Source organism: Vulpes lagopus, chromosome 3, assembly GCF_018345385.1.
Source record: "Vulpes lagopus strain Blue_001 chromosome 3, ASM1834538v1, whole genome shotgun sequence".
In the NCBI taxonomy this organism is placed as follows: domain Eukaryota; kingdom Metazoa; phylum Chordata; class Mammalia; order Carnivora; family Canidae; genus Vulpes; species Vulpes lagopus.
Window position 1 is genome coordinate 69,103,804 of NC_054826.1, and position 288,358 is coordinate 69,392,161.

Sequence of the window (288,358 nt, forward strand, 5' to 3'; positions counted from 1 at the left end):
TGGTTGTGTGGATGAACCAAAGAGCCAGGACAGGCTATGGCAGAAGTCCAGGTTGGATAATTAGAACTGAGGTAATGGTAGGAGGGATGAAAGTTTGAATAATTATGGCCACAAAGCAAAGCAACTATGTCTTCATGTGTTATTGTTATAACCAAACAAATTGCTTATTAACTTAAATGATACAAATATACAAAGGTAGTAGACAAGATGGATATGCTAAGCAGTATCTCAAGGCTCTCCTTTATATTCCCATAAACATTTTGCTATTCTTTTTTTTTTTTAAATCATGGGAGGCAGAGACAGAGAGAGAGAGACAGAGAGATGGAGATAGAGGCATAGGCAGAGGATCCCCACAGGGAGCCTGATGCAGAACTCAATCCCAGGACCCAGGATCACTACCTGAGTCAAAGGCATATGCTCAACCACTGAGCCACCCAGCACCCCAACATTTTGCCATTCTATGGAGCCAGAAGGGTTGAAGAATCTGAAGAAGCCAATTCCAGGGGTGAAAACACAGATGATGAATATCAGTGTAACAAGATATATCCGCATATATTCAAGTTAATAGGATTTTTTTTTTTAGAGAATATAGGTGTTTCTCTTATTGTGGTAATCATTTCACAATACATACATATATCAAATCATTACATTTTACACCTTAAACTTACACAATGTTACATGCCAATTTTACTTCATAACACTAGAAAAAAAGATTTTATTTGACTTGAACAAGAGAAAACTGAACATATTATTTATTCAGAATTGTGGATAATTGGTCCTGTAGTTTCATGGTCTGGGCATGTCTTCTACATGAACTTTAAGCCCCTGATACTTGGAAAGAGGTCCTTAGCAACCCAATACTTGGAAAGATGTCTTTGGCACCCTGTTGAGTCAAAAAATAGGCTACAAAGCTCAAGATCCATTAGGTAAACTTACATTGACCTTAATGTATGTATAATATACTTTGGAGTAGGGAAAATATCAGAATGATGTTCAATAAAATGTTAGCCATGTGTATCTCCTAAGGAGGTATTTCTGATGGTTATTTTCTTCTTTGTATGTTTGAATTATCAACAATAAGCATTAATATTTTAAAATAAAACCTATTTTAATTTTTAAATGACAATTACCCATACTAAACAAATTTAATTTTAAGCAGAAGTTTTTACGTTAAATAAATCTTTACCCAGTCTATTTGTAACTAAGTTAGACACAGATGATAACGTTTTTTAACCCTGACCATAGATTTAGTGTGTAATTACATTCTCTGATGATGCAGTACCTTACATTTTATTTTATATTCTTTTAAAAAATATTTTATTTAAAAATAAAAAATTAAAAAAAAATATTTTCTTTATTTGTGATAGACACAGAGAGAGGCAAATACACAGGCAGAGGGAGAGACAGGCTCCATGCCAGGAGCCCGATATGGGACTCGATCCTGGGGTCCCAGGATCGCGCCCTGCGCCAAAGACAGGCGCTAAACCGCTGAGCCACCCAGGATCCCGTACCTTGCATTTTAAAAAGATGTTTTCCACACTAAGAACAAGTTTAACGTTCACCATTCCACAGGATTTCTATTTTATTGTCAACGATATCAGAACTTGCGAATGGGAACAGTTTGATTGAAACTGATCGAACAGACGAAGTTGTTTGTGTAAACGGCACACACCACTTCCACTTTCCATATCCCTATGTTTACAAAGAGTAATTTCTCTCTCTCCTTTTTAAAAGTAAAACACGCTTGAACAAGGTGTAGTGGAAAGGGAGGTGGGCAGGGGGTTGGGGTGACTGGGTGATGGGCACTGAGGGGGGCACTTGACAGGATGAGCACTGGGTGATATGCTATATGTTGGCAAACTGAACTCCAATAAAAAAAATATTTCAAAAAAAAAAAGTAAAACAAGCTTGAACTGCATGACATTCTTCTTGGACAAACATTTCTGTCATTTTAATGTGTTTAAACTGTATTTAGGCAATGTGGAGGTGGCAACTATAATTTGTCTTCTAGGAACACTCTGTCCTGCCTAGTCACTACTCTCAACTGTTCCTTCAGGCTATAAGATCTTACATTGAGACTCTAAGAACACATTTTCAAATTCTAATGAAAATCTGCCCACAAAAATGTCTGTTTTATTTCTGGATCCCAGTTATATATTTTTTATTTTTCCCCAAAAAACTATGAGTAGCAGCACACATTTTTAAAAATTTGCTAATCAATAAGTATGAAAGTTATCTGTGTGCTGAAGACAACCAACAGTTGGTTCTAGAGTACATGGGTCATATGAGCATTGAGGGGGAGTTTGTTTGTTTATTTATTTATTTATGGTTTTTTGAGGGGGAGTTTAAAAAGTTTTTCCTTAATTTTGCAGTTCTCTGTGCTGCCTTCATAAGATTTTTAACACTCTTAAAATATGTTGTCAGTTCTCCTTATAAAAAGTGATAGTTGATTAGTATGCACAGCAATGCTGTTTCTTTTATACCATTACTTTGGAAGTTATTATTAAAGGATTCAATAGATGGAGATAATCATGCTGCAGCTAATTTGTGTTCAAAGAAGTAGTACTGTTAATTTGACACAAACCTGTAGTTATAATTAGCTTTAGTCCTGATCCTGTTTGAGGGCAGTGAGACATGTCACTTAAAAATATACACTTATAAAAAAATATGTCTATGTATGTATATATGTATGTGTGTGCATATGTGTTTCTATATACATACATATATAATCTTGCCCTTTGACTTGATGGTTTTATTAATGATAGCTTGGTGTAGGACCTGGGACTAGGGACAGAATAAATCAAATTTCCCAGATTTCATATTTCTAACAGCTAAATTGGAACTTCCCAACCTCAAATATCTTTGTAAGACTCTGAAATCAGTAGCAACAAAATAACTCCATTTGCTGCCCAAAAGTTTAACTGTTAAGTTCTAATAGTTGAGATTCTTCCTCTTTATTGCTACTTTGTTTTTGTTTTCGTTTTTAAGAAAACACAGATTTAAAAGATTCATAGAAGTATAGATCCCATACTTCACATTCTATTGCTTTGGTGATGTTCATTATTAATTGGACTCACAGAATCCTCATCTTCTGATTGCTTCAGGATAAAATTAATTTTAAGACTTTAACAATTTTTGTTTTTGCCACCATTGACACATAAAAAACTCCACGATGTTTTGATAACTTTCTGTTTAGAAAGTGTAGTAACTGGAGTAATCGCACTGTAATTTCAAAGGCATGGACACATCCCCACATACTGGTCAAGGACCACATTACATGTGATTTTCGGGCTTATGTCTATTTGAATGCTAGCTGAATTCTGGTAATTAGGGGGTGAAAAGCAAACACAAAGAATTTATAGAGTTATAAAAGAGCATTTAAAAATATTTCAGATACTCATAACACGAACATTTACTACTGATTCATGCTGGGATACTGAGAAAGTAACTGAAGCCGGAATGTATATTTGAAGCAAGAAAGGAGGTTAGCATAGTTGTGACACTGACAGTTGAGAAATATTCTATAATAAATATTCAGAATTATTGCTTTTAATGTTGTATATTAGATAGCATATATCATAACATAATATTATCAATAAAATGCTTTTGCTTGGATTAAAAAGGGCCAGAATTTTCTTCTGTGTTTTCTCATCTATGTGGCAAAAGAGAGTGTTTTCTGGGACACCTGGGGGGCTCAGCGGTTGAGCATCTGCCTTCAGCTCAGGTCATGATCCTGGAGTTTCAGACATTGGGGTCCCCGCGGGGAGCCTGTTTCTTCCTCTGTCTATGTCTCTGCCTCTCTCTGTGTCTCTCATGAATAAATAAATAAAATCTTTTTTTAAAAAAGAGAGTTTTTTCTTCTATCTCACTCACTTTGGGCTAGGCTCATACACAACTAAGATAACAGAAGAAAGACTTTTTATAATGCAATTAAAAAAAACTGTTAAGGGCTCAATTATGTCTTCCCAAAATCATATCCTGAAGTCTAACCCCCAGTACCTCAGAATATGGCCATATTTGGAGATAGGGCCTTATTTTTAAATTTTTTATTATTTTAAAAATATTTTATTTATTTGACAGAGAGAGAGAGAGAGAGAGAGAGAGAGAGAGAGAGAGAGAAAATATGCACAAGCAGGTAGGGGAAGAAGCAGGATTTGCACCGAGCAGGGAGTACAACTTGGGGCTTGATCCCAGCACCCCAGGATCATGACCCAAGTTGAAGGCAGACACTTAACTCACTGAGCCACCCAGTCACCCCTGAAATAGAGCTTTAAAGAATTAAAGTAGACTGAGTTTAAATGGGTGAGCCCCAACCCTATATGACCAGTGTCTTTACAAGGAGACTAGGACACAAAGAACACAGGGACCAAGGAATGGCCCTGTGATCAGCCAGGGAGAAGGAGGCAATCTGTAAACCAAGGAGAGGTCTCGAAAGAAACCAAAACTGTCAACACCTTGGTGTCTGACTTCTAGCCTCCAGAATTTAGAGAAAATAATTTTCTGTTGGTTATGCCACCTAGTCTGTGATATTTTGTTATGGAAGCCCTACCAAATGAATACAGAAACACATTCTTGATTTTTCAAACTTAAAATCAAAATGCAACACAATTTCTCCTAGTGAAAACGTGTCTTCTCTCTTCCCTCAACAGCCATCCTCATCTTTGTAAATGTCAAGTCAGAAAACTAGTGGTGATCACCCAACATTCCTCCTGTTTTCTGATCCCCTACAAACCATCCATTGCAACCCTGCTAGTCTTATCCCCAAAAGTATGTTTTGAACCTATTTTCTTCACTTTACCACCATCACCACTACTGTAGTCCCCACCACTATTAATTCACTTGAATTATTGCAAAGCCTCCTAAATAACTTCATCCACTTCACCCTCCTCTACTTCAGCAGTCCTGTCCACTTCAGCAGCAAAAGTCACCTTTTTCTTTTTAAAGATTTATTTATTTATTTGAGAGAGAGTGGGGGTGGGAGGCCAGAGGGAGAGAATCTCCAGCAGACTCCCCGCTGAGTGCAGAGCCCAATGTAGGGCTTGATCTCAAGACCCCAAGATCATGATCTGAGCCAAAACCAAAAGTCAGATGCTCAACCAACTGAGCCACCCAGATGTCCCCAAAAGTAATCTTTTTTAACACTTAAAATTATTGCCCCTCTCTCCTGGCTTAACCCTCTTGAACAATAGTTGCAATAAAACCCTTTAATATGATCTACTTGACCTAGCCTCTGACTATCATCAAACATATCTCGTGCCCCTGAACTCTATCTACTCTTATTTTCTTTCAATTCCTGGAAAATGCCAAGTTCCTTCCTCCCTCAAAGGCTTCACTTTGCTTCCTCCATTTAGAATGTTTTCTCATCTCTCTTTCCATAAGGCTTGACCCTTCTCTTTGCTTTTTAGATTTTATTTATTTATTTATTTGTGTGTGAGAGAGAGAACAAACACAAGCAGGGGGAGCGGCAGGAGGATGGAAAGGGAGAATAAGGCTCCCGTGGAACAGAGAGCCTGATGCAGGGCTCCATCCCAGGACCCTGGGATCATGATTTGAGCCAAAGGCAGACGCATAACTGACTGAGCCACCCAGGTGCTCCTGTTTTCAATTTTAATAGTAACTCCTCTATTGAAGCCTTCACTGTCCATTCTATTTCAATGACTTACTCTATTCTCCATTTCTATCTTTTATTTATCTCCTTGATATTTTTACAGTTTGAAGTACTTTTATTCGGTGCCTACTTGTTTTATATATATCTTACTAGAAGAGGGAAGACAGCACAAGAGTAGGTGTTCAGTAATGATTTGTTCAAGAATCTTACAGATCTGCCTGTCTTTTGTACATTTCAGGTGGAGGCCATAATGCTAGGTCAAAGACCAAGAAGATGAGATAAACACTGGGCCCATGAAATTGTATGAAAAGATGGAGGGACTCACTGAGGGGCTGAAGTAAATGTAGAGGGGTAACTGCTTGATTGAACACTCTGAACTTGGAAGGCAGGAGTGGGGAAAATGACTGAAGGAGGTTTGTCCAGTTGTCCCCTCACGGCAGAACCTATGATCTGGCGGCAATTGGTGACAAATTCTATCAAAGTTAACAATAAAAAGACTAACATTTGCACACATTCCATTTCTCCATTTTTTGGAATTTAGGTTGTTTTTAACTTTTGCTATTAGAAATCACAATATCACAATAAAAATCTTTGTTCATAATTTTATTTTCTGCCTCTTTGTTTTTATCTATTTCTCCTATTAGAATTGGGACATGGCACACAGTGGGTGCTCACAATAAAGATTTGTTAACTACATCTTGTATTTTCTTAGGACAGAGTCCAGGTGCAATATAATACAGATAAATAGTTTAGTACAATGTCTCATAACAGATATTGTTAACTATTGCTGAGTGAAATTTACTAGCTCTTGAAATATTACTGGCAAATTTATTGATAAAAAGGTTGTGATAATTTATGCTACCAATACTATTAATAAATTAATTCAATAATTTTTTTGAGTATTTGCTGTAGATTAGGAACTGTTCAAGATACTTAGAATAGAGCACTGAGTAAAACAGACAAAATTCCTGCCTTTATTGAGTTTTCATTGCAGTGGAGGAGACAAAAGTTATATATCTATCTATATAACACAGCTGACCCTTGAACAATGTAGGGGTTACGGATCACCTGCAGAATCCATGTATAACTTTTGACTTCCCCAAATACTTAATTACTAGCCTACTGTTGACCAGAAGCCTTACCAATAACATCAACAGTTGATTAACACATATTTTGTATGTTATATGTACTATATTCTGTATTCCTACAATAAAGTAAGCTATGGAAAAGAAAATTTAAAAAGTAAAAAGTCATAAGGAAAATATATTTACAGTACATTATCATGAGGAATTCATGTAAGTGGACTCATGCAGTTCAAACTTGTGCTATTCAAGGCAAGCTGTATATATAGATTGTATATAATTGATTATTTTAAAAGATATCGATATATGACATACAATATAATAAATATTATACATTTATGTATTATACAATAGAATATCAGGTAGTGATCATGGATATGAAATAAAATAAAGCATGGTAAGATTCTAGAGAGTTGGGGGTAGTATATGGATAGGATGGTCAAGGAAGACTAGAGAAATGACCAGTAGAGACATAAATGGAAGTGAGGTGAGATCCAGTGCAAGCAGTGTGTCTGGATGGAAAGGAAAAAAGGGTAGAGTGTGACAGAATGAATATCTATTTTAGTGGTCTTTCAACAGTCTGGGCATTATTATTATTATTATTAATGAAAATAACACAATAAGTAAAAGGTATTTTACATTTCTTCTAAATTAAAATTACATCATTATTGGTGAGATGAAATGCTAAATAGCTAATATCTTCTAAACACTTGCCAGGTACAGTGCACTGTACATGTTACCTTATTAAATCCTCACAACCCAGTGAAATATGGATCATCAACATTCCCCACCTATAGAAATTGTGATTGAGAGGTAATTTTCTATAAAACAGACCATTAATAAATGTCTTTAGGTATCTTTGAGAAGATAGAAGGACAGAAGTCTGAGATGGTCTGTAGCCTCAGGCTCTGAATCCATAGAAACCAGCACCAGAAGCCATACTCATTTATCTAATGCTGCTTTTATACAACAAATTTACATTATCCAAACTACCCTCTGAACCGACACCTGTCTTAACTTAAAGGTTGTTTTCTAAGTTCTTGCACCATAGTTTCATAGGTTTATAAGGTTAAAACAAATATCTAGAAATGTCCTTTCCACTTTCTAACAAGCAAGACTCATCTTTAAAAATATTCCAAAGATGCATCCATATGGCAGGGATAGCTGTCCACTAATTCATGCTTTCTCTTCCATAGTTTAAAGGAGCACCTGGCAGGGTGCCTGGGTGGCTCAGTCAGTTAAGCATCTGCCTTCAGCTCAGGTCAAGATCAGGGTCCTGGGACTGAGCACCGCACTGGGCTCCCTGCTCGATGGGTAGCCTGCTTTTCTCTCTCCACTGCTTGTGCTCTTGCATTCTCTCTCTCTCAAATAAATAAATAAATCTTAAAAAAAAAAAAAGAAGAAGAAGTACCTGGGAACTCAGACTGTAGTGTTTCCCAGGTCCTTTGTATCTAGGTATGTGGTTCTTGCAAATGTTATTGGTGCAGAAGTGGTATGTGGCATCTCCCCAACAAGGGTTTTTTCTAAAATTTTTTTTTAAGATTTATTTATTTATTTATGATAGACATAGAGAGAAAGAGAGGCAGAGATACAGGAGGAGGGAGAAGCAGGCTCCATGCCGGGAGCCCGACGCGGGACCCGATCCCGGGACTCCAGGATCTTGCCCTGGGCCAAAGGCAGGCGCCAAACCACTGAGCCACCCAGGGATACCCCCCAACAAGGGTTTTAAGGAGCTCCCTGTGCCTCCATCTCCCAAGGTTCCTAGAAATCAGCTTCATCACTCATTAGGAACACTCAATTGGGCTGTTAAAATATAAAATAAAATATACTTCCATTATATTAAGCCACTCAAGTTTTAGTGTTTATTTGTTGCAATGTCAAGTACACATCTTAAAGATATCAGATCCCACAATTTCCCCCTTTAATGATATATTGAGACATCAAATCCTTTAGGTAAAAAGACAACAAAAGTCCAGGGCAATGAAGTTATCAAAATCTTAGAGATATCAGATCCCACAATCTCCCCCTTTAATGATATATTGAGACATCAAATCCTTTAGGTAAAAAGACAACAAAAGTCCAGGGCAATGAAGTTATCAAAATAAAAACATATGTTTTTGTTAGTATCCCACCACTCCCAATATGGAAATTATGCCTTCTTTACTTAAGTATCTTGACATTTTTATGCTTGTTTCTATAATACATTGTTGTGGGTTGAATTGAATCCCCCAAAGATATGCTTCACTCTAAATTCTAGTACCTGAAAATGTGACCTTATTTGGAAAGAGGGTCTTTGCAGATGTAATTCAGTTAAAAAGAGGTCATAATGGATCAGGGTGGACCTTAACCCAATGAATGGTGTCCTTATAAAAGGGAAATTTGGACATGGACACACCAGGAAGAACATCATACAGAGATGGAGGCAGAGATTAGAGTGATGCATGGACAAATGAAGAAATACCAAAGATTGTCAGCAACCCCCATAAGTTAAAAATGTATGGAGAATATTCTCCTGGGAGACCTCAAGAGAGAACCAATCCTGCTGCCACACTGATTGCCAACTTCCAGTCTCCATAACTGTGAGACAGCAAATCTGTTTTAATTCATCCAATTAATGATACTTTGTTATGGCAGCTGTGAGAAAATAATACACATACACATTCTAGCACAGACATTTCCTAATCTGAAATTGATTTTTCAATGAAATAAAGAAACATGGTTTATTGAGGAAAGCTTCCTGAGTTCTCAACATTCACTCTGATGTCACAGGTTCTAGCAAAGTCTAGCAAAATTTCAGGAGTACCTTGTTTCAAGTTTTCCTCATTTTTAAGAGATTGTTATGAACACTGCCCGAGGAAAGCCAGATTCCGTTTTTATGAAGCAAGGACTCCAGTCACATGCATGCACTGCTTAATTTTCTCTGAATGAAGGAGGCCCTGCACTGTGTAGTTATCTTTCAGGCAGAGCGCAGAAAGCGATGGCAGCCATCACACCAGGAGCCTGAACTGGTGGTGCAGATACATTTGCCAGCTGGTTCAGTCATCGCTATGAATATACCTGGCATCCTCAGATTAGCTCCCGTTGAGGCTAAGCGTATAAGAAAAGGTTTCACCCGTCTTTGTATTCGGATTTGTGATGTGTATCTGCCACTCCAAATTCTCTTTGTAAAAAGGAAGCATGAACTAATAGACTGGAGCCTCTAGGGAGAAAGCCAAATCAGCAAACGGAGAGATTTTTCTTCACCAAAATGCCATTCAGCGCGCAGAACCTTTGTTACAAGACACGCAAAACACTCCCAACCGCCGTGGCCAACTCCAACTTCTGTATTTGGCATTTTCCTCCAAGCAACGCAAAGCAGCAACACTGCGCAGGCGCGCGAGTCGAGGTGCCCTGGGAGGATTCCAGCGCAGGCGCGTGGACCGGGAAGTGGGCGGGCTCGTGCGCGTGCTCCGTAGCTCACTTCCGGCCTGCCCCTCCCCCCTCCCCGCGTACCTACCTTCCCCCTTTCCCTTCTCCTCCCCAGTCTCTTCCCCAACTCTCCCCACCCCTCGCGCTCTCCGCCCCGCTTGCCGCCTGTCCCTCCCCGCCCGCTCCATCCGGGTCGCTGACGGCTGTCTCTGGACTGGACAGCGGCGGCTGCTGTTTTTCTCTAGGTACCCGGTAAAGTTTCACAGGAGCCGAGGAGGGGAGCCGCGGAGCAGCAGCACGGACGCGGGAGGAGCTCTGGTGTTCGCCGCCGGCGGCTGAAGGAGGAAGGTCCAGGAGCTGGAGACTTGCCTCAGCTGCCGCGCTGCCTCACTCTCTGGGGAGACGCCGCCCCCCGTCGCCCTGGGCTTCCCCTGCCGTGAGGGGCTGGGTGAGTCGTTGCCCCGGTGGGTTCGGGGGCGTGTGACGGCGTTAGGGAGGGGGCAGGCCGGGCCGGGCGGATACAGGCCGGCTTGGCGCTGGGTGCTTTCTCAGCGCTTCTTCAGGGTGGGGGGCGGGGGGCGCGGACGGCGGGGGATCTCGGGCCGGGGGGCTGGAATGTCGCACCTCCTTGGGGAAGGGCCTCCCTCGGATTGAGGGCCGCCGAACTGCGGACCCTGTCGGTGGCCTCTGCGGCTGCTGCGAGCGGGCGGCTGCCGTGGTTGGCCGGTCGGCCCGCGGGGCTGGGTGTGTACGGACGATTTCTCTCTCCTGGTTCCCGTGAGCTGATCCGAGTGCCTGTTCGGGGGATGATGGGAATAAAGTGCTTCTCATTCCCCTACCTGTTGCTAGCGAGAGGACGCCTTTTTCGTATCTTCTGACTTTTTAAAAGAAAAGGATGATTAACCCTCATGCGCTAAAATATTTGAGGTATTTTTCTATCCTCTGTTCTTAAAAAAAAAAAAAAAAAAAAGGTTAGACAATGCAGAACTCTTAGGAACCATCGAGTTCCGATGTCCCAAAAGAATAAAACCAAACTTTTCTGAATGGATAGGTCACGGAATGGACAGCTTTGGTAATAGCTAGCCCGAACGTAGGAAAGTTGGATTTTGAAACTTCTCAGGTTCTGTGTAAGGAATGTGGGTGACTACAGCGGGAATAAGGCTGACTTCCTGTGATTGTTATTTAGTAACGTGATGTGTTTAAAAATCTGTGTGGGTTTGCATGAAATGGACTCTTTGATAGGCATCTTTACAAGGGAAGAAATCTTCAGTGTACTGGAAAGTTCTACAGATTTCGCCACCAGACTATTAATGTCCCATCCCCCCATTCCTGTTCTTGAAAAATCGGCAGTACTGGGGTTATTTGCAGTTTTGGTTTTTTTTTTCCCGTTTCCAAATACTTGTCTCAGAGGTGTAGATAGATACAGATTGCCCACGGGAAATATTTTTCAGTCAGTTACCATTCGTAATAGAAAATGTTGAATTGGGGAGAGCATCTTGATATTTAAACCGCGTATTTTCTTTTGTGAGTATGTATTATGTAGGTTTAGTTTTAAAATTAAGTGGTGAGGTCGGAGTATTACTATTTTGATCTGTAAAATGTCTTGGGAGACGATTGTCTTAAAATTGAGGTTTGAAGAGAGAACCGTGCTGTTCTATAGGGCTTGTTAGTGTGAATAATTGGAAGATTATTTAAATTGTGGGAAGTTTAAAGTTTCCATTATTGGTTTTATTTCTGTTACAAATAACTTCAGTTTGCTGATGCAGAGGTGGGTATTTAAAGGCTTAATTATGTTAGGCTTTGAGGGGGATTGCAGGGTTTTGTTTGTGTAGTTGGCACAGTTTTTCACTGTGTATATATTGATTTGGGGGTAGTGGGTAGATGTTTTATTTCTTAGAATGAAATGATTTCACAAGGTAGCAACTCTAGTAATAGGTTTTAAATTTTGCAAAGAATTGTGGAGAGAATTTTTTTTGTAAATGATTCTATATATTTCTAAAAATACAGTTGTTTGGTTTCTGAAACCGGATGATACTTATGTAGCATCTGATAAAATAGGTTCCATGTTTACTATGTAGTAATTACTGTAGCATAGCACTTGAGAGAATAATTATATGTGTTTTCCTTGAAGTCATATTAACTTTTTTTGTATCTCTTCAGACATAGGGATACCTCCAACTTTCCAGTGTTTCAGAAGGAAGGTTTTTATTGAAACTGGAAGACCAAAAGAATTACAAACATGTTGTGCTGGGGAAATGCATCTTTTGGACAGCTAGGTTTGGGTGGAATTGATGAAGAAATTGTGCTAGAGCCCAGAAAAAGTGACTTTTTTATAAATAAAAAGGTCCGAGATGTGGGATGTGGACTCAGACATACTGTATTTGTACTGGATGATGGAACAGTGTACACATGTGGATGTAATGATCTAGGACAGCTGGGTCATGAAAAATCCAGAAAGAAACCAGGTAAGTTGAAAATTTTGTTTGCTCTTTCTAATAATTATATCATCTAAGTTTGAAATGTCAAGGAATTTCTTTAGTACTAGACCTATGTTTTTTATTAAGCTTTAAAAGCAGAGCTGGAGTTAAATATATCCTTTACAATTGCATGCTTCTAAGTAATTCAATTACTTCGTGGTTTCTATTTTTTTAAACTGTTGTTATAAACCCTTATTGTATGAAGCTTTGGTTTTAGAATATAATTATTATGTAAAACAATAGAGAAAACTCAGCATGCCATGTGGATACCTTTTCTTTTGGACAGATTATATAGGTATAGAGCATATATGTAGGTCCTGTTTAATAAGTACTATTCAGCTACCTTGGCAGATTTTAAATGCATGATCTATCATGTTATTTTCAATACATCAGAAAGAAAAGTAAATAAGATGGAAGGTTGCCTAAAATATATCCTCATTTTCCTATTGTTCTCCCTATTGTTGTATTTTAAAAACAAAATTTTATTTGGTTTAGTTAGAAATATCTTTTATTCCCCTAATTTCCTATTTTCAAGTAGAAGCACTAGCTATTAAAAGTTTTGTGACTATAACATGCCCTGATTTTGTAGTTGTCGTATAAGCCAAATGTAGAATAATTTTTAGTGTATAACGAGAATTTTGAGGGATTTGTTCACAAATCATGTTCTCTTTCTAGATATACAGACGTATTTTAAAACAAGATTATTACCACACTTAGAAATACTGTTAAGTGAATTTTGCTCTTAATTAATGATTACTAAAAGTTAATTTTTAAGGTGGGTAAATTCAGATAGGGCCTCCGCTGTACTGATTTATAGTTTCTTCTTTTAACTTTAACAATAATGGCACTTAAGTATTTTCTGTGGAATTATTTTTCTTTACCACTTCATTATTTAAGTGGCTTCTATTGTTAGTCTACTTTTGAGAGGTAAATGTAGGTATAAAATAGTAAAATATTAAATATTAAATTAAAGCATGTTATTCATCTTCCATATCATCTCACTACCATGCCAAACCTCACCTTTCTAACTTGTAAATCCTGTATAGTTTCCATCCTTTCTTTTTGGTAGGATCTTAATCTTTTTCCTTCTGCCTTAATTTGTAATTTAAATCTTTTGGATGAATGGTAGCAGTCCTTAATACAGTAGGTTTAATAATTGCAGAATTCAAGGTAAAGTGGCAGCTGTCTTATATTCTACCTCACTAAGAATGTTTTATGGAATCTTACCAGAATTTCATAATCTTAGGTATTGAGGTTGTGGTATGTAGACAATGGTAATTTATTGATATGTATTTGCTATCACTGCTTCAGAGGTGGATGTATCCTTTACTTTTTTTGCTTAGCTTGGAATGCTGCCTCAAGTTGAGATTTTCATGGTTTTGGGGCTATTGCCTTTTTTATACTTGACATGCTCCACAGAAATAATTGAACATATCTCTGTATTGCTTTAGTAATTTCTGACAGGCCACAGGACAAGTAAAAGGTACAAAGCCAGTACAAAGAAATTGGTAATGTGGTTACTGAAATTTACTAAAGTTTAAATTTTTTAAATGTTACTGAGCATCTGTTTTGTGTCCAGGACAGGGTAGACACTGTGCATTAGTAGGATGTGTCTTTATCAGCTTTTAACTCTATAGGTAAGATTCTGAGAAACTTAACTAGCCAGAAGAGGGTTTTTTGTGGTCATGTTGACATTGTGATGATTGCATTGTGACATTTATATCACCGTATTGGTTTATTTTGGAAACGTTATTTGGTAATATAAAGTTGGGAGGGTGGGTTTACCTAACTTACAGTAACTCTTCAGGATTGAAGAGGTATTGTCCTGGGCACATTTATGGACTAGAAAAGTGAAAAAGTCATGAATTTTGTCTTCGAAAAATTTGCAGCCTGATTTGGGAGATATGGCATACATAAATGAAATAGCTGGAGAAGATTGACAGTTGACATGATATGATAGTGTCCCTGAAACTGGGAAATTTAAATAATAGGAAATGTCATTGTGGGATAGATTGAAGATTTCTGGAAGAAAATAAAGTCTTAATTTTAATTCAACCACTGATCACATATGTAGTCAGAAAGTAAGTCTGGAACTGAAATAGTTTTTAGTTGTATAGGAGAGGAGCCTGATCTTGAGAAAAGCTTTTTACTGGAAATCCAGGTTCAGTAACACATTGAAGTATATATGAATTACAGAGTTAGGAGAAAGTAAAAGTTCAAAAGGTAGCAGTTGCTCTGATAGGGACTTTTTTAACCTCAGTTTTGATTTAAGGTGTTTGAGTGGAAACCTCTAATGTTTTTAAATAAAATTATTTCCCTTGGGAATAAATCTTTAATGATTTAAATGTACTCCTTCCCCAACTTTTTTTTTTTAATTTGTGAGTTTAAGACCTGAATTGGAAGGTAAAGAGTTCTTATTTAATTGGTTTTAAAGTTTTCTGTTAATTGAGTGAGTCTGATTTTGTAGAACCATGTAATAAACATAATTCATTTCATCAGAGCTTTGAACTGACAATATAGAAAGGAGGGAGCTAGGAATTGTTTCCTTATAGATAACTGGCTTTTTAAACATATTAAATATTTTGTAATAAGGAGTGAGAGAGAAAGGTGGCTTCATTCATTAAGGATAAGCTAATCTTGAGAGTTATACTGTAGTAAATAGATTCAGCCTACCTATTGGGAGAGGTTTCCATCCTGAAAATTTTAGGAACCGCATAGGAAAGGCTCACTGATACTCTTTATTATATACCAAGAGTACAGATTGTGTCCATGTTCATCTCCGTTCTCTTGTATATGTATGCCCCTTGCTATCACTATGAGCTCTTTTTGATAATTTCCAGAGGGGTGAACATCTGTTTCACTTTTGTGTATGTATTTTTCCTTCATAAAAAATTTTTAAAACTCTTTTATAGCTAGTGGCTCTTCATTTCTTAATTCATAGCTAACAGGTAAATATATCTGATCTTTAATATGCTAGACCGGTTTATCTAAGTAAATTGTTTTATATTTCCTTCCAAATTCATTTCTGAATATTTTAAGTATAGGAAGTGTACTTTTTTCTTTTAACAAGATCATTTGTTCATTGTATATTCAATAATAGGTATTATTTTTGGTAACCATAGTCCTAATGTTTTGCACATCTACTTCCATTTGTTTCATGTTAGAAACAGTACTAAATATTTTTTGACCATAAATTTGTAAATAATATGATGTAGTCCTCTTAGAGATGATTGTTTGATAGCTTTTCATGGTTTACAGAGTTCTTTCAGTTAGATTATCTCATTTAATCCTCATAACAGTCTTGTAGCTAGGACAGGTGTTATAGTCCCCATTTTCCAAATGAGGAAAACTGAAGTAAAATGAGATTAAAAGACTGACAGTAGGCTGACAGTGTTAAGGGAGCACTCTAAATCCTGTGGTTTTATCTTTATCCCATGAAGGTTTTCCCATGCCATATTTAGATGATTAAACAATGTTTATTCACCTAGGAGGAAACTAGTTTTCATCAGTATTTTAATGTAATTCTGAGGTTTAAAAAAAAAACTCTTAAAATTTTACTCATTATAATTAATGTTACACAATGAAGATACCATGTTTTACTATCTCCTCCCTTCTGATGTGTAAATTCAGAAAGAAGCCATTTTAGGAACTGTATAAGAAGGTTGAGAGTTGTGTTTTCAGGATGTAATATCGTGCCAACATAAACTAAAAATTCAAATATATATATTTTATTCCTGAACTGAAGACTAACTTGATTTGCAAAGTCAGTGGCAGATTAAGTTTTAAATAGTATGATAAACATGTTGTAGCTTATGTTCAACTCTTCTACAGAAGTTGTAAAGATGATGAGCATTGATTGTTTCCTATATTCCAAAATGGTGATTTCTACTGTAAGGTCAAGTCCAATGAAAGCATTTTGGTCATATTAACAGTAGTTACATGCTTGCCTTTTTGCTTCATCATTTTCTGACTTGCTCTCTCTGTTCATAAAACATAAATCTTTACATGAACTCCTTAAAATATAGTCAATTTAAAATAATAGGAAAATAAATGTATAAATATGTGAAATAAAATTACTCACTTTGAGAGAAGATTAAAAGTACCAAATTATCCCACATATTTCTTATTAAACCAAAGCATATAATATCAAAGAAGCTTATTTTGTTTTATAACTCTTAGTTTTCATGATACCTTCTAAGGATGAGAAGGATATGGATGATATGAAGACTTGAAAAAAGTAATTACTTGGGACAGGAATGGAGGCTTGTTTTGGACACTTTACTTTGAGGAAGGTTAGTGCCCAAGAATCACAGTGTCAAGGGTAGGAAAGAAAAATCATAATGCAAACAGATGACTACTGTTAGAGAGATGTATAATAATACTTTACTTTGTGTAGGACCCTACATCTGAGGAATTTCAAGAGCATTACACAATAACTCATGGTTCCTTTCAAAATGCTTGTGACACAATTTGCAAGAATTATCCTCACCCTTAGGGGATAAATTTACGGAGAAATGGCAGCACAAGTTGGTAAGTAACTTGTCAAAACAGCAGGTGACTGGTGAACATCTATAAATTGAATCTGAAAATTTAAGTCTACCAGTCACCTACCTTATTCACTAAATTGTTCTTATGTTTAGAATTATTTACAGTAATATCTTCTATTTAAGGAAGATCAAATACTAATTTGTTTCTTTGCCATTTTATGTGATGGCCTTTTAAAATAAATCATTATTTTACCAAGATGTTTGCATTGTGTTACCACTTTGGTACTTCATTATAACCTTGTGTGGTATGAAGAATATTTAAACAAACAACTATGGTAACACCTAGTCTTTTCTCTTTCTTCTGTTATATATCACATTCTATTTCCCTTTGTTGTCTAATGCTATGCTATGCTACTATCCAAGATCCATAGTAATTTCCAGGTGTGGTGGATTTGGTGTCAACATTGGAACTTGGATTAGTTATATTTTATCAAGTCTGCCATGTATCTCTTTGTAGGATGCATTGGTTTGATGAATGCTTTATAAAACCTTTAACCCACAAAGAAGACAGTTATAGTAGTAGATGCCTAATCTGAGCAGTCTAACGAATAGAGGCTTAGAACCAGTGATTTTTTGTGTGTGTGTTTGGTATGTTGATATTTTTTATCTGATTGGTAGTGAACGATTTGCTTTCCTTGAAAGAACAGGAGTATGGTGGTAGATTTCAGTTTTGCGGTTTGGGGAGTTCCTAGGTGTTGCAGGTGAAAGCTTAGGTGGTTAGTTTCCATCATCTTGGTAAGTGTTTTTAGGGTTCTGTGTTCCCAATATGTCATACAAATATGTAGCACTATTAAAGCTTATTTCTTACAGACCCCATGTATTTTTAAAATTGCTTTGAAGAAATAAGTCTCACTTCATAGATATTTAGTTTTCCTAGGCTAGAAAGTATATCAGGTATTTGGGTATATATCAGGTACCGGTACCTATTAAAGAAAACCTAATAAAGGACATGCATTCATGTATTGTTACAGGGGCTTTTTTGTGCTAGGATTGTTAGTAGAAAAGTGGGAAGCAGTAATGAAGAAACCATATTAAAGAGCCCATGATTTATCTCCTTTCAGCTTCCATGGATTTCTTTCATGCTGTTGGAATTAAAAAGGCAATAATTATTTATTAAGATATATAATTATCTTAATGGATTGTGATAGTTACTTTACATGTGAGAAAAACCTGTGCTGTGTATGAATGTGTTATTGGAGTTATTATTTAAAAGGGAAGTTTCTTGAATATTAGTGACTCAGTCTTCAAACCATAATATTTTATTTGCATGGAATTATTCTTTTTTTCTCCAGTTCTAGGATGGCAGAAGTTTAGTGTAGCTTTTGTTGACCTTAAAATATTCTGGAGTCCTTTAATAATAATGTGTTTTTCACATATTTTAAAATATCCTAATTCTTTATTGATATCTGAGTTTAGTTTCATTTTATTCCTTTGCTAGGTGTTCTGCTATTCTGAAATAACACATTTTTAGTTTATAATTCTTTTCTAATTATGAAAGTATTTCGTGTTCTTGGTAGAGAATTTGAAAAATATAGGCAAGTAAAAATCAACCATAATACTATCATGCATAGATAAGTACTATTGTCATTTAAGACTTTTTCTATACTCATATATGTGTGTGATCAGAGTAGGCGTATGTTCTTATATCTCAGTTTTTTGTTTTACTAATAATTGAATAATACTTTAATAAGTATTAATAAGTATTCCCCCATGTTTTAAAATATTACTTAGGGATATTGTTAATGATAGTTTAATACTTCATCATTTAAATGTACCAACATTTTTGTTCTGTTTTTTTGGAATTTATTTCCAGATTTTTGTTATAAATTATGATACCATGTATGTATATATCAACTTAGTCTTTATTTGCATTTGTTAGTTTCTGTAGGAAAAAGAATAATTTTAGCAATTCTAGAAGATATGGTAACTGAATTTATTTTAAAATTAAGCATAGTTGTGCTTCACTCTACAAAGTTGATAAGCTAAAAAGATATTTGTAAATGAGTTTTAAAAATGTATTCATTTGACAAGCTTTTGATTATACTGTGATGAATATCATTTAAAGATCCAGAAAGGAAGATAAAACAGAAATGCATACAAACAGAAATGCATACAAAATGTGCTAAGTGTTAGAAGATGCATAACCAGATTACTGTTGTGTATGGAGGAATATTGTAACCATTTGGAATGGAGTGGATTGTAGGTGAGTTTCTATAGGGAAGATAATATATGATATATAATATTATAGTATTTCAAGGAGGAAAGAATAAGAACTTTGTAGGTAAAGCAGTTCAAATGGCAATTAGGCAAATTGGAGGCCTTTTGAGGGAATAGTAGTCTAATTAACTAAAATGTCTGAGAATAGTGAGCAAGAAGGTTAGGAAGATAAATTGTGCTCAGACTGTAGAATTAATCAAATTAGGGAGCTTGAATTTAATTTTAAGGTGGATGTCCACTGATAGTTTGGAATGAAAATTAGGTTTTTCATGCTGGAGAAGAGGGGAGAGAATTTAGAGGTAAAGAAATCAGTTAGGCTCTAATTATGGCCCTTTAATACAAAGGATCTATTAAGGAGAGATTAGGGGAGGCTGAATGGACAGGCTTTGGTTAACCAAATGGAAGTGAACAAGCAGGGTATAGGGGTGAGCCAGGTGTGGTTCTAGGTTGAATTAGTAACTAATAGAAATGTGGAATCCAGGAAAAGGAATGTTAATTGTTTTGTTTTAGGAGGGGAGGAAAGATAGGGTGAAGTGAATTTTGTATTGAACTTGATAACAAATATTCAGTGATTAATAAGAAATTCAGTGTTGTAAGTGGGGAGAAAGATTAGTGCTAACAGCCTAAGATGTTTTATTTCCAGTTTTTTTTTTTTCCTCTTAAGTTCAAAGTAGGCTAACATTTCAACTGTAAATTTCTCCCTGATTGCAACCTATTTACTTGAGTAACTAGTAATCTGTTAACAGTACTTAATTTTGTGTTTTGTAGGGACTATTTAAAGTACCTGGTGATGTAATATTTCTGTAAAATTGAAACATTTATTTGCCAGGTACCATCATACAGCCCACTCATTTGAATTTTATTAATAGGTTCGTTTGCTTGTTTTTGCTTAACACAAACCTGTTAATTGTGCCTGATTTTATGACTTCCTTCTAGATTTCACTGGAAGCAAAGTTTTTGAAGTACAAGATGCAATCACATAAAAGTTACTTTTTGATTCCACTAATAGCTGAAATAATTTTAACTATATATTGCATATGTGTTGGCATGTAGGCAAGAGCTCCTAGGAAATGTGTCCTCAGATATGCTGTTGCTTTTGTGAAAGGGAAATGAGAATGGGGAAGGAATAGCATTAGGCTAAAAGAGGAGCAGAATTAGGAGCATCTGAAAACAATTGGAGGAATGCTGCCTTACTTACAAGTTATTTGAAGAAGCTTGTGATTTCTTTTTTTTTTTTTGTATGATATGACGAGAGTAAAGTGGAGCTTAGATTGCTTCCCACAGTTGCTCCCAAGTATTTATCAATTAGCACATATATACTTTGGTTTTTGATCCAGTTATTGCTTATCTATAGATTTCATACCGAGGCAGTCTAACAGAAATGGACTTAATAGACCTATACTTATCTTCTGGAGAGTAATTAGGTAAAAGCCTGACAGGTTGGTATAACCTCTGTCTGAACATAGGTCTATTTCTACACTGAGTTGGGGAGTTGAGTTCCAGTTTCCTCTGTAACTGGAAATACAGAGGAAAGGGAATATGTTAGAAGTTGGTATGGCAGTGTAAGGGAGAAGAAAGATACAAACCTCATACTTAACTGGAGAGAAATTTAACTAGAAATATTACTTGGAATATATTACTTAGGTATGGGAATGCTGGTATTTAAAAATAATAATGGTAACCACCGTTATGTGCCAGGCGCTGAGCTGAGTCCTTTATACTTTATTCCAGAATCATAAAACCACCCGCAAAGGACATACTAGCTCAGTCTTGCTGGTGAGGGAAATAAAAATTCAAGAGGTTGCCCCAAATCAAGGTTAAAATGTAATGGAAACAAGAACCAATTAGATGTCAACAGTGGAAGAAAATACACTATTTATAATAGCAAGAGAAAGATGAAATGACCCAGGAATATAACCCATGAAGTGTACAAGACCTATATGAAGAAGACTTGAAAGCATTTCTGAGGGACACAAAAATTTTAAACAAATGGAAACCGTGTTGGGTAGGATTAGTCAACCTAAACAAATCTGTCACTTTTCTCTAAAGTTAATTTGTCAACTTTGAGGTGATCCTAACAAAAATACCAAGTGGTGTTTTGTTTTGTTTTGGTTTTTGAGGGAACTAGAGAAATGGATTTAGTTGTTATGGAAAAATAAAGCAACTAAGGAAACTCTGAAAAATAACAGAAATATGTAACTTATTTTAATGTCTTTAAATAGTTAAAATTGCCTCACAAATAGGTGTGTTAAACAGAATATAAAGCCCAGACATAGACCCAAATCACCTCAAATCAATGGGGGAAAAATTCCAAGTGTAGCTGTTGATAATCTTAGAATAAGTAGAAGCATCATCCAGGGAACAAAGAAAATTGGATTACTACCTCATGCCATATATATATTTGGATAAATTCCAAATGAATCAAATATTTAAATGTAAAGACTAATGATAAATCTCAAAGAAAACATGGACAAATTTGTTTATTATTTTGGAGTCAGGAAAGCCTTTCTGACTGAATTGTGAAGGAGGCACAGAAAAGTAAGCCACATGAAAAAAATTTTGCCAGATAGAAATTACTGTAAACAGGTTAAAAGATAAATGGGAAAATATTTGACTCACTATAGTCAAAACACTAATTTTCTGGATATAAAGCACTCCCAAAAATTGACAAGATGAAAACAGTCCGGTAGCAACATGGTTAGTTCACAAAAGGGAAATACAGGGATCCCCGGTGGCTCAGCGGTTGAGTGCCTGCCTTCGGCCCAGGGCCTAATCCTGGAGACCCGGGATCGAGTTCCAAGTCGGTCTCCCTGCACGGAGCCTGCTTCTCCCTCTGCCTGTGTCTCTACCTCTCTCTCTCTGTGTGTGTCTCATGAATAAATAAATAAAATCTTTTTTTTTTTTTTAAAGGGGGAAATACAAATGACTCTTAAATGAATATTCTTTAGCCTCACTTGTATTAAAGAGAATGGCAGAAGCTACACTGAGGTACCATTTTTTACATAACAGGTTAGCAAAAATCCTTAATTTAGATGATACAATGGCCCCTTCATCTCCCAGCCAGAGTTTTACTTTCTGAGGTTTCAGTTACCCACAGTCATCTGCCGGTCTAGAAGCAGATGGTCATCTTGATGTTGTCAGGAGGCCAGTAGTTGTCTAATGCTGTGTCACAATGCCTACCTCATTCACTTCACTTCATCTCATCAGTACATCTTCACAGAAGGGTGAGTACATTACAATAAGATGTTTTGAGAGAGGGTGAGACCAATCACGTAACTTTTATGACAGTATGTTATCATTGTTCTACTTTACTATTAATCTCTTACTGTGCCTCATTTACAAATTAAATGTTATTTATGTATAGAGAAAACAGTATATACAGTGTTCATTATTATCCATGGTTTCAAAATGAAATCTACTAGGCCTTAGGATGTATCCCCTGCAAATAAGGGGAGGGGACTGCTGTGTACTCTCTGGTGAGGCCGTCCGTAAACAAGTGTTCATAGGTTGTTAGTGTAAATTGATAAACACTATGGGGGTATTTTGCCAACATATGTTAGAATTGCAAGTGTACATACCCTTTTTTCAAGATGCATAAGAATAGGGGCCTGGGTGGTTCAGTGGTTGAGCATTTGCCTTTGGCTCAGGTTGTGGTCCCGGGGTCCTGGGCTCAAGTCCTGCATCGGGCTCCCAGTGGGGAGCCTGCTTCTCCCTCTGCCTATGTCTCTCTCTCTCATGAATAAATAAATAAAATCTTAAAAAAAAAAAAAAAAACCCACAAGAATATAGCTCTCTCTCATAGCTCCATTTGTGTCTGTACAAAATAACACAGTGGCATATTACTGCAACATTATTTATTATTATTTTTTTAAAGATTTTATTTATTTATTCATGAGAGACACACAGAGAGAGAGGCAGAGACACAGGCAGAGGGAGAAGCCGGCTCCATGCAGGGAGCCCCGACGTGGGACCCGATCTCGCGTCCCCAGGACCACACCCCAGGCTGAAGGTGTCGCCAAACCGCTGAGCCACTGCGGGCTGCCCTACAACATTATTTATAGTTGCAAAACCTTGTAAACAACCTTGTGGTTGTTGAGAACTTGTAAAATTGTTGTTTATTCAGTCAATGTGATACAATACTGTGTAGTTGACAATATGTGAAGGTCTCTATGATACATCATGAAGTAAAAAGAGCATGGCATAGAACATTGTTATAGAAAGCTATATTTTGGGTAAAATATGAAAAAGTATGTGTTTGTACTTGCTTGTAGATACATTTACCCTGGAGGGATATATACGTCTTATAATAGCGGTTACCTTGGTGCAGAGAGGTGTAAGATCAGGGATGTGAACAAGGTCGATATAGGGTAATGGATAGTGGACCTAGATTTTCACTGCATACTTTTTTTTTTAATAACGTAAATATACTATCATTATTTTCAAATAGGCTCTGGAATTAGAGTGCTTGGGTACAAATTCTGACTCTGTTACTTCTTAGCTCTGTTATCTTGGGCACATTGCTTAGCCTTTCTGTGCCTGAGTATTCATTTCTGTTAGAATAATCATGCTACATTCTTAGGGTGGTTGTAATGATTAAGTGAGATAACATATAAAGTGAAAAGAATACTGCCTGGTATGTGGTGAGAGTTCTAAATGTTTCTTAAAGGAGAACTACCATTAGTATTAGAATGGGAAATTAATTTTAGGTCTGCCTTACACTGAAGTAGACTATATGCTGTTTCCATATTTGTCTTTAGATAGACAATGCACATCTTTTTCACTTATAACTGAACTTTAGGTATTTATTCAACAAATGTGTCTTCCTACTATGTCTCTCATATTGCATTAAACATGAAAATACTTCTGTCTTCTGTTACTTTGTTGGAGCTTACATGCCAAATTTTCAAAATTATGCCAAATTTTCAAGAAAATGTATGTGATACTTAGAGGTAATGCTCCATTGGAGCAAGATATAAAATGAATTGGATTCCTTTACCATCAGACTTTAGAAATAAAATGATACAGAAAAGTAAAAGAATTAAAGATCCCTTTTTGTTCCTGTGATAAGTACATAAAATTTAAATTTTAAATTCTGCTCCTCCTAAAATGACAGACTGATGCTTAAACTAAATGCTTTTGGTTACACTTTGCTCCTCTTTGCATTTGTAGTTATTTTAACACCAATGTGCCTACATTTATCTGCATAATATATAAATATGTTAATAGAGCATCCACTGTTTATATGGTGTTTGACTATAGGAAAAAGAAAGCCAAAAATACATATTTCTGAAGTTATGAACTGATAAAATGGAAAAAAAGGAACATTTATTTTATTTTAATTTTATTTTTTAAAGATTTTATTTATTTATTCATGAGAGACACAGAGAGGGATCCCTGGGTGGCGCAGCGGTTTGGCGCCTGCCTTTGGCCCAGGGCGCGATCCTGGAGACCCGGGATCGAATCCCACGTCAGGCTCCCGGTGCATGGAGCCTGCTTCTCCCTCTGCCTGTATCTCTGCCTCTCTCTCTCTCTCTCTCTGTGACTATCATAAATAAATAAAAATTAAAAAAAAAAAAAGAGACACAGAGAGAGAGAAAGAGACAGAGACACAGGCAGAGGGAGAAACAGGCTCCATGCAGGGAGCCGGACATGGGACTTGATCCTGGGACTCCAGGATCACACCCTGGGCCGAAGGCAAGTGCTAAACTGCTGAGCCACCCAGGCGTCCCAAAAAGGTACATTTTAAATGGAAACAGTTGTACTTAAGTTAGCTATCTCCATCTCTCCAAGACAGACTACAAAAACAACTTTTCCTTGTTTATTGAAGTTTCTTTTCTTTTTTTTTTAAGATTTTATTTATTTATTCATGAGGGACATAGAGAAGTAGAGAAAGGCAGAGGGAGAGAAGCAGGCTCCATGCGGGAAGCCCGACGTGGGACTCCATCCCGGGACTCCAGGGTCCTGCCCTGAGTCAAAGACAGATGCTCAACTGCTGAGACACCCAGGCGTCCCTATTAAAGTTTCTTGAACTTATTTAGGTTCAAACCGTAGATTCACCTTAGGGTCTGCTTTCTAGCCTATAGCACCGACATTGACTCATTTGCCAAATCTTACTCATCATTTGTGGGGTTTTTTTGTTTGTTTGTTTGGGTTGTTTTTGTTTTTGTTTAGTAACTCTTTTTTTTTTTCTTTTTTCTTTCTTTCTTTTTTTGCAAATGGTTAAATATTTGGTGTTGAGCCAGTTATTTTAAACTCTCAGACCTAGTACGCCTAGGTGGCTCGGTAGTTGAGTGTCTGCCTTTGGCTCGGTGTGATCCCAGGTCCGAGGATTGAGTCCCGTGTTGGGCTCCCTGAGAGGAGCCTGCTTCTCCCTCTATGTCTCTGCTTCTCTGTGTCTCTCATGAAAAAATAAATAAAATCTTAAAAAACAACCCAAAATTCTCAGACCCTTAGGTTTCTCCTATCTCAAACTAATTTTTTTGTTTTATTCTAATTAGACTATTACTATCTATGCAAAAACTGTGGCAATAGCTTTTCTACTGATCTCCCTGCACTAATTCATCCTTTTTGAAATTCCGGGTTATTTTCTGGCATATTTCCATTTCTGTCTCTTGAATCTTGCCTAGCTGAAGGATTATCCTACATCTCCAAGATCACTCTTGTAAGAACTCAAGTCAGATATTTGTGCAGTATCAAGTATAGTTACCTGGCATTCAGTAATTTAATAACTTGCATTTCTGTTTTCCTGTTGTATAGAATTATTTGGATAAAAATCTTCTCTACTATGTCAGTTCCTAAAAGGTAGAAACCTTTATATATCTTTATCACTACATAGTGACAACACTGGTACACACAGACGAAACCCAGGGTTTGTTGAATAAACACATGATCATTGTATTTTATTGGATGTACCATAGGAAGAGAAGAAAATTATAGACTCTTAATGAACTTGATGGCCATCAGCTCTGTTATAACCAAAATTGTAAAATTTGAAATTGGAAGAATGTACACAAGTTGGATTTTTGGTATGATAAAGTCCGTGTGGCCATAAGAGGAAACAAGAATGAGGTTAGAATAAGTTTATTATATTCAGATTACAGCAAATACACAGCCATAGGGGAGAACAGTAGGGTAGTCAAGAGGCAGAAGATAAGAGCACAGGTGAGATCTTAGATCATGGCCTTTGTAGGGATTTCCTTGAGAAGGGCAAGACTGGGCAGATTAAAGTTTGGATTGGCTAATTTGGTTAATTCCTCCAGGCTTTGGGCTGTAGGATTGGTTTTTAGTTTCCTGGTACGTGGCCCTGGGATAATTCAAGGTAAGAGAATTACTGGCTTGGTGTGTGTGAGTTAGATAAGGAGGTAGTTGGTGGTATAAATTTTGGACTGGTTGGTTTGCATATGAAAGGCATGCTGGTGGACAAGTTGTTATCTTTACGAATTAGCTAGCCCTAGGAAGGGCCACCTCTTCTGGAAGCATCTGTCCTGCTGCTCCCCAAATACCAACCTCAAGAATACAGAAAACAAGAAAATATAGTTAATGTAATTGGCCCTGTGATGAATGGATGTCATTCAAATATACAAAGAATCTAAGAAAACACAATAAAAACTCTGTTAGTATATTCTGAGGGTTCATTCTTGCTTGTTTTAAAAAGAAAGTAAAGCAACTATTTGATTTATATCATATTTATGTTGGGGTCTTTATATATCAACTTCTCCTTTTCTCTTCAAAGCATTAGTTTCAATGGTTCCTAGACATCCAGAAAGGACTTTTCTTTTTTTAAGACTGTATTTATTTATTTATTTATTTATTTATTTATTTATTTATTATTTATTTATTTATTTATTTATTTCGTGCAGTCAGGGAAGGGAGGGGCAGAAGGGAAGAAGGAGAGAGAGAATCTCAAGCAGACTCTGTGCTGAGCACCGAGCTGTCATGGGCTCAATCTCACAACCCTGAGACCATGACCTGGGCCAAAATCATAGTTGGACGCTCAACCTTTCTGCCTCCAGAAAGGAGTTTTCTAAAGAAAAAGTATTAAAAAGCCCTAAATATTTAAAACATTTTAAGTGTATTTTGAAAATAAATTATTAAAACATAACCTTGTTATTTAAATATTAACAAAACGACAGCAGTTCAATAAATTAGGGAAACATTTATGTTAGTGCCTTTGTGAAGTAGGGATGATGGTACACCTGCTTCATGGTGTTATGAGGATTAAATGAAATTAAATAAAGTACTTAACACAATGTTAGGCATATAATAAACTGCGTATGTTGACTTTACATCTTATGTAATAGAATGCATAAAAAGGGTACGAACTTGTAAACACATCTATTATGAAGAATTTTGTAATCTAATTTGTTGTATCTCCATAAGAACATTATTTTATTGTCAGCTGTCAACTAAGGCATGTAAATTACTTTATGTTAACTAGATTTTATTAGGGAATCATTAAAATGTTTTGGTGACTACTGGTCATACCATTCCAAATTCCTATTGGTGGTAATTTTAGAAAATAAACATTTTCATTTAATTTTTAGTTTTAGTTTTTATTTAGTTTAGATGTTTTATTTCTTTAATTCTGAATTTTTTTATCATTACGTGCATTACATTACAGATCCTTTAAAAAGTGTCAATAAACAGTAATTTCACTTTAGGAATAGAGAAGTATATGCCTTGAGTGAAGTAGCCTTTGGTTATTATCTCTGTAACAAAATTAGTCCTGTGGTTATATAAAGAGGGAAGAAGGCACTCTGAATTATTTATTGGTGCTTTTCATTAATCCCAAGTAACGTCTTCATCTTTAGAAAGTCAGAATCGTAAAGTGTATCAACTACACAGTTATTTAAACTATTAAAGAACGGTAAAAGAAAAAAAAGCCACTGTAGATAACCAGTATTAACAATTTGGTTCTTATTTCTCAGTATTTTTTCTGCATATATATTAGGCTGTGTGTGCCATATTTTAAAATAAAAATGAAATTATACAGTACTTTTTAAATTTCATGGTATGGTATTTTGTAAACTTTAAATTTTTAGAGATGGATTTTAAGTGTGCTTTCCATTGCTCTAGTTAGAGTTCTGAGTTATTCAGAGAGAAGGGAAAAGGAAACATATTTTTAGCAACTAATGAGGCATGGTAGGACAGAGGATTTTGAAACTTAAACTCTAACAGAATTAAACTTTTAGTAAGAAGTTGCAATGATGTTTTTTAAAATTCACTATTTAAAAGTTTATTCCTTTAGAACTCAGTTTTTTGTTATCAAATTGTTATGCTTATTGCTATTCATAACTATTGTTTTTTAGACCTTGATAACTTGAAAATCAACAGATTGATAGTTATTCAGCCTTTGTTGGAGTTCATTTTTTTTCCTATTAAAAATATGTGTAGAACTTCATTAAACTCATTGACCACATTAAGAATTAAGATTAATTGTGGACTTAGGATCATGGCTTGTAATTGTACTCTTAAACCAGACAGTCCCTGATTTATGAATGGTGTTTTTAAAAACTTCACATTTTTCTTTACTTATGGAAATATTGCTAGATATCACAAGTAGATTTTCAAAATAATCTTAAAATGATTATACCTAAGTATTATAATCTATCAGTAATTCTATTTAACAGACCTTTGTAACATTTTCTGTGGAAAAATTCATTTGAAGTTTTGTATTTTGGGGTTTTTTTTTTTTTTTAGATTTCATTTAGGGGTGCCTAGGTGGCTCAGTTGGTTAAGCTTCTGCCTTCAGGTCAGGTCAGGTCCTGGGATAGAGTCCCAAATTGGGCTCCCTGCACAGTGTGGAGCATGCCTCTTCCTCTCCCTCTTCTTTTCCTCCTGCTTATGCTCTCTCTGTGTCAAATAAATAAATACAAATCTTTAAAAAAAATTTTTTTTTCATTTATTTGAGAGAGAGTGCATGCACATGTGCACACAAGCAGGGGGAGTGGGAGAGGTAGGCTTCCCCACTGAGCAGGGAGCCAGGATGTAGGGCTCCATCCCAGGATCCTGGGATCATGACCTGAGCCAAAGGCAGATGCTTAGATTGAACCACCCACACACTCCTCAATTGAATTTTAAATTTGGATATCAGAAATTTATCTTCACTCTTCACTTATCATGGCTTGTTTTTTAAGTCCTAGAAATATGTGATTTAAAAAAGTGGAAGCCACTTTTATCCCTACATTCTAAAGGTGACTACTATTATTTATATTTTCCTACCTTTTGTATCTGTATAAAAATACGTAATTCTGTACATATATACAAAAGCTTTGTGGTTTCACTTTTTCATTTAATATATTTCTAGTTTTTCATGTTAGTAGACTTCCTTTTTTTTTAAAAAAACTTCAAGAATGAGCACATGTGTGGGGGTGTGGCAGAGAGAGAGGGAGAGAATCTCTAGAAGACTCCATGCTGAGTATGGAGCCAGTTGGGCTCTATCCTACAACCCTGAGACCATGGCCTGAGCTGAAATCAAGAGTTGGACACCCAATCAACTGAGCCACCCAGGCGCCACAGTAGACATTTTTTTTTTTTTTTAAATGAAAGCATCAATTCCTTTTATCTGGGTATTCCATAATTTATTTACCTACCTGTTACTGAAAATCAGATTATTTCCTGTTGTTTTTTCCTAGTAAATGTGATTCAATAAACATTAGTTTACAATAAATTCCTAAAAGGAACATTTCTTGGTTATAAGACATGCATGTTAAGAACTAAATAGGAGCACAGTGTTTGAGCGTCTACCTTTGGCTCAGGTCATGATTCCAGGGTCTTGGGATCAAGTCCTGCATCAGGCTGTCTGCCGGAAGCCTGCTTCTCCCTCTGCCTACGTCTCTGCCTCTCTCTCTGTGTCTCTTCATGAATAAATACATAAAATTTAAAAAAACTTTTTCTTCCATTTATTTTAATCTTTTGGCATGGTAATAATGTAATTATGAACTAGAAATTTCTAAATTTTAGGATCAAGTTTATCTGTGATGAATTATTCAAAGTAAGTTATTTCTTTCTATGGTTTGCCTTTATTTACTGATTTTTTTTTTTTAAGATTTTATTTATTTATTCATGAGAGACACCGAGAGATAGAGAGGCAGAGACATAGGCAGAGGGAGAAGCAGGCTCCCCACTGGGAGCCCGATGTGAGACTCCGATCCTGGGACTCCAAGATCATGCCCTGAACCGAAGGCAGATGCCCAACTGCTGAGCTACCCAGGCGTTCCTATGGTTTGCCTTTAAAACAGAGATGGTAATACATGGCCAACTTGACAAAAATGATTTGAAAATATTTATTCTAGTGTCTTCATTTGCTAGGGTTGCCATAGCAAAGTATTGCAAACTAGGTAGCTTAAATAACAAATGCATTATCTGATCTACTTGCTAGAAATCCAAAATCAAGGTGATAGCAGAGTTTATTTCTTCTAAAGTTTATAAGGGAAGGATCTACTCCAGGCTCTTTCCTAGCTTCTGGTGGTTTGCTGTCAATCTTAAGCATTCCTTCACATGGTGTGACTATGACCATATTTCCTCTTTTGAGGATTAGAGGTCTACCCTACTCCCATATGACTTCATCCTAACTAAATATATCCTCAGTGACCCTGTTTCCAAGTAAGGTCACATTCTAAGCAAGGTACTGGGGATTAGTACTTAAACATAAGCATTTTGGGAGAACACAAATCATACTCTTAACAACAAGATTTTGAGATCTATTGGTGAAAGAGGCTGGAGAGTAACATAATGTACATATTTTCCTTCAAATTAGCTGTTTTAGAATTTTGAATAAGAAGCTGCTTTTAAGAGCTGGTAGTTGTGAATATGTTACTAATGATGTTTCTGTAGTATGTATTACCTTTAGATCCAAAAGGCAATGCATTCTTTACTCTTAGTATTTTTTGTTTACAAGATTTTCAGAGCATATTATTAATTATATGTTTTTAGAAAACATTTATTTGAGAACAAGTGTGCACATGTGAGTCGGGGGAGAGGCAGAGGGAGGGAATCCTCAAGCAGACTCCCCGTTTGAATGTGGAGTGCACCTGCAGGGCTTAATCTTGCAAATCCATGAGATCATGACCTAAGCTGAAACTCGAGTCAGATGCTTAACTGACTGAGCCACCCAGGTGCCCCCTGATGATTATATCTTAGTATCAGGTTTAAACCCTGGTTAGCAAAAGACTACTAATAGACTATCTTGTGTATTTTGTGATTGATTGTCTAAGAAGAGGTATATATGTGTACTGTTATTAAATCGACCTGACTAGGTTGTAGTCAGTTAATACTAATGGGCATTTTCTGGTCATTCCTGGACATGCACATATGCAAAGCTGCAAAATAGTTGAGTCTCCTGATGTGCACATTCCCAGCCAAGGTTCTACAAAACAGTGCTCTGCTTTATTGTTTCAGCTCTCATTCTGTAAACAAGTACACTTTTTACAGTATATTTAGTATCACAGATTTTGCATTTTTGTACTTTTGGTGATTTCACTGTTTAAAATGCCCTCTGAGGGTAGTACTGAAGTGCTATCTGGTGTTCTAGCACAAGAACGCTGTAATGTTCCCTACTAGATAATACATTGAGGCATGAGTTATAGTGTTGTTGGCTGTGAATTCAATGTTAGTGAATCAACAATATATATATTAATCATAAGATGTCTTTAAGCAGAAACACACATTAAACAAGGTTATGTGTTGATCAGTTCATGAAAATATAATCAGAGGCTTGCAGAAGCCTAACCCTGTATTTTCCCTGGGAGCAGTGTTTCAGTATTTGCTAAATAAGCATTTGTGGTGGCTTTATAAACATAACTATTGCCAGTAATGAGAATTGATTGTATTCTCAAGTAGACTAAAACAAACAGACTAAAATTGTAAGTGGAACAATGATGGAGTTTCCTAGAAGGATGGTGCTATGAAATAAATAATCACTATTTAACATCCTTTTTCTTCATATATTGTGCAGAGTTTTGTTCTAGCGTCTAAGAAAATATAAAAGAAGTCTGGAGTCACTGTCTTTGTAGCTTTTATTTCTCTTTGTAGCTTTCATTAAGTACAAATGCTAAATTGAGAATGCAAAATTTTTCATTTCTGTCCATAATGACACAAAATTGATAGAGGAAGAAATTTCACAATTACTAGACAAATTGCAGGGTGAAGGTAAATATCATCACTGTATGATTATAATGAAATTGGTCATACAAATGAACTCAAACAGTGAGTCTGGAGATAATATTCTGCGTAAATTTTCACAAAATCAAGAATTGACGAATGTATTTCTTAGTCCTAAAGGAAATAGGGTGTTTTTATCCTGTTATTTAATGGGAAGGATTTTATCATGTAACATTTTCCAGCAAGAATCTGGATCTATCCTGTATTGTTAGAAGGATGTGCAGCAGTATTCTTTTACAATACGTGTGCAACAAAATTTATTTGATGCAGTTTATGAACAAATAACTGAAATCAGATATACATTCAGAGGTAATTAGGAGGAAATAGATGATGTAGAAAAACTGTTAGTAGGTTGAACATTTTAATTGGTTTTTAGAAGTCTAAAAGTGACTATTTGCATGTATGGAGTAAAGATTATGGCCTTTTCCTCTTTACTAAAATAATGCAGCATTAGTTTTCAAAAATACAGCATTTTAACGATGTAAATATAAGAACAACCAGAAGTAATGACCTTAGACCTATTAGAGATATATTTAGAATATAGCTGTTTTCAATATTTACAAGATTGATATGTGACATGTTTCTAGTTCATTATCTTTTCTGTTTTTGCTCCTGTCTCTGAATAATGTATTTTTTTCTTTCTCAAGGTAATCCCCCACAACTTATATTTTGTTTGCCTTTTTTGTGCCTTCCCAAACTAATTGTTCTGGTGAACCATAAATACTGATACGAACAGTGTTACTTTTCTCAAACTTTTTATTGCACATGTGAAGCATAAAAAAGATGGAATGAATAACAGAGTGACTAACAGTTAACATTTACACATACTTAATCTGTGTGTGTGTGTGTATATATATATATATATATATATATATATATATATATATATAAAGATTTTATTTACTTATTTATTCACAAGAGACTCAGAGAGAGGTAGAGACATAGGCAGAGGGAGGAGAAGCAGGCTCCATGCAGGGAGCCCGATGCAGGACTCGATCCCTGAATTCCAGAATCACACCCTGAGCCAAAAGCAGACACTCAACCACTGAGCCCCCCAGACGTCCCTGTTTATATATTTTTTTAAAGGGATAACTTATTTTCTGAACTAGGATTGACTAACGATGATGTGGCATTATTAAAACTTTAGCATCAGGTTTAGCATCATACATTCATAGTTCCAACATCATCTTGTAGCCTCTCTTTATCAAAGGAATCAACTGTTTAATGGGCTTGCTTGGCAAGTTTTTCCTTTGCTTTCAGTTCTTTACCTTATGTATTCATACTTATCCTAGTTGAAGTGAATTTAATTCCTGCTTACTCCTCCCTTTTCTGTGTTAACTTGGCCTTGAAAGGCAAATGTAGCTTGGTGATTAACACTTAATAGCATAGTACTTGGTACATAGTAAATAATAAATGTTAGCTGTTGGATTTGATATGAATTTTGTTTTCTTTCTCACACATGGCATCATTGAGTTGGGCTTCTAGTGAATTTTTTTGTTTTGCTGGGTTCTTTTATTCCTCCTTCATTGCTTATCATTGACTCTGTTTTCAGGCCATCTTGTTTTCAGCATTCAGTCATTTAATTTGATTAGATGTGAAATGTCTCAGTATACCACTGTTTCGTACGTTTGAATGTTGTTCTCAGACAACAAACATACCAAACTTATAACTTCCCTGTACAAATTTTTTAAATTACTTAGTTTTTCTCAATGACTCATCAAAATGAATTGCCTCAACCCAACCCCCGCCCTCTTAGAAAGTCAGATCAGTGGTATACTGAGACACTTCAGGTCTAATCAAATTAGATATAATAATTGTGTTGTTATGTTTAATAATGTATTTCTGAAGTAGCTATCTATTCTCAAAATAGGTATCTCAGTAAGTTGATGGGACTAAAATTTTGAAAAAAACAAGATTATTTGTCTTAAGTTTTTAGTATGTAGAAAATAATTTTTTAAAAGATTTATTTATTTATTTATGAGAGAGTGAGAGAAAAACAGGCAGAGGGAGAAGCAGGCTCCATGCAGGGAGCCTGACGTGGGACTCAATCCTGGGTCTCCAGGATCATGCCCTGGGCGGAAGGCGGCGCTAAATTGCTGGGCCATCGGGGCTGCCCAGAAAATAATTAAATAAAGAGTTCAGATCAGTTTTAAAAAGAAAACACTGGTTTTTAATATATGACTTTAACTATTTTCTCTACTGATGTATTAAGTTTTATTTTTTTGTTTGAAATAGACTATATTCACATGATTCAAAAATCAAGGTAATATAAATAGACATTGGGAAGTTTTGCTCTTAGATTTGAATACTGTATTTCCCCCTCCTCCTGCATCACCTAAAATATGCTTAATAGGGTTTTTTGTGTCTTTTCAAAGTTTCTTTATGTAGATATAAGCAAGTATGAATATACTTATTCTTACCTCTTAAATCATACAGTATTGCACATCTTGATTTTTTTTCTTTTTGCTAATATACCGCTGAGATCTTTCTATATCTACATATTGATATGTAGAGTTTCCTCATTATTATTTTGTATAATATTCCAATCTGTAGATGGAATCCTTTATTGATGGCTATTTGGAATACTTCCAGTCTTTTTTAATTTTTATACAGTGGTGCAAGTATGTATAAATACACAGGTTCACACATAACAGACATAAACACACACACGTATTTCTGCTCTACCTTTCTAGGTTCTCTAGCTAGGCTCTGTCTAGACAAAAGACAAGATTAACAAGAGAAAAAACAAATTTATTAATGTGCTGAGCTTACACATGGGAGCATTCCGTGATGAGTAACTCAGGTGATAGAACATGGGCTTATATAGCATCTTAAAAGAACAGTACATTTTTAGAGAAGTAACAAAAAGGACTGAGTTTCTAAGGTGGCAAATGGGAAGGTTAAATATGTGGGGAAACTAATGGAAGATAAGAGCTATTTAGGAAAGTTGCGTAGGTTTTTCTGGTGCCATCTCTGAGCTGACGGAGTTTAGAGTTGTCTCTGGTGATTGACTTCTGTCTTTCTTGATAGAGAGGGAAAGAGTGGGCATCTTTACATTATTTATGTCATCCTTTTAGGCAAATAGGGAGAGGGCAGAGAGCTTTACTTGTATCTATTTCTTCTTAAAATGTCTTTGAGTTCAAAATAATCCTATGCCTAAATGGCATATTCTGCTACCGTAAGATAATTCCGTGGAAATGGAATTGGTGGGTCCAGAAGGTAAATGCATGTTTTGTTAGGTATTGCCACATTTCTCTCCATAAAGGTTAGGTATTGCCACATATCTCTCCATAAAGGTTGTTCTGTTTTACACCTCTATTATCATATACTGATAATAGGTGAGTGCTTTTTTTCCTCCAACAGATTATCAAACTTCGGGATTTTTGTGAAAAGTAGTATCTTGGTGTGTGAGTTTTGTTATAGTCATAAACTTTTTAAATTAATAAACTATTTTTTTTTAATTTTTTTAATTTATTTATGATAGTCACACACAGAGAGAGAGAGAGGCAGAGACACAGGCAGAGGGAGAAGCAGGCTCCATGCACTGGGAGCCCGACGTGGGATTCGATCCCGGGTCTCCAGGATCGCGCCCTGGGCCAAAGGCAGGCGCCAAACCGCTGCGCCACCCAGGGATCCCCCAATAAACTATTTTTTAGAGTGGTTTTAGGTTCACAGCAAAACTGAGCAGAAAGCACAATTCCTATATACTTCATCCCCACACATGCACAATCTTTCCCATTATCCACATCTTATACCATAGTGGCACATTTACCGCCATAAACGAACCTACAGTGACATCATCTGAAGTTTGTAGTTTCATTAGGGTTCACTCTTTGTGTTGTGCAATCTATGGGTTTTGACAAATGCATAATGATATATATTATTGTACAGAATAGTAATGGTATCATACAGAATAGTTTTATTTACTACCTTAAAAACACTCTGCTCTAGGATGCCTGGGTGGCTCAGCTGTTGGGCGCCTGCCTTTGGCTCAGGTCTTGGGATCTTGGGATCCGGATCACTCCCTGCAAGAAGCCTGTTTCTCCCTCTGCCTATGGCTCTGCCTCTATCTCTCAGTCTGTGTCTCTCATGAATAAATAAGTAAGTCTTAAAAAAAAAAAAAAAACCCTGCTTGGCCTGTTCATCCCTCTCTTCCCCCAACCTCCAGCAACCACTAAACTTTTTACTGTCTTCAAATTTTTGACTTTTCCAGAATGTTATGTATTTGGAATCATACAGAATTGTAGCCTTTTCAGATTGGCTTCTTTTTACTTAGGAATATAAACTTAAGTGTCTTCCATGTCTTCTTATGGTTTGATAGCTTATTCCATTTTATTTCAATAATATTCTATCATCTGGATGTACAACGCTTTATTTACTATTTAAGACATTTTGGTTGTTTCCATGTTTTAGCAATTATGGATAAAGATGCTGTAAACATCTATTGCGTAGGTTTTTGTGTTGGCATGTTTTCAGCTCCTTTGGGGAATATCAAGGAGTGTGATTGCTGGGTCATATGATAAGAATATGTTTAGTTTTGTAAGCAACTACCAAATTGTCTTCGAAAGTGGCTGTATCATTTTGCATATCCTCCAGCAGCAAATGAGAGTTTCTGTTGCTCTCTATCCTTTCCAGCAATCTGGGCCATTTAATAAGATGTATAGTGGTATCTCATTTTAATTTGCAATTCCCTGATGACATATAATGTAGAACATCCTTTCATTGGCTTACTTGCCATCTGTGTATCTTACTTGGTGAGGTGTGTCTGTCCAGTTCTTTTGCCTGTTTTTTAATGGGCTATTTATTTTCTTGCTGTTGAGTTGTAAGAATTTTTTATATATTTTGGGTAGTTTTTTATTAGATCCATCTTTTGCAAATATTTTTTCCCATTCTGTGGCTTTTCTTCTTATTCTCTTGAAAAATGTAAACTTTGCCTAAAGGATAACCTATATGGAAAAGTACAAAATTCTAAGTGTATGGTTTTATACATTTTCTAAGTGAACATATTATTGGCTTCTAAATGTAGTTTGGATTTACGTTTCTCTCCTCAATGAAGTTGAACATCTTTTCATATGATTAAGGGCAGTTTCTGTTTCTTTTTCTGTGAACTGTATATCAGTTAACATCTTTTGTCCACTTTTCATTAAATTACTGGTCTTTTTTTTTTTTTTCCAACTAAGTCTTTAAAAATTGAGATTATTTCTTTGAGGTATGAGTAACATTTTTTCCATTTTTCTTATTTGTCTTTAAACTTTGTTTTTAATTAGTTTTGTTATAAGAATTTTCTCAAATGGCTGCATGGAATCTCTTCCTCGTTCCTCAGCTCAGGATTTGGTGTTAAGTGTTCCTGTCTTCCAGAATTCTTCCTAGTATCTTTTAAGGTTTTAATAAGTATCTCATATTCCCATGGTGCTTTTTGTGTATATCTTTATCTTAGCATTTAATCACAATCCTTATCTCACTTGTTTTTCTGTAAACTGTAAACTCATTCAGGGCTAGAAATGTTTTATTCTCATTGTGTTTCCGTAAAGATTATCATTTCTTTGCTTTTTTTGAATTTTTGTGTCTTTGACTTTATAGCTGTTGCTATCTAAAGTACTCTTCATTTGCTATGGTACCATCCAGTCTTTACTCATTTGTCTTGTCATCTTGTCATTTTCTGCTCTTTACTGTCTTGGAGAGATGTTGACTTATTTCTGGGGCCTCTGTGAAAGAGAACAGGCCTGCCTTCTTTATAATTAAGATTTATGGTGATGTTTTGGTGTAAACAAATAATGTCCTACTTTTTCTTGATTTTTTTTGGGGGGGGCAGTGTGTTACATTTTGTTCTTTTTGTTTGCTTTTCTTTGTTCCTACAATATAATTTCATAAAAACATACACAAAATATATATAAATAGCAAAAGATAAGTATAATGAACTTCTACATATTGTTCACCATCTTCACAAGTTACTAACTCATAGTACTTTAAGGTAAGTACTTTAGTACCATTAGAGCATTAGAGTTGTACAGATTCTTAGAGGCTAATAGGGCTAACATCCTACCCCAAAATGCAAGGGTAGTAATCTAGATAGAATTTGAAATTCTCTAGACATGGGGATTTAAACTTTTTCGATGCAATTGGTTTCTTTATTGAATATCTGCATTTGTACATGAGCTAAAGTGTGTTTCAGAAGAAAACTCTGATTCAATTGAACAACTCTTCAGCTTTCAGTTTATTGAAGACAGAAATTATAGCTTTTTTAGTAAGCTGAAATTAAAGGGCTTATTATAAATGATTATCTTAAACCATGTAATAGTAGTAGTAAAAAAACTGACAGACCTTACACATCTTAAGGAGACTAAAGAATCAGTTGCACTTTGTTTACTGGTTTGTCAGTGGCTACTGACAGCCTTAGGAAGGAACGATATTCTAAATTATTTTCTGGTTTAAAACTTGAACACATTTTAGCCACATATGGGATTTTTATATCTTTGATGTTAAAATGGCAGTCCATAAACTGAAACCTGTTTGTTATGGTACATTGCTTTGAAAAGTTCTCTCTTCAGCATATCTAGTAGATGCGCTATTTATGAGATTTGTAAAGAATTTGCTTTTCTATCAGAAATTGCCAGTTCAGATTATTTAATTAATTTCAGAATCACTCCATAGTAGTATATGTCAATTATGATTTCATTATTAAATAATTTGGCCCAGGATGTTTAAATGATTCTTTTTTCAGCTGGACTCTTCTGTTATTGGTAATGGCTTTAAATGAAGAGTACTTTGAGAGAAATTTTATAAACTTTTCACTTCTTCTCCAAAATGTTCCAACTTATTGTCCAAAACTTAATGTCCAAACTTAGTATTTTGAGTTGCTTATGCCCCAGAATATATATCTGTATTTGCCACAATGAGAATTTTATATGGCACATACTTGTTAAATTTTTTAAAGTAACTAGTGTTACACTTAGTCTGTAGTTTGTATTTTATCATTTTCTTAAGCTTTTTTGTACAAGATGAAGACTGTTTTATTGTCATTAGTAGTTCAAAACTAAAATGTAATGTCTCTCTTCTTGATTTCTGTAGAGCAGGTTGTTGCCCTGGATGCCCAAAATATCGTAGCTGTTTCATGTGGAGAAGCTCATACATTAGCTCTAAATGACAAAGGCCAGGTGTATGCATGGGGTCTCGATTCTGATGGACAGCTTGGCCTGCTAGGATCAGAGGAATGTATCAGAGTACCCAGGTAACAAAGGTGACCAAAAGAGGTCTTTAACAATCTTTTATAATAAATTTGTTACTTAATTATTCTTACTATGGTATTTAAGAGTTGATACCTAATTATTTCTCCCTTTTGAATTCTTAAGGAAGTTTTCTAGGTAGATTCTTACCTTTAATTTGAGCTGAGTGCTTTTTTTTATGTACTACATATTTTCCCCCAAAATTATTTGTAAAGAAAAGGGATGGGGAATATGTACTTTATTATAAATATTTTCCTACTAAAATTTTAAAGTGGTTTAGGCTAATTTAAACTAATTCTAGAATCGTGACTACCCCAGCTATTGAAAGATTTATTAAATATTGGTTGCTTACATCTTTCTCTATCTTGTTTTTTTTATTGTTTTTATTGAATATAGAAACCCCACATACTTAGTATAAAAATAATTCAGTCAGTTTCCACATTTTTACAAAGTGTAGTGGCCATGATTTAATTTGTTAAGCACTAATTCATCATAGAATTATTTCAGAATTAAAAAATAAACACCTCATTAGTGTTGTAGTCTTAGAGATTTACATAGGGCATGGCCATTGTTTTAATATTAAAAATTATAAGAGCATGAACATATTTAGGTAAAAATATATTTAAAGAAAAGTAGCCAATTTATTTTAAATACAGAAATAATACATTAATCACACTTTGTTTTTTAAATTATTCAAATTCTTGCTTCCTTAAACTCTTGTTCTTTCTTTCTAGTAATAGTTATAGGGACAAAAGAGAACTCTCCAGAGAAACAAGGTATTAAACTAATTTTAGATGTAAATCTAGGTAGAGTTATTTTTACACACATTTAGAAATTTTGTTTTTAACTTATCATTGGTAATGTTTGTCTGGTTTAAGAAATAGGATGTAACTTACTAGGATAAGAAAATGGAACACCAGGACAAATAATCTAATTCAGAACAGAAACTATTATTAGAAATGAGTTTTTTTAACTAGGAAGGCTAGCTGGTTCCTTTAGTAAGCATATGACCTTTCCTCATGTATGTTTATTGAGAACTTAAAAGCATTCATTTAAAAAAAAAAAAAAAAAGCATTCATTTAGAGTGTTTGTTTTAATTTATTAAAAGTTTTTTTTGGTCTTTAGTTTCATGTTTTATCTTTCTTCTAGTAAAAACTGTCTGTTGAGACTTGTGGATACATTATATTCACATGTTTCCTTGATTGACCTTGTAACTAAATTCCACAGAACTCTACAAACAAATTTTTTTCCCTTTATTTCTTCTGTTACAAAAATTAAATAACAAACACAACTCCCATTTTGCTTTCAATGTCTTATAATGATGGTGCTCTTGGGAGAAAACTTTTTTTTTCCTTAAGCTAAGTAAATTGAATTTTTTTAGTCATTTCAATTTTGATTTGTTTCAGAAAATGATAATTTGCAACCAAATGGCTTTTGGCTAGATAATAATACAAAGCATTCATAGAAACATAGTGACCTTACATTTATCGTATCCTCTACTGCTTGTATTTCCTCCCACAAATAATTGTTGTGGAGTGGGATTTTTAATTTAAGATTCTTAAAATTTTTGTATTTTCTGTGATTAAAAAAGGGCTTATGTATGAGATTTTCTAAATCAGCATTCTCAAAACCATGATTTATGTCAAAACTTTCTAATTTCTTTTGTATTTACTTTACTGGTCCCTTAAAATCATAATTACATTTTTGTTGCTCTTCTAGTATTGGGGATTTCAATTTCAGTCAGTAATCTATAGATGCTTAGTAAATGGAAAGAAAGTAATTATAAGGAGAAAATTTTATTATATGACAGTTTACTTGAACAGTGTCCTATAATAAATTATGTGTTTGTGACTTAACTATTTCATGAACCTGGATGGGGACCCAAAAGAAATCTTATTTGAGTCATTTGGTTTAAGTTTATGTTTTTGTATTTGCTAAATACATGTGTTAACTTTTAAGCTTTATGGTAAGGGCTTTCTCCTGTTCAGCGTACTCATTTTTCAGTGGACTGATACGATTTGTGATGATTATATAGTTTTTACTGATATTTTCATGTGTTAAAGGGCAGTTTAGTATTTCAGTATATTTTGTTTTGGGAAAATCATGCGTAGAGACTGAGTTTGTCTTTGCCAGCCGTCTATTTAACACGTTTTCTGCAGGAATTTCACAAGCCAGTAGCATATGGAATAAATAACATACTCCAAACTGATGATAGATAAATCATACTCTGGTTTCAAGCAGGAGGAGATTATAAATTTAGGTGAGGTACATACCTTTGTATGACTTGATACTAGGGAGGGATGGCTTAGCCAACTGAGAGCTGATAATCCTCCTGCCAGCACAAAAGAAAGAGGCCAGCACAAAAGAAAAAGTCTCCTGTTCTAGAGCATGTTGCCAGGGAAGGCTACACCTAGCAATGTTGATGGGTGAGAGGATCTTTTTCACAGATTGCTGTTTGGTCTTACCCACTGAGGTTTTAAAAGTTTCCTTTACTGAGGCTGGCACTAATTGCCGTGTCTTCAGAAAGCTATTTAGGTCAGCAAAGAGTGGCCTTGGTAAGACCTAAGAGTCTGGGATAGTCCTCACAAACTCTCAGTATTTTAGTCTAAAGGTCCTCTATAGCTAGAGATTTTCTTCATGTATTTTTGTTGGTAAGCCTTCAGTGGAGCCCCACTGAGTTCATCCAGAACAGATGATATTATGATATCCTGATACAACTTACTTCATCTTTATATCAAAAAAACTTAAGAACAATTTTTTTTGAAAATCATATCAGATCAATATACGACATAGAAATATATTTTTATGAAACACTGCCGGTGATTTTTTTCTTTTATTTTTTCTTTTAAATTGTAGTACCAAATCACTGTTAGATTCAAGCCTTTTTCTATATGCTTAGAGTTGTCAGCCAGCTTTGTAAATATTGCATTTGTTTTGAATAAAACATGTATAGAAGACAGGAGGAAGCTCAACTATCTGTAAATTTTTTTTTATTTTTTATTTTTTATTTTTTTTATTATTATTATTTTTTTATTAACTTTTATTGGTGTTCAATTTACCAACATACAGAAAAACACCCAGTGTTCATCCCGTCAAGTGTCCACCTCAGTGCCTGTCACCCATTCCCCTCCAACACCCGCCCACCTCCCCTTCCACTGTAAATTTTTTTTAAATTAGTGTTTATAATTTTAGTAAAAATGGTCAGAAAAGTGAGGATTCATGTTAGGCTGTACTTTCTTGAGAACAAAGTCCATTTTTATGCCATGGAGAAGAGTATTTAAATTCAGCAACAACAAAAAATAAATAAAAATAAATAAATTCAGCAACACTTTAAAATGAAAGAAGAATGTAAAATTAATAATAGATTATATTTGAAACTGTTGCTACTTTGATAATCTTTACTTCTAATTTTATCTAGTTTTGAAAGAACTACTTGGGGAAAGACAAATTATTCAGTACTAATGCTGGTCTCTGTAGATCTGCATTTCTTTCTTTCTTTTTTTTTTTCTTTCAGAACTTTATTTAAATTCAGGTTCGTTCACATATAGTGTAGCGTTAGTTTTGGGGGTAGAATTTAGTGATTCATCAGTTGGATGTAACACCCAGTGCTCAGTATATCAAGTGCCTTCCTTAATGCCTGTCACCCAATTACTCCTCCCCCCACCTGGCTCTCCTCCAAATCCTCAACTTGTTCACTATATTTTAAGAGTTTCTTTTGTAGACCTGCATTTCTGCCTAGTTATTTTCTTTTTAGGTGGAATATATGTTATGCCTTTATAAAAAAAAAATTAAGCCTAATTATACTATGTTTTAGTTTGATGTCAGTGGAAATACATACTTTTCCATGCAAACTTTGGAAAACCAGTTGTTGGCAATAAAGTTGTAACATTTTTTTGAAGTCCTATTTCTTGGACATATGCAATAAAAAAACATCACAGAGTGGTATAACATGATCCTTGTGAGAACAGCTATTTCTGGATTGTAGAAACTAATATATTTGACTTGTCAGCTTGGTCAAAAGGAAAATTTATTTTCTTGATTTCACTCAACTCTGAACATATAACAATTTTAGATTAAAAAGAAAAAATATTTCTTAATGGTAGAGACTAGATTGTTAGTGTAAATTTTTCAAAATTCAAAGAGGAATTGGTGCTAAGATTTCTCAAATCAGTAATGAAGTTGTGGCTTCAGTAGGAAGTAGAAAATTGTTAATGTTTTATTGGTAAAAATATATTTTAAAAATCACTTTATTGAGGTATAATTGACATAAAAAAGCTGTACTTAATGTAAACACCTTGTTGAATTTGAAATTGGTAACATAGTTAATGTTTTAGCTCTGAAATTTTAAATTATATAATCAAAAATTTTCACTGGTCTTTGTTAACAGTTGTTGGAATTTTAACTTCACAAACAACTGGAAGCACCTGGTTTCTGCCTCTAATGCCCCTGTACATTAAATTGGAAAGTATAACAGTTCAGTATATTTTGGCAGACTTTCCAAGAGAGGGGAGTACAAAATCTTATTTCCAGGTTTATTAACTGTTCTACAAATTTTAGACATCTTTCAAAATTCAGTAAAGAAATGATTCAGTTCTTTACAGTGAATCATTTAGTGATATAATGGCCATTTAAAGTGTTTGATATACTCTAAACTTCAGGGAGTTATTTCTTATTTATAAGCAGTTAGAAAATGTTGAACCTAGATGTCTGAATTATGATTTTTTTTCTTCATAGTTCTGATGAATTAGGAATCTTCATGTAGTGTGTGTGTGTGTGTGTGTATAAGTATGTATTTTTATTTACAAAACTTATTCTGGCTTATTTAACTACATTTGAATCATTAAAAAAATTTGAAAACAATTAAACATTTACATAAGCCTTTTTATACTTACGGATAATTACTTTTGATGAGTTTTTAAAAATTCATTAAGAATTTTCTAATTTGGGGATGCCTGAGTGGCTCAGCGGTTTGGCACCTGCCCTCGGCCCAGGGCATGATCCTGGAGACCCGTGATCGAGTCCGACGTCAGGCTCACTGCATGGAGCCTGCTTCTCTCTCTCTCTCTCTGCCTCTCTCTCTGTGTATCTCATGAATGAATGAATAAAATCTTAAAAAAAAAAAAAAAAGAATTTTCTAATTTATCTCTTTAGGAAAAATGGGACATGGAGAACTAACATGGTAGCTTTTTACCATTCAGTATTTTTCTTTTTTTTCATTCCTGTAAGCTAAAAAGAAGGGAAGAAAAACATATCCTCCTTCAGCTCCCCAAATCTTTAGTATATTAATTTACATGGAGATGAAAGTTAATTTTTTTCTTAATGGTAATACCATAGAAGAATATTTCCTTGTCACTGTAGCAGACATGGCTAAAGAAATTAGCTTTTATTTTTTTATTTTTTAAGATTTTATTTATTCATGAGAGACAGAGAGAGAGGCAGAGACACAGGTGGAAGGACAAGCAGGCTCCGTGCAGGGAGCCTGATGTGGGACTTGATCCTGGGTCTCCAGGATCAGGCCCTGGGCTGAAGGCGGCACTAAACCGCTGAACCACCTGGGCTGCCCAGAAATTAGCATTTATGCTGTATTCCAGGCCTTAGGATAATTTTAGAACTGTAAAAGTCACTGAGTATAAATTGCTATGCAAATTTAGAAGTTTTAGGGACAGACTTTCTGAACAGTTTAATACTAAAGCTTCGAAGACTTTATAAACTCATCCTTTAACAGTGTATTCATTACATATTTTTTGCCAGGCAATGTGGTAAGTCCTGGGGAGTCTATGGGTGTAAGACACATAGTCTGCTTCTATAGAGCTTATTACTTAGAAGAGTACACTAGTAATAATTAAATGAATAAATACACTAGTAATTAACAGTGATAAACGCTGTGAAGGAAAAAGCATAAGGTGCTATGAGAGTATAGTATTTGAAATGTTTTACTTGGACTTGATACCTGAAACAAGTTTTTAAAAATGATCAATATAGTTTAAAAATATATAATATAGTTCATTGGTCAGTATATCATGTGCCTAATATGCATAAACAGTAACAGTAAATGTTCAGTAACTTTAGCACAGTTGTACATATCCATGTACTTTTTTATTCCTGTTTTTGCATTGGTAGTATTTGATTTTGCTAATTGCAAAAAAGTGGCATTTTGCTACATTTAAAAAATCTGAAGGTGCATTGGATCCTGCTAACTTGTTGGATTCTGCTAAATTATAGCAGTGCAACTCTCAGGTTTTGTAGTTAAGAACATAAATCCACTAAATAAAAATATTTTTAATACAACAATATGGAATTAGAGTAACTCTCCTTTCTCCTACTCAAAATTTGATTTGCTGAAGCTGCCTCCCGAAAATCATGGGTATCGACACACTGGTCAGAACTTGCTCCGGACTCTCATATGGCAGAATCAGGTCAGGTGGCAGTATCAGGTAAAGGGAAATAAGAAACATGTTTCCTCCCCCCTTTTTATCTTGAAAACATTCATTCAGGAAAAACAGAATGACCAGGAGAAGGGGAACTACATAAGAAACACTTGGCATGGCATGATTGATGCACAAAGTTACTTGATTTTCATAGTGCTTTAATAATGAGCCTTTAGAATTATATTAAGGAAAAATCAGAAAGGGGGGGAAGAAATTATAAAAATACAAGGAAAAAATGCAAGATGGCAGAAATATGACTGAACATATTAGTGATCATAATAAATACTAATTTATTAAATTTCTCCAGTAAAGAATTAAGTTTAATATAAACTGATTAAGATGTAAAGGAAAAGGATAGCTCAGCTCAGAAGGAAGGGGTTTCATAAATTGCGAATTGTTAGCATGGTATGATAGGAATCCCTGTTGGTTCTTAAGAAACCTGCTAGAGAGCATGTATTAAACTAGGCCAAACACCAATTTTAGACAAATTAGATCATGTTCATTTGTCTTACAAATAGATTGCTAGGTTTTACACTTTGAGCTAAAGATTTCTTTTGATAAAAGAAAATATCTGAATTATAAAAGCATTGTAAGGAATACTTGAGGGTGTGAATATAGTTTGCCTAAATAATTTTTTCGAAGTACTTTCTCATTACACCTCTTAATTTTTTACATTCGATTTTGTTCACGATGTTAGCATAAATAATTGGGTAAAATGGACTTATATAAAAAATAGAATAAACTGCTAGGAAACTACTTGCACATAGTAGGTGGTCAATAAATGGCAATAAATGGCATTAATAAATAGTATTCAGTAACCATTTGTTATATGGAATTAACTGATTTTGATGTCTTTTCTTATTTTCTAGAAATATTAAAAGTTTGTCAGATATCCAGATAGTACAGGTTGCTTGTGGTTACTATCATTCACTTGCACTTTCTAAAGGTAAGCATTATTTTAATTTTCTTACCCCTTTTCAGTTTTATTACTGGATACTTGAATTGAGCAGAAAGCTCTCCAACTGTGTTTGTTTGTTTTTTTAATATTTTATTTATTTATTCATGAGAGACAGAGAGAAAGAGGCAGAGACACAGGCAGAGGGAGAAGCAGAAGCAGGCTTCATGCAGGAACCCTGATGTGGAACTTGTTCCTGGGACTCCAGGATCATACCCTGGGCCGAAGGCAGGCACTAAACCACTGAGCCAACCAGGGATCTCCTGTTCTTGAAATTCAAGATTGTCCTGGTTCTTTTTGATCCTTTTTATATCCACATACATTTTAGAATTAGCTTGTCAGTCTTCATAGTCACACAAACTATTGTGATTTTGATTGGGATTACATTGTCGATAAATCAGTTTTAAGAAAATTTTTACAATATTGATTCTTTCAATTCTTGAACATGTTCTGTCTTTTAAAATCTTCTTTCAACTTTTCTCTATAGTATTTTGTTGTTTTCTGTGGAGTGGTCTTATACATCTTTTACTACTTTTTCCCTAGATATCAAATTTTTTTTTAATTTTTTTTTATTTTTGAATCATTTTCAAGTTATCGCTAGTATCTAAACATGGAATTGATTTTTGTGTCTAATTGTTTTATAGTTCACTAAATCCTATACCTTAATAGATGGAGGAAGTTTATAACTTGCCCAATCTCATTTGATCTCAGACTTATTGTGAGTAAAAACAAAGATGGCTAAGCATTCTATTAGGTTTGTTTGTTTTTGCTGCTTCTTTTAACTTTTTCATTTGCCAGCTAAGGATTGTAGCATAGGTTACCAAGGTTACCATATTGGTTTTTACCATTTAAAAAATAAGTTCCAGGGGCTTCATTATTATTATTTAACTCATTAAATGTCTAGCACCAGGCTAGAGCTGTGGGGAAATAAAGGTAAGATAATACAGTTGCAAACAGGGAAGCAGTGGGAGGAGCCTAAGTGATAAGCAGAGAGAATTATTTTAAGGACTGTACCATCTAGTGGAGGGTGCAGATAAATAACTAGTTTGAGACAGAAAAAATACAGTTTTGGTCAAGGTCGTAGTAAAGTGCAATAGGAATGAAGAACAGTACAGTCATATTCATATAAATAACAATGTACTTACATACCGTGAAAAAGGATTACAAAGAAAAAAGTTTATAAAATCCTTAAAAAAAAAAAAAAAAGGGCAGCCCAGGTGGCTCAGCAGTTTAGCGCCGCCTTTGGCCCAGGGTGTGATCCTGGAGTCCCAGGATCAAGTCCCACATTGGGCTCCTTGCATGGAGCCTGCTTCTTCCTCTGCCTGTGTCTCTGCCTCTCTCTCTCTCTCTGTGTCTCTCATGAATAAATAAATAAAATCTTAAAAAAAAAAAAGTTTAGGATATTTAGAACATAAAACAGGGAGACTGAATTTAATCTGGGTGACCAGGGAAAGCTTCTTTTTTTAAGATTTTATTTATTTATTCATGAGAGACAGAAAGAGGCAGAGACCGAGGGAAAAGCAGGCTCCACGCAGGGAGCCCAATGTGGGACTTGATCCTTGGAGCCCGGGATCACGCCCTGAGCCAAAGGCAGACCCTCAACTGCTGAGCCACCCAGGCATCCCACCAGGGAAAGCTTCTTACTGGGAGAGAGTGGAACTGAACTTGACAAAGCATGGGGGGAGGTCTACACAGAGGGATACACACTCACTGCAAGCATGTGAGAAATGGGCATTGGAGAATGTAAAGGGAAGACAAGTCTCACTAGAGTATAGTGAGTGAGGGAAGAGATTGGTATGAAGTGAGCTTGGAAATATAGGTAGAGTATATAGAACATCATAGGCCTTGTTAAAAGTGCTTATCTTGGTATTAAGGGAAGGCTCTGATACCTTTTTTTCAGGTGAGCCACATTATCATATCTATATTTTAATATCTCCATGTAAATATACAGTTGTCTGCTAGTATGTCCATAAAATATTTCTGGAAGTATATACCAGTAATTGATAAGAATAGTTGTCTCTTGGAAGAGTACCTGGGGTCTAATTTTAGAGTAAAATTTACTTTTAAGTGTATACTATTTTATAGTATGAATTTTAAAAAGTTATTAGTACCATTGTTTAAAAAAAATAAGATATCTAAAGTTGCAAAAAAGAGTGGCAGTTGGAGGAGCAAAAATGACAAGCAGAGAGAACTATTATAGGAACCAGGTGAGATGGTGAGGAGTAGATCTGTTTGCCATATTTTTCTTTAGAAGGAAAACTGTATATTATGTGGTGATACATGATAGATTGATACCAATCTGTGTATAAGAGAGAAGAGTTAAGGATGACTCTGTATGTTTAGAGCTTGTACTATTGAATCAGTTATAATATCATTTACTGAGATGAAGAATACTGAGAGTAGGTCCAGATATGGAAGGTAGTGTGGGGGTCATAAATTGTTTGGAACACGCTGAACCGGAGGTGCGTTTGTAATATCTAAGTGTAGATATCAGATAAACGATTGGATACATGAGTTGTTTGCTCATGAAGAGATGTCTGGTCTAGTGATAAAATTTTGAATGTGATCAGTATATAATAACTGAAGCCTTGAGCCTGGTTGAGTGCCTCTTGGGATTAATCATAGAATAAAAGCGAGACGTAAATATTAAAAAATAGTCCTAACTTAAGGAATGTAAGGAAATGAGATTACCCTCAGTCATGTGACTTACCATTCATTAGTAAGTCAAACTTAAAGTATACTAATACAGAATGTTCTTTTAGGTGGTATTATGTTTCCATATAAGATTTGAACTTAATAAAGGGAAATATGTATTTCCATTTGGTAAGAGGGAGAATGTCCCAAAATAACTGATGATCTTCAAATGAAATTTTTATATGTGTGAGGAAAATAGTTAATTTTGTAATTTCTGTTTTACAGCGAGTGAAGTCTTCTGTTGGGGACAGAATAAATATGGCCAGTTGGGTTTAGGCATTGACTGTAAAAAGCAAGCTTCACCACAGCTGATTAAGTCTTTGCTTGGAATTCCTTTCATGCAAGTTGCAGCAGGAGGAGCCCATAGTTTTGTACTCACCCTTTCTGGAGCTATTTTTGGATGGGGACGCAACAAATTTGGTCAACTAGGTCTTAATGATGAAAATGGTAGGTTGTCATCATTTATAGAAAAATGTACTTAAAAAGAAATGATCTTTTGAGATGGACCAGTGAGTCTTAATGTCATAAAGAAATGTACCCAAATCTTCCCTGATGTGGAGAAGGGGTTGAGAGGTTTACCTAAAAATTCCATTTGAAAATACTTTTAAGGGATGGTGGAAATGCTAAAAAATATCTTTTTATTACAAAATAAACTCTAAAAAGTGTATCTGGGTAGAAATCTTTGTTAGATATTCATTAAAAGAAAGTTGTGAAAAACATTACTTCAATTGGTGATCACATCATTGGCCACCATTGGTGAAAGAAGTTGTAGAATTATTCTGGAAGGTAATATGAACCGTTAATCTATTTGAGTTTTTCAAGGAAATATTAAAATAATCTGAATCATTAAATCTTTATTTTGGGCTTCACTTTTAACATTGATTTAGAGTTTGAAAATAAGCAATTTGAATTTTAAAAGTTATTATTTGAAACAAGTTAGTTTTGAACTGATTTTCATAACTACATTAGTGCAGATGGCAATATCTGAAATACAAAAACTAATATCATAAAATTCAACATAATTGTCCTGACCTAAGTGAACAAAAGTGAGTTGTTGGTCTAGTAACAACTGGTAATGATAAATAATACTCAGAATTTTAAAATATTTTGTTCTGCATAAGAAAAATATGTCAGATTAGGACATATTTCTTTTCTGCTACAAAATAGCAGAAAGTATAATTTTCAAGTATTTAAATAGAATTCTGTGAGCTTAATTATCATGAGGTGAATATAAAGAATGATATTAGAAGCAGTCAGATAGCTTTGAAATTACTTGATTTTTAGTCCTGTGCGGATTGGTGTTAAGGCAGATTAACACTTAAATTACTTTTTAAAACCCTCCTTTATCACAGCAACATGAATAGAAAGACCTGGGAACCCAATTAAGTAGGCTTGTACTACCAAATCACTGAATCACAGTTAAAATTATTTATCACTGTCTACTGAGCTTGGGAAGCTATAGAAGAAACACATTTTAGAAGAGTTTTAACTTAAAAAATACCGTTAACGTCTCTTGTTGGAATTTTCAGATAGGTATGTTCCTAATTTACTAAAGTCACTAAGAACTCAGAAAATAGTTTATATTTGTTGTGGAGAAGATCATACTGCAGCACTAACCAAGGTATTGTACTCCTATAAAACTTCTTTATTATTACTCATGGTAGTTATTTATAATTAGTGAATGTTTTCATGATAATTACATTAAAACTGGAATGTTATTGATGTCTAAAAAGTAATTTATCTTGAAGACAAGAACTAGATTATTACTGGTCAAAAACAATTTACCTTAATTTTCAACTTTGTTTTATGTTATGAAATATGAATTATGATCTGCTATTAAATGTGATGTTTTGTTGAATTTCTCAGCTTCATGTGAAATACTGTTTAATATTTTGAATGGAAAAAAATTCCTTTTTAGTTTGTCAGACTTGACATTCTATGTGTTTCAGTCCCATTTATATTGCATAATTACCTAATTTTAATTCCCATTTGGCTTATAAATACTGTATAACAAGTAATAGAGAGTAATGTATCTGTTAACCATAGGCTAAGTATTATGCAACCAGCTATAAGGAGCTTTCATCACAATCTTATTAATGGTTTTAACTATGTCCTGTAACTTTCTTGGGTATGTGCCATTTCATTATCAGGACTGTGTAGTTCTCTAGTGATTAGAAAAGTAAAATGAAAATAAAAACATTAAACTAACCTTTACCAGGAATATTATTTATTATAGTTGTGTTAACATAAAGGAACTGGCATGTTATTTATTGGCTGAATTAGAAATTAATGTTTTTGCTTCTTTATCTTCATTCTGCATAGCAGATAAAATTAGCAAGAAAAAATTAGCTTCTAATCAAACTTCTACACACACAAAATTCTACACACTCCCACATTGGGAATTTTTTTTTTAATTTTTTTTTTGATAAGAGTTATTCTTAGTCACTATCAAGTATGGTGTACTCAGAGTACTTTAAAAATATGATGACTCATTATAAAAGTTAATTCTGAATAATTTACGTTACTTGCTTTTTAGTAAGGAACTTTTAGCTATTAATCTTACCATATTTTATTGATTTTTGTCATTCAAATTACAAATGTAATTACTAAAATCTTATTAACTCATGTTGGCAAATTATAAATCTAGTCATTCTTTTCTGTCATGGAGAGTCAGAAGACATAAGGCTATGTTGAAATAATAGTAAAAAATATTTTGTATATTATTCCTTAGCACTAACTTTGGTAGAAAGACTCACAATGTTAATGCTTATCAAATTCAGCCCTTCAAATAACCACTTATCTTATTTTCCCAGGATATATAACTATTTATATCTATTGAGGTTTTTTTAAATGCTAATATTCTATATTCCTCTCAGGATAGTAGCTGGTGATACTTGTTCCCTTGAATTTTTGGTGTATATTATTTTTACCAAAATCAGATAGTTTTAAATATCCTAACAGGAAAATACTTTATTTTCCCTTGATTTAAGTTAGAATATAGTTCCATATCCATATATCTTTTGTTTTTCTGGAAGAACTTTTTGCAGATAAATTAGGATTGCTTTACAAAGCATTTTCTTTGTGCAAAACCGACCTTAGGAATTTAAAAACAGACTTTAAAAAACAAGAACTGTAAAGATATGTATGTTAATGGGTTTGAACACACTATCATAAAGATGTCAGATTTTTTCAAGTTCACTTACAAATTCATTATGCAAGTCACATATATTTATATCTTTTGACTTAGCAATTGTACTTTTAAGAATCTGTCCCAAAGATAGGAAATTATGTATATACAAAGCCATTTATTGTGGCGTTATTTTAATAGCAAGAGAATGAAAGAATGCAGATGTCCTTCAGTAGCAGCTAGTTAGATAAACTGTGGTAACCATATGGACTTGTAAAACAGGAAGATCTGGTATTATGCTGTGGAATATCTTTAGGATATATTGGTAAGTAAAAGGAAGGTACAGAATAGTTGTCCTTTAAGCAGGGATAAAAGATGTTACATGGCATTTATATTTTTAAAAATTTAATAACTAGATCAAATGTACTTTGCTTTATAGTTTTGACTTTAGAACCTATAAAGTGTTACACATAATTAAAAAGCAAACATATGTTTTTAAGCAATTCTTAAAAATTGAAAGTAAAAAAAATACTAGTGGCATAACTACAAAAGAATTAAAGGCCTTTTAAAATACAGTATTTTTTTGTATATCACTAGTGGAAAATAGCCTGAAGATAAAATGAATTCACACAAAAATTTTCAACTCCCTTCTGTAGTCTTTTTTTTTTTTTTAATTTTTAATTTTAATTTTTATTTTTTTTTATTTATTTATGATAGTCACAGAGAGAGAGAGGCAGAGACACAGGCAGAGGGAGAAGCAGGCTCCATGCACCGGGAGCCCGATGTGGGATTCGATCCCGGGTCTCCAGGATCGCGCCCTGGGCCAAAGGCAGGCGCCAAACCGCTGCGCCACCCAGGGATCCCCCCTTCTGTAGTCTTATTGTCAGTAATAAAATTGATAGTTTTATTCTCCATATATTACATACAGGACAGGATAAAGCAAATAAGTACTTTACTGTCATTATACTAAAACTATGATTTTCAGCTTAAGATAAAAGGTTATAAAACAATAGGAACTAAATTAAAATCTTGTGATCTTTACTTTTAATCATGAGTATCATTATGAACTCATACTCTTTTCCTTCTAAAAAAATTTTTTTTGGTCATGACTACTAATGGTTCTAGAAGTAATTAGCCATGTACATTCTGGAAGCAATGAGCATCCCTTGATTGTTGTAGACTCAATATGAAAAATAACCAGGGCTTCTTAGAGAAGAGTCTGATTTCATATACGAGGGGAAAAAAAGAAGTCTAAGAACAGCCTTGGGTATTGTGTATTACAAGGAAGGGGACTAAGGTCATGTCAGGGGGGACAACATCCAGGAGTTTTCACAAAAAGAAATAATGGTGGAAATAAATGGAAATATATCAAATATATAAAAATCCGTGACTTCCATATCATACTCTTATTCCTCAAGTCAGTACAAAGCAAACTTCATTGCTTATCTTTGAAGGTTGCTAGGACAACAACTCATTTTTAAAAAAATTAGTAAATGAGAAAGAGATATTTCTCCTACCTCCTATTTGCAGATTGTATTTCGGAGTAACTATAGTGAGGAGTTAAGTTATCTATAGAAAAATTCCGACTGATAAATCTGGAAGAAATAATAAGATTAGAAAATTTCCATTTTATACTCCCTAACATGAAGCAAGATGAAGATTGAAACATTAACTGTAATGTCAATGGATTAAGCTGTGAAACTTGTTAAGTCACTTATTTTTAATATTACCAACCAGACATACACTTGTATGTGAGGTAATAAAATAATGAGGAAGATTTAACATGGCCTCAGTATCAGATATTAAGACATTAAAATTAAAAGGGTCATTTCCTGAAGAGGATATAACAACTATATTTATATATGCATCCAACATAAGAGAACCTACATAATGTTAAGCAAATATTAACAGAGCTGAAACAGAAATAGCAGTAATAGGAGACTCCAGTACCCCACTTTCAACAACAAATAGCTCATCCTTATGGAAAGTCAAGGAGGAAGCATAGGACTTGAGCTACACTTTATACCAAATAGACCTAACAGATATACAGTGCATTCCATCCAACAGCAGCACATATATGTTCTTCTCAAGCACGCAATAGAATATTCTGCAGGAAAGATATGTTAGGTCATAAAACAAGTCCTAATAAATTTAAAAAGCTTGAAATCATATCAAGTATCTTTTCCAGTGACAATGGTATTGAAATGGTATGAATCAATAATTGGAGGAGAGCAAAGAAATTTGCAGATGTGTGGAAATTTTTTAAAAGCATGCTCCTGAACAATCATGGGTCAAAAAAGAAATAAAAGGGAAATAAAAAAACATCTTGAGACAAGTGAAAATGGAAGCACAATATACCAAAACTTATAGGATCCAACGAAAACAGCTATACACCACATATCCAGTAAAGTGTTTATAGCAATAAACAGCTACATTAAGAAAAAAAAAGATCAAAAGACAACCTTTATACTTCCAGGAACTAGGGAAAAAGAAAACCAAACTAAGCCCAGAGTTAGCAGAAGGAAGAAAATAACAAAGGTCAGAGCAGAAATAGAGACTTAAATACATAAGATCAGTAAAACTAAGAACTGTTTTCCTGAAAAGATAAAAAAATAAAATAAAAATCAATGTATCTTTAGGGAGACCAAGAAGAAAGACCCAGGATAAAAACTGGGAGACATTACAACTGATACTACACAAATAAAAGGATTATAAGAAACTACTGTGAACAATCACATGCCAACAAATTGTATAACATAGATGAAAAGGATATATTCCTAGAAATATCTGAACTACCAAGGCTGAATCATGAAGTAGAGAACCTAAACAGACCCTTAACTTGTAAGGAGATTGAATCACTAATCAAAAATCTCCCGTCAACAACAACAAAAAACCCCAGGACCAGATGGCTTCACTGGTGAGTTCTACCATTCAATAAATAATGCCAACCCATTTCAAACTCTTCAAAAAAATAGGAACCACTTATAAATGCATTTTATGAGGCCACTATTATGTTCATACCAAAGCCACAAAAAGACTCTACAAGAACATAAAATAATAGGCCAATATCCCTGGTGGACATAGGTGCAAAACTCCTTAAGCAAATAATAGCAAACCAAATATAACAGTACATTAAAACGATCACATGCCATGATCAAGTGGGATTTATCCCTGGGATGTAAGAATGGTTTAACTATCTGCAAATCAGTCAATGCCACATTAGTAGAATCAAGGTTAAAAGTAATATGATCATCCTAATAGATCCAGGAAATGCATTTGGTGAAATTCAGCATCCTTTCATGATAAAATTTCTCAATAAAGTACAGGAGGAATATGCCTCAACATTATAAAGGCCATAAATGACAAGCCTACAGCTAACCTCATATTCAGTGGTGGAAAGCTGAAAGTTCTTCCTGTAAGATCAAGAATAAGACAGGGTTGCACACCCTCATCACCTCTATTCAGGATAGTACTGAAAATCCTAGCTAGAGTGATTATAGTAAAGAAAAAGAAATAAAAGGCATCCAAATTAGGAAAAACTAAAATGGTCTGTTTGCAGATGACATAATATTATATATAGAAAGCCCTTAAGACTACCAAAACTCCGTTTGAACTAATAAATGAATTCAGTAAAGTTGCAGGATACAGAGTCAACGTACAAAAATCGATTGCATTTCTATAAGAACAAACTCTGGAAGAGAAATTACGAAAGCAGTCCCATTTATACTATCATGAAAAACAATAAAATACTGAGGAATAAATTTAACTGAGGAGTGGAAGAGGTCTTTCACTGAAAACCATGTAACACATCAATGAAAAATTGAAGAGGACGCAAAGAAATGGAAAGATACTGCATATTCTTGGATTGGAATAATTCATTTTGTTAAAGTGTTCATACTACTGAAAGTGATCCACAGATTCAGTGTAACCCCTGTCAAAGTTCCAGTGGCATTTTTCACAGAAATAGAACAGATAATCCTGAAATTCATATGGAATCACAAAAGACCTAGAATAGCCAAAGCAATCTTGAGAAAGAACAGCAAAGCTGGAGCATCAAGCTTCTGATTTCAAACTATATTACAAAGCTATAGTAATCAAAACAGCATAGTACTGGCATAAAAACACACATAGACCAAACAGTAGATAGCCCAGAAATAAACCCACATATAAACTAATGTTTAACTAATCAGTGACAAGACACTGACAACACACAATGGGAAAGTTTGATCTCTTCAATAAATGGTGTTGGGAAAACAATATATGCAAAAGAAATTGGATCCCTATTTTTACCATTAACAAAATGTAACTCAAAGTGGATTAAAGGCATAAATGTAAGACCTGAAACAAACTCCTGGAAGAACACATGGAGTGAAAAGCCCATTGACATTGGTCTTGGTAATTTTGTGGGTATGACACTAAAAGCACAAGTAACAAAAGGAAAAAAAAATAGGTGGAACTCCAAATGAAAAAAGTTTTTGCATAGCAGAGGACACATCAACAAAATGAAAAAGTAGCCTGTGGAACGAGAGAAAATATTAGCAGACCATTTATCTGATAAGGGGTTAATGCCCAAAATATAAGAGAAACTATAACTCAATGGCTAAAAACCCAAATAATCTGGTTTAAAAATGGGCAAAGACCTTGAATAGGTACTTTCCTAAAGAATATAATAATAAAAGGGCAACAGGTACATGAAAAAGTGCCTCGTGTTAGCATCATGATCCATCAGCAAAACTCAAAACCTCAGTGAGGTAACATAACACCCCACATCTGTTAGAGTGACTGTTAAAAAAAAATAAAGGACAAGTATTGGTGGGGATGTGAAGAAAAGGGGAACCCTTGTCACTGCTGGTGGGAATGTAAACTGGTGCAAATAGAAAACAATATGGAGGTTTTTCCAAAAATGATACATGGAGCTATATGATCCAGGAAATCCCACTTCTAGGTATATTATCTGAAGGAAATAAAAACAGATTCATGAAGAAATAATTCCACTCCCATGTACATTGTAACATTTTTCACAGTAGCCAATAAACAACTTGAGTGTCCATTACCAGATGAATGGATAAAGAAAATGTATGTTGTATATACACAAAGGAATAATATTAAGCCAGAAAAAAGGGAATACTTGTATTTGCATCCATTTACAACATGGATGAACCTGGAGGGCATTATTATAAGTGAATTAAGCTAGAGAAAGACAAATACTATTATTTATATGGGGAATCTTTTTAAAAAGTCAAATTTGTAGAAATGTTGTTTGCCCCAGGGGCTAGGGAGTGGTGTCTAGAGGAAATGGGAAATTGGTTAAGGGTACAGACTTTCTCTTATGAGTAAATTCTGAAGCAAGATTTGATGTACAGCATGGTGACTATAATTAACAGTACTGTATTCTATGCCTGAAATTTGCCAGGAGAGTAGATCTGAAGCATTCTTAACAAAAGTAGATGGTGGACGTGTTAATTAACTTCTTTGTGGTAGTCGTTTCACAATGCATACATATGTCTAATCCCGTGGTATACTTGAAATATATACAGTTTCATTTGTCAGTTCAATCATACCTAAATAAACCTGGAAAAAAATGATACCAGTTACAAAAATCATAAATAAAAATGGACATTTTTGCCATTTCTATCAAGAAAAGAAAATTAATTTTGTAAGTCGATAACGATATTAGTTACACATTTATATGTGTGAGAGGCAAATGCCATTAGAGATACTTAACACATTTATAGATGAAATGATTTGATGACCAGTTTACTTTAAAGTACTCCAATACTTTTTTTTTTTGCTTTAAAGTACCCTGAAAAAGGAAAACGGGAGGGGCATTGATGAAACAAGGTTATTTAACTTTTGCTGGTGGTTAAAGCCAAGTGATGGTTATATGATGATGTGTGCATATATATTTGTATTTATATTTGTATATACATGTCTTTACTTTCGTATAATTGTTTGAATTTTTCCATGATGAAAAGTTTAAAAAAGAAAAACCAATTTCCTTGCATAGTAGTATATATACTTACACTATTAAATGATGAAAGCAGGATATAAAATTGTATATACAGATACAACTCTGAAGAAAAGCAGTTGAATTGAAAAACAGTAATTGTACTTGTGTTAAGCTGTCATCACAAATTACTTTTTTATACATAACCTTATCCAGTTGTACATTTTTACCATAAGTTTTTTAAAGACGATATATAGTAGACCCTTGAACAACACAGGTTTGAACTGAATGGGTTCACATATTCACAGATCTTTTTTAGTAAAGTTTTTGGAGATTTGCAACAGTTTGAAAACACAGGTAAACTGTGTAGCCTAGAAATACCAAAAAAGCTAAGTTAGGTATTGTTTATGTTATCAGTAAAGCTTTCAGTCAGAAGTAGGCTATTAGTAGTTAACTTTTGGGGGAAGCAAAAGTTGTATGTGGATTTTTGACTGCACTAAGGGGTTGACACCCCTCCCTCCCTGCTTTGTTTGAGGGTCAACTGTATATTGTAGCAACTATGTGTTAAAAATAGCTGTATTTGTGCACTCTCGTTTAATTACAATCTTTCTGCTGAGCCTTTATGTCAAAAGCATAACTAGTTTGAAAACTGAAGATACCATTTTTAGGTTTTGTGATATTTTATGGGTGTGTACTTGGGATTCAACAAGAATATAATGATCATGAAAGGCAATGCAAAAAAATTATTAGTATCTCTTTAATGATATCTTCAACTAAATATAATGACAAGGACATAATAAAGTACTTTTAAAATATGTGAAAATAGCCTGGAATTCTCTTAGTTTTAAGTCATTTTACCTTGAAAACTCAGCTATCATCTAAATTGTGAAGACAATAGAAGAGAAAAATTGACTCCATGTATTAAAGATGTAACCTGTTTTCTTAAAGATTATTTTATCAAGCCTTCTAATGATAAAAGGTTTTGCCTTTATTTTATTTATTTATTTATTTATTTATTTATTTATTTATTTATTTATTTTAGGAAGGTGGCGTGTTTACTTTTGGAGCTGGAGGGTATGGTCAGTTGGGTCATAACTCTACCAGTCATGAAATAAACCCACGGAAAGTTTTTGAACTTATGGGAAGCATTGTTACTCAGATTGCTTGTGGAAGGTAAGCTATTATATAAGAGAATATCTTACTCTCCATAACTCAGTTATTTAGGATTTTTTTTTTTGACAGTCCAGAGGCCTTTTATTTTTTTACACCTTTTTGGTCATGAATTTATAGGGAGTGGGTTCCAGCAACTGAAGCTTCTTTCCATTGGTTTGCACAAAATGTACTTCTCTGTGTGGAGCAGGCTGGCACTTCAGTTGAACTCAAGTATTTTTTTCTTTGGCTTTCTTTTTTTCTGATCATTTTTCTTTCTGTGTTTCAGGAAGTGGTATCTTGGCTCTCAGAGTGCTTAATGTTTTCATTTTCAGTACACACAAAAATTTTTTAGACAAAAAGAATCTTGCCCTTGTTTATTTATAACAGTGCCAAGAGCATGCTGGGTAACATTGTAGACTTTGATTTGCCACTGAAATATTTGTAGGACATTCCTTTTTTTAAAGATTTTATTTATTTATTCATGAGAGACACAGAAAGAGAGGCAGAGACATAGGCAGACCGAGAAGCAGGCTCCATGCAGGGAGCCCAATGAGGGACTCAAGGATTATGCCCTAAGCCAAAGGCAGACGCTCAACCACTGAGCCACCCAGGCGTCCCAGGACATTCCTTTTTGAATAGTGCCTGTCCCCTTGATGTCTACAGTATAACCTTTCTTGTGGATTTGCATATATGTGGCCAAAGAAATAATTCTGTATCTTCTAAAAGGCCTAGAGAACATACAGGGGTGTCCCTCCTTTTTCCCTTTGTGTTGGTCATTTTGCAGATTACTAGAAGATGGCAGTTCCTAGCTGAAAGTAGGGGATTTTTTTTTTTTTAAACAAATTGTTTAGTAATTTAGGAATCTAAGATAAAAACATTCTTCCCTAAATGCTTAATTTGCTGCTAAGGAGTAATAGGAGAAACATCTTTTATACTGATTATTTTACGTTTCTCTATTTGAAACAAATTTATCTGGGCAAAGACATTAATATTGAATATGTAATATTTGTTGTACATAACATCACACTTAAAGGGAAAGTACAAATCCTCTTTCTTTTCCACCTTTTTTTATTTAAAGAATGAGGAAATTGAGCAGCTGATTATTAGCAGCTAATTAATTATTTAACAGCTAGTTATTTTACCAGTAACCAATTGTTACTGATAAAAGTTGAATTGGAATACTGGTTCCCAGTTCTTGAGAGTAAATAGAAGTCACAGCTTTGAAATTGAGCTTCACCTTTGGTGGGTTAAATTAGGTAGATTCCCAAAAACAAAATGTACTTTGGGTTTTAACCACTTAGCTTAATTTTTTATATGTAGTATATATCCATATACAGTAGGATTCAATTTTGCCAACTGTTAACTTCAAATACATGAAATCACACTGTAGGTAGTCTTTGGTGACTTTTTTAACATGCTACTTATATGATTATCTGTATGTGTGAAGATACAGTTTTCCAACATAGAGTATTGCTGTATTTTATTCAGTTATATGTGTATATAATTATTTGGTCATTCTGTTACTGGCAGCTGTTTGGATGCTTCCAGTTTTTGGCAATTACAAATAATGTTTTGAACATTTGTTATATGATATACATAAACCTTCATATCTCTAAGTATTTACCTAAAACAGGATTGTTGAGTCATAGAGGATACTTACCTTGAATTTTGCAGGTTAATGTCACTCTGTTTACCAGAATGATTATATCAATTTACATTTCTATTAATATTGTATGAGAATTCCTGACACTCTGTGTCCTTGTGCCCATTTGGTATTGTCACACTTTGAAATTTTTGCTAATCTCTTGGGTATATAGTGTTCCTTAATCATGATTTTAATTTGCATTTCCATGATTTGATACAGATTGAATTGAATCTGTAGATCACTTTGGGAAATGTTGACATCTTAACAGTAGTAAGTCTTCCAGTCCACGAACATGAGATATCTTCCCATTTATGTCTCTAATTTATTCCAGTAATCTTTTTGTAGTTTTCATCATATGTCTTTTAAAGTTTTTTTTGGATTTTTGTTATTAGTGTATGGAAATGGAACTCATTTTTGCATATTAATTTTGTATCCTGCTGCTTCGGTGTCTTTTATATTTCTGATAGTTCTTTTGTGTGGAATCTCTAATGTTTTTTGCATATAAGGTCATATCATCTCTACACAGAAATAATTTTACTTCCTTTTCAATTTAGGTGCCTTTTATTTCTTTTTCTTGCTGGAACTTCTAGTATTACGTTGAATAGAAGTATTCAAAGTAGGATCCTTGCCTCATTCCTGTTCTTAGAGGAAAAGCTTTTAATCTTTTACCATTAAGTACGATGTTTGTGGTGGGTTTTCATATATGGCTTTTATTATGTTGAGATAATTTTCTTTTCTTTTTTTTTAAGATTTTATTTATTTATTCATGAGAGACACACACAGGGAGGCAGAGACATAGGCAGAGGGAGAAGCAGGCTCCATGCAGGGAGCCTGACGTGGGACTTGATCAGGCCCTGGGCTGAAGGCGATGCTAAACCACTGAGCCACCCGGGCTGCCCAGAGATAATTTTCTTTTATTGGTACTTTTTTAGTGTTTTTATCATAAAATGGTATCATATTTGTTGATTTTTTATTGAAATGATGGTGTGGGTTTTTTCTTCATTGTCTTAGCCTTGTAAATTAACACTGATCAATTTGCATATCCTGAACCATCTCTGCATCCCATTTAGCTGGGTATATAGTTTTTTCAATATACTACTGAATTCTGTTTGCTAATGTTGTATTGAGAATTTTTGCATCAGTACCCATAAGGGATAATGGTCTGTAGCTTTCTTGTAGTGTCCTTGTCTGACTTTGATATCAGGGCAATGCTGACCTCATGGAATGAATTAGAAAGTTGTACCTCTTCAACTTTTTTTGTAGGGGGGGGGGAGGATGTGAATAGGATTGGTGTTGATTCTTTAAATGTTTGGTAGAAGTCACAAATGAAGCCATTGGTGTAAAGCTTTTCTTTGTTGGGAGATTTTTGATTATTGTTTCAGTTGTTTTACCATTTACAGATCTGTTGTGGTTTCTTATTTTTTTGTGATTTAGTATTAGTAGGTTTTGTATTTCTAGGATTTTGTCTATTTCATCTAAATCATCTAATTTGTTGGCAAAGAACTGTTTACTCTCTTACCATCCTTTTTACTTTGGCAGCATAAGTAGTAGTGCCCCCACTTTTTTTTTTTTTTTTAAAGATTTTATTTATTTATTTATTCATGACAGACACAGAGAGAGAGAGAGGCAGAGGGAGAAGCAGGCTCCATGCAGGGAGCCCGACATGGGACTCGATCCCCAGACTCCAGGATCACGCCCTGGGCTGAAGGCAGGCGCCAAACCTCTGAGCCACTCAGGGACCCCCCCCCCCACTCTTATTCTGATTCTAATTTCTTTACTTCTTTCTTAGTCAAATTAGCAAAAGTTTTGTCAATTTTGTTGATCTTTGTAAAACCAATTTTTAGTTCCATTGACTTTTGCTATTTTTCCTTTTTCTATTCCATTTATATCAACTCTCATCTTTATTATTTTCTTTCTTCTGCCAGGGTTGTGTTTAGTTAGGTGGTTTGGTGGTTTGTTTGTTTAGGACCTTAGGTTGTCAAGTTGGGTTGTGCACATGAGCTCTTTCTTGTATTTTTTGTTTTGGTTTGTTTGTTTTTTTTTGTTTTTTTGTTTTTTTTTTTTAGGTAGGCTCCATGGCCAGCATGGAGCCCAGTGCGAGGCTTGAACCCAGGGCCCTGAGATCAAGACCTGAGCTGAGATCAAGATTTGGATGCTCAACCAACTTAACCACCAGACACCCCAAAATCTTTCATGTTTTTTAATGTAAATTTCCCCCTTAGCACTTTTTCCCCCGCATCTTTTGTTTTGATATGCTGTGTTTCATTCTCTTAAGTCTTGTGATTTCTTTGATTCATAGGTCATTTAAAAGTATGTTGTTGAAAAAAAAAAGTATGTTGTTGAATTTCCACAAATTTGTGAATTTCCTAATTTCTTTATGTTACTGATTGCTAATGTCCTCCTTTTGTGGTTGTAAAAGATACTTTGTATGATGTCTGTCTTTTAAAATCTATTTAGACTTACTTTCTGGCCTAACATAGTGTCTAACATGGACAATGCCCCATGTGCATTTGAGAAGAATGTGTATGTTGTCGTTGGGTAGTGTGTGCCCTGTTACATCTAGTTGACTTAATTGTGTTGTTCAGGTCCTCTGTTTCCTTACTTCTGTGTGGTTATTCTATTATTGAGAGCAGGGTTATTAAAGTCTCCTACCATATTGTAGAATAATTTCTCCCTTTAATTCAGTTTTTGCTTCATATATTTTGATGGTCTTTTATTAGATGTGTAAATGTTTTTGTTATCCTTTTGCTATACGGAACCTTTTGTTAAAATATGATGTCCTTTGTCCCTTGTAACCTTTTTTTATTTAAAATCTATTTTGCTGGGTATCCCTGGGTGGCTTAGTGGTTAAGCTCCTGCCTTTGGCCCGGGGTGTGATCCTGGAGTCCCGGGATCAAGTCACACGTTGGGCTCCCTGCGTGGAGCCTCCTTCTCCCTCTGCCTGTGTCTGTGTGTGTGTGTGTGTGTGTGTGTGTGTGTGTGTCTCATGCATAAATAAAATCTTTAAAAAATAATAAAATATATGTTGTTTGGGGCACCTGGGTGGCTCAGGAGTTGTGCATCTGCCTTTGGCTCAGGGCATGACCCAGGGTCCTGGGATCAAGTCCTGCATCAGGCTCCTCTGGGGAGCCTGCTTCTCCCTCTGTCTATGTCTCTGCCTCTCTGTGTCTCTTACGAATAAATAAATAAATAATCTTTAAAAAAAAAAAAAAAACTATTTTGTCTGATAGAGTATGGCCACCCTGCTCTCTTTTGGTTGTTGGCATGAAATATCTTTTTCCATCTTTTCACTCTTAGCCTATTTGTATCTCTTGTAAATAATATATAGTTGGATCATGTTTTATTATCCATTCTGCCAGTCTCTGTCTTTTGAGTGGACAGCTTAATCCACTTACACTTACAGGTAATTACTGAGATGTAGGGACTTTCATCATTTTGCTCTTTGCTTCTTGTCTCTCAATTCCTGGATTTATTGTCTCCCTTTATGTTGTTTTTTTGCAGAGAGATGTTTTAATTTCCTTCTCTGTATATTCTATAGCTACTTTCTTTGTGGTTACCATGGTGATTACATTTAATATCCCGAAGTTATAATACTAATTCAAATTAATACCAGGTTAACCTTAATAACATAAAAAACTTTGCCCCTATGTAGCTTTATCCCCACCTCCTTTCAGTTATTGATTTCACAAAATAACTTATTTATACATTGTGTATTCAAAAATATGTTCATGCATCAGTCTCTTAAGAAAACAAAATAACTTGTAAACAGAAGTTATAATGCTAGCCTTTATAAACATCCATGTGTTTACCTTTACAAAGATCTTTATTTTATCATGTGGCTTTGAGTTACTGTATGATGTTCTTTCATTTCAACCTTTAGGATTCTTTTTAGCATTTCTGGCAGGGTAGGTCTAGTGATAACAAATTCCCTCAGCTCTTGTTTACATATAAATGTCTTAATTCCTCCCTCACTTTCAAAGGACAGTTTGCCAGACATTAGATTCTTGATTGAATTCTAGTTTATTTTTTTAAGCACTTTGACTATGTTAGCCCAGTCTGTTCTGACATCCAGAGTTTCTGGTGAAGAATCTCATAATCTTATTAAAGATCCCTTAGTTATGACAAGTCACTTCTCTCTTGATGCTATCATATTTCTTCTTTTATCTTTTTTTTTAATTCAAAGATTTTATTTATTCATGAGAGGCACAGAGAGAGGCAGACATAGAGGGAGAAGCAGGCTTCTCACAGGGAGTCAGGTATGAGACTCTTTCCTGGGATCTGGAGATCATGCCCTGAGCCGAAGGCAGACGCTCAACCGCTGAACCAGCCAGGCATCCCTCTTCTTTTATCTTTGGACAAATTGATTGATTGTAATGTATCTTAGTGTGGGTCTCTTTCAGTTCATCCTTTTGGAGTTCATTGAGTTTCTTGGATCCTTATGTCTTTCATCAGATTTGGGAAGTTTTTGGCCATTATTTCTTCAAAGTTCTCTCTCTTTAGCTTTTTACCTTTTAGAACTCCCATAGTACCTATGTTGGTCCACTTGATGATATCCCATAGGTCCCTTAGTTTCTCTTCAACTTTAGTCTTTTTTCTTTCTAATTTCAAGTTCCCTCATTTGTTTTTCTGCCCACTCAAATCTGCTTTTGAATCCCTCTAGTGAGTTTTTCATTTTAGTCATTGTGCTTTTCAGCTCCAAAATTTTTTTGGTTTGTTTTTGTGTTTTCTGTTTTTTTATTGATTTTTACATTTTTGTTCATATATTGTTTTCTTGACTTTTTCTTTACCTTCTTTTAGTTATTTGAATATCTTTTTTTTTTTTTTAAGATTTATTTATTCATGATAGACACACAGAGAGAGAGAGAGGCAGAGACACAGGAGGAGGGAGAAAGCAGGCTCCATGCTGGGAGCCCGACTCAGGACTCGATCCCAGGACTCCAGGATTGCGCCCTGGGCCAAAGGCAGGCACTAAACCGCTGAGCCACCCAGGGATCCCCTAGTTATTTGAATATCTTTAAGATAATTGTTTTAGTTTTTGTCTGTTAAGATTTTTCATCTGGTCTTTCTTGGAGATAGTTTCTCTTGTTTTTTTTTTTTCTTAGGATTTTATTTATTTCAGAGAGAGTAAATGGGAGCAGGGACAAAGGGAGAGAGAGAATCTGAAGCACACTCCCCACTGAGTGCAGAGCCCAACATGGGGCTTGATCTCATGACTATGAGATCACAGTCAGAGCTGAAACCAAGAGTTGGAGTCACCCAGGCACCCCAGTTTCTGTGCGTTTTTTTTTTAATAGACTTTCTTTTTTACAGAAGTTTTAGGTTCACAACAAAATTAGGTGGAAGATACAGATATTTCCATTGAACTTGCACACACATGTATAGACTTCCATTATCAACATCCTCCACCAAAGTGATATATATTTGTCCCACTTAATGAATTTACATTGCCAAATCATTATCAGATGAACATAGTTTATATTAGGGATTCACTCTTGGTGTTATACACCCTGTGAGTTCAGATAAATGTATAATGACGTGTATCCACACTATTACAGTATTGCATAGAGTAATTTCATGGTCATAAAATTCCTCTATGATCTACCTATTCATCCCTACTACCTCCCCTAACCCATGGCAGCCACTGATCTTTTTACTCTTAGTTTTTTCTTTTCCAGAATACTGTATAGTTGGAATCATACAGTATATAACTTTCTCAGATTGGCTTCTTCCACTTAGTAATATGCATTTATGTATGGTTCCTCCAGTTTTCATGGGTTGGTCACTGATTTTTTTTTTTTTTTAGTACTGAATAATATTATCTGGATGTATCAATTTGTTTAAACATTTACCTACTGAAGAACATGTTTTTGTTTCCAAGGTTTGGCAGTTATGAATAAAATAGCTAAAAATGTCTGTGTGCAGGTTTTTGTGTGGATACAGCTCTTTAACAACTTTGGATAAATAATGAGGAGCATAATTGCTGAATCTTATTGTAATAGTATGTTTAGTTTTGTAAGAAACCACAAAACTGCCTTCCACAGTGGCTGTATCATTTTGCATACCCGTGTTGGTTAATACTGTTTTCCTTTTAATGGGCTGCATTTCACAATTTCTTTGTAAGCCCTGTGGGTTTGTTTTGTTTTTTTTTTTTAAACTGAACATTTGAGCCTAATTGTGGCTCTGGACATCAGATTCTCTCCGTTTTCCAGGGTTTGGTGATTTTTTTTTTTTTTTTTGGAGTTCGATTTGCCAACATATAGCATAACACATCCCATCAAGTGCCCCCCTCAGTGCCCGTCACCCAGTCACCCCAACGCCCCCCACCTCCCTTCCACCACCCCTTGTTCATTTCCCAGAGTCTGGTGTCTCTCATGTTCTGTCACCCTCTCTGATATTTCCCACTCATTATCTCTCTTTTTCCCTTTATTACCTTTCACTATTTTTTATATTCCCCAAATGAATGAGACCATGTAATGTTTGTCCTTCTCCGATTGACTTCACTCAGCATAATACCCTCCAGTTCCATCCACGTTGAAGCAAATAGTAGGTATTTGTCGTTTCTAATGGCTGAGTAATACTCCATTATATACATAGACCACATCTTCTTTATCCATTCATCTTTCGATGGACACCGAGGCTCCTTCCACAGTTTGGCAATTGTGGACAGTGCTGCTATAAACATCAGGGTGCAGGTGTCCTGCTGTTTCACTGCATCTGTATCTTTCAGGTAAATCCCCAGCAGTGCTGATTGTCATAAGTTGACTCTGGCAGGGACACATAAGCCTTAAGGTGTAAATGTAAGGTCTTCTCAGGTCTTTTCTGAGCCTGCTCCTCTTCCTGGACAGGCACAGTGAGTTTCTAAATTCCTCTGTACATTCAAAGCAAATGTTCTAAATCTCAAATGTCAGACTCTGAGAAGGGGAAAAAGAAATGAAGGGGGAGGGGAGAAGAAATTAAAATGGAAAAGGGGGGATGCCTGGGTGGCTGAGCAGTTTAGCGCCTGCCTTCAGCCCAGGGTGTGATCCTGGAGTCCTGGGATCAAGTCCCATATCAGGCTCCCTGCTTGGAGCCTGCTTCTCCCTCTGCCTATGTGTGTGTCTCATGAATAAATAAATAAATAAAATAATAAAAAAATAAAAAATAAAATGGAAAAAGGCACTAGCTTTTTAAATCCTCTGGAAGTCTCTTAGCTAGAAGAGAAGGACTCGGAACAGTGGGGCAACAACAGTGGCTCACCTACCTTTGTGTCTACATCTCCTTGATCTACAATCAAGAGTCCCAATCTCAAAAATAAGGACAAGGTCCTTGTTGCCAACTCAGACTCCCTTAAGCTGTGTACAAGCAACTCCTGGAGTAAGGATAGCTCCCTGTCACAGGGCTCTGCTACAAGTTGAGATTGGCCAAAATTAATTAGAATTTACTACCTAAGCCTTCCCCTGGAAATTGAAAGCCTTTAATAGACTCAAGAGTTCTAAAAGAGTTACATCAGACAGATTCTGCCAGTGCAAATGTTGTCTAGGTGGGGAGTCAGATTCCTGGTGCTTCCTACTCTGCCATCTTCTTAGAATCATCCTTTCATTGCTTTTTGAAAATTCCTTCACCCTCCTCTTTAGTGCCACTGTTGCTGTAAGTTAAGTTTCATATAAACACAGATCTGTTTTCTGTGGTCTGTATCTTATTCCTTCAGTTTTTTTTTTTTTTTTTTTTGAGATTTTACTTATTTATTCATGAGAGACACAGAGAGAGAGGCAGAGACACAGGCAGAAGTAGAAGCAGGCTCCATGCAGGGAGCCTGATGTGGGACTTGATTCCGGGCCTCCAGGATCACGTCCTGGGCTGAAGACAGTGCTAAACCCCTGAGCTACTGGGGCTGCCCATTATTCCTTCAATTTCTATATCCCTGTGCCACTTTTACACTATATAAATTTTACGACACTATAATTCTGCTGTTTGGAATAAAGCAGATCTTTGTTCATCGTATCCGTCAAGAATGCTTGGGCTGGGGTGCCTGGGTGGCTCATTAAGTTAAGCATCTGTCTTTGGCTCAGGTCATGATCTCAGGGTCCTAGGATTGAGCCCCACAGTGCACTCCCTGCTCACTGGGGAGTCAGCTTCTCCCACCCCGCGTCCCATGCACTCTCTTCCTCTCAAATAAATGAATAAAATCTTTATTAAAAAAAAAAAGAAAAAATAAAATAAAATAAAAAGAATGCTTGCATTGTTTTGGCTTTTTACTTTCATAAAACTTTTAATATCAGCCTGTCCATATTCTCCAAAAAATTTGAGGGGAGTATTTAAAATTAATCTGTGTATTAAACTTCATAAAAATGTTGCTTCGTATAGTCAATGTACATTTAGAAATGCCTGTATATTTACTATCTTTTTTTCCCTCTCTTCATATTTTCTAATTCCTTTTGTCTGAATACCCTCTGGAATTTTCTTTAAGTAAATTTATAGGCCCTTTTATGTATCTAAAAATGTTTTATTTCACCTTCATTCTTTAATGATATTGTCTAGCTTGGTAATTACTTCCTGCTTTGAAGATAACACTCTATTTTCTTTTGGCTTTGGTTGATGTGGAGAAAATAGCTATTAATCAGTATGTTGCTCCTTTGAAGGTAATGTGTTTCTTTTTTATCTTCCCCCGTTTTGCTTTCATTTGTCAAGGTATGATTTCCTCATTTTCTGATGAGGCTTCTTCAATCTGTAGAATAATATCTTTGATCAGTATAGGGAATTCTAAGCTAATATCTCTTTAGATATACCTTCTCCTTTCTTCATGGGATTCCAGATGTGTATTGAGTCTTCTCAATCTGCCTTGTAGCCTTATTCTTCATTTTCTATATTTTTTACCCTTTTGCTGCTTTCTTGATTGTTTTTATGATTTGTGTTTCAGCCTGTTCTTATGCTATCTCCTTCATGACCTATCTTAAACCTGTACTTCATGACCTTGATTTCAGTTATTTTGACTTTTTAGTTCTAGTATTTCTTACTGGTTCTTTTTAAAATCTAAAATTTTTTTTCTTTAGTATTTCTAGTTGTCTTTCAGTTTTCAAGCTTGGCTTTTGTTTCTTGGACACTAAGCAACTATTAAGCACAGTTCTACATTCTTGTGTGTGTTAATTTCATACCTGAAATCTTTAGGATCTTTTTCTTTTTTTTAAGATTTTATTTATTTTTCCATGAGAGAGAGAGAGGCAGAGACATAGGTAGAGGGAGGAGAAGCAGGCTCCATCACTGAGCCACCCAGGCATCCCACTATTTTTTTTTCTGCTAAATTTTGTTGATAGTGCTCTTTTTCTTCTGGAGAGTTGTTAGAAATGTGTGTTATTATCAGATTAACCCCTAGGTGATTCCAGTATGCAGCAAGGGTTAAGAACCACTCCTTTGGTATACCATTTTGAAGAGGAGTTTAATGAACTAGTATTGCAGTAATTTTTTTTTTTAAGATTTTATTTATTCACGAGAGACACAGAGAGAGAGAGAGAGAGAGAGAGAGAGAGAGAGAGAGAGAGACCGGCGGAGACATAGAGGGAGAAGCAGGCTCCATGCAGGAAACCCGATGTGGGACTTGATCCCAGGACTTCAGGATCATGCCCTGAGCCAAAGGCAGACAGATGCCTAACCACTGAGCCACCCAGACATCCCAGTACTGCAATAATTTTTAAACTGTACTTTCGTGATGTCACAGTGGTTGCTTCCTGAGGAGACAGACTGGGCAATGTTAAATCCTTCAAGCAGACCAGTTTGGGTTTTTTTTTTTTTTTATATGCTGGGATTCCATGTAACATCTCATTTGCTAAAAGAGTATCCTTGGTTAAAAAATTCTTACTGCCCTTGGCTCAAAGGTAAAATGGTTGTTAGTTTCTACTTAGTTTTTTCAGTAATATGGGAGACTAGATAACTTGAGAACCTTTTTGAATCAAAACACCTTTTAAATAGCAGATTAGTTTGCCAGGAACTAAAGGGAATGCCAAAGGGCAAAAACAAATCTGGGAACCACTAGTGTTTGTTTGAACTGACTTTGGAGGTGCCCTGAAAGAATTTGCCAGGGTGGATAATATATTAATTAGCTTATATTGCTAAACAAACCACCCTAAAACATAGTGGCTTAAAATGGTTATTTCCTAATAGTTCTTTGATTTGGTAATTTGAGCTAGTTTCAGCTGGCTAGTTCTTGTCTTAGCTGGATTTAGTTCATCAGCTGATTATCTGGCTAAGAGCTGGGTGGTTTGGAAAGGTCTTAGCTGGGACAGCTTGTCTCTGCTCCAGGTTGTATGTCATCCTTTACATGCTAATTTTGGATTAGTCTCATGATAGTGGAACAGAGGTCCTAAAGAGAGAGAGGGAAAGAATGCAAAGCCACTTGTAAGGCATAATATTAGATCAGATATGCTGTCATTTCTGCCCCATTCTGTATTCAAAGCAAGCCAGAGGTTAGAGCCTAGATTTCAGACATGGAGAAATAGATTCCCCAACTTGATGAGAAACAGCTGTGAAAGTTATAGTGTAAGCATAATGGGTATAGCGAGAGGAATAATTTTGGCACTTTTGATAATATACCATAGAGGGCAAAGGAGTTTGGGACAGGAAATGAGACCTAAGAACTGATAGAAGCATTAGTGAGGCCTGAGAAACTATCTCCTCCAATTAAAATTACATCATGGAAAGAGTTCATCATGAAATATTCCTTTGTTGGCATAAGGAGACTTCCTGTTCTTGGTTTAGTTTCTGTCTTGAATCTCCTCTATGAATTTGTAACCACAGGACTGTCCTTAGGTGAGTTTGGGGCTTGTCAAAATCATCCTGGATTTTTGTGTGTATATTAAATTTCACGGTGTATAACGGGTTTTATTTTTTTTTTATTTTTTTATTTTTATTTTTTTTTTTTGTATAACGGGTTTTAAATGAAATAACAGGGTGGCAAATTTGGGGTTAAAAAAATACTTCTAGAAATGGGATAAAACATTATCATTGAAATTTAAAAATAAAGTGGGTAATTAAAACAAGTTGGATATACTGCTAAAAAGAAAAGTAATGATTTGTAAAACATCCAAAGAAATTAAACACAAAGGGGCATGGGTATACAAGAGAGATTAAGAGACTGGTAGGATATATTGGAAAGTTGCAACATTTGTGTAATACTATCAAGGAGAAAATAATTGAATAAATGTGAGACAGTATTTATAAAAGTAACACTTAGGAATTTGTCAGACTTGATTGAAACCGTCAGACCTGAGATGGAGGAACAGAAGGCCTGAGCTGTATAATCATCTTTAATCCAAACATATAGTGTTCCTAAATATACAGTGGTGAAACATCAGAGGGAGTTCCATAGGTTCACTGATTGGTGGGTTTTTTCATCTTCAGGTCTGCACTTACTTAGGTTGGCTTTACTCTGCTACCTCCAAAGGAGCCTGAGTGCATAAGTATCAGTTTCTTTTTTTTTTCTTAAAGATTTTATTTATTTATTTATTCATGAGAGAGACACAAAGAGAGAGGCAGAAACATAGGCAGAGGGAGAAGCAGGCTCCATGTAGGGAGCCCGATATGGGACTCAATCTCAGTACTCCAGGATCACGCCCTGAGCTGAAGGCAGATGCGCTCAACCATTGAACCACCCAGGCATCCCAAGTATCAGTTTCTTTAGAAGAATATATTTATGTGTTGTTTGTTACACACACACACACACACACACACACACACACACACACCTGATTGGTACTGGATTACTTGCCCAGTTCTTATTGTAAAACTTCTTTTTTTTTTTTTTTTTTAAATTGTAAAACTTCTGATTGATGTCCAGATGGTGGGCCCTCATAGACCATAGCTTTAGGCTAGAATGTTAGAGGGAAGGGAAGGGGAGAACTTGGACAGTATAGTTAGATGCTACCTCTTATGTTGAACCATCCCTTATAAGGGATTCTAGTATAGATGTGGGCCTTTTTAAATTTGGACATCTGTGGAAATTTTCTGGGTCATGCTTATGCAGCCTACATATGTGGTAGAGAATTCATTCAGTGTAGAATAAGACTTTTAATAAATAGTATGTACAGAAAATTTTAGAACTATAATCGTTTTGTTAATGTATTTTGAAAGAGAAGAATTATACCAGTTAATATTTGTGTGGTTTTCATAATGTAAGTTGTTTGGAAGATGACATTAAGTCTGAGATTTTCTATCATTTTACTCTAGGCAGCACACTTCTGCTTTTGTTCCTTCATCAGGACGAATTTATTCTTTTGGACTTGGTGGTAATGGGCAGCTAGGAACTGGTTCAACAAGCAACAGGAAAAGTCCTTTCACTGTGAAAGGAAATTGGTTCCCTTATAATGGGCAGTGTCCACCAGATATTGGTAAGTTTTCTTATATTAGAGATTTACTACACACATTAAATTTATTGTTAAAATGTACCTCTTAAATGATGAAGTTTGCTGTGTTTGAAGTGAAAGAATTCCAAAATAATATTGTTTAATGAAAAGAGCAAGATACAGAATAGCATATACATTTGCTGAATTTGTTTATACTTGCTTATTTATACATAAGGAAGCTCATGATAAATAAAGTAGTAAACGTGGTTTCAGAGGGCTGGACATATGGGAACTTGGGTGGTGGCTAGATGTTAGTAGGCCCGGAATGTTTTGTTATGTGTAAAATACACATAACATAAAACTTATGAACTTAACCATTTAAGGTGTACAATTCGGTAGTGTTCAGTACATTCACATTGTTGTGCAACTAGTCTCTAGAACTCTTCATCTTATAAAAGTAAAATTCTGTATTCATTAAACAGCAACTCTGCATTCACTCTCACTAGCTGGCAAACACTATTCTATGTTCAGTCTATGTATTTGATATGACTATATATACCTCATGTAAGTGGAATCATACAGTATTTGTCTTTTTTATGACTGACTTATTTCATAAATTTAGCATGATGTGTTTAAGGTCTATCCATGTTATAGCATGTGCCAGGATTTTCTTCCTTTTTAAAACCAAATAACATTTTATACATGTATGCCACATTTTTATCAGCTCATCTGTTGGTAGACACTTAGATTGTTTCTACGTTTTGTGACTATCATGTAAAAACATGGGTGTACCAAATATCTCTCGAAGACCCTGCTTTCAATTTACTTGGGTATATGCAGAACTTGAAAATATATAACAATTTCTGTTTTCTTTCAAAGATTTTATTTATTTATTCATGAGAGACAGAGAGAGGCAGAGAGGCTGGCTCCATGCAGGGAGCCTGATGTGGGACTCGCTCCTGGGACTCTGGGATCATGCCCTAAGCCAAAGGCAAACGCCCAACCTCTGAGCCACTCAGGCGTCCAAACAATTTCTATTCTTTTTGAAATTTGAATCATATGGGTATATTACCTATTCAGAGTATTAATTTTTTTAATTTGTTTTTATATGCCTACTGCTTTAGCCACATGGTGTAATTTATTTTTATTCTCTATTGTTTTTTCAGTAGATCTGGTTATTTTTTTCATTGATACTAATTTACTAAAGAGTTTGAAATATTTTGAGTGCTGTTTTCTTATTTACTTCTTAACATGCTGCAACTAAAATATGCTTTTTAAAAATACATATATTTCCTTTATCATCCTAAATTATTCTTCAGGGTTTTCTTCTTGGTTCATTTCTGTGTCTGAGTTTCTTTGGGATTTTTCCTTGAATTGTGAGACTGAGGGATCTGCTGAGGTTTTACTTAGTGATGAGCATACAGCGAAGGTTTATATTTGAAAAGGTCCATAACTTTTTTTTAATGACCTTGAGGTTATTTATTTATTTATTTATTTATTTATGTAACTAAAAGACTATCTCAGTTATGCTTTTATTTAGCAAAAGTCAGAATACAATACACTTTTTTCTTGTTTCTGTTTCATTTTGTATTTTGTATATGTCTTCATTTTCTTCCAGTCACTATTAGGTTTAGAACATGCATTTATTTTAGTAATACTGTTCTTATGCCCTTAATGGCATGTTGATGTTTTACTATATTAGTTTCTTTCATGAAAAGCACTGTTAATAACATAACAAAGAGATTTTATAATTTAAAGCAGCATGAATATTGTAAGAAATCAATATTTGTATATTTGTAAAGTTTAGTCACTTAGAGGTATATTTTGTTACCCTTGAAACAGTGTGCCTTGAAGTTACTTGTATTCAAATGGGAAAGGAAATGGAATTTTAAGATTAGTTGTTTCGCTGCAATTTATTTTATTGAAAAAATTATCATTCAGAGTACCCAAAAGGTGTAAACAACTCAAGGATCCATCAATAGATGAATCGATGAAAAAAATGTGGTATATGCATGTAATCGAAAATTAGCCATAAAAAGGAGTTTTTGATACATGCAACAACGTGGATGAACCTTGCAAATATGCTAAGTCAAAAGAGCCGGACACAAAAGGACAATATATCATATGACCATTCTTATATGATGTACTTAGAACAGTCATATGTACAGAGACAGAAAGTAGAACAGTGGTTACCAAGGACTTGGGGGAGGAGAGAACAAGGAGTTATTTAATGGGTACAGAGTTTCCGAGTGGGTCTTTAGGTCTAAAATGAACCTTTTGTAGGCAGCATATCAATTGTTACTGGTTTTTTATTCATTCTAATATCCTAGGTCTTTCGATTGTAGCATGTAGTCCATTTACAATTCAGAGTGATTATTGAATGAAAACGATTTAGTTCCATTGTGTTACCTGTAAAGTTAGTGTTTCTGGTGATGTTCTCTGTTCCTTTCTAGTTTTTGTTGCTTTTGGTAGCTTTTTCCGCCACTCAGAGTCCTCCTTAATATTTCTTGCAGAGCTAGTGTAATAGAAACTCCTTTAGTTTTTGTTTGCTTGGGAAATTCTTAATCTTTCCTTCTATTTTGAATAATAGCCTTGCAGGATAAATTATTCTTGGCTACATGTCTTTCCCATTCAGCACGTTGAATATATCCAGCCATTCTCTTCAAGCCTGTTAGATTTCTGTGGACAGATCTACTGCAGTCCTGATCTATCTTCCCTTGTAGGTTAAGGACTTTTTTCCCTTGCTTCTTTCAAGATTCTTTCCTTGTCTGTGTATTTTGTGAATTTGACTATGATATGCTTTGGCAATGGCCAGCTTTTGTTGAATTTAATAGGAGTTCTCTTTACTTCTTGAATTTTGATGTCTGTGTCCTGCCCCAGATTACTTAAGGGAAGTGTTCTGCTGTAATTTCAAATAAACCTTCTGCCCCTTTTTCTCTCTTTTCCTCGTTCTTGGACTCCTATGATACAAATGTTATTACGTTTTAATAAGTCACTGAGTTCCCTAAGTCTGTCTTTGTGATCCATCGTCTTTGTTTCTCTCTTTTTTTCAGCTTCATTAGTTCCTGTAATTGTATTTTCATTTTTTTTTTAATTAATTTATTTATTTATTTATGATAGTCACAGAGAGAGAGAGAGAGGGGCAGAGACACAGGCAGAGGGAGAAGCAGGCTCCATGCACCGGGAGCCCGATGTGGGATTTGATCCCGGGTCTCCAGGATCGCGCCCTGGGCCAAAGGCAGGCGCCAAACCGCTGTGCCACCCAGGGATCCCATGTAATTGTATTTTCAATATCACTGATCATTCTTTCTGCTTCATCTGTCTTTGTTATGGCATCCATTTGGGTTTTCGTTTCAGTTATAGCATTTTTAATTTCAACTTGACTAGCTTTTAGGTCTTTTATCTCTGCAGTAAGGGATTCTCTAGTGTCTTCTATGCTTTTTTCGAGCCCAGCTCGTATTCTTATAATTGTTTTAAATTCTAGTTCAGAATTTAAGTTCTTACTTATATATATATTGATTAAATCCCTGGCCATCATTTCTTCCTATTCTTTCTTTTGGGGTGAATAAGTTAAATAGATAAATAAATAAAGCAAAATAAAATAAAAAATTTTAAATTAAAAAAATAAAGGAAGTTAGGTATGTTTTGATCTGCTTGTTAAGAGAAGCTTGAGAGACAAAAAAGAAAATTAAAAATTACAAAAATATGTAGAAAATTTAAAAATAAAATAAGAGAATTGCTTTTTCTGTATCCACAAAAACAAAAACTGTATCACCTCTACCAAATGCACTTCAAGCAGGGGAACTCCTTCTCCTGGTGCAACCAAGGGGATCTTCACACTACGCTGTCTGCTCCCTGGGCTGTGCCCTGCTCCCCCACTGGAGCAGTGCCAGGTGTGACCCTGGCTATGACACTGACTTCCAAAACTTCAGGCTCTGTGGCCACAGTTTATAAAAAACTGGCAATATTGAAACCCTCTCCTTTTTTCCAGTCAGTGGTTTTGGGGAACAGTTTTCTTGTGCAGTTCTCTGTGTTTTTACTCTTTTTTTTTTCCTCCAAACTCTTTCTCTCTCCCATTCTCTCTCACTACTCCCTGCACCATCAGGGCTCCCTCTGCTGCGCAGTGCTTGTGGCTCTTTTCTTCTATGAATCAACTCTCCACAGTTCCTACCTTCCATTGGTCATTTTTTTTGTTTGTAGATGTGCAGCTTTGTTCTCTAGGGCTTCTCATAGATTTCTTGGGTGTTCAGAATGATGTGATATCTAGGTGTGTTGGAGGGGGATGGCAGGCATAACATCACCTTACTCCTCTGCCATATTAACCTCTCTCCCCAGAGTTTCATTAGGTCAATGAAAACTTTCTGGATATGAATAATGCTGATAGATGCATATTTTGAATACTTAATGCCACTGAATTGTATACTTTAAGTGGTTAAATGGGAAGTTTTATGTATAGTTTACCACAAATTATATATGTGTGTATCATATATATAATAGTTGATAATTATTTTGCATTGTACAGGGCTTTTTTTTTTAATTAATTTTTATTGATGTTCAATTTACCAACATACAGAGAAACACCCAGTGCTCATCCCGTCAAGTGTCCGCCTCAGTGCCCGTCACCCATTCCCCTCCACCCCTCGCCCTCCTCCCCTTCCACCACCCCTAGTTCATTTCCCAGAGTTAGGAGTCTTTATGTTCTGTCTCCCTTCCTGATATTTCCCAACATTTCTTTTCCCTTCCTTTATATTCCCTTTCACTATTATTTATATTCCTGTACAGGGCTTTGTAGGATAAAAACTAGTTAAATGTCAACTGAAATTTTTTTTATTTCAGAGGGGGTGGGCAGAGGGACAGAGTCTTCAAGCAAACACCCCACTGAGCAAGAGCCTGACAAGGGCTCAGTCTCATGACCCATGAGATCATGACCTGAGCTGAAACCAAGGGTTGGATGCTCAACCGACTGAGCCAACCAGAGTCCCAGTTAAATGTGAATTTAATTTGCTCAGTCACTTAGAGGTGGAAACCCCAGGTCCCCACCATAAATCACATTTTCAGCATAAACTATCTGATGTGGCCTCAAGGTCACAGGTAAACAAAAACATTCTTTTTTTTTTTTTTTTTTTAACAAAAACATTCTTAACAGAATATTGCAGACTTTGGGATTATCCTCCCCTTGGAGCTTGGTATGGGGCAGACCTTTCTTTAGAATGTATAAAGTTTGGACAAATGTATTTGTGTGGTAGGGTTGCTATAACAAAATATCACAAACTGTGGGTAATTTGAATAACATAAATTTGTTGACTCAGTTTTGGAGGCTAGAAATCCAAGAAAAAACTCACTTTCTTCTTTTTTTAAAAAAGATTTTATTTATTTATTTATTTATTTATTTATTTATTTATTGTTTATTTATTTATTTATTTATAAGCATGCACAAGTGGGACAGGGGTGGGAAGAGGGAGTAGCAGACTCCCACTGAGCAGGGAGCCAGACCCAAAACCCTGAGATCATGACCTGACTAAAAGCACTTAGCCAACTGAGCCACCCAGGCACCCCAGTGTTTGTTTCTTTTGAGGGTTATAAGGAAGACTCTTTTCCATGTGTTTCTCCTAGCTTTTGGTGGTTTGCTCTCGATCTTTGGCATTTCCCGGCTATTAGATCACTGCCTTCATCTTCACATGGTGTTCTTTCTCCATGTGGATCTGTGTCCAGATTTCCCCTTTTATAAGGACATCAAGTCACCATACCCATAGTCACCATCAAGTCACCATACCTATTATGACCTTAGCTTAACTAATTACATCTGCAGTGACCCTATTTCTGAACAAGGTCACATTCTAAGATACTTAGAATTAGGACTTATGCATATGAACTTTGGGGAGACAAATTCAACCCATGATAATATCCCAGAACCTTTTACTGTGGCATCATTGGCAGCGGCTCCATAAATACAGCCAACCTTTCTGCCTTAAAATGACTTGTCATTCTTAATTCAATATCCAGTTCTCAAATATGCTTTTCAGATAAGTACTTAGCTGCATAGTTGATTTGTGCAATCAATATGAGAAAGGTACAAACTATAACAAGGAGAACATATTCTTACCAAACCTGTGCAAATAATGATAGTAGTATTTAAAGGAGACCAATAAGAGTTTGAATTCTCATTGAATTCTGGGGATCAGCAAGAATCAGATATAATTTTTTAAATTGACATATAACATTAGTTTCAGGTGTACAACATAATGATTTAATATTTGTATATTTTGCAGAAATGATCACCACAATAAGTCTTATTAACATCTATCACCATAACTATAAATTTTTTCTTGTGATAAGAATTTTTAAGATTTACTCTCAGCAACTTTCAGATAGGTAATAATACAGTATTATTATTTAGTCACCACATTCTGCATTATCTCTGTGATTCATTTAATACCTGGAAATTTGTACCTTTTGACCCCCTTCACTTGTCCACCGTCCCACCCCACCCCCCCTTACCTCTGGCAACGACCAGTTTGTTCCCTATAAGGGTTTTTTTTCCCTCAGATTCCATGTAGAAGTGAGATGATACACTATTTGCCTTTCTATGACTTATTTCACTTAACCTACTACCCGCAGGGTTCATACATGTTGTAACAAATGGCAGGATTTTCTTCTTTTATATGACTGAATAATATTCCTGTGTGTATCACATTTTCTTTAATGATTCATCTATCAGTGGACACTCAGGTTGCTTCAGTGTCTTAGCTATTTTAAGTACGCTGCAGTGAACATGGGGGCATATATTCTCAAGTTGTTTTTTTTTTTCATGTTCTTTGGACAAATACACAGAAGTGGAATTGCTAGGTGATGTTATAATTCTTTTTTTGATTCAAGAAATCTTCATACCATTTTCTGTAGTGGCTGTACTAAATTTATGTTCCCATCAACAGGGCACAAAAGTTACCTTTACTCCATATTTTCACTAGCACTTGTTATTTCTTGTGTTTTTGTTAGTAGCCAGTCTTACAGGTGATATCTCAGTGTGGTTTTGATTTGTTTTTCTCTGATGATTGGTGATGTTGAGCACCTTTTCATGTCCCTGTTGGTCATCTGTATGTCTTCCTTGGAGAAATGTTTATTCGGATCCACTATTTCATTCTTCTGCATGTGGCTGCCCAGTTTTTCCAACACCATTTATTAAAGAGATTGTCCTTTTCCCGTTGTGTATTCTTGGCTCCTTTGTCATAAATTAATTGACCATATATGTGTGGGTTTATTTCTGGACTCTGTTTTCTGTTCCATTGATCTAAGTGTTTTTACGCCAATACCATATTGTTTTGATTATTTATAGTTTTGTAATATGGGTTCAACCCTACCCTAGCTCTTGGTTGTCTCTCAAACCTTTGTGATTGTCTAAGCAGTCTTTCATTTTTAGTGGCTCCTAGTAATTGAGAGTGTGCCAAGGTCTGTGGGTATCCCAAATGAGAGGATCTCAGGGAGCAACTAGATTCAGGCTGATTGGAAGGCAGATTCTCAGGCAGTAGCTTTTAAAGTATGCAAATATGTATGGTCCTGTGGGGACCATATGTGAAAGTCCCACTAGCCACCAGAGAGCCTAGAAGGGTTGCTTGGGAAGTAGCCATGAAAATCAGTACACCAGACAATGGTCCATCCTCCTTTCCAGGAGATAGCAGTGACTCATAGTAATGCAGAGGGACAGGGCAAAGATGGTATCTGCTAGCCTTAATCCCCAGAGATCACCTTAGTTAAGTCACTAGATGTATGTTAAACCAGAAGCCAGTCCCTAAGTTAGAAGCTCCAGAACATGCAAGTAGGCCTTTTTCACAGAAAGACTGGGGATATATTTCAGTCTGCTGTTTGTGCTGTGGCTGGAAGATGATAGCCAGCTAAGAACTCTCTCTTTGATCTGGATCCCTGTTCCCAGAATACAAGTATCGCAGTCCACCACAGCCAGGCAATCAAAGGGCATCCACTAGGTGGCAGCCACAAAAACCAGGGCACTAGATGTGTATACAGCACCCCTCTGGGAGGTAATGTTACTCTGGAATGTAGCAGAGGGAAAGCACAGAGAATAAGGCCCTCCTTCTGAGGTTTCTGGAGAGGATTACAGTAGACCTTAGAAGCCTGCCTCTCAGGCCACAGCTACAAAGATAAGCTAAGAGGACTCTCACAGAAAGATTGAACATTGTCTCTTGCTGTATCCTAGAGGTGGTAGCTGTTTAAGAACTCTTTTTTTCTGTTGATTACAGTCCTGTGAAATCTGGGAATATAAGCCCTATTGGCCTCCAAAGCCAGGTGACCTAGAGGTCCCTGGGCAGAGCCACAAAAATTGGGATGCCAGACCAGGATACAAGCTGTTTTCCAGGAGATACTGGCAAGGTGAAGTGAGGCAGAGGGAAATACCATTTTTAAATGTTTCATTTGGGGGCACCTGGGTGGTTCAGTCAATTAAGTGTCTGCCTTCAGCTCAGGTCATGATCCCAGGCTTGTGAGATTGAGCCCTGCATCAGACTTCTGGCTCAGTGGGGAGCCTGCTTCTCCCTTTTCTCCCCACTTGTGCTCTCTCTCACTATCTCTGTTACTGTCTCTGTGTTTCATTTCAGCTTAACAAAGCAAAATTTACAAAATTATGAATTAGATACCTTTAGAAGGACAAATAGTTCCCTTATATATTCAAAAAACAATATTAAAACAAAATTAACTGTGTCTATCATGAATAAATAAATAAAATCTTTAAAAAAATAAAACAAAATTAAACGTTATTCTAAACAGATAATCACAATAAATTTTCTTCATCAGTTTGTTCATTCCAGTGTAAAGTGTTCTTAGGTCTGCTGGATTTTGGATTAGCAGTTTCATAAACTACTTAGCAATTTTTTAAAAATTATAAATAAAAAATTATGAATAAATATTTTTAAAAAATCTTTAAATAAATGTAGAGGACTCTTAACTTCTTATAGATGAAAAAATGTTGAGATATAACATAATCATGAGACCTAATGTATCAGGAATAACACCAGGAATATCAAGTGAAGAGATTGAATAAGTTAGGCATCGGTATTTTTTTTAAAAAGATTTTGTTTATTCATGAGAGATACAGAGAGAGAGGCAGAGACACAGGCAGAGGGAGAAGCAGGCTCCATGCAGGGAGCCTAACAGTTAAATAATAACTGAAATTAGGACCAGAACTTTGATAAATATAGGAAAATTAGAACAATTTCATAAAAGTTTTGAATTGTGTTTTACTTCATATTGAAACATAATGAAAGCAGGGATATTGACAAATATCCAGGGACTTTTAAAATATTTATTTATTTATTTATTTTTAAATATTTATTTTAAATCTTTATTTATCTTTTATCTTTATTTATGATAGACATAGAGAGAGAAAGAGAGGCAGAGACACAGGAGGAGGGAGAAGCAGGCTCCATGTCGGGAGCCCAACGTGGGACTCAATCCCAGGACTCCAGGATCGCGCCCTGGGCCAAAGGCAGGCGCTAAACTGCTGAGCTACCCAGGGATTCCCCTAAAATATTTATATTAATTACATTTTACCATATAAATTCAACTTAGGGAAGATAAAGTATCTTTTCTGATTTGACATCTCTTTTTATGCAACTCTTAAAATAGTAACACGTCATACAAACTTGATTATTTCTGGCATCTCTTCTTATGTAATAAAAGAACAACTTTTGTGATTCTCCAAGGCCTCTTTGGGAAATTTCAGATATTTTCACTAATACATAAAAAGTATCTTAGAAGTTTTATTTTTTTGTTTAGGATATAATTTTGCAGATCGTATTAGTGTGCTAGAGCTGCCATAAAAAATACCACAGACTGGGTGGCTTAAAAAACAGCAATTTATTTTTTCACAGATTGGCAGCTAGAAGCCTATGATCAAGGTATCATGTCAGCAGTTTTGGTTTCTTCTGAGGCCTCTCTCCTTGGCTAGTGATGACTCCCTTTTCCTATGTCCTCACATGGCTTTTTTTCTGTGTATGCATCTTTTCCCTTTATTATAAGGACAACCAGGTATATTGAATTAGGGCCCTATCCTAACAGCCTCATCTTACCTTCATCACCTCTTTAAAAGGCTCTATCTCTAAATACAGTTATATCCTGAGATAACTGGGAGTTAGGACTTCAACATATGAATTTTTGGGAAACAAACCCATAATAGGAAGGCAAAAATCAAAGAAATTGTGAGAGGAGATTTGAACACTTTATTAAGATATGATTATTGATGCTAGAAACAATATTTAGTTATCTTTTATTAAAGTAACAGTAAAAGATTTCAAAATAAATGTAGAGGGTAATGAGATTGAAAAGAACTTTTTGACTCTTTTAAAACTAAGGGACATTTGATTTTTCCCCCCTTAAATAATGAAAAACAATAAAGTCAACATAACGCATTGAAAACTATTCTAATAAGACACATAATTTTTGCTAACAGATTACACACATAAAAGTAAAGAATAACATTTTATATCATAGGTGAAGGCATCAATCAGTAAACCATGGGAGCACACCCTAAGATACTAACACATTTTATAGCTTCTTTCAGAGTCAAATATAAACCAAGGTAAGGAGTACCTGGGTGGCTCAGTGGTTGACCCTCTGCCTTCGGCTCAGGACGTCATCCTGGGTCCTAGGATCAAGTCCCACATTAGGCTGTCCCTGTGGGAAGCCTGCTTCTCTCTCTGTCTGTGTCTCTGCCTCTCCCTCTCTCTCTCATGAATAAGTAAATAAGATCTTAAAAAAAAAAACGGCAAATGAAATTCACTTGCCACGTTGTCTTCATTTATATTCTTTCATATTCGAAAACAAATGGGCTTGCTTCAGGATCGTGGTGTTATGTTAGAGGGTCTGTGAACTCAAAATGACTTTTGTATTAATACTAAAATGTTATCTTTGTTAACATGGAGTGTGTTTTTATTGCTGATCTTTAAATGGATCAGTATTTTAAAGTTTTCAGTTATAGGGGCACTGGGTGGTTCAGTTGGTTAAGCATCCAACTCTTGATTTCAGCTCGTCATAATCTCAAGGTCCTGTAATCGAACCCTGCATTGGGCTCCACACTCAGTGGGAGTCTACTTGAGAATTCTCTCCTCTGCCCTTCACCCCCTCTCCGATGCTTTCTCTCTCTTCAAGATAAATAAACCTTTAAAAAATATTTTTCTTAATTTTAAATTTGAATACAGTAAGTATTAGTGCTTTTTACCCCTTAAACTCTGTTTAAGAAGCTATTTGGGGTCCTGAATGTCCTAAAAGTATGAAGGAATTCAGAGACCATAAGAAACTACATCTTTCCTTGTAAATCAAAAGCACTTACAAGGGCACGTGGGTGGCTCAGCTGGTTAAGCGCCTGCCTTCTGCTCAGATCATGATCTGAAATTCAACCCTAGGTTGGTCTCCCTATTCAGCCTGCCTCTCTCTCTCCCTCTGCCCCTCCCTTTGCTTGTGCTCTTCAGGCTCTCTCTCTCAAATAAATAAAATCTTTTTAAAAAAATTGTACATAGTTGTATCTCTGTCAGTATTGCTACTACATAGAAGTACAATTAGTGGAATATTAAGTAGCTCAGTGACACCTTTCAGGTGGAAATATTCCTGAAGTGTCCTCTAGTCAGAGCTTAGTAATCGGAGCGGAAGGAAGGCACAGGGGCCCCACTTCAAAGTCTTCACAATTTTTTCTGACAATATAAAAAGTATTTTGTAAAAAAAAAAAAAAAAAGTATTTTGTAAAGATCAAGGAGACTGTGAAATAGCTTTCCTAGATATGGCAATATGCATTATATAAAACTAAAAAATCAGATTACTGGTATCTACATAGATATTGAGATCATTATAATTTAATGGAAAGTCTGGGGGTGGGAATTCCATGTAGGTATTGTATATAAGCTTTATTTCAAGTTCATACTCTAGTTGCTTGATAATGGTTCTTGGAGATTTATATTGAGAAGGTTGTAGAGAACACTTTTGGTAGAGAAGAGTATCAGTGTTGTTTAGCGCTATGGTTATGGGTAGAAGAGGTAATAAGTTTTTATAACTTTAAAACAAAGTATCGGGGATCTCTGGGTGGCTCAGCGGTTGAGCGCCTGCCTTCAGCCCAGGGCGTGATCCTGGAGTCCCGGGATCGAGTCCCACATCAGGCTTCCTGCATGGAGCCTGCTTCTCCCTCTGCCTGTGACTCCTGTGTCTCCGCCTCTCTCTCTCTCTTTCTCTCTCTCTCTCTCTCTCTCTTTCTCTCAACGTGTCTCATGAATAAATAAAATATTTTTAAAAATAAAAATATTTTTTAAAATATTTTTTAGGGATCCCTGGGTGGCGCAGCAGTTTAGCGCCTGTCTTTGGCCCAGGGCGCGATCCTGGAGACCCGGGATCGAATCCCACATCGGGCTCCCGGTGCATGGAGCCTGCTTCTTCCTCTGCTTGTGTCTCTGCCTCTCTCTCTCTCTGTGTGACTATCATAAATAAATAAAATTTTAAAAAATATATTTTTTAAAAAAATAAAACAAGGTATCACTGACCTGAGAAGGGGAGAATTACTCAACACATGAAAATTGGGGAGAAAAGGTCAGTTTAGATCCTAACCTAGTAGTGTACACTAAATTATAAAGGGAATAAAGAATAAAATGTTAAAAAGTTCTTAAGACAAGAAAATAATTTTCTGATTTAAACATCGGAAAACCCTTGAGGCTCCTAGCTGTCTCAGTTGAAAGAGCATGAAGCTCTTGATATCAGGGTTGTGAGTTCAAGCCCCACATTGAGTATAGAGATTACTTAAAAAAACAAACAAACATAGGAAAGCCTTTCTCAATATTGTGGCAATGAAAGTTTTCTTTTTTTTTTTTTTTTCCGAAAGTTTTCATAAAGAGATAAATACTTAAATTCCTTAAGGATTTATAATTCTGGGGATGCCTGGGTGGCTCAGCGGTTGAGTGAATCTGCCTTCAGCTCGGGGCATGGTCCTGGAGTTCTGGGATCGAGTCCTGCATTGGGCTTCCTGTGTGGAGCCTGCTTCTCCCCTCTGCCTCTCTCTTTCTGTGTCTCTGATGAATAAATAAATAAAAATCATTAAAAAGAAAAAGAATTTATAATTCTGTAGCAGCCATGATCACAATAACACAAGGTAAAGAATTAGTCAACTAAAGGGTTGGGGGGGAAGGTCAGGAGTAGGATGACAGAATGTATTATATTTGGAAATAATGAGCCTTAGGTTACAGTATTGAGCTTTGATGTTTTGATATGTGATACCTCTAAGTACTAGCCCAGCAGTACATTTTTTCCCCCAGCAGTACTTTTGATAATAGAAACTCTTTTCCATTTTGAGAAGCCAAAAAGAAGAAAAGGAGAGGCTTTGAATATCTTTTTGAAAAAGAACTTTATTGCCTTAACTTTACTGCTACTAAATTTGCTTATTAATTTTTTCGGACTAGATTTGGGGTTTTTTTAAAGATTTTTTTGAGGGGGGTAGATAGATACAGAGTAGGGGAGAGGCTTAAGCAGACTCCCACTGAACAAGGAGTCCAATGATGCAGAGCTTGATCTCATGACCCTTAGATCACGACCTGAGCTGAAACCAAGAGTCAGAGCTTAACTGACTGCATCAGCCAGGTGTCCCTGGATTTGGGTTTTATTGATAACTGGTTTCCAGTGAAGAGCTGTGTGTGTCGTCTTACTTTTATACAGCAATATTAAGAGAAAATAATTTTGCATTAATGAATATTTTACTCAAGCTTTAACAGTTATTTTTTTTTGTCATTCTTTTAAAAAATGAATGTTCTTAATTTTTATTTTATTCTGAGCTGTTTTTTTATATACCATTCATGCAATTTTTATATCGTCTTCAGGTTAAATTAAAATATATTTTAAAAAAATAAAAATAAAAATAAAAAAAATATATTGAGATAACACATAGACTAGAAAACACCACTTTTTTTGACAGGCTAGAAGAAAGACTTGTAAACTTACTAAGTGCTGCTTAGGCTTCTGGAATCATTCAATGTGTATCACTCAGTGAGCCTCATTTCCATAGTAATCAAAACATCCCAAGTCAGTTTATATCATTGAATGGCTGAATGGAAGGTCTGATTGAGTTAGATGATTAAGAGAAAACACAAAAGCATATTTGATGTTCTGAAAAATGTCATGTAAATCTTGAATTTCTTTACATTTTATTTTTTTTTATAGATTCTGAAGAATATTTCTGTGTGAAAAGAATTTTCTCAGGTGGAGATCAGAGCTTTTCACATTACTCTAATCCCCAGGTAACAGTAGTCATACAAATAATTACTAAGCTGAAATGGTTTTGAAGAATTTTTAAAGCCCATGTTAATGTTCTTTGTGTGTTACAAAGTAATGGCCTTAAATTTTTTTGCCCCCAAGTCTACAGAATTTTTCTGATCCAGTTGATAAGTATTGTTTCAGGTATTTTAATAGAGATACACTCTCTTAAAACAAATACATAGTGGAAATGTGTCTTGGTTTAAGTCATATATATATCTTCTCTCTGACTAATCTGCCTATTTTAAATTTAGAACTGTGGGCCACCAGATGACTTTAGATGTCCTGATCCTTCAAAGCAGATCTGGACTGTGAATGAAACTCTAATTCAAAAATGGCTGAGCTACCCATCTGGGAGGTTTCCTGTGGAGATAGCCAAGTAAGAAAAACATTTTACTTACACAACACAAACGAAACCTCTTATCTCCATGGTAGGGTATCTTGTACTTAGAAGGTTTTTTTTTTTTTTCAAGATTTTATTTATTCATGAGAGAGAGAGAAAGAGGCAGAGACATAGGCAGAGGGAAAAGCAGGGAGATAAGGGAGCCTGCTGCAGTACTCAATCCCAGGACCCCAGGATAACGACTTGAGCCAAAGGCAAATCGATGCTCAGTCACTGAGCCACCCAGGTGCCCCAGAGGTTTTTATTTAAATAAATACTTTATTAATATGACTCACCAAAAAAAAAAAAATCATTCACCAAATGGTTTACATACATAAGTTTAAATGTCTAGAATTTCTATAATCATGGATATTTTAAGAGATCTCTTAAATTTATGTAAGTTGAAATTCTTTCATATACATAATGTTAATTGATAATTTAAAATGCTAAATACAATCACTTTAGGATTGGGTTTGAAATAATGTTACTTCAGGCTTCCTAGTGGTCACTGTCTTTTAACTTTTATACTCCCTAAAAGATTTAAATATTACTTCTTTCTTATTTTGCTTATAGATGAACTTGTTTAGTACTTAGAGTTTTCTATTGTTGCAGGTGGCATTGGTTTTGGAGATAAAGGACTATATCTGATAAGCTGCTTTTTTAAGTATAGATGGTTTTTCCAAATTAAAATTTTTCTTAAAAGCCCAAAGTATAGACTTTAAAAAGATAACATCCTAGATTAGATTTACCACCATGTGTAATTAAGAAAATTAAATGTATATGTTTATGTAAAAAAAGAAATTAGCAACATTAGCTTTGTGTCTAGGGTCATACCATCCTGAATGCGCCTAATCTCATTTGATTTCAGAAGCTAATTAAGTAGGGTTAAGACTGGTTAATACTTGGGTGGGAGACCACCTGAGAATACTGGGTGCTGTAGGCTTAAAACAAAAAGGAAAGAACATCAGATTTGTTTAATGAATCAGAGGATGAGAGTAATGAGAAAGTCTAGGGTAAACAGCAGTTAATACTTTTATCAAGTGTTACTTAATCTTTAATAATTTATAAAATTCTGATTTATACTAGTTGAGTATTGGTTAGAGGAATGCTCTGTGGTGCTAAGTATTAAATATTTTTATTAAAAAGAAAAAAAAACAGATTTTTCATTTTGTGATTCGGGGATTTTTGACTTTCTTTTTAGTGAAATAGATGGAACATTTTCTTCCTCTGGCTGTCTAAATGGAAGTTTTCTAGCTGTTAGGTAAGTGATAATTCTTTGGTATGCAGAATTTTTCAAATTTATTGTATTAAGTAATAAATAAGTGAAATAACTTTAAGGTTTTGTTATTTTCCTTCTCTATGTCTCCTTTTTTTGTTTTGTTTTTTTTCTTTTATAGCAATGATGATCACTATAGAACAGGCACCAAGTTTTCAGGGGTTGATATGAATGCTGCTAGGCTTTTATTCCACAAACTTATACAACCTGATCATCCTCAGATATCTCAGCAGGTTTGTTCTTAAAGTATTTTATATTTGTGTCGTGTAGCCTGTTGGACTTTACATTCTCTGTTACTTTGTATATTTATAGCCTAATTAACTTCAGTTTCAAATGCTTCATTATGATGTATTTTCTATGATTTTATTAAATAAGCTAATATAAGAATTAAAATAAGGTTTTATTTTAGAACATTTATAATTTAGCTATTAAAATATCTATAAGTCTTTCCAGACTTAATATTTGAAACTATAAGTCTTTCCAGACTTGATATTTGAGTAAACCTTTAACTACTTAACATTACAGTGTTGGTTAAGTCTATATATAGGTATAGCTATAGAGTTTAATTGAGACAAGATTTTTAAAATGCTCTTAGCAATTCTTAGACATTTTCACTGTGCTTCAAAGTACATTCAGTGATTCATTGTAATACATATATTTTTTACCATTTCATGTTTGCTGTGTTTATGATTTTTCTCCTTCTTCTTTTTTGAAAGTACATTCATTTTAAATAAAGTAGGTTTTACTTTTTGTCAAAATATAGGTGGCAGCTAGTTTGGAAAAGAATCTTATTCCTAAACTGACTAGTTCCTTACCTGATGTTGAAGCATTGAGGTTTTATCTTACTCTACCAGAATGTCCCCTGATGAGTGATTCCAACAATTTCACAACAATAGCAATTCCCTTTGGTACAGCTCTTGTAAATCTAGAAAAGGCACCACTGAAAGTACTTGGTAAGGATTTTAGTATTTTTTTTCTTTTGTAACTTTTTAAATGAAAATGCTAATAAGTTTTTAATTTTTTGCTGACTTAAATTTTGCTACCCTGCTTATTTGACATTGTCTTATAGAAAAATGAACTTGTTTTTCCTTTCATTGCTTTTTTCTAGTCATGCTAGTTATTAGAGGCAAAGCATGTAAATATTAAAATTTAATCAAACACAACAGTAGAGGCAGTATCTGGAAAGATAAAAACTGTTTTCCTTCCCTCATCCCCTTGGTCTTGCTATTAAAGAAAGGAGGAGGAACAATTAAAACTGAACAGACATGGATATTAAATCCTCTTTGAGCTCTGTTAATTCTTTGCCTTGTATATCTCTCACTTGCTAATTTCCCAATGTTTGCTTTTATTTCTCTACATGTAGATGAGAGTCTACCACTAATCTGATCTTATTGTTCTATCTACAGCAATTTTTTGCCCTAAATTTTTCTCAGCCTTAGTTTTCAAGTTTTATAGATTTCATCTCTCTCTCCTGGCCATTACAGTTTGCTTGCTACATTTAACCCAATACTTCCCTTCCTGATAGTAATTATTGGTTAGTAAAACTAAGATATATAGAAGTCATAAAATCAGTACAAAAAGTTTTAGGCTGAGAGTGAACAGAGGAAGTAGCAAGCAAGGAGTAGAATCCTTGATTCTGGGCAGCCCCGGTGGCCCAGCAGTTTAGGGCCTCCTTCAGCCCAGGGTGTGATCCTGGAGACCCGGGATCAAGTCCCAATGTCAGGCTCCCTGCACAGAGCCTGCTTCTCCCTCTGCCTCTCTCTCTCTCTCTCTCTCTCTCTCTCTCTCTCTCTGTCATGAATAAATAAATAAAATCTTAAAAAAAAAGATCCTTGATTCTGAGATAGTGAATAAAAGTGAAGCAGTATTCATAAGAATATTGTTTCCATGTTGTCAGAAATTCTAGTAGTTTTATCTGCTTCATAGGATTATGGTGTTTGTAGTTAATAACTACAAACATAGTGAATATGGGGAAGAATACATTATTTTCTGTATCCATTTTTCAAGAGTACCTTGCATTTTAAAAGTGGTGCTTCACAATATTTCAACTTTATGTTAAATTGGAAAATAAAACTTGGAAAGATCCCTAATATTGGGGTTTTAGAGTGTTTAAAAGTTAAAATTCTTACTTTCAGAGGACCTTTTTTTTTAAAGTGTGGTATGAGTTTTTAAGTTTATTATTTTTAGTAATCTGTACATCCAACATGGGACATGAACTCTCGACCCCACAATCAAAAGTCATGTGCTATTCCTATTGAGCTAGCCGAGTGCCCCCATCCCCCAAAGTACTTTTTAATAACTGATTTTAATATTAGGGTATAGTAATGAGTTTTTAAAGTAATATAAGAAGCCAAGAAATACATTCAGTAGACCTTTCCCACTTTATTTTTGCTTCTAAGAGCTTGTAGAATAGTATTCTTTAACTTGAGAGTAGATGGTATCTGTAAATGGTAGAAATGTTACATAAAATACTGTGTTTTTTATGTCTTTGTGAGATTTTGAAAGGGTTAAGTCCACTGCTTTTAGAAGAAAAGTCTTGTGTGATTTTGAAAATTGTGATTTTAAAAAAAATTCATTTTATTTGTATATTCACCCTTTAATAACAGAAAACTGGTGGTCAGTACTTGAACCTCCACTATTCCTCAAGATTGTAGAACTTTTTAAGGAAGTTGTGGTACATCTTTTGAAACTCTACAAGATCGGCATTCCCCCTTCTGAAAGAAGAATTTTCAACAGTTTTCTTCATACTGCATTAAAGGTTTTAGAAATATTGCATAGGGTATGTCCAATAGTTCTTTTATTTTCCTCTTTCCTCATTAATGCTAACAGATTGATGATGTTTATTTTATCATTAATATTATAGGTTTAGGTTAGTGTAAGAGATATACAGATATTTGGAAAAGTTACCTAAATTTTTCTGGAAAAAAAAAAAAAAGTTGGAGCTCTGTTAGGCATTTGTATGTAACTTGTCTGTAGTTGGGCAGAACAATAGCATACTAATGAATTAGAATTCTACTTAACATTTCCCTTTGAAGAACATAATTTATTAGTTTAAATATAGTTTTGTCATTTATATGTGGTTATCATATGAGAGAGATTGCATCCTGGTTGTGATGATGAACATTTAAACTCAAGTTCTTTGCTATTGGGTATTAATGGTTTCAATCGAAGTAGAATGTTTCATTTGAAATAAACGACTAACTTGAAATTGGAACCATATATAATTCATTAATTTGCCTATTGTTCTTTCCTGCCCTTCTTCCCAGTGTAACAAATAGTAACCTTTACACTTGTAGCAGTTCAAAGTTATGGGAAGAAGTAGAGTCTCAGCTGTTTCATTAAAGATGGATTTGAGACATCCCTGACAGCTGGTAGGTATATCTCTGTTATGCCATTTGGTATTCTTAAGAAGCTATTTTGGGAGACATGACGTAAGGGAGAAGCATGTTTCTTATCTCTAGAATGACTGAAAAACCCAAACAAACCTAATCTTTAGTTTCCTCTCCTTAATAGCTTCTTTAGCATTTTCAGACCCTTTTTCCCTAGTACTAAGGGAAATGTTAAGGAATAAAAGAGATAGTACTGCTTATTCTTTCAGTGTAGTTCCTGGGTATTTCCTTTTTTCCTTATTTACTTTTTTCTTTGGTATTGAGTATTTTCAAGATTCCTAGTAAAATAGTCATTTCTCTTATTATAATTGATGAGATGATTGCCATTTCTTCCCATGGGAAACAAATCATTCTTAAACTTGCCTTTCCTGGAATAAGACTTTCTTCCAGCATTTTAGGGTTAATTGGATTCTGCAGTAAAATGCTGTTAAGATCCTATGTCTTCATAGGAGGAGTCTCTACTTTTCTCTATGCCTTTTGTCTAGGATTCAAGAGATTAACTAGATTTTTTTTCTAACCTCTGGATTCTCTTTTCCTGTTACTTCAGTGAACCATCCTTTGTCAGTTGGACTCTATTGCCAAATAATTATTCACTCTCTCACTTCTTTATCTACTTATCTTTATTACCCCTTTAAAAAATAATTGTTTTCATTAGCTGTGTCTTTTACCACAAGTTAAAGGGAAGGTGGGAGAAGGAGGGGAAGTTGAACTTTTCTTCATAATTAAAGACAGAACTTGAGCAATTAGCTTAAAGTGCTTTGCCTAGTTCAGAAGCCTCAACTTCTACTGAGATAGAACCCTATGGGACTCCATCTCCAGAGACTTTTTTGATGGAGCTGTACTTGAGATACTAGGATCCTTCTTGCTGGCTAAAAGGGATGGGGAAGTCATTTTAACAGTGACCAGAATTAGAACCTCCTTTGAACATTAATTCATGTGAGCACTTTACATATATTCTTCATTTAACTTTGTAAATTCTGAATAGTTTATATTTTGCCCTTTAATCTAAATGTCAAAGGTCATAAACTAGTAAGTAGCAGAGTTGAAATCCAAATCTACTTCCAAAGTCCCTGCTGCTTCTAATGTATTTCTCTATCCGCAGGTATAGTAATAGAACATGTTTAGAAGAGGATTTGCTTTTATTTTATGCCCCTATATCTGTAGGCTCATACTTAAATAATTGTAGATAGCATTTTATTATTAAAAGACCATTTTTTGCTGCTTCCAGTGTGATTTTAAACAAGTCTTTTTTATCATATATGTAAATGGAAAAATTATCTATACAATAAGGATTACTAGCCTTGATAGTTTCCCAGGATTAATGTATTATTCTAATTATACAATATATGTAATCTACATTCATAAGGCACTCATTTTATTAACCAACACTACCACTATTTGGATGGGAAACAGCTACTTTCAGTTTGATTTATTGGGTTATGAGGAAATGGGTTTGTTGTTTGAAGTTGTTATATACTCAAGCAGAATGATAATGATATTAATGTCTGAAGCATCTCTTACTGGGGGTCTTTAGGGCAATCATTTATCTTTCTCCTGCTCCTTACTTTGGAGAAAACTTTCCTTGGTCCTAATCTGCCATAAATAGGTATTTGTGGACATTAACTATCAGGATGATTCATTTTCATCTTTAGTGAAACCCAAGTTGCTTATCAGAAATTTGTTTTTTCAAAGACACCTTCTGTCTGACAGCTGTGTATATATTCCTTCTCTCTGCTCCATGGTTGAAAATTAGAAGTTTCCTCAAACAGTTGCCTTCTTGACAAGGATTAGGAACCAGATTTGGAGCTAGAGAACTGGACTGTGTGTTTACTAATCATTTTAGGATATATGGATGACTTGTTCCTCCCTTATGTCATGTCCTTTCAAAAGCTTTTAAGTAAAATCATTCCCAGTGTTCCAAATGGTATTATAAGAAAGATAGTTTTGGTACTTGCTGTCAGGAATGGATATATTACTAGATAAATGAGTTTATTGGCAAGTCATTTGGTTATTTAGTAGTTTTTGAGTTTTGACACAGTACATTGTAGAGTTTCTGATGTACCTAAAGAAAAGACTGATTTGGTCTCCATAGCCTAATTGCTACATATCATGCTACCTTCTAAATCAGTAATTTTCAGTTTTGTTTTGTGGTTGGTTTGTTTTTTATAGGGAACCCTTAATAAACCAAACAGATCAGGCACACATATATACTAAACATACACCACCTCTGAACTGAGGTTTGTAAACCAGAATACTACTAAACAGTAATGAAAATGTGAAATAAGTATTATGATCAAACATATAGATTTTATTTTGTATATTTTAGGCAATAATAGTGTATAGGTTGTTTTGAACTTGTGATTTCTTCTTTTTATTCATTTCACAAATATTTACTGAGTGCCTGCTATATGCTTATCAGTGTATTAGGGATGCAACGATGAGGAAAAGATGTGATTTCTGCCCTTGTTGAGGTTATAAATATAAAGCAGTTATATACATACAAGTAAATAAACATTTGATACATAGCTTGGTAAGTGCTAGATTAAGGAAAATTAAGGGTGCTGTGAGAACATGTAAGAGGGCTCATAACTCTGAAGAATAAAGGAAGAAGGCTTCCTCCAGAAAATAATGTCAGTGTTATCTACCACACAAATGTATTTTTATATATATATATTTTAATTTTTAAAACTGTTGATTTTCTAAGTATATCATTATATATGTATGCAGGTCTTTTAGATTAGGTCTTGTTCAGTGTCTAATTTCCCTGTTTTTAAAAGCAGTGTTAACTGATTTTCTCTTTAGTTGTTAAATCATTGTGACTAAGTTAAATATCAGCCATAATTTTCCCCCAAGTGTAAATTTGACTGAAATTTGTTTATGAACCAAAACTGGTTCCTAAATTGTTAATTTTTATTCTAACATAGCACTTCTTTTCAAAAACATTTATCTGTAGGATATTACAAACTGCAAACATTGGTTGGTATTTGTGAGGGAAACTACAGTTTACTTTTAAAATCTGAAATATTTAAGATAAAAATATATATCAGAGGTCAGTGAGATGTGCCTCATTTTGTACCAGACTTCCTAAATTTTAGAGTCCAATGTGATTAAAAGTTGGTGTGTATATTTATAAACATAAATATTGGATAGGGAAAAGCCGAAGAGTTTTCTATGTAATTATTGTGTATGTTTTATTTTTTAGTAGAAAGAGCTTGACTAAAGATGCTAGGGCAAGGGCCTACAAACTTTACTTGTAAAGGGCCAGGTAGTAATATTTTACACTTTGCAAGCCATATGGTCTCTCTTGAAATTACCTAACTCTTAAAATTAAAAAAAAAAGTTCTAATCTAGGCTGTAGACAATATGTAAATGGATGGTCATAGCTACTTTCCAGTAAAACTTTACTTATAAAAACAGTCTATGGGCACAGTTTGGCGCACAGACTATAGTTTGCTGACCACTGCTCTTGGATGAAGGTTTTGATCTCCATGTATAAGCTAAGTATCTTTTTGTTTGAAAGCCAGGAATAGGAGTTTTACAAAACCTAGTCAGTCTCCCAAATGTGTATTCTGACCGCAGATATAAATTTAATAAAACAGTGAAAGAAAAGAGCTCAGGGTGCTTTTGTCACCGAATAGAGGGATTAAAAGTATCAACCTTGAAAAGCATTATTTTCTTTTTAAAGATTTATTTATTTATCTGAGAGAGAGCTCAGGGAGGGGCAGAGGGAGAGAATCACAAGCTGGTTCCCTGCTGGAGCAGAGCGCCACACAAGGCTCCAGCTCATGACCCTGCTGATATCATGACCTGAGCCTAAATCATGAATTGGCAATTAATGCCACCTAGGCACCCCGAGAATGCCTAAAAATGTATATTTTTTTTAAAGTGCATGCATATTGCAGAGGCCCATGTTAGATTTCTGGCTCTTTTAGCTTTGTGACCTTGGTTAAGACTCTTGAAACTCCAAGCCTTAGTATATATTCATCTATATGGTGGTAGTAATAGTAGCTATTTTGTAGAGTTGTTTTAAGGATTAAACTAGGTAATGTACATGATGTTACTTAGTAAGTGGTCCATAATGATACCTATTATTATTTTATTAGTGCAACATAACATCTGAATGGATTTTAAGGTAAAAATCTGCATTTTGGTGAAAATGTAAAGTGCCATCAGAAGCACAAACTATGTGTAGATGTAGATAGATTGATAGATAATTTGTTTCTCATTTTATTTGTCCATTCATTCATCTCACGGTTCTAGAGTGCTTGTTTGGACACAAGCACTGTCTCCTAGATTTATACCTCTACTAAGTGAATTCTTTTGTTCCTAAACCAAGTACTTCTTCGATATATTTTATAGGATATTTAGCTAGTTTTATTTAGTTTGTTGTTAGCTTAAAAGTTGTTTCTTTTGATATTTTATTTTCTTCTCCTAAATGTGGCATCTTTCTTAGTGGTCTGCATTTGGCCCTCTTTGTTTATTTTGTTTATTGGCCCTTTCTACCTCTGTCTCATTTCCTGCCACAGCTTTGTCTTCTTTAAAGAAAATGTTCTCAGTTATGTGTTTTAGGCAAACCTTCCTCTTGAGCTTCTTGTCAGTCTTGCCATCATTTTAAAATTAAAAAAGATTTAATACCAAATTTCTCATACTTCCAGCTCTTCTCTCCTACCAAAACTGTCATCTTTTCCTGACTTATATATATTTGTGTTGCCAGCATTTGTTTTTCAATTAGTCATGCTTGAATTTTGAACTTGGCTTTGACTCTTTTGTTATTAATTAGCTACCACAGCCTCTTCATTCTTTTTTATTATCTAGAAATCTTGAGTCTTTAATATTTTATTTATTTCCCTACCACTAGCCTTTGTACTTATTTTTGACTATACTTCACACTGTCAATAGAAAATATTAATAAAATATCATTCTATCATTTATTGACTCTAAAACCTTATTTCTCTATGGAATTTTTCTTTTAGCTCATGCTATTTTCTCTTTGCCTAGAATTTTCTTCCTCAAACTTTCTTTGAAGTCCTTTTCATTCACTTTACTATTCAATTTTTATTTTGACTAACTTTATATATAAAGAAACATTGAAAGACAAACGAAACACATACACATACATGCCCTCCATTCTAGATTCAGAAATTAACTTGCTGTCACATTTGCTTTTACATATGTGTATGTTTTCTTGTCGTTTGAAAGTAAATCCTGATAGCACCTTAGCATTTCTCTTCTTGGGTATTTTCCTGCATAACAACAATACTGTTATTTTTCTTAAGGAAATTTAACTGTAATTCTGTAATATCATCTATCTGGCTATCCAGGCATATTCAGATTTCTTCTTTTGTACCAAAAATTTTTTTGTTGCTGCTTTTTAAAAAACTGGAGTCCAGTCGAATTTTGTATCTTTTGCATTTGTTGAGTCTTTTACTGTCTGTGAACTAAGTAGCTCTCTTTATATATTTGGATCTCTATTTTCTATCAGCAATGTTTTGTAGTTCTGAGATTTGAAACATCTTTTGTTAAGTTTATTCCTAAATATTTTGTTTTTGTTGCTGTTGTAATGAAATACATTTTTTTTTTAATTTTCCAGTTTATTGCTGGTAGGGAGAAATTCATTTGTGTTTTGTGTATTGACCTTATACCCTGTGACCTTGGTAAATTAAATTAGTTTCAGTAATTCTCTTACAGATTCATTTGAATTTTTTATGTACACAGCATGTGATTTTCTTCCTTCATTGACTAAGACTTCTAGTATAATGTTGGTTACAGTGGATATCTTGCCTAGTTCCTAATCTTAGAAAGCATTCAGTATTTTGTTACTAAGTATGATGGTAGCTGTAGAGTATTTGTGGGGTTTTTTTAGGTGGGCTTTATCAATTTGAAGAAGTGTCCCTTTCTATTCCTGTTCTGCTTGGAGTGTTTATTGTGAAGAGTTGCTGATTTTTGTTATATGCATTTCTGTGCATCTATTGAGATGAACAAGGCTTTTTTTTTTCTTCTCTGCATTTTTTTCCTCAAATGTAAAACCCATTGATATTTGAATATTATACCAATCTTGCATTCCTGGGAGAAGTTCCACTTAGGCATTATATGTTATACTTTATACATACTGTTGGGTTTAATTTGCTAATACTTTACTGAAGGTTTTATATCTATATTCATGAGGGATATTGATCTGATAATTTTTCTCATATTGTCATCAACTTTTTTATTATCAAGGTTACTCTAGCTTCATAAAATGAATTAAGAAATAATTCCTCTTTTTTTTCTGAGTTTAAGATTGGTATTATTTCTTCCTTAAATATTTTCTAGAATTCACCAGTGAAACCATCTTAGACTGGCATTTTCTTTTGGGAAATTTCTTTTGGGAAATTTCTTTTGGTATTATTTCTTCCTTAAATATTTTCTAGAATTCACCAGTGAAACCATCTTAGACTGGCGTTTTCTTTTGGGAAATTTTAAAATAAATTGGGTAGGGGTGGGGGAATGGGTAACTGGGTGATGAACATTAGGAGGGTATGTGATGTAATGAGCATTGGGTATTATATAAGACCGATGAATCATGACCTCTACCTCTGAAACCAATAATAAATTATATTTTAATTAATTGAATTTAAATAAAAATAAACAGTGTAATTCATGTTTTCTGTTTCTTTTTGAGTCAGTTTTGGTAAGCCAATATGGTGATGTTTATGTATGCCTGTGTGGTGATGCCCCCTTTTTCATTCCTGGTAGTGGTGATTTCTCTCTTCTATCCTTTTCTCAGAGTCTTATCAACTTTATTGATAGTTCCATAAAGCAGTTACTTTCATTGATTTTTTTTCCCTAGTGTTTTTATTTTCTCTTTCATCAATTTCTGCTCTTTATATCCTTTTTTCTCTACTTGATTTTTCTTTAATTTGCTCGTTTTTTTACATCCTTGAAAGAGAGGCTTAGATCACAGGTTTTATTCCTTTTCTTCTAACAGTATTGTTTAATGCTAAGTTTTATTTTATGTGCTGTTTGACCAGCATCCCACATTTTCATATGCTGTATTTCTATTTTCATTAAGTTCAGAATATTTTTGTAAAACCTCTGTTGCCTTACTCCATCATCTGAGTTATCTTTGAGTCTGGCTCTGTTGATTTCTGTGACTTGTGTGTGTGGTTTTTGTTTGATTGTTTTGTTTTGCTTATTTGCTTTTTTCGTATGTCTCATAATATTTGGTTGTCTGTAAAACAGTAAAGGCGGAGGTAAATAGATTTAAAGCCTATAAATGGGTTCACCTCTTCTGTGCAGCTGACAGTGTAGGGACTTAAGTCAGTCTAGTCAAGAGTTAAACTGGGATTAAATTTTTATTTTGCTGTAGTTACCTTCATTGTACGAGAGGCTTCAGATTCCTCTAATGCTGCCTGATGCTTAGAACAGAGGTGAAATATCAAAGTTTTTTTCTCAGTGTTTGTATTCTGCTCTGTATGCCTGATAGAGGGATTTCTCTTCTCACCCTTGCCCTGCCTCAGTGGTAAACTGGTCCTGCTGGTTACTCAGTGTTTTTTAGGTTAACAGAGGAGTGAACACAGAAAATGTTCTTTATTGTTATTATATAGCATTGATCATAGGTGATTATGTATGCCTGGACCTCAGGGTGGGACTTTCTGATCCCTCCCTCAGCAGGTCCTCTAGTTCTCATACTGTTACAAGATTCTGGGCTTGGGACTCTTCTTGCCCCCATTCCTCCTATTGAGGTGGAGGTTTTTTTTACCTCCTCCAAAACAGGGCATGGAATTTCCTTCACTTTCCTCAGTGATTTAAAATTTATTCTCTATAAATATATGAAAGAAGAATTTGGACAGGGTGACAGGCCTTCTTTCCTTTCACAGTGGCAGCCAATTCCTTGCACCACTGGAAGAGACTCATGATCTTTTGCCCTGTTCCTAGTCATTCTCATGACTACCCAGTGGAGGTGTGTGCAAAAAAACTCTGTGAGTCAGTGGAAACTATCTGGGGGCACCAAGGGGTTTTATGCTGTCAAGCTATCCCATACTCAGCTTTAAGCAGTTTCTTACAGTTTTAAGTGATTTCTTCTTCCCTGCTTGCTTGACAGTGGTATCTTCTTGCTTTGCCACAGGTGACCCATTTCTGGCATTCTGTTTCTCTTTGGAACTATCTGCCAATCCTTGTCATTCAGGCTACTTGATTGATTATCTTATGGCTTTAGCTCTCTGATAGATTCAAGAGAAGTTTTGGGTAATTTAGAGGTGTTTTGTTTAGATTCCAGTGTGCTAGGATTTTCCAGATATCTTTTAGTTACTGACTTAGTTTAATTCCCTTGTAGTCCAAGAACATACTTCGTATACCTTGGATTCTTTTAAATGTATTTATTAAGACTTGTTTTATGGTCCAGGATCTTTTACTTTAGTATTTTAGTTAATGTTCTATGTACAGTTACTGGGTGGGATATTCTATTATGGTGAGTTCAGGTTGGTTGAAATTGTTACTCAGATCTGTGGTGCTTGGTAGTTTTGTCTGTTTTATTCTATCAGTTATCAAGAGAGGATGTTAAAATTTACCAACAAATTTTGTTAATTCTCCCTTCATGTATTTTGAAGGACTGTTACTTGGAATTGTTATGACTTCTTGATAAATTAATCCTTTTATCATTATGCCTCCCAAATGTGCATTTTTTTTTTTCCTTTAGAAATGCTTGTCTTTATGTCTAAGTGTAGCCTCCCAGGTTCTGCTTTCACTGGGTTGTGTATCCCTTCACCTCCCCACCCCCCAGTCTCATCTTGTGCACTCATAATTTTAAGAGTTAGCCAAAGCAGGGTGCCTGGGTGTCTCAGTCTGTTAAGTGGCTACCTTCTGCTCAGGTCATGATCCTGGATCCTGGGGCCCTGGGATCAAGCCCCATGTTGGGGCTTCCTGCTCAGCTGGGAGCTTTCCTCTTCAGCTATGCTCCTCCCCCGGCTGATGTTCACTTGCTGTCTCTCTCTCTCTCTGTCTTTCTCAGATAAATAAATTTTTAAAAATGCATTTTAGGGCAGCCTGGGTGGGTGGCTCAGCAGTTTAGTGCTGCCTTCAGCCCAGGGCCTGATCCTGGAGACCCGGGATCAAGTCCCACGTCGGGCTCCCTGCATGGAGCCTGCTTCTCCCTCTGCCTATTTCTCTGCCTATGTCTCTGCCTCTCTCGCACTCTCTCTCTGTCTCTCGTGAATAAATAAATAAAACCTTTAAAAAATAAAAAATAAATAAAAATGCATTTTAAAAAAAGAATTAACCAAAGATGGAGGTGTGGGGAATTTACATCCTGGCTTTATGGCTTCACCCTTTGGATTTGTTTCTGGGATTTTTCTTCCTCATTGTCTGCCACATTGGCTGCCTCATTTTGTGACATTTCACTCTTCTGTCTGGTAAAACGGCTGCTTTGTACTTGAGCTCTTACCCCCACCCCTGATGCTGATTTGGAAGCAGTCCCTTGGAAGCAGTCCCTTGGGCAAAAATGTGTATCACACATGCTTCTTTGAAAGATTGTGTCCTTCCCTGTTTTTGCTTACTTTTGGTTGAACTCCAGTGTTTTCAAATTGTTGAGTTTTTATATAATGTCCAGAGTTTGTAATTGTCATTATCAGGAGGTTAGTGTGACATAAGGTTAGTGTGACATATAGTTTGCTACTATATCCAATACTGGAATATTTCTATTTATCTTTTAATTTATAACAACCCCCACTTTTTTTATCCCATTGCCGTAACTGTTTGGAAACTCCTGGCCAGTCTTATGAAAACCCTACAATCAGAATATTTGATTGTTTCCTTCTGGTGATGTTTAATTTGTTCCTTTATCCCTAGTATTACCTATGAACTAGAATTAAGATCAAGAGACTTGATTAGATTCAGGTTAAATATTTTTCTGCTTCATGGATGATGCCTGTACTTCCTCTTGGATTATATCAGCAAGAACGTTGTATTTGGTTGTCTCAGCATTGGTGGTGATTGGTTTGATCACTCAGTTAAGGTAGTGCTCTCCACTGCAAAGATTTGTTTTTCCCTTTGCAGTTAGTAAATTATTTCTAAGGATAGTGATTTGCTTTCTCTCCATTTTTTGTGTCCTACCCAAATGTCACCTCTCAGTTTTATTCATAGATCAGTACAGAGTAACACTTAACAAGCATTAGCTATTATTATTATTTAATTCCTATTCCCCAAGCAAAAGTTCTTAGAGATTCTAGTCTATATATACTATATATTCTTTAATGGTACAAATCTCATGTGATGGTTACAGAAATATTTTTCTTTTTTTAATAGATTTTTAGGTACTGAATACAGATGTTCCATCCTAGACATCTTTATGTCTCACATAGCATTTAACTAGCATTTTTTATATAGTAGGTACTCAGTAAACTTTTTTATAGAAAGAGAAAATTGGCTAAGAAATCTCAAAACTAAAAAAAAAAAAAAAGAAATCTCAAGACTTTTTCTATTTAAATATTTTTTATTCTTTGTATTAGGTACTAGTTAAACTTAATTATACTTTTTTTTTTATAGGTAAATGAGAAAACGGGACAGATTATACAGTATGATAAATTTTATATACATGAAGTACAAGAATTGATAGACATAAGGAATGATTATATCAACTGGGTCCAACAACAGGCCTATGGAATGGTATGTTTCCTGTTGCATTTTATAATTTCATTTTTATGTATCATTTATTCTCACAGAAAAGAAAGAGTTGCTTGTTTTTCAGACGCCAGTGTTTTTTCAGAGCTTTTATTCAAACTTATTTTTGAAATAAAAACACATTGGGAAGGAATAACTACTTATTATGCAGTATTTATAAGTAAACATTCCACTCTTATTACCAAAGCCAAAGCAAACTAAAAAAAAAAATGCAAACGTGACATGGATTTTTAACTTTTCACGTATTTTCCTTGAGGTTGCCTCTTAATTCTCTCATATTGAGAATACTGGAGTCCCTGATAGTGGAACTCTAAGAATGTATTACTGTGAGATTAGTATCTCAGAATTATCCAAAGACAGTCATTTTGATTTAATTTTCCCCCCTGTGTTTAATTTTATTTCAGAGTTTTGACATATATCACCATGTGTACATACTTCTTCCCATGTGGTTAAGTCTCTAGTAACTAGACACTTCATGTCCCATTAAAATAATAGCAGTCTTTATAAAGCTTCATTTAGACACAAAATTTTAATATAGAACTGGGTAAGTGGTTAAGATCTAAAACAGATTTGCTCTGCTTACTTCAGCAGCACATATACTAAAATTGGAATGATACAGAAAAGATTAATTAGCATGGCCCCTGTGCAAGGATGACACACAAATTCATGAAGCATTCCATATTTTTTAAGGGAAAGGAGGGAAACTGAGTGGGGAAAAATTAGAGAGGAAGACAAACCATGAGAGACAGACTCCTAACTCTGGGAAACAAAGGGTTGCAGAAAGGGAGGATTGTGGGGGAATGGGGTAACTGGGTGGTGAGCACTAAGGAGGGCACTTGATTGGATGAGCACTGGGTGTTACATGTTGGCAAATTGAATTTAAATAAAATACTAAAAAAACAGATTTGCTAACCATTGAAGTATACTTGAAGCCAACTTTTTTTCCCCGTGAAGTAGATAATTTAAGCAATATGTGTGTAGCAATTGTAAAAGGCAAGTAGCCTTTCGCTGCTTGCTAGACACCAGCTGCAAGCTCCTTGTGGATAAGCACTCTGTAAGTTTATTCACCAGCACTTCTGGATTTAATAGTGTCTGGAATATGTGTAGTATGCATCAAAAACATACAGTAGTTTTTGAATGGCAGTGTAATTAGTGCATGCTAATTTTAGAGTACTCTCATCTGTAGGAATCAGGTCACTTCTAGAACATCTTTTGCTTTCCTAGGTATATGCATCTTGATAGGGAGAGACTTGTTGATTTTTTTCCCCAAGAATCATTGGGAGTCTGGGTCAAGTTTGTAGCCTTTCTACAGATTTAGGTCTACTAATTTGCTCATTGAACAAATACTGAGTATATTGAGAACCTCCAGTGACTGGCATCAATTTAGGTATTGGAAATAACAGTGATTAACCAGACAGAGAAGGGCCGTGTACTATGCAGTTTATAATCTGGTTGGCAAAATAGACAGTAATCCAGTAAAGCAAAAAATATTAGCTAATGACATGCACTCTATAGAGAATTAAGATAAAGACTGTGGTTTGTTTTTTGCAATTGGATAATCAGAAAAGTCCTGCCTGATGAAGTATGGGTTATTGTCTAAGTGACTAGAAGCAGCAACATAAGATCAAAGCAAAGAGGATTTCAAGAAAAATGAATATCTAGTAAAAGACCTTAGGTGAGAACAAGCTTGACATTTTTGAAGGAGAGGAAGAGGCCAGTATGGTTAAAAGATGGGAGTGGGGAGAGTTCTGGGAAAGGATAAGAGAAATGGACAGGCACCAAATCATGGTGGTTTGGGTAAATTTAAGATTAAGAACTTGGATTTTGGGGGATCCCTGGGTGGCGCAGCGGTTTGGCGCCTGCCTTTGACCCAGGGCGCGATCCTGGAGACCCGGGATCGAATCCCACATCAGGCTCCTGGTGCATGGAGCCTGCTTCTCCCTCTGCCTGTATCTCTGCCTCTCTCTCTCTCTCTGTGTGACTATCATAAATAAATAAAAATTAAAAAAAAAATTTAAAAAAAAAAAAAAAAAAAAAGAACTTGGATTTTACCTAAGGTGTTAAGATAAGCCATCAGAGGGTTGGAATCTTTTTTTTAAAATAAATATTAACTATTATTAATATTATCCTCACATGATAAGTTGCTCTTCAAATAATGCTTTTTTTTTTTTTTAAGATTTCATTTATTTATTCATGAGAGACACACAGAGAGAGAGGCAGAGACATAGGCAGAGGGAGAAGCAGGCTGTATGCAGGGAGCCCGATGTGGGACTCAGTCCCGGGCCTCCAGGATCACACCCTGGGCCAAAGGCAGATGCTTAACCACTGAGCCACCGAGGCGTCCCCGAGGGTTGGAATCTTAACTGCATAGAAGCCCAGACACAGCAATTTAGGTTATCCTAGATCTTTGAGCAGTATTTTTGAAGCTGAAGTGATATGTGGACCCATTTTAAAGTAAAACAATTTCTTTTTTTTTTTTTTTTTATAAATTTATTGGTTTGAGGGCAGATCTTTTTTTTTTAAGATTTTATTTATTTATTCATGAGAGACAGAGAGTGGGGGGAGGCAGAGACACAGGCAGAGGGAGAAACAGGCTCCATGCAGGGATCCCGATGTGGGACTCGATCCCGGGTCTCCAGGATCAGGCCCTGGGCTGAAGGCGGCACTAAACCCCTGAGCCACCCAGGCATCCCTCCTGAGGCTTAGATTTTAAAAGAACTCTAAAACCATAACAAATTTATAAATTATAAATAACACTACAAATTTAAAAATCAAATTAATATTTAGTATGGAGGATAATTGCATTTTGATGATCAGGAATCTCACTTCACAACTTAAATATGATGAGAAAGTAGTGGAACATAAGAGTACCTGGATTCAGATCGCCCCTTAGCATTTACTCTATATCCTTGGAGAAATTACTCATTCTTTTTCTGTAAGTTAGGGATAATAGTACCTACCTTACAGAGCTCCTGAGAAGGTTAATTGGATATGATCTATATAAAGTACTTAGGAAAGTTCTTGACACAGTTAATTCTTGGTAAAATGATGGTTATTGCTGGCTGTCTATACACAGGCTGTCAGTTTGGCAGTAGCCTCTATACTGCAGTGTCTAGTAACAGTTATCTTGCTGCCTTTCTCTATTTGAACTACAATGAAACATTTGCTTTTAGAATGAGATGTCATATTCATTTGGCCATCACTCATCAAGTATATCATTTATGCATGAAGTCCTAAACATAGAGATCCTTCCTGTTTGGTGCTGGTTTGGTTATGTTTACAACTATTGCAACCCTTGAAGTTTCATGGTAATACTGGGATTATAAATGGATTATTCTAAATTTATATTTTTTTAGTCAATTTTTTAAAACTCTGGTATGAAAACACTAAAATTAAAATTTCAGAGCACTCATAGACCCCAAAATATATATCCCTTGGGATCTGCAAGGCTTGTTTGAGAAACTATCTTAAGAAAGAGTCCTATCTTCTTGTATCACTATGAATTAGATACTACCCTTTGCCATTTGAATTTATATCTAATATGTAGGTCATAAACTATTTGTGTTCTTAACAAGTCGGACAAGTGCCAATCTAATAGGATGTTTTAGTTTGTGGTTATCTTTGTACTTTGTGGAAAAGCTGTGGTTTGAATGTGTACTTTTAAGTTTGTTGGGCCTGTATCCAAGCTCTTCTTGGTATATAGCTGTGGTCATTTCAAATTGAATTTCCTTAGGAGGTATTTCAGTACTAGAGTTTTCTGTTAAGAGGGAGGCAGTATAGGACTACTTTCCTATTCTGGGCTTTTCCTCACTGCTTCTCATTCTCTTCAGATTGTATGTTTGCTCTGCTTGATAATTGCTCTCTATTACTCTATTCTTTCAGCCATAAGCTTTTCTCCTTTCTCTTCATTTGTAGACACAATGATATTGAATAGGTAGCTGTAGCAGTGAAAGCTTGTTCCTTTATTTAATTTGCATAGTGGGTTTAATATCACATCTTAGAAATCGGAATGTAGAACCTATGATTTGGGTTCTTCTAAACTACATTTGGGAATGGAGAGCTGGCATTTACTTTAAAGATCTTTGTGCAACTCTTATAAAGTTCATTAATTTATATTGTGACTTTGGATTTCACAAAGCTTCTTTCTTTGAGAGAGTTCAAGGTACTTTCACATTTACACATAACTCTAAAGAATTTTTTCCTGGGACTTTTTTTTTTTAAGATTTTATTTATTTATTCATAGAGACACACAGAGAGAGAGAGGCAGAGACACAGGCAGAGGGAGAAGTAGGCTCCATGCAGAGAGCCTGACGTGGGACTCGATCCAGGGTCTCCAGGATCACGCCCTGGGCTGCAGGCGGCGCTAAACCACTGCGCCACTGGGGCTGCCCTCCTGGGACTTTTTAATAGAATTCATATTTGTATTATTAATCCTGATGCTATGCTGAACTATTACATTAACAGCTCTAAGTAAGATTTTAAAGAATCTATCCTGAAGATACTCACATGCTATTTTGTGATGATACGGATGTGTTTGTATGTGTATTTGTATATACATATATGTGTGTATATACATATGTATATTTATATACACTTGTATACTACTATTGAATAGGAGTTACAATCATGAAATAATTCCATTGCTTCAGTGTAGAAGCATAAAATAGTCTTTGATAAAACATAATTACTATGAGTTATAAGGCATATATATCTGTAAGTTTTATTTATTTATAGATATACACACGTGTATAGTGTATATGTGTATACATATATACATATACATATATATATATAACTTGTTCTAAATATTGCAGGGAAGTTTTTTTGCTTTTACTATATTTGTCTTCATGCTATATATAATCTTTGAAGATATTTTTTCTCCCATTTCCTTTTTCCCCCCAAAGATTTTAAGAATCCAGCAGATAAACACTTTCCTGATCCCTAAACACTAAAAACTAATTCTGTGAAGTTCTTTGCTTTCCTTCTAATATTTGTACTGCTTTTGTACTGCTGAGACTTCTAACTTTTCACTTCGTCCCCTTTCATTTCTGTCCTTTTAACCTAACTCTTTTTACATGTTTTTATGAAGTTTTTTTCTTGATCCTCCTACTCCTGCTGGTTACTATATAAGCTTCTCTGTTTTTTGTTTTTTCAAGACTGTGATCTTGGTGTATGCAACTTTTTTCATTTGAATTCCTTTTCGCTTTTTATCTATATTTCTCCTTTTATGGCTAATCTCTTGACAAAATAAAATGGCACATGGGTTCTCTTTCTCCTCTGATACTTGATTTTTCTCCACTTTCTAGGTACTATTCTCAGTTGTGTATTTCCTTACCTTCTTTTTTTTTTTTAATTTTTTTTTTTTAAGTTTTTATTTATTTATGATAGTCACAGAGAGATAGAGAGAGAGGCAGAGACACAGACAGAGGGAGAAGCAGGCTCCATGCACCGGGAGCCTGACGTGGGATTCGATCCCGGGTCTCCAGGATCGCGCCCTGGGCCAAAGGCAGGCGCCAAACCGCTGCGCCACCCAGGGATCCCTCCTTACCTTCTTTTAACTTTGCTTTTAAGTTGAAAATACTTCAGTGGTTGCTACTGATCTGTGTGCTCTTTTCTTCTCTTTCTTATACTTCTACTTTCTGTACATATGTATCAATATTTAGTAAAAATTGACTTAGAATGAAGTATAGAAAGGTATATGCTGGGTCTGCTTGTTTAAAGTACTATATGAATCATGTTACACATTTTTTTAAACTACATATTTATTTCAAGAAATGTTTACCTGTTTAAGGCATGTCAAATACAGGTAGACCCTAATGAAGATTCTTGGTAAATTGATGAAATTTTTATAGTCTCTGGTGCTGTAGTACATATTTTTTAAGTCATAAATCTTATATTTTGATATTAGTTGTGCTGTATATATAAATCATCAATGTATTTGTTCTCTGGAGTTAAGTTGTACTTTAACTGTGGACAGTGCTGAGCTAGCAACATGACCTGTTCACTAGTAAAATATAAAGATAGACTGATAAAAGAGTTGGGGAGACCAGTTTAGAAAAGATACATCAGTACTTCTGGGTTTGAATTTTGTTCTCATTTAATAAAAACCAAAAAAGTACATTTGTGCTCGCCTGCAACTATAATATTTCCAAGTAAAGTTCATCTTTTTTAAAGCTCCCTTATTTTTTTTTAATGGCATTAATATTTTGCTGACTGAACTTTTGGACTGACTCCTTAAACATTGGATTGCCAAATTATGTTCATAGATTTCCATTTCCCTCATGTTTTAGAAGTTATCTTTTTATTTCTATCTATTCACTAGGACCTTTCATATTTACTGGAATTACTTCATTAACTTCAATATCCCCTCTTTATGCCTTCTTAGAGTAATCCTGTGTTATATCATTAAATCAAGATGACACCAGGAATGGCATAATGTTTTACCATAAGAAATTAGTTGAAACTAAAATGTGCCAAGGAGCTCTTTTTGTCTGTGAACAACTGGAACCATCATTAACCATTGGTGTTAAAAGCAGCCTTAGTGAAGTCTGTGTTAGACCATGAGAACCTGACTTTAGAACATTTCTTCAAGCCTTTCTCACTCCAGCTTCTGGGACATTGAGTAACTAAAATTAGGCATGCCTTGTCCCAATTTCAGGACTCTGACTCTAAAAACAGTCAACAAATGCTTGAGTATGTGGATTTGGAGCCAATGAAATGTTGAATTTTTAGCAATAGACTTTTAATTGACCTCATGTGTTTTATGATCGCCTGCCTCCAACCCCCACTTTGTTTTCCTTTTAAAATTCCCTTGGAAATACAACTTTGATTGAAACAGGTTTGCAACTAATAACAACTCCCTTGCAACCCTAATATTTCCTGGAAGAGTTCATCCATGCTCTTTTAAGCATTTGCCTTTTTTTTCTTCTTGCATTTACCTTTTTAAAAGTGTTGGAGCTTTTGTCTCAGATCCTTGACCCTTAAATTGAAATTTCTGATAATGATTTTAATCTAGTTTACTCTTTGATGCTGTTCTCCTAGAGAATTATCCTATTTGATATCTAAAAGCCTCTCTTTTTTCAAGTTTTGTACATATCCCATTATTTCCTGTATTTCTTCTAGCTTACAATCAAATATAGGTTCTACTTTAGTATGGTTTAGTCACACCATAAATTCTAACAATCTTACTGACTTCCTCAGTGCATAATGATATGCATAGCACCTTTATCTAATTCTATATAGTAATAAAAAAGTGTGTATAGTAAAATAATGTTTTATTATTTACTTAAGAAAGTTATATCATCTCCCATGATATAAACTGTCTTGATATCTACTATAGTTATCAAATCAGGCTATAGATAGTCAAAAAATATTGAGACGTGTTTCTTTGCTTGTTTAGACTTTTGTAGTAATAATAACACTTTTAAAATGTCCCACAGGATATACTATAAAAGAATGTCAGATGTTCCTGTTAAGTTGATTTCAAATTAAGCTGAGTGTAATCTAAAAGACTTTCTCTGCAGTACAGCTTCTAAATGTGTTCTTGTTAACACCACCAGTAGAGGCACTTATGTAGTGATAACTTGGTACTCTGAATTTTTTGGAAGAAAATATTATCCGTAATTACCTTTTTCTGAATAGGATTGGTATGGAATCATATTTTGCTTATGTTCATACTGCTCCGACTTGATCGAGCACAACATAGTGAGAGAACCAAGTCCTCCTTGTTCATATCTTAAAGCTTCCAAAGGTACCCCTGAGGCATGTGAGCATTTAGCAAACTACAAAGTGAAAAGATACTTAGTCCACACAAGACTGCCCTTACTTCTGGCACCAACTGCAAGTTTGGGGGGTTCCCCACACCACCTTTAGTTCAGTAATTTGCTATAAGCTCTCACAAAACTCACTGACAACTGTTACACTGATGTTTACAGTTTATTATAGGGGAAGCACATAAATTAAAATCAGTTGGTTAAAACAACTGACAGCTTAATTTTCTTCACTTTGTTTACATATAGCCTTTTAATCTACAAAACACTTTTCAGACATTTTGTCAAGATTAATCAAGTCCTGAGGTGTGGGGAATATTTTTTCCCATTTTCCAGGTGGAGAAACAGACATAAAATTGTATCTTCAAAACCAAGTCAGGTGTACATTTAGTTTCCCTATTCTACCTAAACTCTACAAATGGGGTGCTTAGTTGCTAAAGCCAGATTTCATTATGTTCAAGCCTTGATAACTTTGTGACCACAAGATACATGAAACAAAGTTCTTATTTTTGTAGATATAGATACATAAGGTGCACGCGGAAAGGGTAAGTTTTGTTGTAGGTATATTTTGGTCTACTTCATTAATTCAGTGTTCTGCTGTAGCAAAATATATGAAATGCTACTTTGAATAGAAATAGTTAAATTTGGACACTAACATTGCTCTTTCCTCATTACTGTTACATTCTGCACTGCTGTCTTAGGATGTCAACCATGGATTAACTGAGGTAAGTTTGGTGTATTGAAGTCTCATGTTCAGAGTAAGATACACTCTGTTTTGTCTTAAGTGATAGGAGAGCAAAAGATTCCTGTTTTGTGTGACTTTTAAATTTATATGTATGTATATAAATTTTTAAATGAGTATATATGAATTTTTGTACATAACATTTCAGAAGAATTTTCTAAAGAAAAGTAAAACCTCTGTTTTAGTTAACATTATTACACCTACATGCCTTTTAACAGTATTTGTGTTAAAATAGTTTCTGTTCTCCTAAAATCTTCCAGTATAAAATTAATATGTGTCCTTTGTAATAATAATTTTTAAAAGGCAGACTTTTAAAATCTGACAAATGCTTACCTAGCAAGGCAGGAAATATTTTATATTACAGAACTAAAGTGATTTTCAATTTTTTTGAAACTAGTAATTGATACTCAAATGAACTCATTATGGTCATCTTCCTTACTTTGTATAATGTACTATCTTAACATACAAAGTTCTAACATTTTGGTTTACATTATCAGCAAACCTGAACCACCTTTTTAACGCTTGAGCTTGTTAATAAATAGTACTTCTTTTATATTTCTGTTATAGACTTTAGGTTTTATTGTTTTCTTTTGTTTTTCCCCCCAGCACTTGAACCAGTGAAACATTTAGAATTAACTTAATTGTATAGGCTTACTATTGTTTGCTTCCTCATCTTCACATAGAAGTAGCACATAAAATTATGAAATCATAGACTTTTGGAACCAGAGCAAACCTTAGAAATCATCTCAGTCATTTTGAGTTTCAGAGTAGTGAAATTACTTTTCTGTCAGAAGGTAGTGACACAAATACAGGATCAAGGTAAAAATTGTATGAAAAATAGTGAAGAATGATAATTTAAGGTTAATATAACTCAGCCTGCTGTCTTACGTGTTGTTAACAAAGAGTTGGCAGTCTTATAGAAATATTGATTGAGTCCTATTGGATTATTTTGTTTGTTTTTGTTAAGAGAGACTTAGATAAAATACATTTAAAAGGCAGTTAGAATGAAGAAGGGCTAGAAACCATATTATTTTCAGGATGGTTGGAAAAACTGGGAATGTTTACTGTGGAAAAAAGACAGAGCTTGGGGACTTGAAATATTTTAAAACATATATGCCTCCCTGCAATGAAGACTGAAATACAAAATGAAATAATGCATAGTGATGTATAGAAATGGGAATTCAGACTTAATAAAAAGAACTTCCTAGGCACTTAAGAAGTGGGTTATTTCATGATATATTGTTTTCATTAGAAACCTTACAGCAAAAAAAAAAAAAAAGAAAGAAAGAAAGAAGAAAGAAACCTTACAGCAGGGGCTCTGTTTCAGAGCTGACACAACAACATTGCCCTGTTGGGTAGATGGTAGGAATACGTCCTCCTCCAACTGCAAGAATCTGGCTGGAAATTCATAGTTCTTTGTATTTTTCTGCATTGTTAAAATACTTAACAATCACCGTATTACTTTCTATGATAAATAATTGTAAAGTGATTAAGGTGTAATAATGATAATAATAGGCCAGTTTTTTTTACTTTAAAGGTTAATAGAAAATAATACTTGTGGTGCTTTATTTTGTAGATTAAATGAAAGAAAGATTGTTGGACTTACAGTAATATTGGCTCTCTACTGGCATCAATAAATATCTGTTAAATGAATGAATAATCAGATTGCTTTTATCATTGGCCTCAGTTGCTAGAGTACTAATATATAAGAACTGGGTAATGTATTTAACATAGGAATGCCCAGTTTTGTTTTATTTTTAAGAGGGAGGGGGAGAGAGCGAATCTTTTTTTTTTTTTTTAAGATTTTACTTATTTATTCATGAGAGACACAGAGAAAGAGGCAGAGATCTAGGCAGAGAGAGAAGCCGACTCCCTGCAAGGAGGCTGATGTGGCACTCTATCCCAGGATCATGGGACTATGATGTGAGCCAAAGGCAGATGTTTAACCGCTGAGCCACCCAGGCACCCAAGAAAGAGAATCTTAAGTGGGTTCTATGCCCAGTACAGAGACTGATGCAGGGCTTTTTCTCACAGTTCCAAGATCATGACCTGCGCTAAAATCAAGAGTTGCATGCTTAACTGACTAAGCCACCCAGGCATCCCAAGAGCCCCCAGTTTTAGAAAATATTTGCAGCCGAATAATTCGCTGGATCTTGGGGTTAATATATGCTAACCGAAAGATACTTGTAATTTACAATTAGATGGACTTTCAAGTATATAATTCCCTCCTAAAATTGGGGTTATTGGGAATTGGGGTTATTCCATGCCTCATCTGATTATCAGTAAAAATTCCATATTTTGGACGTAGGCAATGTTTTATTTATAATTCCCGAACAACATGTAGGTGAATAAACCAGAATGTGATCAGTTTGAAAAGAAATAATAGTATATAAAAAAAATACATCACAAATCAATTTATACTAACAAATTAATTTTTTATTTCCAGTTGGCAGATATCCCTGTTACAATCTGCACATATCCATTTGTATTTGATGCCCAAGCAAAAACTACTCTGTTACAAACAGATGCAGTCTTACAGATGCAGGTAAAATATAGTTTAATACTAATCTGATTTGAGGATGGTTTTTTAATTGTTTTCTATAAAGTTTTTTTAAAAATAAATATTTGAAGTTTGCTTATAATCAGCAATCCCTGGGAACATTCTATACCTCAGTGGTCTGTCTTTTGCAAAGTATCTTTGCTACCTTAAAAAGAGGACTGTTGTATATGACATGTAGGTTCTTATGAGGGCTACTTTATGTATTTAAGTGAAAATAACAATAGTTTAGCCTTTAATTGTGTTGTATCTTTAAAAAAGGTATAAGCCTTTTTGATTATAGAAATATGCAATCTTTATAAACAATTTTAGTAGTTTACTTCACAAACACTGGTTTCTTTCAAATCTTGCTTCATTATATACTTCATATTTATATACTTGGTAAAAGTTGGAGGTAGCTAGAGGTGATGTGATATAAAGTAAGAGGCATGTGATCACTTTAGTTAGAGGGAGGATATGAAGTTTCCTTGAAGAAAGCTTTTAATAATAAATAAGGTGTTTTCCTAAGATTGGTCATCATCTCCTCCCTCTCCCTTCTCCCTGGTATGTTTTATGTTGAACACTTTTTCATTTATAATGAGGGTTTTTTTTTAATGTTTTATATTTTGTGACTTTGAGAGCTACGATAGATTTACTTTATCTTTTGAGCCTGTAAATTAAAAAGCTTTTGAGTTTTATTTTCTAGTGTAGAATGTCAGACTATAGAAGGTAAGGACTAAGAGAATGATGGAAAGAAACCTTGAGCACTTAAAATTCTAAAAATGCCTTAAAAAATTATCCCTGTACCCAATTTTGATAGCTATTTTCATTCCTTTAAAATAAATACATTTGGTATTTTACATGCCTCCAGATTTTTATTTTTATTTTTATTTTTTATTTTTTTTGCCTCCAGATTTTTAAATCATAAATACTAGGGGAATTTCAGAGATGTACTTCTATCCATATATCCATTTTCATCAACAGAAGAAATAAATATTTTTGTAGGGTTTATACTAACAGCTGGCAAGCCAGTTTTTTTGATGGTGGTTGTTAAAACAATAATGCCTCAGTTAATATAGTATACTCCATTTTAGAACAAGAACACACGGAAAACACACGGAAAACCATTTTTTTTAAAAACAGGTTTTTTTAAATGGTAAAAGCCAAATGCTTGGTTTATGAGCAGATGCAATGATCACTCTACTAGATGCATTTCTGTAAAACTCCTCAGCCAGACTCTTCCTTATTCTCATTAGAGGTTGTTTTAATGCTGTTTTCTTTTACTCCTCACTCTTGGTGCCAGTTGTTTGTTGAGAAACAGCAGTGTTCAGATTTACCATTTAAGACTTTCGTGCTTGCTAAATGGTATCATTAGTTACACTTCAATATAAAAACATTCAGAAGCTTCAATATAAAAACATTCAAAAGGACACTCTTTATGCTGAGAATACAGTTTAATAAGCTCTTATGCTCTACTAGATACTGTTGTTAGGTCCTTTGTGAATTTAGTAGTATATATACTATAATAGAATTATAAATATAAGATTATAATTGATAGATAGACGTTAACTTACCCAGTCACATTAGCTTCTTTATAGCATTGCTATTTAAATTTTAATCTTTTGTTTTCTAGATGGCTATTGACCAGGCCCACAGACAGAATGTCTCCTCTCTTTTCCTCCCAGTGATTGAATCTGTGAATCCCTGCTTAATTCTAGTTGTACGTAGAGAAAATATTGTAGGAGATGCAATGGAAGTCCTTAGGAAAACAAAGAATATAGACTACAAAAAGCCACTCAAGGTAATTTAACATTTTCTGTATATATTACATACAGTATATGCTCAGCAATTCATAGTTTTAGAAAATTAAAAAGTTTTAATATGTATCTTTGAAACTTAATAAATAAAACTATATACATTTTTTAAACTATGAATTGTTGAGCATTTATTGTAATAAATTAAATGTATGGGCTCTCCAGAATATACTTCCATTTCTTTACATTCAGTTTTTGCATTATGCTACTTTAGGTTATATTTGTTGGAGAAGATGCTGTTGATGCAGGAGGAGTACGCAAAGAATTTTTCTTGCTCATCATGAGAGAATTGTTGGATCCTAAATATGGCATGTTTAGGTATTATGAAGATTCCAGGCTCATTTGGTTTTCTGATAAGGTGAGGTCCAACCATCTAAATTATTCTATGTATATACACCTGTGGATATATACCCATATGTGTCAAGTTGACTCAGTAAATAAAAGTTACTACATATTCAGAGATTTGCTTTATTACATTTTGGAAAATTATAAACTTTTGAACTCAGAGTCATCAGAACACATTAATGTTTCTCACACGTTTAAAATTAGCAAACTTTATTGTTTTTGCAGGTTGGTATTTTTTCATCCTTGAGTGTACCCTGCAGGAAAGCAACACAGTCAAATAATAGAGCAGTAGCATGGGATGTGGTCCATCATCCTGTGTTACAGAGGATCTGGAGATTTTAGGAAGGCAAATGAAAGGAGGTCTAGAAGGAGTGAAAAACCAGGAATTTACTTCTATGCCTAGTTGTATGAGGGGTTAGAAGAGAAAACAAACACCATTTATAAGAGCTATAGGAGAAATCATGTCCTCAGAAGACAGTCTTATTCATTTATAAAAGGAAGGAAAATTTGGAGAGAAGCTTAGGATGTGGGCAGTTTTCTAAATGATAGATTGTGAGTTCCAGGGCAAGTGAAAGGATTTGATGGAGGAAGAATGGTGATAAGATTGTGTCAGATTAAAAAAAAAAAAAAGATTGTGTCAGATTTAAGGGCCAATACAATGGCACATGGAGTTGGGATTAGGGATAATCTATGAGTTTGAGGCTTCCTGTGTTGATAAACAGGCATGTAAGGCATGGTGGAATACTGATAGCCTCCCAGGTAGGTGGACAATCTGATCGAATTATGGTCTCCTCCTTGGGTTAGTCTCTTAGGGATAGTTTGTTAATGGTGTGACAGAGAGAATTTGAAGAGGGTACATGGAATGGAGGCCTCTTTTACTAGGAACACAAAGAGTTCTGTGGGCCTTTGTTCAGTTCTATAGAGAGGTAATGTTTTGAACTCAGGGGAGGGGCAGTCTTTTTTTTTTTAATTTTTATTTATCTATGATAGTCACAGAGAGAGAGAGGCAGAGACATAGGCAAAGGGAGAAGCAGGCTCCATGCACCAGGAGCCCGACGTGGGATTTGATCCCAGGTCTCAAGGATCGCACTCTGGGCCAAAGGCAGTCGCCAAACCACTGCGCCACCCAGGGATTCCCGGAGAGGGGCAGTCTTAAGCTTTATTTTGGATTTCTGTGAGACCTTTTTAGTTATATCTTGATTTAGCCAATGGGAGCCCTGTTGAATTGGTTCCTCTTTTGTGTACTTTCTACATGTCCCCATTTTTCCTTAATTATTTACGTTTATTTGTTTATTTTAGGTTTTTATTTATCAGAGAGAGAGGAAGACAGAGCATGAGCATGAGCAGGGGGAAAGAGGCAGAGGGAAAAACAGACTCTCCACTGAACAGCACACCCAACTCGGGGCTCGATCCCAGGACTTGGGATCATGACCTGAGCTGAAGGCAGATGTTTAACCAACTGAGCCATCCAGGCGCCCCTGATTCTTTACATGTAGTGAAAACATACATTCCAGGCTCTTCTTGTGATTACCCCAGTCCTGGCAGTAGCCATTTCTCCTTAAAAGCCCTGACTTCTTCAGGTGAAAATGGAATTTAGAAACCATGCTCTGGATCCTAAGTGTACTCATTGCTACGAGGGAGTCATTGCTTTCAGGTTCTCAGCAGGCAGAACTAGGAGTTATATGAATGTATATACACACACATCTCATGTATGGTTCCAACATACATATGGTTTCCAACCATGAGATCATACTGATACTTCTAATTCTTTTTTCTCAAGATTGTATTTATTTGAGAGAGAGCACGTGCACAACTTGGCAGGAGAAACAGACTCCCCAGCTGAGCTGGGAGCTCCACGAAGGGCTCAATCCCAGGACCCTGAGATCATGACCTGAACCAAAGGCAGGTGCTTAACCAGCTGAGCCACCCAGGCACCCCCTGATACCTCTAATTCTATTCAAACACCAGAATTTTCTGTAGCCTCATTTTTCATTTTATGTGACTTAAATCACCAGTGAGTAAGTTCATAGCTATCATCTTGAAGATATTTACTCAAATCTACCATGTATGTAGTCAGTTGTCTTCCTTGCTGGCTAAAAGCTCAGTCCTGACAAGGAAAGGGAGAAAGCAGAGGGCCATATGTTCTTTATAATTTTTTTTTGATGAAGTAAAATTCATATAACAAAATTGACCTTTTTAAGAATTTTTTAAGGTACAAATCAGTAGTATTCAGTACATTAACAGTGTTGTGCAACCATCATGACTGTCTAGTTCCAGAACATTTCATCACCTCAACAGGAAACCTGTACACCTTAAGCAGTTACTCTCCACTTCCTTTTCCCTCCAGCCCAACAACCACTACTCTACTCTTTGTCTTGTGGATTTGTCTATTCTTGATATTTGCTATAAATGGAGTCATATATAATATGTGGCCTTTTGTGGCTAGCTTCTTTTCACTTAACATATTTCCAAGGTTCATCCATGCTGTACCATATATCATTACTTCATTCCATTTTGTAGTTGAAGAATATTCATTTGTATGGAAATACCATATTTTGTTTATGTTTCATTAGTCAAAAGACATTTGGGTTGTTTAACTCTTTTGATAAAATGTTATGAATAATGCTGCTATGAACATTTATGTACAAGTTTATGTTTGCACGCTGCACTTAATTGGGTGTGTATACCTAGGAGTGGAATTGCTGGGTCCTGTTATAATTTAGTTTGACTTTTTAAGGAACCACCAAACTGTTTTCCAACATTTGCTATTTTCCTTTTTTTAAATTTATATTTCAAAAATATATTTAGTTTATTTCTTAATAATATAGTGGGTATGAAATAGCATCTCATTGTGGTGTTGAATTGCATTTCTCTAATGGCCAGGGATGTGCTTATTTGGCCATTTGTTATATGCTTTAAGCAAAATGTCTTTTTAAGTCCTCTTCTCATTTTTAAATTACACTGTCTTTTTGCTGTTGAGTTTTAAGACTTCCTTATATATTCTGGATACTAGATTCTTATCAAATGTAAGATTTGCAAATATTCTCTCCCATTTTATGGGTTGTCTTTTCATTTTCTTAGTAGTATCTTTTGACCCATAGTTTTAAGTTTCGTTGAAGTCTTTTTTATCTTTTTTTTTTTTAAGATTTTATTTATTTATTCATGAAAGAGAGAGAGAGAGAGAGGCAGAGACACAGGCACAGGGAGAAGCAGGCTCCATGCAGGGAGCCTGACATGGGACTCGATCCCGGGACTCCAGGACCACGCCCTGGGCCAAAGGATGCTGAACTGCTGAGCCACCCAGGGATCCTCTATCTATTTTTTTCTTTTGTTGCCTGTGCTTTTGGTGTCATAACTAAGAAACCATTGACTGTTGCAAAGTCATTAAGATTTACCCTTCTGGATTTTCTTTTTTTTTTTTTTTTTTTTTTTGGATTTTCTTATATAAGAGTTTTACAATTTTAGCTGTTAGAGGTCTTTGATCCATTTTGAGTTAATTTTTGTCTATAGTCTGAGGTAAGAGTTCAGCTTCATTCTTCGTATGTGAATAACTAGCTGTCCCACCATTGTTTGTTAAAAAGGCTATTCTTTCCTTATTGACTAGTCTTGGAACCTTTGTTGAAAATTAATTGCAGAAATATGGATTTATTCCTGGACCTCAGTTTTATTTCAGTGATGTTTATGTCTGTCCTTACGCCAGTACCACACAGTTTTGTTTACTGTAGCTTTGCAGTAGGTTTTGACATTGAATTGTATGAGTCCTCCAATTGTTCTTCTCATTCAAGATTGTTTTGAATGTTAGGGATCTCTTGAAATTTTGTATGAATTTATGGTTAGCTTGTCATTTCTGCAAAAAAAGGACATTAAGGGTTTGATGAAGAAGGTATTGAATAAATTGTTCTTTTTGATGCTGTCATAAATTGAACTTTTTCATAAATTTTATTTTTGTTTTTTTTTCATTGCTACGATATAGAAATACAACTGCTTAAAAAAAAAGAAATACAGCTGCTTTTTGAATGTTAATTTTGTATTCTGCAACTTTGCTGAATTTATTTATCAGCTCTACTAGATTGTTTTGTGGATTCTTTAGGATTTTCTTTATATGAGATCATGGCATCCATAAATGCAATAGATTTAATTTTACTTCTTTCCTTCCAATTTAGATACCTTTATTTCTTTTTCTTGCCTAATTGCCCTGGCTAGAACTTCCAGTACACTGTCAAATACAAGTGGTAAGAGTGGACTTGCTTTTCTTGTTCTTGATCTGAGTGGGATGTTAGCTTTGGGTTTTTCACTTTTGTCACTTTAAGGAGGTTATCTTCTATGTCTAGTTTGTTGAGTATATCATCATGGAAGAGAGTGGGATTTTGTCAGATGCTTTTTCTACATCAGGATGATCATGTAGTTTTCTTCCTTCATTCCATAAATGTGATGTATTATATTGGTGCATTTTCTTATGTTGAGCCACCTTGTATTCTTGAGAGAAAGCCTACTTGGTCATGGTGTGTAATCCTTTTATTTTGCTGTGGGATTCAGTTTGCTTGTGTTCTGTTGATGATTTTTCCATCTTTGTTAAGGATACTGGTCTACAGTTTTCTTTTTGGTGTTTGTGATGTCGATCTTTAGTGTCATGGTAGTTTGACCTCACAATACATTAGAAAATGTTCCCTCAAAAAAAAAAAAATTACCTCACATGGTAGTTTGACCTCACAAATACATTAGAAAATGTTCCCTCAAAAAAAATAAAAATAAAAAAATAAAAAAGAAAATGTTCCCTCATCCTCCATTTCTTGAATTCCCTTCTTCCATTTCTTAGAAGAGGAAACATTGATGTTAATTATTCTTGAAATGTTTGGTAGAATCTCGTCCTAGGCTTTTTTGTTTGAAGTTTTTGTTTTGTTTTGTAAGGTTTTATTTACTTATGTGATAAAGAGAGACAGAGCATTCATGGCAGGGGAAGGGGAGGAGAGAGAAAATCCCATGTTTGGTTATCATTTTTCAAACTTTGACTTTCAATCTAGTATCTTTGGATTTAAAGTGAGGTTTGTAGACAGCATATATAAATCTTCCTAGATTTACAATGGGGTTATGTTCCAATAAACCCATTGTAAGTTAGAAATTTTATAACTCTACATGTATTGAATACACCTGACCTATTGAACATTATATTAAGATTTTTTATTTATTTGAGAGAGAAAGCAAGGAGAAGAGAAGAAAGAAAAGCAGACTCCTTGCTGAGCATGGAGCCCAGTGCAGGGCTCAATCCCAGGACTCTGGGATCATGACCTGAGCCAAAGGCAGACACTTAAGCAACTGAGCCACGCAGGTGCCCCTTAAGCTATTATTAATAAGGAAGCACTTCTGCCATTTTACTGTTTGTTTTCTGTAAGTCATATCTCTTCCTCCTAATTACACCTTTTTTGGGGGTTTAGTTGATTTTTTTGGTCTAGTATATTGTTTTGATTCCTTTCTCATTTCAAAAATATATATATACACACATATATATATAATTTCTTTAGTTGATGCTCTGAGGGTTACAATTCCAAGTCTAGTTTGAATCAGTACCAGCTTCAGTAATATACAGAAACTTTGCTCCTAGAACAACTCTGTTCCTTTCTCTTTGTTATTGTCACACCTTACAGCTTTATACATTGTGTGCCCATTATGCAGATTTAGAATTATTTTATGCATTTGAGTTTTAAACCATTTAAAGAGAAAGATTACAAATCAAATAAAATAATTTTAACTTTTATTTTTACCTATGTAGCTATGTTTCACAGAGTTCCTTTATTTCTATGACTTTGAGTTATTGTGTAGCATCCTTTCCTTTCAGCTGATGGACTTTAGCATTTCTTGTAAGGAAGGTTTAGTAGCAACAAACTCTCAGTTTTTCTTTTTCTGAGATTTCCTGAATGTAAAATTCTTGCTTGACAGTTTTTTCTTTCAGCCCTTTAAATATGTCATCCTACTGCCTTTTGGCACAGATAGTTTCTAATTAGAAATTAGCTGTTAGTCTCATTGAGGAGCCTTACTATGTGATGAGTTGCTTCTCTTTTGCTGCTTTCAATACTCTTTATAATTGACTTTCAACACTTAGATTAAAATGTGTCTGAATATGGATCACAGGTATGTCATAAATGAAGTTTATTGAGCTGCTTGGATGTAAGATTTATGTCTCTTGTCAAATTTAGGAAGTTTTCAACCATTTCTTCAAATATTCTTTCTGTGTCCTCTCCTTGTGGGACTCTGCTGTTTGTATGATTGTACACTTGATGGTGTCCCACAGGTCTTGTAGGAACTTCTTCATATTTCTTTTTTTTTTAAGATTTTATTTATTTTTTTCATGAAAGAGACACAGGCAAAGACACTCAACCACTGAGCCAACCAGGTGCCCCCCTCTTTGTATTTCTTCATTCTTTTTTCTTACTGCTGTCCCACAAAGTAGATGATATCAGTTGACCTATCAAGTTTGTTGGTTCTCTTTTCTGGCGGCTCAAATTTCTTATACCCCTCTACTGAATTTTTTGTTTCAGTTATTGTACTTTTCCAGAATTTTGGCTTGCTGCTTTTCCATAATTTCTATTTCTTTATTGATATTCTCTTTTTGATGAGACATTGTTATTCTGTTCTCTCCCCACACCTCCTGCGCCCATAGTTTCCTTTAGCTATTTGAGCCTATTTAAAACAGTTGATTTGAGGGCAGCCTGAGTGGCTCAGTGGTTTAGTGCCACCTTCAGCCCAGGGCATGATCCTGGAGACCCAGAATCGAGTCCCATGTCAGGCTCCCTGCATGGAGCCTGCTTCTCCCTCTGCCTGTGTCTCTGCCGCTCTCTGTGTGTCTCTCATGAATAAATAAATAAAATCTTTAAAACAAAAGAAAACACTTGATTTGAAGTCTTCACTAGGGTGCCTTTGTGGCTTTGTTGGTTAAATGTCTAACTTTGGCTCAGGTCATGATCTCGGGGCCCTGTGATTGAGCCCCACATTGGGCTCCCTGCTCAATGGGGAGCCTGCTTCTTCTCCGTCTGCCATTCCCTCCTTCTTGTGCTTACTGCCTCCCCAAATAAATAAATAAATAAAATCTAAAAAAAATTTAAGTCTTATCTAGTAAATCCAGTGTCTGGATTTACTAGATGAGACCTAACAATTTATATGACTTTTTTCTTATGAATGGACCATATTCTTTTTTTGCATGCCTCAGAAATTTTTGGTGAATACTGGACACTTTTTTTGTTGTTTGACAGAATTTTTTCTCCATAGTACCAGTTATTCCTCCAGGTTTCTTTTATTTCTTTTGTCTTTTTCTTTTGATCATTGGCTTTTTATTCACATTTAAGAACATGACACTGGGGCAGCCCCGTGGCTCAGCGGTTTAGTGCCGCCTTCAGCCTGGGGTGTGATCCTGGAGACCCGGGATCGAATCCCACGTCGGGCTCCCTGCATGGAGCCTGCTTCTCCCTCTGCCTGTGTCTCTGCCTCTCTCTCTCTCTCTCTGTGTCTCTCACAAATAAATAAATAAAATTTAAAAAAAAAAAAAAAACAACATGACACTAAAAGCTACTCTTTTGGGTCATACACATTTTTTTTTTTTTTCCCCAAGTAGATGCCATGCTCAGCATGGAACCCAACATGGTGAACTCACAACCCTTAAGATCAAGAGTGAGACACTTAACTGACTCAGCTACCCAGGATCCCCTGGCCATACATATTTATGATTTATAGACCCCATTCATAGAGTGATTAGGTAGGGACATTTCAAGGGGGAACCCTCAATTGTCAGCATGTATAGTTTTTTTACTCTTTGGTTGGCTGCCAGTGCTTTAGTACTGTTCTGAACCCTGGAAAGGGAAGCTAGGATTCTCATTGTTAACTTATACATACCCTCATTTAATCCTCTTTTTGTGTGTGTATTTTACACTTTAAGTTTTTTTTTTAAGATTTTATTTATTGGGATCCCTGGGTGGCGCAGCGGTTTGGCGCCTGCCTTTGGCCCAGGGCGCGATCCTGGAGACCCAGGATCGAATCCCACATCGGGCTCCCGGTGCATGGAGCCTGCTTCTCCCTCCGCCTGTGTCTCTGCCTCTCTCTCTCTCTGTGACTATCATAAATAAATAAAAATTAAAAATTAAAAAAAAAAAGATTTTATTTATTATTTGAGAGAGAACAAGTGAAGGGGAGGGGCAGAGGGAAGAGGAGAGGCAGACTCCTGGAAGAGCCCCATGTGGCGCTCGATCCCAGGACCCTGAGATCGTGACTTGAGCTAAAGGCAGACACTTAAGCAACCAAGTCACGCAGGCACTTAAGTTTTTAAATTGTTTTTGAAGTATAGTTGACCTTCAAATTATATTAGTTTCAGGTATATAACAGTGATTTAGCATGATATACAGTACTTGCTCACCATGATAAGTGTAGTTACCATCTGTCACCATCCAAAGTTATTAAAATAAAATTGACTATATTCCCTCTGCTATAGTGTTTTATATCCCTGTGACTTATTTTATAACTGTATCTCTTATTAATCCCCTTGAACTCTTTGATACCTTTGCTTCTATGTATCACCTGTCTCAGAATCCAGAGCCACCTAGGCTCATCCTTTCCAGAAGAGCAAGGGACTTGTCACCACCCATTGTATCTTCAACCCTACTTGAGTACCTCTGACTTCAGTCTTACATTTTACCATCTTACATTTTACCAACTGAGCTAGCTGGTCTACTTAACTTTAAAGGTATTTTTTTAGTACTTCCAGTTCCTGAGCCTTAAGTACAAATTAGCTTGTTTTTCATTGGCTTTTCTCTTAACAAATTGCTGTTTCAGTTTCTTCTGCCATACTGAATTGAATCAATTACCAGTATCCATCTACTTTTCATATTTTAAAATATCAACATCTCTTTAGTGATATTAAAACTATCCCCTATTCTCTTTTCTTGTGGGTTTATGTTATTTATATTCCTTTATTCTCATAGGAATTTCAGGAGGAGGAGAGATTGACACATTTTTCAGTCCTTCCTATTTAAGAAGGACTTTCTAAACTTACAGTATAGGACATCATAGAGGAAAAAGATTAATTTCACCCCTGGGGAAGATGTGACATTTATACGTAACTTAAGATTATTAAAAAGTAAAAAAAAAAAAAAATTATTAAAAAGTATATAGCAGACTGGGATATATGTAACAAATACGACATAGAGTAATACTCCTGGTATATAAAGAATTCAAATGTAAATATATAAGAAAACACTAGGGGCAGCAGCTCTTTCTGCCCACAGATTGTGTCCCCATCCTTTAATAAAATCCTTTTTGCACCAAAAAAAAAAAAAGAAAACACTAGCCTCCAAAAGATAAATGGGCCAAGAATACAAAGAGGAATTTACAAATATACACAAATCCCTGATTTTCAGTATCATTAATAGAAATACATGCCAGGGGATCCCTGGGTGGCGCAGCGGTTTGGCGCCTGCCTTTGGCCCGGGGCGCGATCCTGGAGACCCGGGATCGAGTCCCACGTCGGGCTCCCGGTGCATGGAGCCTGCTTCTCCCTCTGCTTGTGTCTCTGCCTCTCTCTCTCTCTCTCTGTGTGACTATCATAAATAAATAAAATAAATAAATAAAATAAAAAAAGAAATACATGCCAAAACAAGTTTTCTTTTCATATATTTTTTTTAAGAGAGGGAGAGAGAGAGAGAGAAAGGGAAGGGGAGTGGGAAAGGACAGAGGGAGAGGAAGAGAGAATCTTTTTTTTTTTTTCTTTTTTTTTTTTTTTAAGAGAGAATCTTAAGCAGTCTCCCCACCTAGGTGGCATGGAGCCTGACAGGTAGGTTGATCTTACAACACTGAGATTATGACCTGAACTGAAATGAACAGTCTGGCACTTAACTGACTGAGCCACCCAGGTGCCCCAAGTTTTCATTTCTTAACTCAGAAATGTGTGTTTGTATACACACATTTCAAATGTGTGTATAAATGTGGAAAGATACGCATTTTCCTGGACTACAAATGGCAGTATAAATTGGAGTAGGTGTGAACAGAAACAGTTTTGGGGTATGCTTAACTGTCATTTGACTTGGAAAGTCTTACAAAGTAGAATTTATCCTAAGCAAATATTCCGAACTGTGGGCAAAAATATATGCAGAGATGGTGCGGTGCCCTGGGTGGCTCAGTCTGCTAAGCATCCAACTCTTGGTTTTGACTCAGGTCATGAACTCAGGATTGTTGAGAATCAGCTCCACTTGGGGGGGGGGGCTCCATGCTCAGTGCTGAGTCTGCTTGAGATTCTCTCCCTCTCCCTGCACCTCTGCCCCTCCCCCTGCTTGCACATGCACCCACTCGTGCATGCTTGCTCACTCTCTAAAATAAATGAATAAATAGAATCTTTAAAAACATATATAGATATAGATATGAAGAAATGATACCATCTCATTTTGAATATTATTAGCTAGTTGAAATAACTAACATGTATTGTGCCTTTACTATATGCTGCAGGAACTAGGATACAACAATCTTATGAGATAAATACTGGGGTTTTTTAAAAGATTTTATTTGTGAGAGAGAGAGAGAGAGAGTTAGGAAAGGAGCAGAAGGAGAAGGAGAAGCAGATTCCCCACTGAGCAGGGAGCCTGAGGCAGGCCAGGACTCTGGGATTATGATCTGAGCTGAAGGCAGACATTTAACAGACTGAGCCACCCAGATGCCCTGAGATACTGTTTATATCTTTAAAAACACTGAAGTTATGGGGCGCTTGGGTGGCTCAGTTCAGTAAGCATCTGCCTTCAGCTCAGGTCATGGTTTCAGGGTCCTGGGATGGAGTGCCACATCAGGCTCCTTCCTCATTGGGAAGTCTGCTTCTCCCTCTCCCTCTGTTCCTCCTACCTCTCTTGCTCACTCTCTCTGAAACAAAATCCTACAAAAACAAAAACACTGAGGCTAGATAGTGAAAGAACCAGGTCTGGAGGCCCAAATCTGACCAAAAAAAAGAAGTTTTCCTCTTAACTATCATGCTCACTGAATTTGCCATGACCATATATTTCTTTTTTTTTTTTTTAAGATTTTATTTATTTATTCATGAGAGACACACAGAGAGGGAGGGAGGCACAGAGACACGGGCAGAGGGAGAAGCAGGCCCCATGCAGGGAGCCCAATGGGAGACTCTATCACGGGTCTCCAGGATCACGCCCTGGGCCAAAGGCAAGGGCCAAACCGCTGAGCCACCCAGGCTGCCCTGACCATATATTTCTTTTCTAAAGATAGAGGGAAATAAGCATTGTGATTTTCAGTGTTTTAATAATATAAATGTCCAACTATAGTAAAATAGCTAATTTAGCAGACCTTGGTACTTTTATATGAGTGATCTGCAACCATTAAAAATCATGTTCTATGGGGCCGCTGGGTAGCGCAGTTGAGCATCCAACTCTTAATCTCGCTCAGGTCTTGATCTCAGGGTCCTGAGTTCAAGCCCCGCATTGGGCTCCATTGCTGGCTGTGGAGCATACCTTAGAAAATAAAAAAGTAAAATTACATAAATAAAAATCATGTTCTAGAATAATAACTAATGACTCAGGAAAATACGATTAGAAAAAGAAAACCTTAACATTATATAATGTTTTTAAATTATTTTTTGAACTTACAGTGGATAGAAGTACATAAAAATACTTTTTAAATCGTTGTTTCTAAGTAATTGCATTACAGGCATTCATTTTCTTTATGCTTTTTGTTTTCCAAATTTTGAGTGTGTATAATTATTTAAATCAGATTAAATGTCCTAGTAGTCATTTCATTTATTAATTTAATGCTTAATGATGTGGAAATGCTTGTATTTCCAGGGGGAAAAAAAGCTACTTGTGAAGTTATACATTTAGTATGATTTTAGCTAGGTCTTAATTTTGTCTTAGAAAATATATTAGATGGGACTGTGCAGAAGTACTAACAGTGATATTATTCCAGGGAGATGTGATTGAGAATGGGCTTTTTTCTTGTTATTCATTACTTTTTTCTGTGTCTTCAAAATTTTCTACTACAAGTATGTGTTCTTGTCATCAGAAAAATTTATTATTTTAACAAGTCATCGTCTTTTGCTTTTAGACATTTGAAGACAGTGATTTGTTTCATTTGATTGGTGTTATCTGTGGATTAGCAATTTATAATTTTACTATTGTGGACCTCCACTTTCCTTTGGCTTTATATAAGAAACTGCTGAAAAAGAAGCCATCCTTGGATGATTTGAAGGAACTAGTGCCTGATGTTGGGAGGTTAGTAATAAAAAGTGACAAGGATTTAGGTAATAGGGAATGGAAAAGGTACAGAAGGCTTTCCTTTTAGGAATAATTGTGTTTTGTTCTTTTTGTATTTCCAAAATAAACAAAATGCTGTTCTGATATTGGAGAATTCTGTGTCACTCAGATCCAAAATTCTCTACTAAAAGACTTATATGTATAGAACCATTTGCTAAATTTTTAGTAATTTAAGAAATTTTGCAAATATTGGATAATAAACTTACAGAGATAATGTTTCCTGAAAGTAGTTAATTTATTCAATTGGACTTCTGATTATCTTCATTCCTAGGTGGAATATGTAAAGTTTCTTTTTATTTGTTACATTAAATGGAATAAAAACTGTGTATATATATATTTTTAAAAACTGTATATAAGTAAGAACAAATGTTGAAAATGGATGGATACATGCCTTTTGTATTCAGAAGAGAGAAAATCACTCAGAGTAATCACTCAGAGAGAGTGATTTTTTCTTCATAATTGTTCATTAACTGTTGTACAACTGCTCGTTGTACATCTGCCATTCTGAAACAAATATAAAAGTACAGATTAATAAGGATTTTATCAAGAATGAATGAGAAATACATTTATTTGTAACCAAAATAGTCAAAATACCAACAATGTTTTACCTCAAAGAAACATGTATATTGTTTTGCAGAAGCATGCAACAATTACTGGATTATCCAGAAGATGATGTTGAGGAAACATTTTGTCTTAATTTTACGGTAAGGTGGAAAGACAGAATAGCCTGATTGCTTATCATCCCTTTTACTTAACAGCTGTGCCTTATGGTTTTTGTTTTATTTTGACGGGTGGAATTTTTAACCCTTTTGCTAACATTTATTGAGCATTAACTATGTTCTAGTCACAGTACGTACATTATTTCATTTAATCCTCATAATAGTCCTATGAGATCAGTAATTATTATCCTTATTTTATAGATGAAGAAAACTGAAAACAATCATTACATGTCAGAAATAATATGTATATCCAGGTCTGTGGCTTCAAAGCCTAGTGCTCTATTATTATGCTAAATATTTGTATATGTATACAAATACAAGAAGACCTCTTTATTCAAGCATTTGTTTTTTTGAGTCTGCAATTATAAGAATGTTTAGAGAAGCAAAAGTTACTGGACTCTAGAATATTCAGTAATGAGCTTACCACTTAAAAGATTAATTCCTACTCAGACATCTCTTTCTGCTTGATACTACTATTTATCCTTGCCCATTTATCTTACTTTTGAAATGACATACTACAGTCAAATGCAAATATGTTGGAATGTTATTTGGAAAATGAAATTGCAAATCTTGTCAAAAATACAGAATTTTGTTAATTCTTTGAAAGGGGATGTTGAATAACTTACCCATCCATGTGCAAAGCCATTGAGAAACCAGGATATGGCAAAAGTAGACAGTTGGCAAAGAAGAGAAAATCAGCAAGGATTATAAGAAGACACTTCAGAATGGAAAGATTTCAATATTATAAATTAGACTCTTGGGAAAATGATAAAAATCTTTGGTTTTCTTTCCAAAAACTTTTGTATTTGTTTGCTTTCCCCTCAAATAGTCCTCTTTATGATCTTGTGATCAAATCTGACAGATAACCATATTCTGCTATCCCACAGTTTGCCAAAAGAATTTACATGCCCCTGCAAAAAAAGTTTAGCCATTTTTTATCATTTTAAGAATTGGCACATAGTACAGTTGTAAGAAAATTTAGTAGATTTAAGATGAAATAATTGAGTTTATTTTAATTATTTTATTTTATTTTTTTTTTCAAGAAAAAACATCCCCTTTGGCTTTTTTCTATTTACTATGAAATTTTGAGTTCCCTTGTTCCCTTGTTCAACTGAATGGTTGATTTTAATGATTTGATTCTTCAATTTCACTTTTAATGATATCAGTTATTTTTGAATCTTTATTGATTATCTCAATGGACTGAAACATTGGGTTCCAAGCAATATAATTTCTAATTTATCAATCACCAAGTTTATGAATGCTTAATATATTAATGGTAATTTAAACATTCCTTCCCACTACCATTTCTCTCCCAAAAATTTTCAGTGGCTCTTTAATGCTTGCATAGTAATAACTCTAGAATGGGCCTCAAGGACATATGTAATCTGACTTTCTTTCTGACTTCTGTTGCATCCCGCCAATCATACCAAATTTTATCATGACACACAGTATTCTCTCATACGTTAGCTTCCTGTTTTTTAGGGCCATACATTTTCAGAAGTTATTTACTCTCATATCAATCCTATCCAATCTCTTTGCTCAGTCAGAAATCCCTGGTCGATCTTTTGAGAGCCCTATTCATATTTCTAGGTGCTTTTCAAATGACATTTCTTCCTCAAGGTCTTTCATACTTCCTCCGCTTAGAAATCAGTGGTTTTTTTTCTGTGGTCTGATAGCATTTTTTTCATGTCTCTATTACAGCATTTATTTTATTATAAGAAGTTGTTTACATAACACATTTCTCCTCCTTAACTAGATGGTGAATTCCACAGCAGGGGATTTAGTCATCTCTTACCATCCCAATGCCACCGCAATGTTTTATAAATAGCTGGTACCAAAAAAAGTTTTAATAGAAGAGGATAATATTCCAAAAAGAGGGGATAGAAAGAGAAAAGATACAAAGGTGGGAATGGTAATATTAATAGGAAAATTAGACCAGTAAGGGAAAGAAAATGTTTCAAAATAATTGACTGTCTTTATAAACCCAATTAATAGCAAACTTTGAAAAACCACCTGTGATCAAGAATGCAAACAAGGCAGGTATTAGGAACACAGGAGTAGCTGTCATGTGAGAAGAATGTGTAGCTGGTCTGGACTGCATACATTTGACACTTGATTCTGTCATGCGTATAATGAAAACATTATTTCTAATATTTTACTCCTATAGTGATTGTTCTAAAGTTTTACACATGATAAATACTTTCTTGATCTTAACTAACTAAACACTTGGTAATTTGTAATTAGTCACGGTAGGACTACACAGGATGAAAATTTCTAGTTGTAGTCTTACGCAGAATTCACAGATAAGCTTATGATAGTAGCAGAATTTTACCTCAACTTTATTCTTATATTTAATGAGGGAAAGGTAGAATATAATAACAGGTTATTAAAATCTAAGAAGTTTTGAGTCTGACATTGACTTTTTTTAAAAATTTAAATTAATAGATCACAGTTGAAAACTTTGGTGCAACAGAAGTGAAAGAGCTGGTTCTAAATGGTGCAGACACAGCTGTTAACAAACAAAATCGGTAAGTGAATTATAGCAGCATCAGTGGTAGTAATAAGATTCCGTAGGCATTTTTCTTCTGTATATAGAAACCTGTCATAGCCTTAAGTTTTTACTCAGATAAAACTTACTTTTTGAATGGTTAGTAAGGAAGTAACTGCCTTTTGCTTCTGAAATCTCTTTAAGACATTACTAAAGTTTGGGACAAAAAGATCATAAGCAAAACACAGAGAAGGAAAAGGGGAGAACAGCAAACACTTTTTTGGAAACTAGAAAACAGGGTAACTAACTTTAGCTAACCAGAGACAGCAGCAACATAAGATGGACTGGGAGGAGCCAAGAAAGCAGCCAGTTTATACTGGTGAACAAAAGCTTGGGGTATTGAGAATAAAAAACGTTAGAAGTGTATGGGGCTAAATGGGGCTTAAAAAAAAAAAGTGTATGGGGCTTAGGGGAATGCTGGAAACAGAAAGATTTCTGTTTTAAAAGCAGTTAGAAACCCATTTTAATTAACGTAGTACTCTGGCAATTTCCCCATTCTGACCTGGGCAGAAGATTGGAAATTTATCTTCTGGGGAGATTGAACTGAAGGGACTTTGGATATGTTGGGGAGTGGGTGAGGAGACCATATTGGATTTGAGTACAGTTAAGCACAGCCGGGGGTAAGAGGCAGAGCTGAAAACAAGTAGATTGAATCTACAGCTCCAGGTCCTTGACACTGTGTACTGAAGGATTCTTTGGATAAACTGCCTTACTTTTATATATGAATGGATAGCCAAAAATTGATACCAATTAAGGAAAAACCAAAACAGTTGAAAAGAATGGTAAGAAAAGAGAAACGATGCAGGATGAAGAACAAAACTTCAAAAGAAACTGAAAACAGTATTCTCATCTATATGGATTAAAAATTATTCACTTAAACTTCAAAAATTCAATTAAAAAAATTTTCAATTAAAAACTGAAAAAAATTCCCTGAGAAAATTGTTGAAGAAATGGTACAAAAAAACTTGCCAGAATTGAGTAATATGCCTTAAAAGACATGCCTTTAAAACTGAGAGAATGGAAAGTAAAAAAACAAACAAAAAATACCAAGGCAAAATAGGATTTTCAGAATCTCAGGGTAAAAAAGCACACCATGTACAAAGAATTAAGAATCAAATAACGTCAAACTTCTAAAGAATGACATTGAAGACAGGAGATCAAAATCTGGGGAAAAAAATATTTTTTTAACTTAGAATTCTATATCAAAACTATGAAGTATGTGAGTGTATGTAAAAACATCTTCATACATCCAGAATCTCAGAGAAATCTACATCCAGTGCAGTTTTCTCAGGAAGTTAAAGGATGTGTTCTACTAAACAAGGAAATTAAATTAAGAAAGAGAAAGACATGAGATTCAAAAAACAGGATCCAGTATAGAAGAGAGGCAAGTAGGAATCCTTCTGCAAGAAAGAGCAACCAATGTGGGTAAATCAAGAGGATGGAAGGCTCCAGGAGAAAAATATAACTGATGCTCCCTGGAGTTGAATGAATCTAAAGGAGATTGACACTTCTGTTGAAGTTAGGGATGTAGTAGTAAATTAGGGAAGCAAAGGTTCTTTTTTTTTTTTTTTTTTTTTTTTTTTTTTTTTTTTTTAGCAAAAGTTCTTTTTAAGAAAAGGCAGGTAACTAAAATACTCTAGCTTAATTCTGAATAATATTTATAATCATAAAAATTTTAACAGCAAATAGTGAACCAAAATTGTTATAATGGGAGCTTTTGGGGAGACAGTGAGAGTGGGGCAATTAAGTAAAAGGTAAATTCTCAACTTTCACAATACTCAGTTTATTAGATTATATTTTAAATTGAAAATTAAGGAAAAACTATAATTAGGTTGTTTAAGTTTGAAGGTAAATATCAGAAGGAATAGCAGAAAGTTAAGTATTTGCCTTTGAATATCAAGAATTTCTAATGGGAAAGTTGCAAGACAGAACTGCTTCATTCTCTTCTATTGTGTTACAGTTCTTTAGACAATGTTAGCTTATTGGCTGTTTTCAGGGACTTTATCCAAATGGTTATAATCCTGGTTCTGCTACTTAGAAACTGTGTAACTGTAGGTAAATTAGTCTATGTCTCCATGCCTCAGTCTCCTTTTCTGTAAAATGGGATGATAAATTGTACCTATTTCATAGGGTTATTTTGAGGATTAAATGAGGCAATAATTCTAAGATGCTTAGAATAGTACTTAGCACATGCACGTGCTCAGTAAATGTTGGCTGTTAGGAATATTACTATTTGACATTTTAAACTGTGCATATGTCTTATTTCAGTAAAAATAAAGCTGTTTTTAAAATAATGTGAAAAAATTAGATCTAACTCTTTAAAAAAATACTGGTTTTGAAAAACTTTGTGATTTAGAAGGATTTTTTTTCTACTTTTATTTTATTTTATTTTATTTTATTTTTTATTTATTATTTATGATAGTCACACAGAGAGAGAGGCAGAGACATAGACAGAGGGAGAAGCAGGCTCCATGCACCGGGAGCCCGATGTGGGATTCAATCCCGGGTCTCCAGGATCGCGCCCTGGGCCAAAGGCAGGCGCTAAACCGCTGCGCCACCCAGGGATCCCTTTTTCTACTTTTAAAGTCTCTAGTTTTTTAAGTCTAGAAATAACTTAAAGAATTTTTATGTTTGTATTACCAATCCTAGTTAATGAAAGTATTGAAGATAAAAATGTTAGCATATAAAACAATTTAGCCTTTTGTGTTTAAGGCATTTGTACAGATAAATTTCACTTTCCAGTTAAATGAATTATAAAATTATGCATACCAAAATTATCTGCTGCTTTTTCATCAGAACCTAATAACATATGTTACTTATTTTTCCTTAGGCCTGCCTAATTTTATATTACAATGGCTTCCTTTAACCTTTTTTTTTAATGTAAATTCACTTGGAATTATTTTATAATTTGCTAAGAAAATTACCTATAGATAACTGAATTTGCCAGTATTCTCACTTACAGAATTATCCTTTTTAATTTGGAAGACAGACGTATAAAATACTGAAATTCTCTGGTACCCATTCTTATTATTTGACCAGATAGCTGCATAAAATGTTTGTAGTTAACAGAACAAAATGAATAAAACTGTGGTGCTAATTACTGGATAAAGGAACTTTTTTTTTTTTTTTTTACAGTTTCCTTTTGTATCATGGCAGGAAAAAGCATCAGAAGTGTTTATGTGCATATGGCTACATATATGTATATGCACTTACTTTTGAAAAGAAACGGTGTTTATAATCTTTAATGATTATCCTTTTGAATGCTTAATAACCCTTTTGGGTATTTAGTTTTTAAAATGAATTTTGCTGGGATACCTGGCTTGCTCAGTTGGTAGACCATGTGACTCTTAATCTCAGGGTCATGAGTTCAAGCTGCAAATCTTGGGCATAGAGGGTACTTAAAAGAAATTTTCTTTTCAGATTCATTGAAACTCAAGGAGAAACAGACTGTAACTTGTCTCATTAGTCTGAATCCCAGAGCTCTCATTTTTTCATCACCTGATATTTTTTGACAGATGATTCTTTTTAGGGCTACATGTGGAATGGTGCATATAAATCTCAATAATTTGTGAGTATTTAAAAATTATTTTGATAGACATTGGCATCATCATTCTTCCCATTAGGAAATGACATTTTACCTCAGAATAACCTCATTTACATTAGGCTATGAATGATAGATTAAGTCTACATGCCTACTAGTATATACTGGATTTTTGTCTAGAAAGAATAATAAACTTGTCCATAAACACTTTGTCCCTTTAGAATCTTACTCATATTTTCTCAGTTTTAAATATGAATAGCAAAAAGTACGGAGCACTCAAACTTTTAATAAGACTACATTCTCCATTAAAAAATTATTTTTATATTCTATGCCATGTATGCCTTTTCTTTTCTAGGCAGGAGTTTGTTGATGCTTATGTGGATTACATATTCAATAAATCAGTGGCTTCCTTGTTTGATGCTTTTCATGCGGGCTTTCATAAGGTCTGTGGAGGAAAGGTCCTTCAGCTCTTCCAGCCAAATGAACTACAAGCAATGGTTATTGGAAACACAAATTATGATTGGAAGGAACTGGAAAAGGTAGGGGAAAACAAATCTATAAAATTGTTTTAATGGAAAGGCAAAAGGAAAATATGGTCTTGTTGATGGAAAATTTGCCCTCTCACTTACTGTTTTCCACTTTACACTATTTATTGCAGTCCTATTTATAGGAAAACACTTTACCCTTCTTACTCCACAATGAATTTTAGTTGTATATGAATTAGATACTAGATTTTTGTATTTGTGGTAGTGATAGTTTTCATTGGAAAAATGTCCTTTATGACAGAGGTCAGATAAAGGTCTCAGCTAAAACTTAAGTTTTCATTCTGCCCAGTCATAGGAAAACCATTATGCAAAGCACACACATTTCTTTAAGGTCATTGGTTTTTGTTTTGTTTTGTTTTGTTTTGTTTTGTTTTGTTTTGTGATTACTCTCAATATTAAATTTTTTAGCAGAAAGTAAATAATCTTCATGATCTTCATTACTAGTGCCTTAGCCAATAAAGGGATCTTTAGGAAGAAGATTGGGAATTTTTAAACAACTTTTTTCTTTTCCTTCTTCTCTGTACAAAGAACTCTCAGGTATTTCCTCAGATAAACATTGAATAAAAAGTGCTAGGTTAAAAAAAAAAAAAAAAAAGTGCTAGGTTAAAAAAAAAAAAAAAAAAGTGCTAGGTTAGATCAGCTTTGAGAAAGATGTATGCAAGTTTGATTGATAACTTTGTATCAATCAAACTTTGTTATCAAAGATAACATCTTTGTAATCTAGCAATCTCTGATAGATTTTTTTGCATTAATAGTTGGATACAAAGCATTGGGAACTTTCATACATTGCTGGTGGAAATACAAATGGTATGGCCACTTTGGAACAGTTTGACATTTTCTTATAAAGTTAAATATGTACTTACTACATGACCTAGCAGTTCCACTCTAAGATTAAGTCATATTCACACAAAAATCTGTAAACAAGGGGATATGGGGCATTACTGTTTAATTAGAGTTCAGAGTTTGAGTTTAGCTGAATGAAGAATTCTGGAGCTGGATGGTAGTGATGGTTGCATAATGGTGTGAAGTGATTTAATGCCACCAAACTGTACATTTAAAAAGAGTTTAAGATGGTAAACTTTGTTACAGGTATTTTACCACAATTTTTTTAAATTTTGTTTTTAAAAATCTGCAAACATGTCAAAAAGTAGAAACAACCCATATGTCCTTCAGTGAGTGAATGGATAAACCAACCTAGGGTATATCCATACAGTAGAATACTACTGAGCAATAAAAAGGAATACACTAATGATATATACAGCAACAGGGATGACTCTTAGAGTCCTGTGTAGTGTGAGGAAGCCAATCTCAAAGGGTTATATACTTTACAATTCCATGTATAGGACTTTTTGAAAAGACTAGGGATGGAGGGACTTTGTGACAGCAGAGGGTAACACAAGAGAGTTCTTTGGGGTGATGGAAGTGTTCAGTATCCTGATGTGGTAGGTATACAAGTCTGTACATGTGCTTAAAAGTCCTAGAACCAGAAAAAGCCAATTTTACTGTGTAATAATTTAAGGAATACACTTTTTAATTTAAATAATTATGACTTCTGGTTGAACATACTAGAATAAACACGTTTATCTCTCTTCCTTTCCAAAATCTCACTAGAATGACAATAAAGGAATAAAAATAGAAATAGAGAGGGACGCCTGGGTGTCTCAGTGGTTGAGCGCCTACCTTCGGCCGAGGGCGTGATCTTGGAGTCCCAGGATCGAGTCCTGCATCAGGCTTCCTACATGGAGCCTGCTTCTCCCTCTGCCTTTCTCTCTCTCTCTCTCTCTCTCTCGAATAAATAAATGAAGTCTTTTAAATATATATTTATAAATATTTCTAAATATAAATATTTCTAAATATAGTCTAAAAATATTATTAACCAAGGGAAAAAATAATTTTGGAAGACAGAAAATGCATGGGTAAGTTGATGAATGATTAAAGCAAAGAAAATGGAATTCTAAGCCTCCTGAGAGGGTTTTTAAGAGACAGCCCATTTCACACCCTGAAATTTCTAAAAGGGTCAGGAATTGGTACATTGTGTTGCTGTAGTGGCAGTATGCTTGGTTAGGTTAAAAGCAATAGAATTACTTCAGAGCTAATTTAAGAGATTGCTAGATTCCTCAGGTTCTCTCTCTGACCCGGCAAAGGACAACTCTAGGGAGAGCCACAGAATCTGGGAAAGCTGATAGGCAAGCTTAAATCCTTCAGGAAGGAAATTGAAGATTTCTTTTTTGGGGCTAAATTGATCTGCTAAAGAGAAGAAAGCTGTACTGACTTTAAGGAGACCCAGTGGAAATGGATTCCACCTCCAATCACCCTAAAATGAAAAAGATACAATGGCTTCTCATCACACTTTACATCCTACACAGTTTGTCCTTTTAGCCTCCTCTCCTGTCATTCTTCTCACTTAAACTACTTCAGCCTTAATGGCCTCTTTGCAGAGCCAGTCTTGGGGCCTTTCTATTTGCTATTCCCTGTGCTTGGAACTCTTTTCACCTTGATAATTCCAAAAGAGTTCTTTCTCTTACTTCCTTTGTCTTTATACCTTCTCAGAGACCTTTAATGGCTAACTTACCTAAAATTGAGTGTGCATATACACCCACACCCATACCCTGTCTCCCTTCCCTGCTTTATTTTCTCTTTGAATTTGACTTGTCTTTTACCATCTGTGGCTCCTTCCCCAACTACATTGTAAGCGCCATGAAGGTAGGATTTTGTCTCTTTGTTCACTACTGTATTCCCAGAGCACAGAAGAGCACTCAGTAAGTACTTAAAACCTCACTTGATGGAAATATTCAGTAAGATGGTTTAGTTAGTTAGTGTACTTAGTATGTTTGGTTTCTTCCCTTGTATATGTGATTCATTTTAATTTCAGTAATTATGATTTGTGATTTTAAATGCTTTCTTTCATCAGGACTGTGTACATATTTCCCCAGAAGCATTTAGAAGTTTTTTTAAAAAAGGAAAAAAACTTTAGCCATCCTTCTTTCATTCCCTACTAAACATGCTCACAGACTATAATTCATATTCATTAATCCATTAACTGGTTGCTAGAATTTCAGCCATTTTCTCCAAACCTGTTTACAAATAAATAGCAAATATTTTGTAGATTTTAAGAGATCAGTTATTGAGATAATCATGGCTACAAATAGCCCAAAATTTAAGAAGGACATTAGCAGCAAATACTTATTGAGCCCCTACAGATACTTAGTAACATGCAAGACATTAGAGAGACATCAATAAATAAGATTGAAATGTGATTTTTGCCCTGTAATATGGTAGACATGAAATAATTTAACTCTGATGAGGGCAGCCCCGGTGGCTCTGCGGTTTAGCGCCGCCTTCAGCCCGGGGCGTGATCCTGGAGACCTGGGATCGAGTCCCACATCAGGCTTCCTGCATGGAGCCTGCTTCTCCCTCTGCCTGTGTCTCTGCCTCTCTCTCTCCTTCTGTGTCTCTCACAAATAAATAACCTTAAAAAAAAACAAACTCTGATGAATACAAAGGAAGAGTGTTCAGTGAATAGTATATAAAGAGGAACTTATACACATATCTGGGAAAGCCTCTGAGTAGACGGTAGTCTCTTCAGGGTAAGTAAGGACTTTGTTCACTACAGTTTCCCCAAGGGCTCCAGATTTTGACTAAAACTCTGTTGAATGAATCATGAGTGACATTTAACCTGAGTCCTAAAGGATAAGTAGAAATTAGCCTGATGAACAAAGCAAGAAGGAGGATGGATGTATCTAAAATAGGTCTAGGTTGAGGGAACAGTGTGTCCAAAGGCCCTAATGCTGGAAGGTTCTTGTTAAGAACTAAAAGTTAAGGCCAGCTGTGGCTGGATTTTATTTTATAAAGATTTTTTATTTATTAGACCGAGCAGGAGCGAGGGTTGGGGAGCAGAGAGAGAGGGAGAAACAGGCTCCCCACTGAGCTAGAATCCTGATGCAGCTCGACCCCAGGCACCCCAGTGGCTGAATTTTAGAGAGCACTTTACAGTTTAAGATTTACTAATGTGCTTCTCTCTACCACAACTTTTCTCTTAATGCTAGTATATTTTTAAAAGAGAAGTACCCTAGCTCCATTGCTGCAGAGTACCCCAAAGTTTAGTGGCTTAAGGGACACCTGGTGGCTCAGTGGTTGAGCATCTGCCTTCAGCTCAGGGCATGATCCCAGGGTCTGGGGATCCAGTCCTGCATCAGGTTCCCTAGAGGAACCCTGCTTCTCCCTCTGCCTATGTCTCTGCCTCTCTGTCTGTCATGAAATTTAAAAAAAAAAAAAAAGTGTAATGTTTTAAAAAATTCAATGGCTTAAAAGTAGCAGTGAACATTTATTTTCTCGCTTTCTTTGAGTTAGAATTTCAGGAAGGCTTTAGCTGGGTGCTTTTAACTTAGCAACTTAGCAGTCTCTCATGAGGTTGCAGTCAAGATACTGATTGGTGCTTTAGTCATCAGAAGGCTTGATTAAGGATAGATTCCCTTTCAGGATGGCTCACTCACAAGATTATTGACTAAAAGCCTAGTGTCTCACCACAAAGATCCCTCCATAGGGCTCTATAATTGTCCTCTTGAAATAGCACCAGGCTTTCCCCAGAGTGAATGGTCAAAAAGAGGTTGAAGCCACAGAGTGTTTTATGATTTAGCCTCAGAAGTCATGTATTTCTCCTACCCACAGTATCTTAATGATTACATAGTCAGGCCTATACACTGTGGGAGGGGCTACACAAGGCCATGAATAGCAAGCAGGAGACAGATCATTCAGGGCCATTGTAGACACTTGACTACCAAGAAAATCTGTCAGATACAAGACAAAACTAACATCACTTAATATTAATGAAAGATTATGTTGTTTTAGAATACAGAATACAAAGGGGAGTATTGGGCAGAGCATCCAACGATAAAAATTTTTTGGGAAGTATTTCATGAATTACCATTGGAAAAGAAAAAACAATTTCTGTGTAAGTATTTCTAACTGTACTTTGTTTTATGGGAAATTGAATTAACTATTAAACTTATTTTCATAGGAGATTAATTGATTCAGTTTGTTGGATAAGGTTCTTTCCTTATAGTATTATTCCAAGGTACTGTTGTTAATTTTCAGTTTGAGTAAATTTTTGATTTGCGTTATTGTGTTTTGTTTTGAAAGCTACATTCAATTTGCCTCAAATAAAATTGGTTCTTTCAAATGAAAACAAACTGTAACACTGATTACAATCAACTGGGGTTGTAATTCCTTGTAGAATTTCTAAAAAGATCTTTAGAGGATAGCTTTTTTCCTTTTTTTTCTTTTGGCTTCCACATCAAAACTTTGGGAATTTCTGTAGAAAATAGAACTTTTTCTAGGACTTAGTACTTATGTATATCCTAATTTCTATGTCTTTCATCTGTCAGATGTGGGTTCTAATTGAAATAACACTCCCTGTGTTTGTGGGGTTTTTTTACTTAAATTTTGTTAGTTAACGTACAGCTCAATATTGGTTTCGAGAGTAGAACTCAGTGCTTCATCACTTACATACAATTCTCGGTGTTCATCAAAATAAGTGCCCTCCTCAATACCCATCACCCACTTAGCCCATCCCTTACCCGCTTCCCTTCCAACCCTCAGTTCTCTATTATTAAGAGTCACTTAGGGCTTGTTTTCCTCTCTCCTTTTTCTTTCCCCCTTGCCCATATATTCATCTGTTTTCTTTCCTAAATTCCACATATGAGATCATGTGGTTTGTCATTCTCTGACTTATTTCGCTTAACATAATACTCTCTAGCTCCATGCATGTCTTTGAAAGTAAGATTTCATTTTTTAAAATGGCTGAATAATATTCCATTGTGTGTATACACCACATCTTTATCCATTCATCAGGAAATGACACTCCCTTTGGTATTCCTGCATCGCCAAGAATCTTTTGGTCAATCCCTTTTTGACAGTTGAAATGTGAATCTTAGTTAGATTATTTTGTATATTCTAAGAATGACACGTCATTCAAGTGATTTGAGTTTTGGCTGTCCATTATAAATTTTTGTTCAGAAATGCCCAAAAAAACATTAAAAAGGGAATAATAATCAAACCTACATTTTATATTTGATATATAGACTAAATGGCTATTCCCAAAAGAATGGCTCTCAAATGTTTTGTCAAGAATAATAGTCATTTATTCATCAAACATTTTTTAAGTGCTAACATTAAGATTACACTTTTAAAGAAAAAATATTGTATGGATGCATAATTAGTATGTCTCAAATCATGCTTCCATAAATCTGGTTAGGCTTCCACATTACATGTTAATGTAGGGATGCCTGGATGGTACAGTGGTTGAGTGTTGCCTCTGGCTTCAGGGCTTGATCCCAGGGTCCTGGGATCTGGTCCTGCATCAGGCTCCCCCCCTGGGAGCCTGCTTCTCCTTTTGCCTGCCTCTCTGCCTCCTGTGTCTCATGAATAAATAAAATCTTTTTAAAACAAAAATTAATGTAAAGGTTTGCCATGGTGATAGTACTAAGTACCTTGGTACTCCACATTGTTTTGATAAAAGTGGTTGGCTGAATGATTTTTTTTTCTTGGTAGTATTTTTGACAGGTAGTGATCGAATACCTATTCTTGGTATGAAGAGTCTAAAACTAGTCATCCAGTCAACAGGAGGTGGCGAGGAATATCTCCCAGTTTCCCATACCTGTTTTAATCTTCTGGATCTTCCAAAATACACCGAAAAAGAAACTCTACGCTCTAAGCTGATTCAAGCAATTGATCATAATGAAGGCTTCAGTTTAATATAACTTTGGAAATAACTAATCAGTTTATTGCAAAAGCATTAAACTAATTATTTGTGTTTTTCTTGTGGTGATGAATTCAGCAAGGTGACAGAGGTACTTATTATAATAATTCTTACTTGCAAAATGTTCAATGCTATGAGTATTCATGAAAGCCAAAAAATATAAAAGGAAAATGAACAAACAATATGTTAATATTAGACTTAATGTACAGAACCATGGATTTTTTTTTTTGCCATCTTCCAATAAACATACAAGTATTGTGAATACATTGAAGTTTTACTAACATGAATTTTAAGAGTTTGCATATTTCACAAATGATCTGGTGTGTGAATGCATGGAAATGTTGCTTAATTTTCAATCACTGAGTGAAAAACCTTTATCTTTGGCCTGCAATAGTCATTCAATTATTTTTTCATTTTGTAAATAATGTTAAGTTTTGTAATAAAATAGTTATGTTCTGATACCAGTACAGTTTCTATGGTTGTAATTGAACTGAGCTGACATTTAAAAGGTTTAATAATTATGATTAAATCTTATTGAGAATCTATAAAAGGAAAAAATTAGCATGATGAAACACAGTTTTTGCTTTTTTACTAGAATAAATATCCTTGTGCAAATCTAAATTACAGATAGGAATTATCTAAATAACGTGTAGTTCTTTGCTTTTGTGAACCTGGAGATGCTACTGATAAATGGGAGATTATCAGAAAGATTAATATTTAGTACTGGAAAAAAGTCCTATAGCTGCCAAGAATAGAAACTGGCTACTAGGAGAACCAACTGCTGGCTTATAGCTTCCAAAAACTACTGATGCTGCAGGTTGGTATTTATTTCAGAATTTTCAGTGCTTTAGAATTATTTCCTTGAATTTTTAGAAACAAATCTTATTAACATGATTTTTATGGTGCTGATGCTTAGTTATCTCTTGTGATGAACTGTAACAGTGAGTTGATGCAACACATGTGACTTTCTGCTATAATGCAAATATTTATTTTTTAAATTTATTTTTTAAAATGCCGTGAAATGTTTAAGTAATAAAGATTTATTGGTTTAATATTTAACCTTTCAGTGGTTCTCATAGAAAATTCCAGATTCCTCAATGTCTCAGGGAAAGGTCTTTTAAATTTTGGATTATTTCTGTTCCCACACAGAATTTGTTTTACAGAGGTCTCCAATTTTCTTAGCTATATTCCAGAATCCATACTCCTCTGAAAATAGTTTGCATATCTCATTTTGCAGCAAAACCTGAATTGTTGAGGCTTTTATATTATATGGGACGATTTGTACTTTTTACTGTGGTATTACTAGGTTTGCTTTACTTAGTGTTTGAGCTTAGGTGCTCCTCAGACTTGGTAGAGCGCTTTAAAAATTTCATTAACATTCAGGAGCAGCCCAGGTGGCCCAGTGGTTTAGCACCACCTTCAGCCCAGGATGTGATCCTAGAGACCCCAGATTGAGGCCCACGTCAGGCTCCTTGCATGGAACCTGCTTCTCCCTCTGCCTGTGTCTCTGCCTCTCTGTGTGTCTCTCATGAATAAATAAAAATCTTTAAAAAAAAAAAATAAATTTTTAAAAATAAAAATTTCATAAACATTCATAATCCCAAAATGCAAATGAGCCCAAGGTTTTTGGAGAAGGGATTTTGGACCTATACTTTTCAATTTAACTTAAGAACTCCCAGTAGTAAGCCATAGGTTTTGCTATTTCCATCTTCATAAAGATGGAAGCCCGTAACAGTATTCTCACATATGATAATTGAGCACAAAGTAACAGTCTCCCTCTGAAAACTCATTTTTTTATACTGTTTCCCTGTGCATCCATTTCTTGAGGGTAGTGATTGTTCACATTGAAAACACATGAATGTATATGTGTCATATGATTTTTCTCTTTAGTAATCTCTATGCTTATGTAGCTGATCTGTGAAATAGCCACTTTGGATTAATACAGATGGATTTCATTGAACAAATATTTTAACAAGAACCTGGCTTCTTATCCAGAAGCACAACAGTACAAGGCTTAATTTAGGTAAGTCTGATACTCTTCTCCTCCCTCTGTTGCTGCAGACATACAGTAAGTAGCATTAATAAGGAGATTAATGGTGGAAAACTAAAATACCATTTAAGAGTGTTCAAGTTATTTCCTTTAAAAAATAGCAAGAGGGGTGCCTGGGTGGCCCAGTTTCAAGTCTTGATCTCAGGGTCTCGAGTTCCAGCTCTGCAGTGGACTCCACAATGGGTGTGGAGCCTAGTTTAAAAAATAGCATATATATATATATATATATATATATATCTTGAGCTTAGTAGATTAAAAGGTAAGCAAATACTGAGTTCACTAAATTGTAAGGACTATAATGGAGTTGACTGTAAACGAGAAAATATCTGGCTTCCATTCAGATCTAGTAAGAGCGATTATGTGTTTGTAGCTCCTGGATTCAGTTAAGTCCTGGCTTTTCTTAACATTTGGTTTTTACCGCATTTAGTTTAACAAGTCTTCTAAGTATAATAGGGCAGTTTTGCCTTGAAGAGCGAATGGCAAGCTGAGAGCAAGGGCAGATAGATGTTCCTGTTCACAGCCACTTCCCAACTCCCCATTTTCTTTTGCACTTTAGCCATCCATACTCCTTATGGAGGTTTACACTAAGGAATTCACCCTATTTCAGTAGCTATTCTTGCCAGTGTTTGCTAATTGGTGAACTACTTCTAGAGACGAATGGAGAGTAGTCTGTTTCCTGTTAAGTCTACCTTCCTGTGAGGCCAGCTGCCCCCCCTCCCCCCCCCCAATGGAATGTTACATGCAGAAGGGAACTCCTGTTTATTTTTTTTTCCTTTCTCAACCCTTGCTATACCTTTGAATCCCCTGGAAATACCTTTTTTAAAAACTATGCACAGGTCTCCTTACGCTAATTAAATGTTCTAAGGGGTGATGCCCAGGCAACTATGGTTGAGGGTAGGAGAGGTCATTAGACTATTTCTCTGTATTTCTGGAAACATCCTAGCTTAAGACTTTAGACTTTCTTCATTTCTGAGGAGAGCTTATGGTGTGCATACTACACACACTCCCCTTCGAGGTTACAAGTCTAGTTTAGACTTCTTTCAAATAAAAATTAAGAACAAATAATACTTAACTACTTAAAATGACCATCACCACCTTTCAAGGTATAAACTGCCTTCCCATTTTGTGCATATAGCGAATGAAGTCACTGTTCCTTATTTTTATATCTGAGGACGAGATTTTAAAGGTAGTTCTAGTGATAACCGGACATACCAGGGCAGAGTACTACTTTAAAATTCACTTCAAAAGTTCACTGGTGGGCAGCCCCGGTGGCGCAGCGGTTTGGCGCTGCCTGCAGCCCAGATTGTGATCCTGGAGACCTGGGATGGAGTCCCACATCTGGTTCCCTGCATGGAGCCTGCTTCTCCCTCTGCCTGTGTCTCTGCCTCTCTGTCTCATGACTAAATAAATAAAATCTTTAAAAAAAAAAAAAAAAAAGTTCACTGGTGAGGAAGGCAAGAGTCCTGAGATAAGGAAACTGCCAGTCAAGGTTTTATTCATTACATATACTTTCAAAGGGGCATGTCCCTAGCTGTTTTAACAGTACGTTGTCACTCAAGAACTTGATGGACTAAGGATGCAGATCAGCCTTGAAAACTTCATACCAAATGTGGTCTCCATTTTTTTGTCCACACCTTCCTGTGTATTAAAAAACTTGTCTTATCCATGAAGCATTAGACTTTCACAGCTTTTATAGCACATAAACTCGAGTTCACTACGATTCCACTATACTTGTCTCCCCAATCCCAAAGTGCTAAGCCTATGTCCGGTCTTTCATATGTCAAGTTTCGGGCCTTGCCTTGCCTCTCACCTAACAAAGGCTCTTGGGGCTTGAGATTGAAATATTAGTTTTGAAACTTTTGGGAAGGACACAACTCCTACAATCAGCAGTATCAGTGTTTGCTTATTATTCTGGTTAGACTCATAAGTAGAATGAAAAAATGTGAGAAGAAAGCATCTTAATATGGCCCTCAAAGCTGTACAAATTCTCTTTAAAATTTTATACCTTGAGCGATGTAATTTAACAGAAAAAAGTCAAATGACAATTTTAATAGACTTTTTAAAACAGTGTACAAGTATAAAACACTGGTTTTGTATTTCAAAAGTTGGAGGAAGATATCCAGTCATTAAACAGTCTACAAAACATATGCCAGTAGATTACATAAAAGACTATGTACAATATAAAAAGAGCTGAAAACAGTCTTCACTGTAAAAATAATTTAAAACAAATTTTTCAATTTAAAATATCATCTATAGCACAAACACACATCATGCAAATGGAAAACTAAATATACTGCATTCTTTAGTGTAGCCAAATAAATTCAGATTGAAACATCTTTTAAGTAGGGAAATAATGGCCATTCAATAAAATTTTTCTCTCTGGCAGTAATGGTCCTGGCTGGATATTTTATCCTTAAAGAACAGCTATATTTCAAACCCTTTTTTAAAACTGTAATAAATACTAAAGCAACATTAGGAAGAATACTTTATAATGTGGGAGTAATGTGGGTGAAGGTGTGGAAAATAAATTGCTCTGTGCAATTTTATAAAGTATGAACTTTTTTTGAAAGGCTAAGAAGCTTCTGCAGCTGAAAAAGTTTGATCTCTAGTTTTAAGGCAGGCTAAGCTTTTAAATAAAGATGTTATAGGAACTAGTTTCATTTATTAACTATTCTATTAAAAGTTATTACCATGTTCATCTTCATAATACCAGGCTAGCAGTTTGATGTCTATTACACAAATCCTCCCAACAGGAGACATGTACTTACTGGCTGAGTTATAATTAACATCTCAGTACTTTGGAACCATAATCAGTGGCCTGTTGCTCTCCTCATTAATGGAAAAGAAAAGCAGCGGTCCAAAATATTACACTCTCCCCAGATGAAGTACCATTATTATAGATTCATAAAGGCTTTGCATATTCACATATGGGCAGTTTAATACTTGTGGGAAAGAAGCAATGCAAGCTCTACCACAGTGATAGGTATTTAAACAAGGGCAAATATTCTTGAAACTAAGGGGTACCCAGGCAGGGACTATTGTTTCTAAAGCAATTGAAACATTTCCAAAGCATTTATTTTTTTTCAGCTTAGTTTTAGGAGCCAATATAGACATTACTACATGTCCACAGGAAGTACAAAAGCCATCTTCAACAATACAGTATTCCTGAAACTCTTAGCACCAAGTCTTACTTTAAAAAGCAAGGACAACTGAGTGCTCTCCCACATATTGTTGACTTCCCTCTATACATACTGCATGTCATGAAATTTTTAAAAAGTTAGCTGCCACAAGTTTTGGAAAATGCCAGTGTTTAAAAATAGGTAATTGTGTGCTAATAAAGAATCAAAAGTTTAGCAGAACAGACATTTAAGGAGTTCAAACCATTCAATGTTACAAAGAAAAGTGTGAAAATACCATTCTTTGGTCTAGATAAGCTGTTCCCTTTACATTAATTTAACATTCCAATGGCTTTTTGAAAACTTTAAAATGTTGAAATTCACTAGGCAAGAACAAAATTATATATACATATGGATGTATCATACAAATGAACCTTTAAAAGAAAGTCTTGACCAACATGTGATTAAAGATACTTAGTACCCTTCTTTTAAAAAAAGTTAGTGTTGAGTGTACAAGTACAGAAATAAGAAGTTAAAAATTATCCATGAAAAAACAATCTATTTTACCAGTCTATAAATATTACACCTTTCTGGTTTCCTTGCTCTGTTGAATTCACAAGTAAACATTCATTTTGACATGCTGAAATTCCTAATGCTGGTGGAACAATTCCTGTACCTGGACAATTATTACATTATGATTTATTTGATGGATAGTTAGTATCTGTTGCTTCCTGTTTCATGGATATAGCTTCATTGACTGCCTCTTGATCACCTCCATCAATTCCAAATCCAGTTCCTCCAGCTCTCTCATTGACATCAGCTTCATCTTCCAAACCATTGTAAAATTCTTCAATCTCACTTTCATCCTCCAAGTGTTCTTCTAAACTTGGACTCTGGCAGGTTCCACTATCACTGTTACTGCCACAAGAACTAGAGGATAAGACGTCATCTTCAGAGTCTGAATATACCTCAGCGCCATGGAAAATGTAACGATTTGGTGGTAAAAAGAGATACTGGTTACCTGAAATACAGTAATAAAAGTGAAATGGTAAGTTACTCCCAGTTTTTTAAGACAGTCTGATTATAGGTTCCAGCTCTGCCTTTTAAACCTGAGCATCATTACAAGGGGGCTTGTTACTGTAGCGTTCTTCAAAAACAAGCTGCTAAGTGCTCACTCCTAGCTGCAAATCTTAGTTCTGCCACCAACCAGCTTTATAAACTTGGGGAATTAAGCTCTATGCCTCAATTTCCTCATCTGGAAAAGTAAAGAACTATGTTCAATGAAGGGTTACTTAATCAAGTCCTCTAAACAGATCTTATGACCTAAAATATCAAGGCCGGCCTACATTACTCCATTCATGTTCACTGAATAGAACTTCTCTAATGCCTGTATTCTATCTTCAAGACACCTTTCGTTATTTTTATTTAACTTCATGAACCTAGAATTAAAAGGTTTGATTCCATAATCAAATTCCTTCACCACCTATTTAAACGTGTAGTTTGCAGCAATGGCATCACAGGAAAAGTTAGACTCTCAGTATGAGAAACACTACTGATCTAGCATTGGATGTTAAACTCCAATTCCCTCTCAAATTTGCATTCACAGTTTAAGATGTGACCTTTGTTGGTAAGGACAATTCTCTCTTCCCTAAGCTATGGGTCCAGGTTAACAGCACCTGTTAGTAGGAACTTTAAATATTAATGGTGAGGGCAGCCCAGTGGCTCAGCGGTTTAGCACCACCTTCAGCCCAGGGCGTGATCCTGGAGACCCAGACTGAGTCCCGCAGCACGCTCCCTGCATGGAGCCTGCTTCTCCCTCTGCCTGTGTCTCTGCCTGTGTCTCTGCCTCTGTGTGTGTTTCATGAATAAATAAAATCTTTTAAAAATAAATATATTAATGGTGAAATGTTTTCTACCTTTGAATTCATAAGAAAGAGTAACTTCTAACTCATCTGTTTCTTATAATAAATGTCATATTTATTGCACCATATGCCAGAAGGATTCACAAAAGCCTGGCTGCTAATAATTGATCTGAAGTAGATCTTATCTGAAGATATACCTAGGTTTCTCTTTAAAATGGCTTTCAAACTGTAAGATCATGACCCAGGTTCTCACTTTACAACAACCTAATATGGGTGTATAAAAATTCTGATATGAATCCACAAAATTGATTTCACATTCCACTTCATCACAAATTACAGTGTGAAAACCACGTTTCCTTCTATTTTCAAAGAATACACAGTACTCTTCAGTTTTCTAAGCTAAATATTAATTTCTATGATTGGATGAGAGTACCTGTATTCTAGCTGCTAACAGAAAAACCTATCTGGAATTTCTTAACATCATTCTTTTAAGGGTCCTTGCACATGACTGTGTCCACTTTTCTATAGTTTTTGGCCCATGCTTCTTCTATTTTTTTTTTAGTTTTTTTTTTTTTTAATTTTTATTTATTTATGATAGAGAGAAAGAGAGGCAGAGACATAGGCAGAGGGAGAAGCAGGCTCCATGCGCCGGGAGCCCGACGTGGGTTTCGATCCCGGGTCTCCAGGATCGCGTCCTGGGCCAAAGGCAGGCGCCAAACCGCTGCACCACCAAGGGATCCCGGCCCATGCTTCTAAAAAATGCTCACAAAGAGTGAGGCAGAGACATACAGACAGAGGGAGAAGCAGGCTCCCGGTGGGACTCAATCCCAGGACCTCAGGATTACAACCTGAGCCAAATGCATACAGATGCTCAACCACTGAGTCACCCAGTTGCCCTAAAACATTATTTTCATTCTGTGTTAGCCCCTCTGATGAACATTCTTTCTCAGCCCTTGAATCTCATACCTGTTTGGTTCTGCCTCTTCTTGGGGACCATCAAGACAGATTTAAAGTTTGCCTCATATATGCTCCCACTTTCTTTTCAGCCTTGATCTTACCAACAGAAAAATCACAGTAAAAAATTTAAGGACTACTGCGGTAATTTGTTTCTAACAGCTGGAATTTTACACTCTACATGTTATCTTTTTAAATTCTCACAATGCTGAAGTGTATGCTATTTTATTCTCTTTTTAAGAATTTATTCATGAGAGACACACAGAGAGAGGCAGAGACCGGGAAAAAGCAGGCTTCCTGTGGGGAGCCCGATGCGGTGCTCTATCCCAGGACCCTGGGATCACAACCTGAGCCAAAGGCAGACCTCAACCACTGAACCACCCAGGTGCCCTATTCCCATTTTTCTAAAGATTTATTTTAGAGAGAATACAGGGGAGGAGGGTGGAATTAAGAGAATCCTAAAGCAGTCTCCATGCTGAGTGTGGAGCCTGAAGTAGGGCTCAATCTCATGACCCTGAGACAACAACTGAACAACCTCTTGAGCTATTTTAGAGAGAGAGAATACAGGGGAGGAGGGTGGAATTAGAGAATCCTGAAGCAGAATCCATGCTGAGTGTGGAGCCTGAAGTAGGGCTCAATCTCATGACCCTGAGACAACTGACGACAACCTCTTGAGCTGAAATCAAGAAGTGGCTTCACATAGCCACTCAGGCGCCCCCTCCCCCATCCTGCCAGTTTTCAGATTAAGTAATTTTGCCCAAGATAGATCTGAGAACTCGGGTCTAATTCCCTTTTAAGTCCTAAATTGATAGACAAAAACCTGAGGACTGCCCCTAGAAACAAAGATTAAAACCTGGAGCAAAGAGTTTTTGCTGTTCGACCCATCTGTCAAAAAGATACTCAAAAGAAATCTCCAATACAAAAGTCTTCCAATACATAGGCAGACTTTGTATGTAATAGATTCCAGTACTTACCTAACAGCAGTTTTAAGTAGCTCCACGCACAGTGTGGAGCTTGAACTCAGGACCCTGAGATTAAGAGTCACATGCTTGGGGCAGCCCGGGTGGTACAGCAGTTTAGCACCACCTTCAGCGCAGGGCCTGATCCTGGAGACCTGGGATTGAGTCCCACATCAGGCTCCCTGCATGAAGCCTGCTTCTCCCTCTGCCCACCTGCCCGGTCTCTCATGAATAAATAAAATCTTAAAAAAAACAAAAAGTCACATGCTCTACCAACCGAGTCAGCCACCAGGTGCTCCTAAACAGCAATTTTCCTATTTTTGACTCTTGTCACATTTGCAAATATAAGCAGTCTTCTATGCTTTTCCTAGTTTCTCCTGGGAAGATGTCCCCTGTTTTAACTCCTTACTTACTGTTCAAGACCAAAGTCGTAAGTTAGGTTTTGGAAAACCTTCTATATAATCCCCTACAAGTAGCATCTATAGTTCTTAAGATCATCTATTTTGTTTAATCAGCTATTTTTATAATTATACACAAACATTAACAGACTGATCACTGTATATCCAGAACTTAAAACAGCCTGCCTGGTATGGAAAGGCACAATGGCTTATTCAAATAAACAAATGATTAGAACAAGTAGTAATATATTGACATAAAATGTCAGTTTACACCATATATTGTAAATGGAATGGGATAGAAATGTTTTAAGTTGTACAAGATTGTTATGTCTAAGAATTTTTTAAGATTTTATTTATTCATGAGACACACAGAGACCTAGGCAGAGGTAGAAGCAGGCTTCCTGCAGGGAGCCCAACGTGGGACTCGGTCCCGGGACTCCAGGAGCACGCCGTGGGCCAAAGGTGGCGCTAAACCGCTGAGCCACCCTGGCTGCCCTCCACAGGGAGCCTCATGTGAAACTTGATCCCAGGACCCAGGGATCCTGGCCTGAGCCAAAGGCAGATAGATGCTCAACCACTGAGCCACCCAGGTGCCCTAAGAATTTTTTTTTTTTTAATAAGATTTTTCACCCTACTACTTGGTAAAGAGTTCCTATGTGTTTTTTTTTTTTTTTTTTTTTTTTTAGATTTTATTTATTTATTCATGAGAGACAGAGACACAGGCAGAGGGAGAAGCAGGCTCCAAGCAGGGAGCCCGACATGGGACTCAATCCCAGGCCTCTAGGATCACACCCTGGCCCAAGGTGGCGCCAAACTGCTGGGCCACCGGGGCTGCCCAGTTCCTATGTGTTGTCTTTGTGTGTGTGTGTGTGTGTGTGTGTGTGTGTGTGTGTGTTGTCTTTCTATACACTAAATAATGAAGTAGCAGAAGGGGAAATCAGGCAATCTTATTTATAGCTGCCATCAAAGACTAAAAGACCTAGAAATAATTTTAACCAAGGAGGTAAAAGACCTATATTCTGAGAACTGTAAGACACTGATGAAAAGAAACTGAAGAAAACACAAATTTAAACACATTGTAATTGTTACTATTAAAATGTCCACATTTTATTAGTAACATTTTTTTAGTAACATTTTTTTAAATTTTTATTTATGATAGAGAGAGAGAGAGAGAGAGGCAGAGACACAGAGGGAGAAGCAGGCTCCATGCACCGGGAGCCCGACGTGGGATTCGATCCCGGGTCTCCAGGATCGCGCCCTGGGCCAAAGGCAGGCACCAAACCGCTGCGCCACCCAGGGATCCCAGTAACATATATTATTATCCAAAATAATCTATAGATTCAATGCAATCCCTATCAAAATACCAGTACCATTTTTCACAGAACTGGAACAATGGGAATGGAACAATGACCCCAAACAGCCAAAGCAATTTTGACAAGGAACAAAACAGGAGGGATCATGCTCCTTGATTTCAAACTCTTCTACAAAGCTACAGTAATCAAAACTGTATGGTATTAGCACAAAAATAAAACACATAAATCTACGGAAAAGAAGAGACAGAGCCCAGAAATAAACCCAGACTTATTGGTCAATTTATGACAAAGGTGGCAAGAATATGCAATGTGGAAAAGACAGTCTATTCAATCAATGGTGTTAGGAAAACTAGAAAGCTCCACACTGAATGAAACTCAACCATTTCATATCACCACACACAAAAATAAACACAAAATACATGAAAGACCTGAAAATTAAAACGAATTACACTGTGATGCCTAGGTGGCTCAGTGGCTGAGCATCTGCCTTCAGCTCAGGTCGTGATCCCAGAGTTCCAAGATCAAGCCCCGCATGGGGCTCCTGCATGGAGCCTGCTTCTCTCCCTCTGCCTATGTCTCTGCCTCTCTCTGTCTCTCATGAATAAATACAATATTTAAAAAAACAAAACAAAACTGGGACTACATCAAACTAAAATTTTACACATGAAGGAAACCTACTGACTGGGAGAAGATACTTGGCAAATGACAGGTCCAAGTAAAGGTTAACATACAGATTCTACAAAAACTCCTATAAAAAACACCCAACTGGATTAAAAAATGGGCAGAGGCCTGGAATAGAATAGGGGCACCTAGCTTGCTCAGTCGGTGGAAAATGTGACTCTTGATCTCGGGGCTGTTGAGTGTGAGCCCCATACTGGGTGTAGAGATTATTTAAAAATAAAATCTTAAGAAAAAATGGACAGAGACTCCAAATAGACATTTTTCCCAAAGACAATATACAGATGGCCAACAGACACATGAAGATGCTCAACATGACTAACCATCAGGGAAATGCAGAATGAAACCTCAATGAGATGACCTAACACTTGACAGAATGGCTATTATCAAAAAGACAAGAAATATCAAGTGTTGGCACAAATATGGAAAAAAAGGGACCCTCGTGAACAGCTGGTGGCAATGTACATTGGTGCAGCCACTATGGAAAACAATATGGAAGTTCCTTAAAAAGTCAGAAACAGAAACCTAGAAACAAAAATAAATCCAGCCATTCTACTTCTGGGTATTTTCCTTCAAAGAAAGCAAAAAACATGGGGCACCTGGATGGCTCAGTCTGTTAAACTCTGCCTTCAACTTGGGTCATGATCCTTGAGTTCCGGGATTGAGCCCCACGTCAGGCTTTCTGCTCAGCCCTCTGTCCCTGACCCTGCTCATGCTCTTTCTCAAAATTAAAAAAAAGAAAGCAAAAAGCTAATTTGAAAAGATCTGTGTACCTCTATGTTCACTTAAGTATTTACTTACAACAGTCAAGATATGGAAGCATCCTAAATATCCATCAATAAAGGGGTAAAGATGATGTGTTGTATATACCCAATGGAGGGATGCCTGGGTGGCTCAGCAGTTTAGCACCTGCCTTTGGCCCAGGGCGTGATCCTGGGGTCCTGGGATGAGTCTCACATCAGGTTCCCTGCATGGAGCCCGCTTCTCCCTCTGCCTGTGTCTGCTCCTCTCTGTGTGTCTCAGGAAAAATGGATGAGATCTTAAAATATATATATATATATATATATATATCTCCAATGGAATATTACTCAGCCATAAAAAAAAAGAATAAAATCTTGCTTTTTGTGAAAGATGGACCTAGAGGATGTCATGCAAAGGAAGTCAACAACTCTTTTCCAGCTGGATCCACGGAGGGTGCAGAAGAGAAGGTTCCTGCTGTGCCAGAAGTCGTTAAGAAAAAGCGAAGGAATTTCGCAGAGTTGAAGATCATCTGAGAAAAAAGTTTGCCCAAAAGATGCTTCCAAAGGCAAGGAGGAAGCTTATCTATGAAAAAGCTAAGCATTACCACAGGAATACAGGCAGATGTACAGAACAGATTCAAATGGCGAGGATGGCAAGAAAAGCTGGCAACTTCTACGTGCCTGCAGAACCCAAGTTGGCATTTGTCATCAGGATCAGAGGTATCAATGGTGTGAGCCCAAAGGTTCGAAAGGTGTTGCAGCTTCTTCGCCTTCGCCAGATCTTCAATGGCACCTTTGTTAAGCTCAACAAGGCTTCAGTTAACATGCTAAGAATTATAGCATATATAGCATGGGGGTACCAAAACCTGAAAGTCAGTGAATGAATTGATCTACAAGCGTGGTTATGGCAAGATCAACAGGAATCAAATTGCCCTGACAGATAACACATTGATTGCCCAATATCTTGGTAAATATGGCATCATCTGCATGGAGGATCTGATTCACGAGATCTATACCGTTGGAAAACGTTTCAAAGAAGCGAACAACTTTTTATGGCCCTTCAAATTATCTTTTCCACACGGCGGAAGAAAAACACCACTCATTTTGTAGAAAGTGGAGATGCTCGCAACAGGGAAGACCAGATCAATAGGCTATTATTAGAAGGATGAACTAAGGTATCTACCATGATTATTTTTGTAATCTGGTCAGTTAATAAATGACTACTTTCAAATGGAAAAAAAAATAGTAAGTCAGAGAAAGACAATACCATATGGTTTCCTCTATATGTGGAATCTAAAAAACAAAACAGACTCAAAGAGAACTGGTGGTTGCCAAAGAGGAAGGGAGGGTAGAATGTTGTAGTAACTTTGTATGATGACAGTATTACACTTATCATGTAAGCATTTCCTAAGCTATATAATCTCTATGCGGTACTCTTGCATGTTAACTATATTTCAATTAAAACAAAAAACTAGGTACCTGCTATTCCTAATATTCTATTGAGAAGGATCAAAGATGTTTTCTAGATTTGAGACAACAGAGCATAGTGGTTAAGAGGACAGGCCCTGAGGATAGACCTGGAATCCAGTTTGGCTCTTCCATGTCCTGTTACCTTGCACAGGGTACTTAACCCCTACAGCCTTCAGTATCCCCACCAACAGCAGTGAAGTAATAATAGTTCCTGCCTAAGATTAAAATCAAATAATGTATATAAGATAAAATAGCTGCCCTCTGGTAACCATACCCAAATCTCAGTCATCAGTTTTATCAGCTAAAGCTCACCAGACAATGGCAGAGCACAATAGATTTTCCTTTTTTTTTTTTTTTTCACAATAGATTTTCCAATTTTCTTCTCAATTCAATGCTTACCTTCTCATTCCCTGAAGAAACACAAGATACAGAGAAGACTTAAACACACTATTTCTTCCCTTGATTTATTGTAAGATACCACTGTTTATCCTTTCTCTAGCTTAAATTCTCAATTTTACAGTTTCTCTAAACACAACTGTTGATTTAGCTTTAAATAAAGCTACCTTATCAATGACCTTGCAAAAATTGCTTATATCTTGGAAATATTTTGTTAAAATAAGTATACCTTCAAAACGGTAAAATAATTATACCTTCAGCATTTCCTTACCATCAAGCCGTTTGCTAATCTGCTCCTTTGCAAGTCTAGCTGGCCAGCACTTCCTCACTGGGTCAGCAACTGAAGTTCTTTCATTTTTCTCCCCAGTATTACAGCCAACATTCTTCAAATCCGGACTTTCCAGCTGTTCAGTGACACTTTCAATGTTCCTAATAGAATTCTGTCCTTCCTGTGATTTTTCTTCCATACAATCTTTTGATTCGGACACACCGGGATCATCAACATTACTCTTAGTTGCTTCGTCTAAAAGTGTAACAATCACTGAAGAATCTGGTGGTGAAGTTCTTTCCGGTGAACTGGAGTCTTCTGAAATATTAAGAGGTGTGGGTGGCAACTCTGACAAATGAGCCAACTCTTTTTGTGTTCGTGGAGGCTTTTCAGTGATTTCTGAAAGCTTTACAGGGTTGCAGCAAAGTTTGGCATATTCACCACCTAACCTATGACATAATTCATTTATTATGACATCACAGTCTCCAAGAAGCTCTACATCAAAATGCAGATGAGGCAAAGGTTCTCTATTTATTAATATCTGAGGCACTTCATGGGGTATGGAACCTAAAAGAGAGATGAAAGATACATTAGAAAAAGGGAAGGAAGCTAACTTAAGAAAGCCACAACAAATGTTTTACACAAGAATCTAACATGCTCCCTATAATGAAAAAAGAAATGCACCACTACTACTCAACCAAGCAATCACATTTTATCAAGATATCAAATAAACATTAGTTAAGCATCTTCATAAAATTTCAGGTCCTGTTTCCCATCACCTGATTATTTCTGAGCAATCTACTCAGACTCTTCTACCCTGTACCTCAATTTCCTTGTCTACATAATAGGGATAAGAATACTTTTTCACAAGGTTGTCAAGCGCATAGAAAAGCTCTTGAATTCAGAGAAAAAAAAAAGGGAAAAAGAAAAGCTCTTGGCACATAGTGATATTCTATCAAAACAGCTCCTGATATAGCATGTGGAAATTCATTTAAGTCTATTTTCCACTATTATATACCTGTATCTTACATCTTAAAAAAATTACCTTTGCCTATTAGCAACACACTATTATACTGCCTCTTAAAAGAAAGCTTTTAAGAATTTCGGGACGCCTAGGGGGCTCAGCGGTTTAGTGCCTGCCTGCGAACCAGGGTGTGATCCTGGAGTCCCTGGATTGAGTCCCACATGGGGCTTCCTGCACAGAGCCAGCTTCTCCCTCTGCCTATGTCTCTGCCTCTCTCTCTCTGGGTCTCTCATGGATAAATAAATAAAATCTTAAAAAAAAAAAAAAAAGAATTTCTCAGGCAGCCCCGGTGGCACAGCGGTTTAATGCCACCTGCAGCTCGGGGTGTGATCCTGGAGACCCGGGATGGAGTCCCATGTTGGGCTCCCTGCGTGGAGCCTGCTTCTCCCTCTGCCTGTGTCTCTGCCTCTCTCTGTCTCTCATGAATAAATAAATAAAAATAAAAATCTTTTAAAAATTTCTCTGCTTAAAAAAATTTCTCTGCTTACCTTTAAAGAGAAAAAAATTTTTAAAAAAAGAAAAAAATTACTCAAAAATGAAGGAGTTTATTCATTAAATTTCATTACAAATTATCCTATATTCTACTGACAAAGAATTTCACAGCTCTTTTGGGGAGACGACTGAAACTGATAAAGCCATTACATATTGGTAGGGAAAAGATACAGAATTGTAGAGCTGAACTCCTGTTTCTTCCAACTGTTTGCTCTGGCTCTCTCTATGATTGCTCGTGTAGGATTCTAATTTAATTCTCTGATTAAGAGTTTGATATTCTGGGTGGCACAGTCAGTTAAGCATCCAACTCTTGGTTTTGACTCAGGTGGTCATCTCCGGATCGGAGATCAGTCCATGTGGGGCTCTGCACTTAGCACAGGTGTCCGCTTGAGATTCTTTTCCCCCTCCTTTTCCCTCCTCCTGTTCCTTCCTTCTGCTCTCACATGCTCTCTCTAAAATAATAAAATCCTTAAAAGTTCAATATTCTCTCTCTCATTTTTAGGGCACACCTGATGTTAATGAATTAGTCCCCTCTAACTTCCTCTCCCCTTGCTTCCTCACTAGAGGGAGAAAAGAAATAATATGAGAGCACATGTTAAATATTCCTGAAAGTAAACAGGACTTAAAATTGCATTTGAGCATTTTCATATACAAACACCCTTATAGGTAAAACTGATCCACATACAATTTCTTTTTGAAGGTTTTATTTATTTATTCATGAAAAACACAGAGAAAGGCAGAGAGACATAGGCAGAAGGAAGAGAAGCAAGCTCCATACAAGAGCCCAATGAGGGATTCAATCCCTGAACTCTGGGATCACATCCTGAGCCAAAGGCAGATGCTCAAACACTGAGCCACCCAAGCATCCCCCACATACAATGTTTAGGACAAGGCATGACTGTTATTTTTTTGAGACAGAGAATCCTAAGCAGGCTCCACACCCAGCACAGAACCTGATGCAGGACCAGACCTCATGACCCGGAGATCATGATCTGAGCTGAAATCAAGCGTCAGATGCCCAACCAACCGAGCCACACAGGCGCCCCAAAACATGACTGTTATTCTTATAAAAACAAGACTATATTGAGCCCCCAAATTCTCTAACATATTACAATTCTATAGATTACATTCATATCTAGCTATACATTTGAACTTATTAAACCTACTATCAACTAAATTTGAAAGATAAACTATAATCTAAGAATAGAAATAACAAAGATTAAGGACTGTTTCCTAAGCGTAGGTGAATTAGCTGAAGCTAACTCCTGTCATATAAAAAATACATTCTGCTAAAAGTTGAACTATTTCCCTTTGTCTTAATTTTTCATATACATCACAACTTGACATTACTTCTGCTTTGATAAGCCTCTCCCACACCCCCTACATCAAAATGTCATATTAACCAATCTTCGTGAATGTTGAGTATCACCTAAAAAGTAAAGTTTGGCTCTTCACCACTCTTTAACCTGAAAGAGAATAAGATCATTGGGTCCACTGTACAAACCCCACAACCTATGGCCATCTATACAGAAATATTCTCTAAAAATCATCAGCTACTTACTTGGAATTAGTGCTACTGGTCTTACTTTCAGGGAAGACCCAATTACAATGAGGAGATCAACTTCGTCTTTGTCATACTTCATGGCTCTATGAAACTGCTCTGGTAAATTTTCACCAAAAAAGACAATCTCTGGTTTCATGATAGCAAGTGGCTCATCAGCTGGGCACCTAGGACAACGAGGAACCACCTACGTGTTCCAGATTTTGGTTGAGATTGGGGGGAGGGGGGAAGCCCAAGTTAGAAATAGTCAACATTTACACACTTCGCAAGAACACATTTCAAAATTATCAAGCTGAATCACTATATTGTACACCTGAAACTAATACTTTATGTTAATTATAGTAGAATTAAAATTAAAAACTTAAAAAAATAGAATTCCCACATAAAAAAAAATGTGTTTTCAAGCTGAAGTGTGGAAGCATATGAAAAAGAGCCGTGTACTTAAATACTTAGGGGAAAAAATTATCGAAGAAAACAGAAAAGCTGTGGATAAGTAGTAGGGAAAACTGGATACAACTCTCAATGGCAATGCCAAATGACTTTATCAACATACAATCAAATACAAAGATGTTAATATCTGAGTATGTAGCTATTATAATGTCCAGGAAGACACCTACATTTGATATTTAAGAGTCCACAGTAGATCAAGGATCTGTATATATGTATGCACAGGACTTAATCCTTTAAAAAATGTAAGAAATTATCCCTTTTTAATATGCTATTCTCCACTCATAATTATGTATAATTAACTATATATGCAGCTAAGCACATGTAATTTATATCTGGATGATTTTTATTCTCTGTCATTATTTTCCTGAATTTGTTTTTTGGGGACAGTGATCATACATGAAATACCTTTTATAATAACTTTTTAAATATTTTAAAGGATTACCAAAAACTAAATTTAAGATTCAAAATCTGACAGGCACTAAAAAGGGAAAGTAAGAGAAACTTTTTTTTTTTGAGAAACTTTAATATATCCAACACTTCACTTATGATTTGGGCTTTTAACTTAGATATTAAGAAGCCAATTTCATCATTTTAGAGACATTATTTATAGAGCAATGTTTTAAACTTAAGGGATTAAAGGTTCTTGTATAGGTCATCAGAATTCCCAATGCTAACATTATCTTCCTGGATCTTTCTGTATCACAAACTTTCAGAAAAAAAAATAAATAAATAAGAAAAATGTGAAAGCAAAAGAAGAAACAGATCAGAGATATGCACAATTTCTAAAATACGGGTGATAAATTACCTGATTAAAAATATCTCCTCGTACAGCTTCACAGTCTACTTTGTATTTACAAATCAGGCAAGATGCTGTTGCAAAGGAACCTAGAAAACAACACATGCACTGCTAAAGAAGATTTCTATTTCTTTAAACATACCACAAAGATCATAAAGTTTGACACCAGAAAAGAGAATGGACACTCCACAGGGGAAACTCAGGGATAAATAATTAAAATACAGACAGAATCCAATCCTCAATTATTGAGATATTGACATAGTGACACTTCCTAAAGATAGTCTTTCAATGAAATAAACCAATTCCTTGAAAGTTAAAATCTGCAGAGTTGGAAGGTTGTAATTGTAGGACCTTAGCTTAACAGTTATACATAAAAAACGTAAGAAAATGGTCTGCTCCTACTTGTTTTAGATTGGAAAGTCTTCTAAATTGCTAAATTCTATACATCTGAATTACCCCGTTCCTTTGGTTTCATAAACTAAACAGGTCATATTTTTCTTACATGAGTTATTATTACTTTTGTAATCAAAGGAGGTTATTTAGAAGAATTTAATGGAATACAACCACTAAACCTTTTGAAACACAATAGGACATTAAGCTGATATTTTGTACAATTAAGTATCAAGGCCAATAATTCTGGTTTAATTTTTTTGCACCCCATTTTTTAAAACTTATCTACAACTAATCAGATAACATGACTAAATTTCCATTTCAGGAAAGCAGCCTACTTTCTAATCCTATTTTCTCCTATAAAACTAAATAAAAGAAAGCAATTCTGAGGTTTACTAACCATGACACTGAATTATCCTTTGGATTCCTGCAACCTGTTCCAGTGTATCTATGTTCTGAGTATAGTTCCGAAGTAGTTTTCCTTCCTTATCTGACAAGGCTATGAATTTGTGACAGAGAGATGGTTGGAACTGTCCGGGATATATTTCCTATATAATGCAAAAGGCAGAAAAAAGATTACAGTAAAGAAGTAAGTATAATACATGTCACGTTTAGGTTTAACCAAAAAACTACCAATGATAGTCCCCCATATATAAATAAATTAAAAAATACATGAGCATCTCAAAACATCTAGATGGTTGCAACACACACCTACAAAAGGATTGCTGCTGTAATATGCATAAACTCAGCAATTAGTGAACTTGCCCCTTGAAGGAAAAAGTCAACCCATAAGCATCTCTAATAAATGTTAACAGGTTTTTCTTAATAAAGTCAGAAGAAATACACACCTGAGAATATATCTAATTTTTTGTTGGCTGCAAATTCAGGGTTTGTTGTTTTTGTTTTGTTTTGTTTTTTAAGAAAAAAGAAAAGTAAGTTGAAATTAAAGATACCAAAGGTATGGTGACTTCTTTTAAAAACTAAAAGGCACTGTCAAACACAATATTAAAAGTTGTTTATTTATCATTCATTATAAATATCAACCTGTTGGAAGTTTAAAGCTAAAGTTTTATTTCCTTACCAAAATTGTTTTCCTTCCACTGCACAGGCACATACTGGTATAGTATAGAGTTGCTCATGAATGCTGAGTTGCTGGATTTTGTGTGTGTGTTTTTCCCCCCAAATAATGCTTCAATGCTGTTTCTTCTTTAAAAACAAAGAATTCAGATATACACATGGCAAAAAGATCAGAGAAAAAGTATCAATTTTGGTCCTCTCAACTTTTGACAGTGTTTTTATTAAATTTCATTTAGTGACTATGGCAAAGGAAGTTTTCTTCTCTACTTTTTTTTTTTAAAGTAGTAATGCTACCTACTTCCTTACCATTCATTACAGCCTCTAACCTATTACAATGCTAACAAAAAATCAGACACAGTTGTTATGTCTGTGGGAATAGGGGACTGGTTGTAGAAATACAGTACATCCATAATAGTGGAGTATGCAGCCATTAAAATGAACGTGAGAGGTCTAGATGTACTGACCTGGAAAATGGTTCAATGGTTCAATGTGAAAAAAAGCAAGTTAGTCACCAGTGTGTAGAGTTTTTTGTTGTTTTGTTATTAAGCAAAAATGGAAATTATATGCACATGTATACAGTAAGTTCATACAAACATCAAGAAGGATGCAAACAAGCTATAAACAGGTGAGGAAACTTTCAACTTCTGACATTATACAAGAAAGTTTAGTAAGATTATAGATGACTTTACTTTTAACCTATCTAATATTTCAAGTTTTGTTTTTTTTTATTTTTTAATATTTCAAGTTTTAAAAAAACTACCTACAGGGATACCTTACAGGTAAATATAATCAGCAGATCTCATTATAACTACCACCCTACATATGTCCAAATGCTACTGAAAAGGTTATACAAAAATAAAAGATTTTTTTATAATTTTTAAAATAAAAAATTCTACCTCACATTCAAATTTTTCTCATGAATTTCATGGACAACTTTACAACTTAAGAAACAGAAATGCATATAAAAAGTAGTAACAAGTGAAGGACTTATTTAAGCTATATTTATAGAAAACCAAAAGCCGCATTATGTTTTGAACCACTGCACTTGCATCGTGCTATACTAACCACTGTCTTCTCTCCAGGATGCTTTGTTCTAGGACATTTAAAGGATTAATCATCATAGTTATTTTACTAAGCTCTCTCTTTCTGGAAATGGTTATTAAAATATTTTTATTTAAAAAAATATATTTTTACAACAAATATTCTAATATGCTAGGTTACAGACAAAAATAAGTTCTAAGTTAATAAGCAAAATAAGAATAGCATGCCAAACTCATAACATGAACAAATGACTACCTCCAGAGCAACAAGAGTAACAAGACTCTACCCTCCTAGTATGAATTTTTCTGTGTCTCCTCATCCCCCATTTCCTTCATAGATATAGATATTCTTTAAAGAAGGCTTCACTGTGCTCACTTTAGCAGCACATATACTAAAGTTGGCTCCACACCCAACACAAGGCTTGAACTTTGAACCACCTTGAGATCAAGAGTTGCATGCTCTAATGAGCTAGCCAGGTACCCCTTCCCCATTCCTTCTTAAAGAGGAAGGTAAGACACACAAAAAAGGGGATCCCAGGGTGGCTCAGCGGTTTAGTGCCTGCATTCAGCCCGGGGCATGATCCTGGAGACCCGGGATCAAGTCTCACATCGGGCTCCCTGCATGGGGCCTGCTTCTCCCTCTGCCTGTGTCTCTGCCTCTCTCTCAGTCTCTCATGAATAAATGATAAAATCTTAAAAATAAAAAAAAAAAAAAAAGTGTGGAAAAAAAAATGTTTGGGACAGTAGTTCAACTCCACACTCCAGTTTCCCATCATATCCAATCCTTAACAGTTCAGGGTAATTTAGCCCTTAACGTTACAAATCAATTCCTGTAGTTGGGGAGAACTTGTGAATAACTTATGAATAATTTATCTTATAAGCCTGTATTTTATGTTAGAACCTAAGTGATTTGTATCTTAACTTTGTCTATTTTCTTTTGAATATACAGTAGACCGTGACTGAGTCATTAGATTCAAATACTACATTCAAACTAAGGGATATAATCTGAAATAATGGAAAAGAAATTACACTGGAAGGACTTTTAATGGAAACTTCTCCTAAAAATTTTAGGTTACGAGTATTTTATTTATGTAATATTTAAAGATTCTGGTAAAAGACTGTCCTCATGCTCTTACCATGAAGACAGCTAAAAACCAAATGGGCTGGGGATAACTTTCAGATAAAAGTATGAATTGGGTGCCTAGGTGGCTCAGTCAGATAAGCATCTAACTTCAGCTCAGGTCATGATCTTAGGGTCCTGGACTCCATGCTCAGCAAAGAGTCTGCTTTTCTCTCTCTCCCTCTGCCTCCCCCCACCCCCAACTCATGCTCGCTTGCTCTCTCAAATAAACCTTTAAAAAAAGTCACAAAGATATGGACTGATCTCCTATGTTTGACATGCTAGCTAGCCCTGTTCAAAGTAAGACAAATCTCAACATCCTAAGTACTATTAGGATAACAATACAGGGGCAGCCCCGGTGGCACAGCATTTTAGTGCTGCCTGCAGCCCAGGGTGTGATCCTGGAGACCCTGGATTGCCCACGTCAGGCTCTCTGCATGTCTCCCTCTGTGTCTCTATGAATAAATAAATAAAATCTTAAAAAAAAAAAAAAAAAGGATAACAATACAATCACGTGGGCTGGGCCATTCTGTTACTACCCAATGGGGTAACTTCTAGATTAGAATGGAAGCAGAACTGGGACCAAATGCTTTAAATGCTATTAAAAAGATGCATTGGGCAGCCCAGTGGCACAGCGGTTCAGCGCCGCCTGCAGCCTGGGGTGTGATCCTGGAGACCTGGGCTTCCTGTATGGAGCTTGCTTCTCCCTCTGCCTGTGTCTCTACCCCCCACCCCACCCCTATGAGTAAATAAAATCTTAAAAAAAAAAAAAAAAAAAGGAATGCTTCTACACAAATGTATCCAGAAATAAACACAAGAGAATTTCAATTAGTTAAGCTATTAGTGACCACTTAATGGAACTTCTAGCATGTACCAGGCTTAACACCTTTATTTATGTTATAATGCTTTAGACCAGGCTGAGGACTCGGGTTTTCACATTTTAAGAGGCTGGAAAAGCAAAAAAAAAAAAAAAAAAAAAAATATATATATATATATATATATATATATATATATATATATATATGACAGAGTTCCTATATGGTTTACAAAGGAAATCGTATTTACTATCTGGCCCTATACTGGAAAGGTTTGCTGACTCTACTATAGACATATGCATTCCCATTTTGCAAATGAAAAAACCAAAGCACAGAAATAATTTGCCAAAAGTCCCAAGAGCCAGTAGGTAGCAGAGTTATCATTCAAATCCAGTTTTGACAACAAAATATGGCTCTTTATCACTATGACTCTTTATCACTTTACTACTAAAATTCTAGTAAAAGACCGTCTTTTTCAAATTTGATCCCTCAAAATTAAGTTTCTGATTTCTCTTTTAAGCTAATAGGCACCACTATTATGTACTGCAAGCTAGTCCTGTAAAACCAGTCTAGGAAATACACTTCATTGTGCACATCTTCATGGGATTACTGCAACCTGGAATTCCAATCACCAACTAAGAAAAAGTCTTCAAATATACATGATGTATCCACAAATCAGTAGCAAAAAGAAAAGCATCCCAATGGAAAAGAACAGCTACGAATAGGCAACTCAAAAAATACACATGTGGCCAGTAGTAAAAAGTAGTCCTCTACACTAATAAACCACAATAAAACAGTAATACAAGAAGACGCTCATTTTTATTTATTAAACTGATAGTTTTAACTGCCTTAAAAACAACTCTAGATATCCATTAATAGGAATCTGACTAAATATATTGTAATATAACTATTATACTATGCAACCTTTATCGTAAAAATGAGGTGTATTGGGGTGCCTGGGTTGTTCAGTCGGTTAAGCATCTGCCTTCAGCTCAGGTCATGATCAAGAGTCCTGGGATCGAGCCCCTCATGGGGCTCCCTGCTCAGCAGGGAGTCTGCTCCCTCTGCCTGTGCTCTCTAATAAATAAGATCTTTAAAAATAATAATAATAATTTATATCTGCTAAGTGCCATTATGAAACTATTTCCAAGAATATTAAGCAGGGAATAAAAAGCAAAGTAGAGAAAAAGGTGTATGATTCTGTTGGTAATTATTTTCAAAATACTGGAAACCTACAAATAATGCCCCTCACCTATATATACAAACAAGTTTACTTCTTTTTTTTTTTTTTTCCTGGAAGGAAACCCAAGAAATTATCTTACCATGGTAATCTCTGAAGAGATTAGAGGTAGAGAAGACTGAAGGGGGAGGCCAACTAACATGTTTTGTACTGTTAGAATTTCTTAAACCATATATACAATACACACATGTGCATGTGCTTTTCTTTAAAGTATTTTAATGCTAATAGTGTACTACGGAGGGTTTTGGGGGTATGTAGGGGAGAGGGGCATGCTAAAAATCAGCTTTCTAAAACACTTTTTTTTTTTTTTTTAAGATTTTATTTATTCATGAGAGACACAGAGAAAGAGAGAGGCAGAGACACAGGCAGAGGGAGAAGCAGGCTCCATGCAGGGAGCCCGACGTGGGACTTGATCCTGGGACTCCAGGATCATGCCCCAAGCTGAAGGCAGACGCCCAACCGCTGAGCCACCCAGGCATCCCAAAACACTTCTGATAGCATATTTTATTCTACCTTTCCAGGTAGCAGTGAGTCAAAACCCTCAGCAACTGCACTTTCAGGAATTTATCCTAACAACATTGGAAACACACCAAAAAGGACAATCACAGCAACACTATTTACAATAAAAGAAAGTAGGAAACACCCAAAATACACATTTGTAGAATTACAGTACCATTGATGAACATTATAACCATTATAATATCTGACAGAAAAAGTTCATTAAATACAAAGACTACAAATCCAAAGCAGTAGGCAAAAGAGCCCATTCATATAATTATATACATCCAGGTATAAAACTATAGATGCATTTATACATAAGTAACCCACATACATATAGGTATTATCCCTGTTTTCAGATGAATGGGACTATATGGCTTTTTCTGACTTGCATTTTTTTGACTTTTAGGTAATGAACTGGTTTTAAGATTCCTAAACTTTATAACTACAGGATCTGGTATGTTTACACATTATCAATAAAGCAGTAATTTACTGAATAAAATTTAAAGATGTTTGGAAGTAAGTTAATAAAATTCAGTTTAATCTCTCCCTCTACTTCTTCTCGACTTTTAATCACTTTAGGGTAAAGGGCATTCACTGAATTCAACATGCGTAACATCTATATTCTCTGAACACAGTCCTTTTCAACAACAAAGTTATTTGTATATTCTCAGTTTCACCTTGACTCTTAATACAGCCACTGCTTTCTAACCATATCAGTGAATTATTTTGCAAACTCCTGAGAACCACGATACAAATCACTATCAATCCAAATCCTTACCATGCAGGAGGATAATGATAATGGTTCAGAACACGGTTATACAGCTTTAATGTTAGGCTTAATTTTTCCTTATACACCAGGATTCAAAGAGATAAACCACAGGTAGGCACACTGTATAATACAGTGGTGCTCAAAGAGAAAACAGTTTTACAGGGGACATTTGGGCAATGTCTGGAGGCATTTTTCTGAGTGTCAAGACTGGGTGTGACAGTGTTATTAATCACATTTAGTGGGAAAAGGCCAGGAATGCTGCTAGATATCCTACAATGCATAGGACAGCTCCTGATAGCAAAGAATTATCCATCCCAAAATGTCAATTGGGTAAGAAACTACTCTAATGGGCCAATAATCTCCTCAACACACTTTCCCTTTACTTGGAATTTCCCCTCTAAATGAAATGTTTCTTCTCAATAATTATATATAATCATTGCCTCAATACATGTGTAGAAATTCCTTCCTTCCAAATGTCTAAATTTCACCAGTAATATTTACTCTTTTCATGGTGTCATATTAAATTCACTAACAGGCCAAAATCATAAACCATCTTTATGAACTTTCTGCCCATTTAGAGAAACTGGTAAAAATTTTAGGTTATGAGTATTTTATTTATGTAATATTTAAAGATTCTAGACGCCTGGGTGGCTCAATGGTTGAGCATCTGCCTTTGGCTCAGGGCGTGATCCCAGGATCCGGGATCAAGTCCCGCATCGGGCTGAGGGCATGGGGCCTGCTTCTCCCTCTGCCTGTGTCTCTGCCTCTCTTCTCTTTCTGTGTCTCTCATAAATAAATAAATAAAACATTCAAAAAAAATACGGAAGTTTGGGCAGCCCCGGTGGCACAGCGTTTTAGCGCCACCTGCAGCCCAGGGTGTGATCCTGGAGACCCAGGATCGAGTTCCACATTGGGTTCCCTGCATGGAGCCTGCTTCTCCCTCTGCCTGTGTCTCTGCCTCTCTCTCTCTCTGTGTTCTCTATAAATAAATAAATAATTTTTAAAAAAAATAAAGATTCTAGTAAAAAACTATGGAATATTTATATTCTCCTCATTCTCCATTTCTGTAAATGATCTTTCATTCTTTGTCCTTATTTCCCCTTAAGCTTTTCCTATTCATTTTTAGGCCAAAATTAACTCAGTCTGTTACCATTACTATCAATTTTAAGTGCTACTTCGAGACCCAAAAGCATTTGTTTAGACAGTTCCTAATGTGAGAATTAAAGTATAACAATTCTATATGAGTAGCAGTTACAAAGGTTAATATATTTGGCTCTCAACATAACTTAATGAACACTCAATCATGCAGAATTAAACTTACATAAACAAAACTGAAAAAGGATGTACTTTAAGTGACTCAACTTTTTTTCACTTCATTAACTAAATAGACAAATTCTTAAAACTTTTATAGAAGAGAAAAATGCTGCCCCTCCAAACTTCTCCCAGGTGGCATGAAAGATGTATATAGGTGATTTAAAACATTATAACTGTTAATAACAGTGTGCCATTTTTTTTACTATAACTCACTTATTTTCTCTTATGCAGTCTAGATTTCAAGTTAGGTGCATTTTTTTTAAGTTCCTCCTACAGTTTGTCTTTAGCAGAGTAATTCTGAATTGCTTCTACAGATTCTTCCATGTCCAAGCTAGTTTAAGCTAAACTGAATACTCAGTTTGGACATTAGACAACTAAGGTTTCTTACCCTTGCTGTTTCAATTCTCAGTTACCAAATTTTTCCAAGTATCAGGTTACTACTTTAGTAGGCAATTTAATATATACTTAAGGAAAAAAGCTAAGTTAGTTTGGGCAACATGTTTCTTCTCAGAACACAGAATTTACAGCATAAATCTAGTAAGCATTACATAAATGTACCAGTGAATCAACTTTTATCATCAAATAATAAGATCAAAGTAATTTCTAGTTACTTGCTGGCCTTCTAAGGGTTGATTCTGCTAACTAGAGCTATTAAGTAAGTGACCTAGGTCCAATTCAAGAAACCTAGAATTATGTGGTATTTCATTGTTCTTCAAAAATCGTGTACTACCAGTAGCAGTGAAAATGTTAAACTTTTCCGAGTTATATAAAAAGACTACATGGTGGGCAGCCCCCGTGGTGCAGCAGTTTAGCACTGCCTGCAGCCTGAGATGTGATCCTGGAGACCCAGGATCAATCAAGTCCCACGTCTGGTTCCCTGCATGGAGCCTGCTTCTCCCTCTGCCTGTGTCTCTGCCTCTCTCTCTCTATGAATAAATAAAATCTTTGGAAAAAAAAAAAAAAAAGACTATGGTTTGAAAATAGCACTTTTTAATTAAAATTCAGTTTCATTTAATTTCTAGATTTATGAAAAACTAATCAATACAAAAGATCATTAAAAAATATACCAAAGCTTAGCAACAATTTTATAATTTCTTTCCATAGGATTAAACTATAGAATAAAAAAAAATAAAAAGTTTTCTAATGACTAAAATCTCCTGGGTATGGTGTAACAATCTCAAACTTTATTACAACAGACCTGCCCAAAAGAAATATGTGAGCCATGTACACACAACTTAGATTTCCTAGTAACCACACTAAAAGCATGAAATCATCGTAATTTCCGATCCAATATCAAATACAATATATAACAATATTATTTTCCGTACTATGTTTCCAGGATCTGGTGTCTTCCACACTTATATCACATCCGAATATACTTAAGTACTTAGCAGACCCATGTAACTAGAGGATTCTGGATTAAGACAGTGCAGCTCAAGAAACTCTAAAACAATGTAAAGCAAACTTGGCTAACATCATGCAACCTAAGAATCTTCATCCCCAATCACAAATTTTTCAGGCATATCCTCATGTGTTAAACTCTGGCTACTAAAAAACACACCAGGCAGGGCAGCCCCGGTGGCGCAGCGGTTTAGCGCCACCCGCAGCCCAGGGCATGATCCTGGAGATCCTGGATCAAGTCCCAAGTCAGGCTCTCTGCATGGAGCCTGCTTCTCCCTCTGCCTGTGTCTCTGCCTCTCATTCTCTGTTTCTATGAATCAATAAAATCTTTAGAAAAAAAAAAAAAACACACCAAAACAGAGATTACAACCTTTATGATTCATAAAAAATATTAAAAATCAAAGTGCTGTTAATTTCATATGGTCTACTAATCTCTAAAATAGCCTGAACGATATAAAGGCCATTACTAAAATTCAAACTTGAAAGATAGAAGTAGTCTCTTCTTTAAAAATAAGCCCAATCCTAAAATGAAACGTAACTGATAGAGCCTCTTCTAGGAAGAAGAAAATTCTGACTGAAATGACTTTATTTCAATGATCTTACTCTACCACAGTTCTACTACCCAATTTACTAGACCATGAATTGTAAACGTAAGAAGCCCCAATGCGAAGAGAATACATTTTCATGAGAGAAAGCCAAAGAATAACTAGAAGATTTCATAGTACCTTTGCAAACTTGAAGAATGGTCTTGGATCCTTTCTGAAATATTCAATGTCAAACATTGCTTGAGGATCTGGAAGGTCTGGGAAGTCTATTGCAAGGCGAGCATAAATACCATCTCTTGACCTGAAGTCAGGTATTCCACAAGAAACAGAAACCTGAAATATGCATGGCATAATTTGTACAATTAAATCTTCTATCTCTACGTTTATAATTACTAGTTCTTTCATCATATAATTAGGGAAGAATTGAAAAATATTTTGCTTTAAAACTTGAGGGAACAAAAATACTGCCCTACTCCAATTTATTTTTTTTCCCCTACTCTAATTTCAAATTCAAATATAACAAACACCAAAAAGCAGTATAATGAAATCCACCATATTTTCCAGTCATAATGGGGTAAGGAATTTTAAGTCAGGCTAATTTTTTTTCTGACTAATTTTAAACCTTTAAGCATTTAATCAATGAATTAAAGCAACTGCAATTTGAGAACAGAGTAAATAAACCATTTCAAATTATTTTAACTACAAAGCAGGCAAGATTTTCTATCAGTCACATATTTGCAAAAACAAAAATGTCATCTGGTCAGGGTTCTACTACTTCAAGAATATTAAATTATTGTATTTTCTTTAAAAACTCTATTGTACAATAACTTTTTTAACATTCTATTTATTTATTCATGAGAGACACAGAGAGGCAGACTCAGGCAGAGGGAGAAGCAGGAGGCTCCATGCAGGGAGCCCAATGTGGGACCCGTTCCCCAAACTCCAGGAGCCATGAGCCAAAGGCAGATGCTCGAACGCTGAGCCACCCAGGCGTCCCCAGTATTTTAATTCTTTTTTTTTTTTTTTTTTAGTATTTTAATTCTTAGCTGATATTTCAAATATGAATTTCAGTAGTCAACTAACTTATTGTTTCACAATTTTATCAATTGACTCCACTCTGACCTCAGATAAAACTAATTTGTCTAAATCACATCTGGGAACAAAGCAGAACTATTCTTGATAATCATTTATGATTAAATAGCACTCTGCCTTAACTCAAAATGGCAAAATGCAGGACTGAATTTTACTCCAACAATCACCCTAGGTCAATAACACGTAACATATTCTGTATTCAACACACAATGGCCCTAGGTAGTTAAGTACAAACCCAAAGTGAGGCAAATGCCCTCACATCACCTTAAATTAAAATGGGGGTTGGGGGGCAGCCCTGGTAGCTCAGAGGTTTAGCGCCGCTTTCAGCCCAGGGCCTGATCCTGGAGAGACCCAGGATCCAGTCCCACGTCAGGCTCCCTGCATGGAGCCTGCTTCTCCCTCTGCCTGTGTCTCTGCCTCTCTCTCTCTGTCTCTCATGAATAAATAAATAAAACCTTTAAAAATAAAATTAAAATAAAATAAAATGGGGGGGCAGCCCAGGTGGCTCAGCGATTTAGCGCCTCCCTCGGCCCAGGGTGGGATGCTGGAGACCCGGTATCGAGTCCCGCGTCGGGCTCCCTGCATGGAGCCTGCTTCTCCCTCTGCCTGTGTCTCTACCTCTGTATCTCTCATGAGTAAATAACTAAAATCAAAAAAAAAAAAAAAAAAAAAAAAAGGAGAGGAGGCAGGAACCTGTTGTCTTCCCAACTTATTTACTTGTGAACACTAATTAGGTTCCTGGTTTCCCCCAGAAAGATGGAACAAAGACCCAATTTTTCCAGCAGACCCTGATCCAGTTTATGCAAACCGAATTCCCTGCATCTCCTTTAGGAGCTATAGCAGAATACTATAAGTAAAAAACCTTTCCCTAACTCCATGTACTGTTAACAAACAGGAATACTTCCTAAGTTTGTTGGAGAAGTTTTTAAAGAAATGAATCAATTTAACAACTGCTGCAGCACTTTTCATGGTTTCCAAACACAAATTCCCATTATCATGTTAGGATAAATTCTTCTAAACAAAAAATGTTTCTTACTTGGAAAAGGCTAAGAAAAAAAAAATCACACACCACCTCGCCCTTTTTACTAGTGTTTTATTACATCTTACATACCCCAGCTCCAGTTAGAACTATGATTTTTTTGCACTCTTGCAGTAATTTCACAGCATCTTCAATTGTATTAATATCTTTTCTTTTCTTCCTTTTTGGTGGTTCTGAAAGGATATTAATAACAATCTGCCACAGTGTCATATCATCCAATTCAGGTGGAGGAATTGTTTCTGGTAGTAAATCTTTAAGAATTGTTCGTGGATCTGTGCCAATCATGAGATGTTGCTGAACAAAAGTATATGGACCTACATAAAGAGAGAAAAGAATTAGATCTAATCCACCTTTTAGTCATTCAAAAATCTCATTTTCTAAAGTAATGAATTAGCAATCTTTAAAGTTTTTTTGCAAGGAAAATGAACTATATAGGTATTTCATTTTTTAGAGCTAGTGACTACTCCCTCCCAAGGAAATTAGGGAGATCAAATCAAGAGTTGTACCTGCTCTTAGAGCTCTTAAATCCAGCCTCTTCTCTCCTGTTTCTAAAAATAAAACTATAATTTACTCTTCAGATCATTTAATATTTTCTTTCAAAAAAATATTTGTCATGTGATACTTAAAAATTTAGTACGTTAAGTTGATTTGGGTCAAAAGACTACAACACTAATTATTCAAATACTGGTAATAATCACCTTCATTTACTAAGTACTTAATGTCTGGAAGTGTCAGTTATTAATTCACATAAGCCTTCCCTGAAATATGAAATAACAATCATGTACCCTATACCTTTGCTCTAATCACTTAATTTTAGTAGGCTTTTTTTGACATTCCATCAAAATTTCTACTTAATCTTGTCTATTGCAAATAACAGCTTTATAGCTGCCTTTCTAATAGATTCCTTTTGTTTTTGCCTATTGTAATATTTAGAACCTCTAGTACAATATTGAACAAAATAAGAGAAAAAAAAACCTACCAGAATTAAATTTCTATGGCTAAGATATAGAATACACACTAATAACAGAGTGTGTACAAAATAGTTCTACAAATCAGTTTTACCAATCAATAAAGGAAAAGGTACCAGTCCCAAAAGCCCACAGGAAATCTATACATAATTACTCTTTAAATTTTTCCAGTAACAACCTTTTTTTTTCCAGTAACAATCTTTAATTTGATCTTAACCAATCCCCCAAAATGACATACCGATGTTTTGAATATTAATAATTTTTACCCTGAAATTTCTTAGTTTCCTAGTTTCAGACACCCAAAAATAGAGTGAACATTACAGACACTAAGGAGGAACTAATCACCGCTGTTTAAAGAGTCAAGGTACTTTTAAAAGAAGAAGAGCACATTAAGAAAAAGACCATTCTCAAAAAAAAGAAACCATTTTCAATATTATCACGTTATAACTTTGGTATAAAAATCTCATGGTGTTCTCTACTTCAAAATACTTTCCCATTTCAACAACATACTTAATATTGAGCACAAACTGTGGGCCAGGCACTTTTCTAAATACTGACAAAACACTATACCAGTCAAAAATCCCTGCCCCTGTTGGGCTTACATCCTAGTACAGGAAGTAACAAAAAATGTTTAAGATACAGAGCTTATTAAGAAGTGATTAAGGGGCAGCCTGGGTGGCTCAGCGGTTTAGCACAGCCCAGGACCTGATCCTGGAGACCCGGGATCGAGTCCCATGTCAGGCTCCCTGAATGAAGCCTGCTTCTCCTTCTGCCTGTGTCTCTGCCTCTCTCTCTCCTGTGTATTTTCATGAATAAATAAATAAAATCTTAAAAAAAAAAAAAGTGATTAAGTATTAAGGAAAAAAAAAAAAAAGACTTGAATTGAGAGAGTGCAAGATACGCTGGAGAAAAAGCACTCCACACAAGAAAGGTACAAGTGAAAAGAACTGGTGGTGTGAGAAGGACCTGATTGAGAAATACCAGAGGCCAGCTTCCAGGGGCTTAAACTGTTTAAAACCAAAAAGAACAAAGTACTAGACCTTCCGTAGAAACACAAGCTGACACTAAATCTCAAGAAGCACCTAAAAACCTCATCAAGTTATAAGGGTACAGAAAACTGTATTTTTAATTGACATAAAAAAATTCAAAAAAGAAAAAGACATTATTCTCTAAGGCTCTGAAACCGTACCTATCCGGGGCCTTGGAGTCCAGTCACTAGAGCTTGCATGTGAGGCTCTATCATCCTCATCACTTTCACAGGAATGAAAACCGTTGGTGATTATTTCATCATCAAACAGAAGGTTATCTGCAAAAGAAACCAAAGTAACTAAAGGCTGATGAAACAATCTGCCTCTAAAATCTATACAAATCTGGGTACCCCGGGTGGCTCAGCGGTTTAGCGCCACCTTCAGCCCAGGGCGTGATCCTGGAGACCCGGGATGGAGTCCCACGTCGGGCTCCCTGCAAGGAGCCGGCTTCTCCCTCTGCCTGTGTCTCTGCCTCTCTCTCTCTCTGTCTCTCATGAATACATAAATAAAATCCTTAAAGATAAAGTGTATACAAATCTGTAACAGTTATGATGCAATGACTTTCAATGAATAAACCACTGAACATTCATTCATAGTACCTAGGTTAAAAACCGCCTACTGGGTCAGCTTGCACCATTCTAAGAGCCATATATCCTCATCTTTACACATTCTGCACAAAATCTTAAAACTTTCAGCTCATGAAAATCTAGAAATAAGTTAGGTTTACTTAATCAAAACACAGAGTAGTAATCTAAACTGAACTTATTGATCACAAGTAATGGGAATTCATGAAACTGGTCAAAAATGTAACAGAAATCGTTCAAATTCATGACAATTATTTGCCCTTCTCTTACATAATACTAGACTTCCAAAGATATATTTGCATTATTCGTTTCCCATATTAAACTGTTTACAGAAATCAGTAAGTGATTTACTAATCAAGAACTTAATGCACTTCTATGATCAAGAACTTAATGCACTTCTATGATCAATCTGGAGCACCAGATTGAATTTACTGGTAAAGACGAACATCCACGACAGAAACTCCTCAGACTGAAAAATATGAAAACTCCCAAAGATGATATGACATACACAACTAACACATCTGCTTTAACATAACAACAACAACAAAATCAGTTTGTGTTTCAGGGTTATCAGATACGCACATACACGCAAAATTATATCTAATCTAAAAAACATTCTAAGTATATATAATTAAGAAAAAAAGTACTATTGGATCGCCTGGATGGCTCAGTTGGTTCAGAGTCCACCTCTGGCTCAGGTCGTGATCCCGGGGTCCTGAGATCAGGTCCCCATCATGCTCCCCGCAGAGAACCTGCTTTTCCCTCTATGTCTCTGCCTCTCTATCTCTCTCATGAATAAACACAATCTTATATTTTAAAAAAAGAAAAGAAAAAAGCCCACTTAACTAGTCTTAAAGTACTATCACTCTCCCTATACGCAGCATTAATTGCAACATTTCAGAAATTGAGCGATGCTTCTCAAATTTTGTGGGTTATGACTTTAGAAATAGCTTTGCTCCTTAAAATTTAAAACTAAAGGCCCTCAAAAAAAAAAAAAAAAGCCGTGAATTGCACAGGTGTATCAGTTTGCAAAGACAACTGCAAAAGGTTGATGAAAAGGGACGGGCAAAAGTTGCAGATTTAACGTGTGCAAGGAAGCGGGGGTACGGAAAAGCGAAAGATGTTAAACAAAGGCAATAAGCTAAGAGAGTAGGAGGAGAGAGAAACTTACTTTAAAACCAACTGCGGGAGCTTCGCGGCCCGGCGGCTGCGCAAAGCGCAAAGCCGCGCAGGCGGGCGGCGGAGGGAGGGAAAAAGGGAGCGGAGGGAGGGGGTGCGCGGGCCGCTCCCGCAGCCCGGCCGGCAGCCGGGGAGGAGCGCAGCCGAGGCCCGCGGTGGGAAGGGGGCGCCGCAGGCCAGACCTGAGCCCCCAGCCCGCCCCCCGGAGCCCCCAAAGCCCTACACCACAAGGGGCCCCGAGAGAGGGAGGAGGGGATGCGCAGTCCCAGCCGCCCGCGCCCTGCGCACCTCGGTACCCAATCGCCGCCGCCGCCGCCTCTTCCTCCTCTTCGCCCTCGTCGTCGTCGTCGTCGTCGTCGTAGAAGTCGTCGGCCGGCGGCGGCTCGCGGGAGAGGCCCTGAAGGCCCGGCCCATTGTCTCCTTCTCCGGCCGCCGCCGCCGCCGCCTGGGCCTCCCGCTCCCCGCCCGCCGCCGCCTCCCGCCACAGCGCCGCGGCCGCCGCGGGGCAGCCCCCGGTCGCCGCCGGCACCTCCCGCTCAGGGGCCGCCCCGCCGGGCTCGCCTGGGCTCCGCCCCAGGCCCGGACAGTCTCTCCGCGGCCTCTTGCGGAGTGGCTCCCCGGCGGGCGGCGACGCGGCCTCCCTCTCGGCCGCCACCGCCGAGGGGGAGCCGCTGGGCTGAAGGGCGAGCGCCGCCTCGTCCGCCATCTTCCAACTGCCTCTCTGGCCCTCCTCCCTCGCCTCCTCTGCTCCCGCTCGACTCGCGGCACTGGCGCCCCCGCGGCTCCGGCTGCGGGAGATTTAAACCCCGTCACGTGACCCGGCCTCGTCGCCCCCGCCCTCCCGCCGCTCCCGCCACCCACGCGGGCCGGACCACAACACGGCGGGTCACGTGGCGGGCGGAGGCGGCGTGGGCTGGGAGGAAGCGCGGCCCCACCCCTCTGCGGCAGGCGCGTCCAGCCGCCGCGCTCGCCCGGCTCCCGGCTGCTTTTCGAAACCGGCCTCGCGTCGCTGTCGCCCGGCCGGCCCAAGTTTTTGGTTCACCCTGCGAGTTTCCACTGAAGTCTGAGGCGCACGGCTTGCTTGCTTTAGTCTTTTCTAGGTTTAAGGTAAAGGGTTAAAACTTAGTTCCTGAGACACGGTGAGGAATGAAGCTGGCCAAGGCCGAGCTTCGCACGCTGGATAGTCGCGTCCACCAGCGTAAGTAGAGGATAAAAGAGTTCACTCCTCATCCTCACACCGGTGGACAGCGCCTCTTGGCTCCTTTTCCTACTTCTTGCACCTGTCTCTAGCTGACTGCCCCCCCCCCAACACTTGATCACTTGTACGGTGGTGTAAATTGTCATCCTTAAAGGCATGTGTTCCCCCTGAAAACCCCTGACCTGGGGCGCTGGGGATCAGCCTGTTTGTTTTCTGGCACCACCTGGGCTGCAAAGGTGTCTTGAATTCCTTCTGAACGCTTCGGGTCAAGTGGGCCATTCGCAAAGAGCAGGATGAACATGACTTGGCGGGTCTACGCTTGGGACTTTGGGTTGGAATTTGAGATTCTCACCTACTAGCATGAGCAATTTAGCCTTTCTATAGGCAATGTTCTCATCTTTAAAATGGTAACATTTGTAGGGTTGTAAGACTTATACTGATAAGCTATAAGATAGATGTAAAGTGAGGAGTACCTAGTAGCTCAAAAATACCAGTCCCTGAATGAATGAATGAATGAATGAATGTAGTTCCTTGCATACTAGAAGCCCTTCTACTTTCCACTTTCCTGAAATTCCAGAGCACTGTCACTCTACATCTAGCCTTAACTAAAGACTCCAATAATACATGGCAGATCTAGAGCCAATATTTGGTAGGGCATCTACCACCTGTGCAGTGTGGCGTTAGAACTATCTAAAGGAAAAAAAAAAGGTGGGGATCCCTGGGTGGCTAAGTGGTTTAGCGCCTGCCTTCTGCCCAGGGTATGTGATCCTGGGGCCCGGGGATCGAGTCCTGCATCGGGCTCCCTGCATGGAGCCTGCTTCTCCCTCTGCCTGTCTCTGCGCCCCACCCCGCCCCTCTCTCTCTATCATGAATGAATAAATAAAACCCTTTTTTAAAAATTTAAAAAAAAACTGCCTAAAGGACCTCTCCAAGTTTATAGTAAACCAGGGGGCCTGCCTATACTGAGCCAATTGTGAAAATTTAGGCAAGCAACTTATTTCCTTTCTTAAAAAAAAAAAAAATATATATATATATATACATATATATATATATTACTTATTTAGAGAGGGCGTGTGCTTAAGGGAGCAGAGCAGGGCCAGCAACAGAGGGAGAGTGAAAAGCAGGTTCCCTGCTGAGCAGGGAGCCCAACAGGAAGCTAGATCCCAGGACCCTGGAATCATGACCTGAGCCACCCAGGGCACCCTGTTTCTTCATTCTTTAAAAAAAAAAAGAGGGATCCCTGGGTGGCGAGGCGGTTTGGCGCCTGCCTTTGGCCCAGGGCGCGATCCTGGAGACCCGGGATCGAATCCCACGTCAGGCTCCCGGTGCATGGAGCCTGCTTCTCCCTCTGCCTGTATCTCTGCCTCTCTCTCTCTCTCTGTGACTATCATAAATAAATAAATAAATAAATAAATAAATAAATAAATAAATAAATAAATAAGTAAATAAGTAATTAAGTAAATAAGTAAATAAAAATTAAAAAAAAAAAAGAAAAGAAAAAAAGAATGTTGGAAATGTATCTCTAAGGTCCCATCCAAATCCAAAAGTTGGGGATGCCTGGGTAGTTTGGTTAAGCCTCTGACTCTTGGTTTCTGCTCAGGTCTTGATTTCAGGGTAGTGAGATGCAGCCAGCCCTACCTGGGGCTCCCCACTCCGTTGGAGGCGGCTTGAGATTCTCTTCCTCTGCCCCTTCCTAGCTCACTGGTGCTGGTGCTCACATATGTGCTTGCTTGTGCTCTCTCTCCCTCCCTAAAATAAATAAATCTTTAAATAAATGAATTTTTAAAAAATCTTTAAATCCAAAAGTCGTTGCACTTCAAATTAAACTGAGAAACTGGGATCCCTGGGTAGCGCAGCGGTTTGGCGCCTGCCTTTGGCCCAGGGCGCGATCCTGGAGACCCGGAATCGAATCCCACCTCGGGCTCCTGGTGCATGGAGCCTGCTTCTCCCTCTGCCTGTGTCTCTGCCTCTCTCTCTCTGTGTGTGTGTGTGTGACTATCATGAATAAATAAATAAAATCTTTAAAAAAAATGCCTATTAAAAAAATGCCTATTAAATAAATAAATAAATAAATAAATAAATAAATAAAAATAAACTGAGAAACTTTCCATACTAGTCACTTTTCATTTCCAACAGTGATCCCTTTTGTTCTTGAAGCCCTGGAATCATATTTGAAGTGTTCCTTCAGATTGATGCCTTCTAACCAATTGGTGACTGAATCTTGTTGCCCTTCCTTCCCTCCAACATTCTCCCCAATTCCTAACTACATAGGCACCTCACCATTCCTGGCTAATACTCTTCAGTACATGTTCTCTCCTCTACTTTCTCTTCCTTACCTATAAAATATTTCATAAATTGATTCTCAACCACATTGGTGGGAATGTAATATATGAAATGTTTAGAGTCAGTATCCCATCAAAATTGGGAGAAAATTCGGGGTACTTGGCTGGCTCAGTTAACAGAGCAAGTAACTCTTAATCTTGGGATTTTTTTTTTTTTTTAGATTTTATTTATTTATCCATGAGAGATACACAGAAAGAGAGGCAGAGACATAGGCAGAGGGAGACACAGACTCCCTGCAGGGAGCCTGATGTGGGACTCAATCATGGGACCCCGGGATCACACCCTGAGCTAAGGCAGATGCTCAACTGCTGAGCCACCCAGTCATTCCTAATCTTGAGGTTCTGAGTTTAAGCCCCAGCTTGGGTGTAGAGATTACTTAACAACAAGAACAACAAAAACCTACTAAATAAAACAGTTTATGTTTAAAAAAATTGAGAGAGAAAAAAAATTGAGAGAGTGCCCCCCGGGTGGCTCAGGTCATGATCCCAGGGTCCTGGGATCTAGCCGCATATCAGGCTCCCTGCTCAGTGGAGCTCTGCTCCCTGCTCTTGCTCTTTCTAGCTATCTCTGTCTCTCTCTCTCTCAAATAAATAAATAAAATATCTAAAAAAATAAAATAGACATTTGACTATCCAAAAATTTAAAATATATTCAAATTTATTAGAAGTCAGAGAGATGCAAGTAAAATGAGGTACGATTTTTCACTTCTTAATAGGTAAATCAAACAAATTTTATTGTTACCATCTATTGCTTACCAAGCTATGGAGAAACTGATACTTTCATAGGTGTGCATTGCTATCAGAGTATTGGAAAGTAATCTGGAATATTTATTAAAATTATAAATACACGCATACGTTTCAATCCAAAATCCCATTTATTAACAAAAATGTAAGACTATGACTGCAAGAATGTTTATTATGGTATTGATGTTGCAGAGAAAAAAGTAAAGTAACAATCCAGATGTCTTCAATAGGAAAACTTGATCAAATTATGGTGTACACCTACTATGGCCTATTATGCAATCATTGAGAAGATCTATAACTGATCTTGAGAAATGTTTATGTGACAAAGCATGTTGTACAAAAATGTGTGTATTATGATCTTTTTATTATTTTTTTATTTTTTAAAGATTTTATTTATTCATTCATGAGAGACACACAGAGAGAAAGGCAGAGACACAAGGCAGAGGGAGAAACAGGCTCCATGGGGGGAGCCTGACCCCGGGTCTCCAGGACCACACCCTGGGCCAAAGGCAGCGCTAAACCCCTGAGCCACCCGGGCTGCTCCTGATCTTTTTTTATTCAATAATTACCCCTTATTTTTAAAACCTCTATATACCTATATACAAACCTATTTATAAGCTCTATTTATAAATATGGGTATAGAGGCTTGGGAAAAGTATAGAAAGTTACTTGTCAAAATGTTAACATTTTAATATCCTTGACAGAGAGGGTAGGCATAAAAGAATCGAGGACATGTCAATAAATATTCCTTGCTAAAATTTCACACATTAAAATGAGCGTTTATATATATAAGTAAATGATTTTTAATGAAATATTTAATTTAATAAATATAATATATAGATATAATAAATGTATAGTATATAATAATTTGTGTAATATATGATAATAAGTATGATATATACTGATTTACTAGTCAATATAATAATAATTTAAAATAAATAATAATTAAAAGAAAAATGGAAAAAAAAATGGAACCATTTTTTGAAACTACAACCAAGGACTCCTGGGTGGCTCAGCAGTTGAGCATCTGCCTTCTCTCATGCCCTGATCCTGGGGTGGAAAGATCGAGTCCCCCACTGGGCTTCCTGTAGGGAGCCCACTTCTCCCTCTTCCTGTGTCTCTGCCTCTCACTCTGTGTCTCTCATGAATAAATAAATAAAATCTTAAAACAAAACAAAACAAACCTACAACCTGAGTGCTACACTCTGGGTTCTGGAGATTTCATCAAGCCCCTCCTACCCTCTGAGACTTAAGTGGTGGCTGACTTTCCTGTCTTCTATTGCTTGTTTTTAAATTTGCTAGGTATAACCACAAGTTTGGCAGATGTTATTTGATGGTTTCGTGTATATTAGTCTTCTTTAAAAGATTTTTTTTATTTATTCATTTGAGAGACAGACAGACAAAAAGAGCACAGGCAGGGAGAGAAGGAGAGGCTGATTCCCCACCAAGCTGTGATCCTGACTGTGGGACTGGACCCTAGGACCTAGAGATCATGACCTGAGCCAAAGGCATACACCCACCCATCTGAACCACCCAGGTGCCCCTTTATTTTGTCTTTTTGATTAGTTTATAACATAAGTATTGTACTTCCATGCAAAACTTAGTATTCTATACATTATCAAATACCATTTGGGTAGATGTGTGGGATATCCAAACTAAAGCAAATAGTAACGGTAGTGCAGCCTGCCTTCCTCCAACAATATAAAGACCTAGACCAGTGGTTCTCAACTGGGGCAATTTTGCCCCCTATCCTCCAGAGGAATTTTGACAATCTGAAGACATTTTTTTGGTTGTCATAACTCCATGGAGGAGGGAGGGATGGACTACTGACATTCAGCAGATAGAGGCTAATGATACTACTAAACATTCTTTAATACAGAGGGCAGCCCCCAACAACAAAGAATTTTCCAGCCAAAATGAGAGCAGTGACACAATTCGGAAACTAGGATGTCAACCATAAGGACAAGTAGTACTGGTTGAGACTCTAAGGGACAAAGATTCCCAAGGGGATGAAGGGGCAAGCTTTTATTAGCAAGGTTGGGTTAAAAAGTAGCATAGGCAGTGGGGTGCCTGGCTGGTTCAGTTGGTAGTGCACCTAACTCTTGATCTTGGGGTTGTGAGTTCAAAGCCCCATGTTGGGTATAGAGATTACTTAAAAAAAAAAGAAAAGAAAAGAAAGAAAAAGCATAGAGAGTGATTCTCAAACTTTGGTTTTTAGCAGCAGAATTTATCTGTTTAATGATCTTAACTCTATTACAAAATACAGATACATTTCTTTTAATATGTATTAAAGGACTTTCAACAATAAGATAAAGAGTTCACAGAGAAGGGAATGCAAGTAGCTTTTTTTTTTTTTTTTAAGATTTTATTTATTTATTCATGAGTGACACATAGAGAGAGAGAGAGGCAGAGACACAGGCAGAGGGAGAAGCAGGCTCCATGCAGGGAGCCCGATGTGGGACTCAATCCTGGGTCTCCAGGATCATACCCTGGGCTGAAGGCGATGCTAAACCACTGAGCCACCCGGGTGCCCGCAAGTAGCTTTTAAACATGTGAAAGAGAAAGGAAAGACAAAAATAAATATGTGAAAGATGTAAAACCTTACTCATAAATTCACAATGAAATGCTATTTTTCACATATCAAGATCAAGGTAGTAAGGAATCAAAATGTGACCATATGTTACATTGAAAAGGATGCGAAGTGGGCAGCCCGGGTGGCTCAGCACTTTAGCACTGCCTTCAGCCCAGGGCGTGATCCTGGGGACTCAGGATCGAGTCCCACGTCAGGATCCCTGCTTGGAGCCTGCTTCTCCCTCTGTCTGTGTCTCTGCTTCTCTCTCTCTGTGCTCTCATGAATAAATAAATAAAATCTTAAAAAAAAAAAAAAAAAAAAAGGATGTGAAGAGCCAGGCCCACTTGTATAGTAATAGTAAAAATGTAAATTCGAAAAAAAGTGAAAATTGGTACAACCGCATGGAGGGCAATTTGGCACTATTTATCAAAATGTAAAATGCATATGCCTTTTAATCTGACAATTCCAATTCTAGAAATATATTTTAGAGATATTCTTGCATACATGTAAAATAACATATATGCAAGAACATTCACTGTGCCATTGTTTGTTAGCAAAAAGTTGGAAATACACTAATTGTCCACGAGTGAGGGACTGGTTAAACATTTAACCAGTACATATGTTTATATGTATGTAAATTATCACTTAAACTCAGGAAATGGGTAAACTCCCAGAAATTGCTTCTGGGGGAGCAAATGGGAGACTAAAAGGCAAAGGTATAAAGGAGTTTTGTTTTTGTTTTTTTTTTTTACTGTAAAATCTTTTGTGTGCTCTGAAGCCTTCACCATGTGCATCACTAAATATCATACATGCGTGTGTTAGTATGTCATATATTACATATCTTAAATACATAAAAAGAAGGCTGTTCTCTTTGAAGCAGACGACCCAAGTTCCCACCACAGCATCTCTCAAGACATCACTAAGAAGATTTAGGGTCCTAAAAAAACATAGTAAGAAAGCCACTGTTAGATTTGTATTAGGGTAGACTAATTGCTATAATAATAATCCATGGATTCCAATGGCTACATGCACCAAAACTTACTTCTCATTCATATAACAATCCTATACCACTGCTCTTCATCAGGTGGCTTTTGGAGTCAACTTTCCTTTGAAAAGTGAACAAGAGTTCTATCTTGTAGCTCTGCCACTGGACAGGCAAAGGAAATTAAGTAACTAATATCTGTTGAAAGGTTTTATGGGCCAGTCCTGGAATAGACACTACTCCTTGTCCCATTCAACTACCTAAAAAGAATCAAGTGGCTACAAACCAGGAATCCTGGGAAATTATATCCTTCAAGGTGACAGAATAAAGTTGAGGGCAAACAAAAGACGATGGTGAGGATCCACTCATTATAAGTTTTTTTTTTTCCATTTAAGACATGAAATACTTTATTCAAACCCTCCAGAGAAATGCACAATTTGCATCCGTAACAGATCATCATTTTTTAAAGTATAGGTCAGTTATTGTATATGAGAGTACATGCTGCCACATACAAATTAACTGATTGGAGTACAAATTTTCAATGTTCAAAACAGAATAAGTCTCCCTGTAAAAGCAGTACCTTTGTGATATTTTTTTTGTTGTTGTTGTGGGGTGAGCAGCAGACGGAAAGAGAGAGAAACAAATCTTTTTTAAAAAAAAGAATTATTGGGGATCTCTGGGTGGCTCAGCGGTTTGGCGCCTGCCTTTGGCCCAGGGCGTGATCCTGGAGTCCCGGGATCGAGTCCCACGTCAGGCTCCCGGCATGGAGCCTGCTTCTCCCTCTGCCGGTATCTCTGCCTCTTTCTCTCTCTCTCTCTCTCTCTCTCTCTCTCTCTCTGTGTGTCTATCATAAGTAAATAAATAAATCTTAAAAAAAAAAAAAGGGCACCATGATAGTCATGTGCCAAATTGTTAAAAAAAAAAAAAAAAAAGAATTATTTTTTTGAGAGAGAAAGAGAGCAAACAAGTGGAGGGGAGAGGGAGAGAATCTCAAACAGACTCCCCACTGAGCTTAGAGCCTAACTTGGGGCTTGATCTCACAGTCCTGAGATCATGACCTCCTAAGCCCAAATCAAGAGCTGAAAACTTAACAGACTGAGCCACCCAAGTGTCCCACCTTTGTGACATTTTTAACTTTAGTATTCTTCTTCTCCTTCACCTTCTCCTCTTATAGAATCCACACCAACCTTCTCATAATTCTTCTCAAGGGTAGCCATGTTCTCACAGGCCTCAGAAAACTCTTCGTTCCCCATGCCCTCAGCCACATATCAGTGAACAAAAGCACACTTGGCATACATCAGGTCAGATTTGTGGTCCAGATGAGCCCAGGCCTCAGCAATGGCTGTGATGTTGCTCAGCATGCTCACAGCTCACTGTAATTTGGCCAGGTCTGCACCAGGTCTCACAGTGGGAGGGTGGCAATTAATGCCAACTTTGAAGCCAGGCAGGCACCAGTCCACAAACTGGATGGTATGCTTGATCTTGACAGTGGCAACGGCAACATTGACATCTTTGGGAACCACCTCACCATGGTACAATGTCCAGGAAGCCATATATTTACCATGACAAGGGTCACATTTCACCATCCGGTTGGCTGGCTCAAAGCATGCTTTGGTGATCTCTGCTACAGCAAGCTGTTCATGGTAGGCTTTCTCAGCAGAGATGACAGAAGCATATGTGGCCAGATGGAGTGGATGTGAGGATAGGGCACCACCTTGGTCTGGAATTCTCTCAGATGAACATTCAGGGCCCCATCAAATTTGAGGGAAGCAGTGATGGAGGACACAATTTGACCTATCAACCTATTTAGGTTAGTGTGGTTTGGAAGTTCAATATGGAGGTTTCTACAATACGTGTCATAGTTGGCCTCATTGTCTACCATGAAGGCCCAATCAGAGTGCTCCAGGGTGGTGTGGGCAGTGAGGATGGAATCGTAGGGCTCAAAGATAGCTGTGGAAACCCAGGGCAGTTGGGTAAATGGAGAAGTCCAGCTTGGACTTCTTGCCACAATCGAAAGAGACATTCCATCAGCAGGGAGGTGAACCCAGAACCAATTCCCCCTCCAAAGCTATGGAATATCAAGAAGCCCTGAAGACCTGTGCACTGGTTGCCCAGTTTCCAAATTTGGTCTAAGGCAAAGTCAATGATCTCCTTGCCAATGATGTAGTGCCTTCAGAAATAGTTATCGGCATCATCTTCCTTGCCAGTGAAGAACTGCTCAGGGTGGAAGAGGTGGCAGTAGGTGCTAATGCGAATTTCATCAATGACTCTGAGTTCCAGGTCTACAAATATCACCCTAGGCACATGCTTGCCAGCACCCATCTCACTGAAGAGGGTGTTAAAAGAGTCATCTCCTCCCACAATGGTCTTATCCCAGCAGACATTACCAATTTGGACACCAGCCTGGCCAACATGGATGGAGATGCATTCACACATGGTTGCTGCTTTGTGGCTACTGAGCAGATGGTGGAGACATTGTTGCTTCTTATAGTGTGACTCAGGTAGTCAATGTAGGGGAAAGTCCACTTATTATAACTTTGTAAAGAGTTTCCAGGAGCTCCTGAGTGGCTCAGTTAGCTAAGCATCTGACTCTTGATTTCAGCTCAGGTCATGATCACAGTCATGAGATCAAGACTTGCATTGGGTGCCATGCTCAGCAGAGAGTCTGTTTGAGGTTCTCTCTGTCTCTCCATTTGCCTTCTCTCTCTCACAATGTGTAAATAAATCTTTAAAAAAAAGTTTAAAAAAAGTTTCTATCTAGCTTTCGATGGAATGGATCCACCTCTTCTATGGTGTCTTTTGATGAACAAAAGCCTTAATCTTATGTAGGCTAATTTATCAGTCTTGTTCTTTGTATTGGGTTGTTTGTTTTCTTCTCTCTTTTTTTTACTGAGCTATAGTTGACATATACCATTGTATTAGTTTTAGGTGTACACCATAATGATTTGATATATGCATATATTCCAAAATGATTATCAGAATGAGTTTCGTTAACATTTACCACCATACAAAGTCACAAAATTTTGCATGTATGTGTGTGATGAGAACTTTTAGGGGCACCTGGGTGGCTCAGCATTTGAGCATCTGCCTTTGGGTCAGCGCGTGATCCTAGAACTTTTAGATTTACTTTCTTAGCAATTTTCAAATATATAATACAGTTTTGTTAACTACAGTCACCATGCTATACATTATATCCCCAGGACTTATAACTGGAAGTTTATGCCTTTTGACCACCTTCACTCATTTTGCCTACCCCCTGCTTCTGGTAACCATTAATCTGTTCTGTTTTTATGAATTTGGTTTGGGGGCGCTGGGGTGGCTCAGTGGTTGAGTATCTGCCTTTGGTTCAGGTCGTGATCCCAGGGTCCTGGGATCAAGTCCCACATCAGGCTCCTGCAGGGAGCCTACTTCTTCTGCCTGTGTCTCTGTGTCTCTCATGAATAAGCAAATGAAATCTTAAAAAAAAAGAAAGAAAGAAAGAAAGAAAGAAAGAATTTGGTTTGGTTTTAGATTTCACATGTAAATGAAATCCTACAATACTAATCTTTTTTCTGACTTCTTTCATTTAGCATAACATCCTCAAGGTCCATCCATGTTGTTGCAGGATTTTCTTCTTTTTATGGCTGAGTAATATTCCACATATATCATATTTTCACATTTTCTTTATCCATTCATCCCTCAGTGAACACTTAGGTTGTTTCCTTGTTTTTGCTGCTGTAAATAATGCTTCAGTGAGTATGAGTGTGCAGATACCTTTTGAGATAGTGATTTCGTTTTCTATGGATAAATATCCAAAAGTGGAATTGCTAGATTATTTGTTAGTTCTATTTTCACTTTATTGAGGAACATCCATTATGTTTCCTATTGTAGCTGCATTCCTAAATGTACACAAGGGTTCCCATTTCTCCACATCTTTGCCAACACTTATTATTGTTTATCTTTTTCTTAAGATTTTATTTATTTATTCATGAGAGACACAGAAAGAGACAGAGAGAGAGAAGCAGAGACATAGGCAGAGGGAGAAACAGGCTCCATGCAGGAAGCCTGATGCAGGACTCGATCCCGGGACTCTGGGATCTCGCTCTGAGCCAAAGGCAGACCCTCAGGTGTCCCTATTGCCTGAGCCACCCAGGCATCCCTATTGCTTATCTTTTTGATGATAGTCATTCTAACAGGTGTGAGGTGATATCTCTTTGTGGTTTTGATTTGCATTTCCCTGATGGTGAGTGATGTTGAACACTTTTTCATGTACCTCTTGGCCATCTGTATGGTTTTTTTTGGAAAAATATCTATTCAGATCCTCTGCCCAGTCTCTCTCTTTTTTTTTTTTTTTTTTAGATTTTATTTATTTATTCATGAGGGACACAGAGAAAGGCAGAGACATAGGCAGAGGGAGAAGCAAGGTCCATGTAGGAGCTCGATGTGGGACTCAATCCCAGAACTCTGGGACCACATGGTGGGACAAAGGCAGACACTCAACCGCTGAGTCACCCAGACATCCCCTCACAAACAATTGAATTAAAAAATGGGCAGAGATGGGGCGCCCGGGTGGCTCAGGGGTTTGGTGCCTGCCTTTGGCCCAGGGCGTGATCCTGGAGACCCAGGATTGAGTCCCATGTCAGGCTCCCTGCATGGAGCCTGCTTCTTCCTTTGCCTGTGTCTCTGCCTCTCTCTCTCTCTCTCTGTGTCTGTCATGAATAAATAAATAAAATCTTAAAAAATAATAAAAATAATAAATTAATTTTTTAAAAAAATAAATAAAATAAAAATTTTAAATGGACAGAGGGGACTCCTGGGTGGCTCAGCGGTTGAGTGCCTGCCTTCGGCCCAGGGCATAATCCTTGGGTCCTGGTATCAAGTCCCACATCAGGCTCTCTGCATGGAGCCTGCTTCTCTCTCTGCTTATGTCTCTGCCCCATCTCTCTCTGTGTCTCTCATGAATAAATAAATAAACTCTCTTAAAAAATAAAAATAAAATAAATTGTGGGTTTTTTTTAATTGTATGCATTTATTTTTTACTTTTTTTTAAAAAAGATTTTATTTATTTATTCATGATAGTCACACGGAGAGAGAGAGGCAGAGACACAGGCAGAGGGAGAAGCAGGCTCCATGCAGGGAGCCCGACGTGGGACTCAATCCCAGGTCTCCAGGATCGCGCCCTGGGCCAAAGGCAGGTGCTAAACCACTGTGCCACCCAGGGATCCCCTTTTTTACTTTTTTAAAATACATATTTTGGATAGTAACCTCTTATCAGATATATGATTTATGATTTTTTTTTCTATTCCATAGGTTACCTTTTCATCTCATTGATGGTTTTCCTTGCTATACAGAAGGTTTTTAGTTTGATATAGTCCCACTTGTTTGTTTTTGCTTTTGTTGCCTTTGCTATTGGTGTCAAATCTAAAAAATCATCTCTAGGGCAGGCCCCGTGGCCCAGTGGTTTAGCGCCACCTTCAGCCCGGGGTGTGATCCTGGAGACCCGGGATCAAGTCCCACATCCAGTCCCACATTGAGTCCCACATCGGGCTCCCTGCATGGAGCCTGCTTCTCCCTCTCCCTCTGCCTATGTCTCTGCTTCTCTCTCTCTCTCTCTCTGTCTGTCATGAATAAAAAAATAAAATCTTTTAAAAAAATCATCTCTAAGACTGTTGTCTAGGAGGTTTACTCCCCCTATGTTTTCATCTAGGAAGTTTATGGTTCAAGTTTTATGTTCAAGTCTTTAATCCATTTTGAGTTGAAATTATGTATGGTAAAAGATAGTGGTCCAGTTTTATTTTTTGCATGTGGCTGTCCAGTTTTCCCAATACCATTTATTGAAGAAACTATTCTTTCCCTACTGTATATTCTTGGCTTTTTTGTCATAGTGTTTTGCTGTGTCTTATAAGATCTCTATATATTTCGGATTAAAGTCCTTTGTTGGATATGCGATTTGCAAATATTTATCGTAGTCTGCAGTTTGTCTTTCATTCTCTTTTTTTTTTTTTAATTTTTATTTATTTATGATAGTCACAGAGAGAGAGAGAGAGAGAGACAGAGACACAGGCAGAGGGAAAAGCAGGCTCCATGCAGGGAGCCTGACGTGGGACTCTAGGGACTCGATCCCGGGTCTCCAGGATCAGGCCCTGGGCTGAAGGTGGCGCTTAACTGCTGAGCCACCTGGGCTGCTCTCTTCCAGAAGTTTTGTAGTTGTTCACTTACATTTAAGTCCACTTCATTTGGGCTAGTTTTTTTTTTTTTAAGATTTTTATTTATTTATTCATGAGAGACACAGAGAAGAGAAGCAGATTCATAGGCAGAGGGACAAGCAGACTCCTTACAGGGAGCCTGATGCAGGATTCAGTTCCAGGACCCTGGAATTATGACCTGAGCCAAAGGCAGATGCTTAACCACTGAGCCACCCAGGCGTTCCACAGTATATAGATCTTGCACATATTTTGTTAGATATAAACCTAAATATCTCATTTTTGGTGGGCTATGGGTACTTTTAAAATTTCAAATTCTAATTGGTCATTCCTAGAATATAAAAATATAGTTGATGGGGCTACTACCTTCCACTCAGGTCATGACCCCAAGGAACAGAGAGCCTGCTTCTCCCTCTCCCTCTGCCTGCTGCTCCCTGTCCCTCCCCCCCCCAGTTGTGCGGGTGCACACACTCTCTCTCTCTCTCTCTGTTAAATAAAAATAAAGAAGTAAGTAATCTTTAAAAGGAAAAAACATTTGAATTTTAATGTTAAGCTAGTAATCTATGACTTCACTAAACTCACTGGTTCTAGGAGGTGCTTTTTTGTTTGTTTTCAGATTTTATTTATTTATTTGAGAGAAAGAGATCATGAGCAGGGGGAGGGGCAAAGGGAGATGGAGAAACAGGCTCCACACTGAGTAGGGAGCCTGATACGGGGCTCCACCCCAGGACTCCAGGATCACAACCTGAGCCAAAGGCAAATGCTTAATGAACTGAGCCACCTAGGCACCCCTGGTTCTTTCTTTCTTTTTTTTTTTTTTAAGATTTATTTATTTATTTATGAGAGAGAAGAGAGAGAGAGGCAGAGACACAGGAGCAGGCTCCATGCCAGGAGCTTGATGTGGGACTCGATCCCAGGACTCCAGGATCGCACCCTGGGCCAAAGGCAGGCGCCAAACCACTGAGCCACCCAGGGATCCCTGGAACCCCTGGTTCTAACAGCTTTTTGGTAGATTATTTGATATTGTCTACATAGACAATCAGGTTATCTGAGATTAGAGACTGTTTTATTCTTTCTTTTCATATCGGTATGCCTTTTCCTGTTCTTGCCTTATTGTATGGGTTATAATTTCCAATACAATGATTAATGTGAGTAATGAGAGCAGACATCCTTGTCTTCTTCATATATTAGGAAGAAACATTTAGTCTTTCCTATTATGTGTAATATTAGCTGCAATGTTTTGTAGACTTTCTCTCTCAGGAGAAGGAAGTTTCTTTTATCCCTAGTTTGCTGAGAGTTGTTTTTTAGATTTCTTTTTTTAAATGTATTCATTTGAGAGAGAAATACAGCAAGAGCATGAGCAGGGTGTAGGGTTAGAGAGAGAGGGAGAAGCAGACTCCCCACTAATGAGGGAGCCTTATCCCAGGACCTTGGGATCATGATCAGAGATGAAGGCAGATGCCTAACCAACTGAGCTACCAAGGTGCACTGAGAGTCTTATTCATTTATTTATTTATTCATGACACACACACACACACACACACAGAGGCAGAGACACAGGCAGAGGGAAAAGCAGGCTCCCCCACAGGGAGCCCAATGTGGGACTGGATACGGTATCCCAGGATCACACCCTGAGACAAAGGCAGGCTCTCAACCACTGAGCCACCCAGGCATCCCATCTGAGATTTTATTATTTTATTTTTTATTTTCAAGTAGGCTCCACCTTGGAGCTTGAACTCACAACCCTGAGATCAAGGGTCAGACACTGAACCAACTAAGCCACGCAGGCACCCCTCTTGCTGGACATATTAAAAGGCTGTGCCACTGCCACTACAATACAGCTCTGTAACTGGGGTTGTCCTGGGGTCAGGCAAAAGAAAAAACAAGAAAGATTCCTCCACACTCTCTTGCTTGCAGGAACCCCCTTTCCTGGTCATCTGACCAGAAATACAGGATTTCTCTAGGTTTTGATGCCTGTACCACTTGTGCTGTTATGTGCTATAGCCATCTTGGAGTCAAAGCAAAGAGATAAAAGAGGAAAAATATTGGAAACTGTGTATGTCCTTCCCCTTTGGTTCCCGTCCCCAATCTACCTGCTACTATGTTTTAAGTGTCCTCAAGTAGTTACTTTCTGTATATTTTTTAATCATTTAATTTTTTTTTTTTTTATGATAGTCATACAGAGAGAGAGAGAGAGGCAGAGACACACACAGGCAGAGGGAGAAGCAGGCTCCATGCACTGGGAGCCTAACGTGGGACCTGATCCTGGGTCTCCAGGATCGTGCTGAAGGTGTTAAACTGCAGAGCCACCCACGCTACCCAATTCTGATAATTATTAAGAAAAAATTTGTATTGGAATTGTATACCTAATGACACAAATCAGTATGAAAGTTTTTTTCAATTAATTTAAGCATCTAGGGGATCCCTGGTTGGCTCAGCGGTTTAGCGCCTGCCTTTGGCCCAGGGCGCGATCCTGGAGTCCCGGGATCAAGTCCCACGTCGGGCTCCCGGCATGGAGCCTGCTTCTCCCTCTGCCTGTGACATACTCTGCCTCTCTCTCTCTCTCTCTCTCTCTCACTCTATGTCTTTCATAAATAAATAAATAATTCTTTAAAAAATAATTTAAGCATCTACAGAATGAATATTATGACTAGAATGAGAGGTTCAGCATCAATCAGCTCTGAAAAACCTTGTCCACATACCTAGGTAGTTGAAAATGAAAGGAATTTTGTTATTGCTGTCACCCAGTTCTTTGAACTTCTTCCTAGTTATGTGCCAAAAATCACATAATTTCTATTTTCAAAAATTATTCTTAATGATCTAATAGCTGACAATTTGACTAGTTCTTCCTTTGGATTTTGGAAGGAAAGAATTGGAAACTACTTGATCTTCAAAAAGATTTGTTACTCAATGATTAGTGTCATTCACTTTCTCATTTTGTGAAAAGATTCAGCAAGACTGACAAATAAATATACAATTGTATCCAATTTTCTTCTATAGGAGACATTTTATTTTTTTTAACTTTTATTTATTTATGATAGTCAAAGAGAGAGAGAGAGAGAGAGAGAGGCAGAGGGAGAAGCAGGCTCCATGCACCAGGAGCCCGATGTGGGATTCGATCCCGGGTCTCCAGGATCGCGCCCTGGGCCAAAGGCAGGCGCCAAACCGCTGCGCCACCCAGGGATCCCCAACATTTTGTTTAATAAAGAAAGATTATGGGTAGCCCCAGTGGCCCAGTGGTTTAGCGCCGCCTTCAGCCCACGGTGTGATCCTGGGGACCCAGGATCAAGTCCCATGTCAGGCTTCCTGCTTCTCCCTCTGCCTGTGTCTCTGCCTCTCTCTCTCTCTGTGTCTCTCAGGAATAAATAAATAAAATCTTTAAAAAAAAGATTAGAATATTAAATATTGTTTTTTTTTAAATTAATTAATTTATTTATTTATGATAGTCACAGAGAGAGAGGGGCAGAGACACCGGCAGAGGGAGAAGCAGACTCCATGCACCGGGAGCCCGATGTGGGATTCGATCCCGGGTCTCCAGGATCGCGCCCTGGGCCAAAGGCAGGCGCCAAACCACTGCGCCACCCAGGGATCCCAAATATTGTTAAGTCAATACATTTTTGTAACATTCTTTTATCTTATTAAGCAGCTTGAATATATTTTTGTCAAAACTTTGAAATTCCAAATTTAGCCCAATGTACAGAGTAATGATGTCCAGTAGAAATAGAATGTGGGTCACATACATAATTCTAGTATTTTCAGTAGCCATACTAAAAAAAAATTAAAACAGGCAAAATTAATGTAATAATGTATTTCATTTAGATTAACATATTAAAATATATCATTTCAAAGTATAATCAATATAATAAAACTTACACTGTCTTGGTTTTTACATTTAAATATTTTTTAAAAAAGATTTTGTTAAAAAAAATATTTTACTTATTTATTCATGAGAGAGAGAGAGATAGGCAGAGGGAGAAGCAGGCCCCATGCAGGAAGCCCGATGTGGGACTCAATCCTGGGACTCCAGGATCATGCCCTGGGCCAAAGGCAGGTGCTAAACCACTGTGCCACCCAGGGATCCCCTTTTTTACTTTTTTAAAATACATATTTTGGATAGTAACCTCTTATCAGATATATGATTTATGATTTTTTTTTCTATTCCATAGGTTACCTTTTCATCTCATTGATGGTTTTCCTTGCTATACAGAAGGTTTTTAGTTTGATATAGTCCCACTTGTTTGTTTTTGCTTTTGTTGCCTTTGCTATTGGTGTCAAATCTAAAAAATCATCTCTAGGGCAGGCCCCGTGGCCCAGTGGTTTAGCGCCACCTTCAGCCCGGGGTGTGATCCTGGAGACCCGGGATCAAGTCCCACATCCAGTCCCACATTGAGTCCCACATCGGGCTCCCTGCATGGAGCCTGCTTCTCCCTCTCCCTCTGCCTATGTCTCTGCTTCTCTCTCTCTCTCTCTCTGTCTGTCATGAATAAAAAAATAAAATCTTTTAAAAAAATCATCTCTAAGACTGTTGTCTAGGAGGTTTACTCCCCCTATGTTTTCATCTAGGAAGTTTATGGTTCAAGTTTTATGTTCAAGTCTTTAATCCATTTTGAGTTGAAATTATGTATGGTAAAAGATAGTGGTCCAGTTTTATTTTTTGCATGTGGCTGTCCAGTTTTCCCAATACCATTTATTGAAGAAACTATTCTTTCCCCTACTGTATATTCTTGGCTTTTTTGTCATAGTGTTTTGCTGTGTCTTATAAGATCTCTATATATTTCGGATTAAAGTCCTTTGTTGGATATGCGATTTGCAAATATTTATCGTAGTCTGCAGTTTGTCTTTCATTCTCTTTTTTTTTTTTTTAATTTTTATTTATTTATGATAGTCACAGAGAGAGAGAGAGAGAGACAGAGACACAGGCAGAGGGAAAAAGCAGGCTCCATGCAGGGAGCCTGACGTGGGACTCTAGGGACTCGATCCCGGGTCTCCAGGATCAGGCCCTGGGCTGAAGGTGGCGCTTAACTGCTGAGCCACCTGGGCTGCTCTCTTCCAGAAGTTTTGTAGTTGTTCACTTACATTTAAGTCCACTTCATTTGGGCTAGTTTTTTTTTTTTTAAGATTTTTATTTATTTATTCATGAGAGACACAGAGAAGAGAAGCAGATTCATAGGCAGAGGGACAAGCAGACTCCTTACAGGGAGCCTGATGCAGGATTCAGTTCCAGGACCCTGGAATTATGACCTGAGCCAAAGGCAGATGCTTAACCACTGAGCCACCCAGGCGTTCCACAGTATATAGATCTTGCACATATTTTGTTAGATATAAACCTAAATATCTCATTTTTGGTGGGCTATGGGTACTTTTAAAATTTCAAATTCTAATTGGTCATTCCTAGAATATAAAAATATAGTTGATGGGGCTACTACCTTCCACTCAGGTCATGACCCCAAGGAACAGAGAGCCTGCTTCTCCCTCTCCCTCTGCCTGCTGCTCCCTGTCCCTCCCCCCCCCCAGTTGTGCGGGTGCACACACTCTCTCTCTCTCTCTCTCTGTTAAATAAAAATAAAGAAGTAAGTAATCTTTAAAAGGAAAAAACATTTGAATTTTAATGTTAAGCTAGTAATCTATGACTTCACTAAACTCACTGGTTCTAGGAGGTGCTTTTTTGTTTGTTTTCAGATTTTATTTATTTATTTGAGAGAAAGAGATCATGAGCAGGGGGAGGGGCAAAGGGAGATGGAGAAACAGGCTCCACACTGAGTAGGGAGCCTGATACGGGGCTCCACCCCAGGACTCCAGGATCACAACCTGAGCCAAAGGCAAATGCTTAATGAACTGAGCCACCTAGGCACCCCTGGTTCTTTCTTTCTTTTTTTTTTTTTTAAGATTTATTTATTTATTTATGAGAGAGAAGAGAGAGAGAGGCAGAGACACAGGAGCAGGCTCCATGCCAGGAGCTTGATGTGGGACTCGATCCCAGGACTCCAGGATCGCACCCTGGGCCAAAGGCAGGCGCCAAACCACTGAGCCACCCAGGGATCCCTGGAACCCCTGGTTCTAACAGCTTTTTGGTAGATTATTTGATATTGTCTACATAGACAATCAGGTTATCTGAGATTAGAGACTGTTTTATTCTTTCTTTTCAAATCGGTATGCCTTTTCCTGTTCTTGCCTTATTGTATGGGTTATAATTTCCAATACAATGATTAATGTGAGTAATGAGAGCAGACATCCTTGTCTTCTTCATATATTAGGAAGAAACATTTAGTCTTTCCTATTATGTGTAATATTAGCTTCAATGTTTTGTAGACTTTCTCTCTCAGGAGAAGGAAGTTTCTTTTATCCCTAGTTTGCTGAGAGTTGTTTTTTAGATTTCTTTTTTTAAATGTATTCATTTGAGAGAGAAATACAGCAAGAGCATGAGCAGGGTGTAGGGTTAGAGAGAGAGGGAGAAGCAGACTCCCCACTAATGAGGGAGCCTTATCCCAGGACCTTGGGATCATGATCAGAGATGAAGGCAGATGCCTAACCAACTGAGCTACCAAGGTGCACTGAGAGTCTTATTCATTTATTTATTTATTCATGACACACACACACACACACACACAGAGGCAGAGACACAGGCAGAGGGAAAAGCAGGCTCCCCCACAGGGAGCCCAATGTGGGACTGGATACGGTATCCCAGGATCACACCCTGAGACAAAGGCAGGCTCTCAACCACTGAGCCACCCAGGCATCCCATCTGAGATTTTATTATTTTATTTTTTATTTTCAAGTAGGCTCCACCTTGGAGCTTGAACTCACAACCCTGAGATCAAGGGTCAGACACTGAACCAACTAAGCCACGCAGGCACCCCTCTTGCTGGACATATTAAAAGGCTGTGCCACTGCCACTACAATACAGCTCTGTAACTGGGGTTGTCCTGGGGTCAGGCAAAAGAAAAAACAAGAAAGATTCCTCCACACTCTCTTGCTTGCAGGAACCCCCTTTCCTGGTCATCTGACCAGAAATACAGGATTTCTCTAGGTTTTGATGCCTGTACCACTTGTGCTGTTATGTGCTATAGCCATCTTGGAGTCAAAGCAAAGAGATAAAAGAGGAAAAATATTGGAAACTGTGTATGTCCTTCCCCTTTGGTTCCCGTCCCCAATCTACCTGCTACTATGTTTTAAGTGTCCTCAAGTAGTTACTTTCTGTATATTTTTTTTAATCATTTAATTTTTTTTTTTTTTTTATGATAGTCATACAGAGAGAGAGGCAGAGAGGCAGAGGGAGAAGCAGGCTCCATGCACTGGGAGCCTAACGTGGGACCTGATCCTGGGTCTCCAGGATCGTGCTGAAGGTGTTAAACTGCAGAGCCACCCACGCTACCCAATTCTGATAATTATTAAGAAAAAATTTGTATTGGAATTGTATACCTAATGACACAAATCAGTATGAAAGTTTTTTTCAATTAATTTAAGCATCTAGGGGATCCCTGGTTGGCTCAGCGGTTTAGCGCCTGCCTTTGGCCCAGGGCGCGATCCTGGAGTCCCGGGATCAAGTCCCACGTCGGGCTCCCGGCATGGAGCCTGCTTCTCCCTCTGCCTGTGACATACTCTGCCTCTCTCTCTCTCTCTCTCTCTCTCACTCTATGTCTTTCATAAATAAATAAATAATTCTTTAAAAAATAATTTAAGCATCTACAGAATGAATATTATGACTAGAATGAGAGGTTCAGCATCAATCAGCTCTGAAAAACCTTGTCCACATACCTAGGTAGTTGAAAATGAAAGGAATTTTGTTATTGCTGTCACCCAGTTCTTTGAACTTCTTCCTAGTTATGTGCCAAAAATCACATAATTTCTATTTTCAAAAATTATTCTTAATGATCTAATAGCTGACAATTTGACTAGTTCTTCCTTTGGATTTTGGAAGGAAAGAATTGGAAACTACTTGATCTTCAAAAAGATTTGTTACTCAATGATTAGTGTCATTCACTTTCTCATTTTGTGAAAAGATTCAGCAAGACTGACAAATAAATATACAATTGTATCCAATTTTCTTCTATAGGAGACATTTTATTTTTTTTAACTTTTATTTATTTATGATAGTCAAAGAGAGAGAGAGAGAGAGAGGCAGAGGGAGAAGCAGGCTCCATGCACCAGGAGCCCGATGTGGGATTCGATCCCTGGTCTCCAGGATCGCGCCCTGGGCCAAAGCAGGCGCCAAACCGCTGCGCCACCCAGGGATCCCCAACATTTTGTTTAATAAAGAAAGATTATGGGTAGCCCCAGTGGCCCAGTGGTTTAGCGCCGCCTTCAGCCCACGGTGTGATCCTGGGGACCCAGGATCAAGTCCCATGTCAGGCTTCCTGCTTCTCCCTCTGCCTGTGTCTCTGCCTCTCTCTCTCTCTGTGTCTCTCAGGAATAAATAAATAAAATCTTTAAAAAAAAGATTAGAATATTAAATATTGTTTTTTTTTAAATTAATTAATTTATTTATTTATGATAGTCACAGAGAGAGAGGGGCAGAGACACAGGCAGAGGGAGAAGCAGACTCCATGCACCGGGAGCCCGATGTGGGATTCGATCCCGGGTCTCCAGGATCGCGCCCTGGGCCAAAGGCAGGCGCCAAACCACTGCGCCACCCAGGGATCCCAAATATTGTTAAGTCAATACATTTTTGTAACATTCTTTTATCTTATTAAGCAGCTTGAATATATTTTTGTCAAAACTTTGAAATTCCAAATTTAGCCCAATGTACAGAGTAATGATGTCCAGTAGAAATAGAATGTGGGTCACATACATAATTCTAGTATTTTCAGTAGCCATACTAAAAAAAAATTAAAACAGGCAAAATTAATGTAATAATGTATTTCATTTAGATTAACATATTAAAATATATCATTTCAAAGTATAATCAATATAATAAAACTTACACTGTCTTGGTTTTTACATTTAAATATTTTTTAAAAAAGATTTTGTTAAAAAAAATATTTTACTTATTTATTCATGAGAGAGAGAGAGATAGGCAGAGGGAGAAGCAGGCCCCATGCAGGAAGCCCGATGTGGGACTCAATCCTGGGACTCCAGGATCATGCCCTGGGCCGAAGGCAGTTGCTAAACTACTGAGCCACCTAGGGATGCCCCCCAAGTCCTCATTTCTTAACAAGAAATGATGTTAATACACAGTGTGATAACTTATAAAATTATTAAAAACATTTTATAAGGGCTATACTTGTTGTGAGCATAATGTAACATTTAATTTTATTGAATCATTATATTGTACACCTGAAACTAATGTAGCATTGCATATCAACAATATTTAAATTTTTAAAAAATTAAAAATGAAAAAAATTTTATAAAGATTTGTCATATAAAATAAGTTACTAAAAGCAGCCAAATAAGATTTTAAAGGTGGTCAATACAAACATCTAGTCATAAAATAAACAAGTCCTGGGCAATGTACTGTACAGCATGGTGACTATAGTTAACAATATTATATTATATATTTGGAAGTTGCTAAGAGGGTAGATCTTGAAAGTTCTCATCACAAGAAAAATATCTGTAACTATGTGTGGATGACAGATGTTAACAAGACTTATGATTATTTCACAGTGTATCAATATATACATATTATATTATATAACTGAAACTAATATGTCAATGATACCTCAATAAAAAATAAAGAAAAATGAAGAAACAAAAAATACTTAATCATTCATTTTTCATAAGATCAAGTCACAAATTACTAAAATACAAACTGTTACTTCTCTAATTTAATGTATAAGTAGAATTTTAAAGATATGTACTTTTTAAAAAGATATGAATTCTTTTTTAAGATTTTATTTATTTATTCATGAGAGACACACAGAGAGAGGCAGAGACACAGGCAGAGGGAGAAGCAGGCTTCCTGCAGAGAGCCTGATGTGGGACTTGATCCCAGGACCTCACAATCCCAGGATTCAGAATGACGACCTGAACCAAAGACAGATGCTCAACTGCTGAGCCACCCAGACACCCCAAAAGATATGTAATTAATAATGTCACAAGAACTTGAATGAGTGGGGATCCCTGGGTGGCTCAGCTGTTTAGCACCTGCCTTCGCCCCAGGGCATGATCCTGGAGTCCCAGGATTGAGTCCCACTTTGGGCTCCCTGCATAGAGCCTGCCTCTCTCTGTGTCTGTCATGAATAAATAAAATCTTTAAAAAAAAAAAAAAAAAGGGCAGCCATCTGGCTTAGCCCGGATGGCTTTTTTAGTGCCACCTTCAGCCCAAGGAGTGATCCTGGAGACCAGGAATCAAGTCCTATGTCAGGATCCCTGCATGAAGCCTGCTTCTTCCTCTGCCTGTGTCTCTGCATTTTCTCCTCTCTCTTTCTCCTCTCTGTGTATTCTCATGAATAAATAAAATCTTAAAAAGTAATTTTAAAAAAAGAAAGAACTTGAATGAGTATCTCCTCTTTTCCACTCTGTAAGGTTGTTGACCTTTTTTTTTTTTTCACTTTTGGCTTCAACTTTTGACCCAATGTCTAGCATTAGCATTGGAGCTCAAGAAATATTTTTTTAATGAATCAAAAGTTTCATAATCATTAATACAGTGTAACTTCATTTAGCCGAGTAAGTTTTGGTACTAGTGTCTCAAAGAAGAGCCAGAAGAAACTCAACAGAGGAAACTAGGATGAGTAATATTCTCTTCTATCACTCCCAATTCCTAATGGTGGGAAGCCCTTGAATGGTATTTACTCATTCCAAATATTACCCCATACCTGAGAGATAGTAGTAGAGAGCAAAATGATCTGCTTTTGTCTATTGATCTGTCCTGGGCTTCATGTAGCAGAAATTTCTTTGGGGTTAAATGATAAATATTCCAAGCTAACTTCAGATTAGTACATGAGATTCTGTGCTAATAGCATAAACCCTCTGAGGAAGAACTGGTGAAGGAGCTTTGTATTTACCTTTTAGGTTTCCAAAGAGAGCACTGGCTCACCTCGAAGATAACAAAGTCCTCTGGGCAAAATCAAGGTATGCCATGATTATCAGGCCAGCTCCTGAAGTATTAAGAAATAGACAGAAATCCAGGTCATGATGTTTTCTTGGAAACATCTTTGCCACTTACACCTCTTGTATGAAGCCCTCTGATGTTTCTACCTAATTTTATCGGTTTAAGTAATATCAAATATGTTTGATTTAAAACCTTATTGGGAAAAAAAAATCCTTATTGGGCCCTGGTTTTTAGCTTTACCTGTCATATTAATTCTACCTTGAAATCTTCACTTATTTTCAGTTTTGAACATTTCTATAGAAACTGGTGTGATTTTATTTTATTTTACACATCCAGCATTATAATAGTTATTTGTGCATTTGTATTATCTCGCCTGTTTGGTGATAAGCTTTGTAAGGATATTAAGATTTCTTTTATTTCTTTTTAAAGATTTTATTTATTCATGAGAGACACAGAGAGAAAGGCAGAGACACAGGCAGAGGGAGAAGCAGGCTTCCTGCAGAGAGCCTGATGTGGGACTTGATCCCAGGACCTCTCAATCCCAAGACCTCAGAATGAGGACCTGAGCCAAAGACAGACACTCAACCACTGAGCCACCCAGGTGCCCCTTATGGTTTTGTGTATTAGGTCTTCAATTTTACAAAGTATCCACTATCTACATATTTTATTTATTTATTCATGAAAGACAGATGGGGGGGGGGGCACAGGATCACGACTTGAGCCAAAGGCAGATGCTCAACCACTGAGCCACCCAGGCATCCCTCCGATATTGTTTTTAAGGAATAGTTAAATAAGGATTATTAAAGAATTCCATTACTTAAAGATGGATCCAAAATCATTCTATTAATTTTTCTGGATACATCATCACATTTTCCCTGTGTATTTTAGCAAAAAAGAGGAAGTGATATAATGCTAGAAATTAATCAGCTGCTCTAGCCAGTAAAATATAATTTTGTTTTTTGGTAATAGCAAAAAATTTTAAACATTTCAAAAATAGCAATGAGATGAAAATGGTGGGGTGGGCAAAACATTCAAAGATATTCCTGCCCTGCAGCATCTATCATCCCTGCTCCCCCCGCCCCCCATGTAGGCGGGGCCTGTAATTGCAATGGGATGCTTACTCCTTTGATTAAGTCACTTTCTATAAACCTTGTGTAGCTCACTGGAGACATTCTCCTGCTGGCTTCCAGGAAGTAAGCTCTCCCGCGGTGAGGGAGTTTGTGAGCTGGCCACCTGATGGGGAACGGCAGGGGTCTCTAGGAGCAGCTGACATAAGCAAGATATCTAGGACCTCTGTCCTACAACCACCAAACTGAATTCTGCCAACAATCGGTGACCTTGGAATAGGACCCCAAGCCTCAGCTGAGATCAGACTCCCTGACTACACCTTGACTGTGGACTGTGGGACCCTGAGTAGCAGATACAGTCAAACCCTGCCAGGACTCTTGACCTATGGAAACTGCAGCAATAACTATTCTGTTTAGAGCTATGGAGTCTGTGGTTCATGATAACCTTTCTTCTCTCTCTCTCTCTCTCTCTCTTTTTTTTAAAATTTTATTTATTTTTTTCAGAGAGAGAGCAAGCACGCAGGAGCAGGAGAAGGGGGCAGAGGGAGAAGCAGACTCCTACTAAGCAGGGAGCCCAATGTGGGTATCCATGCCAAGACCCTGAGATCATGACCTGAACTGAAGGCATGACTGACCTACCCAGGTGCCTCTCATAGTAACTTTTCATGAAACATAGGAAACTTACCCAGATGGCCTGTAGTAAGGGAAGAAATATTTTTGATGTGATTTAATGTGGTAACTATGGTATTTAATAATCCACACAGAATCTAAAATAAATTATGCAAAATATTCACCTGTGGGTTTTATCCAGTGTCAAAAACTTGAAGAATTTGGTACTCTAGGGGTACCTGGCTAGTTCAGTCAGTAAAGCATGTGACTTGATCTCTAGGTCATGCGACTGAGCTCTACCTTGGGTGGAATATTTACTCAAAAAAAAAAAAAAATTGGTACTTCAAGGAAACTTTCTAGTTTTAAGAGAATCAGTCTTGGGCAGCCCCGGTGGCGCAGCGGTTTAGCGCCGCCTGCAGCCCAGGGCGTGATCCTGGAGGCTGGGGATCGAGTCCCGCGTCGGGCTAAAAAAAAAAAAATTAAATAAATTAAATAAAAGAATCAGTCTTGGGGATCCCTGGGTGGCTCAGCGGTTTAGTGCCTGCCTTTGGCCTGGGGCATGATTCTGGAGACCCAGGATTGAGTCCCACATCGGGCTTCCTGCGTGGAGCCTGCTTCTCCCTCTGCCCGAGTCTGTGCCTCTCTCTGTCTTTCATGAATAAATAAATAAAATCTTAAAAAAAATAAAATAAAAGAATCAGTCTTACTAACTTCTACTACTTCAACTACTCAATTGTATTTTCTTTCCAGCTAATGACACATCCTGGGGATTAATGCTGTAACAGATGAAGATAATTTTTAAAACTTAAATTCAGGGGTATCTGGGTGGCTGTTGGTTAAGCATCTGACTCTTGATTTCATTTTTTTTAAATTATTATTATTTTTTTATTTTTTTATTTATTTATGATAGTCACAGAGAGAGAGAGAGGGGCAGAGACACAGGCAGAGGGAGAAGCAGGCTCCATGCACTGGGAGCCCGACGTGGGATTCGACCCCGGGTCTCCAGGATCACGCCCTGGGCCAAAGGCAGGTGCTAAACCGCTGCGTCACCCAGGGATCCCTGACTCTTGATTTCAGATCAGGGCCTGATCTCAGGGTCATGAGCTCAAGCCTCCCGTCAGGCTCTGCACTGGACGCAGAGCCTGCTTGAGATTCTCTTACCTCTGCCCCTCTCCCACTTCTCTCCCTCTCTAAAAACAAAAAACAAACTTAAATTCATAATAAGTTATTTTAAGCCTTTCAATAGTCTAGATTGTTCTAGAACTGAAGTTCTCTTTGCTTTTCCCAGGCTTTCCTTCATGAACAGTGCATTCCTGGACAATAGTTGAAGGATGAAAGAAATTAGGTTAAACCAGAACCGTCATTGCTTCCACCGTCCACACTGATTTCAGAACATCCCAAGGCCAAGGCCAAGGCCAGTACACCCCTTTTATAAATTAGTGATCCACCCTTAACAGAAATATGTTTAAGTCTGGGAATAGCAGGAAGCTACGGAGGGTTTATGCTATCTTTACTGAACATTAAATTGGGCCATTTTCCATTGTCCATTTGTATGGCATCTTAATAAGTTGTCACATTGGAGATGTTACAGGGCAGTAGTATTTGGGACAGAGATGGGTAGTGAGTGACCTATTTGTGAGGTAGGAGAAATGCTGTCATGAAAGGAAATGGATAAGGATAGTCTGAATCAGACTACTGAAGGGTATAGTCGAGGTACCTTTATTATTTTAAGATTTTATTGGGGGGACGCCTGGGTAATAGAGCGGTGAGCATCTGCCTTTGGCTCAGGGCATGATCCTGGGGTCCTGGAATGGAGTCCCACATTGGGCTCCCTGCAAGGAGCCTGCTTCTCCCTCTGCCTGTGTCTCTGCCCCTCTCTCTGTGTCTCTCATGAATAAATAAATAAAATATTTAAAAAACAGTAAAGATTTTATTGGGAATACAATTTTCTTACATTATATGCACCTACATATCCCCTGGCAAATCTTCCAGTACTCCAGTTTGAAGACCTCGGCCCTAGAATATAAATTAATCCTGGTCAGGGACTGTATCTTATGATCTTTATTCCCTCCAGTCCTCCCTTAACACTGGGTGAGGCAGGTAATAGAAAAGTAGACAATGGCCTTTCACTGGGCACAGGAGACTCTGGTCTGCTAGAAAGTGTCGCTCTGCCTGGAGAGAGTGGGATAACCAGTCCGATTCTTGCTTCATCATTCTCCCTTACATTTATTTCCCAGAGGCCATCTTTTTATCACCACATTACTTCAGAAATTACCATGTGAATTGAACCACTATCGTCTAAGCACTACAAATCCAACACAGATTTGTTGAACACCCACCTTGCTAAAGTTCTGTGGTTCTTTGAGGGAAGGGGTTGCTGATATGAGAGGCAGGTCCCTGATTTCAGGGACTCACAGTCCAGTTGGGAAAATGGACTCATGTACAGAAAGTTCAAACAGAATCATTTCGTTTTAAATAACATCTTCTATGCTCCTGAAGATCTCACATCAATTCAAACATTATGGTTCTTTTTTTTTTTTTTTTAAATTCATAAGAGACACACAGAGAGAGGCAGAGACATAGGCAGAGGGAGAAGCAGGCTCCCTGCAAGGAACCTGATATGGGACTCAATCCAGGACCCTGTGATCACAACCTTAGCCAAAGGCAGACGCTCAACCACTGAGCCACCCAGGTGCCCCAAACATCGTGTTTTTTAAGACTTATTTGGACAAATATCTACAGCAAAATGATCTTTGTTTAGCAGCTTATGTACCAACAATATTTGCAATTGACCCAGCTCCCTGACTCTGAAATCATGTATTATTGAATTTGTAAACTTAGGAAGTTTGTATTATCTCCATATTTACATAATATTCTTATGTCACAGGATCTCACCGTTTCATGATACAGATTCTTAAACAATGCATCTGCACTACCCAAGGAAGAAAAGTTCTGTAGTACAGTTGATTGTGTTTTACGGGGAGCACTTTATTCTGTAAATTAAACATGGGGACTTGGAGATGTTTCATCTGGAACTTGGAAGGTGGTTGACAAATAAGTATTGTCAGGAAACTGTACATACATGGTGGAAATGAGGCAATTTCAGAAATCCTGAACAAGTTGAAGGAGATTTGAGCGGGGAGTGTAGGAGAAAACATTAGTATACCTTAAAAAAAAAAAAAAAGCACAATATGGCGGAAGGAGGTAGTTTTGCTTTGCCTGAGGCTAGAATGTAATTGGTCTGTACTGCCCCCATTGAATTGGGATTTGCAGTTCTCCTACTCTCCCTTCTAGCCTTCTGGGTGAAGAGGAAGGAGGAAGAATGGTTTATTCTTCCCTCATTAATTCCATCCCTTTTAGACCTGAGAGAACTGGATAAAGGAGACCAAAAACATTTTTTTTCCTTTTTTATAGAGAAGTTTTTATTTTTTTATTTTTAAAATTTTTTTATAAATTTATTTTTTATTGGTGTTCAATTTGCCAACATATAGAATAACACCCAGTGCTCATTCCATCAAGTGCCCCCCTCAGTGCCCGTCACCCAGTGACCCCCACCCCCGCCCACCTCCCCTTCTACCACCCCTAGTTCGTTTCCCAGAGTTAGGAGTCTCTCATGTTCCATCTCCCTTTCTGATATTTCCCACTCATTTTTAGGAGACAAAAAATTTTAACCCAGCAAGCTGGAAGAAGGTCAGAAAACACACTCAAAAGCAAACTCTGCCAAGGGGAGTGGGGCACTGAATGAACCACAAGATTATATCCAGAAGGGTAGATGTAATCATGGCCTCAGAGCTCCAAAAATGGGGGTGGGACGCTGGAGAGCTGATTTCAGGTCTGCAATAAAACCGTTTGAGACTTGGGGATTGAGAAAATACCAAAATCTAAATCTTAATGTAAGGTCTTAAAGTTATCTTTACATAATCCAAAAGAAGTCAATGGCAGTTTCCAGGGCCCTTATTATGCAAAAACGCTCAGGCAATCTTTGATGGGAGTCATTTTAAAGATAGAGGAATGGAATCCAGGTGGAACTGGGTAGGCAGGGATTTCCAACTTTGGCAACCTTTCAGCCTTGGAGTGGTTAAAAATCTGAATGCCGAGGTCGTCCCCCAGACTAGTTTACATTGGAATCTCTGGGGAGGGGTCCAGGTGTTAATGTTTTTAAAGCTGCTCAGCTGATCCCAAAATGGTGTGAAGCCCCACTTGTAGATAGCTGAGCCACCCAAGGATCCCCCTAGAGCACAGTAGTCTTAAATGAACTAAATGGTACTTTGAGGCCTGGGAGACTCTAAGTTATTAATCTTTCTGGGCCTTGGTTTTTTTTTTTTTTAAGATTTTATTTATTTATTCATAGAGACACACACACACAGAGAGGCAGAGACACAGGCAGAGGGAGAAGCAGGCTCCACGCAGGGAGCCCGATGTGGGACTCGATCCCAGGTCTCCAGGATCACAACCTGGGCTGTAAGCAGCACTAAACCGATGAGCCACTGGGGCTGCCCTGGGCCTTGGTTAAAAACAATTTCTATAACCTCAATTTTATGTAGTTTGAACCCTGACAGTGACAGAGTAGGTAATTAGATACAAGCAGGGAACAAGCGCTATCCCTCTGATAAAAGGGCAGAAACCAAGTTCCAAGCAGCTGGGGCAGACCCTAGGGGACATGCCTGCCCTCTTCCCTATGGCCACTGCCCTAAAGTAATATATTGCTTCCTTATAATATGTTTACATTGCGGTTTTGAAACACCCTCCCCCCGCCCAGCATGGTAGGGAGGGAAAGTGGTGGTAACAGTTGGGACGAGGATCCTGTAGGGCCCCGAACTGCCCCTCCCAACCGATAGGAGGAGTCAGATCATTGGTTGCAGCCTTGGTCAGGAACTGTCCTGGCTATGACCCTTAACCTATTTAAACATAAAAAGGAGCATTCCTGGCTGGCTGAGTCAGTAGAGCCTGAGACTCTTGGTTTTGGGGGTTGTGAGGTTGAGCTCAGGTTTGGCATAGAGATTGCTTTAAAAAGAAGGGGGGGGAAAAAGGAAAGACAGCCCTGACCCCCTTGGTGTAGCTCCTCCCTCACCCTCCCCTGACCTGCCCACTCTTCTATCTCCGGAGGATACCTTCACTTAACTGCTGTACAAACACTAGCTTGCTTAAGAGTTTGTCTTCGAATTCTTTCTTGACCAAGCTCAAGAACCGGGGCCAGGAAACAGACTCGCCCTTGACAAAACTGCTTCGTTTAAGAAACTGCAGCCAGAATGATTTTTTTTTAAAATCAAGGTAAAATGTACATGCAGTAAAATGCACAGATATTAACATTCTGATGAGTTTTGATAAATGAATACACCTGTGTAGCTGTGACCCCAGAATTTTCTTTATGCTCTCATAGTCAGCCCTGCCACTCTCCCCATAAGGACCTGCTTTTCTGACTTTCATTACCCTAGATCAGTTATTGAACTTCGCTGAAATGAAATCTCCCATCGTGCACTCGTTCACAGTGCTCTTTTAAAATTTATTTTTTTAGGGGGATCCCTGGGTGGCGCAGCGGTTTGGCACCTGCCTTTGGCCCAGGGTACGATCCTGGAGACCCGGGATCGAATCCCACGTCGGGCTCCTGGTGCATGGAGCCTGCTTCTCTTTCTGCTCCTCTCTCTCTCTCTGTGACTATCATAAAGAAAGAAAGAAAGAAAATTAAAAAAATAAATAAAATTTATTTTTTATTTTAAAAGTTTACTTAAGTAATCTTTACAGCCAATGTGGGGCTTGAACTCATGACCCTGAGATCAAGAGTCTTATGCTCTTTCAACTAAGCCAGCCAGGCACCTCGGATCTTTAAAAATTTAAGGATTTATTTATGTATTTATTTATTTGAGAGAGAGAGAGCACATACATGAGCAGAGGGAGGGGCAGCAGGAGAGGAAGAGAGTGTTTTCTAGCAGGCTCCCCACTAAGCTCTGAGTTAGAGGGGGGCTCATCTGAGGACACTGAGATCAAGACTTGAGCTGAAACAAAGAGTTGGCTGCTTAACAGACAGAGCCACCCAGGTGCCCCTTATCTTTAAAAATTGAAAACACAAATTGGATCATGTCAATCCTCTGCTCACAATCTTTAATGGCTCCCTATTACTCCTGGAATAAACTGCAGACTCCCCCTTGTGGCTAGCAAGTCCTTGTATCCCTCTTAGTCCTCTAACACCATCTGCAGGCTCTAGGCTGTGCTCATTTATAATGGTGTTCTATTCACACTGGTCTTTCCCAGCACCTTCTTACTCAGAGTCTTTGCTCATCTCTGTTCCTCTTCAGTCCTATTGGCCTTTGGGCATCATCTTAAATGTTACTTCCTCTCAGAGGTATTCCCTGGTGCCCCAATTCTAAATTATGTTCTCCTTTGTTCTTTTCATTTCTGCCATTAACACATTAATAATTATCCATGGGCAGCCCGATGGCTCAGTGGTTTAGTGCTGCCTTCAGCCCGGGGCGTGATCCTGGAGACCCAGGATCGAGTCCCGCATCAGGCTCTCTGCATGGAGCCTGCTTCTCCCTCTGCCTGTGTCTCTGCCTCTCTCTCTCTCTCTCTCTGTCTCTCATGAATAAATAAATAAAATATTTTTAAAAAATAATAATTACCTATGTGTGTTTATTCAACTTTAAAATTGTTCATCTTGCTTTCTGCCCCTGGATGCCACCGAATAAGCATCGGTAAAGTCTCCCCTCCCACCGCTGTCATATCTAAGTCAGAATCTCCCAAAGAGCCTGAGCAGCTGTGGAAGCTCTTCATCAGAGGTTTGAGCTTTGAAACAACCAATGAGAGCCTGAGGAGCCATTTTGAGCAATGGGGAACGCTTACGGACTGGGTGGCAATGAGAGATCCAAACACCAAGCACTCTAGAGGCTTGGGGTTTGTCACCTATGCCACCGTGGAAGAGGTGGATGCAGCCATGAATGCAAGGCCACACAAGGTGGATGGAAGAGTTGTGGAACCAAAGAGGGCTGTCTCAAGAGAAGATTCTCAAAGACCTGGTGCCCACTTAACTGTGAAAAAGATTTTTGTTGGTGGCATTAAAGAAGGCACTGAAGAACATCATTTAAGAGATTATTTTGAGGGACACTTGGGTGGCTCAGCAATTGAGCCTCTGCCTTCAGCCCAGGGCATGATCCTGGAGACCCGGGATCGAGTCCCACATCGGGCTCCCTGCATGGAGCTTGCTTCTCCTTCTGACTGTGTTTCTGCCTCTCTCTCTGTGTTTCTCATGAATAAGTAAATTCTTAAAAAAAAAAAAAAAAGGAGATTATTTTGAGGGCAACCCAGGTGGCTCAGTGGTTTAGCGCCTGCCTTCAGCCCAGGGCATGATCCTGGAGACCCTGGATCGAGTCCCACGTTGGGCTCTCTGCATGGAGCCTGCTTCTCCCTCTGTCTGTGTCTCTGCCTCTCTCTGTGTGTGTCTCTCATGAGTAAATAAATAAAATCTTAAAAAAAAAAATTATTTTGAGCAATATGGGAAAATTGAAGTGATTGAGATTGTGACTGACAGAGGTAGTGGCAAAAAGAGAAGTTTTGCTTTTGTGACATTTGATGACCATGACTCTGCAGACAAGATTGTCATAAAAAAATATCATACTGTGAAAAATATCACAATTGTGAAGTAAGGAAAGCCCTATCTAAGCAAGAGATAGCTAGTGCTTCATCCAGCCGAAGAGTACGAAGTGGTTCTGGAAACTTTGGTGGTGGTCGTGGAGGTGGTTTTGGTGGGAATGACAACTTTGGTTGTGGAGGGAACTTCAGTGGTCGAGGTGGCTTCGGTGGCAGTCAAGGTGGTGGTGGATACCATGGCAGTGGGGATGGCTATCACGGATTTGGTAATGATGGAAGCAACTTTGGAGTTGGCGGAAGCTATAACGACTTTGGCAATTACAACAATCAATCCTCAAACTTTGGACCCATGAAAGGAGGAAATTTTGGAGGCAGAAGCTCTGGCCTCTATGGTGGTGGAGGTCAGCACTTTGCCAAACCACGAAACCAAGATGGCTGTGGCGGTTCCAACAGCAGCAGCAGCAGCTATGGCAGTGGCAGAAGGTTTTAATTACTGCTAGGAAACAAAGCTTAGCAGGAGAGGAGAGACAGAGAAGTGACAGGGAAGCCACAGGTTACAACAGATTTGTGAACTCAGCCAAGCACAGTGGTGGCAGGGCCTACCTGCTACAAAGAAGACATGGTTTAGACATAGACAACTCATGTGTATGCGCAAAATACTCGAGGACTGTATTTGTGACTAATTGTATAACAGGCTATTTTAGTTTCTGTTCTGTGGAAAGTGTAAAGCATTCCAACAAAGGGTTTTAATGTAGATTTCTTTTTTGCACCCGTGCTGTTGATTGCTAAATGTAATAGTCTGATCATGACGCTGAATAAATGTGTCTTTTTTTAAATGTGCTGCGTAAAGTTAGTCTACTCTGAAGCCATCTTGGTAAACTACCCCAACAGTGTGAAGTTAGAATTCCTTCAGGGTGATGCCAGGTTCCATTAGAAATTTATTTGCAACCTGCTTGGGCACAGAAGCCATTGTCTCCACAAACCTTGGTGTGGTTGAACTGACAGTTAATGTGTTGTGACCTGGAGTTCACCATTAAAAGGGTCACCCAAGAAAAGTCCTGGAGTTTATCTGGTTATTATGATTGTTGGCACATCCTATGCAATATATCTAAATTGAAGTATGGTATCAGATAAAATTATAGATGGGATTAAAGCTTGTGTATCTCCATTATCATGTGTAATCAATACATGATTTAATATTTTCTCAAAAAAAATAAACAAATAAAATTGTTCATCTCCCTCACTTTGGCCACCAGGGTCACTGCCATGTCTGTTTGGTTCACCATTGTTTCTAGACCCTAGACCAGAGCCTGAAATATATCAGAGATCCAATAAATATGTGTTAAAATAAGTGGATGAAATGTTTTAATTGGACTCGAGCGTATTGAATTGCCAAATGAGAAAAAAGGGATAGAAAAGAAAGGCAAGAAAGATGTGGGCAGTAAGGGTAGATTCCAAGGGAGAATTGCTACTTCATTAACCTTGAGTAGTGAGAGCAAGGAGCAACAATGGAAAGAACATGGGAAGAAGTCAGAGCTCCTCACTCAGTGACTACTCTGTACCCGTTTCCTCATTTATTTATTTTTTATTTTTTAATTTTTTTTGAAAAATTATTTATTCATGACACACACACACACACACACACACACACACAGGCAGAGACACAGAGGGAAAATCAGGCTCCGTGCAGGGTGCCTGATGCAGGACTTGATCCCAGGTTTCCAGGATCACACCCTGTGCTGAGCCACCCGGGCTGCCCCTGTTTCCTCATTTATAAGCTATAGAAGATTTCATCAGGACCACCTCACCTCCATGCAGCACTTGGAAATACAGGAGAGAATTTTCCATAGTCACACTAACTGGAGACCACAACTGGCATTTGTTAATTTGAAGCACCAGAGGGACGCCTGGGTGGCTCAGTGGTTGAGCGTCAAGGCGTGATCCTGGATTCCCGGGATCCAGTCCAGCATTGGGCTCCTTGCATGGAGCCTGCTTCTCCCTCTGCCTGTGTCTCTGCCTCTGTCTCTCTCTGTGTCTCTCATGAATAAATAAAATCTTAACAAACAAACAAACAAACAAACAAACAAACAAACAAGAGAGGGAATCCCTGGATGGCTCAGCAGCTCAGCACCTGCCTTCAGCCCAGAGTGTGATCCTGGAGTCCCATGTCAGGCTTCTGCATGGAGCATGCTTTTCCCTCTGCCTGTGTCTCTGCCTCTCTCTCTCTCTCTCTCTCTTTCTGTCTCTCATGAATAAATAAACAAAATCTTTAAAAAAGAGAGAGAGAGAGAGAGAGAATACATACGATGCCCACAAGCCAGGGTAGGGGCAGAGGGAGAGGAAGAAACAGGCTCCTTGCTGAACAGGGAGCCTAATGTAAATATGCTAAATACACTTTAAGTGGGTGAATTATATGATATGTAAGATGTACATCAATAAAGCTATTTTTGAAATACAAAAGATGTTCAACTTCATTCATAAATAAAGAAATGAGAATCAGAACAGTAGTGAGCAACCATTTTTCATCCATCAGATTGGCAAACATTTCCTTTTTTTTTTTTTTTGGCAAACATTTTCAAGTCAATAGTTATCACGGGCAAGAGTGTGGGGAGGTTAGCACTCCTGTACACTGCTGGGAGTATAAATTGAGGTGATCTTCCTGGAGGGGAGGTTTGGTAAGATCATTTATGATTCAATATACAAACACCTTTTGATTTTGTCATTGCACTTCCAGGGATTGATTCTGCTATACATTTATTGAGCATTAAAATAATTATTGTAACAGTACAATTGAAAAAAATCATTAAAAACTGAAAACAACTAAAAGTCCATTAATAGAGTGCTAAGTAAAATAAATCCATATAAATTATGGGTTTGTGTTTGGTTAAATGAATGAAAGTATAGAAAGAGTATACATAACATGTTACTATTTTGTGTGAAAAGGGAAGAAAATAAAAATAAGAATATGAATAAGAATATGTGTATTTGCATAAAGAAGGATACACAATAGGGGTACCTGGGGGGCTCAGTCCATAAGCACTTGCCTTCAGCTCAGGTCATGATCCTGAGGTGCTGAGATTATGCCCCACCTTGGGCTTCCTGCTTAGCAGAAGGAAGCCTGTTTCACTCCTGTTCCCCTTATTTGTGCTCTCTCTCTCTCCCTGTCAAATAAATAAAAATAAATAAATAAATAAATAAATAAATAAATAAATAAATAAAATCTTTAAAAAAAGGATACACAATAAACGAATGCAAATGATAATCTCGTTAAGTGGGAGCTAGGTAGATGATAGAAGTGAATGTGAGATTTTTTCTGAATACCTTTTTATATTGTTTTATTTTTGAGCCATGTCAATATTTAACCTAAAAAATTAAATTAAAATTAAGATAACTGAAATAAAAGAATAAAGTTTATCCACAAAAGTAAAATACAACTTATGCAAGATACATTAAGTGAAAAAACAAGTTGCAGGATAGTATGTATAACACCTTTTCATTTATTTAGTTAACAATACTTTTAAGTTCCTAATACATGTTCTAGAATCTAGGGATATGGAAGTAAACAAGGCAGCCAAGGCTCTGGCTAACATAAAGACTATATTTTAGTAGTGAGTAGGTATGCAAGCACATAAATAAGCAAAGGTAACAGAGACTGATTTGAGAAATAGTTATTTGATGGATGTCACAAAAATCCTGAGGAAGTGACAAATGAGCTGACATCTGAATAAGGAGGATGTGGGAAAAGAGTGGTCTAGGAAAATAATGTAGTGAGTGCAAAGGTCCTGAGACTGGAACACGTTGGCAAATTTGAAGATCTGGATACAGTCTGTGTAACAGGGGAAGCTGGTAGGAGATGAAGTCAGAGTGGTAGTCAGGGGACAAATCATGGTTTGAAGTAATAGAATAATACATATGTATTATGTTATGTAAAACTTATGTTTATACATAAGTTGCAAATATTTGAAGGACACACAAGAATCTCAACATTATTAAGTGGCTGTTTTGTGGGTGGGTATTGGGGATTCTTTAAATTTTCTATCTTCAAGAGGAGTCCAAATTTCTTAAAGTATATAAAAATGAATAAAATAAGAAAGGTGCTTCAAAAAAAGGTGGGTTGTTTTGTTTTAATGCAGAATGTTGAGTAGAAATCTAGTAAAATGAATACTGTACCTGGAAGCTTGATGATTCCTTTGGTTCTGGTCCCTCTAGTGGTATTCCTGAGGTACTGCTGGTAACGGTGTCCAGGCTCAAGCATCCTACAGTGAGAGTTAAAAAAATCTTGAAGGAAAACTCTGTCAAAGTTAGAGTTTAAATTCTTGAAATTGTGTAATTCTTGACAAATTGTGGGTGGAGAAAAACCACAAAATCTCTACAGTGATTGTTACAATCACTTATTGTACATAATGAAGCAGGAGCCAGCAAAACCTTCAGATTTTAAAATTAAAAAGTGAAGAAAATGCTGCAGTTCAGTTGTTTTGCAACTGTATAACTTAAACATCCAGGGCCTGGTCAGCATCTCTTCTGAGCCTTTGCTGAGGCCTATACTTCCCTGTCTTGTCTCCACCTGGATAAGTTATGTCTCTCTCCCCATCTTGGTCAGCTCACCCCTTCTACACATGTTCCCCAACAACATGCTTTGTCCATTTCTTAACTCACCCCTTAGTACCTCCTGGCCAGGATAAAAATAGCTGACATTTAGGGACAATAGCTGACAAATCAGTGACAGTGATACTGTCACTGGGTACCAGATACCATGTTAATTCATGTTACCTTTTTCAATCCTCAAATCAACTGTGAGGTATTTGCTATCATCACTACCCTTAGAAAGATGGAGAGGGGCTACCTAAGACACAGACCCATACCGTAGGATCATGGCTGGTAAATGGTAGCTTGGTATTGAATCCCTGTATGACTCTAGACCACATATATTTAATCAGTTACCTATATTTGAATATATTGTTTATTTAGATAGATATTACATATATATTTTAATCAGTGTAGATCATGGGTCATAAACTCAGATGGGTATTGGGATCAGAATGTGAGTCAGAGAACTTGATACTACACTTTGTATTTTCTCAAAGGATTATGTCCTCTTGTTTTTCTTGAAACATAGGGCCTTCTTTCTCTATCTTTCATTGTTCCACATTTGATAAAAATAGGGATCAAGAAATATTTTTAAATATTTCTTTCCTTATTCTAAATATTTCTTTTCTCTTTATGATAAAAATGTGAGTGAATAATGCCTGGCAACTCACACTTGGCTTCAGTGTCAACAAATAACAAGGAGTCAGGAGACCTTGACACCATAGCATAGGCCCCATCTAAAGGGGGTAGTCCCAGTTTAGCTCCAGGCAAATGTTGCCACTGGGAATGCCAAGTGAACCCCAAATTGTCAGATCTTCCAATGTTTCTTTTTTTTTTTAATTTAATTTATTTATTCATGAGAGAGAGAGAGGAAGAGACATAGGTAGAGGGAGAAGCAGGCTCCATGCAGGGAGCCTGACGTGGGATTTGATCCTGGGTCTCCAGGATCATGCCCTGGGCTGAAGGCAGGTACTTAACCACTGACCCACCCAGGAATCCCTCTTCCAATGTTTCAAAGGAAATAGAAGCCTAGAGTTTTATGTAAAGTTTAAATATTTAGCTGCCCAATTTTAAGATGTTGGCAGCTAATTCATGTATTATTAGGTACATGGTTTGGTAGGCCTGACTTGATCTGTGAGTCACAAGTTCAATCTTGTCTCTTTAATTGCAATGCAAGTTTCTTGTGAGGAACCACTAAAACAGATTCTTTTTAGATCTCACACAGTGGTAGGTACACACCATGTACTCAAAGAATTTGTGCTAAGCCATGAAGCTGCTCATGAGTATTACTCTATACTTAGATTTCAATTCCTTTTGGCAAACATTCATTTGGCAGCTTGGGCTTTCACAGAATCACATAGTGTCTGTGAATTTACCACAAAACCAAAATGATTTTCTGAATTCACCAAAGAGAAGGGGGCCTAGGACATAGAAAATATTAATTGAAATTGCTTGTTTTGGGGATGCTGGGCTGGCTTAGTCTGTAGAGCAAGCACCTCTTGAACTTGGGGTTTTGAGTTCAACCCTACTTTGTGTGCAGAGATTACTTAAAAAAATAAAATTTAAAAAATAATGAAAGTTTCTTGTTTTTATTCCATTAATTTGCCTGAGTAATAATCCTCAGATTAATATCCTCAGTGTAGGTTTGCTTCACATTAGAATCACTGAGAGAAACTTTACAAAATACTCATGCCATACCCACAGAACCTCCTTTTTAATTCAGACTGCAGGATGGTCCTAGCATTGGTATGTGTGTAGGTATATGTATATACACATATGTATATTTATTTATTCGTGAGAGAGAGGGGGGCACAGAGACACAGGCAGAGGGAGAAGGAGGCTCCATGCAGGGAGCCGGATGTGGGACTCAATCCCAGGTCTCCAGGATCAGACCTTAGGCTGAAGGCAGCACTAAACCGCTGAGCCACCCAGGTTGCCCTGTATATTTGTATGTGTGTGTGTATAGATATATTCACAAAGTGATTTTAATGTGTAGCCACACTAGAAGATCCTTATGTATGTTCTGGGAGTCAGGACTCATAGGGTCAGAGAATCACAGATCTTACTGCCAGGAGTTATCACATGGATGATTTGGCCCAGTTTCATGTCCTTAAGACACTACTTTATTTGTTTATTTATTTATGATAGACATAGAGAGAGAGAGAGAGAGAGAGAAAGAGAGAGAGGCAGAGACAGGAGGATCCCCAAGACACTACTTTTTAAAGTGATCATCATATCTGATTTGATTACTGTATTACTAATATGATCCATTGCAATGCTTTTTTTTTTTTTAAGACTTTTTTTATTTATTCGTGAGAGACACACACACACACACACAGAGGCAGAGACACAGGCAGAGGGAGAAGCAGGCTCCATGCAAGGAGCCGGATGTGGGACTCGGTTCTCTGTCCCCAGGATCACACCCCGGGCTGCAGGCAGCGCTAAATCGCTGCGCCACTGGGGCTGCCTCTCCATTGCAATTCTATTTGAGAAGGGGAAAAAAGCTGAAATATCAGGGACTTATTTTTTTTTTTTTACAAGATGTTTTCTTTTTTTTTTTTAAATTTTTATTTATTTATGATAGTCACAGAGAGAGAGAGAGAGAGAGAGAGAGAGAGGCAGAGATACAGGCAGAGGGAGAAGCAGGCTCCATGCACCGGGAGCCTGACGTGGGATTCGATCCCGGGTCTCCAGGATCGCGCCCTGGGCCAAAGGCAGGCGCCAAATTGCTACGCCACCCAGGGATCCCTTTTTTACAAGATGTTTTAACTAATCTCTATACCCAATGCAGGCTCAAAATCACAACCCCAAGATCAAGAGTTGCGTGCTCTGGGATGCTCAGGTGGCTTATAGGATGCCTGGGTTGCTCAGTGGTTGAGCATTTGCCCTCGGCTCAGGGTGTGATCCCCAGGTTCCAGGATCGAGTCTGCATCGGACTCCCTGTGAAGAGCCTGCTTCTCCCTCTGCCTATGTCTCTGCCTCTCTCTCTGTGTCTCTTGGGAGTAAATAAATAAAATCTAAAAAAAAAAAAAAAAAAAAAAGAGTTGTATGCTCCACTGACTGAGCCAGCCAGGCACCTCCTTCAGTAACATATTTAAGCGCTTTTTTCCCCAAATATTATCAAGTGACTATTTAATGAATTTTATTGTTTAAAATAAATCTGTTAGAGTAATAGAAACCAATAACTTGAGGACTTCTTTGTATACTAACAAATGGCATATTAACCACTTTATGATCATTAAAATGAATAATTTTTTAAAAATGGAAAATACATACAGAATAGTGAAAATTCCACAGATATAAAAGTATATAGTAAAATTTACCTACCATTCCTATACTTGGGCATTTAGTCCCCCTCTCTGAAGGCAGATACTCTTATGAGTTTCTTGTGTATCTTTCTAGAGGCATTTTTACCATAGTTTAAAAAGTTATTTTTTATTTTTATGTCTTGAGAGAGGCATTTTTATTTACTCTCCTTTTTGACAATCCTTTTATAATTCCTTGAGAGTAAAGGCCATAAGTTTAAAGGGGAAAGAACTACTGAGTATAAGAGTGCTCCAGTGTTAGAGCGAGTCCTTTTGCTACTTGGAGTGTGATCCCTGGATCAACAGGGACTTCATTGGGGGCTTGTCAAATACGGAGAATCTCAAACCACACCCAGATATCCTGAAGCAGAAGCTGGCCTTGAACCAGGTTACCAGATGATTCGGCGGATGCCTTTGTTGGGAATCATTGCTCTGGCACAAATCAAGGAAGTATGGCTCTACAAGGAGCCAGTGGAGAGCTGATGCTAGAAATCAGGTCTCCTAACAGCCTTGTAGTGTGCATTTTCCAACACACCAAAATTCTGGCTGGATAATTTAATGTAGTGTTTTTATGCATTTTCTTCTCTATGGGCTCAGGAGTCAGGCACAGCAGCGCTCAAACCCCAGCTTTACTGCTAGCACAGAGGAGGAGCTCAATATGGGTTATTACACTTCCTGTTCTCTTTTTTTTTTTTTCAAGATTTTATTTATTTATTCATGAGAGACACAGAGTAGAGACACACAGGCAAAGGGAGAAGCAGGCTTTATGCAGGGAGCCGGACGTGGGACTCGATCCGGGGTCTCCAGGGTCGCACCCTGGGTTGAAGGCGGCGCAAACTGCTGAGCCACCTGGGCTGCCCTACATTTCCTGTTCTTGCTATTACTTTTCTAATTTTTTTCTTTTTACTTTTCTAAATTAATAAAAGCTGTACTTTTTAGAGTTTTAGGTTCACAGCAAAATTGAGTATAGTTTCCACATACCACCCCCCCCCCCCAACACGCATAACCTTCCCACTATCCATATCCCTATACTATTAGGAACGGGATCACAAAAAATTAAAAAAAAAAAAAAAAACAAGGAACGGGATCACAGATTAAAGCTTCAAAGCAATGTTTCAACAGCCTTTATTTTTTTTTTTTATTATTTTTTTTCAAAAGCCTTTAAAGAATGTTTCACAAATTCGACTGTATGTCTGATTTAAGAGAAAGACTCCTTTCAACATCCTGCACTGCTCTCCAAAGCCCGCTTCGCCCTCACAGCCAGGAGGGGACGACCTGGTGACGCGGACACAGGTGAGGCTGAGGTCCAGGCGGGCTCGGTCCTTCCCGCGGGAACACGCAGGCACGGAGCTAGAGCCTGGCCCCGCGGAGGCCTAACAGCGCTCCGGTGGCGCCCGGGGTCCCAGCCTGAGCCGGGGGCGGGGCGCCGTGGGAAATCAAGACGAAGGGGTAAAGGCAGTTTCTGGAAGCCGGGTAACTAAACCTAAGATGAAAGCTCGGGTCGCCAAAAACCGCCATGGGAAAGTGCCGATTTTGTTTAGCACGACAGAAACCTGGCGCGAGCCTGGAAGGGAAGCCGCGAGCCGGAGAGCGGCGGGCTGAGAAGCGCTCGGGGCTGCGCGGAGCCCGCCGACCAGCTGCCTCATTTCTCTTCTCCCTCGGCCCTTCTGACGCTGGTAGTCAGAACTTCTAGGTTTCCTCTGGTTTCCACGACCTTTAGCTCCTTTTTCCCTTGCCACTTAAAGACTAGAGCATTTGATTAAAAAAAAAAAAAAGCAACAAAAAACAAAACCCGGGGATCCCCGGTTGGCTCAGCGGTTTGGCGCCGCCTTCGGCCCGGGGCGCGATCCTGGAGACCCGGGTTCGAGTCCCGCGTCGGGCTCCCTGCATGGAGCCTGCTTATCCTTCTGCCTGTGTCTCTGCTCCCCCCCCCCCGTGTCTCTCATGAATAAATAAATAAAAATCTTAAAAAACAAGCAAGCAACCCCCCCCCAAACTAACCCCCCAACTCCCAACAAAACAAACACCAAAACACTTTCGAAGGGATGGTTCCCGGAGGCGCGATGTAACTGGGACTTCCGGCGACGCCCTTTCACGCCAGTCCCGCAGTGCCTCGTGGGAGTTGTAGTCCCGGGGGTGGGCGACGCCTCCAGGTGCCAGAGGAGATTGGGTATTTTTTCTGCGGTTGGTTCTGGGGTTGGGCGTCTGACTCAGAGTCTTGAGGTGCAAAGAACTGTAAGTCTGTTAAAAAGTTCTACATGATTACTACTATGTGTTCTGGAGTATGTATTTTGAAAGTTTTTTTTTCAGTAGCCATATGTAAATAAAACAAATGGTAGTTGCTCTTTTAGAATACTAAAAAGCACAAAAAACCAAAACTGGTGGTGTGGCTACTTGGACTTGGTACCAACAGTTCAGAAAGGTATAAACGGAAACGAAAAGCCTCTCTTCTGTACCTGCCCAGCTCCCCCCCTAAGAAGAAAAACACCAGCTTTTTATTTCTTTTATTTTTTAAAAAATATTTTATTTATTCATGAGATTCACACAGAGAAAGAGAGAGAGGCAGACACAGGCAGAGGGAGAAGCAGGCTCCATGCAGGGAGCCCGACGTGGGGTTCAATCCCGGGTCTCCAGGATCACGCCGTGGGTGGAGGGCAGACGCTCAACCATCGAACCACCCACGCGTCCCAAATACCAGCTTTAAAAGAAGATACAAGGTGCAATATGTATAATTGCACAAAAGTGATAATGCTATAATATGCTTCTCAAACTTCCCTTTTCATTTGATAATACGTTTCCGTACTTGCAGAGAAAGCTATCTTACTCTTTTTAATGACTGTATAGTAGTTTATTCTGCAAATACCATAATTTATTCATCTACTGCCATCTCCTTCTCCGGTCCATTGAGGGACATTTTAGTTGTTTCTGATTTTTTCTGTTGCAAAGAATGTTGCAGTGATCACCTTGAACATATTTTGGTGTAAATCCACAGAGTAAATTCATGGAGACAAAATTGCCTGGTTAAGGAGATACAGCTTTAAAAAAGTTAAATACCACCAATTTGCCAAGTTGTGCCAGTTTACACTCTTATCCATTAATGTATGAGTGTGTTTACTTTTTCACTAGTGTTGGGTATTATCAAACTTTACAAATTCCACTTTCCTGAAAGGTGAACAATTTATTTTCTTTTGATTAGCAGTTTCATAGTTATAAATGAGATGATACTCTTAACGTATATTGGCCATCTATATTTCTAAAAGTATCCATATTCTCGGCCCAATTTTCTACTGGGTTGTTAGTTTTTTTCTTACTAATTTGTTTGCACTTTTTGTAAATTAAGGAAGTTAGTCTTTTGTCTGAGAATTATGAAATTGTTCTCCTTGCACATTGTTAACTTTCTGATTTTGCTGGTTTTTTTTTTTTGCCACAAAAATGCACTTACTATTGATATACTCACATTGGAGGGTCTGGGTGCCTCAGTTGGTTAAGGCGATGGACTCTTGATATCAGCTTAGGTCTTTTTTTTTAAATACTTTTTTTTCTTTATTTACTTATGATAGTCACACACAGAGAGGGAGAGGCAGAGACACAGGCAGAGGGAGAAGCAGGCTCCGTGCACCGGGAGCCCGACGTGGGATTTGATCCCAGGCCCGACGTGGGATTTGATCCCAGGTCTCCAGGATCGTGCCCTGAGCCAAAGACAGGCGCCAAACCACTTCGCCACCCAGGGATCCCCATCAGCTTAGGTCTTGATCGCACCGTTGTGAGCTCAAGCTCCGAGTTGGGCTCCATGCTGGGTGTGGAGGCTACTTAAAAAGAAAATGATATACTCATATTGGTTACTTTTTCTATGGCTTCTGGGTTATTTGATTGTATGTAATTTATTTTGGCATAAGGAGAAATGGTTCTAGCTTTATCATTTATCATTTCTCCAAATACTAACCAGAGGTCCCAACATGATTTTTGTTACCTTTGTTGGGGAGAAAACCCCAATGAACATTAAAAACAAACCCTATAATGAGATGCCATGGCAGGTTTGGAGGTTAATTTTGGGAAAGAGTAGAAATAAATAAGTGGCACTCCAACTATTCTCAGAATACCTGGTTATCTTGTATTATTACTTTTTCTGAACAATGCCCCAAAAAGACTGCTAATATTTATTAAAATAAGGAATGAAAACTTTTCTAAATAATATATAACTTAAGAGAAAAAATTTATGAAAATTATTTTAAAACATGAGAATTATTGAAGTAGGATTCCCAAATTGAAAAAGTATTATGTATGTTCAGATATAAGGCAAAGTTTTTCCGAATATCATCCTTTATTTTTTATTTATTTATTTTTAAAGATTTTATTTATTTATTCATGAGAGACACAGACACAGGCAGAGGGAGAAGCGGGCTCCATGCAGGGAGCCCGACGTGGGACTCGATCTTGGGTCTGCAAGATCACACCCTGGACTGAAGGCAGCGCTAAACCACTGAGCCACCCAGGCTGCCCCCAATATCATCCTCTAGAAGAAAAGGTAGATGCCTTGTACTTGTAAACTTACATTTATTTCATAATGTATGATTTAAAACATGTAAGTTAAAGGAAATTTTAAAAGTTAAATATTGTGAGATCAAAAAAATATTGTGAGATCATTTGATCATTTTGTATGTAACTAAATAATGAAAGTATTATGTGTAGGCATTTGATTATAATATAGGCACTATAATAATTGTATGGGTAATATATATACATATTTGGACTCAAATTTACTTAATTTTTTTGGATTGTCTTTTGATGGAACTTAGAGTTGGCTTATTGAGGTCTATGGTATATGGTGTATTCTACATAGTACATGGTATATTTTTGCCATTTTGTTATTTTTTTAAAAAAGATTTATTTATTTACTTGAGAGAGAGAGAGAGAGAGAGAGAGAGAGCACATGCATAGGAGAGAGAGAAAGTGCACAGAGGGAGAGGGAGAAGCAGACTCCCGGTTGAACAGAAAGCCCAATGGAGGGCTCTATCTCAGGACCTTGAGAATGACCTGAGCCACCCAGGCGCCCCATGCTATTTTGCTATTTTTGATCACAGCTTTAGTGTGGATATAGCAGTGCAATACTTTACCCTTAAAAGAAGTTCTGAAGTATAAATATCATTTAGGAATAAGGAGAAGGGTTTGGCATTGTTTACCTTGCATTATGATTCCTGTAAGCAAGGAGTTTTTCCCAAGATACAACAATTGGACGTACCGGTTGGAATGGATAGTAGCCCAGATACCTGAGAGAGGGGCCGCCCTGTGATGGCAGAGATCATTTTATTCTTTGTCAACTCTACAGCACAATGTTAGCTTCCCAGGATGAGTAAATTGACTAACTACATAGCTGCAGTGGGGAATGCAACAAACCAAACCAAATCAAACCACCTGAAGAACAAACTCTGAATTGTCATTTCTATTAAGTCTGTAAATAGCTGTGTGATGTTTGGCATTTTGCAGTTTTTACTGATTTGTTTTTTATTGCTCCTTTTTAATTTTTATTTTTATTCCTCCTTTTTAATTAAAAGAATAATATATGTTTATCTTAGCAAATGGAGATGAGTAAGAAGAATAAAATGTAAACTATCTGTGACCCCATTATGTAGTGATAATGGTCTGTTTTGGTATATATGCTTTTTCATATTTTATCAATATACATAACATATTTATAAAACTGATATTGTACCATACATATTTAAAAATTTTAATTTTATATTTTTCTATCTATTTATTTATTTTTTAAAAGATTTTATGTATTTATACATGAGATACACAGAGAGAGAAGAGAGGCAGAAACACAGGCAGAGGGAGAAGCAGGCTCCATGCAGGGAGGCTGACGTGGGACTTGGATCCCTGGCCTCCAGGAGCAGGCCCTGGGCTGAAGGTGGCGCTAAACCACTGAGCCACCTGGGCTGCCCTATTTTTCCTGTTTAGATTGAGATAAGACTTTTACCCACTGAGTCTTCGTGCTCAGTGAGTTTTTACATAGTACATACTGGTTTGTAAATTTTTTTCACCAAAAAATTGGAATATGAACATTTCCCAGATATTATGTATGTTTCTACATCATTTTATTTTTTGAAGGATTTTATTTATTTATTTAACAAAGAGAGCACAAGCATGGGGAGCGGCAGGGGGAGAAGGGGAAGCAGACTCCCCTCTGAGCAGGGAGCCCGACTCGGGGTTTGAACCCAGGACCCTGGGATCCTGACCTGAGCCGAAGGCAAATGCTTAACTGACTGAGCCCCCAGGCACTGCTATATTGTGTTTTATTTTTTCCTGTTTCAGACACTTGGGTTGTTTCTACCTTTTGGCTGTTGTGAATAATGATACTATGAACATGGGTGTGCAAATACCTGCTCAAGTCCTTGCTTTCAATTTTTCTGGGTAAATAACCAGACGTGGAATTGCTGCATCATATGGTAATTCTATGTTTAATTTTTTGAGGACTTACTACCCTATTTTCCATAGCAGCAACTTTACATTATTTGAAGGCTGTTTGTTAGTTATTCTAATCAGCATTTTGTGATTTCCAAATAAGTGTCTAAATACCCCAAGGGATGTAAAGTTTCCAAAACAGAAATAGCTATCCTTTATTTTAAAATTCCATACAGAAATTTAGTAAGAGAGGATATATAATGAAGGTTTTGTAAGAATGGTGCTTCAGTGCTTTATTTCTTTTCCAAAATAAATTTTAAAGAAGATGCATATAGGTGAGCTCCATGAAAACATTTCTTTTTTCAAGGTAATGTTTAAAGGGTTAAGATGGTTAAAATGTTCCATCTGTGACTACTCACCTTCTCTAAATCCTAGATCTGACCTGTGTATCCTAGGGCCACAGTGAACTGAAACATATTCCCTGAACACACTTTGCACCAGACACACTTTTGAGTCTGGAAAGAACCAGCTCAGGAGCAAAGGTACAGTGAACCAAACCTGGTCATCATACAGTTCTTCTTACTGCCCTATTTTATTTCCTTCATAGTATAAATCACTATTTTAATTGATCTTGTTTGTTTGCATGTTTCTTGTCTGTCTTCCTCCATCAAAATGTAAGCTTGTTAAGAACCAACTGACTTACCACACCTTTTCCCACAATCACACTGGACGCAGAACAGGTTCTTAATAAATACTTGTTTAATGAACAAACTATCAAATGATTGAGAATTTTCTCTCCTTGTCTATTTCCTTCTATGCTCAAACTATTTAAAACATTATGAAATAGTCTAAACACTCAGAAAAACACCCACTACCCAGATTTAACAAATTCTGAGAGTTTTATTGTATTGCTTCAAATTTTCTTCTATCTCGTAAAAAAATAAAGGAAAAAAGATAAAAATATACAAGAAATGGAGGGGTACTGGGTGGTTTAGTGGTTGAGCTGCCTTTGGCTCAGGTTGTGATCCTGGGTTCCGGGGATTGAGTTCCCACATTGGGTTCCCTGCGAGGAGCCTGCTTCTCCCTCTGCCTATGTCTCTGCCTCTCTCTGTGTGTGTCTCTCATGAATAAATAAATATAATCTTAAAAAAAAAAGAAATGGAGAAATGGCTAATTTGGGGAGTACATAAAAATGGACAGACTTTGTCAACCCATAAAATGAATGTTTCAAGGGTGCCTGGGTGGCTCAGTTGGTTTAAGTGTCTACCCTTGGCTCAGATCATGATCATCAAGTGTCTACCCTTGGCTCAGATCATCAAGACCTGTGTCGGGCTCTCTGCTTAGCAGGGGTCTGCTTCTCCTTCTCCCTCTGTTGCTCCTCCCTGCTTGTGCTTTCTCTCTCGCTCTCAAGTTAAATGAAATCTTAAAAAAAAAAAAAAAAGAATGGTTCAAATGCATTATTTACATAAACTCAAACTACAGATCCCAGACAGCATTGCAACAGGTAGGCACGTGGCCTGTTCTTTTCTCTTCTGCAAACAGCCAATGAAGGGTAGAGTTTACAGAGGTCTAGGATGACATATGGTGTATTGACTGTGGCCAGCCTTAAATCTAGTTACTGCTGTTTGGAACGTGCTGCTGAGAACCAGATTTAAAAAGGCTTTTCTGATTAATTCACAGCTTATTCTGTCTCTTATTTCAGAGGGAAGAGAAGCTGATTTAGTAACCGAAATGGATGCAATTCTGAATTACAGGTCAGAAGACACTGAAGATTACTACATGCTATTAGGATGTGATGAACTGTCTTCGGTAAGACAGTGGATAATGCTGTTCTTTTTCAAGTTTTTATTTAAGGTTGTAACTCTGTACTTTTAGTCACATTGCCTAAAAACCTAACCTTATTTTAAAGCACATTTGGCTTAGAGACAGTTAAGGGTTTAAAGCTTGGGTCTTTATTTGGATAGTGTCCTTTTGTGATTTTATAGATGTTTCTGATTGAATATGTGTATTCTGGCACATGGCCATAGACTTATTTCAAATATACTAAAAAATATGTATTTGAAATTTTATTGTAATGTTGTTGGCAGTATTTCACAGAATACATAAGCTATAGCTTTGTTATGGTAATTTATACCAAAATTGAGATGAAATATAATTTTCTTTTTTTTTGAAATATAATTTTCTAGTAATTAGTGTTTTTAAAATGTTTAATTAAAATATGTATTTTTATATGAGCAGTTAAATTATGTAAATCAAGAAACATCCTTTTATGTTAACATTTTAAAATCATGTGAGAGAAGTTACTTAAAAGGGTGATTTCTGAAACACAATGTGTGAAAATGCTGTAGTTGTTCACTTGATCTACATTGAAATAATGTCTTTAAAGGGTCACATAGACAATGATGAAGGTTGCTAAAGTTTTTTAAATTATGGAAAACTCCTATAATTCTATTTCCCAAGGGTAACACTATTAATATTTTGTTTATTAATTAATGTTTTGTTTATTAATCTTCAGTGTTTTTCCTATATATATATATATATATATTTTTTTTTAAGACATGTTTGGGAAGATAACATATGTTACTTGTTGATTCTGGCTTTTTATCCACTAACATTATAACATTATAACATTTATAATATTCTAACATTATAACATTTCCATGTTATTAAACACTCTTCATAAATATTTTAATGCTAAACATTTCACTTTATTGTTGTATTACAATTGATTATCCCCTTATTGTTAAATATTTCATTTATTCCTAGTTTTTCAATGTTTTAAATACTATTGAGATGAGTAAGGAGTACATTTCAATTATTAGATATATCTTATAATTATTAAAATGTTTTATTTTATTACTAAAATATAGCTATTAATATTAAAATATTTTAAAGCAAAATACTTTTCTATTTATCTTTGTTTCATAAGGCTAGAGTTTAGTAACAAAATGTGCTTAATTTTGTTTGGAAAATAGAATGTGACGTTGGATGTAAAGGATTAAAATCTCTATCTTCGGGATCCCTGGGTGGCGCAGCGGTTTGGCGCCTGCCTTTGGCCCAGGGCGCGATCCTGGAGACCCGGGATCGAATCCCACGTCGGGCTCCCTGCATGGAGCCTGCTTCTCCCTCTGCCTATGTCTCTGCCTCTCTCTCTCTCTCTCTGTGACTATCATAAATAAAAAATTAAAAAAAAAATAAAATCTCTATCTTCATCACACTGAGGGAGTTATCTTAAGTATCTTTTTTTTTTTTAAAAGATTTTATTTATTCATGAGAGACACACAGAGAGGGGCAGAGACACAGGCAGAGGGAGAAGCAGGCTCCATGCAAGGAGCCCAAAGTGGGACTCGATCCCGGGTCTCTAGGATCACACCCTGGGCTGCAGGTGGCACCAAACCGCTGTGCCACTGGGGCTGCCCTATATTAAGTATCTTGTAGTTAAATACACACACACACACACACACACACACAGCCCAGGTTATAATACTCTTTTAGTTGCATATTTCTTCTTTAGGATAATATGTTATTCTTGTTTACTTTGGTGGTGATTTACTTATAGCAATAGAGAACATTTATTACAATTTTTACCATCTGTGTTATGAATTATACTATTGCCAAATAATTTTTGAAGGAGATTTTTAAAATCAAAGAAACATAATTTACCTTGATAAGCTTCACAATTTGGATTAAAAAACATTGTCATGCTGAGTTATAAAATAAGGGTCATTATATCCCCATAATAAATCTCTAGACCCTTTTAGTCAGTCTTTTATAGTTATATTATTGTTTACTCAGTCTACAAAGAAGGAGGATTAGTTTTGAATAGACTAAAAAAAATCCTATTGTTTATGAATAATGTTTATAACAGTCTCTTTCATTATAGCCAGCAATTTAGTTACCAATTATGTCATACTTCCATGTATGTACTGTGGCATATATTAAAAGGAGAATGAAAGCATTGTCTTGCTATTCCTTCTTTCCTGATTCTGTCAATGACATAGCATGTTTAGGATTACAATCAGTTATTTAAAATGATCTGTCACAATTTTGTCAATTCCTTTTATATGTATCTTTCCCCTTTTTTCATTTATATCTTTCCCATTGGGGGTGCCTGGGTGACTCAGTCAGCTAAGTGTCTGCCATCAGCTCAGGTCATGAACCCAGCGTCCTGGGATTGAACCCTGCAGTTGAGTTCCCTGAGCAAGGAGCCTGCTGCTCCCTCTCCCTCTGACTGCTGCTCTCCCTTCTTGTGCTCTCTCTCTGTCGAATAAATAAATAAAATCTTAAAAATTTTTTTTATTTGTAAGTAATCTCTACACCCGGTGTGGGGCTTGAACTCACAACCCCCCAAATTAAGAGTCACATGCTCTACTGACTAAGTCAGGCCAGCCCCCCTAAAATATTTTAATTCCATTTTTTGAATATTTAGTGTGACATTTCCTTTACTTGATTTGTATTGGATGGTTTCTTTTACTTCAAATATTCCTTGATTTGATGCTTTAAAAAGTTGACCAGAACTATTCATACTCAAAAGCAATTTAGCAGTTATAGTTTCAAAGCAACTTAATATTTTGATTCTATTTATAACAACTGTGTTGACACACACACACATATAATACTTTTGCTTTAGTATATAGTTCTTTTTTCTGATTTTTTTAAAAAAAGATTTTATTTATTTGAGAAAGCAATAGAGGGAGAGAGAGAGAGAGAATAAGCACGAGTGGGAGAGAGGCAGAGGAAGAAGCAGACTTCCAGCCAAATGGGGAGCCAGACCCGGGACTTCACCCCAGGACTCTGGTATCATGACCTGAGCTGAAGGCAGACTCTTAACCGACTGAGCCACCCAGGTTCCTCTAGTATATAGTTCTTACAATTACAAGCTTCTGTTGAAAATTGAAGAAATGACATATATAAATCCCATGAGGATTTCCACACTGTTGAGTAGAAAACAACATACCCTCATTTCAAAAACATTTACTGGAGAAGGTTGATTTCAAGTTAGTCAGCTTTTTTTGCCTTGAACTAGATTTTACACAAAAGACACATGTTATGAAATCTAAAGTTTTTACTAATGCATACACCACACACCAGTGGTGTAAAGCATCTTCTCTGGTTTATTATTTTTTTATTATTTTTATTTATTTATGATAGTCACACACAGAGAGAGAGAGAGAGAGAGAGAGAGAGAGAGAGGCAGAGACACAGGCAGAGGGAGAAGCAGGCTTCATGCACTGGGAGCCTGACGTGGGATTCGATCCCGGGTCTCCAGGATCGCGCCCTGGGCCAAAGGCAGGCGCCAAACCGCTGCACCACCCAGGGATCCCTCTTCTCTGGTTTATATCTTACTTGATTTTTTGATATTTGGTCACCATTTCAGTAGCAATGATAAGGCATCTTGGTTTCAAGATTTCACAGACTTGAAAATTGAGCATAAACTTGATAATGGAGATACCTATTTTTTGTTTCTAGTTCTCTTTCTTATTGACTTCAGACCACCTGGGTTTATTTTTTTTTTAGACCACCTGGGTTTTTTTTAAATTTTTATTTATGATAGGCACACAGTGAGAGAGAGAGAGAGGCAGAGACATAGGCAGAGGGAGAAGCAGGCTCCATGCACCGGGAGCCCGATGTGGGATTCGATCCCGAGTCTCCAGGATCGCGCCCTGGGCCAAAGGCAGGCGCCAAACCGCTGCGCCACCCAGGGATCCCAACCACCTGGGTTTAAATCTTACTGTTTACTAGTTATGTAACCTTGGGAAAATGGTTTAACTTTTCTATGCCTTTGTTTCCTAATCTGCAAATGGGGGTAATAATAGTACCCATCTCATAGAGTTGTTATGGGGATTAAATGATATATGATAAATAACATGCTTATAACAGTGCCTGGGACATAGTAAGTTGTGTATGTGGGCGATTTTGGCCTCACAGTAATTGTAGACTTGGAACCTTGTAAATTTGGACTATTCTATGATTGACATTTCAATGAATATTTTCTGTTAATTTTTTTTTTTTGCAATAAGCTTGATGCCCAACCTAGGGCTTGAATTTATGACCTCAAGCTCAAGAATCGTATGCTCTACCAATTGAGCCAGTCAGGTTTCTCCAAATGACTTTAAAAAATTTTTATTTATTTATTTATTTATTTATTTATTTATTTATTTATTTATTTATTTATTATTTTTAAAGATTTTATTTATTCATGAGGGATACACACACACACACACACACACACAGAGGTGCAGAGACACAGGCAGAGGGTGAAGCAGGGTCCATGCAGGGAGCCCAACGTGGGACTTGATCCCAGGCCTCCAGGATCATGTCCTGGGCTAAAGGCAGCGCTAAACTGCTGAGCCACCCAGACTGCACATGACTTTTTTTTAAAAAAGATTTTATTTATTGGGATGCCTGGGTGGCTCAGCGGTTAAGCATCTACTTTGGTTCAGGTCGTGATCCTGGGGTCCTGGGATTAAGTCCTGCATCAGGCTCCCTTTGGGCAGCCTGCTTCTCCCTCTGCCTATGTCTCTGCCTCTCTGTCTCTCATGAATAAATGAATAAAATCTTTAAAAAAATTAATAAAGATTTTTTTCTATTTGACAGAGAGAGAGAGACCACAAGCAGGGGAGTGGCAGGCAGAGAAGAGAGAGAAACAGAGTCTCCGCTGGGCAGGGAGCCCAACACAGGGGGATCCCAGGACCCCAATATCACAATCTGAGCCCAAGACAGACGTTTAACTGACTGGGCCACTCAGGGACCTCCCCATTAAATGATTTTTAATTGACTTTAAAAAATATTTAATTTATTTATTTGGGAAATATAGCATAAGCAGGGGGTAGAGGGAGAAGCAGGCTTGGGAGGGCTCGATCTCAGGACCCTGGGGTAATGACCTGAGCTGGAGGCAGAGGCTTAACTGACTGAGCCACCACGGTGTCCCTTTAATAGACTTTTTAAGAGCAGTTTTAGATTCATAGCAAAATTGCGCAAAAGTCATAGAGCTTTTCCCTATACTTCTCCCCTCCACTCATGCATAGCCTCGCTGTTATCAACATCTCTACTAGAGTGGTTCACTTGTTACAACTGAAGAACCTACACCGACATATTACTGTCATGCAAAGTCCATAGTTTGCATTATGGTTCACTCTTGGGGTTGTACATTCTATATGTTTGGACAAGTGTATAATGACATTTATCATACATAATAGTTTCACTACTCTAAAAATCCTCTGTGCTCCATCTATTTGAGTAATTTTTGATTTATAGAAAAGTTGCAAAAATATTACAGAGTTTCTATATACACTGCATCCAGCTTCCCTTAATATTAACATTATATTTACAGTTATCATGCACAGTAAAAGAATACAAATTAGAAAATTAGCTTTGGCACAATAGTATTTTTTTTTTTTTTTGGCACAATAGTATTAACCATGGGCTAGCAAGCTTTTTTTTTTTTTTGTAAAGGACCAGATAGAGTCAGGACTAGGGTGAGGCATGCAAGGCACTTAGGACACAAAATTTAAGGAGGCACTAACTCTTAGGGTTGTGCAAGTGCAGAAACCTAAGAAAGAGAGAGTACCTCTTTAAATCTAGGTGTTCTGCTTGTCTCACCTCAGTACTAGTTCTGAGATAGCAAACATCTTATGTTATGTTTGTTATGTTATATTTGTTTTTTTTTATTTTATTTTATTTTATTTATTTTATTTTATTTATTTTATTTATTTTAATTTTTTATTTATTTATGATAGTCACAGAGAGAGACAGAGAGAGAGAGGCAGAGACACAGGCAGAGAGAGAAGCAGGCTCCATGCACTGGGAGCCCGACGTGGGATTCGATCCCGGGTCTCCAGGATTGCGCCCTGGGCCAAAGGCAGGCGCCAAACCGCTGTGCCACCAGGGATCCCTTTTATGTTATATTTGTTATTTATTTTTTTTTAAAGTAGGCTCTATGCCCAGCCTGGAGCCCAGTATAGGACTTGAACTCATGATTCCAAGATCAAGAAGACCTGAGCAGAGGATCCCTGGGTGGCTGGGATCCTGGAGTCCTGGGATCGAGTCCCACACCAGGCTCCCTGTGTGGAGCCTGCTTCTCCCTCTGCCTGTGTCTCTGCCTCTCTCTCTGTGTCTCTCATGAACAAATAAATAAAATCTTAAAAAAAAAAGACCTGAGCAGAGATTAAGGGTCTGATACCTAAGTTACTGAGCCACCCAGGCACCCTCACTTTTTTTGAGCTAGGGGACATTTTAGACTTTGCAGGACTTATGGTCTCTATCACAGCCACTCAGTTCTGCTAGTAGTGCAAGAAAGTAGCCATAGATAATATGTTAAATGAATGATGATGACTGTTTTCCAATAAAACTTTATTTAAAACAACAGGGACAGCCCAGCTTTGGCCTTCAGGCCAGAGTTAGTCAACCTCTGATCTAAAGGATAGGTCTCATTCTAATTTCATCAGTTTCTCTACTACTGTCCGTTTTCTCTTCCAAGATCCAAGTTAGAATCCTTTCTTACACTTAGTTGTCTCGTTTCCTTGATTTTTCTCCACAGTGACAATTTCACACACCTTCCTTGTCTTTCATGATCTGGACACTTTGAAAAGTAATGAACAGTTATTTTTTAGAAAGTCCCTCAGTTTGGTTTGTCTCAGGTTTTCTCCTGATTAGACTGAAGATATGTGTTTTTGGAAAGAAGACTGCCGAAGTGATATTATACCTTTGTCAGTGTATCACATCTGGGCTACATGATGTTGATATGTCTTACTGACCCGAACACATAGTCAAGGTGGTGTCTGTCATGTTTCTTCTGCTTTGTTTTGCCCTGTAGAGTTGTTAGTTTCCCTTTTGTCATGAACAAATATTGTTGGTGGACATTTTTTGAGACTGTAGTGTCTCCACAGACTTTCACCAGCTGATTTTAGTTAGCATCCTTTGGCATATCTTGCCTGTAACAATTACTACTATGGTGTTTGCCTAATGGTGACTTCCTATTTTCCTCATTCATTTTACAGTTATTATTCAGAATTCTTCTGTAAAGAAAAGTTATTTTTCTCCCACATTTATTTATTAAACTATTTTTTTGTCACCAAAGATTAAAATTATTGTATTTTATGGATTGTAACACAATACTGCCATTATATATTTTGTGGCTCAAGTTGGTTCTCTAGCTCATGTTTTAATTATCATTTGATTAGAATGATGTAGGATCATCTTATGGAGTTTATTTCAGAGATATTGCTAATATTGGGGGTTTTATGGGAAAAATCCAATTTCATGCTAAGTTAATTGAAATGATGGATACTTATTAACTCACTTATTAAAATGAATCTTCTCTTTTCTACAGCATATCAGTTTCCATCACTAGAATCAGTTCATTATTTTGATGAATAAATCATAATTTTCAGAAAGGTCCTATTATGCTATAATCATGTTATTTAAAGAGTATCTGTCAGCCAATAATCAAGTATTTATTCAACACTTGGCACAGGGCCAGTACTGGAAGTAATGGGAGTAAAACAAAACAAAACAAAAAGGTGAGAAATAGTGTGTAAGAAACTTGGCATCCAGCTGAGGAGCCAAAGCTAATAATAAAGGAAATAATTTGAGAAAAAATAAGTATGGTGCTATGAGATACTATTTATAAGCGCAACAGGAATTAAAGGAAGAATATCTGAAAAGATTTCAGAGAAGAGATGAGGCTTGAAGTGATATTACTGGGTCAAAATTTAGACACATGGAGGGAGAGACCAGGCATTTGTGTGGCCAGGGAAAGTTGGAAAGGATCCATCTAAGTGGAAATCAGATTAGTGGTTATTCTGTAGTAGAGTATTTCCTAACATAGATCAAAATATTGTGCTAATAGACTATGGAAAAGGTAAGTTTTTAAGTTTTCAAGTTTAATTTCTAAAACTAATATATTTTCAATAAGAAATGTGGAATATGAAGAGAAAACAGAGAAAACAGAGAAAAATGTTAACCTAAATGCTTAAAATCTGAGAGTATGACATATCTATGTCTGCACATATGCTGTATTGATGTGTTTTCTAATCTGTACAATGGGAATAATAGCAGTGTCCACCTCAGAGTTGTTGTGGGAATTAAATGAGATGCTATATGCACAGTGCTTAGGACAGTGCCTGGCATATAGTAAGCCTCAATAAATCTTAGCTATTTATTATTATTGTTATTATATAGATATATATTACATAATCCCTTTTAAAGTAAAATTTATCATTTAATGCTTTGTAGTTTACATTTCCTCCTAGAAATATGTTACATAATGTTTCTTAGATTGTTAAAAGTCTTCTACAAGATGATTTTTTAATGACTGCAAGATATCTTAGTCTATAGCAATATTTCAATTAACTTAAGTCTTATTACTGGGCACATAAGTTTTTGTTTAAAATTTATAACATTTGGAACCCCTGGGTGGCTCAGCGGTTGAGCGGCTGCCTTTGGCTCAGGGCGTGATCCAAATTCAGGGATCGAGGGCAGTCCCAGTGGCGCAGCGGTTTAGTGCTGCCTGCAGCCCAGGGCGTGATCCTGGAGATCCGGGATTGAATCCCACATCAGGCTCTCTGCATGGAGCTTGTTTCTCCCTCTGCCTGTGTGTGTCTGCGCCTCTCTCTCTCTGTGTCTCTATGAATAAATAAATAAAAATCTTAAAAAAATTTAAAAAAAAAATCAGGGATCGAGTCCCACGTCAGGCTCCCTGCATGAAGCCTGGTTCTCCCTCTGCCTATATCTCTGCCTCTCTCTGTGTCTCTCATGAATAAATAAATAAAATCTAAAAGAAAAATTAGAACATTTTATTCACTGAACCTTCTTATAACTAAATAATTTTCCCACCTCTGTCTTCTTAGACAAATTCCTAGAATTGGAATTGCTGTATTGAAGAGTATATGTATTGATATATATCTAATTCTATCATATACACACATATTTCCAGGAAATTTGCATTTTCACTGGGAGAATATAGAAATGTTCATTTCTTTGCACTTTCAATGACACTGGTCATTATCATGACTTGGATGTTTTGATTTATTTGATTATGAGTAAAGTTGAACATTTGTTTGTATGTTTACTGGCCAGCATAATAGGCAGTTTTCCAGACCATTGGACATTGGATCAAGAAGGCAGGATTCAGTGGACCTTGTCATGGCGAGCCTCATTTGTCCATGGGCTGCAGTTGGCACAGGCACATGGGGTGGATGCCAGGAGATAAATAGAACATTCACAAGACAAACTAACCCACTTTACTAGTTGGTTTATCCAGAACCAGCCCTATATAGAAGACTCATGATAAATTTTGTGATACTAAAACTATAAAGAGTAATGAAAGACAGTTATGGAATATTTTTAATTTTTTAAAATATAAAATTAGCAAAGTAAGGACAAACATTATATAGTCTCATTCATTTGGGGAATATAAAAATTAGTGAAAAGGAATAAAGGGAAAGGAGAGAAAATGAGTGAACATATCAGTGAGGGTGACAAAACATGAGAGACACCTAACTCTGGGAAATGAACAAGGGGTAGTGGGAGGGGAAGTGGGTGGGGGGTTGGAGTGACTGGGTGATGGGCACTGAGGGGGGCACACGTGTTCTGTCTCCCTTTCTGATATTTCCTACCCATTTCTTCTCCCTTCCCTTCTATTCCCTTTCACTATTATTTATATTCCCCAAATGAATGAGAAAATATAATGTTTGTCCTTCTCCAATTGACTTATTTCACTCAGCATAATACCTTCCAGTTCCATCCATGTTGAAGCAAATGGTGGGTATTTGTCATTTCTAATGGCTGAGTAATAAAAATTTATTTATTTATTTTTTTAAAGGATTAGCTTTAATTTTTTTTTTAATTTTTTATTTATTTATGATAGTCACACAGAGAGAGAGAGAGGCAGAGACACAGGCAGAGGGAGAAGCAGGCTCCATGCACCGGGAGCCCGACGTGGGATTCGATCCGGGGTCTCCAGGATCGCGCCCTGGGCCAAAGGCAGGCCCGAAACCGCTGCGCCACCCAGGGATCCCGTAATAAAAATTTAAACTCGATCCTGGGACTCCAGGGTCATGCCTTGAGCTGAAGGCAGTTGATCAACTGCTGAGCTACCCAGGCATCCCTTAATTACAGTTTTTTTTTTTAAAAGATTTTTTTTTAATTTACTTATTCATGAGAAACACAGAGAGAGAGGCAGAGACACAGGCAGAGGGAGAAGCAGGCTCCATGCAGGGAGCCTGATGTGGGACTCAATCCCAGATCTCCAGGATACACCCTAGGCGGTTGTGCAAGTGCAGAAACCTAAGAAAGAGAGAGTACCTCTTTAAATCTAGGTGTTCTGCTTGTCTCACCTCAGTACTAGTTCTGAGATAGCAAACATCTTATGTTATGTTTGTTATGTTATATTTGTTATTTATTTTTTTTTTTTTTTTTGGCACAATAGTATTAACCATGGGCTAGCAAGCTTTTTTTTTTTTTTGGCACAATAGTATTTTTTTTTTTTTTTGGCACAATAGTATTAACCATGGGCTAGCAAGCTTTTTTTTTTTTTTGGCACAATAGTATTAACCATGGGCTAGCAAGCTTTTTTTTTTTTTTGGCACAATAGTATTAACCATGGGCTAGCAAGCTTTTTTTTTTTTTTGGCACAATAGTATTAACCATGGGCTAGCAAGCTTTTTTTTTTTTTTGGCACAATAGTATTAACCATGGGCTAGCAAGCTTTTTTTTTTTTTTGGCACAATAGTATTAACCATGGGCTAGCAAGCTTTTTTTTTTTTTTGGCACAATAGTATTAACCATGGGCTAGCAAGCTTTTTTTTTTTTTTTAAAGATTTTTTTTTTAATTTACTTATTCATGAGAGACACAGAGAGAGAGAGGCAGAGACACAGGCAGAGAGAGAAGCAGGCTCCATGCACTGGGAGCCCGACGTGGGATTCGATCCGGGTCTCCAGGATCGCGCCCTGGGCCAAAGGCAGGCGCCAAACCGCTGTGCCACCAGGGATCCCTTTTATGTTATATTTGTTTTTTTTTTTTTTGGCACAATAGTATTTTTTTTTTTTTTTTTGGCACAATAGTATTAACCATGGGCTAGCAAGCTTTTTTTTTTTTTTGGCACAATAGTATTAACCATGGGCTAGCAAGCTTTTTTTTTTTTTTGGCACAATAGTATTAACCATGGGCTAGCAAGCTTTTTTTTTTTTTTGTAAAGGACCAGATAGAGTCAGGACTAGGGTGAGGCATGCAAGGCACTTAGGACACAAAATTTAAGGAGGCACTAACTCTTAGGGTTGTGCAAGTGCAGAAACCTAAGAAAGAGAGAGTACCTCTTTAAATCTAGGTGTTCTGCTTGTCTCACCTCAGTACTAGTTCTGAGATAGCAAACATCTTATGTTATGTTTGTTATGTTATATTTGTTATTTATTTTTTTTTTTTTTGGCACAATAGTATTAACCATGGGCTAGCAAGCTTTTTTTTTTTTTTGTAAAGGACCAGATAGAGTCAGGACTAGGGTGAGGCATGCAAGGCACTTAGGACACAAAATTTAAGGAGGCACTAACTCTTAGGGTTGTGCAAGTGCAGAAACCTAAGAAAGAGAGAGTACCTCTTTAAATCTAGGTGTTCTGCTTGTCTCACCTCAGTACTAGTTCTGAGATAGCAAACATCTTATGTTATGTTTGTTATGTTATATTTGTTATTTATTTTTTTTTTTTTTGGCACAATAGTATTAACCATGGGCTAGCAAGCTTTTTTTTTTTTTTGGCACAATAGTATTAACCATGGGCTAGCAAGCTTTTTTTTTTTTTTGGCACAATAGTATTTTTTTTTTTTTTGGCACAATAGTATTAACCATGGGCTAGCAAGCTTTTTTTTTTTTTTGGCACAATAGTATTAACCATGGGCTAGCAAGCTTTTTTTTTTTTTTGGCACAATAGTATTTTTTTTTTTTTTTTTTTTTTGTAAAGGACCAGATAGAGTCAGGACTAGGGTGAGGCATGCAAGGCACTTAGGACACAAAATTTAAGGAGGCACTAACTCTTAGGGTTGTGCAAGTGCAGAAACCTAAGAAAGAGAGAGTACCTCTTTAAATCTAGGTGTTCTGCTTGTCTCACCTCAGTACTAGTTCTGAGATAGCAAACATCTTATGTTATGTTTGTTATGTTATATTTGTTTTTTTTTTTTTTGGCACAATAGTATTAACCATGGGCTAGCAAGCTTTTTTTTTTTTTTGGCACAATAGTATTAACCATGGGCTAGCAAGCTTTTTTTTTTTTTTGGCACAAACTTATTCTTTCATTCAATACCAAAGAATGTTTTTGCACTATTGGGTGGCAGGAGGGGAGGGACCTTATAGGGTCTTTTTTCCAATAGCATTTAGCATCCATTTTTCTTTTGCCCTAACATGCTACTTCCTGGTTTAAAATTTATCCATTTTATGCTTTAATTCACCAGCTCTTGATGTTAACATATCTTAAGTATGTTTGTAACCAAGTGATTGTCTTAATGAGAACTTTGTTGTATTTTCTTCATTCTTGGGGAACTGAATATGTCTATATGTAATCTGAAAACATATACATACTTTTGTTTTTTTCTTTATCATAATTTAAGTTCCATTATCATAAATTTTGACATCAAAGGTTTGCCTGGGTTGCTCAGTTGGTTAAGCAGCTGCCTTCGACTCAGGTCATGATCCTAGGGTCCTGAGATTGAGCCCCCCTGCTAAGCAGGGAGCCTATTTCTCCCTCTCCCCCCATGCTCATGCTCTCTTTCTCTCTCTCTCTCTCTCTTGCTATCTATCTCTCTCTGTCTGTCAACTAAGTAAATACAATCTGCAAAGGAAAACATGAATTTTGACATAAAGCCTTTTGTGTATCTTGGCTTGAATTAATACGAATCAGCCTGTCTCCCTCCTGCTCCTCTTCTATTTCTCTCTTTCCTTTTAGAGCCAAACTTCCTGAAAAAGAAGTTCACTGTTGATATCTCTATTTTCCTTTACCAATTTTCAATTTATCCCAGTCTGACTTCCTCCTCACCTTTCTTGGAAGTGGCTCTAATAGTCACTGAGGACTTCCTGGCTGCCAAATCCAACAGTTACTTTTTAGTTTTTATCTTCCCTGTGTTTGCATCAGAAATTGGCACTGTTGATCATGCCTCTTTGAATCACCCTTTTCTCTTAGATACCAACATACATGCTCATACTTTTCCTCCAAACTCTTGGGCTGCTCTTTGTTGTGACTCCTTCTCAATTCTGCCCTAAGTTTCCCTCCTAAATTCTTTTGGACTTACTCCCCACTTTCTCTCTGGAGTCTTGTCCAAATCTGTGGTTTCAATCAGTGGATATTTGTTAATGGCTCCCAAATCTGTCATTAACTTGGTTCTCATTCCTATCTTCAGATTCTAGTTTTGACTGCTTCTTAGACATCTCCATTTGGAGATGTTCCAAAGTCGCCCTGTCAGAAATTGAACTCATTGTTTTCCTCTCACTCTAAAATCTTGCTTATTTTTCTGTTTCCCCATCTTTTATTTATTTATTTATTTATTTATTATTATTATTTATTTATTTATTATTTTTATTTTTTTTCCTGTTAATGGCACCAGTATCCATTCAGTTGTTCAAGCAGAAACCTATCTCCTTTCTCTCCCCTATGTCTATATCCGGTAAATTACTAAATCCTGGTGATTTTCCTTCCACATTTCTCTCCTGGAGGTCCTCTTCCCTCCATCTTCACAGTCCCAAGAGTAGTGAGTTTATCATTTCATGCCTGGATCTCTACATCACTCCTCTAATAGCTTCACAGTACAGGTAGTGGATTTCTTTTTAATCATGGAAAAAATGAAATATTTAATAGGTACAAAAAGGCATAAGAATACTACAGCAAATGCCCATATATGTACACCTAGCTTAAAGCTTTACTCATGCAGGGGCACCTGGGTGGCTCAGTTGGTTAAGCCTCTGACTCTTGGTTTTGGCTCAGATTGGGGGGGGGAGTTGAGCCTCACATTGGGCTCTGTGCTGAGCATGGAACTTGCTTAGGATTCTCTCTCTCCTTCTCCCTCTGCCCCTCTCCACTTGCACATGCATGCTGTCTGTCTCTCTAAACAAACAAACAAACAAACAAACAAACAAACACACAAACAAGAACTTTATGAATGCAGTTGAAGTCTTTTGTGTATTTCTACCCTGATTTTATCCTCAGGGTGGGTAATACTATCTTAAATTAGATGATTGTATTTACTATATGTGCATACTATAGGTTTGTGTGTTGATGTATATGTATATGACTTTTCTATAAGGAAAATATGATTAAGACCCATCTTTTTTTTTTTTAAGATTTTATTTATTTATGCATGAGAGACAGAGAGAGAGGCAGAGAACACAGGCAGAGGGAGAAGCAGGCTCCACGCAGGGAGCCTGACATGGGACTTGATCCTGGGTCTCCAGGATTCCACCCTGGGCCGAAGGTGGTGCTAAACCACTGAGCCACCAGGGCTGCCCTGATTAAGACCTGTCTTAATCCACATTGCACAAATGATAAGATCCAAACTCCTCTTCACTAGAAAAGTCATCTGTAGCATTAAAGCTCTTTATTAATTTTCTCTGGAAATCATTTATCCCTTTGATTTGTATAACCAGGTCATTTTCTAATATATGGAGTCATTTTTTGTTAGACTTAACTATTACTTTTGCTCATTTGATTTTTACTCTTTTTATTAAGGCATAGTTTGTTTAAGGCAACGTGAACAGACCGTAAATATACACTTGATACATTTTTGTCTATATAACCAGTTTAACCACTGCTCAGAGGAATATGTGGAATATTTCTGGCACCCCAGAGGTCCCTTTTCACATCCTCTTCAAAGTCAGCATCCTTTCCATTTTTGGATCTCTATTATCATTGATTAGTTTTGTGTGGCTTTGACTTTCACACAAATGGAATACAGTATATACTCCTTTGGGTGTGACTTCTTTTGCTTTACATTATGTCTGTGATATTTGCCCATTTTGTACATGTAGTAATAGTTCCTTCTTTGTCATTGCTGGGCCTATAGATACAAGCCCCTTCATGTGCTCTCTACCTCTCCCCATCTCTCCTTTTCCACCACTATGCCCACAACCCCATGTTTCTGCCACACAGCCTTGGCTCTGTTTTCTACTCTTCAGAACTTTTATTCTTTAGAGACAGAGAGAGAGTGAGCACATCTGTTGAGGGGCTTAGGGGGTGAGGGGAGGGGCAGAAGAAGAGAGAATCTTAAGCAGGCTGCACCCCTAGCACAGAGCCTGATGCAGGGCTTGATCCCATGACCCTGGGAGATCAAGATCTGACCCAAAGTCCAGAGATGGACACTTAACCAACTGAGCCACCCAGGTGCCCTGCACTTCAGACCTTTATGCCTGCTGCTTCCTCTGTCTGGCTCCCTCTGAGGCTTGCACACCTCGCTGCTTTGCTTTGATTGTTTAGGTTATGCTCCTGTGTCAGGTTTCAGCTTAGCCATCACTTCCTTTGGGAAATCGTGTGGCCCAGCTACCCAGAGCACCCTATACGACAGGCAGCAAACTGTGTATCATGCCATCTCCTTATTGCGTATTTGCTTGTTAGTCATAATGAAAACTCAGTAAGACAGGCTTCCTGCTATCTTGTTCACAGTAATATGCCCGACACCTCATAGAGCACCTACTACCATGGAGGACACTTACTTTGTGCACATCATTTATTGAATGACTTAATGAATGAGTTCCTGAACATTTATTTAGGAAACATATTAATTACCTCTTTGAACTAGAGTTACTATTAAGGTAGACATCCTGGAGCACCTGGTGGCTCAGTTGGTTGAGCAGCCAGCTCTTCATTTTGGCTCAGGTCATGTTCTTGGAGTTCTGGGATTAAGTCTGCATGGGGCTCCGAGCTCAGTGGGGAGTCTGCCTGAGGAATTTCTCTCTCCTTTCTCAGCCTCTCCTCCTCCAGCTTGCACTCTTTCTCAGATAAATAAATCTTAAAAAAAAGATAGATGCCCTAACATAAAAGTATAGAAATTTGATAAACACTTAAAAACAACCACTACCCCAGGTTATTCTTTAACTGGATTCTTTTCCAGGAAAAGCATGTCTGTGAGTTGTTTCTCTGTCCTTGACAAACAGTTTCTATTTGGGATACACAATGAATCACTGGGCAATCATTGCCATTTCTGGTTGTCATAGTGATGGGAGTTTTCATGTATGGGCTACCTCATGGCTTCTTGTTCAGAAAAACACTGAACTGTAAATATTGTTTAAAATGATAGGTACACAGACATCAATATCCTCCCCTGTCAGGCTTGCAGTTGATAGAGGATTCAACCTGTGGGTAGAAATTATTTTCTTTTTTTTTTTTTTTTAATTTTTATTTATTTATGATAGTCACAGAGAGAGAGAGAGAGAGAGAGGCAGAGATACAGGCAGAGGGAGAAGCAGGCTCCATGCACCGGGAGCCTGACGTGGGATTCGATCCCGGGTCTCCAGGATCGCGCCCTGGGCCAAAGGCAGGCACCAAACCGCTGCGCCACCCAGGGATCCCTAGAAATTATTTTCAAATCTGTTTAAGCACCCATTTACTCAATTTGAATTAATATGACTTTCTGAAAATTTAAGTGGTTTTTTATAACACTTGAAGAAGGATTAAGGGTACTGATAACAATATTTTAAAATATTAAATGGAGTACCTGGGTGGCTTAGTTAGTTAAATGTGTGACTTTGGTTTCAGCTCAGGTTATGATCTCAGGGTTGTGAGATCAAGCCCTGCCTCGAGCTCTGCGCTCAGCAGGGAGTCTTCTTGAGATTGTCTACCTCTCCCTCTCCCTCTGTCCCAATCCTGCTCCTGTGTGTGTGTTCTCTCTCCTCAGATAAAATATATACATCTTTTTTTTAAAAAATATTTTATTTATTTATTCATGAGAGAGAGAGAGAGGCAGAGACATGGACAGAGGGAGAAGCGGGTTCCATGCAGGAAGCCTGATGTGGGACTCAGTCCTGGGACCCCAGGATCATGACCTGAGCTGAAGGCAGACCATCAACTGCTGAGCCACTCAGCCATCTCAAATATATACATCTTTTAAAAAATAAATAAAATATTAAAAATTCACCCAGATGCTGAATTTTATTTTTTATTATTTTATTTTATTTTTTTAAAAGATTTATTTATTTATGAGAGAGAGAGAGAGAGAGAGAGAGAGAGAGAGAGAGAGGCAGAGACACAGGAGGAGGGAGAAGCAGGCTCCATGCTGGAAGCCCGACGCAGGACTCGGTCCCGGGACTCCAGGATCGCGCCCTGGGCCAAAGGCAGGCGGTAAACCGCTGAGCCACCCAGGGATCCCTTATTTTATTTTTTTAACTCATGAGAGATACAGAGAAAGAGAGGCAGAGACATAGGCAGAGGGAGAAGCAGGGTCCCTGTAAGGAGCCTGATGTGGGACTCGATCTCTGGCCGCAAGATCATGCCCTGAGCTGAAGGCAGATGCTCAACCACTGAGCCACCCAGGTGTCCCCAGATACTGAATTTTAGTTTGGCAGAAATCCAGAATATGTTGGGTAGATTTTGAAACATATTTCATCGAAGTGAAAGCTTATAGAGCAACTGCTTGTAGGAGAAATTAAACTTGTATATATACCTTTTTGGTCCATTAAGTGTAGTCTCAGTCATTTCCAATGAAATTACTAATTTGTTAGCATGATGGAGTGGTAGATATGGAACACAGTCTTGTCTGTCTGGATTGCTTCTAGCTCCAATTGATGAGCTAATTGACCTTGGGCAATCTCTTTGAGCCTCAGCATTCTCATAGGAAAAGTGGTAGACTAGTAGTATATTGCTTCATGCATCTGATGTGAAGACTAAATGAGGTATCTTGCATGCAAGAATAGCTCAATGAATGTTGGCAATTATGAATCAGTGGACTTTCTTTTCTTATTTTTACGCAGCATTCCAAGATAACATTTTTTTTTCTTAGAGAAAAAAATCGTATGTGCATCTATGCACAAAAGTGGGATGGGTGGGCAGGGGGTGCTGGCAGTCTCCACACCCATTATGGAGCTCAGTAGGGCTCAATCTCATGAACCTGAGATCATGACCTGAGGCAAAATCAAGAGTTGGAGGCTTAAAACGACAGACACCCAGGCCCCCACAACAGAAAAATTTAATAAAATGGGATAATTCTCTTTTTTGTAAGTAAACATTACCTCTTTCTCCTTTTCATTTATTTTTAAATTCTAAATTCTAGGATTTTAGACTTTTAGAAATCTCTTCTTCTCTTCAGGTGTCAGTGATGTAGGCAGGACTACTTTCTATGCTATAGAAATTATGTCACTGAGTTAAAAGCTCCTGCTTGGGGATCCCTGGGTGGCTCAATGGTTTGGCACCTGCCTTTGGCCCAGGGTGCAGTCCTGGAGTCCCGGGGTCGAGTCCTGTGTCGGGCTCCCGGCATGGAGCCTGCTTCTTCCCTTGCCTGTGTCTCTGCCTTTCTCTCTGTCTCTCTCTATGTCTATCATGAATAAATAAATAAATGAATCTTTAAAAAAAAAAAAAAAAGCTCTTGCTCATGCCAGTCCTGTGTGTACACATGATGGTAACTGTTTCAGGCCAATGCTTTAGTAACTTCTCTCCAACCTGGAAGAAAGGGATTTCAGACTAAAATAAGGATCTGTGAGATGGTATTTTTTGTTATTTATTTGTAGGCTTCAAAGACATGTGGATAGTTGAAGGAGAGCTCCTTGTCCTTGCTAACTGATACCTTTCCATGTCTCTATGCTTTCCCACTTTAAAAACTATTGCTTTTTTCCCCTTTGAATAAAAATAGCATACAGTAATAAATAATCTTGAAAGTGAAAGTCTGTTCTTATCATTCCCTGCCAGAGAACCACTATTAACAGTGGTATATTTTCCTCCAGGTTTTTTTCTTTTTTTTTCCTTTTTTTTTTTTCCTCCAGGTTTTTTTCAAAGCATTTTTCTGACATCATATTTTTATTAATATTTTTCAAGTAATTGTAAGAGGCCTACATTTAAGGTACGACTATAATAATACAAATTCTATTGTGAAATACGATGTTTAAAGAACCTCTGTATTTTCAGAGTAGACCTAGGAGTTAAAAAGGAATGTCTCTCAGAGGTCCTAGCATCATTTGCTCATACAAGCTTGTAAATGAGATCTCTCTTCCCAGAACTGGTAAATGTTTATCTTGTGTGACTCATTTTGTTAGCTGATATATTAAAGGACAAATATGAACACAATCTCATTTTTATTAAAGGTGGTAGAAAGGATGGAACAAGGAAAGGCCACTGATCAAGAAAGATAAAGTATTTTAGCTTTCTGCTTATCAATTGTTGTTAAGGGATTGATATCAGAATAATCCCAAGCAGGCTTCTTTCATTCTGGAGACTCTGGAAAACAGGCTAGGAATAATGTGCAAAGAAAAAGTGACTCATAGATAAATATGTAAATCTTTATAAATGCTGCTGTAATAGTAACTGGCGTGTGCATCCATGGTGATAATTTAATGAGCTTTTTATTCCTGTTGGAAAAAGTGACATCTTATTTGTACAGTGGGATATTTAATTGTTGTCAGCAGTAGGAAGGGTTAGTCACTGGAGTGAGCTGCTATGGCAAGATGCTGCTTATTAGTTTGTTTAGTTTCTTATAGCTTTCAGTAGCTCCATCTTTAAAGTCTTCCCTTTAACCCACTAATCACTACCACCTCCAGTGGTCATATTAAATAGTTAATGGCGGGGCAGCCCTGGTGGCTCAGCGGTTTAGCACCGCCTTCAGCCCAGGGCCTGATCCTGGAGACTCGGGATCTAGTCCCACGTTGGGCTCCCTGCGCAGAGCCTGCTTCTCCCTCTGCTTGTCTCTCTGCGCCTCTCCTCTCTCTCTCTCTCTCTCTCTGTGTCTCTCATGAATGGATGAATAAAATCTTTTTTTTCAAAAAATAGTTAATGGCCTATCAGATACTGTGCTGTCCAGCTTTGAAGCAGGGTCTTGGAGAAACCCTGCTGTGGCAAGGAGTATCTCTGGTTGCTGGGGAAACAGTTAAAATGGTGGTGTTCGGAGGACTGGGGTTCAGGAATAGCAATTCTTTACCACCTGGGGTACAGAAGTACTTCAGTATTTTCAATACTGTCAGTACCGACTGTACATTTGCTACAACAATGGTTTGAGAGACTCTTGACTACTTCTAAGGGTTCTTTTTTTTTTTTTTTAAGATTTTATTTATTTGTTTATTTATTTTGAGAGAGAATGAGAGAGACAGAGAGAGAGAGGGAGAGAGAGAGAATGCACGAGTGCATGCAAGCAGGGTGAAGGGCAAACGGAGAGGGAGAGAGAGAGAACCTCAAGCAGACTCACACTGACCATGGAGCAGGGTGCAGGGCTAAACCCCACGACCTTGGGATCATGACCCTGAGCTGGAAACAAGATTCAGGTGCTTAAGCAACTGAGCCACCCAGGCGTCCTTCACCATGAGGTATTTTTGAACACTATCAGGGCAATTTAAGTTAGTTTTCCCACTGATGGTATTAAAATATTCCTAATTCACAAAATATTTAAATGATGTGTGTCATTTCTTTGGTGATTGGCACTCAAGGGAGTAGCACTGTATAGAAAGATAAAGATATATTCACATTCAAAATAGGAAGCATTCACTCATTGATTCATTGAACAAAGACTTTTTTGAGCACCTGCCATACTGTTTCTGTGCAAAGGATACAACAGAGAACAAAACAGATAAAGCCTCTGTTTTCACAGAGTTTGTATTCTGGTTGAGGAGACAGATCATAAAAAAATTCCACAATGGCTGAGGGCAAGTATTATAAAGAAAAATAATGCAAGTCAAGGGAGATAAAGGCATGGGGCTGGTAGGCAGTCATTTTATATAGCATAGTCAGGGAAGACCCCCTCTACAAGACAGCATTTGAGATGACATTTGAAGGAAGTCAGCTATATGAATGCCTGAGTTTAAAAGTATTCTTTATAGAAAGGACAGTAAGTGTCAAGGTCCTAGGGCTGGAGTGTGCTTGGTGTACTCAAGATGTATCAGGGGAGATCCTATAGCTGTAGCAAAAGGAGATGGGGAAAGTAGAAGAAAATGAGGTCAGAGAAGGAAGAGAAGGTAGAGGGTGGCAGAGCATGTCAGAACTATTAGCCATGCCACTGATGGTAGAGATTTTCACTTTTACTCTAAGAGAAGTGGGAAGTCATTAAAAGTCATTTTGAGCAGAGGAGCAATGTTGTTTTTTAAAAGATCTCTCTGACTGCTGTGTAGTAAGCAGACTGAGGCAAAGTCAGGGAGATCAGTTGAGAACCTAGTATAATACTCCAACCAAGAGAAGATGGTGGTTTGAACGAGAATGATGGTAGTGGAAGTGGCCATAACGGGTCAGATCTTAGATATATTTTAAAAGTAGAGCCAATAGAGTTTGCTAAGGGATTAGAAGTGAGATGTGAGAGTAAAAGTCAAGGATGACTCCAAGAAAACTACTGAAATATTTTCTGACTTCCCAAACAGAACTAGTCTTGCCTCGATATCACCTTGTAATTGAAATGATTTGTTTATATGTCTGCTTCCTTACTAGACTCTGAGGTTCTCAAGGGCAAAAATTGGATGTTATTGGTGAATGGTTACATTTTATTAGCCCTGGAGGTGGAGGAGAAAGTGGGGGTTGGAAGGTAACATCCATTGCAGGAAAATGGAAGGAGGAGAAAGGCAGTCAAGTGGAGAGAACCAGCCGGGGAACCTGGCAGGCTTGGTTTGATTTGTGGCTCCATCCCTTGAAATTTTGAGACTTTGGGAAAGTTACATCAACTTCTTCAGTCTTGGATTCTGTAAGATGGGAATAATAATAATAATAATAATAATAATAATAATATCCACCTTATACGATTATTATGAAAAAGAAAGAAACCCTGTACTCATTAGCAATTATTTCCCATTTCCCCCTGCCCAACCCCTGGTAACCATAATCTGCTTACTCTCTACAGATTCATCTATTTTTAAAAAAGATTTATTTATTTATTTTAGAGAAGGAGGAGGGGCAGAGGGAGAGGGAGACAAAGAGAATCTCAAGCAGACTCCCTACTGATCATGGAGCCTGACTGGGGGGCCTGATCCCACAACCCTGAGATCATGACCTGAGCTGAAATTAAGAGTTGGATGGATAACCAGCTGAGCCACCCAGGTGCCCCTCATTTATTCTGCATATTTTATATCAATGGAATCATACAATATGTGGCCATTTGTGAGTGCTGTCTTTCATTTATTAGAGTGTTTTCAAGGCTCATCCATTTTGTTGGATATATCAGTACTTCATTTATTTTGTAGCTGAATGATAATTTCATTATATCTGTGTACCACATTTGTTTATCCAACTAGCAATTGATGGAAATTTGAGTTGTTTTGACTTCATGGCTAGTATAAATAATATTACTATGGCCATTCACATATAGGTTTTTGTGTGGACATATGTTTTCAATTCTCCTGAGTATATATTTAGGGTTGGAATTCTTTTTTTTTTTAAAGACTTTATTTATTTATTCATGAGAGACACAGAGAGAGAGGGGCAGAGACACAGGCAGAGGGAGAAGCAGGCTCCATGCAGAGAGCCTGATGCAGGACCCAACCCCGGGACTCCAGGATTATGACCTGAGCTGAAGGAGGCGCTAAACCGCTGAGCCACCCAGGCGTCCCAAGGTTGGAATTCTTGGGTCATGTGTCAACTCCATGTTTAATATTTTGAAGAACTGCTAAACTTTTTCAAAGCAGTACACTGTTTTACAATCCTATCTGCAATGCACAAGGCTTCAAATTTCACCATATCCTCATCAACACTTGTTATTATCTACCTTTTTATTTTAGCCATTCTAGTGATTATGAAATGGATGTATCTCACTGTGGTTTTGATATGTATTTTCCCAATGACTAGTGATGAACATTTTCTCGTGTGCTTAGTGCCCATTTGTTTATCTTCTTTGGAGAAATGTCTATCCAAATCCTTTACTAACTTTTATTTTTAAAAAGATTTTATTTATTTATTCATGAGTGTCAGAGAGAGAGAGAGAGGGAGAGAGAGGCAGAGACACAGGCAGAGGGAGAAGCAGGCTCCATGCAGGGAGCCCGATGTGGGACTCAATCCCGGGACTCCAGGACCATACCTCAGTCCAAAGGCAGGCACTGAACTGCTGAGTCACCCAGGGATCCCCCTTTACTAACTTTTAAATTGGGCTATTAGCCTTCTTATTGAATTATAAGAGTTCTTTATAATTTTAGATAGAAATCCCTCATCACATCTATCATTTGCAAATATTTTCTTCCATTCCATAGCTTTTCTTTTTACTTTCTTGATGATGTTCTTTGAAGTACAAAATGTTCGGTTTTGATGAAGTACAATTTTCTGGGTTTTTTTTCTTTTGTCGTTTGTGCTCTTGCTTTTGGTGTCATATATAAAGAGCTATTGCCAAATCCAAGGTCATAAACATTTATTCCTATATATTTTCTCTGAGTTTTATAGTTTTAGCTTGTACATTTAGATCTGTGATCCATTTTATCACTTCTCAGCATTTTGGTTAAGATCAAGTGCAGATCTGTGATCTATTTTGAGTTAATATTTGTATATGGTATGAGGTAGGGATCCAACTTCATTTTTAAAAAAGTAGGTTCTATACCTTATGTGGAACCCAATTTGGGGCTTGAACTCATGACCTGAGCTGAGATTGGTTGTGGGATTGAGCCTCATGTTGGGTTCCATGCTCAGCAGGGAGTCTGCTTGAGATTCTCTCCCTCTCCCACTGCCTCTCCCTATGCGCACATGCTTTCTCTCCCTCTCTCTCTCTCTGTTGAATAAATAAATACATCTTAAAAAAATACCTGAGCTGAGATCAAGAGTTGGACACTTAATTGACTGAGCCATCAAGGTACCCCCAACTTCATTCTGTTATAGGTGTCCCAGCACCACGTGTTGAAAAGATGATTTTTTGAAGATTTTATTTATTTATTTGAGAGAGAGAGAGAGAGAGAGTGCATGAGGAGAGGAAGATAAAGGGAGAGAACTCCAAGCAGACTCTGTGCTGAGTGTGGAGCCTGACACTGGGCTCAGTCCCACAACCCTGAGGTTATGACCTGAGCTGAAATAAAGAGTCAGACACTCAGCCAACTGAGCTGTCCAGGCACTCTAAAAAGATGATTTTTTCCCCCAGTTGAATGATCTTGTAGAAAACCAGTTGGCTTTGGGTGTCTGGCTGGCTCAGTCAGTGGAGCATATAACTCTTTATCTTGGGGTTGTGAGTTTGAGCCCCATGTTGAGTGTTAAGATTACTTAAAAATAAAATCTTTAAAAAAAGAAAAAAAAAAGAAAAAAAAATTGACTGTAAATTTGAGGGTTTATTTCTAGACTCTCAATATCCTATTTATTTATGTTTATTCTGATGCCAGTACCACACTGTTTTCATTATTGTAGTGTTGTAGAAAGTTTTAAATTGGGAAGTGTGAGTTTTTCCAACTTTGTTTTTATTTTCTTTTTTTTTAATTTATTTTTTTTTTAATTTTTTATTTATGATAGTCATACAGAGAGAGAGAGAGAGGCAGAGACACAGGCAGAGGGAGGAGCAGGCTCCATGCACCGGGAGCCCGACGTGGGATTCGATCCCGGGTTTCCAGGATCGCGCCCTGGGCCAAAGGCAGGCGCCAAACCGCTGCACCACCCAGGGATCTCTGTTTTTATTTTCTAAGTTTGTTTTGACTATCCTGAGTCCCTTGCATTGTGCATATGGATTTTTAGGATCCACTTGTCAATTTCTGCAAAAAAGGCACCTGGGATTTTTGACAGATTGCATTAAATCTATAGTGCAGTTGGAGTACCAATGTTAGGTCTTCTGATCCATGAAAATGGAGATCTCTTTATTTATTTAGATATTTAATTTCTTTCAACAGTGTTTTATAGTTTTCAATGTATGTGAGTCTTGCAATTCTTTTGTTAACATTTTTTCTTAGTATTTTATTCTATTTTTTAAAAAAAGATTTTATTTATTTATTCATGAAAGACACACACACACACACACACACAGACATAGAGACACAGGCAGAGGGAGAAGCAGGCTCCATGCCGGGAGCCTGATGTGGGACTCGATCCCGTGACTCCAGGATCATGCTGTGAGCCGAAGGCAGGCGCTAAACCACTGAGTCACCCAGGGATCCCCACAATGGCATTCTCTACTTTCTCTAAATCACTATGCTCCTTCCTGCTTTAGAATCTTCATTTACACTGTTCGTCTAGACTGATCACTACCCTTGCTCACAACTACCACTAGCAAAGGTAGTTTTTTCCCTAGGAGACAAAACTGAATTTTTTTTGTTCTTTATAAATGTCAATCCCTAAGTAGTTCATGTCTACTGTTCTCACCTGTATCATCAGCACCTGGACTAGCATGTGGCATATCACTGGAGCTCAGTAAAAAGAGTGGATAAACTGTGAGCCAGGCACTTTACATATGTGATCTCACTTATCCTTGTGATTCACTCTGCAAGTGAGGAAACTAAAGCTTGAAGAGGTGAACTGACCCAAGGTCACATAGTGAGTAAACAACAGACATATTTCAGTGAAATCACTTTGCCTGGGAGTTTAAGGAGTTTATTTATTTATTTAAAAAAAAATTTTTTTTTATTTATTTATGATAGTCGCAGAGAGAGAGAGAGAGAGAGGCAGAGAAACAGGCTCCATGCACCGGGAGCCTGACGTGGGATTCGATCCCGGGTCTCCAGGATCGCGCCCTGGGCCAAAGGCAGGCGCTAAACCGCTGCGCCACCCAGGGATCCCCCCCTTTTTTTTTTTAAATTTTTTTAATTTATTTATGATAGTCGCAGAGAGAGAGTTTAAGGAGTTTAAAATAAGTCCTTCAAGAAAGAAGTGCTCATCTTTGATTTGTTTTCCAGTGGAGACTTTTCAGAAACTGCAGAAGGCAAAGGATATTCTGACTAATACAGAGAGTCGTGCCCGCTATGACCACTGGCGGAGGAGCCAGATATCGATGCCATTTCAGCAGTGGGAAGCTTTGAGTGACTCGGTGAAAATGGTAGGTTTCTCCCTGGGATGAAGTGAATTCATGAAGCTCAGGCTGCCCATATATTCGACTCACATAGTAGCTTAAAATATTAGTAGGCAATAGGAGGGAGAAGACCAAGAAGCTGTTAGAATCTGGATACAACTCTGTTCAGAAATCCTGTGAAAGAGAATTCAATGGATCAGCACCAGAAGAGCTCATGACTATAATTGTCAATCTCTTTGGTTGTTTGATTCAATATCTTCACTTCTTGTTATCATTTATTGTTTTATACATTCTGGTAACTGCTTCTCATGTTGCTTATATAATACTGCTGAATTTTGAACCAAGGCAAATTCATCTCTTCCATCTTTTTAGTTCATATTGGCATATTCTCTTCTCAAGGCTTGTAAATTCCATAAAAAACAGAGCCTGATTAATTAAAGAAAGCTGCAAATTATTTTAAATTGATTCTTTTTTTTTTTTAAAAGGTCTTATTTATTCATGAGAGACACACAGAGAGAGGCAGAGACATAGGCAGAGGGAGAAGCAAGCTCCATACAGGGAGCCCGATGTGGGACTTGATCCCAAGACCCCAGGATCACGATGTGAGCTGAAGGCAGACGCTCAACCAACTGAGCCACCCAGGGATCCCCAAGAAGGAAATCTAAATGTAAACCTGAAGGGCTATAATTTAAGAGATGGGAATCACCATATTTCCATTCTTCTGAGTGTGACACATTGTAACTGCAACTGAATTAGTGACCTTTGCTATGTGAATGTCTTTTGATTTATACTTTGTTGTTGTTATTGTTGTTGTTTTTGATGACCCACTGAACTTTTTTTTTAAAGTTTTATTTATTTATTCATAAGTGACACAGAAAGAGAGAGGCAGAGACATAGGCAGAGGGAGAAGCAGGCTCCATTGCAGGGATTCCGATGTGGGACACGATCCCAGACCTCCAGTATCATACCCCGAGCCAAAGGCAGACACTCAACTGCTGAGCCACTCAGACATCCCGATGACCCACTGAACCTAATTTTAACCACAAATATCAAATTTGCTATGGACTTCTCAAAAACTCTTCTCCAAATTTCTCTTCTAATTTAAATGGCTGATGTCTTTCCTTAAAATGCTAATTTTTGGGGCTCCTGGGTGGCTCACTGGGTTAAGCATCAGCCTTTGGCTCAGGTCATGATCCCAGGGATCTGGGATCAAGCCCCACATGAGGCTCCCTGCTCTTTGGGGAGTCTGCTTCTCCCTCTCCCTTGGTTCTCCACCCCACTCATGTGTATGCATTCTCTTTCAAATAAATAAAGAAAATCTTTAAAAAAATGCTAATTTTCTGTCTCCAAACATGTCATTTCTGCTTTGAATTTAGCCTAACTACAGACTGTTTGAGGTCTTACAATAATAATATTTTAGATATTACTGTCTGCACCAATTGTCTTGTCAATAAAATTGAAATAGTATGCTGGGCCAGCATTTGGTTTGAGATTTATTTTTATTAATGGTACAAAAATGATAAGCATTTTTCTGCTTTAAATCAGCAGTGATTTTTTTTTTTTTAACATACACGCTTCTTTGGGCAAAATCTTGTTGTTTTTGATTTGCTTTTGTTTCTCTTTCTCCATGGACTTGAATCCTTGATGCCAAGTCTCACAGGTTTTGTAACTAAATAGACTTTCTGTAAATTTCTTCTCATTCCTTTCTCTTCTAAGCCCTACAAGTGAAAGCCTCACCTCTGTCTATAACATTGAGTTATTGTTTTTTGTGTGAGTGGATTTGCTCATCCTTTCACCTTCCCCACAGAGAAATTAATAGCAATTATGATGCTAACATTGTTCATCATCTAAAGAGATTGTTGTTTCTCCTTTTGTAGATAAACATCATTCTTACGTAGGGTGTTTGGGTGAAGTATGTTACATATGCCATCTGACTAAAATGATTACAACTAAGAATTTAGGGATGTCTGGGTGACTTGGTGGTTGAGCATCTGTTTTCAGTTCAAAGTGTGATGCCGCAGTCCGGGGATCAAGCCCCACATTGGGCTCCCTGCATGGAGCCTGCTTCTCCCTCTCCCTCTGCCTCTGTCTCTGCTTCTCTCTCTCTGTGTCTCTCATGAATAAATAAATAAAATCTTTTTTAAAAAAAGGATTTAAATTTTAGGTGACATTTATCTAAAACACATATGCATATTTGTTTGCCCTATACCTTTGTAGATTGTTAAATCTCCTAAAATCCTACCCTTTACATCACCAACTTTGTGTTTCTGCTTTTTATTGAAGCAGTATAATCCCTCTGGAAGGAGAAGAATTGGTGAGAACAATATTAGTCTCTGTACCTTCAAGGCAGGACAAATCCTAATGCACTTTTGCGGCATCACATATAGTTCATATCACAGGAATTTCCTTTGGGAGAATTCTTCAAATGGGCACAACTTCAGGGGTGACAGATTTCTATGATCCCAGAGTGATGAAACTGTATTTTTTTCCCCACACCAAGTCTCTGTCACTTTACTAGTTATTTATTTTCCTTTTCCTTTTTAGAAGTTTCTCCTGATAGTTCTTTTTTGTTTTTAATATTTTATTTATTTATTCAGGAGAGACACACAGAGAGAGGCAGAGACACAGGCAGAGAGAGAAGTAGGCTCCATGTGAAGAGCCTGATGTGGGACGTGATCCGGGGATTCCAGGATCATGCCCTGGGCTGAAGGCAGGTGCTAAACTGCTGAGCCACCCAGGGATCCCCCTCTCTTGATAGTTCTTTTTTTTTTTTTTTTTTTTGTAGAAAGAAAGAGAGAGGCAGGCAGGCAGACAGAGGGGGAGGGGCAGAGGGAGTGAGGGGATCTTAAACAGATTCCTCACGGAGCTTAGAGCCAACGAGGGCAGGGGTGTGGATAGGGGGCTTGATCCCACCACCCTGAGATAAGACCTGAGCTGAAATCAAAAGTTGGACTCTGGGCAGCCCAGGTGGCTCAGCGGTTTAGCGCCTCCTTCAGCCCAGGGCCTGATCCTGGAGTCCCCGGATCACGTCCCACGTCGGGCTCCTCACATGGAGCCTGCTTCTCCCTCTGCCTGTGTCTGTCTGTCTGTCTGTCGGTCTCTCTCTCTCTCTCGGTCTCTCATGAATTAAAAAAAAAAAAGTTGGACTCTTAATGAATGAAACACCCAGGCACCCCTCTCCTGACATTTTTTTTTTTTTTTTTTTTTTTATGATAGTCACACAGAGAGAGAGAGAGGCAGAGACACAGGCAGAGGGAGGAGCAGGCTCCATGCACCGGGAGCCCGATGTGGGATTCGATCCCGGGTCTCCAGGATCGCGCCCTGGGCCAAAGGCAGGCGCCAAACCGCTGCGCCACCCAGGGATCCCTCTCCTGACATTTTAATTTGAAAAATATTTACTTATTTATTTATAAAGATTTTATTTATTTATTCATGAGAGACACAGAGAGAGAGGTAGAGACACAGGAAGAAGGAGAAGCAGGCTCCCCACAAGGAGCCCCATGTGGGACTCAACCCTGGATCCTGGGATCACATCCTGAGCCAAAGGCAGATGTTCAACCACTGAGCCACCCAGGCATCCTGGAAATTTAAGTTTAGATATGTGATGTTGGTTTTAAAAAAGAGATATGGAGTGAGGTTTTCAGTTACTGTGGCCCTTGGGTCTTGGGATAATTTGAAAACAGAGATCTTTCTAGCTAAAAGGATCTTAGGGAAATTCACTGCTGTCATGCTAAATAATTTTACCCCAAAGGATCCAGGGTATGAAATGTTTTTTCTCTAGTTCTGAAATATGTGGCAGAATGGCTTTAGGATGCCTGTGAGAAAATGGTTGTAGCAAAGCCACAATCAAAAGAGTGCTGGTTAGGGCACCTGGGTGGCTTAGTGGTTGAGTGTCTGCCTTTGGCTCAGGTGGTGATCCCAGGGTCTTGGGACCAAATCCTGTATCGGGCTCCCCACAGAGAGCCTACTTCTGTCTCTGCCTCTGTCTCTGCCCTCTCTCTGTGCCTCTCATGAATAAATAAATAAATAAAATCTTAAAGTGCTGAGAAAAATTCCTATAAACTGTTATAACTGTCATGTCATATCCGTTGCTGTACATTTTATAAAGAATTAATAGAGGGGTGCTGGGTGGCTCAGTTGTTAAGCATCTGAGTTGGGCTCAGGTTGTGATCTCAGGGTCCTGGTGTCGAGCCCTAAGCCCTGAGTCCCTGTGTGGAGTCCTGAGTTGAGCCCCACATAAGGCTCTGTGCTCAGAGGAGAGTCTGCTTCTCCCTCTCCCTCTGCTCCTCCCCCTGCTCATGCACACTCTTTGTCCCTCGAATAAATAAAATCTTTAAAAAAAGAGTTAATAGAAATGCATTTTTGGTGAACTGATTGTTTGACAAATTGATTGCTTCTTATAGGACTTGTTGGGACTGCCAGTTACCCTCATATGGGTCTGTTTGTCTACTGATTGTTTCTTGGTTCCTGGGCTTGGTGAGGTGTCCTTGGGGTGAGTCCAGTTGGCTAAAAATGACTAGGGAAGCTTCCTACTATGCCTGTATGGTTGCACTTTCCCCAGTCAGATGGGAAGCACCTTCTGGGCCTGTTCAGAAGGCAGTCAGTCCTAATTGAATGTTATCCAAAAGCAGGTCAAAGATCACCCAGACAAGCAAATAATTTACTTCTATTGATCCAGAATAATAACAACTAATCAATTTTGAATAGTGTTCAACTGATCCATGGCTCACATGAGTCAATTGATTTTTTTTCTATTTGTTTATTTTTTCTATTTGTCTACTTAATATTTACTGGCATGTAGGCACAATTTTTTATTGTTAACCAAGGTCTAGAATTAAGTTATATTAAATTAATTACTATTAAAGATTTTATGTATTTATTTGGGGAGAGAGAGAGAGAGAGAGACAGAGCATGAGCAGGGGGAGAGAGAGAGGGAGAGGGAGAAGCAGGCTCCCCAAGGAGCAGGGAATCTGACGCGGGGCTCCATCCCAGGACCCTGGGATCATGACCTGAGCTGAAGGCAGACATTTAACCACTAAGTCACCCAGGCGCCCCAAAGTCCAGAATTAAAAAAAAAATGACTGGGACTTCCTAAGGGAAAAAACACATCAGGGAAAGCTGGTAAACAAGTTAATTGAGAAGATAGAATACTAATTTCATGGACTGTACTAATTTCATGGCATACTAATTTCATGGACTGTAGGACAGTGGCTTTTGCCCCCAGGCTTGGTGTCTGTTTAGTGTTGGTTCACCCCCTACACACAATGGTACTCTGTCCGGTGCAGTTCATTATTTTGCTGTACAGACTGTCCTCTTCCTAATCTCCCTCTCAGTCTCTGTCAACTACTATCATTTGATATTTTTATTGATTTTTTTTTTAAAGATTTTATTTATTTATTCATGAGCGAGAGGGGCAGAGACACAGGCAGGGGGAGAAGCAGGCTCCATGCAGGGAGCCCAATGTGGGACTCGATCCTGGGATTCCAGGATCAGGCCCTGGGCTGAAGGCAGGCGCTCAACCACTGAGCCACCCAGCTGTCTCTATTGATGATCATTCTATTGAAATGAGTCATTCCATACTAGTTTGCTTGATGTTGAGTGTTGTTAAATTAGTATCTTAGGGAAACTGAGAAATACAATCTGTGAACACAGAAATAAGACCTAATTGTGTCCCTATAAATCAGGTTGCTTAGCATTGCTCTTATATTAGTCCTTTGATTGAAGTACAAAGCATGAGAGGTGCCTGTATATGAGGTTAGATGCAGTTTGGATTTTTCCCTTGTGTATTTCTTTCATTGGGATCAGCAGATACAGAGGTCTGATGATAAAATATTTTATTCTTATAAAGTGGATGGATGAGTAAAACTATTATCTCACAATTGCTTGATGGCTATCAAAGCATTTACTGTAGGTAAGTCATTAATCCTCAACACCATCTAAGGAAGATAGCAGGCACTTTTATTTCAAGACAAAAGTACCAGAGCACAAAGTAAATACACGGTACAAGACCTGTACCTAACTGACCTGTAATGTTTACAGACCACATTTTCAGCTCTCTGGGCCCTGAATTCTTGAGTTTCTTACTTTCTATTTTTCCAATATCCTTTCCCTCTACAGAGAAAGCCACTGGCCAGCCTCTTTTATTCTGTGCACATGCAGGAAAAGGAAGAAACCAAACTAACCAACAACAGAACCAAACCAATCAGACCAAAAGCAGATTATTTTTTGCATCAGCTGAGGCCACTGCCCTTTTCAAAAATTAACATTTTTAAATTTTTTTTTAAATTTATGATAGTCACAGAGAGAGAGAGAGAGGCAGAGACACAGGCAGAGGGAGAAGCAGGCTCCATGCACCGGGAGCCCGACGTGGGACTCGATCCCGGGTCTCCAGGATTGCGCCCCGGGCCAAAGGCAGGCGCCAAACCGCTGCGCCACCCAGGGATCCCCCAAAATTAACATTTTTAAAAAAAGATTTTATTTACTTATTTGAGAGAGAATGAGTGAGTGAGGAACCTTGAGCTGGGGGAGGGGCAGAGGGAGAGGGAGAAGCAGAGTCCCTGGGGAGCAGGGAGTCTGACATGGGGCTCCGTCCCAGGACCCTGAGATCATAACCTGAGCTGAAGGCAGATGTTTAACCGACTGAGCCACCCAGGCACCCCTAAAATTAACATTAAAAAAGATTTCATGTTTATTTTTAAAAAGATTTATTTATTTTAAAGAGTGAGGTGGAGATAGGGGCAGAGGTAGAGGGACAATCCCAAGCAGACTCCCTGCCGAGTGGAGCCCCATGCAGGTCTCGATCCTTTTTTTTTTTTTTTTTAAATTTTATTTATTTATTCATGAGAGACACAGAGAAAGAGAGACACAGACACAGGCAGAAGGAGAAGCAGACTCCATGCAGGGAGCCTAATGCGGGACTTGATCCCAGGACTCCAGGATCACGCCCTAAGCCCAAGTCAGGTGCTAAACCGCTGAGCCACCCAGGGATCCCCCAGGTCTCGATCCTATGACCCTGAGATCATGACTTGAGTCAAAACCAAGATTCAGACAACCAACCTACTGAGCCACCCAGATCCCCCTAAAGATTTTATTTTTTCAGGATTCTCCTTACTTAGCCTGGGGCTTGATCTCACAATCCCGAGATTAAGAGTTGCATGCTCTACCATCTGAGCCAGCCAGGCGTACCATCTCTTTCTGTATCAGTTCCTTTCTTTCTGTATCACTCTTTCTTTCTTTCTGTATCACTCTTTCTTTCTTTCTGTATCTTTCTTTCTTTCTTTCTTTCTTTCTTCCTTCCTTCCTTCCTTCCTTCCTTCCTTTCTTTCTTTCTTTCTTTCTTTCTTTCTTTCTTTCTTCTTTTCTTTTTTTTTCTTTTCTTTTCTTTTCTTTCTTTCTTTTTTCTTTCCTTTCTTTTAGAGAGAGAGAGAGAGAGAGAGAGAGAGAGAGCCAGCACAAGCAGGGGGAGGGGCAGAGGGAGAGAGAGAGTGAATCCATAAGCAGACTTGACTCCCTGGCTGAGCATGGAGCCTGACATGGGACTCTATCCAAGGACCCTGAGATCACGACCTCAACTGAAATCAAGAATCAGCCACTTAACCGACTGGGATACCCGGGCACCACCTCTTTTCTTTCTTTCTTTCTTTCTTTCTTTCTTTCTTTCTTTCTTTCTTTCTTTCTTGTCTTGTCTTCCTTGTCTTCCTTGTCTTCCTTTTCTTCCTCTTTTTTCTTTCTTTCCTTCCCGGCCAACAGAAGGGCCTTCTTTTTCTTTTTCTTTTTCTTTTTCTTTTTCTTTTTCTTTTTCTTTTCCTTTTCCTTTTCCTTTTCCTTTTCCTTTTCTTTTCTTTTTCTTTTTCTTTTTCTTTTTCTTTTTCTTTTTCTTTTTCTTTCTTGGCCCAACCCAGGGCTCAAACCCACCACCCTGAGAGCGAGACTCAGCTGCTCCACTGACTGAGCCAGCCAGGCACCCCAAAATTAACATTTTTATTTTGAAATAAAACCTACAGAAAAATTCATAATACTGTGTCAGATTTTACCACATATCGAACTTTAAATATGGAATACTATATAATGTTTATATTATGTGTCTGCTTTAATTAATGTAGTCAATGCACTGGGCTGTCAGAGGTAAAAAAGACCTGATGCTGGGAGAATCTGACCAGAGTCTTAACAAAACGATTGAAAATGAGGAATGGAACAAGCAAAGAGAAATCAAGAAAGAGGAGCTGGGTTCAACCACAGAGAAAATGGAGCAAGAAGAATCCAAGTCCTTGGAGAAGTCATTCTCCCCACAAAATCCTGATTCTCCAAGTAAGTCAAGTCATGTAGCTTTGCAGACAAAGAATTTCTGAAATTAAAGGGCTTGGTTTATACTGTACTTATTCTCAACCTTTTCCAACTAAACAATAGTGCCAAATTTAAAGATTGCTTACTTAGCACTGACACAGAAACTGGAAGACACATTCCTCAATACATTCCTTGCAAGGGAAAATTTGGGGCATTTTTGTTATTCTGAAATAACACTGCCATTTATTAGGTGTTTCCTATGTATAGGAATGTTCTTTGTGTACGTTACATGACATGTATTATCTTGTTTAATATTCATTTTATATATGTTAATTTATTTAATCCTCACTACAAGCTTGTGAGGTTGGTACCAATATTATTCTTATTTTACAAATGAGAAAACTGACATCTGGAGAGGCTGAGTAATTTTCTCAAAGCTGTACAAGTTGTATACAGCTAGGGGGGGACCTGAATGAAGATATTTTGGCTTCAGAGTCTTTTTGTAAGGCATTGCACCAACTGGAGAAGGTACCTTATCTGCAAGTAGCTCTGTAGACATTCTGAGTGATATACAGATCCACTGAAGCAGAGCATTATAGAGGTTAAGCATCCAAGCTACACCACCTGGGTTCACATACTAGCTCTACTACTTATGATCTGTATTACTTGGTACAAGTTAATTAACTTCTCTAGATTTCAGTTTCCTCATCTATAAAATCAAGATCATAATGGTACCTTCTCATAGAGTTATCATGAGGAGTAGTTGAGATCTGTGCAAAATGCGTAGCACAGTGATTAACCTACCAAGCAGGTCTTGGGTTAATGTCAGCCATGATTATCATTTCTTTGTGTCTCTAGCCATCCCACTATGTTGATCTCGTCTAGATGTGTTATATTCACACCCTGTCGCTGTCCTGCAGATTCTTGCTTGATTCTCAGGGTTGTGATTCCACACCTCTTTAGAATTTAGCCTTTAAACCAAAGGCTCCTGAAAGTCCTTGAATCCTTGAATCTTTACTGAAAAAAGAAAAAGAAGACAGTTAATTTATGGTGGATTACTGTCTTTCTAGAAATAGTCACTTGAAATCTCTCTTTGGGGAGAACTTCTATATGCTCATTACTTGCTAGGATAAAGATTCTTAGGGTGTGGTTCAGGTGTCTCTGCCGGTTACTCAAGATTTCCTTTTGTGGAGTCTGCAGATGGTTGGTTGCATCAGCCTTATAACTGGGTATGGTTATAATGTAACAAACTGATCAAAGCAGAAGCCCGAATTTCGGAAAAAAAAACAGTTTTAAGCAAATACACAAGTACAAACACCTACGCACAGGCACACATAGGCAAACATAAAAATGTTTTTCTATTCAGCCTGGAATGTTCAGATCTGTGCTTCCTGAACCCCTGGGGCCTCCCTCTGACTCTGTTTCAGATTCAGACCTAGACTGAGTTTACCCAAACTGGAGGGGTAGGGGCAGCTGATTATGTCAGAGATTCAGGCATGAGGCTGGGAGCCCCACTGGAATCCCTCCCAGCAGACTCCATGAAATTTTCTCTTCCTTTAAAAAATTAATTATTTATATATTTAAAACACCCTAAAGTAATAGGAGCTTGTTATTAGAAAATTCAAAGACTCATATATAGACAGTGACTTAGTGTCTACCCCAGCCTCCCATAGTTCTTTGCTTCTGTTTCCTGAAGTAACCAATGCAGATGCCCAAGTGCATCTCCTTCCACATTTTTCTCTATGCTAAAACAAGCATATACAAATATACGTTCACTTATGAGGGCTTTCAAAATAAAGAATGGCATTATACTGTGCTCATTTTTCTATGTCATTCTGGAACCAGATCTCTGCTTTTCCACTGATGAGTTGTGTGACCCTAGGCAAGTGAATTAACCTCTCTGTATCTGTGTTTTCTTATTATATGGCCGAAACATTAGTGTCTACCTCCTAAGGGTTTTTCTGAGTAGTAAATAAAATATGTAAGATATTTAGACCAGGTACATGGTAGGTGCTTTTTTTTTTTTTTGGTATTGGCATTTATTATTATGGGGCTTCTCCTTAGACTCTTACATTTAGAATTAACTCATTCTTTTAAATAGCAGATAAGTATTCCAGAGGATAAATCTATTATAATTTACTCAGAATAAATTTTGGTATCAGTTTTTTTTTGCTCCTATTTTATTATTATAAATTCCAGTGTAGTTAACATACAGTGTTGTGTTAGTTTCAGGTGTGCAATACAGTGTGATGTCAGTTTATTTTTTAAAATATTTTATTTATTTATTCATGAGAGAGGCAGGGAGAGAGGCAGAGACAGAAGCAAGCTCCCTGTGGGGAGCCAGATGCGGGACCCATTCCAGGACCCTGAGATCACGACCTGAGCCAAAGGCAGTTGCTCAACAACTGAGCCACCATGTGCCCCTGTGATGTCAGTTTGGATGCCCTCATATGGTGGGTGTATTCTCTTACTGTGACCAAGGAATGAGGTGGGGGAGTGGTTTTTTTTTTTAAATTTTTATTTATTTATGATAGTCACACACAGAGAGAGAGAGAGGCAGAGACATAGGCAGAGGGAGAAGCAGGCTCCATGCACCGGGAGCCCGACGTGGGATTCGATCCCGGGTCTCCAGGATCGCGCCCTGGGCCAAAGGCAGGCGCCAAACCGCTGCGCCACCCAGGGATCCCTTTTAATTTAATTTAATTTAATTTAATTTAATTTAATTTAATTTAATTTTTTTTAAGAGGTAGGGGAGTGTTACGGGAGGATCATTGTTCTGAGAAGCTGTTGTTGGAGAAGAATTATGAGATTTTACGAAAAGCTGCATTTACCAGTATTTTCTTAATGCCACTTAAGAGATTATTGGGTGTAATGAGTAGCACCTTACATTTGGAGTTTATATACCAAACTGCAGTTGTGTGATTGTTTGTAACTTTATTTTACTGTAAATTTCTGTAACATCAACATTTAAGAAATATTATTCATGTCAGCTTTACCGAGTCCAGAGTGGCTTCTCACATACCTTTACAGCATATTTTAATAATTTCCTCAAGCAGTGGTTGATATTTACTTTGGAGTTTGCCTTTTTTTTTTTTTTAAAGATTTTATTTATTTATTTATGAGAGACAGAGAGAGAGAGAGAGACAGAGACACAGGCAGAGGGAGAAGCAGGCTCCATACAGGAAGCCTGATGTGGGCCTCGATCTCGGGTCTCCAGGATCACACCCTGGATTGAAGGCAGCACTAAACTGCTGAGCCACCCGGGCTCCCTGGAGTTTGCCTTTTGATGCCTCTTCTGTGATGAACATCTATCAAATATTCCACATCCTCTTCTGACTCTTCACTACAACCAGTAAAATATGGAGCACAGTTTCTGAAAACTGATGTTTGAAACAGTCTCACTTTTCCTTTCTTCCTGTTCAAATATGCAATAAATATAACTTCTGATAAATGCAATTCTAGAATAAAATAGTTTGTATAACATTCTGGAATTAAAAAAAAGAAGATCATATGTTGCAGATGTGTGCTGCTATAGGTTCTGGACATCTACCTTCCCTTTGTCAACTCTCTAGTTTCTACCAGAGGGCTTTCTCTGGCAATTGAGCTGGTTTATTCCGTGGCTTTAGTGCTAGGGAATAAACACCCTTTGGATGTAGCCATCAGCTATTGATGAATGCCAGTGGGAGGCTCCTTTACTTCTCCAACTGGACAGCTCTGAGGGGTTTTTATGTTGTCTTCCAAGGGTCTTTAGTGCAATCAAACCCCAGTTGCCCAGGGTAGCAACTTGCATGATAATGTACCTTTTATAAACTTGATTCCTTTCCCTACTTTTTTACCAGGGCCTCCGTGAATCATCTTTTAAATTTGCCACTTACTGAGCCTATCTGGCTCAGTCAATAGAGCATCCAGCTCTTAATCTTGGGGTCATGAGTTCAAGCCCTATATTGGATGTGGAGCCTACTAAAAAATGAACTAGCCACTTACATTTGAATTCTTGTTTGGGGGTCTGTTTCTATTGGAACCTAAACTAGAAAATACCATTTTTCAAACTATGAAATAACAAATATATTTACAGTAGAAATGTGAGAAATGTGGTCAAATAAAAGGTAGAAAATACAACTTGTAATCTTAGCACCTAGAGACATATCTATTATTGATCTTTTGCTATATTTTTATATTTGTCAGTATATCTAAAACTAAGAGGATCATACTGTACATATTGTGTGTGTTTGTGTGTATTTCAATTACAGTTGTCAGAAATTTCCTTTTTCTTTTTCCCAAAAGGGAAATTCTAAAATTTGTTTTCTCTGATAATTCTAAAGATAGTACAAATAGATCGTCTTTTCTTTTTTTTTTTTTAAAGATTTTATTTATTTATCCATGAGAGACACACAGAGAGAGAGAGAGGGAGACAGAGGCAGAGACACAGGCAGAGGGAGAAGCAGGCTCTATGCAGGGGGCCTGATGTGGGACTTGATCCCAGGGCTCCAGGATCAGGCCCTGGACTGAAGGCAGCACTAAACTGCTGAGCCACCCAGGCTGCCCAACAGATCATCTTCTTAAGACAATCATTGACAACTGTTCTGTGTGTATTTTTCTGACTAGATATTTAGATAATATTTTAAAATATCAATGGAAGCATATTTTGTATATTATTCTGTAATATACAATAGTATTAACATAAAAAAAGACACAAGGGAGGCACCTGGGTAGCTCAGTTAGTTGAGCATCTGACTTCAGCTCAGGTCATGATCTCAGGGTCCTGTGATAGAGCCTGCATCCTCGGGCTCTGCACTCAGCAGGAAGTCTGCTTCTCCCTCTGCCTCTCCCCCTGTTCATGCTCTCTCTCTCTCAAATAAATAAAATCTTAAAAAAAAGACACAAGGAATTCATTGCAGAGTAATAAGAAAATACAGATTTTTAAAAAGTATCAGAAATGAAAAACATCTATTCCAACTATTTAGGGATAATTCCTTGTAGACTTTCCAAAAATTTTATGTAAATATCTATGCAATAATGAATTTAGGAATGAGATCATACTGTGTAAACTGTTTTGTAACTATCTGTCAGCAATATGTTATAAGAATTTTTCTATTTTTCCATAAATATTAAAAAATTGTTAATGACTATATCAAAGACTTTTAACCAACTTTCTATTGCTGGAGATTTTTTTTAGATATTATTTATTTATTCATGAGAGACACACAGAGAGAGGCAGAGACATAGGCAGAGGGAGAAGCAGGCTCCATGCAGGGATCCCAACGTGAGACTCGATCCCAGGACTCCAGGATCACACCCTGGGCTGAAGGCAGGCATTAAACCGCTGAGCCACCTGGGCTGCCCTATTGCTGGAGATTTAGATTGTTTCTTGATTTTAAAAAACATTTATAAATGATGTCATGATAAATATTCTTATAGTTAAACCCTTGAGCACATCAGTGGTTATTTCCTTAGGATAAATTTCTAGAAGTAGAATTATTGGGTTAAAGGTTTAAACTTTTTAATGAGTTTGATAAATTTTGCCAAATTGCCAGCAAGAAAACTTTTGTCAGTTTACCTTCCCTCTAGTAGAGAAGGAAAATGACCTTTTCTCTAGTTTTTAACAAAGTTGTTTAGAATTAAAGAAACCTTACTATTGTGGAATAAATTATTTGTATTTCTAGAGATCTTTTACTGTTAACCTTTTTGTTACGACAGCTGTTTGAAAGTTGTTTCCAATTTCCTTTCAAGTGAAGTGTCCAAATTCCCATGATTAGAGGCATCTATAAATATCCTTTTATTATTAAGCATTTAAGCACATGAGGTTCTTTCATCTAAATATAAATTAATTCTTGTTGATAGGAGGGAAACTCTATAAATAGTTTAGGAGAGAAAATACAGTGGCTCTTAAACATCTGAAAAGATGTTTAATCTCAATGTAATTAGCAAAATGTAATTAGCAATTCTCTTAATGTATGCTCCTATGAATCAGTGAGACATTGGATCAACCATTCAGTAAAAAAAAAATGAACAGGGGAAATGAACAGATAGTTCACAGAAGAGAAAATACACAAATAGCCTTGAAACATATGAAAAGATACTTAAACTCACTCATACTAAGAGAAAGGCAAATTAAAACCACACTGTTTCATGTTCATTAGCCTGGCAAAGGTTACTAAGTTTGTTAACATGGTGTTAATGAGGGTGAAGGAAAACAACTGCTGCTGGGTCAAGCTTTATGGAGAACTGTTTGGCAATGTCTATTAAAACTACAAATGCTCAATGATTTTTTAAAAATATTTTATCCATTTATTTGAGAGAGATCACGAGAGAAAGAGCACAAGCGGTGCTGGGGAAGGGGGCAGAGGGAGAGAGAGAAGCAGGCTCCTCACTGAGCAGGGAGCAGGATGTGAGGCTCCATCTCAGGACCTGAGCCAAAGACAGATGCTCAACCGACGGAGCCACCCAGGTGCCCCTGCACAAAGACTTTGATGCTACTTCCACAAATTTTATCCTACAGACCACCTATGTACCAAATGACATGTGTGCCATGTTATTCACTGCGGAATAACAAATAAATGCCCCTCTGTAGGGTTGAGTTTTTGTGTATCATACAACAGAATACTCTGCTGTAAGAGAGCATGAGAAAGCTCTTCATATACCGATAAAGACCAAACATCAAGCTATATTAGAAACAAAAAGTGAAAAAACAGAATAGTGGACCATATGTTAGGATTTAGGTTAAAGAAGGGATGAGAAGGTGGTGTTGGAGAATGTATGCATGTATTTGTATATACCTGTACTATCTCTGGAAAGATAGGCAGGCAACTGGTAGCAAATTTGTCTTTTGGAAACATCAGAAGAGTGGAAGGGTGGAAGACTTTTGGAGTATGTACTCTTTGTGCCTTTTGAATTGTAGCCATGTAAATATACTTCCTACTCAAAAAATAAATAAAATTTTACTTTATTTATTTTTTTAAAAAAGATTTTATTTATTTATTTGACACAGAGAGAGAGCACACCAGCAGGGGGAGCAGAGGGAGAGGGAGAAGAGATGTAGGACTCCATCTCAGGACCCTGGGATCATGACCTGAGCTGAAGGCAGATGCTTAACTGACTGAGCCACCCAGGCCCCCCCAACCCCCGAAAAATTAAAAATAAATAAAAATCAAAATAGATAAATCGAAAGGAAAAAGAAATCTGAGATCTATTCCTCATTTTAGTTACATTTTGTGATCACTAAGAAGTCCCTTCCTTTTTCTTTTTTTATTGAGGTTTGATTTGCCAACATATAGTATGACACCCAGTGCTCATCCTGTCAAGTGCCCCCCTCAGTGCCCGTCACCCAGTCACCCCATCCCCCGCCCACCTCCCCTTCCACTACCCCTTGTTTGTTTCCCAGAGTTAGGAGTCCCTCATGTTTTGTCACCCTCTCTAATTTTTCCCACTCATTTTCCCTCCTTTCCCGTATAATCCCTTTCACTATTTCTTATATTCCCTGTATGAGTGAAACCATACAATGATTGTTCTTCTCCAATTGACTTACTTCATTCAGCATAATACCCTCTAGTTCCATACACGTCGAAGCAAATGTTGGGTATTTGTTGTTTCTAATGTCTGAGTAATATTTTATTGTATATATACACCACATCTTCTTTATCCACTCATCTGTCAATGGACATTGAGGCTCCTTTCAGTTTCGTTATTGTGGACATTGCTGCTGTAAACATTGGGGCGCAGGTGTCCCGGTGTTTCACTGCATCTGTATCTTTGGGGTAAATACCCAGTAGTGCAATTGCTGGGTTGTAGGGTAGCTCTATTTTTAACTCTTTGAGGAACCTCCACATAGTTTTCCAGAGTGGCTGTACCAGTTCACATTCCCACCAACAGTGCCCTTCCTTTTTTTTTAGTGGGGCGTCTCCATGTGTAATATATAAATAAATGAATATTTAATATCAGATACTCACAAGGGTTTTATAGAAAAAAAAGCAAAAAAAAAAAAAAAAGTAGGGTAAGGGGACAGGGTGGGATAGAGGTGGAGATTGGGTACTACTTGAATCAAGTTGTCCAAATCAACTTGGATCAACGTAGAAATCTAGAATCTCAAGCTCCACCCCAGACGTCCAGAATCAGACTCTCCAGTATAACAAGATCTCCAGATAATGACTATGCATATGGAAGTTTGAGATTCCCTGGTCTAGCTAATTCCTACTCATGGTCACTTTGAATGTGATTTCCTTCCAGAAGTTTTTACCTTTATTCTTTCTAGTCCACACTGAATGCCTTTCTCTGGTCTTCCATTCTCCTGTTTCCCCCCATTTTTTTTCTACATTAATAGTTTGGTGGATTCTTCTGTTACCCCTGTCAGGAGATATGCACTGCTGTTTCACAGTACACAGCACAGAGCCTGGCAATACGTAATAGGTGCTAGATAAGTGTTTCTTTACAAATGACTGAATGAGTGCACCAAATAAAAGTATGTGTGTGCAGGAAGAAGAATTTAAAAATCTGCTTATGATAATCAGTTTACATAAGATACTAATAATCCATATTAAAGACTTACCCTTACATTTTATTTATTTTAGTGAAATCTTATCAGCAAGCTATTTTGACAGACACTGTGACTTTTCTTTTCCTACCTCTCTGATTTTAAAATCTTCTCTTCTGTGCTTTAAAGGTTTTTCAAATGTGAACTCTTGGCACCTTCGTTTCCGCTGGTCTGGGGATGCTCCCTCAGAACTCCTGAGGAAGTTCAGAAACTATGAAATATGAAAAGTGCCTGCTGAATAGGAGAGAGAGAGAGAAAGCAAGACCATCTTCTGTGCTGCCAGCAAGTCTTTAAGTCTTAACAATGTTATATTTCTCTGTCATGTTTGTGAATCAGGACCGATTGATTCCTCCATCCTTGAACCCATTCTATCACAATGTGTTTTATGAATGAGAAAAATTTCAGACTAGTTTCTTTCAATATTTGAATGAATTAAGGCTCTTAGATCCAAAGTAGCTTGTATGGTATGTATTTTCCTATTAGTGTTATTTATAGAATTCCATTTAAAAAAACTCTCTCTGTATTTAAATAATTCTTAAATATACTGTAATCTCTCAGTGCTGTATGTACAAGAAATATTTTCTGACTTTTGACTTAAAATGAAATGTGAGGGGCACCTGTGTGGATCTGTCAGTTAAGCATCTGCCTTCAGCTTAGGTCATGATCGCAGGGTCCTGGGATTGAGCTCTGCATTGGGTTCCCTGCTCAGCAGAGAGCCTGCTTCTCCCTCTTCCTCTGCTCCTCCCTCTGCTTGTGCTCTCTGTCAAATAAATAAATAAAATCTTAAAAAAAAAAAAAGAAATGTGAAATTACTTGTCTAAATTCCATAGAGTAAAATAAATAATTTCCCAAATTTCATGATGAACTTAAAAATTAACTGTATTTTGAAAATAATTTCATTGGATATTTCTATTTTAATTTTAATAATCATAAATTGAAAAGGTTATAATTTATTTGAGAAAATATGTTTTTATAAGATTTCTTTTGTTATATATAGCAAGTGATATGTTTATAAACTATGTTCTCACAGTGAGAACATACCTGCTAGGTTGAAGTTATTGATGGTTGTGTGTAGTCTGTGGTTATTTTTTAGTTTGCAAACAAGTGAATGAAAAATTAAGAAGAAAAACAATTTTATTTTATTCATTCATTTTTAAAGATATTATTTATTTGAGAGAGGGAGCGAGAGCTTACAAGCAAGGGGGAGAGGCTACAGGAGAATGAGAAGCAGAAGCATGCTCCCTGAGGCAGGACTTGATCATGACCTGAACCAAAGGCAGACGTTCAACTGACTGAGCCACCCAGGTACCCCAAAGAAAAATAATATTAGAGCAGGGGTTTCTTAGTCAGTGACAGAGTTTTCACTGGTGTATATAGGAAAATGAGAAAAAAAAAGAATATGGGAACTTTTTTTTAAAGCTACATTATTGGGCAGCCCTGGTGGTGCAGTGCTTTAGCGCCGCCTGCAGCTCAGGGCGTGATCCTGGAGACCCTGGATCAAGTCCTGCATCAGGCTCTCTGTGTGGAGCCTGCTTCTCCCTCTGCCTGTATCTCTGCCTCTCTCTGTGTGTCTCTAGGAATAAATAGATAAAATCTTTAAAAAAAAGTTAAAGCTACATTATTAGAACTTATGTCCTTTGTGGTTTAAAATGTGCTTCCTTTTATGAAATAGTATCATGGTAGATTGAGTTAATTTGCAAGGGCTGCCATAACAAAATATATAGATGGAGTGGTTTAAACAATGCTTCTAACAGTTCTGGAGGCTAGAGGTACAAGATCAAGGTGTCTGCAGGTTTGTTTGTTTGTTTTCTGAGACCTTTCTTCTCGGCTTGCTGCCTTTTCAGTGTGTCTTCACATGACTTTTCTGTGTGCACACATATCCCTGGTACTTCTGCTTCCTCTATGAGGATGCCAGTCATATTGGATTAAAGCCCCACTCTATCAGCTTCCTTTTAACATATTCACCTCTTTAAAACCTTATCTCCAAATAAGGTTACATTCTAAGGTAAGGTAAGGGGGTTTAGGAGTTCAACATATGAGTTTTGGAGGAATACAATTTAGTCCATAATATAGACAAAAACTTTTTTTCTTTTGGATGAAAACTTAAAACAAAACAAAACAAAACAAAACAAAACAAAACAAATACAACCTTGTGTTGGTTCCTTAAATTTTATTTGAATTTTTACCCTTTTGTCAAATCCAAAAAATCAGGGCCAGCTGTTTAGAGAATCATTTCTATTAACATTTTTACCGCCTCAGTAAAATGTGATTTGGCATTGTTACAGATCTGCAAATTTTACTTCAAAAATAGAAATGAAGTATTTTTTAAGGTTTTTTTTTGTAGTTTTATTGAAAAACAAAGTGTTTATTCAAAGAACATTAAAAGACTAAGGGTCAGGGGCACCTGGGTGGCTCAGTCAGTTAAGTATTTGACCCTTGGTTTCAGCTCAGGTCGTGATCTCAGGGTTGTGAGATTGAACCCTGAGTCAGGCTCTGCACTGGATATGGAACCTGCTTAGGATTATTTTTTTGCCCTCTCCTTCTGCTCTGCACTCCACCCGAAAGACTAAGGACCTGTGTAGGAGGTGGCATGAGGAGGAATGAATCTCAAGCTCAGCTAAGTTGGCCATGGAGCTCTCCTCCACAGAATTAGTGTCTCAGGGGAGGCCTGGTTGGGGACCCCTGGGTCTGGTAGAAGGTCAGGAAGCAGTCAGAGAACATCAGGCCACAATGCATTGCTGGGGCCAGGGGTGGTGGTTGGCCTCTACAGCCTTAGCAGCTCACCAGATATGTCCCTGTGGTGAAAAATATAGCATGTTAAGTCAATAAAATGAGCTTTTGGACTACAATTGCCTGTCATAGGTCTGTATGGCTTAGGTGGGCCCTCAAATAAATACTAGATAAGAGATCAAATAAGAATTTTTGAATCTAAGAATCAGGGTATTCATTTTTTTTTTCTTTTTCCACCAGACTGATTTATAGCATTGATGACTTTTAGTGCTTGTCAAGGGGAAAATCACCCCTATTCCTCCAGTCCACTTTGTTTTTATTACAGTTGCATTTTCCCAGTTATTGACAAGATCGAGACCAGCTCTTGTTTACTTTTCTCTCCCGTGATGGCCTGAAACCTCCAATAAGAAATGGGAAATAGCTCTTCTTGGGTGTGGGTTTATGATGGGTCACAACTGACATAAAACTTTATATACTTGATCCCACATAACTTAGTAGGAGGCCTTTTATTCTTAAACACTTACATACTTTCCTCAACTCAAAGTTTATAAAGTGAGGGGACTGTGCTTTGATAATATAGTTTTTCTCTTTGAAGGAAAAACAAGGTGAAAACTGGACAAGTTTTCTTCAATAATTTGTTTGAATTATCCAGTGTGTCTAGCATGACCACAGTCAGATGTATATATAACAGCATATTTTCAAAGCCATTTATTTTGGATTATGACAACTTCATGGCCTAGCAAACTGGTTAAAAGATAGTTTTACATTAAATTTATTAAATTCTTAGGCCATCTCTCTCTCTCTCTCTCTCTCTCTCTCTCTCTCTTTTTTAAGATTTTATGTATTTATTCATGAGACCCATAGAGAGAGAGAGGCAGAGACAAAGGCAGAGGGAGAAGCAGACTCCTTGGAAGAAGCCTGATGCGGGTCTCAATCCCAGGACCCTGCGATCACAACCTGAGCCGAAGGCAGATGCTCAGCTACTGAGCCACCGAGGTGCCCCTACATTTTTTTTTTTCCAATCACAAATAACTCTGTAATGAATAGCTTTGTACTTAGTATTTCTCACATGTGAAGTACACCTGTAGGGTAAAAAGCGAGCACTGGAATGGATCAAAGAATAAGTAGATATATTTAGAATTTGATTATCATGTTCTTAAACAAACAACTGATGCAATTTGTCAAGTTTCTTAGGGCCATTGGATTGGAAAACCCAGAAAACAGTGTTTTTTCATTGGGATTGCTGCCTACAGTTTTGTTTTGTTTTGTTTTTTAATATAGGCCACAATTGTTGAGTGGCTCAGCTTGAGGCATTCTGCTTATGGAACAGTGTACCCATCACCTCCCCAAGCCCCTGCTATCAGGGGGTGACCAACATATAAAGCAGTAAGAAAACCAGAGTATACTTTTCTTCCAGTAACTTCTCACGGAGCCAGAGAGAGAACAGAGTATTTTTTTGGTGTTATGGCTCCCTGCCTTCTGGGCGTCCTGAAATGTTGAAATATAATTCTGAAATATTTTGCTCCTTTAAGTAATGGAGCAACAGGGAACTCAACAGAGCAACTCTGGAAAATCTAGACAGAATTCGCAATTTCCTGTGATCCCAAATAGTTTCCAGTCCTGAATGGCTGTATCCCAGGCTGTCAAAAGTATGCCCCTTGATGAGCAAATTAGAAATGTAAAAAAAAAAAACCAAAACAAACAAACAAACAAAAAAAACCACTTGTAGACACTTCTTATAAAGATCTAGCTGGCTCAGGGGAAGATAACATTGTTTTCCTACTTATGAATTTTCATATCCTTTCTGTGCCCAGATCTGATGGTGGTTACAAGATCAATCACAGCAGCAAGTGCCGATGACTAATGCAGTTATTGAGAGGGGTCTTTAATTTCCTGGAGGCAAACACCATTACCCGCCACCTCCACATCCTGGACGAGGAGATGCCAGGACCACTGGGGAGTCAGTGATGGAAGAAATTATAAAACTGATGCAATTACTGAGAAAATGATGAAATGTGTCACAATGAAAGGCTTCAGTTCCCTTCAATTTCAGGTTTTGTGATATGCATCAGTATGGCTGTGTCTTCAGCATTATTACTTCTCAGCTGCCTGTGTCGTCTCACCTTCCTTGAGGCAGAATATTTTGTAGCAGGCCGCTCCTTCTCGTCCTTTCTCCTCCCATCCAGGCTCTTTCATTTCTTCCAATGTCTTTGCTTTGACAATTTCTTGTATTAATTAGCTGTTTGGTGAGAATGTTTTCATAGTGGAATCTAGGCTAGGTTTTATGGAGAACTAGATATTTCTCTTGTTCTAACCTGTGGAATTTAGGGAAATCACTTGAGCTCTCTGATCCAGTTTCTTTTACCTGTGGCTGAAAATATGAATCTCTCCATATTTGTAGAACCTGGGATCTCTGCCCAGGACCAGGGGGCCAGGACAGTGTGGAAGTGAGGAGGAGTATGTGGTGCAAAAGTCACGGACTAGTGAGGACCAGGAAGGCAGAGAAGAGGATGTGTAGAAGAGGATGTGTCTTCTCCATCCTTCTTTCTTTCTTTTTTTTTTTTTTAAGATTTAAAAACAAATTCATTTGAGAGAGATAGAGTACAAGCAGGAGGGAGTGGCAGAGGGGGAGGGAGAAGCAGACTCCTCGCTGACCCGGGAGTCCAATGCAAGACTCGATTCCAGGATTCTAGGATCGTGACCTGAGCCTAAGGCAGCCGCTTAACCAACTGAGCCACCCAGGTGCCCCTTCCTTCCTCCCTTCCTCCCTTCCTCCCTTCCTCCCTTCCTCCCTTCCTCCCTTCCTCCCTTCCTCCCTTCCTCCCTTCCTCTCTTTCTTTCTTTCTTTCTTTCTTTCTTTCTTTCTTTCTTTCCTTCCTTCCTTCCTTCCTTCCTTCCTTCCTTCCTTCCTTCCTTCAGATTTTATTTATTCATAAGAGACACAGAGAGAGGGAGAGAGAGGCAGAGACACAGGCAGAGGGAGAAGCAGGCTCCATGCAGGGAGCCTGACGTGGGACTCTATCCTGGTGGCGCTAAACCGCTGAGCTACTTGGGCTGCCCCTCCATCCTTCTTTCTAATATTATTTCTTCCTTACTGTTCTTTTAAGTAAAAGGGCAGAGATAAAAAGGGAGAGATTACAGTTAAGTAGGTGTATCACTGCATATACCAGCTCCACACACCTCAGTTATCTTTCTACATTCAGCTAAATTTCATGCCATTCTTGATACCATTGCACCTCTGAAGACAACGCTGATATGTCTTCGGAGTAGAGTATGTTACACATTCTTATATTTAATATATTAAATACTTGCCAGCTCCTTAGAGTCTTAATAATAATAATAATAGTAGTAGTAGTAGTAGTAGTAGTAGTGATTCCCACCTTTGACAGTGTCCAGAGCCTTTTCTTATGATTCTTGTTTGAATTTCACAACTAACCTCATTTTCTTGAGGAAATTGTAGCTTTTGCTACATTCTAAAAACTGCAATAGAATGGAAAACATTATTGTATTTTTTTCTGAAGCTGTTGGTTTTCAATCTTGAAGTCAGCTGGGAAACATGAAGTCAACTGGACCTAATGCCTAGGTCCTATCCTGGAGGTTTGGATTTAATTGGTCTGGGCATGCCTTCAGCATTGGGATTTGATAACTCCAGGTAATGCTCAAGTGCAGGTAAGGTTGAGAGCCATGATAGCTTAAACACATACAGATTAGAGGTGAAATGGTTAATGTGTTGATGGCTCTACCCATTTATAGGACACTGTAGCTCTCCCTTCCATGCCCCTAGTTAGTTCTGGAGCCCCCATGATGCCAAAGGCACTCCATTTGGGCTCCCAAACAGATCTGTGATTATAGCCATCTCTCCACCTCCCCTAGGCTCTCTTGTCTTCATCTTCGCCCACCAGGCTCTGAGCACCTGCCAACAGAAAGAAAGTTCTCCTGCAGAGCATGCAGTTTACCTTCTCACTAGGCTTGTCTAGAAGTCTTCTAGCACCTGGGACTCACCCCCAAACCAAGTTGTCACAGATCTTGATTCACCCACCTAACGTGGAGCACAGACCTAGCTCCCTCACCAGTCCTTCTCCTTTCTCACATTGGCTCATCCAAATGCTTTTCTTCCCCCACTTGTGGAAAAAGGATCACGTGGGCAGAGGAGGACAGATTCTGTCAGGGGTGGGGGATGTGGAGAGGGGAGAGTGATGTGTCTCCACCAGTAGCAGCCAGCAAAAATGCTCAGTTTTAGAAATTCCATCAGTGCTTAAACAATCAAAATGTGGGACTGAAAAATTTAGAAAGAAATGCTGATACAGGAAAAAAAGCTGATGTGAAGGTTGTTCACAGATAATACTCAGAGATGTGATTGGCTATGTGGCCCGAGGCAGGTCCTTCACTTTTATTTCTTTGAACCTATTTCCTCCTTTGTAAAATGAGGAAATATAAACCTCATTGTATGCAGGAAATTAAATGAACCCAGGAAAATTATGAACCCAAACCAGATTGTTCTGGTTTTAATTCTTCTCTTCTGGTCTAAAGTCAAGGAATCAGGGAGTCTATGCATCAAGGCAAGGACACTACACTGGCAGACATTCATGGTGACGTCATTCTTGGTGAAATATGTGGTTAAGATGGTGGCTCTGGAGACACCACTTAACCATCAGTATAACCTTGGACAAGTCAGGGACTCCTGGGTGGCTCAGCAGCTCAGGGCATGATCCTGGGTTCTGGGGATTGAGTCCCGCATTGGGCTCCCCGTGGGGAGTCTGCTTCTCCCTCTGCTTGTGTCTCTGCCTCTCTCTCTCTGTGTCTCTCATGAATAAATAATAAAATCCTTAAACAAAACAAAACAAAACCTTGGACAAGTTCACTATCTTCCGTGTGTCTCTTCCTCATCAGTAAAATGGGATAGTAGCTACCTTGATGTAGGACACAAATATTAACTATTAAAAAATATTAACTAGTAACAGTAGCAATTGGGAAAGAAAATCAGAGTGACTAAAACTTTTTTCCCAACACCTTCCCAATCTCTAGAGTGGTGCTCCAGCATCACTCAGGAACTTGATACAAATGTACATTACTGGACCCCACCTCAGATCTATTGAATCAGAACCTATGAGGGATACGGCCCAGGAAGCTGTTTGGAAATCTTCTGAAATTTCCACAGGATCTGTGGATGCTAAAGTTTGAGCAATACCATTTTAGAATTTTGCTCCCCAAAGGGTGGTCTAAAGCCCAGAATCATCAACATCACCTGGGAACATAGACATGAAGAATCTTGTGCCCCATTCTGGATATGCTAAATTATAACCTGTGTTTTAACAAGATATGCAGGTATTTCTATGCATGGTAAATCTTGAGAAGCATTGCCCTAACACTGCATCTCTAATACAGTAGCTATTAGCCTTATGTGGCTATTAAAATTAAAATTAGAGGTATCTGGGTGGCTCAGTTGGCTGGGCATTTACCTTCAGCTCAGGTCATGATCGCACTGTCCTGGAATGAAGCCCTGCATTGGGCTCCCTGCTCAGCAGGGAGACTGCTTCTCCCTCTGCCCCTCACCGCATCTGTGCTCTCTCTGTCTCTCAAATAAATAAATACAATATTTTTTTTAAAATTAAAATTAAATTAGTTAAAATGAAATAATACTAGAAATACAGTTCATCAATCACATTAGCCATACTTCAAGTGCTCAAGTGCCATATGTGGCTAGTGGTTACTGTATTGGACAGTATAGATTACAGAACATTTCTATCATCTCAGAAAGTTCTATTGGATAGTGCATCTCTAGAGCAATAATAATAATGGCTATTATTTTTAAAATATTTTATTTATTTATTCATGAGAGACACATAGGCAGAAACACAGGCAGAGGGAGACGCAGGCTCCTCTCAGGGAGCCCGATGTGGGACTTGTTCCTGGGACTCCAGGAACACACCTTGGGCCAAAGGCAGATGCTCAACCACTGAGCCACCCAGACATCCCCCTAGAATAATTATTACTGTATTTTTTTTTTTTTGTAATCACAGAGCATCTAGATGGAGCACATTGCCTGAGATAAGGGTGACAAACTAATGTTTAAAAGAGTCAGACAGGGCATCTGGGGGGTTCAGTTGGTTAAGCGTCTGCTTTTGGCTCAGGTCATGATCCCAGGGTCCTAGGATCGAGTCCTGGATTGAGCTCCCTGCTCAGTGGGGTGCCTGCTTCTCCCTCTCCCTCTCCCTCTGCTTGCTGCTCTGCCTACTTGTGTTCTCTCTCTCTCTCTCTGTCAAATAAATTAAATAAATAAGTAAATAAATAAATAAATAAATAAATAAATAAATAAATAAATAAAAAAGGGCCAGGCAGGTGAAGTAAATAATGAAATATGTCATATGTAAGAGAGCAATGAGCACAAGCACAATGGCAAGTGGCCAGTGAGACTCAGCCTCCATGCTGGGGCTACTGTGGGGAGTACTGGGCTCTGTGTAAACTGGGAAAGCATGTTCACATCCAGCCAATGGGTACCATGGTTAGGCCCTGGCTACACTAGACAGTTTTATTTTCAAGAATGTAGAATTCTGGATTTTTATGTGTCTTAAATTTTGATTACTAAACAGCTGATTCAGCATTATTGAACATCTGATTTGACCTTGGTGTTGTGACCTGAAAATCAAGCTGTGTGGTTCTGGCTTGCCCAGATCAACTGTTTGCCTTGTGTATTTCCTCCTTTCTTGTCACTATTTCTTATTTCTTCTCTTTTTTCGATTTATCTTTGTTTTCCCTTCCCTTTTGTTCTTTTCTTTCTTGTCCTCTAATTTTTCTTTCACTCTGTAAGCATTTGTTGAATGCTCTGTGCCAGGGACTGAGGGTACAAAGAGAAGCAACATTGCTCCTCTGCCTCAGAGAGTCCACAGCTTGGTGGGACACTCAGACATGAATTAAGGTAATGATAGTATAATTTGTGGGGTGCTCTAGTAGAGGTGTGTCCAAAGCCCTATGGAATGGTATATAAAGGAGTTGAATCAACTTTGAGGGGGGGAAAGGTCAGAGAGGTTGTCACACATATATGGATATTTGAGATGGGTTTTAAAGGATGTGCAGGAGTTCTCCAGGCTGAAGAGCTGGGATAGGAGTGAGAGAGAGTAGTGTGAGGAATAGGTTAGAGACCTGACAATGCTTGTTGTGTTTGGAAAGAGAAAACTTCTGGATAGCTTATGTATAGGGTGTAAAAAGTTATTTATCAGACTTCCTTGTTCTCATACTCTGTCTGGTAGCCACTTCCCACCACTATTTGGGCCACTTTCCTCTATCCCCAGGCTCCTCTTGCCTAGTCTTGTGTCCTCTGAATCTAAATCTTCTTCTTGAATCTCTTCCTACTCCCCATTGTCGTTTCATTCCCTCTTCTCCCCTGCTTAGATCTCCCTCCATCCACTTAAAATTCAGAGTTCTCTTTTTACATTCAAAATCACCCAGTGCTCAACCAACCAGAGGGAGAATAAAGATGCTGAGATTGTTAACCCACTTCCTAGGAAGGTAGTTTAAACATCAATGACTCAGAACCTTACTTGGATCCTGATTCAAACTTAGGGTTAAATAAAACAGACGATTTGTGAAAGGATTGGAAATTTGAACACTAACTGGATATTAATAATTCACATTTTTAGATATGATAATGATATTTTGGTTATATTAAAATAAATCCTTATTTTTAGAGGTGCATCAGATATTTATGGATGAAATGCTAAGAAGTCTGAGATTTGCTTGAAAATAACTTAGGAAGGGAGGGAGTGGATGAGGTACAGATGAAATATGATTGGCTGTGTACTTAAAATTGTTGAACCCAGGTAGTAGGTACATGGGGTTTCATTATGCTAGACTCTATTTCTTAATATGTTTGCATATGTATTATGTTTGAAATACTCTATGTTATTGGTTGAATTGAGTCCTTAAAAAGGTATGTTAAAGTCATAACTCCTAGAATCTCTGAGTGAGACCTCCTTTGGAAAATAGGGACTTTCCACATGAAATCAAGCAAAAATGAGGTCATTAGTCCTAATGCAATATGACTGGCATGTCTTTATAAGAAGGGGGAAAATTATATGGCCAACTAATATTTGACAAGAAAGCTGTAAATACTCAATAGGAAAAGGATTGTTTCTTAGTAAATGGTGTTGGGAAAACTGGATGACTGCATGCAGAAGAATGAAATGGGATCTCTGTCTTATATCACTCACAAAAATGAACTTGAAATTGATTACAGATTTGAACATAAGACTTTCAACTGTGAAACTTCTGAAAGAAAATATGGGAAAGAAACTCCTTAACATTGATCTTGGCAATTATATTTTGGATAGGACACTAAACACAAACAACAGAACCAAAAATAGTAACTGGGACTATGTCAAACTAAAAAGCTTCTGCACAGCAAAAGAATCAATAAGATGAAAACATAACCTATAGGATGGGAGAAAATATTTGCAAGGCAATTCCTGATAATGAGTTAATATTCAAAATATGTAAAGACCTCCTAAACTTCAAAAACCCAAATAGGGACACCTGGGTGACTCAGCAGTTGAGTATCTGCCTTCGGCTCAGGGTATGATCCTGGGGTCCTGGGATCGAGTCCCACATCAGGCTCCCTGTATGGAGCCTGCTTCTCCCTCTGCCTGTGTCTCTGCCTCTCTCTCTGTCTGTCATGAATAGATAAATAAAATCTTAAAAACAAAACAAAACCAAAAACCCAAATAATTCTGCTAAAAATGGGCAGGGGAACTGAATAGACAATTTTTCAAATAAGACATACACATGGCCAACAGGTTAACACAAGACAGTATGCAGCATCACTAATCATTAGGGAAATACAAATTAAAACCACAATAAGCTATCACCTCACACCTGTTAGAATGGCTATTATAAAAAAGACAAAAGCAATAACAAGATTTGGTGAGGATGTAAAAAAAAAAAAAAAAGATTTGGTGAGGATGTGGTTAAAAGGAAACTGATGCATTGTTGGGAATGTAAATTGGTACAGCCACTATGGAAAACAGTACAGGGGTTCCTCAAGATATTAGAAATAAAACTACCAGGGTGCTTGAGTGGCTCAGTCGGTTAAATGTCTGACTCTTGATTTTAGCTTAGGTTATGATATCAGGGTTGTGAGATTGAGCCCCAAGTCAGGCTCTGTACTGGGCATGGAGCTTGCTTGGGGTTCTCTCTCTGCAAGCCCCTCCTACCCTGCACACTCACGCGCATGCACTTTCTCTCTCTCAAAAAATAAATAAAATAAATAAAATAAAACTAACATATAATCCAGCAATCCTGCTACTTCTGGATGTATATCCAAAAACAAGATCTCAAAGAGATATCTGCACTCCTATATTTATTGTAGCATTATTCACAACAGGCAAGATATGGAAACAGGGATCCCTGGGTGGCGCAGCGGTTTAGCGCCTGCCTTTGGCCCAGGGCGCGATCCTGGAGACCCGGGATCGAATCCCACGTCGGGCTCCCGGTGCATGGAGCCTGCTTCTCCCTCTGCCTGTGTCTCTGCCTCTCTCTCTCTCTCTCTCTCTCTCTCTCTCTGTGACTATCATGAATAAAAAAAAAAGAAAAAAGAAAAAAAAATTAAAAAAAAAAGATATGGAAACAACTTGTCTGTCAATAGATGAATGGATAAAGAAGTTATGATACACACACACACACACAAACACAGAAATATGATTCAGCCATAAAAGTGAAGGAAATCCTGCCGTCTCCAACACATGGATGAAACCTGAGGGTATTATGCTAAGTGAAATAAGTCAGATGAAGAAAGACAAATACTCTATGATATAATCCATATGTGGAATCCAAAAAAGCTGAACTCATAGAAACAGAGTAAGAGAGTGTTTACCAAGGCTGGGGGTGGAGGTGGGGGAAATGGGATGTTGGTCAAAAGGTACAAACTCCCAGTTTGTCTTATGTAACTTATATAAGACAAATAAGTTAAAGGGAATCTAATATACCACAAGTAATTATAGTTAATAATACTGTATTGGGACCCCCAGGTGGCTCAGCGTTGAGCCTGGGAGGAACCTGCTTCTCCCTCTGCCTGTGTCTCTGCCTCTCTCTGGGCCTCTCATGAATAAATAAATAAAATCTTAAAAAAAAATACTGTATTGTATACTTGACAGTTGTTAAGAGAGTAGATCTTCAAGGTTCTCACCACGAAAAAGAAATGGCAATTATGTGACATGATGGAGGTGTGAGTTAACACCCTGGTCGTAATCATTTTGCAACATATAGGTATATGAAATCAACACATTGTACACTTTAATCTTATGTAATTACATCTCCATAAAGACCAGGGAGGAAGAGGGGAGTTTGGACAGAGATGCATAGGGGGAATGCCACATGACTGGCAGAGGCGGAGACTGGAGCGACACAGGTACATGCCAAGGAACGCGGAGGACTGACAGGCAAGGAAGAAGTCTCCTTTAAAAAAAAAAGTCTCCTTTCTAGTCTTCAGAGGGCGCATGACTCTGCCTATACTTTAATTTCTAGCCTCCAGAACTGTGGGAGAATAATTTTTTTTTTTAAAGACAAGTCACCCAGTTTGTGGTTCTTTGTTATGGAAGTCCTGGGAAATTAATAAAAAATTAAAATAATAAATATCACCCACTTCCCTCTCTTAAACTCTTTTTTCCTTCTCTGCTTCCTTTTCCATCTTCATCTAAATACCTTCACTATGTGTCCACCTTGGGCATGATGCTCAGTTACTCTGAATAAAGAGAACAACTCAGAACTAAAAATCCAAGAGTGTGAGGTTGAGGTGGAAGTAAAGAAGGATGGATTTTCAGAAAACTAGACAAATGCATAAACTACCTCACAAATTTTATGCAGCTTCATCAGGCCCCCTTGCAGGGCCCCAAATAAACCATGCTTCTCTGGGGGATGATGAGTTCCTTCTTCAGGCCAGAAAACCTATTTTTTGGTCTTGGCCATACCATTATCTAACCCGGAGATATTACTGGGTGAGTCGTAAAATACGACAGACTTATTTTCTTCTCAGTAAAGCAAGGGGGCTGGGTTACTCCAGTAAACCTACCTTCCTTGTTTACCTTACACTGGCTCAGGGGCTCCTTTAGCACCTGAACCAACCTGTTCCTACTCTAGCAGGCATTTATCCCATTTGCCATTGGTTACCATTGGTCACTGCCACAGAATCATGAGCTCCTTGAGGCAGGGACCCTCTTGTTCAGCAGGGATCCCCTCACTGAACTGCTGGCTTCTCACTTAGTAGATGCTCAACAGAAGAAGCTTGCCACAACAATATTGCATTTATAGTAAATCTTTCAGAGAGGCTACCGAAGAAGTCATTTGATTGCATGTAACTGTTTTTAACTCTTGTCTAGACTCTGGCCGGTACCTCTCTTCCATATACTATTTGGGGATCAGTGACTCCCCTCCCAGAGGCTCTATCTCACGGTGCTTGACATTAGTTCTGCACTTGGTACAATGCCCAAAACTGTGTTGAGGATAACGAAAGTGCTTCCCCGGGGTCGATTTTTCTGAGTGTGTCAAAAGTTTTGTGCTTTTTAGTGATGAGAGTTAAGCCTTACAATTGGTTTCAGAGAGGAAACAAGAAAGCGACAGAGTACTATCGATGTTTAACAAGGACTTGGAAGAAGGATTTTTCTTTGCTCAAGGGAAGACATCAGAACTACAGATATGCATGTAACAGTTGAAGCCTTGAAGAAAAATGAGCCAGAGGAAGCACTTCAAACACATGCAGTTTGGTTTTTGCAGTGACTATGGAAGTGAGGTCTTTCCTTGGGGGTGATTCCATTTCAGGAACAAGGAGGGTTTCACGATGCAAAGTTATCAGGTGACAAACGTGTAATCTGATATACAGTGACTTTTGCAGAATGAGACATTAAGACTGGCATTTTGGTGGACTAGTCTTACAAATTAAATTGCCTGGCTATTTTTTTTTTTTTTTTCCTGGCTATTTCTTTACAAGGTGGTTTTTAGGATTGTTTCTATTCTAAACTTCTATGCTTCTTTGAGTGGAATCTTTTCTATTCCACTTCCAAAATAATTAAAACTGTGTTCTACCCAGACTAAAAAGTGTTGGAAAGTATGACAATGAAATGTAAAGAGTTTTCCTCCCAGCAATACATTCGCATGGCCCCTAAAAAATGGTTCTTCGAATCTGTAAGGCCAAGTCACCATTCCTCAGATGGCCACAAGATGGCAGCTTTGGGCTAATGTAGGAGAAAGATTCTCCCAAGAAGCATTTGCTAGTTGCCATGATGGTGCAAAAAAGACTCTAGAGGGATCCCTGGGTGGCGCAGCGGTTTGGCGCCTGCCTTTGGCCCAGGGCGCGATCCTGGAGACCCAGAATCGAATCCCACGTCGGGCTCTCGGTGCATGGAGCCTGCTTCTCCCTCTGCCTGTGTCTCTGCCTCTCTCTCTCACTGTATGACTATCATTAAAAAAAAAAAAAAGACTCTAGACCTGGTTGTTTCTTTGCCTCTCCATCTTCACACTGCTTCCAAGTTTTACATAAGGCAGAGTCCTGGCTATCTGTTTGTCCCTCAGACCCACCTTCTGCTGTCCTGAGCTGCAGAGGCTGGCCAGTTGCATTTGGTTAATGGGTAGGCCCAGCCAGGGAGCAGAGGGAGGGAGAAGAATGGGGAGATGCGACCGCCCCCTTGCAGGATCACCTTGAACCACTTGTGTCCCCTAAAAGAAGGTCACTGCTCTTCTAGGGCAGCCCTCTTTTCAGAACTTTTCTTCTGGGTTCCAGTGGCTGCTCCTTCCTCTCTTAGCAATGGTGACAGCTCTTCTGTCCCTGTGGGTTCTCTATACCCTCTCCATTCCTTTGTAGATTGTTTACTAAACCCATATAGAAAAAAAGAAAAACCCACGTAGAATTGTCCTAAATTGAGTGTGCCTTCTGCTTCCTGCTGAGATAATGACTGATGCTATATTAATCACGCCTTTTTATTTTCTGCATTTCTGATGCTTTGGCCCATGAGACCTTACTAAATCTCCCTTGGCTAGCCAATTCCTAGAGACAGGAAACAATTCACCTGCTTTGTGCCTCTTGTAAGTACTATCAGTGCTTAAATCAATCCTGAGCCCACACCCTACCACCTTCTTCCTCAAGCTCTCACTCAAGGTCACTATTTCCCTGCCCTTATCGCCCCGCCCCGGGGACAGGTACCAGATAAAAAGAGACAGCTCCTAGGTTTCAGAGCCTGCAGAAATCATTCAAACTAGCCAATCTTAAACCCACTTTATTTTGAAACCAAAATAAAGACTCTAGCCTGTATTACCCCCTTGCTCCAGACGGACCCAGTGCCTCCTGCATTGCCTCTGCGGTGTGGCATGCCCTCTCCTCTTGGGAGCTGTGACTAATGGACTTTCCTTTCAGTGGCAATCTTCTGATCTGTTGACTTCCTCATACCTGAATAATAATAAAACCTACATTTTACTTATTTATTTTTAAAAGATCGATTTATTTATTTATTTATTTATTTATTTATTTATTTATTTATTTTTAAGTAGTCTCTACACCCAACACGGGACTCAAACTTACAATCCTGAGATCAAGAGTTACATGGTCCATCGACTGAGCCAGCCAGGCACCCCTAACACCTACATTTTATTTTATTTTTTAACTTAAATTAGTCAGCATATAGTATATCATTAGTTTCAGCTGTAGAGTTCAGTAATTCATCAGTTTCATATAACCCCCAGGGCTTATCACATGACATGCCCTCCTTAATGCCCATCACTCGGCTACCCCATCCCTCTACCCACCTCTCCTCTTATGTTTGTTCCTATAGTTAAGAGTCTCTCATGGTTTGTCTCCCTCTCTGATTTCTTTCCATTCCTGTTTCCCTCCCTTCCCCTTTGGTCCTTTGCACTATTTCTTATATTCCACATATGAATGAAACCATATATTTGTTTTTCTCTGATTGACTTATTTTGCTCAGCATATACCCTCCAGTTCCATGCACATTGATGTAAATGGTAAGATTTCATCCTTTTTGATG

At 37.3% G+C, this 288,358-nt stretch overlaps 3 protein-coding genes, 1 non-coding gene and 2 pseudogenes across 8 annotated transcripts; 4 read left to right on the forward strand and 2 right to left on the reverse strand.

The window, feature by feature from the left end:
- Positions 1–10,219: 10,219 nt before the first annotated feature.
- On the forward strand, positions 10,220–144,035 carry HERC4 (HECT and RLD domain containing E3 ubiquitin protein ligase 4). Of its 4 annotated transcripts, none has more exons than XM_041747160.1 (25): positions 10,228–10,546; positions 12,259–12,563; positions 39,569–39,728; positions 47,021–47,097; positions 50,026–50,247; positions 51,330–51,421; positions 59,917–60,047; positions 73,867–74,027; positions 88,176–88,252; positions 88,523–88,647; positions 89,852–89,911; positions 90,048–90,159; positions 90,690–90,879; positions 92,533–92,705; positions 103,837–103,956; positions 112,442–112,465; positions 114,929–115,027; positions 116,652–116,819; positions 117,047–117,190; positions 129,253–129,419; positions 130,099–130,165; positions 132,626–132,708; positions 136,625–136,808; positions 141,663–141,765; positions 143,364–144,035. In XM_041747160.1, exons 2-25 carry the CDS (start codon positions 12,338–12,340, stop codon positions 143,570–143,572), a joined length of 3,174 nt encoding a protein of 1,057 aa, XP_041603094.1. In that variant the 5' UTR covers positions 10,228–10,546; positions 12,259–12,337; the 3' UTR covers positions 143,573–144,035. The 4 variants fall into 4 exon arrangements, 3 of the variants coding, with proteins under 3 accessions (XP_041603094.1, XP_041603095.1, XP_041603096.1); XM_041747162.1 differs by lacking the exon at positions 10,228–10,546 and adding an exon at positions 16,972–17,105 and having other exon boundaries at positions 12,427–12,563; XM_041747161.1 differs by lacking the exon at positions 112,442–112,465.
- Positions 104,547–104,657, forward strand: LOC121488449. Its single transcript, XR_005987078.1, has one exon. It is a non-coding gene; the product is annotated as a U6 spliceosomal RNA (small nuclear RNA).
- A 3,605-nt stretch (positions 144,036–147,640) lies between the features above and the next one.
- On the reverse strand, positions 147,641–178,991 carry SIRT1 (sirtuin 1). 2 transcript variants are annotated; one of them, XM_041749798.1, is made up of 9 exons: positions 178,489–178,991; positions 176,599–176,715; positions 174,514–174,755; positions 172,491–172,643; positions 162,889–163,036; positions 162,108–162,187; positions 160,853–161,039; positions 157,779–158,342; positions 147,641–149,758 (listed from the first exon to the last, which is right to left on the reverse strand). In XM_041749798.1, exons 1-9 carry the CDS (start codon positions 178,904–178,906, stop codon positions 149,430–149,432), a joined length of 2,238 nt encoding a protein of 745 aa, XP_041605732.1. In that variant the 5' UTR covers positions 178,907–178,991; the 3' UTR covers positions 147,641–149,429. The 2 variants fall into 2 exon arrangements, with proteins under 2 accessions (XP_041605732.1, XP_041605733.1); XM_041749799.1 differs by lacking the exons at positions 172,491–172,643; positions 174,514–174,755; positions 176,599–176,715; positions 178,489–178,991 and adding an exon at positions 163,570–163,694.
- On the forward strand, positions 155,963–156,884 carry LOC121487789 (annotated as a pseudogene).
- An 8,183-nt stretch (positions 178,992–187,174) lies between the features above and the next one.
- On the reverse strand, positions 187,175–188,474 carry LOC121486135 (annotated as a pseudogene).
- A 39,844-nt stretch (positions 188,475–228,318) lies between these two features.
- DNAJC12 (DnaJ heat shock protein family (Hsp40) member C12) lies at positions 228,319–272,167 on the forward strand. Its single transcript, XM_041746885.1, has 7 exons — positions 228,319–228,599; positions 230,707–230,746; positions 244,847–244,849; positions 248,596–248,614; positions 254,688–254,827; positions 262,903–263,107; positions 271,740–272,167. The coding sequence occupies exons 1-7, from the start codon at positions 228,490–228,492 to the stop codon at positions 271,832–271,834; spliced, it is 612 nt and encodes a 203-aa protein (XP_041602819.1). The 5' UTR covers positions 228,319–228,489; the 3' UTR covers positions 271,835–272,167.
- The last annotated feature ends 16,191 nt before the right edge of the window (positions 272,168–288,358 follow it).

Bases quoted from the DNA above. Each gene is read 5' to 3' on its own strand.
- SIRT1 (XM_041749798.1), bottom strand. From the start codon at position 178,906: ATGGCGGACGAGGCGGCGCTCGCCCTTCAGCCCAGCGGCTCCCCCTCG. The intron at 176,716-178,488 runs GTGCGCAGGGCG...TTTCTTTTGCAG, and splicing joins GGCGGCGATTGGGTACCGAG to ATAACCTTCTGTTTGATGAT. The intron at 161,040-162,107 runs GTAATTTATCAC...TGGAACACGTAG, and splicing joins GAGGAGATATTTTTAATCAG to GTGGTTCCTCGTTGTCCTAG.
- DNAJC12 (XM_041746885.1), top strand. From the start codon at position 228,490: ATGGATGCAATTCTGAATTACAGGTCAGAAGACACTGAAGATTACTAC. The intron at 228,600-230,706 runs GTTTTTATTTAA...TATTAAAAGGAG, and splicing joins ATAATGCTGTTCTTTTTCAA to AATGAAAGCATTGTCTTGCT. The intron at 254,828-262,902 runs GTAGGTTTCTCC...TAATTAATGTAG, and splicing joins TGAGTGACTCGGTGAAAATG to TCAATGCACTGGGCTGTCAG.
- HERC4 (XM_041747160.1), top strand. From the start codon at position 12,338: ATGTTGTGCTGGGGAAATGCATCTTTTGGACAGCTAGGTTTGGGTGGA. The intron at 90,160-90,689 runs GTTTGTTCTTAA...GTCAAAATATAG, and splicing joins ATCCTCAGATATCTCAGCAG to GTGGCAGCTAGTTTGGAAAA. The intron at 103,957-112,441 runs GTATGTTTCCTG...CTGCTGTCTTAG, and splicing joins AACAACAGGCCTATGGAATG to GATGTCAACCATGGATTAAC.